The 227043-nt window shown below is 43.2% G+C and overlaps 1 protein-coding gene across 1 annotated transcript; it reads left to right on the top strand.

The window, feature by feature from the left end:
* Nucleotides 1-13828: 13828 nt before the first annotated feature.
* ap1m1 (adaptor related protein complex 1 subunit mu 1) lies at nt 13829-117108 on the top strand. The gene is made up of 12 exons (XM_060846409.1): nt 13829-14043; nt 20114-20270; nt 28941-29008; nt 31160-31290; nt 35974-36121; nt 37314-37440; nt 44981-45123; nt 47574-47645; nt 49549-49707; nt 53398-53523; nt 85149-85224; nt 111993-117108. The coding sequence occupies exons 1-12, from the start codon at nt 14002-14004 to the stop codon at nt 112013-112015; spliced, it is 1272 nt and encodes a 423-aa protein (XP_060702392.1). The 5' UTR covers nt 13829-14001; the 3' UTR covers nt 112016-117108.
* The last annotated feature ends 109935 nt before the right edge of the window (nt 117109-227043 follow it).

Below are 227043 nucleotides of genomic sequence, written 5' to 3'. Positions count from 1 at the left end.
ACCATGTTAAATTGTCCAAGCATGTGCATACTAGGTGAATTAGCCATGGCAAATGTGGAGTTGTGTGATGGAATATGAGTCTATCTTCAGAGAGTCAGTGCAGACTAGTAGGCCAAATGGCCTCTTTCTGTACTGTAGGGATTGTATGGTTATACAATTCTTGCTCTGAAGTGACTTCACTCTTTTACTTCAGTAAATAATGGATCCTTGTTTTACTAAACTCAAAACACAAAACAGAACTGTTTCATTGCATCACATGATACCTTTTTAAAATACTGCAGTCGAGTCAGCAACTCTGCCATCCCATTAATCTGTTTGACCTGTGCACAAGCCCCTTATAGGGAAGTGATTCAAATGAAAATAGGAATTTTTGCAAGTAAAATATAAGTTAATTTGCAACTGGGCTTTAGCAAGGGATCTGAATTTAATGGGAGATGCTAGGTCAGGTTTGGAAATACTTTGCTCATTGAAATTTGAGTGAGGCTGAAAGGGTTTGGCTCTTAATAATTGAATTAATTTCTCAAATAAGGGGTCTGGCATGAAAGTCGCTAAAATCAACTTAAATTTCTGGCAACAATGTTCTGGAACCTGAAGTGCCTTTGCCTGCCACCATCCAGCCAATCATCTTGTGCCAGATCATCCACACAATCTGTATAACTGTTTATTGCTGTATGTTCTTTCCTTGATAGATGTTTGTACAATGAATGGATGCATAGAATCCTTTTCCCAGGGTTGAAATGTCTAATATTAGAGGACATGCATTTAAAGTAAGAGGCGGAAAAGTTAAAAGGAAATGTGAGGGGCAGGTTTTCTATGCTGAGAGTGGTAGATGCCCGGGATGTGCTGCCAGGGCTGGTGGTGGAGGCAGGTATGATAAAGCCCCTTAAAAATGGCCCTTAGATAAGCACATGAATATGCAAGGAATGGAGGGGTATGGACCATTGGCAGGCAGAAGCGATTAGTTTAATTTGGCATCGTATTTGGGACAACATCGTGGGAAAAGGGTTGGTTCCTGTGCTGTACTGTTCTGTGTTGTCCGTAACCAGGGTAAAACGATTCACTGGCCTCACATCTTGGCCCAGGAGTAATTGGGCTTTCATTCCTCAGTCTAGAGAAACAGGTAATCTCTCTTTAGGTTGGCTGAGGTAGGCATGCAGGCTCCAATGGCCAGAGTTTCAAAGAATTAGAGATAAAAAAAACTGTAGCTGCTGGAATCCTAAGTAGAGGAGCAGGAGGCTGGAACAACACAGCAAGCCAGGCAGCATCAGGACATGAAGAAATCAACCCTTCTTTAGGAATGGAGGTGGGTGTAGGGAGAGCTGCAGATCAAGAGGGGGAGGGTTTGGGTGGAAAGGGGGCAGAATGGTGAGATTGTGATAGGTATGATCTGATTGGTCAATGGGAGGAATAAATCTGGTTGGTAGCTGGAAGCAAGGGGGGAGGCAAGGACTGGAAGGGCTGTTCCCTTTACCACTCCATAGTACATGCTACACTCCCCACCAATCTCCCCGGTACCTTCCCCTGCAACTGTAAAAGATGCAAAACCTGCCGGCATATCACCCACGTCACTTACATCCATGACTCCAAACAGTCAGGGGAAACAGAGGTTCACCTGCCTCTCCTTCAACCTACTTTACTATATCTGCTGCACCCGATGTGGTCTTCCCGACATTGCTGACATCAAACATGAACTAAGGGAATATTTCACCAATCATCTCAACCAAGCCTGAACTTCTGATCACAACCCATTTCAATTCCCCTTCCTATTCCTTTTCTCACATGTCTATCCTCAGCCTCTTCCAGTGCTACAGTGAATCAGACCACAAGTTGGAGGAACAACACCTCATCTTCCACTTGAGTAGCCTACAGCCCAGAGGGCTCAACATAGAGTTCTCCAATTTCAAATAACCTTCCCACTCATCTCTGGACTCCGTTTCCAGTCCCGCCTCCTTCCTTCCATCCCTCCATCTGACCCTTGCTTCCAGCTACCAACTGGATTCATTCCTCCCATCGACCAACCAGGTCACTCCCACCACCTGTCTTTGCCTCTCCCTACCTCACCACTCCACCCCTCTCCCCACCCAAAATCCTCCCTCTTTCATCTGCAGCTCCCCTGACCCCCACCTCCATTCCAGAAGAAGGGTTATATCCGAAATGTTGACTTCTTCAATTCCTGATGTTGCCTGGCTAGCTGTGTTCTTCCAGCCTCCTGCTTGTCTACTATAGTTTCAAAGAGTAGCAGGGAAGTTGTCCCAGTGCCACTGAATGATTACAGCACTGAAGGAGGCCGTTCAACCTGTCTTTGCTAAGATTGTCCTCTGCAAGAACAACTCCCCCAGTCCGAGACCCCAATTTTTTCCACATGACCTTGCAGGTTTTTCCTACTCAGATAATGATCCAAAGCCCTTTTTAGTTATTCTACAATCAACCTGTTGAGGGATTTTATTACACACCTGGCAGGTGGGACTTGAATCCAGGTCTCCTGGCTGAGAGGGAGGGTCACTACCACTGTACCACAAGAGCTGCAATTCCCTTTTAAACACTACAATTGAATATTGTGGACCATATACAATCTTGAACCAGTAATCAAAATCGGGTTGTTTGGTCAATCATTCATTTGCAATTTGGGAGCCTGTACAAATGGGCTGTCTTGTTGGCTTTCATTTACAATAGTGACATTATGTCACAAGTAATTTATTGCTGTAAATTGATTTGGGACATCCCAAGTCTATGAAATTTTATGTAAATGCTTTGCTTTGCTGGTGCTCACCTTCCCAAAAGTTTCTTGAATGTAGACAAATCTGCTGAGGTCTCTTCAACAGCATCCTTTAGGAGGCACACTGGCATATATCCTTACTAACACAGGACAATTGCAGGGAGGCTGATGCTATTGAAAATAATCAAAAAGCTAATGGAATACTGGCTTTTTTATCTAGAGAATGGAGTCCAAGAATGGACAAGTTATGCTCCAGTTATACAAAACCCTGGTCAGATCCTACTCAGCACTGAGAGCAGATCTGGGCACCACACCTTAGGAAGGATTTATTGACCATTGAGGGAGTATAGCATGGGTTTACATGAATGATACTTGGCCTTCAGGGGTTAAGTTATGAGGAGAGATTATACGAATTAGGTTTGTTTTCTCTTGAAGTTAGAAGCATGTTAACAGGAAAAGACAAGGTTGATAAAGATAAATCATAAATAGTTGTGAGTTAGAACTTGGGAGCGTACCTGAGAATTAGGGCTGGATCATTCAGGAGAGATGTTAAGAAGCACTTCTTCACATAATCACTGGTAGATGTTTGGAACTCCTTCCACAAAGTGCAGTGGATGGAAGGTCAGTGGTTAATTTTAAATCTAAGGTGGGTAAATTTTTGTTAAGAGAGGGTATTAAGGGATATGGGCCAAAGGTAGGTATGCAAAGTTAGGCGACAGATCAGACATTATCTTATGGAATGGCGGAACAAACTTGAGGGACTGAATGGCCTACTCCTGTTCCTCTGTCAGCTCCTGTCCAGTTCATGCTCAGCTCAAAGAAATTTCAAACTTTTCCCATGATGTGGCTCAGCAAATTTACATATCAAGCTGAAGGATAATTCTGCCTTTAAATGCAGGCTGATCTGCTTGAAATGTTAAATGGCAATTAACATAACACATGCTCAGTTTCAAAGGTCAGAAAGCTGGCTTGTAATTAATTTCAATTTTCCTTACAAGCATTCACGAATCACCCGTGGAAATTGATGGGCAGATTTGGATTGAGTGCAATGTAATGTTAAAAAGTGCTCTAAGGTCAAAGTGACCGCAGTCTACAATGTGGTAGCTGTGTATGCTTTGTCCAGGAGTTGCTGTAAACTGACAGCTCCTGCACAGTCTGGGGTAGGTACAAGTACTGAAAACAAAGAACTGTGGCTACTGAAGGTCTGAAACAAAAACTGTGCAGGTCTGGCACCATCTGTGGAGGGAAAAACAGAATTAATGTTCTCCAGAACTTTCTATGGAGAGAAAGCAGAGTCAATATTTTCAATATAGCGACCCTTCTTCAGAACTTTCTCCAGCAATTTCTGTTACAGCTTTCTATTCCTTTCTCTGTTAATGTACTTACCTGTTCTGTTAAAGACCTCTGCTCTATTCAATTCAATTACACACATTATAGGGAGTTCCACATGTTCACCAATGGATAATACATTTCTTTTGAATTCCCTACTGGATTTACTAATTATGATCTTGGTATAGCCTCTTGTTATTAGCCATGTATGATTGCAGTTTTCAGATTGATTTTGGGGTGCAGCTAACACTATACGGGTTCCATCTCAAAATGCTGCACAGCTCTCTAGCAACTAATTGGACGACAAATATTTATCAGAATATTTCTGTCAAAATAACAGGTCCACAATATTTTAAAAAGGGAGAAAGGTTGGGATGGGAAATCACAGACCGATTAGCTTGACCTCAGTCATGGGTAAGAGTTTGGAGCCCATTGTGAAGGATGAGATTTCTGAAAACTTGGAAATGCATTGTAAAATAGGGCTGAGTCAGCATGGTTTCATCAAGGGGAAGTCATGCCTGACAAATCTGTTAGAATTCTTTGAGGAGGTAATGAACAGGTTACTAAGAAGAGCCAATGGATGTTATCGATCTGGACTTCCAGAAGGCCTTTGACAAGGTGCCGCACAGAAGGCTGCTGAGAAGATAAGAAGGGTTACATCCGGAAACGTCAACTTCTCCACCTCCTTATGCTGCCTGGCTTGCTGTGTTCTTCCAGCCTCCTGTTTGTCTCTGTTGAGGAAGATATGGGCCTGTGATGTTAGCGGCAAGGTGCTAGCATGGCTGTCTGGCAGAGAGTGGGGATAAAAGAGTCCTTCTCAGGATGCAGCCAGTGACTAGTGGTGTTCCACAAGGGTCACTGTTGGAATGACAACTTTTCACTTCATACGTTTAATGATTTAGATGAAGGAACTGAGGGCATTCTAGCTACATTTGCAAATAATACAAAGATAGGTGGAGAGACAGGTAGTATTGAGGAGGCAGGGAGTCTGCAGAATTTAGACAGGTTAGGAGAGTGGGCAAAGTGGCATATGGAGTACAACATAGGAAAAGTGGGGTCATACACTTTGGTAAGTAGAATAGAGGCATGGCTGTTTTCTAAATGGGGAGAAAATTCAGAAATCTGAAGTACAAAGAGACTTGAGTGTTCTGGTCCAGGATTCTCTTAAGCTAAACTTGTAGGATTAGTCAGTAGTTAGAAAGGTAAATACAGTGTAGGTATTTACTTCGAGAGGACTATAATATAAAAGTAGGGATGTACTTCTGAGGCTTTATAATGCTCTGGTCAGACCAGATGTAGAGTATTGTGAGTAATTTTGGGCCCCACACCTCAGGAAGGATGTACTGGCCTTGGAGTGGGTTCAGAGGAGGTTCACGAGAATGAACTCAGGAATGAAAGGCTTAATCCATGATGAACATTTGAGGACTCTGGGTCTGTACTTGATGGAATTTAGAAGGATGAGGGGGATCTAATTGAGACTTACAGAATATTGTACAGCCTGGACAGTGTGGACATTGGGAAGACATTTCCATTGGCAGGAGAGACTAGGACTCAAGGACACAGCCTTAAAGGGAAGATTCTTTAGAACAGAGATAAGGAGAAACTTCTTCAGCCAGAGAGTGGTGTATCTATAGAATTTACTGCCACAGAAGGCTGTGGGGGCCAGCCCATTGAGTATATTCAAGATAGGGATAGATAGATTTTTGATTGTCAAGGAGATCAAGGGCTATGGGGAGAAAGCAGGAGAATGGGGTTGAGAAACTTATCAGGCATGACTGATGGTGGAGCAGACCTGGTGGGCTGAATGGCCGAATTTCTGCTCCTATGTCTTATGGTATTATATTTTTTATTTTTCTCCAAAAAAAAGCAGAAACCAATAGGTCTGGCAGGAACACGCTAACTGTGGTCCAGCCAGCATAGAGTCAGTCTAATCTGAGGGGATTCTAAATCTCCTGGTTAATTTTTATTACTTTTTACCTCCACACTGCCACCTAACTGCGGTAGTGCTTATATTTTCCCCAGCACCCATGTTGTGTGTGTGAGACACAGTGAAACACAACAGGTGGACAAATTTTTACTCAATTTCCACTAGCAGGAAGAAAGCAAACACAAGGGCGGCCAGTGACAAGCAATGCTCTTCTCATCAGAAAACAATGCTGTGTGATCAAAAACAGTGAAGGGAAAGGCAGGGATTAAATCAAAATAAAGTTGGAGGGAGAAATAAAGCACTCCACTCCCGCAGTGCCCACCTCTCCCTGAACAGCTCGAGGGAATTGGTAGACACCACGGGTCTGAGCAAAGCCTGGCTCATGATTATTTATCATTGTGAATAAGTTGACCTCCTGTGGCATTGATGATTGGGAGTCAGAGGATGTGTTAAACCAGTGATTTTAAACTACTTTCCAAAACAACACCATTAAGCAGCACAGTGGTTAGCATTGCTGCCTCACAGCGCCAGAGGTGTGGGTTCAATTCCAGTCTTGGGTGACTGTCCGTGTGGAGTTTGCAAATTCTCCGTGTCTGTGTGGGTTTCCTCCCACAATCACAAAGATGTGCAGGTTAGTTGAATTGGCCATGCTAAATTTCCCATAATAGGTTCAGGGATGTGTAGGTTAGGTGTATTAGTCAGGGGAAATGTAAAGTCAGGGGAATGGGTCTGGGTGGGATACTCAGAGAGTTGGTGTGGACTTGTTGGGTCAAATGGCCAGTTTAGGGATTCTATGAGCATGTTAACACTTGGAAACGAATACAACCCCAGAACCAAAACAATAAAACAGCTTAGTAACTTCCAGTTCGTTATGATTAAAGTTTGACAACATTGGTCAGCATATTTGAAAATAGGCAAAGAAAATCCAGGGCCCTGTCAGTCACTAAATTTACACCCGTCTCCGTCACTACTGCTACAAGACACTGATCTGGAAACTTTTGATGTGGTTATCTTGATGCATTGTTAGGTCACAGCAACAGCATCCAAATTCAGTGAGTAATAAAGAAAGCAAATTGACAGTTGACCTTTATTTCAAAGAGAATGGAATAGGTAGAACAGCATCTCATTTTCCACTTGGGATTCTGCAGTCTATGGGCCTCAATATTCAGTTCAATAGTTTTGAGGCCTGAGCACCTTCTCCTGTGTCCATACCCCAAGCCCCACACACCAGACCTTGTCATCATATGGACTGCTACCACAACCATCCCATTGTCAACTACTAAAGGACCCCATTAGCACCAATTGATCCTCCCAGGCTGATCGTTACCCCCTCCTTTGTCCAACTGTTGTTTTCTCTCTCTCTCTTTGGGCTCGATCTGCATCTATTTTTTAACTCCTCCTCTCTCCCTATCTTCAGCATATATATCCACCCTTTCCTCGCTCCAATCAGTTTTGAAGAAGTGTCACCAGACCTGAAGTATTAACTCTGCTTTCCCTTCACACAAGCTGCCAGACCTGCTGAGCTTTCCCAGCAATTACTGTTTTCGTTTCTGATTTTCAGCATCTACAGGTCTTTGTTTTTTCTTAATTAGGGAGGTTTTGCTAGAATACTGTGAATAGTTTTCGGCCCCTTATCTAAGAAAAGATACACTGGCATTGAAGACAGTCCAGAGAAGGTTCACTCGACTAATATCAGAGACTGTTTAATGAGGAGAGGTTGAGTGGGTTCTGCCTGTACTCACTGGAATTTAGAAGAATGAGAGGTAACCTTCTTGAAACATACAAGATTCTTAGGAACCTTTACAGGGTAGATGCAGAGAAGTTACTTCTGGGAGAATCTAGGACAAGAGTGCGCTATCTCAGAATAAGTAGTCACATACTTAAATCAGAACTGAGAAGGTATTTATTCCCTCCAAAGATGATGAGTTTGTGGAATTTCTTTTAATATTTTAACACCTGGGAGTTCCATGAAAGGAACTGGTTTTAATAAGACAACAAAACGCTGATGTAAATGGCTGCAATAATCAGCTGACCACTTAGATTCTAATCTTCATGAAATGGGGAATAAACAAGATCATCTGATCTAGAATTTACATTTGATCAAATGATATTTGGAAAGGCAAGGACTGACCAGGGACAATTAACATGACCCCGAGGGTGGGAAATCACATCTCATGAACTTGACTGAGATTTTTGAAGAAATAACAAAAAGGATTGATGAGGGTAGATCAGTGGATGTGATCTATATGGACTTCAGTAAGACGTTCGACAAGGTTCCTTATTGTAGACTGGTTAGCAAGTTGGATCACATGGAGAAGAACTCACCATTTGAATACAGGACTGGCTTGGAGGTAGAAGACAAAGGGTGGTGGTGGAGGGTTGCTTTTCAGACTGGAGGCCTGTGACCAGTGGTGTGCCACAAGGATCAGTTCTGGGTCCACTATCTTTTGTCATTTATATAAATGATTTGAATGTGAGCATAGTTAGGAAGTTTGAAGATGACATCAAAATTGGAGATATAATGGACAGCAAAGAATGTTACCTCAGAGTACAACAGGATCTTGGTCAAATGGGCGAATGGGCTGAGAACTGGCAGATGGAATTTAATGTAGAAAAATGTGACACTCTGCATCGTGGAAAGGTAAATCAGGACAGGAGTTATACACTTAATGTTAAGGTCCTGGGGAATGTTGCTAAACAAAGAGACCTTGGAGTGCAGGTTCATAGTTCCTTGAAAGTGGAGCCGCAGGTGCGATAGTGAAGAAGGTGTTTGGTATGCTTTTCCTTATTGGTCAAAGCATTGAGTATAGGAGTTGAGAGGTCATGTTTCAGCTGTACAGGATGTTGGTTAGGCCACTTTTGGAATATTGTATGCAGTTCTGCTCTTCATCCTATCGGAATGATGTTGTGAAACTTGAAAGGGTTCAGAAAAGGTTTACAAGGATTTTACTGGCGTTGGAAGATTTGTGCTATAGTGAGAGGCTGAATAGGCTGGGGCTGTTTTCCCTGGAGCGTCGAAGGCTGAGGGGTAACTTCAAAGAGGTTTATAAAATCAAGAGAGGCGTGGATGGGATAAATAGACAAGGTATTTTCCCTGTGGTGGTGGAGTCCAGAACTAGAGGGCAAAGATTTAGGGTGAACGAGGAAAGATTTAAAAGGGACCTAAGGGGCAATCTTTTCACGCAAGGGTGATGTGTATTTGGAAGAGCTGCCAGAGGAAGTGGTGGAGGCTGGAACAATTACAATACTTAAAAGACATCTGGATGAGTATATAAATAGGAAGAGTTTAGAGGGACATGGGCCAAGTGCTGGCAAATGGGACTAGATTAGGTTGGGATATTCTGGTCGGCACGGACAAGTTGGACCAAAGGGTCTGATTCCGTGCTGTACATCTCTACGAGTCTAGATAGGGGAAGCGCTAAATGAATATTTTTCTGTATTCACACTGGAAAAAGACAATGTTGTCAAGGAGAATACTGAGATACAGGCTACTAGACTAGACGAGATTGAGGTTCACAAGGAGATGTTAGCAATTCTGGAGAGTGTTAAAATAGATAAGTCCCCTGGGCCAGATGGGATTTATCCGATGATTCTCTAGGAAGCTAGGGAGGAGATTGCAGAGCCCTTGGCTTTGATCTTTATGTTGTCATTGTCTACAGGAATAATGCCAGAAGATTAGAGGATAGCAAACGCTTGTTCAAGAAGGGGAGTAGAGACAAGCCTGTTAATTATAGACTAGTGAGTCTAACTTCAGTTGTGGATAAAGTGTTGGCAAAGGTTATAAGAGATAGGATTTATCATCATCTAGAGAGGAATAAGTTGATTAGGAATAGTCAACATAGTTTTGTGAAGAGCAAGTCGTGCCTCATAAATCTTATTGAGTTCTTTAAGATTTGCCAAGTGCTGGCAAATGGTGTAGATTAATTTAGGATTGTGTCTTTTCTAAGTTTTCTCAAGGCAGGCAGACAATAAAATTGCTCTTTCTTTTACAAATGTAAACCTCTTAACTGTCTTCTTACTGATACAGAGTTGAGAGTGTGGTGCAGGAAAAGCACAGCAGGTCAGGCGGCATCCAAGGAGCAGGGGAATCTACGTTTTGGGCAGAAGGCCTTCATCAGTTCCCTGCTCCTCGAATACTGCCCGACCTGCAAGTGCTTTTCCAGCACCACACTCTTGACTCTGATTTCCAGCATCTGTAGTCCTCACTTTCTCCTTCTTACTAATACAGCAGACATTAAGTAACTACATGGTCGGCCTGGACAGATTGGATCAAAGGGTCTGTATCTGTGCTGTACAGCTCTCTGACATGAAAACTAGCCCACCAAGCCAGCCATGAAGAAACCCTTGTCTCCTATTTTGATTATACTTGGATAATAAATTTCATGTATTGGCAAAGAAAAACTTCAGCTGAAATGATCCAGTTTGGAAATAATGAAGTGAGACATTGAAATACAAAAGCCAGCATTTAATCTTCATTTTGTGATAGAAGCATTCCTTTTTTAACTTTGGACTTGTGTGTATGTGTGCTTGACACTGCATCGTTATTACTTTTCTCAAGGTAGGTAGATAATAAAATTGCTCTTTCTTTTACACAAGGAAACCTCATAATTGTCTTCTTACTGATACAGCAGACAGTGATAAGTACATTTTTGTTTCAGAGAGGGTTATCCTTGAGTCTAAAAAAGATTATTAAATGTGTATTGTGGCCAACTGAGGAGTTTGAAAGGGAGCTGATTCTACCTCTTCTCACCTTACCGTAACAGTAGGCACTATTTAAATATAAATATAGAGAGTCATAGAGATGTACAGTACTTTTGGTTGAACTAATCTGTGCCGACCAGACATTCTAACCTAATCTAGTCCCACTTGGTCCATATCCCTCTAAACCCTTCTGATTTGTATACCCATCCAGCTGTCGAATACACCTTCAATTTTGGTGTCATCTGCAAACTTACTAACTATACCTCCAATGTTCATATCCAAATTATTTATATAAATAATGAAAAGTAGTGGACCCAGCACAGATCCTTGTGGCACTTCACTGGTCACAAGCATCCAGTCTGAAAAACAACCCTCCACCACCATCCTGTCTTCTACCTTTGAGCCAGTTCTGTATCCAACTGGCTAGTTCTCCCGGAATTCCATGAGATCTAACCATGCTACCCAGTCTACCACAGGGAACTTTGTTGAACACCTTACCAAATGTCCATATAGATGATGTCCACCACTCTGCCCTCATCAATCCTCTTCAAAAACCTCATTCAAGTTCATTAGACATGATTTCCCAGGGATAAAGCCATGTTGACTATCCCTAGTCAGTCCTTGCCTTTCAAATGCATGGAAATTTTGTTCCTCAGGATTCCCTCCAACAACCTCCTGACACCAATGTCAGGCTCACTGGTCTATAGCTCCCTGGCTTTTCCTTACCACCTTTCTTAAACAGGGACACCATGTTCATTTCCCACCTCAGGCGACTGACTGTGTGGAGTTTGCACGTTCTCCCCGTGTCTGCGTGGATTTCCTCCGGATGCTCCAGTTTCCTCCCACAGTCCAAAGATGTGCGGGATAGGTGAATTGGCCATGCTAAATTGCCCATAGTGTTAGATAAGGGGTAAATGTAGGGGTATGGGTGGGTTGCGCTTCGGCGGGTCAGTGTGGACTTGTTGGGCCGAAGGGCCTGTAAGTAATCTAATCTAATCTATTCTATTCTATATGTTAGCCAACTCCAGTCTTCCGGCACCTCACCTGTGACTATCGACGATACAAATATCTCAGCAAGGGGCACAGAAATCACTTCCCTCGCTTCCTAGAGAGTTCTAGGATACACCTGATCAGGTCTTGTGGAACTATCCACCTTTATGCATAAAGACATCTAGCACCTCCTCCTCTGTAACATGAACATTTTCAAGATGTCACCATCTATTTTCCCACATTCTATATTGTCCATGTTCTTCTTCACAGTGAACACTGATGCCAAACACTCATTTAGTATATCCATCATTTAGATTAGATTACTTACAGTGTGGAAACAGGCCCTTCGGCCCAACAAGTCCACACCGACCCGCCGAAGCGCAACCCACCCATACCCCTACCTAACAATACGGGCAATTTAGCATGACCAATTCACCTGACCTGCACATCTTTGGACTGTGGGAGGAAACCGGAGCACCCGGAGGAAACCCACGCAGACACGGGGAGAATCATCTCCTGTGGTTCCACACATCGGCTGGCTTGCTGATCTTTCAGGGGCCTCATTCTCTCCCTAGTTACCCTTTTGGCCTTAATATATTTATAAAATCCCTTTGGATTCTCCTAAACCATATTTGCCAAAGCTTTCTCATATACTCTTTTTGCCCTACTGATTTCCCTCTTAAGTAAACTCCTACTGCCTTTATCCTTTTCTAAGGATTTGTCTCCTGTCTATACCTGACATATGCTTCCTTCTTTTTCCTTACCAAAATCTCAATTTCTCTAGTCATCCAGCATTTCCTACAACTACCAGCCTTGCCTTTCAAGCAACAGGAATATATTGTCTCTGGACTGTCATTATCTAATTTTGTAAGGCTTCCCATTTTCCAGCTGTACCGTTACCTGTGAACATCTGCCCCCAATCAACTTTTAAAAGTTCAAAGGCTATGGTGAGTCGGGGGGTAGAATTAAAGTAGGTAGGTTGAAAAGAGTGAAGGGTGTGACATTAGACTCATTAGAATATTAAAGGATTTGCAAGTCAGTGGGAAAGTGCGATTTAACTAGAATTATCTGACCAGTACCATATTGTTGTTATAGTAATGCAAATTGAGTAAATTATCTGCTGTGTGTCCAGTGGGGTGACTCCACTGAAGGATCTGTTTCTCTGCTGTATGACTGTACAAAATGGCAGGTACTGAATCCACCCCAGGTAGAACAGTATAATTTTGGGCACTCTATTGATGTTCCCATCATGAATGTGAAGGTTTAATTGACTTTCCAACTTGCTGACTTCTCTCACCATCACCTCATTCCTTCCTGCTTCTTCCATTCCCTTTACAGACTATTCTTCATTTCCAGAGTGGGTCGACCACTGACTATACACTCCAAGTCCACTAACTTCCACAGTTACCTCAACAACACTTCCTTACAACCCACTTCCTGCAAACTATACATAATCATATTTCTGATATGTCTCCCTTTATCCTAAACCAGGACCTTCCACCTCAGTGCAGTGGGCAGAGCCTTCTGATGTGTTCAATTCATTAGCCACACTTTTGCCCTCTGTCTTGGGTCTTGTCCTGTTTCATCAACCTCTGCATTCATAGAATCCCTACAGTATGGAAACAGGCTATTTGGCCCAACAGGTCCACGTCAACTCTCTCCAGGACATCCCATGCATGGCTGAACCACTTAGCCAATACATCCCTGGACACTATGGGCAATATTAACATCGCCAATCCACCCAAGTAGTACATCTTTGGACTGTGGGAGTAAACCAAAGGAAACCATGCAGACATGTATAAAACCGGCACACACAGACAGTTGCCTGAGTTGGATTCGAACCCAGGTCCCTGGCAGCAATACTAACCACCAGGTCGCAGAGAGCCATCATTTATACCACCTCTCTCAGAACACTAGCACCAGGCACCTGTTCTCATGCCCAACCCTGGCCTGGCAGTGCAGTGCAATTCCATCCAGAGCATCCATGTCCGTTCCTGAGGAGCTTCCTTACTCAGGCTCAGATAGCGTCTCGCTGATGGATGACCCCTTGAAGACGGTTAAGCGGCCGAGGCACGTGACCGGGGCTCGCGCGCGGGCGGGCGGGCTCCCGAGCGGCTTCACCGGGACAGCAGGCCAATTGGAGCGTGCGATGTTGGCGGGTGCACGGAAGTGACGCTACTGTTATGGTGACGCTGCGGCTAGGATAGCGGGTTGTAACGGGGTGTGAGTTCCCTTTTAGTTTGGTTTTGCCGGCACAGAGAGAGAGCGCCAGCTCGCCCGCCCGGTATAGCCGCGACAGACCGAAGGGAGTGAGGAGGAGGTGGTGGCAAGCGGGAAGATGTCGGCCTCGGCCGTTTATGTGCTGGACCTGAAGGGGAAGGTGAGCATGCGCGGGCGGGGCATTACCCAACATTCCACTCTTCAGGGTGGGCACCTGACCCCTCCCCTCAGGGTCATGGTGGGCACATGCCCCCCCCCCCCCCCCCGGGTCGGTGTGGACAGATCACCCTACTTCCTCCTCTGCGTTGGGTTGGGCTGGGCTGGGCGTATGCCCCTCTCCTGGCACATGTTGCTCCCTCTGGGTCAGGGTGGGCATATGACCCCCACCCTCCCTTGCTGGGTTGGGGTGGGTATATGACCCCCCTCCCATTCTGGGTCAGGGTGGCCATATGACCCCCACCCTCCCCCGCTGGGTCAGGGTGGCCATATGACCCCCACCCTCCCCCGCTGGGTCAGGGTGGCCATATGACCCCCACCCTCCCCCTCTGGGTCAGGCTGGCCGTATGATTCCCCCCTCCCACTCTGGGTCGGGGTAGGCATATGACACCCCCTTGGGTTGGGGTGGGCACATTGACCCCCCCCCCCCCCCCCCCCGCCGGCTGAGAAACCTCCAGTTGATGAATTACGTGATCTGGTATCCATGAAGTGCAGGAATCAACCTTGCTGAATTCAATCTTTTTCGCTTCAGTCCTCCTCAAGTGGATGTGATATTCCTGTTTAAGCACTCTGACTCATATGTCAGTTTTAATTGACGGTGATCTTGCATTAATGTTGTAACTATATTATAAATCTTAAGTCCCATACCTCCTGTCACACATGAATGAATCTTTTGGGACTTTGTGAGCAGTACCCAAGAGCATCTACTTTGGCTTCAACAAATGTTCATATTTTTAATAATTTTAGCCCTGGGATATCACTGCATGAGTACCTCAGGATAGTGTCCCAGGCCCAACTGTCTTCAGCTCCTCCTTTACATCATTAGGTTAGAAGTGCAGATGTGCAACAATGTTCATTGCCACTTAGAGCTTGTCTATATGCAGTAAGACCTGTCAATATTCTGTCTTAGGCTGAAAAGTAGCAGGTTACGTATGTGCTACAAAAATGCAAGGAAATGGCCATCTCCAATAAGAGAGAGTTCCACTGTCACCTCTTGACCTTTAGTGACATTACCACTACTGAACCTCTTACTGTTGATGCGCTGGCAATTCCAGTGCAAGTAACTCAACTCCCCTGTCTTCCTGATGAAGGGCTTTTGCCCGAAATGTCGATTTTACTGCTCCTTGGATGCTGCCTGAACTGCTGTGCTTTTCCAGCACCACTCTAATCTAGACTCCTGTCGCCACAATCTGTTTAGTATTTACAAGGCAGATGGCAGATGTATGATATGATGTTCTCTGCTTGGAGTGCAACTCCAACATCACTCATGACGTTTGACACCATTCAGGACCAAGCAGACAGCTTAATTAGTAACTCATCCACCGCCCTCAATTCCCTTACCATTGAAACACAGTGACAACAGTGTGCACCATCACTACAACAACCCACCAAGGCTCTGACAACAGAATCTTCTGAATCCATGACTTTAACCACTTAAGATAAGGACACAACCCACAAGTTCTCCTCCAAGGTGTCCACCATCTCGATTTAGAATTGATTTTGATGTTTCTTTGTTGTCATTTACTCAAAATGCTGATAATTGCTTCCTAATACCGTGGCTGCAGTTACACCCAGGGACTTCAGTGATTTAATAAGGCAGCTGTCCACTTCTTACCGAGGGAAATTAGGGATCAGTACTAAATATGATGCCACATCCCTTCCAAGGTAACAAAACTTATCTAATTTTGAAGCTTTTTCAGGTGACTGCAATCCATTTCTAAGCAGACAGTAGGATTGGTTTGTTTGAGAGAGATTTACATTTATAAAGCTATTTTCACACACTTTGATGTCTCAAAGTGCTTTATGGCCATTGAAGTTCTTTAGAGGTGTACAGGTTTGCTACACTGGGACCATTGCAACCCATATGTCCACAGCAAGCTCCCACAAACAGCATTTTGGTAATGATCGGTAATCTTTTTTGAGAGGTTATTTAAGGGATGGATATTGGGCAGAATTCCATGCTCCGATAGGTTTATCATATTGAATTAAGCAGTCAAGTAGGATTTCGGGTTAATATTTTAATTGAAAGGTAGCACCTCCGATAGCATAGTAACACTCCCTTTCGTGCTCGTGTATTTGCATTGAGGTTTCCCCACTAAATACTTACACAATTCAAGCTTGCTCTTATTTGAAATCTGGCTTTATGCATAGCGTTCCTGCAAGCTGCTGAATTAAACAAGGGAAATATTATGAGGCTGTTTGATCTTATGACTAACAACTTTAATTATTGTTGATTTGGAAAGGTTGACTGTAATTATAATAACCTCTGACTCCAAGACATGGGAACAAAACACAGTAACTGAATAATATCTTGAACATTTCAATATATTTTGCAGATTACACATAATAAAAAATCTTGAAGGTGCATCTTTCTGTCCACTGTAGATTGAGGCCAACTCATTCTGTAACATTGTGTGTCTCGCTAGTATCAGCATGTCTTGCATTTAAATTTGGATTGTGATTCCAATTAGTGGTTTGGTTAAGTCGTGTTAAATGCATACTCTTCTGATGTTGAATGCAAAAGTGATCCAGCTCGAAGATTCCTTTATGTTGTGCATTTAACCTTTTATTCAAAACCTTTGTAAGACAAACCTACAGATGATTTGGTTATTTCTGCATTGTTTATAGGATTTTGCTGCCCATAAGTTGGGTGCCTCTGTTCCCAAATTACAGAAGTGTCAAAAGTACTTTTTTGGTTATAGTGACTTGGAGGTGTTGGTATTGGATTTAAGATATCTGAAGATGCTTGTGAAATACTATTTCCACTTCAGATTTCTTTTAGTTTAGACAATGGAACCTGGAAATTCATGTTTGGGATTCACAAAACGTGATCTTTCGCCACTGCAGATATGGTTGCACATTAGAAGTGGGGTTCGACAGCTCAGTAAGTTCAGTTACAATGAAGACATGACTAGATGCATTCTGCTTACCCTGAGGGATTTGTGATGAGTGAGTTTGGGCCCTCTGCATAGCTTCCCCTTGGCGTGCTTTTGCAGTACAACAATACACAGTATTATTCAGACTACATAGATATTGTTGTGGGAAACAATGTATAGTGAGATTGTCATACTCTCCAGCTTCCTTGCTAAGGGAAAAGTCAGTGTCATTTCCCCAATCTTCAACCATGGCCAGGTGTTATGTTCCATGGATTATCATAGAATCCATTTGGCCAACAAGTCCACACCGACCCTCAGAAGAGTATTCCACCCATACTCATTCCCCTACCCTATTACTTTACATTTCCCCTGACTAATGGACCTAACCTACACGACATCCCTGCAACGGTGGGAAATTTAACATGACCAATTCACATAACCTGCACATCTTTGAACTGTGGGAGGAAACCGGACGAAACCCACGCTGACATGAGGAGAATGTGCAAACTCCACATGCAGTCGCCCAAGGTTGGAATCGAACCCGGGTTCCTAGTGCTGTGAGGCAGCAGTGCTAACCATTGAGCCACCGTTATGATCTATTTGGAAGCATTATTACCCTTGTGGGAAATGATCTTGGCAAACTTGGTTCACGTAGCCTGCTTACAGTTGCATGTATGTGTAAAGGTTCTTGACCCTTCAATCGTTTAGGGTTTTCAAATATAGGGTAGTGTTAAGTGTTTCTTATAAAACAGTGGGTAAGATTGTCTGTAGTCATTGAAACCATGAACTTAATTTGTTTGTTTAAAAATAAAGCAATTGTCAGTTGCATGTTCTAAGAGCCTTGGGGCTATCCAGATTTTCACAGAAACAGGATAGTTCAGGAGAGGCCAACTTCATTTGATCCATCAAGTTAGTACTATTTCCAGAAGCAATCTGGTTGGTCCCATTTCCCTCCTCTGCTTTCCCAAAGAGCTGTAATTTTTCCTCCTGCAAACATTTATCTAGTTTCTTTTTGAAGGCTACCATTGAATCTGTATTCATCTTCCTATTCTGTAGCACATTCCAAATCCTAGCCATGAATTGTGAATACATTCTCCCTGTCATTTCTGCTTTCTCCATTCACCTAAATATGTGTGCTGTCCAACTAAATCATGAATGATTTTAAACCTCTCCATCAGATCTCACCTTGCCCTTAATGACAAGAGAAAATGCTGAAATGTTCGCTGAATAAATGTTGTCATTTATTCAGAGAAATGAAGTATTTCTCTCTGTGCAGATGCTGCCCGTTATGCTTATTATTCCTAGCATTTTCTGCACTTTATTAATTTAAGTTTCCAGCGTTCTCAATACTTTACTGGTGGCTCTGCTGTAATGCAAACTTCAGTTGATGCATACAAATGTATAGAACCATATAATGTAACTTGTTTCTACCAGTGTGGTATTTAATTGCGTATCCCTTATCTCTTTAATATGTATAAATATTGAACATTGTAAAGCTGCAAAATAATACTGAGACTTGCAGACTGTGGAAAATCTTGGATTGATCCCAGGTTTGCACTGAATTACAACATTTTTTTATGGCTAAAGGGGAAACTATAAGGAGCCTGAGAGTTTCCTGGGCAGAATGGGGATGAGATGTCAGATGAGAAATCAAATCGAGATCCTCTTCTTGATTGCAGCCCTATACCCACTGTTTCATTAAGCTGTGGAAGGAGATGGTGGCATTGTGGTAATGTCACTGAACCAGCAATCCAGAAGCCCAGGTTAATGCCTTGGATTCAAATCCTATGGGGAATTGGAAGCTAGTCATAGTAATTGTCATCATTATCATCTCCTGTCGTGAAACTCCATCTGATTTATAACTGTCTTTTAGAGAAGGAAATCTGCCATTGTTACCCAGTCTGATATCTACAACCTGAAACCCAAAGCAATGGTTGACTCTTGACTGCTGTCTGAAATCACCTAACAAGCCACTCAGTTCAAGGGAAATTAGGGTTGGGCAAACAGTGTTCAGTAACATTCAACAGCACTACAATCCTCTCAGATTTCTGAGCAATGCTAATTCTAGCCATACGTTTTTTTTTCTCCTATTCGACATTATAATTTTTAAATGCCTTCATCTACCTTAGAATTGAACTCTAAAACTGTCTCTAGGCATCCCTTTTCTTGAAAAACCATTTTACAAAACCCACCTTTTGTGATTTAGTTAAAAATCACAACACCAGATTCAACAGGTTCAACAGGTTTATTTGGAAGCATTAACTTTCGGAGTGCTTACATCTTATACTCCATAACCACCTGCTGAAGGAGCAGTGCTCTGAAAGCTAGTGCTTCCAAATAAACCTGTTGGACTATAACCTGGTGTTGTGATTTTTAACTTTAACCCCACTCCAACACCAGCATCTCCAAATAAAGTTTTTATTTAGCTTTTGATGAACTGCTTTAATATCATCATCTTTATTAATTTTTGTCCGATAACACTCAAGTGCCTTGTAAGATTTTATTGTGTTGGCGACATTGTAAAAGCAAATTGTCATAGTTCTATTCTAGTCGAGAGTTTGGTGCTGGAAAAGCATAGTAAGTCAGGCAGTATCTGAGGAGCAGGAGAACCGGCGCTGATCTTCAGCGTCTGCAGTCCTCAGTTTCTCATAGTTGTATTCTGCCGTGTGTATTCCTGTACAACCTGCAAAAGGTCCTGGTAATCAAATGCAGATTATTTTCTCACTACATTTAATAAATTTGTTGCTTTGCTTAATCGTTTGTTTTGGCAATGGATGTGTTTTTTTTTAGCAAGCAAGGACTCCCTGACACTCATTGACACAAGGAAAGTGAGTCTGGCATTTTTCAAGTATTGAGTGTGCATGAAACATATTTTCTTCCACCCCACTGCTCCCCCAGATTTTAAAAAGAAGACAAATTACATTTGAGCTTCTTTTGAAATAAGCAAAAAATGAGTCTACAATTTATTTTAAGACTGTGTGCTCCTTGAGTTGTGTATAATGTACATAGATGAAATTACAGTCAGGGTGTCAAGGTATTGAAACTGCTGTGTTGCAAGTAATTATTCTCATAATTCAGTGACTCAGTTTCCTTAAAGAATTGTACATATACAAAATACCCATTTCTTCTGTTTATCAGGTCCTGATTTGTCGGAATTATCGGGGAGACGTGGAGATGTCGGAAATTGAACACTTCATGTCTATTCTGATGGAGAAAGAGGAAGAGTGCTCCCTCACGCCAATCCTATCGCATGGAGTGGTTCGATTCATGTGGATCAAACATAACAATTTATATCGTATCCTTCAAAAAGCTGGTTCTGGGCAGTTGCTCTTAAAGATCACAGGTATTGGAGTCCTGTATTGGCAAGCAGTCACGCTGTGGGAAGAGAGCTTTCACATTTAGCAAATGGCACTGGACCCTTCCCAAGGGTGTTGTTAATTCTTACAAACAGATCTATTCAGAATCGACAATGCCCACCTAATATATCAGAAAGCTTGGGGCAAAATGGGTCTCTTGTACCCCTGAGGTGTGCATTTGTAATTAGTATGTTTGTTTTGCAATTTGACTGCATTCAACTACAATTAGCATCAATGCTCAACCTTTGTACACTTGCCTTGAAATGCCAAACCTCTCAAAGTTACATAGAACAAATTGATTAGCAAGTAACCTATTTGGTTTACCTTATCTGCAATATTTAATCTCCTTTGTGCCTTTTTCTTGATGGATTTATGAGTCAGTCTGAGTAATTGAGAATGTAGTTTTAGTTACACTTGCCTAGCTTTTGCTTCTGGTAAATGTTTCAATTCTCAGTTGGCCTGTCTATCAAGTGGTGACTAGCTAAAGTGAACTGTATTGAAGTTTCTTGTTTAGTGAAGGCTTGTTGTCAAATGAGAAGTTTTTGATACTGCACATGGATAATAAAATTATTAAACTTTGTCAGCAGCCAGCTTTCCATACTTAGGTTATGAGGTTTGAAATGACTCGTTTTAAGATTAAAGTTAATTGAGATATCAGGATTTTTAGAAGGTTTGTGCAGTCACCGAGCTCATTACAACAAAGACTTCATGTGCTGCATTATAACTATGCTATGCCAAATTGAAAATTCTCAGATCTCACTTTCTGTAAGTCTGTCTGGGATACACTGGATCATTTTATAAAGTCCAGGAATATAGTAGGCCATCCACCCATGAATATAATTTGCCATTCAGTTAGATCACAGAGCTGATCTATATGTTTACTGTGGCTCTTCACTGTCTCCTGTAACTCTTAATATCATTTTACAAAAATCTATAATTTTCCTTTTGGAAAAGTTCAGTTGTCTCCAAAACCAGAATTTTTAATGGAGTGTGTTCCAAATTTTTACCTACTTTTGAATTTAAAACATTAAGTTGGAACTTTGGAGAAAAAAAGTCAAAACAGCGGCACTTTCAAAAAGAAGGACAGACAATAGGCAGCACGTGGTCTGTGCAGGAAAGAGAGAGAAAGAAACCCACACTCCTAACCGACACAGCAGTGAACCTGCGCAGTTAGTGTCTTTGCTGTCTGAATTCATATATCACTGGACGTCATCCAGGAACACTTAACAAACAGCGAAATTCACAACTGATCTTGGAGGAACCTGTTTGGGAGAGTTCACAGCACAGGAACAGATAAGTGAATATTTTTAAGAGTAGCCTTTCTGTAAATTAACAATAGTGAGAAGAATGGATTCTTTCTTGATTATATGTTTCTGACTGTTTAAGTCAGAAATATAAAGTTAGCCTGGAGCAGTGTTTTGTAGAGTCTGTAGATTGGAAGAAGCAAAGATGGCCTTGAGTAGAGTGATATGCTCTTCTTGTCTGATGTGAGAGTTTGTGTTACTCAGAATAATATCTACAATAAATGCCATTGGTTGTAAATCCTATCAGAATGGATCAGTTGAAGCAATAGTTAGAGCCAATGAGGAATTTACAAGAGCTAGGGGGTGTGATGGATGGCAGTTATAGGAAGGGAGAAAAGCTGCATATACAGTCCTGTAGATGGGATAACTCCAGGAAAGGTAAGAGAGGTAGGCAGGTAGTGCAGGAGTCTTCTGTAGCTATCTTCATTTCAACCACTATGCTGTTTTTGGAAAATAGAGGGGATGATGGTTATTCAGGGGAATGTAGCATGAACAGCCAAATGTCTGGTATCCAGACAGGCTGTAATGTAGTGAGGGGTGTGTTGGGTTCTTAGCAGTCGATTCTGTCAGGGGTCTCTCTAGTCAGATGACCTGCTGGAATTTTCCAGCACCACTCTAATCTTGAGTCAGCCTGCAGCACAAAATCAGAATGGTGCATTGCCTCCCTGGTGCTGAGATCAAGGATGTCTCGGAGAGGGTGCAGAATGTTTTCAAGGGGGAGAGGGACCAACAGGAGGGCATTGTACACATTGGAACCAATGACATAGGAAGGAAAAGGATGAAATTCTGAAGGGAGAATATAGAAAGTTAGGCAGGAGTTTTAAAAAGGAGGTCCTTGAGGGATTACTCCCGGGATTACAAGCTAGTGAGGGTAGGAATAGGAGGATAGAGCAGATGAATGTGTGGTTAAGGAGCTGGTGTATGGGAAAAGGATTCACATTTTTTTGGATTGCTGGAATTTCTTTTGGGGTAGAATGACCTGTACAAGAAGGATGGATTGCAAGAAGGATGGATTGCACCTGGATTGGAAGAGGATTAATATACTGGCAGGGAGATTTGGTAGAGCTGCTTTCGGGTGTATTTAAATTAATAAAAGGTGAATGGGTGGGATCCAGGGTTACGGTGAGGAAAGAGATCAATCTGAGACCAATAGAGTTGAGAAAAGAAACGAGTCAAACAGGCAGGGACAAAGCAGAGAACAAGGTAGGATTGATAAATTAAACTTCATTTATTTTGATGCAAGGGGCTTAATATGAAAGGCAGATGAACTCAGGACATGGTTAGGAACATGGGACTGGGATATCATAGCAGTTACAGAAATGTGGCTCAGGGATGGACAGGACTGACAGCTTAATGTTCCAGGATGTAAATACTTCAGGAAGGACAGAAAAGGAGGCAAGAGAGGAGGGGGAGTGGTGTTTTTGATAAGAGGGATGATGTTAGAGCTGTACTTAGGGAGGATATTCTTGGGAATACATTGTGGGAAGTTATTTGGGTGGAATTAAGAAATAAGAAAGGGATGATCACCTTATTGTGATTGTGTTATAGACCTCCTAATAGTCAGCGGGAAATTGAGAAACAAATTTGTAAGGAGACCTGAGTTATCTTTGAGTGGTTATGGTAGGGGATTTTAAATTTACAAATATAGACTAGAACTTCCATAGTCTTAAGGGTTTAGATGGAGAGGAATTTTGTTCAGTGTGTACAAGAAAATTTTCTGATTCAGTATGTGATGTACCTACTGGAGAAGGCTCAATACTTGACCTACTCTCGGGAAGTAAGGCAGGGCGACTGAGGTATCAGTGGGGGAGCACTTTGGGGCCAGTGACCGTAATTCTATTAGTTTTAAAATAGTGATGGAAAAGGATAGACTGGATGTCAAAGTTGAAGTTCTAAATTGGAGGAAGGCTAATTTTGCTGGTATTAGGCAAGAACTTTCGAAAGCAGATTGGGGCCGGATGTTTGCAAGTAAAGGAACGGCTGGAAAATGGGAAGCCTTCAGAAATGAAATAACGAGAGTCCAAAGACAGTATATTCCTGTTTGGGTGAAAGGAAAGGTGGATAGCTGTAGGGAATGCTGGATGGCTAGAGAAATTGAAGTTTTGGTTAAGAAAAAGAAGGAAGCATATGTCAGGTACAGACAGGAGAGATCGAGTAAATCCTTAGCGTTTAAAGTCAATCTCAACTCCCTGATCTGTTAGGCCTCTTGCATAGAAGTAAGTATAAAGGCAGTAGGAGTATACCTAAAGAGGGAAATCAGGAGGGAAGAATGCGGACATGAGATGGCTTTGGCAAATAGGGTTAAGGAGAATCTAAAGTGTCTTTACAAATACATTGAGGACAAAAGGGTAACGAGGGTGAGAATGGGGCCCCTCAAAGATCAGCAAGGAGGCCTCTGTGTGAAGCCACAGGAGATGGGGAAGATACTAAACTAGTATTTTGCATCAGTGTTTACTGTGGAGAAGGACATGGAGGATTTAGAATGTGGGGAAATAGATGGTGACATCTTGAAAACTGACCATAATAGAGAGGAGGAAGTACTGGATGTCTGGAACTCTGTGGGAAGCCAGGGAAGTGATTGCTGGGCCTCTTGCTGAGATATTTGCATAGTCGATAGTCACAGGTGAGGTGCTGAAGACTGGAGGTTGGCCAACGTGGTGCCACTGTTTAAGAAAAGTGGTAAGGACAAGCCAGGGAACTATATAATGATGAGCCTGACATCAGTGATGGGTGCATTGATGAGAATCCTGAGGGACAGGATTTACACATTTGGAAAGACGCAAGGACTGATTAGGGATAGTCAACATGGCTTTGTTTGTGGGAAATCATGTTTCACAAACTTGATTGACTTATTTGAAGAAGTAACAAAGCAGATTGGTGAGGACAGGGCAGTGGACATGATCCATATGGACTTCAGAAATGCATTTGACAATGTTCCCCATGGGAGACTGTGAGCAAGGTTAGATCTCATGGAATACAGGGAGAACTGTACATTTGGATATACATTTGGATATAGAACTGGCTTGAAGGTAGAAGACAGAGGGTGGTGGTGGAGGGTTGTTTTTCAGACTGGAGAACTGTGACCAGTGGAGTGCTTCAAGGATCGGTGTGGGGTCCAGTACTTGCTATTTATATAAATGATTTGGATGTGAACATAGGAGGTGTAGTTTTATAAGTTTGTAGATAACACCAAAATTGGAGGTGTAGTGGACAGTGAAGAAGGTTACCTCAGATTAAAACGGAATCTTGATCAGATGGACCAAGGGGCTGAGGAGTGGCAGATGGAGTTTAATTTAGATAAACGTGAGGTGTTTCATTTTGGGACAGCAAATCCTCGCAAGACTTGTACACTTAATCGTAAGGTTCTAGGGAGTGTTGCTGAACCAAGAGACCTTGGCATGCAGACTCACAGCTCCTTGAAAGTAGAGTCATAGTTAGACAGGATAGTGAAGAAGGCAGGGGTATGTTTTCCCTTAGTGGTTAGAGTATTGAGTACAGGAGTTGGGAGGTCATTTTGCAGCTGTACAGGATATTGGTTAGGCAAGCTTTGGAATATTGTGTTCAATTCTGGTCTCCTTCCTATCGGGAGGATATTGTGAAACTTGAAAGAGTTCAGCAAAGATTTACAAGGATGTTGCCAGGGTTGGAGGATTTGAACTATAGGGAGAAGTTGAATAGGCTGGGGCTGTTTTCCCTGGAGCATTAGAGGCTGAGGGGTGACCTTTATAGAAGTTTATAAACTCATGAGGGACATGGATTGGGTAAATACACACAAAGTCTTTTTAGTGGGCTGGGGGATTCCAGAACTAGAAGGCATATGTTCAGGTTGAGAGGGGAAAGATATAAAAGAGACCTAAGGGGCAGCGTTTTCATGCAGAGGGTGATGCATGTATGGAATGAGTTGCCAGAGGAAGTGGTGGAGGCTGGTACAATTGCAATTTTTGAAAGACATCTGTCTGGGTATATGAATAGAAAGATTTAGAGGGATATGTGCCAAGTGCTAGCAAATGGGACTACATTAGGTTGGAATATTAGATTACTTACAGTGTGGAAACAGGCCCTTCGGCCCAACAAGTCCACATCGACCCGCCGAAGCGCAACCCACCCATACCCCTATATTTACCCCTTTACCTAACACTACGGGCAATTTAGCATGGCCAATTCACCTGACCTGCACATCTTTGGACTGTGGGAGGAAACTGGAGCACCCGGAGGAAACCCACGCAGACACGGGGAGAACACACACAGTCAGTCGCCTGAGTCGGGAATTGAACCCAGGTCTCCGGCGCTGTGAGGCAGCAGTGCTAACCACTGTGCCACCGTGCCGCCCTGGTTGGTATGGATGAGTTGGACTGAAGGGTCTGTTTCCTGTGCTGTACATCTCTCTGACTCCAAGCTCTCCATCTAACTCAATGACTGACAACACTAACTTTTTTTTTAAAACCCACAACTCCCACAGCTACCTGGATTATGCCTCTTCCCACCTTACCTCCTGCAAAAATGCTATCCCGTATTCCCAATTCCTCAGCCCCCACCATATCTGCTCCCAAAGGACCAGTTCCACCACAGAACACATCAGATGGCCTCCTTCTTTAAAGACCGTAATTTCCCTTCCAATGTGTATGAAGATGCCCTCCAACGTATCTCATCCATGTCCCGCTCCTCCACTCTCAAACCCCACCGTTCCGGTCCTCACCTTCCACACTACTGACCTCTACATAAACCGCATCATCCAACGACATTTCTGCCACCTCCAAATGGACCCCACCACCAGGGATATATTTCCCTCCCCACCTCTTTCCGCTTTCTGCAAACACCGTTCCCTCTGTGACTACCTGGTCAGGTCCACGCGCCCCAACAAACCACCCTCTCTTCTTGGCACCTTCCCTGCCACCGTAGGTATTGCAAAACCTGTGCCCACACCACCTCCCTCGCCTTTGGAGCCTTCCACATCCATCAAAGTTTCACCTGCACATCCGCCAATATCATTTATTGTATCTGTTGTTCCTGATGTGGTCTCCTTTACATTGGGGAGACTGGACGCCTTCTCTCAGTGTTTGAGGGAACATCTCTGGGACACCTACACCAATCAACCCCACCACCCCGTGGCCGAACATTTCAACTCCCCTTCCCACTCTGCCAAAGACATGCAGGTCTGGGCATCCTCCACCGCCATTCCCTCACCATCTAACACCTGGAGGAAGAATGCCTCATCTTCCGCCTCAGAACACTTCAAACTTAGGCATCAATGTGGACTTCACCAGTTTCCTCATTTCCTCCCCACCTTACCCGAGTTCCAACCATCCTCATGACCCGTCCTACTTGCCAATCTTCCTTCCCACATATCTGCTCCACCCTCCTCTCTGACCTGTCACCTTCATCCCCATCTCCATCCACCTATTATACTCTTGGCTACCTTCTCCCCAGCCCCATCCCCCTTCCATTTATCTCTCCATCCCAGAGGCTTCTGCCTTATTCCTGATGAAGGGCTTTTGCCCGAAATATCGATTTTCCTGCTCCTGGGATGCTGCCTGACCTAGTGTGCTTTTCCTGCACCACTCTAATCTAGACTATTGTACTTGGGAACTGGGAAAGCAAATGGCAAACCACCTGTGGGTTGGCATCCACCACTTTAATGATCCGTGGCTTAATTAGCTGATGCCAATTTACTGACAAATCCACAGAGATAATTGGCTTCATGTGTAGTACTATTACATCTTAAGGATTGATCTTCAGCAAAGGTATACCTTGTATAGGCACCCCATAACAAACAGTCTAATTGTGGATGGATGAATGGATGTCAGTAAAAATTGGAAATAGTGTTCCTGATAGCATCCATGAACAACTTGGGTCTAATTTTAAAATGATGCTCCCTTATTATAGATTGTCTCAACAGACAAGATTCTTTCTCTTTTTGCCCTATCATTCCATCCCTTTGAATTCAGCCCTCTTTCGATGAAAGACAATATCCAATCGCCTTTTTAAAATTTACTTTTGTACTTGTCCACTAACTTTGCTTTGTTTGAATTCCTAAACCTGCTCCAGCACAGTTCCTGACTTGTGACCCTTTGGATAATGTTCTGATCTAACTTTTCTTTGAACCACAGTGAATGATGTCATAGTCTCCTACATTGGATTTGTTTTTCGTTTCCGTTTTGCTGACTCACCTTATCTATCCATGTTCCTTGCAGCTTTTTGTTGCTATCCACGTTAGTTGCTTCACTTTTTCAATGAGAGTTGTCAGCATATTTAGATATGCAGCTCTATTCCTTACATATTGCTTTATTTGTATTTGTAAGTAGTGTTTCTGGTATGGATCCCTGGAATATGCCCCCAGTTTGGTGCTTACAGATCGATGAACTTTCTGACTTCTGCCTTGTAACTAATTCCCTATCCAAGTAGACAGGTTACCTTCAATTCAAAATGCTCTTATTTTGTTGGTAATCTCTTAGATGAAACTTTGGAGAATTTATGTGAAAGTCCATCAAAAACAACATCAATATGTGCAATCTCAACAGCTTCACCAAGTTAATAACAGATTTGTATAATGCACTGGACTATCTTGACCCACTTTTCAATTTTTCGTTTACTTGCTTATATTTCTAAAAGATCGGAAAGCTGTCTGAACTGGATGTCATCTTATCCTCTAATGTCAGTCACTTTCAGGACCTAAGAGGAGCTCCTTCATACTGGTCAGCCTCACAACTTGGCAGAATCATTCAAGTTTGTTGTTCATGTACCGTATGTTATCATCAGACTAGATAATGCAGAGTGCCAATTATGAGATTAAATCTGACTCATTTATCTGTCATTGACTAATTTGTCAATTAATTGTGTTACCATTGAATGTTTAATAAGCTAGATAAAAGGCTGTTCTGTCCAATCCACACAACTCTATTCTTTCCAGCTATTATGCTGCCTATTCTCATGCCAGCTGGTCCACCAACCTTACCGCATGCCATTATTGCTACAGCATAATGATTAAGCATTTCCTTATCTCTTACCAGCTGCACTGTTTATCAAAAAGACACTCTAGACTTTGCCTGAAATCACAGAACTTTCTGGTTGTTTTTGCTCACGTATTAAAGTGTGCAGATGCTATGCAGATTGCAATGTGTTCTTTTGTGCTCTGTTATTAAGTGATATCTTTTGTTCTTGTTTGACTGCACTCAATATTTGAAAATTCTGTAGATGGTTCTTAATTTTCTCCCAGGAGATTACATATTCCAGTTGTTTGGAGAGGATGTGGGGTGGCGTACGCAATTATGACCATTAGGTTAAATGCCTTGACTCTGATCTCTGCAGTTGTTGCAACCTCCAAGAAGAATGCGTGTGTCTCTCTGGTTTTTGCTTTTCTATATAAGGTGGTTCAGGTGAGAATATTAGTTTTATTTCTTCCTCCCATCCCCCAAATTTTTTGCTGGTCTGGTGAATCAGTAGCTTTCCCATTTCCTTTTTAAATGTTTTGAGGGTTTTCAAATTGGCTTACATTGAGGGTGGAATTAAACAAGTTGAAAGACTCCCTATGTATCCTGTTATTCACCCATCTACAGAATGCAAATGTTCACTTCTGAAATATGTAATTTCAACCAATAGTTTGTTGCTTAGTTACAGAGACGGTGATTCTCCAATTATTTTTGAGAACTTTGGAGTTCTGTTGAATGTGTTAAATGCTTAATCATGCTGTCTAACATCACAAGACTCTTCTAAGTTGCGAATGAATTCCATGCCAGATGGTGAAGAATGAAATCAGACGCATATTCTCTTGCACGTCCTTTTACAGCTTTACATACGTTTGTTTATGACTCATGACTTTGTTGTTCAAAACTATCTAACTCATGGTCAAGCATTTTCAATGACCTAGCTTCGTGTTGTCTGGGAAAGAGAATTCCACAGACTAATGACTCGGTTTGGGAGAAGATTTGTAGCTCGGGTGCTCGTTGTTGTGGTTCTGTTCACCGAGTCGGGAATTTGTGTTGCAAACGTTTCGTCCCCTGTCTAGGTGACATCCTCCGTGCTTGGGAGCCTCCTGTGAAGCGCTTTTGTGATGTTTCCTCCGGCATTTATAGTGTTTTGTCTCTGTCGCTTCCGGTTGTCAGTTCCAGCTGTCCGCTGCAGTGGTCGGTGTATTGGGTCCAGGTCGATGTGTTTGTTGATAGAATCTGTGGATGAATGCCTTGCCTCTATGAATTCCCTGGCTGTTCTCTGTTTTGCTTGTCCTATAATAGTAGTGTTGTCCCAGTCGAATTCATGTTGCTTGTCATCCATGTGTGTGGCTACTAAGGATAGCTGGTCGTGTCATTTCGTGGCTAATTGGTGTTCATGGATGCGGATCGTTAGCTGTCTTCCTGTTTGTCCTATGTCCGAATTTTCCATTCGGTGTTCTCTGTGGACATGCCGCAACCCAAAGGACTAGCCACATTACCATACATCAGGAGCATTTCCGAACTGACAGCCAGACTGCTGCGACCACTAGGACTCATAACAGCACACAGACCAACAGCCACTCTCAGACAACAACTCACCAGGACAAAGGACCCGATACCCAGCATGAGCAAAACCAACGTAGTATTCAAAATCCCATGCAAGGACTGCACAAAACACTACATAGAACAAACAGGAAGGCAGCTAACAACCCGCATCCATGAACACCAATTAGCCATGAAATGACACGACCAGCTATCCTTAGTAGCCACACACGCAGATGACAAGCAACATGAATTCGACTGGGACAACGCTAGTATTATAGGGCAAGTCAAACAGAGAACAGCCAGGGAATTCCTAGAGGCAAGGCATTCATCCACAGATTCTGTCAACAAACACATCGACCTGGACCCAATATACTGGCCACTGCAGCAGACAGCTGGAACTGACAACCGGAAGCGGCAGAGACAAACCACTATAAATGCCGGAGGAAACATCACAGAAGTTCTTCACAGGAGGCTCCCAAGCACTGAGGATGTCACCTAGACAGGGGACGAAACGTCTGCAATGCAAATTCCCAGCCCGGCGAACAGAACCACAACAGACTAATGACTCTCAGAGATGAGAGAAAAATCTCTTGTCTCAGTCTCAAATGTGAATCCTCTAATTTATTAACTCTCCCCTGATTCTAGACTCTTCTGCAGGCTGTTTCTGAGATTAACTAGCTTAGCTAAAGCCAACGATGTTCCTGTTATCTATCAGATTTGCCTTTAAGGTACTGGCTGAGATGGCTGACTATTAGATTTGCCTACAGTGACTAAGATTACCTAGCCCTGAATAGAATGACATGCTCAGCTACCTCTGTGTAATCAAGGCTTGTGGGACTTTTGTTGACCTTGTCTTCTTTTGTTCCTTTCCTAACAATAGAAGCCTGTTTCTGCTTGGTGGAGGTTGGAAACTGTTATGTTACAAGCTTGAGTTTGCATTCTCCAATCTGCAGTGAAAGGTGTTGTTTCTGTAGCTTCATCGTTGCATGAAAATTTGAACTGTAGGGGTTATGGTGTACCAACATAGACATTTCTATCCCCTTTTCTTTCCAGGTATTTTCTGAGTATTTTAAAGAGCTGGAAGAAGAAAGTATTCGTGATAACTTTGTTATAATCTATGAGCTACTTGATGAGTTAATGGACTTTGGTTATCCACAGACTACAGACAGCAAGATTCTGCAGGAGTAAGTGACTTAATGTTTATTGGTGTATTGCTCTTAAGATAAATGGTAATCAGCCACGAGGTAAATACACCTCCAAAAGTCTTAGCCTTTTTTTAAAAAGGAAGAATCTGTGATCTTTTTGTTAGTGATTGGGTAATTGCTACATTTGTATTATTCCACTGGATCCTCTTACTGTTTTTCTGAAACATCCCAGAGGTTTCCGTTTCCCATTGGTAACTACCATTTTGCTGAAATTCAACATGAGCAAAAATGGATCTATTGAATAACTGCTCAATAAATGGCAGTGAATGAAGGCTTAGCCCATGCCCTCATCTCACTATGAATTATTTTTTAAAAACTCATCTCCGATTTACAGGGTTAACTTATACCCTTAATACCTTTTATCTCAGCCGGCTTGGCTCTCTCTCTCTTATTCCTGATGAAGGGCTTATGCTCGAAACGTCGAATTCTCTATTCCTGAGATGCTGCCTAACCTGCTGTGCTTTGACCAGCAACACATTTGCAGCTGTGATCTCCAGCATCTGCAGACCTCATTTTTTACTCGAAGATTTTAACCTACTGCGAATCCTCTTACAAGGATGCCTTCCTTGAAGAAGCTCTCTTCCTCCCTCTACAAGGATTTCAGTGAGTCCCTCTCTCACTGCACCCCCCAGGTCATCTCCTCTGCACAGAAGCTCTTCAGCCACATTCTCAAACAGACCTGTTACCACAGCCACATCTCCTTCCTCAGCACCTGCCTAAGGAACCGACTGATCCCACACGGACTCCGAACTACATTCCAACCAACAAAATTTGGACCCAACCAGGCTCCAGCTTCCTCATTTCCCCTCCCCCCACCTTGTCTCAGTCGGTTCCCTCAACTCAGCACCGCCCTCCTAACCTGCAATCCTCTTCCTGACCTCTCCGCCCCCACCCCACTCCGGCCTATCACCCTCACCTTGACCTCCTTCCACCTATCCCACCTCCATCGCCCCTCCCCCTAGTCCCTCCTCCCTACCTTTTATCTCAGCCGGCTTGGCTCTCTCTCTCTTATTCCTGATGAAGGGCTTATGCTCGAAACGTCGAATTCTCTATTCCTGAGATGCTGCCTAACCTGCTGTGCTTTGACCAGCAACACATTTGCAGCTGTGATCTCCAGCATCTGCAGACCTCATTTTTTACCCTTAATCTGTATGCTACCTTTGTTTTTTAAAAAAAGTTTAATTCCTTACTGCGGTTAGTTTTTTTCCTGCTTATGATTATTTATGCATCATAAATAGCACAGAAACAGGGAATGCAGCCCAAATGATCTTTGATAATGTTTATGTTCTGGAGGATCCTCCTTTCACCTGTGTAGATATCCTTATGTTGACTTTTTCTGACAAGTAATAAAGTACCTCATTACCTAATTGTTTAAAAATTCAGCATTAATGAATGCATTTGCACATTTGGTTCCCAACATGCTCTTTACTTGAAAGATACATCAAATTTAATAGTTGGAGAAGATACATTATTAAGTTTGACTATCAGATTTAATACTGAAATTAATGATGTGGCATTTATCTTACAAGTACTTGATGCCATAACACAATTTTTGAGAATGGAAAGGTTTTAAAAGCTGAAGTGAAAATGGATAAGGTTTCTAATAAATGGTGGTACAAGGGTATGGATTACTTTCTTCACTGTCCGATCAGTGTAGCTTTAAGCTTAAAACATGACCAGGTCATTGATAGGGTGTACGTTCCGAGGCATTTGCTGTATTGGGATGTCAAACAGTTTTGTTTGCTTTGGAGATGGTGCTGTTATAAATGTAAATGCTTTGGGACAAGAAGGTATGCAGTGAATTAAAGCAGATAAGTAAATGAGTGCAGGGAAATGTGCTGATCAGTTTTAGCTTGTTTTTTTTCTAATATATGCACCAATTTCTTGAAACTCTTGGTGGTTCTATGACCATAAATGCTGAGTGTTTTTTGCCACCACCCCTGAGAAATGACTCTTGTTGGCTAATAAAAGCTCATTCTATCCTTTTCCCAACCACTGGCATTAAGGTCATTTGTAGTGCCTCAGCATTACCCTGGCTGTTTGGTTATCTCAAAGCAGACCTTTCTAATTTGGTAATGTGAGAAAGAAAGCTTATCTTTTTCTGGGCATGTCCACGCTGGCAATCTGTTGGTCTCTCTGCTAGCTTGTCCCCATGTCCCACTGTCATTTCATCCAGAGCCAATCTACCTTGCATAACCTTGAGTTTATCTAGAACTCTGCTGCCTGCTTCCAAGAAGGCATTCACCCCTCTGTTGACTGATCTACAATGAATGCATGTTAAGGATGTAACATCATAGAGGCAATGTTACTGGACCACTAGTTTAGAGGTGTAGAATGATGACCCCAGTGTATGAGCTTCAATGCCATCACAGCAACTCTGAGAGTTTGATCATACTCTCTGCCTTTCCTATCTGAGACGGTCCTTCAGCAGCAACTGAATCAGTCAGGCACAACCTTTTGGCATGAGGCTGCAACCACGCAGATGGACTCTGGACATAGTAAGCAGTAAACAACCTGGCTGGCTCGGATTCTGAAAGCTTTATCGCTTTTGCTGGTATGAGCGGTAATAATACTTCCTTTAACCCTCTTGTCCTTGCTGCCTTTTGATCTGAAGAATGCTGGTACAGCGGAGGCTGTCAACCCTTTGAGTGTGGCCCAAAAACTTTAGGAATTGAATACCAGGGATGGGGCATTGGAGACTGGGTCTCCTGTGACGACACCCAGGGAAATGTGTCCAACCAGAGTTAGCAATGTGACAAAAGGAAGTACCAGATTTTTTTGTGCACTCCTGAGAATAGAACAGACAAAGTTAACAGGAGGTCTGATGTGTCCAAAATTGCAGAGCTTTGATAATATAAATTTTAAAAAAGACAATTTCCATTCTTTCTGGTATTTATAACTAAAGGACAACTGATTTAAATGAATCACAGGGCAGACAGAGGCTGATTACGATTCTTGGTCCTTAAGCAATTTCTTTTGGATGTGAAAAGTGGAATCAATCCTGTAACTTTTCAGGAGAGAAGAGGAATATCTGTTGAAACATTATAAAAGTATTGGGCGAAGACAGAGAAATTAGATGATGGGAGGTCATTCTCTGAGAGCTGGTGCAATTGGGTGGATCAAAATACATTCTAGTTTTCCTCTAACCATTATCGGAAGATTGCAAATTGAAAATCTTTTGATATCTTGTGATTTATACACATTCTACATGTATCAATGTAAACCTGGAATTGCTTTTCTATAGTGTTGAAGTGTACATTTGAACTTGGGTAGAGAAGGCAAAAACACCATAATTTTCGTTTGTATCTTTAGTTGAATTTTGCTTGGTCGTAAAGAATATAAATTTTGCGGATTTTATGTTTATTTTACTCTACCCGTTTCTCCATTTTGCTTTGCTCTATAACTATCTGGTCATAGGATATAATAGTGGCATGTTATTTGCTGAGTGAATGGTTTTTAAAATGAAGTTGCCAGTTGCCAATGAAAATAATTGCTAATGAAATGCAGGTACTCCTTCTGCTTTACATAATGCTATTACTCAGTAACAGTTTGTTTTCCCACAGGATGGTTGGCTGCAGTTACTGTCTGTCCATTTCAGTGTACTTTTAATCAGACCACCCACCCAGTATGGGAGCTCTTCCTGGACATCTGTGACCCTTTAGTGAATGGCACTTCTTATCTTGTGCCACTCTAGCAAACCCCCTCTGCTGCTTTGAAGTTAAAATGAAGGTTATTCAAAACCTCTCTTAACCAGAATGTAGTGTTTGTAATAAGTTCGGAAGCGCCTAATCTCTGATACAGGTGTTCTCTATTTGAAAATGGTAAAACAGTTCTTGAGTTGTAAGTACTGCTGGAAAGGTTTCCCTTGAGAATGTGATGGTGATCTTTCCTCTTTGATTGGCACAGGTAGCTTGGTGTCGCAATGGAATTGCTAGTATTGGTAAAGCTCTGATGAGCCATCTTAGACTTAACGGCAGTTTGTTCTCTCCACGGATGATGCCTGACCCGCTGTGATTTCCAGTATTTTCTGTCTTGAGCAAAATATAGGTCTGGAGTTTGAGGTCTCAATAGCGGTGAACAGGGGAGAGCAAAGCTGTGATGGGTAGGGTTGGTGAACGATGGGAGTTGAGTGAGGATGTCCACATAGTTGGGGGACAGTAAAATGGGCGAGCAAAGCTAGGTGTAGAGGTTGGACAGTGGGAAGGTGCTGGGGTAGTGATAGCTCAAATTAGAAATTCACTGAAGAAAACGCTTTGGTAATTGTCTGTAATTATTTTATCATTAGGTTGAAGGTGAATCTCGAGGAGCTTGTCATCATTTCTTCATATCAAATAGGAAATGGCATTCCAGGGTTGTGCTATACCACAGGATCCCTCTATTCAGCCTGCCACTGAATCCCCACAGCAGCCAGTAGAGCAATCTGCTGCTGCAGGCAACAGAAGTTAAGAGCATAGTTTTAAATGCGGTCGGTGGGGTATGTCTCTGTATTGCTACTGACTTGGGAAATCCAAGCAATATTTACCCATCCAGCACCAAAGTGTTAGGACTGGAATCAAAGCTGTAGATAGATTAAAGAAACATGACTGCTGTACAACTGGGTGTCACTTGTTAAGTTGGCCTTGTATAGGATGAATCTCCAGCTTGTGTTCATTCCAATCTTAGGTACATCACGCAGGAAGGTCATAAGCTGGACACTGGGGCTCCCCGCCCACCAGCAACAGTTACTAATGCTGTATCTTGGAGATCAGAGGGCATAAAGTATCGGAAAAATGAAGTTTTTCTCGATGTTATTGAATCTGTCAACCTACTGGTAAGTTCATGCTCCGTAGACTGTTTGTGCTTAGCAAAGTTCAAGACTTCCAATTCATTTGAGAGAGGGAGGAGAGAAAAGTCAAATCTGTCAAAACAAACAACACTCTTGAATGAAGCACCAGGCGTTGGTAAATGCTCAGATCCTTCATGTGAGTGGCTTTCCAATTAATGAAGCAGTTTTATGACCTATGGATCATCCCTTAAATGAGTGCTGAGACCTGCATCCAAACTATTTCACTGCTGCATAACTTAAATAGGCCACTTGTATGCATTTCAGGTGATCTGGTGGCTTTTCCTCTACTTTGGTTTATCTACTTGACCTGTGTATGACATATAGATGCAAATGTTTCCCAGTAAGTTGTGACTACTACCTTGTGACAAGTTGAGGCATATGCAGCTGGGCTGTGGAATTTAACGAAGTTGTATGCTAATGATATGGGCTGCTCACAAAGGGAGCATTGATACTTGAAAGGTGTGTTGGATACAAAAATATATTTTGAGTAGTATCACGGCAGCTTTCTGCAGTGGATAAGTGCATTCACCTCTGAATCCTGGTTTTGATTCTGCCGCTTGCTATTTGGATAAATATACAAGCTGCAATAATCCTGCTTCAGCCTGTAGTGACCATAATGCTGATATCAGTGGAACTGATGTTTATAAATTGGTAATGCCATCTGAAAGGGACAGACGCAGGCAATGGATGTCATCCTGAGGCAGTGGACTTCTATGGAAGTTTGGGTTTTGTTGAGGCAGCTGTCCAAAGCTCTGTATAGGAATGACTGTCCTTAAAGTCACAGCAAAAGAATTAAAAAGTTACCATTCCCCATTCTGATGCTCACCTCACCGAGCATTAAAAAAGTTAAACTTCATTTCTTGAATGTTTATTGAAGTGTTGTGCTGAAAATGTGTTGCTGGAAAAGCGCAGCAGGTCAGGCAGCATCCAAGGAGCAGGAGAATCAACGTTTCGGGCATGAGCCCTTCTTCGCTTTTCCAGCGACACATTTTCAGCTCTGATCTCCAGCATCTGCAGTCCTCACTTTCTTCTATTGAAGTGTTGTCCCATGTTCAATGCCTGAATGTTTCTTCATTTGATTTTCTAGTTTGCATCAGTAAAAACTTTTGTATACTTTGTTTGAAAGGAAAATCAATGTGAATCAGTTCTACAGTTGTCATTTTTTCTGTCACTCTAGGTTAGTGCTAATGGAAATGTGTTACGTAGTGAAATAGTTGGCTCAATCAAAATGAGAGTATTCCTATCGGGCATGCCAGAGTTAAGACTTGGACTTAATGACAAAGTATTGTTTGAAAACACAGGCCGTAAGTATTCTTTTAGTTACCGTGACAAGCAAATTGTTAATTGTTAACCCTTCTGTTTCTTGTGCATAAAGAAAATATGGCTAAAACTCTGTACTATACTTGTGGGATTTAGCATAGGGAATCTTGGGCAGTTTCTTGAGATGTTTAACTCCTTTTAATATCCAAAGGATATAGTTTGTAAAATTGAAGCTACCAGTTTGATGAAATTTGGAGGAAGTGGAGTTAAATATTCCAGATCTGTCCTCTTGGAAAGATCAGAAATCATATCATATCATATCATATCATATCACATCACACTAAGTTATAGTCCCAATAGGTTTATTTGAAATCACAAGCTTGGTCAGGTGAAGTAAAGAGAAGCACACAGGCACAGAAATAATGGACAGAGAGATCAAAAGATCATACAAATGGTGTGAGTTGAGTGTCTACAGGCTGATGAGGTGAGTAAAATGTCAATAGCTGAATAAGCAAGTGAAGGGATGTCCTGTATGATTGATTACAAAAAAATTAATAAGGTGGTGGAGACCAACCAAATGGTTGGCATAACATGATAGGTATTTTTCAGTCTTCAACAAGTCATCAATGGCGACGAACTGTGATCTCGGAAAAGTAATTAGGGCGTAGTCATGTAATGTGTGTTGCAGTGCAGGAAATTGAGAGTGCAAAGTTATTCCAGGGTCAAAAGACAAGATACGAGTAACTGTGAAAGGATAGAAAAAAGCTAGAAAAAGTATTGAATGTACCAAACTGGGCAGAGGGCAAAAATAAAAGGATATGCAATAAAAGCTGTTAATAGGGCAGTGACCGCATTGTATTTGGTGGTGTTGCATGCCCATTTGTGGAAGAGTTGTGCAGTGCTATGTGAGAAGCATGTGATGAATTGTGTGATTAGCATTGAATCGGGGGAGCTGGCTGTGAAACCTGCAAATGAAAGGAAATCTCCTTACAATTAGATTGCATCCAATCACTTTGCAGGTAAGAATTACTTTTGAAATGTGATCCCACGGTGTAATGTAGGAAATGCATCAGCTAATTCACACACCAGATCCCATAATGAGTGTAATTCCTGTAACTTGACAGACTGTTAAGACACAGAAGCTGGCTATCTAGCCTAGCTTTCAGAAAGTTGGCAGATTTAGTTCCACATGTCTTTCTTTTTGTGATCACTGGCAAATTAGTTTTTTCAGTACATGGTCAATCTTATTCCACCATCTCTTCAGGCAATGTATTCAGATCTTAACAATCCTCTGTATTATATCCTCCCAAGTTCATTTATCAGTTACTTTCAATTTGAGATCTATGGTTGTCATACCTTTGTCAGAGGATATAGCTTTTTCCTACTTGCTGTATGAAAGCCTCTCATAATTTTGAATGTCGTAAGAGAGCAATTCCAGCTTCTCTAATTGCTCCATGTCACTGAACTTTTAGATTAGATTAGGTTACTTACAGTATGGAAACAGGCCCTTTGGCCCAACAAGTCCACACCGACTTGCCGAAGCGCAACAACCCCAGACTCCTTTCCCTACATTTACCCCTTCACCAAACACTACGGGCAATTTAGCATGGCCAATTCACCTAACCTGCACATTTTTTTTGGACTATGGGAGGAAACCGGAGCACCCACAGGAAACCCACGCAGGCACGGGGAGAATGTGCAAACTCCACACAGTCAGTCGCCTGAGGTGGGAATTGAACCCGGGTCTCTGACGCTGTGCCACCGTGCCACCCACAAACCACCTCATTCCTACTTGTTGTCAGTTTGCTGGATGACTTGGGTGTAGATGATATGGGTGATTGAACTATCAATATCTGTACTGGCTGTAAGAGGCTTATATGGTGCTATGTGGACTATGGCTTAAGTGATGCTGAGGCTCCTTTGAAGGCATTTCAGGACCTTGATGTTCTTCCTAAAGTATGGTGCCCAGATTTGTGCAATAGCTAATGCTAAATTGAGATTTGTAAAGGTTTAATACTCTTTTTTGTTTCTGTATTCTCTTTTCTTATTTGTAAAACCAAATATTCCACAAGCTTTCTTGACTGACTTCTCAAGTTGCCATTTTGTCTTCAAATGTTTGAATACCCAGCCCACGTGCCTCTGTTCTTGTAACATTTAAATAACATTGCTCGCCACATTATTTGTTCAAATTGCATCACTTTTTACAATTGCTAAGAGTCATTTCATCTTTGATCTGCCCATTTTACCACTGTCTTCAAGTCTTCTACTTTAATTTCCCACTCTCTTCACATATCCCTTAGCTTCCTAAGACCAAGCATCAGTCCATCTCAGCCTTAAATATTTTCAGTAATGGCACATCCACATCTGAGATGGAGAATTCCAAAGACACTCAAGTCCTCATCTCAGTCTTACATAATTGACCCCTTTTCCAGAGGCCATGCCCCTGTATTCGAGATTAAATAAAAACAAGGACTGCAGATGCTGGAAACCAGAGTCTAGATTAGAGTGGTGCTGGAAAAGCACAGCAGGCCAGGCAGCATCCGAGGAGTAGGAAAATTGACGTTTTGGGCAAAAGTCCTTCATCAGGAATAGAGGCACCCTGCCTCTATTCCTGATGAAGGGCTTTTTTCCGAAACGTCAATTTTCCTGCTCCTCGGATGCTGCCTGAGTTGCTGTGCTTTTCCAGCACCACTCTAATCTAGACTCTGTAATCGAGATTGCCCAGCCCACTTGTGTGTAACTTGTCAAGCCCCTTAAAAATATGCTTCTGTTAAGGCTTGCAAAGTATGAGCATGTTGTAAATAATGTTATCTGCAGACTTCTGGAATTACCTACTCCCTACTATCTACTCCCAATTCCTGGTCACCTATGTAAAATGAGAACTGATTGGTTCCAGTGTAGACATTTTCTCCCCCGTCAGACAAACATCCACTTACTCTTCCATCTATTCCTTGGCCAATTTTATACCAATGTTGAATCCAGCTCGTGTTTGTTGAGAGACCAACACTGGGCAAGATTCTGATGAGAACTCCCCAACTCTTTTAGTGTATTATAGCCAGATAAACACAGAGTCATCGCTATGTACAGATTCTCCTGCTCCTCGGATGCTGCCTGACCAAAACCACACACTCGACTCTGATCTCCAGCATCTGCGGTCCTTATTTTCTCCTATGTACTGATCTGCCAACTTTGCAGTTATCATGCTCTTCATTGCTGCTGCTGCTGCTGTAAGAAGAACATAAATAACCTTCACAAATAAATCAGATTGCTCACTTCTCTAAAAGGCCAAATGTTATTTTTTACAAAACCAATTAATTTCCAGATGATGTGTTGGCCAGGAGTGATCTCTTGCCCACAAACCACCAGTTGTCTTGTTTGTGCCAGCAGTCCTCATGCTTCCTGCAATTAGGAGCCAATTTGACTTATGCCAAACCATTTGGAAGGTTGCTGCCCCGTTTTGTGCCTTGTAATTTCACTGGATTAAAGCAGCTGTTTGTTTAACCAAAGCAGAGCTCTAATGAAAACACTGCAGTCAGTCAATAATAGTGTTTTCCGCAAAATGCTTATTTATACCAGAGAGAGAAGTGGTGGATCTTGTTGCTATGCTATGTTACATTCAGTCTATAATGAAGAGAACCTGCACAGATAAATTGAACGACTGATGTTGTGACCTGGCTCACAGTTACCAGAATGGTTGTGAGCCTTCGCAGACACATTTCCCAAAGTGCCTCCACTTCTGGGTGGGAAGGGGAGAGGAGGGGGAGGGAAGAGTGATTTTTACAGCAGCAAGTGAAACTGATTTTGCCTTGTCCGTATTATGTTCCTGTTCCTCAGGTCAGGAAAGAAATACATTCCACTTGTGGGTCACCCATACACATCCCCAAGATGACCAAACAATGTCCAATACACTAACATCATTTAAAGACTGCTTTGACACTTGCCAGAAATAGAAAGGCATAAACCATTTAAAAGGAGTTGGTGTGGAATATTTCTGTCTTGCCTGTATAGTATAAAGAGTGGTTCCACTCCTTCTGTTTGAGGAAGCACTGTTTGCCAAGTGCTACAACTTAATGTAAGCTGCTCACCTGAAGGATGCTTCACACCTGGCAGCAAGTATCCCACTTACTTTGCACCTGCCCCAAGAAAAAAAACAGGAATCTGGGAGCAGCAAAAAAGAGTGACCTAAATATTGATGCACATCTGCTAAGGAAGAAAGGGAAAAGCTTACTGAGTAAAGACATCTGTTTTCCTGGAATGACGGGAGGATTTGGGTAAATTACTGGATAGCTGGTAATGAATGAATTGCACACTTTTAAGTAAGTCTGTTAAAATATTTTCATGTGAAAGTCAAAACTCAGATGAGGACTGAAATTAATGAAACTATAATTGATGGTTTGATCAGTTTATCAGAGATAAAGGCAGAATAGCATTTCTTTAAGAAAATATAATTACATTTATCTGTTGGGATAGCATTTGAAATGATATGTAGGGAGTGAAAATTTGAAGAGGACTAATCTTTATACATGAGACTATGAAGGTACGAGTTCACATGATCTCTACTTGTTGGTGCATTGTAAGTCTGTATTGAAGAGGATGTTGGGGTGGCATTTACCTCTGGTCCAGAATGAAGCATTAAATTTTCTGCTGTGATCTCTCTTCACATTGAGAAATTTCTGATGATAAAGTTGTGTTCTTTTATAGAGTCACAGAGTCATAGATGTATAGCATGAAAAGAGACCCTTTGGTCCAACATGTCCATGCCGACCAGATATCCCAACCAAATCTAGTCCCACCTGCCTGAACTTGGCCCATATCCCTCCAAACCCTTTGTATTCATATACCCATTTTAATGTTGCAATTGTACTAGCCTCCACCACTTCCTCTGACAGCTCATTCCATACACGATGGCACCCTGTGCGTGAAAAGGTGAGGTCTCTTTCAACGCCCCCCCCCACCCCCGCCCCATCCCCAGAAAAGACTTTGTCTATTTATCCTATCTATGTCCCTCATGATTTTAAAAACTTCTATATAAGGCCACCTCTCAGCCTGTGACAGCCCTAGTCTATTCAGCCTCTCCCTATAGCTCAAATCCTCCAACCGTGGCAACATCCTTGTAAATCTTTTCTGAACCCTTTCAAGTTTCACAACATCTTTCCGATAGGAAGGAGACCGGAATTGCACACAATATTCCAACAGTGGCCTAACCAATGTCCTGTACAGCCGCAGCATGACCTCCTAACTCCTGTACTCAATACTCTGACCAATAAAGGAAAGCATACCAAACACCACCTTCACTATCCTATCTACCTGCGCCTCCACTTTCAAGGAGCTATGAACCTGCACTCCAAGGTCTCTTTGCTCAGCAACACTCCCTAGGACCTTACCATTAAGTGTATAAGTCCTTTCCCAAAATGCAGCATCTCGCATTTATCTAAATTAAACTCCATCTGCTACTTCTGAACCCATTGGCCCATCTGATAAAGATCCCGTTGTAATCTGAGGTAACCTTCTTCGCTGCTCGCTATACCTCCAACTTTGGTGTCATCTGCAAACTTGATAACTATACCTGTTATGCTCACATCCAAATCATTTATATAAATGACAAAAATTAGAGGACCCAGCACTGATCCTTGTGGCACTCCACTGGTCACAGGCCTCCAGTCTGAAAAACAGCCCTCCACGTCCACCCTTTGTCTTCTACCCGCAAGCCAGTTCTGTATCCAAATGGCTAGTTCTCCCTGTATTCCGTGAGATCTAACTTTGCTGACCAGTCTCCCATGCGGAACCTTGTCAAAAGCCTTACTAAAGTCCGTATAGATCATTCCTACCATTCTGCCCTCATCAATCTTCTTTGTTACTTCTTCAAAAAATTCAATCAAATTTGTGAGATATGATTTCCCACGCACAAAGCCATGTTGACTATCCTGAATCAGTCCTTGCCTTTCCAAATACATGTACATCCTGTCCCTCAGGAATCCCTCCAACAACTTGCCCACCACTGACGTCACACTTACTGGTTTTTCCTTACCACCTTTCTTAAACATGGCACCACGATAGCCAACCTCACCTGTGACTATCAGTGATACAAATATCTCAGCAAGGGGCCCAGCAATCAATTCCCAAGCTTCCCACAGAATTCTAGGGTACACCTGATTAGGCCCTGGGGATTTATCCACCTTTATGCATTTCAAGACATCCAGCGCCACCGCCTCTGTAATATGGACATTTTTCAAGATGTCACTGTCTATTTTCCTACATTCTATATCTTCCATGTGTTTTTCCACAGTAAATACTGATGCAAAATATTCATTTAGTATCTCCCCCATCTCCTGCAGTTCCACAGAAAAGCTGCCTTGCTGATTTTTGAGGGGCACTATTTTCTCCCTAGTTACCCTTTGGTCCTTAATATATTTGTAAAAACCCTTTGGATTCTCCTTAACCCCATTTCCCAAAGCTATCTCATGTCCCCTTTTTGCCCTCCTGATTTCCCTCTTAAGTATACTCCTATTGCCTTTATACTCTTCAGGATTCACTCGATCTACCCTGTCCATACTTGACATATGCTTCCTTCTTCTTCTTAACCAAACCCTCAATTTCTTCAGTCATCCAGCATTCCTGACACATACCAGCCTTCCCTTTCACCCTATCAGGAATATACTGTCTCTGGACTCTTCTTATCTCATTTCTGATGGCTTCCCATTTTCTAGCCGCCCCTTTACCTGTGCTCATCTGCCCCCAAGCAGCTTTTGAAAGTTCTTGCCTAATACCGTCAAAATTAGCCTTTCTCCCATTTAGAACTTCAACTTTCCCTCTGACTGTTAGGGGGTGCATAATACAATCCCAATAAGGCGATTATCCCTTTCTTATTTCTCAGTTCCATCCAAAAAAACTCCCTGGATATATTTCCGTGAATATCCTCCCTCAGTACAGCTGTAATGTTATCTCGTATTAAAAATGCCACTCCCTCTCTTGCCCCCCTTTCTATCTTTTCTGTGGCATTTGTATCCTGGAACATTAAGCTGCCAGTTGAGTCTATTCATACGCCATGTTTCTGTAATTGCTGTGATATCCCAGTCCCATGTTCCTAACCATGTCCCGAATTCATCTGCCTTCCCTGTTAGGCCTCTTGCATTGAAATAAATGCAGTTTAATTTATCAGTCCTACCTTGTTCTCTGCTTTGTCCCTGCCTGCCCTGACCGTTTGACTCGCATGTGTTCTCAACTGTACCAGTCTCAGATTGATCTCTTTCCTCACTATCTCCCTGGGTTTCCCCCACGCCCACCCATCTTACTAGTTTAAATCCTCCCGAGCAGCTCTAACAAATCTCCCTACCAGTTATTAGTCCCTTTCCAATTTAGGTGCAATCTGTCCTTCTTGTACAGGTCACTTCTGCCCCAAAAGAGCTTCCAGTGATCCAAAAATGTGAATCCTTTCCCACTTAACACATTGGGTCTGTGTTGTTGCCAAAGAACAGTGAAGGAACAATCAACAAAATCTTTAAATTTTGTTTAGTTTGAAGAGAAGTGTTCTACGTGTCAACACCCAGACTATGTTAAAATGTTTTCCTTTCTTTCCTGAGGCAGGAGGGAAAAGCAAATCTGTGGAATTGGAAGACGTGAAATTTCACCAATGTGTGCGCCTCTCTAGATTTGAGAATGACAGAACCATTTCCTTCATTCCTCCTGATGGAGAGTTTGAGTTGATGTCCTACCGTTTGAACACACATGTAGGTACTGAGCTGGGCACAATGAACCATGGATGAGTCGGTAACAACTGTGCAGTCAACATTATATGTGTGTATTGTGGTTAGCACTGCTGCCTCACAGCACCAGGGACGCGGGTTCAATTCCCACCTCGGGTTTTGTGGAGTTTGCACATTCTTCCAGTGTCTGCATGAGTTTCCTCCGGGTGCTTTGGTTTCCTCCCACAGTCCAAAGATGTGCAGGTCAGGTGAATTGGCCATGCTAAATTGCCCGTAGTGATAGACACAGGGGCAATTGTAGGGGAAATGGGTCTGGGTGGTGTGGACTTGTTGGGCTGAAGGGCCTTTTTCCACACTGTAGAGAATCTAATCTAATATTAACTTAGGGAAATCATTAAGATTCCTAACGAATTTATCAGTATTGTGATCCAGTGCATTGCCAGTTACTTCAATAAGTTACTCACTTGCAGGGGATTAAATGCATGGAACTCTTTTGTTCTGCAAAGCTTTTAATGTTGCAAAATTACTGAGGATTAAAAAAAATTTCCATTAGATTGGAAAATAATAAATGGAAAAGTAATATTTCAGTTGTACAGGACACTGCTGAGACTACATCTGGAGTACTGTGTATCACATTGGTCACCTTAATTAAAGAAGGATATAAATGCATTGGAAGAAATTTGAAGATTTATTAGACTAATATCTGAAATGGGCAAATTGTCTTATGAGAAGGGTTGGGCAGGTCTGGCCTTTATGTGCTCGAGTTTAGAAGAGTAAGAGGTGACTTGATTAAAATATATAAAGTTCCTATGGGTCTTGACAGGATGGATGTGGAAGGGTCATTTCCTCTTGTGAGAATCCAGAATGAATGGTTTTGGTTTTTAAAAAAAAGCACTTATTTTAAGATTTTTTGTTGTGGGTCTTTGCAATCTCTTCTTTAAAAGGTAGTGGTACCAAGCTCTTGGAATATTTTTAAGGCAGAGATCAATCCTTGATAAGCAAGGAAATAGGAAGTTATTAGGGGATCATTGGCAGGAATGTGGAGTGACAGATAGCTGTGATCTTACTAAATGGTGGAGCAAACTCAAAGGGCTGATGGGGGAGTGATAACTGCTTGGATTAGTTAAGTGGATGTTATACTCGTTGAAACCGCTGAAATCTGAAACATCAGTACTTGAAAGCCAATAAATATAACCACACCAGTTGAACTGTACTGGATGTTTCTGGTCAGCAGAATCTGACTCCTTCAACGAAACATCCTAAATTGAAATCAAGGCAAATGCTGACCTTTTTTTTGGAGTGGTCATTTAGAGAATCTGGATTAGATGGTGGCAGAATAAGAGGAATCTGTTATCTTAATTGGGTGAATTTGGATCCTCAGATTGAATGGAAACTGCTCTGAATAAATTGGGGTTGTGGATGGGAATGGGGCTGTTGTCTGGATTATGAGAATGACTGACTGAGTGGAATCGTGGTCATATGTGACGTTGTGTGGGTTAAGACGTTGTTGAAGCTTCAGTTGGTCAGTTTGGGCAGGTTACAGTTGCAATAAAAGAGAGGGCCAGGGTCTGTGACTTGAGTTGTGCTGCCATGCTTCTTTAGTCCTATGTTCAGCTGTAAAAGTTCCAGAGGTTTGTATAAAACATAACTTCCAACTTTGGGAAAACGCTTAGTTTGCCTTGTTTTGTTGATCTCCAGCATCTGCAGACCTCACTTTTTACTTGTTGTATTAACATGCCAAGCTATAATTATAGAACAAGCACTTGTGGAAGTCTTCAAACCTCAATGTGTGACTAGGCAACCTAGAGTTGTCCTAGCATGAAAATTAACAATTAATCCTGATTAAAGGGCTGTGCGTGATAATTAGGCCATCTTACAAGTAAGCCACCAATTTTGAAATTCATATTCACAGCCCAGAAAGGTTTACAGTTTTTCTCTCAAATCTAATAATGCTTCTCCAAAGAAAATCGTTTGTTAGTTATTTTCTCTTGAATTTTATAACTTTTTCTGGTATTCTGTGCATGCCGAATTTTTGGTAAGCTATTTCTGTCTCCAAATCTGTAATCAAGTAAACAAAAGCAGAAAGATGTAGAATGCATGATTTCCAATAATGCAGTGCTAACAGCCTGCAGTGTACAGGTCTTGGCTCATGATTGAAATTCTTTGGGTGTACCACTCTCACCACTGTCTTAATGAGTTAGTTAATGCCTAATGTATGTGCTCTTGATTAAATGTATACATTGAACTAACTGATCTTCTTTAAAGAACTGCATCTGTAATTGTGAAGCACATACTGTCGAGGTTTCCTTGTATGTGTATAGTAGAACGTAGCCACATCCTTGCATTAATGTGGACTGTTTCATTTAGTACAGATGAGTACTGAGCCTGCCTAGGGAATGTTGACTTTTAATATGCAGCTTGTCCATTCAAAACCACAGCTGTTGGTAACACTTCTGCATCTTTTTGATCACCAGGTCAAGCCTCTGATCTGGATCGAGTCAGTGATTGAGAAGCACTCCCACAGTCGAATAGAGTACATGATTAAGGTCAGCTATTTTTTTTTTCCTCACATGCGAATTTGCAAATGGATATTGGAGTGAGTGACCATTTTCTGAAATATTCTGCTTCCATAGGGCTTTCAGAAACTCAGATCTAACTCTGACAAATCAACTGTAATAAACTTAATCAGTATCATCTTTGTTGAAGAAGTGTAGAAAATACAATTAACCATCATCCTGGAAAACTTTGGAGAGACATGGGCTGGGAACAGATAGGTGGGACCTTGTTTAGTTTGGGATTATGGTTGGCATGGACTGGTTGGACCGAAAGGTCTGTTTCCGTGCCATGTAACTGACTCTGTGCTGCCTACTTCAGAATTCCCTTTGCAGTCCAGGCATCACGTTAGTTCATATTTAAAACCAAACTGTCAATTTCTTACCTAATCTCTGGCATTAATAATACTGGTCTAAAAGAGCATAAAAATAGTGGCAGCTAGGAAATCTGCAGCTCCATCCACCCTATCCCACATGGTTGTGATGCCTTTGAGAAGCATACTCCACCCTATCAAAAACTCATGTGCAATCTGTATTCAATTTGTGACTGCCAAGACCAGCCACCTAGTATATAACTCTGTACTGTGCCTACCCTGATGTGTAGTTTATTAAAGATGTTTGGTCTTTGGATCATTGGACACCAGGTACAAGACTGATATTGGGACTCTATAGGTTTCTGTCTCTGGCTCAGACCAACCTGACTGATACCCATTGACCACCCTGAACTTCCCCTACCTTGAACACATTACCTATCCCCTGCATCTCACAGGCCTGGCATAACTACACCCCTTTCCCTGCTTCTGGTCCTGCTGACCAGACCCCTGACTGCCTTTCCCGACCAAACTACCCAATTACTCACCAATCTATCTACCTACACTGACAACTCCCCACACTCTCTCTGCCTCCATTTCCCCATCTTTGGTAATCTTCTCACACTAAACATTTAAACTTACAACTCTGTCCTTTCCCTGACTCTATTCTGATTCAGAGCTCCTACATACCCAATGTGCTTCACAGTTTCTAACTTTGAAGGCCATGTTTTGACATCCCAGAGATAGTACTGGCCAGTAAGATCAAATTACTGAAGATGCTAGAATCTTTACTGAAAACAAAAAATTGCTGGAGATCACAGCGGGCTGGGCAGCTGTCTGATTTCCAGTATTTTTGTTTTGGTTTATAGTACCGGTCAGTGTTGTGTTTAGGTGTTTTCATGTGAAGCTGCAATCCGGTGATAATTGCTTCTTGGTGATTCTGGGCCATGTTTCTATGTAACGTGCAGTGATATAACATTCACCCACGCGGTGTTGTGAGAAACACGCTGCAAGGACACCATAAAATTGTAGAACAGTATAAGCACAGAGGAATGCTGATGTCTGTGTTGGTTACTTGAAGCAGCAGTTCACCTGGTGAGAGTAGTGGAATCTAGCTGCCAATCTGATTGGAACTCCGAATTGGAGGTACCGGCCATAGTGACTCTCTGTCAAAGTATAGGCTGATGTGGACAGTGTCTACATCAGCCTCCACCACCTCAGTTCAGTCAGGGGTAACAGCCTGTCTGCATCTATTCTGCAAAATTCTCTTAAAAATTTATTAGTTTTAAATGAGATCATCTCGCATTCTTCTAAATCTTAGAGCATATCAACCCATCCTCTCCTCTTAGGAGCCCCTCATTCCAGAAATTGCACTTCCCTATATTAACCAGTTGGCACTGGGTTTTGTGTAAATTACACTGATCGTGTTTGTATAATTCTGGTGTCAATCATTTGTATGTTGAATTGTACCTCCGATTTGAGTGCGTAACAGAAGGTGTAACTTTAATTGAATATGTCATGTGCTGTGTTTTTGCGTTATCAATGAATAGACATCAAAAACTACAAAAATGTGTCTCCTTCTCCAGGCAAAGAGTCAGTTCAAACGTAGATCGACGGCCAACAATGTCGAGATCCACATTCCAGTCCCAAACGATGCAGACTCGCCCAAGTTTAAGACCACAGTGGGTAATGTGAAATGGGTGCCAGAAAGCAGTGAAATAGTATGGTCAATCAAATCATTCCCGGTAAGGATCCTTTTTATTGGTTATCGGAGTGATGATTTAAAAATTTTTCAAGTGGATTGATCAGATTTTTGTTCAGCGAGGGTATTAGGGCTCTTGGAGTTTATTTTCTGTGTATAGTAAAGACTATTTTAAAAAGCAAGCCTGTGAACTATGTATTGAAATCTAGAAACCGACTTGGAAGGCTAAGTGCTTATTTCACCATTCAAATATATCACGGCCAATTAGTGTTTTAACTTGTTTGTTTTAATTTCTTTGGTTTCATAAGTCTTAATACCATTGTTTTAAGAAAAAATCTGATCAGAATACTTCGATAATTTTAATTGCCCCAATGTCAAAGGCTTTTATGTAAGGAAGTGCTTCTGGATATTGCTCTGACTGGTTGAATTCTAAGATTTTCGATCCCCTTTTCCAATGGACTCCCTCGGTCGATAGAACTGGTTTCCCTCTATTAAACGTTCTTTTCATCATCGTAAACAATCCAGTTCAGTCTCTCTTCATCTCCAATCAAGAGAAAACAAGCCCAGTCAATGCACTGGTTGTTTTCACTAACTGCTGCTAGACAGGAAACAGAGTGAGGATAAAGCTTTATTCAGCCTGACAGAGATGGAAACTTTGGTGTCTTAGAAGGAACAATATTGGGACCACTGTTTTTGACATTTTGATAACACTTTTGACTTGGAATTCAAAGCACAACTTCTAAATTGCAGTGACATCAAATTAGGGGAGGGCACTATCAATAATGACAGATGAGGACACATGCTAGTTACTTTAATCAGCCTGTGTGGATGTGTTATGACATACCTCCCATGCAGGTGGGACTTGAACCCAGGCCTTCTAGTCTAGAGGTAGGAACCTACAATTGCACCACTAAAACCTCATCGAGCAAATTTAAGATTACATTAATCAAGCTGTGGAATGGCAATAAGTTGGCAAATTATATTACTTGCAAAGTAAGAATCTGGATTGATGATCAAAGAGATTTGAGAAAAGGAATATGTAAATCACTAAATGTGGCAACACAAGTGAACAAGGCTATAAAAAAAACCCAGCTTACTTTGTAGAAGACATAATTTGAAATGTGGAGAGGTTATCCTGAGCTTGTACTGAACTTTAATTAGACTATTCTTGTAAGTTTTGAACAGTTAGCATAAATAACCCATGTTATAAAATTAATAAATTGCTGGAGAGAGATCTATTGCTGAAGTTTTTTCTATCTTGCACTGATCAGGAAAATGAAAAAATGCCAAATTGCAAACAATTACAGTTTATACCATGGTGAGCAGGATGTTGATTTGCTGACATGGATTGGCCAAAGCTTTGCCAAGATACAGGATATTATAGGCTCCAAAGTTTCCTGGCTAATTCAAAAAGGCCATAAGGCCTGAGCAAATTCCTTATATTTGCAAATTATCAAAATCTGATATTTCTAGCAGGTTTAATTAACCATGTATGAGGCTTGATTGATTATTTTAAATTAGTTGTTACTACAGCAGACAGGTTGGGCAGAGAGTCTGTGTAAGACTAGTGGATGGATAAATTGATGGGGACTTTGTAAGACTGTGAGGGATGGATGAATGGGCAGATAGGCAGGTGGATTTTGAGAGACTGAAGGCCAGACTGAGGGACAGACCAAAGTTAGACATCAGCAATATAAGCCCTTCATTCCTGATGAAGGGCTTATGCCCGAAATGTCGAATTTCCTGTTCCTTGGATGCTGCCTGACCTGCTGCGCTTTAACCAGCAACACATTTTCAGCAATATAAAATATTCAAGTATTCACAAAAGGAATTCAGTGTGATGAGAATGTGGAACTAGCTCCACAGAGTGGTTGAGGCAAATTAAAATGATGTATTTCATGGAAGTTAGATGAAAAGATGAGGGAGAATTAGAGGATTATACTAATAGCTGTGTTAATAACTAAATAAAAACAAAGTACTGCAGATGCTGGCAGCATCTGTAGAGAGCTGAAAATGTGTTGCTGGAAAAGCGCAGCAGGTCAGGCAGCATCCAAGGAACAGGAGATTCGACTTTTCGGGCATAAGCCCTTCTTCAGGAATCTGTAGAGAGAAAAACAAAGTCAGCGCTTCAAGTCCGATATGACACCTCCTCAGAACAGATATAAGCGAGAGATTGGGAACATGCCCGAGTGGAGAGTAAATTTCTACATGAACTGGTTGGGCTGATGGCCTATTTCTGTGAAATTCTTTATGTAATTTGATCACTTGTCCACTCTTCACCTCGCATTCTAATTCAAATTGCAATACAGATCAATAATGCTTAGTGTGTGAGGTGTGTCATTTCAACAGGATTCCTTAGACTCACCATATTTAGCAGTAAATCATCAGATAATGAGCTGATCTCACCTCCACCCCGAGTTTTGTTCAGGAATGTGTGCTCCACAGTTGTGAACATCATATTCTGTGTATCCTTATCACATGTGCTATTCCTCTTCCCATATCCCTTTTATCCCCTTTCCTTGCCATTATTCTACCTATTCATCAGTGTTGACATGCTCCTTTGGTTTCTTGCTTCATAGTTCTATTTCTTTAGTTCCTAAAAATATTTATTTTGTCATCTTTGCTGTATGTCACACCACTGCCCACTTCTAACCACTGTGAAACTACTCTGATTTCTTATGCATTAGTTATTCACTTTTCACCAGGCTTTTGAATTTAATTTGTTACTCCCTTAACTGAATTTTCTTTCTTCGGTAGTCTCAATTCTATTACCTAATAGGTACATTTAAGTATTTTGTGTTGTTCAGTGTAATTGTAAAGATTCTCTCTAGAAACATTACATGATTAATGGCACCCATTTGTTTCTTAAATGATCCCAGGTTTTTGGCTTCACTGTGCTGTCTGGGTCGATTCCATGTGTTGATCTTTCTTTGCAGAGAACTTGCTGACCTCCATCCTAAATGTGCCTTTTACTAATTTTAACTGGTGTCCTCTTGTTTTATTCTCAGAGCCTAGTTTGGAATAATTTTTTGGGTTTGCCTGTTATCTAGTATCTCTCTATTATCCTCCCCTAAAATGTTCCATTCCAGGAATGTTTTTCTGCATGACTCAGACCTTTGACACTGACAAGCCGACCCCACCTTGTGACTCTCTTCTTCAATGCCTTTCGTGCTGGTATGTCCAGTGACCTGAACTTAAGATGCACACTGACCAGTGCCCAATACATGTACATCACATTTCCTAACTTGGATCTGCTTTTCTCTATAGTTCCTAATTCTACTAGTTTTATTGGATGCTGCTCTGCGTTGGTTGCACTTGTGGAGGATTGAATATGCTAATATCCTGCGGTCTCTTTCAATTTTCTTGTTGTTTGGGTACCACATTGTGCTCATTTTCCCTTCCTATGTGAGTACTCCTCACTTGTCTGTATTAAGTTGCATTCACTGTAGCTTTGCAGACTTGCATGTTTTGTCCAACTTGTTTATTTGTGGTTCTTAGCTACCTAGTTCTACTGTTCCTCCTTAGTTGGCAGTCTCTGTAACTTAGACAAGTTTTCACAGATGCAAGCTTTATGCCCAAATTATAACAACATTGAAGTTTGAGTTTGGCTATGAGTGGGAGAGTCATGCTCAGATGCAGGAATAGTAATGGGCTGCTTGGAGATGTGCAGTAAATGTGATCACGTTCAGTGTCCTCTTGCCTGTCTGACTTGATTTTTCATCTCTGTCTGCAGGGTGGAAAGGAATATCTGATGAGAGCACATTTTGGACTCCCTAGTGTGGAAGCCGAAGACAAAGAGGGAAAGCCACCCATCAGTGTGAAGTTTGAAATTCCCTATTTTACCACTTCAGGAATACAGGTAGGTGCATGGTGCACTCATGAACAATAGATGGCGGTATTGCTTTTTTAACTCAAAATTTGGAAACAGTCTGTTGAGACAATCTTTGGAGGGACATTGTAAGCACATTTTGTTTATGATTTCCATAATTCCAATTACATTCCTCTCTCTGATGTCCCTCCAGATAGCTCTGGCTGAATTTTTGATTCACGCGACAAGCAATTTACATAAGTTGTTGACTGTTTTAGATCTGTGATTGCTTTCCCAAACCTCCACATCACCCACTGCAACCACAACAGTTGTTAATAATGAAGTAAATGAGGATCCATCCCAGTTAAGTCCCTACTCTGTCCTCTAATCCAATGGCTGTGGTTTAACATTAGAGGATTAAATAAAAATTGGCAATAAGCTTTGCTGACAGCTGTTTGGGACAAGCACAGAACTTCGTCCCAGTGCGTGATAACTTTGATTATACCAAGGTGAATCTGTAGTTTTCATTAATGTTTCACACGGCTGATTAACAAAGGCAGTTGCTACCTGTGTTATGTATCAATTGCTCTGAGACTGCTTTCAGTAGTGTGCAAGAGCAAGACGGAGATCATTCAGCCCCTCCCCTTTTCAATTAGTTAGAACCCATCTTGATTTAATATCCTTTGCCTAACAAAAATCCTCCAATTTCAGTTGATCCTTACACTCAACAGCTTTTTGATGGAGAGCATTCCAGGTTTCCATCCTCAGCCCTGACATCCGTAGCTATTGATAGCTCATTCATCTTTGAATCCCTAGCTTCTGGTTCCATGGGTTGAGCAGAAAAAATTTGACTGTGTACTCATTGGCTGTTGTGTTTCTTACACGAGAACAGTGATTGCATTTCAAAGAAAATGAAAAGTGCTTTGAGATACCTGGTGATCGTGAAAAACACTATACAAATCTGTTTTTCTTTACGTAAAGAAACTTGAAGAAACATTTAATTGTGTGTAATATACAATATATTTATACACCTGCTCAAAGAAGAAATTGAATGCATTCCACAGTGATTGTGGTTTGTCCAGACTAGTTAAAGCTGTTCACTTCAGATCAAAAGCTTGGGTCTTTTGTACATTAATCTACCTCCATGCAGATTGCAGCCAGGGTTTTATGGCAGTAACAAAGTTTGAATTTAAATGGGAAGATTATATTCCCAATTAAAATTATGGACTCTCTATAACTTAATGTCAGAAACAAGTCTTCTCAAAACTCGCTCACAAGTCTTCCAAGTTCCTTGAATTAACAAAGAACTCATTTATTGCAAAAAAGCTTACTTGAGTAAAGGTGCAAAGTTTATTAACAAAAGTTAAAGCATGAAGCAGCTATCCTCTTGAAAAATAACAGACGTGCTCAGCTTTCTCCAAACACATGAATATCGAAAACTGTGCAGTTCCAACTGGTCAAGTGACAGTAATATTTGGAAAATATTCATTAATTCAATTCATTAATTGTCGCAATCACTGATCTACAGCTAAAGTCACTTTTCATCAAAGCTCTTGACACTGAATTTCCTCCTGGATTAGTCATGGTTTGAATTTTTTAATCTTTTTCTGGAGGTAGTGATGCAGATTCCAAGTACTTTTAAAAGCAGAAACAAGGCCTTCCATTGGGTTTTCAACTCAGAAAATTAGATGCGAGGTATCTCACGGAGTGAAGGGATTAAGGCTGCGCTCCCCTGCGGCAAGTTCTGTGTCTTTGTTCATTTTAGACCCATGGCCTGGATAATGTGCCGTCTTTTTGAAAGCATTGCACACTTGGTGACTACAGTCAAGTCATTTGCGTTTTTCACGAATGTACCATTTTTGCTCTATTGTGTTTTTATCAACAACTTCATGATTAATATTTATGTCCACTATAGATTCTAAATAAATACTTCAGGTCACACATCATAGCAGAAGATAGAAAACAGGTTACTATGTCTATACAGGGACTCTTTGAACAGAAAATGGACAGCATTGCAGATGCTGGGAGTATTGTTTTGGGTGTTAAGTTGTCTCTGAGCATTAAACAAATGACCTTGCTGCCTTGCAGTACACACTGAACCTGCAAGATTTGACTGCAACGATCATTCCAATGCTAGCAAGTTTTGAGCACATTTCCTTGCAGAGGTATCATTGCAAAGCCCTAAATTTGGTCATATTTGGCTCCAGTTGACTGGATGAGAAATGTTGTAATAATGAAAATTACCAAAACCCTACTTTGTTTATTGTTTGTTTTTTCCTTCTATTTTCTTTAAAACAAATAAACCTTGGTTTTGGTCTTGGTGTAACTGTGTCTGCACCCATAATCGGATCAGCGATGATCTTATTGAATAGCAGAGCAGGTTCCATCAGCGTAATGGGCTCCTTCTGTTATTTCATAACATCCAGCACAGCTGTGGTAAATGTAGAATCTCAGAACAGTTACTGCACAGAAAATGCAATCCATCTACATCACAATGTCAATTCTGGAGCTTGTGGGGCTTGAACTGGTAACTTCTGGCCTAGCATTGTGAGAGCTTTCGAACAATTGGCTAACTTGCAATTTTTTCATCTTCAAATGATTACCCTCTTAAAAGGTGCAATCAAATTTGCCTTCAGCATCCATTCAGATTGTTGATTCCAGATCCTAACAATTCTGCATTGAGGAATAGTTTTCTTATGTTGCTTTTTGTTCTCAGTTTTTCAACTTTGTCTTGACCTGTCATAATTTTGAATACCTCTATCAAATCTCGTCTGCTTTGCCTTCTCTAAGGAAACACGCCTAACTTCAGTCCATCCATGTAATTGAATTCCTGCATCTTTGAAGCCATTGTCAAATGTTTACAGCACCCACTGTAAAGCCTGGTCATCCTTGTCGACTTAAGGTCAAGTTAGCGTTTTATGGAGGCTCAATGTATCTTCCTTGCTTTTGTGTTCATGTCTCAATTTGTAAAGTCCAGGATACCATATTCCTTTTTAACTAGTTTCCCAAATTGCACAGTCTTTCAACCATTTCTAAATACATATCTCCAAGTCTCTGTTAGATTCATAGAATCCCCTACAGTATGGAAGCAGGCCATTTAGCCCATTGAGTTCACCACCAACCCTCCAAAGCGCATCCCAACCAGACCCAACTTCCTTCCCTACCTAACTCTCTAACTCTGTATTTCCCATGGCAAATTCACCTTTTCTCCACAAATGGCGATTTAGCATGGCTAATTCACCTAACCTATCTATGGACTGTGGGAGGAAATTGGTGCACCTAGAAGAAATCCGCACAGACACTGGGGAGAGTGTGCAAACTCCATACAAGAGTTTGCCTGAGGGTAGTATCGGACTCTGGTCTCTGGCGCTGTGAGGCAGCAGTGCTAACCACTGTGCCTTGCACTTGTATTAAAATTATGTCCTTATTTTATATTATAATCATCAGTCAAACTCCCATGTGTTATTAGCCCGATATATCATAAACACTGTTTATCTGCTTCATCTCTTTTTTGTTTGGTCACTGAGGGATTTCTGGCTTTAGATGCTTTTCCTTTCCCATCTTGGAAGTGTACTTCAATACCTGAGCCATCTCCCCTTTAAGGCAGCATAGGAGAAAGCAACCTCCCATTCCCTCTGCCCTTTCTATGAAACACTTCTACATTTCATGAGGGAGTTGATGTTTCTTAAGTGACTTGAAAACCCAGTGGTTCAATGGAAGATCTCGCCTCCACAAGTGCAGAGTTCTTGAAGTAGTCTGAATTTGCACCACTTCTTCCAGAAAAACTCAGTTTTATGTGTCAGTCTTTATTTCCAGCTTATGTTGCACAGGTCTATTCTTAACCCACTGAAATTGCACTCCTGCAGTTAACTATATTTTACCCTGGTTTGCACCTTGTCTTTTCCTATTGCTGATCTAAACCTTATAGTACAGTGATCGCTTCTCTAAATGTTCCCTTTGTGACACTTGATGCATTTGTTCCATCTGATTTTTGGAAGAAAATCTGGCAAACCTCCTCCTGCAATAGGCTGAAGAAGTTTTCCTGAACGTGCTTCAGAAATTCCCAATTGTCACTCCTCTGCTGTTTCATGGATCTATATAATTTCTCTCTAAATTTGCTCCTCTATCTTTCCAAAGAGTAGTCTGTGAGAATACATCCCAGGAGTGTAATTGTACCTTTTAATTGTTTCTTAATCTCACATTGAACAAGTTAAATAGAGGGGGAAAGATATTGTATAAATAACATGAATGTGAAGATTAAATAAGAGATGACAGTAAAGTCATACTCCGATAAAGAATAAGAGGAACAAATGCTGTTGATACATAACTATAAAAAGCCATTTTTTAAACAAAAGGAAAAGGAACCACTAATATAGATAACTTAAGCTACTTGACATTCAAAATAAAACAAAGGAACTGAAGCAGCAGACTGGCAAGAAATCATAAGTAGCATCAATAACTAAATCATACCTGTGTAAAGAAAACTGACAAGTACAAATTACATGTATCGCAATCAGAACTGATTGGCAAAGCAGGAGGTGGTGAGTGGTTATTTAATTAAAGGTTACATAATTTCATCAGAGAATAGACAGAGACAGCTAACAAAAGATTAGAAACTTGATGTATCTATATCTAAGTAAAACGTTGGTAGGGATCAGTTGCCGTAAAATAAATCAAGCAGTGGAAGTGGAGGAAAAAATATATAAACAAACATGAAATAAGTAAACAGCATAGAGTAATAATTGAGAGATTTTAATTACACCAAAAGAAACAGCTAAGAATTGTAGACTTTTACAGTAAAGAAGGAGGTTGTTCAGCCCATCATGTCGTGCTGCTTTCTGAAAGAGCTACCCAGCTAGTCCGATTTCCTAACCCTATCCCCATAGTGCTCTAGATTCAACACTTTTCATATAAGTGGCATGAAAAGGGACCCAAAGATGGACTTTGTTTTTACATTGGGTGCAATACTCCATTCTTGCACAGTATGTTAAAAGTGCCACAGAGACCATCCTGATAGGATTAACCACAAAGTCAGGGAGGAGATTGCAGAGCCCTTGGCTTTGATCTTTATGTCATCATTGTCTACAGGAATAGTGCTGGAAAACTGATGGATAGTAAATGATGTCCCCTTGTTCAAGAAGGGGAGTAGAGGCAACCCTGGCAATTATAGACCAGTTGTGGGCAAGTTTTTGGAAAGGATTATAAGAGACTGTTTATAATCATCTAGAAAGAATTATGTTGATTAGGCATAGTCAACACGGTTTAAGAAGGGTAGATCGTGCTTCACAAACCTTATGAGTTCTTTAAGATGGTGACCAAACTGGTGAATGAGGTTAAAGCGGTTGATGTGGTGTATATGGATTTCAGTAAAATGTTTGATAAGGTTCCCCATGATAAGCTATTGCACAAAATACGGAGGCATGGGATTGAGTGGTTTGGATCAGGAATTGGCTATCTGTAAGAAGACAAAAGGTGGTGGTTGATGGGAAGTGTTCATTCTGGGGTTCAGTTACTAGTGGTGTACCGCAAGGATCTGTTTTGGGACCACTGCACTTGGTCATTTTTATAAATGGCCTAGATGAGGGCGTAGAAGTACGAGTTAGTGAATTTATGGATGATGTTAGGGTCGGTGGAGTAGTAAACAGTGCCAAAGATGTTGCAGGTTACAGAGGGACATAGATGAGTTGCAGAGCTGGGCTGCGGTGTGGCAAATGGAGTTTAATGCAGAAAAGTGTGAGGCGATTCACTCCGGAAAGAGTAACAAGAATACATAGTACTGGGGTAATGGTAAGATTCTTGGTAGTGTGGATGAGCAGAGAGATCTGTGTCCATGTGCATAGATCCCTGAACGTTGCCACCCAGATCGGTATGGTTATTAAGTAGGCATTTCATTGGTAGAGAGATTGAGTTTCAGAACCATAAGGTCATATCGCAGCTGTACAAAACTCTGGTGTGGCCACAATTGGAGTATTGCATACAGTTCTGATTGCTGCATAGATAGGAATGATGTAGAAGCATTGGAAAGGATGCAGAGGAGATTTACCAGGATGTTGCCTGGTATGGAGGGAAGGTCTTATGAGGAAAGGACTTGAGGCTGTTTTTGTTAGAGAGAAGAAGGTTGAGAGATGACTTAATAAAGGCATAGAAGAAAATCAGAGGATTAGATAGGGTGGACAGTGAGGGCCTTTTTCCTCGGATGATGATAGCTAGCATGAGGGGACATAGTTTTAAGTTGAGGGGTGATAGATTTCAGACAGATATTAGAGGTAGAGCCTTTACTCAGAGTAGTAAGGACATGGAATGCCCTACCTGTAACTGTAGTGGACTCATCAACATTAAGGGCATATAAATGGTCATTGGATAGATACATGGATGATAATGGAATAGTGTAGATTAGAAGGGCTTTAGATTGGTTTGACAAGTTGGTGGAACATCAAGAGCTGAAGGGTCTGTACTGCACTGTAATGTTCTACGTTCTATAACTTAAAGTTGACATAACAAATGAGAGGAGTATGCGGAGGGAAACACCTGGACAACAGGAGTCATAACATGATGAGGTTTATAGTTGTTGAGAAGATCATGATTAGAACTAAGACCAAACTAGTAAATTAAGGAAAGAAACTAACTTTGTGGATAAGAATGGAAGGATACAAAGTATACCAGAAATGCACTGACAAAATGGGAATAGAGCAGAACTGGTTTGAGATCTTGGAGAAGATTTGTGGATCATTTTGTTGGTTTGCTTGCTGAGCTGGTGGGTTTGTTCTCGGATGTTTCCTCACCATGCTAGGTGAAGCGTTGGTGTTCTATCCCATTTGCTATTTGTGTGTCTTGGGTTGTTATGGTGGGTTATATCATTTCCGGTTCTGTTTCTCAGAGGTTGGTAAATGAGGTCCAAATCTATATGTTTATTAATGGAGTTCAGGTTTGAATTCCAGGCCTCTAGGATTTCCAGCAAATGTCTTTGTTTTGTCTGTCTCAGCATGAATGCGATGTCCCAGTCGAACCGGTGTCCCTGTTTGTCTTTGTGTATGGATACCAGTGATAGTTGGTGCTCATGTAACCTGGTGATTATTTTCCTGCTGGTTTACTCAATGTAAAGTTTGTTGCAGTCCTTGCAGGCTATTTTATATATTGTGTTTGTTCTGCTGCTTGTGGGTATGGGGTCCTTTAAATTCATCAGTAGTTGTTTCAGTGTGGTGGTAAGCACTTATCGGGCGGCTGTTCATGAATATGTTGTTATAGGTGTTTCTCCTCCACTTATCGTATTTCCAGGGTGCTGAAGTATGCTGTGGCTCATTTGAATTGTGTCCTGGTACAACTCTGTGGGATGGTTGCTTTTATAGCTGAGTATCTGGTCGGTGTGTATGGCTTTCCAGTAAATGCTGGTCTGCAGTTCTTCATTGGCTTTTCATTCTACGATGATGTCCAAGAAGGGGAGTCAGTTATTGTTCTCTTCCTCTTTGGTGAATTTTATGTTGTCTGTGTTTGTAGGTTTCTTCTAATTTGTCATGTTTCATAATGATAAAGGTTTAGATCAGAATGGTGCTAGAAAAGCACAACAGGTCATGATGATAAAGGTGTCATCCACATAGTGGACCCAAAGCCAGATCGTGGGAAGGGCTGTTCATTCTAACCTCTGTGTAACTGCTACTGCTATAAGTACTGATATCGGTGATCCCATAGATGTCCTGTTGATTTGTTTGTAAATCTTATTATTGAAGGTAAAGTGGGTTGTGAAGCACCGATCTAGTTTGAGGATGCTTTCCTTGCTGATGGAGTTGGTGCTGTACTCCTGGTTTGTCTAGCAGTGAGGTCAGTATTTCTTTGGCTAGGGTTTTGTTTATTGATGTGAATAGGGCCATTTTGTTGTCCTCTATCTTGGTGTCTTTGATGTTAAGGTATTGTTGTGGTTCTGTTCGCCGAGCTGGAAGTTTTTGCTGCAAACGTTTCGTTCCCTGGCTAGTGCTATTGGAGCCTCCTGTGAAGCGCTGCTTTGATGTTTCTTCCGGTATTTATAGTGGTTTGTTCTTGCCGCTTCCGGGTGTCAGTTTCAGCTGTAGTGGTTTGTATATGGGGTCCAGGTCCATGTGTCTGTTAATGGAGTGTTTGGATGAATGTCATCCACAAACTCCATTAACAGACACATGGACCTGGACCCCATATACAAACCACTACAGCTGAAACTGACACCCGGAAGCGGCAAGAACATCCATCAACAGACACATCGACCTGGACCCCACATACAAATTACTACAGCTGAAACTGACACCCGGAAGCGGCAAGAACAAACCACTATAAATACCGGAAGAAACATCAAAGCAGCGCTTCACAGGAGGCTCCAATAGCACTGATGATGTTCCCTAGCCAGGGAACGAAACGTTTGCAGCAAAAACTTCCAGCTCGGCGAACAGAACCACAACAACGGACACCCGAGCTACAAATCTTCAACCAGACTTTAAATGTTAAGGTATTCTTGAGTGGAGTGGATTGAGTCTTCTATTGAGGTGTTGTAGTTTTTGTTGCAGTTCCTTTACTAGCCTGTTTGAGAGTGTGCTGGGACTGTGGGTCTGAGGAGGGGCCCCTTGTTTGTGTACCTTTGGTAATCCATAGAAATGGGGTGTGTTAGACCCTTCTGGTTTAATTCTTTGGAGGTCTGTCTTGGTAATTTCATGTGTCTTGTGTAGTTCCCTCAGGGTTCACTGTAATACAGTTTTCTAGCTGTGGAGTCTGGTCCATCACCACCTGTTGGTAGGTGTAGGTGTCAGTTAGTGTGTTTGCTTTTTCAATGTACTGTGTCCTATTCAGGATAACTGTCATATATCCTTTGTCTATAGTCAGGATTACACGATTACTGTCTTTTGAGTCCTTCCAGGGCTTTCCTTTCAAGTGTGTTGACGGTATTCCCTTCTTTCTTTCTACTTTATGTTGGTGCTCCTGTCTGTCTGCTGGCCTGCTGGGTTTCTCCTGTAAGTCCATTATCTTTTAGGGTTCATTTGTGTGCTGCTAGGAATCCCTTTTTGTCAATGACTCTTGTAGTTCATCCCTCGTACTAGGACGCCTCTCCCAGTGTGTGTGTGTGTGTGTGTGTGTGTGTGTGTGTGTGTGTGTGTGTGTGTGTGTGTGGTCGGTTGGATATGTTCTTTATCCAGGTTTCTGATCTGCTGTGAGAGAGCTTGGTTAGTTTTTCTTGTATGACCAGACCTTTCTTTGTCCTGGTCTGCTGCTGTTTAATGTTGATGACTAGGTCTAGCGTAGTTGTCCATTCATGGGTCAGTCACGTTAGTGTACAGAGTTTGTTGGTGTGAAATTTCTCATTTGTATGTGTGGAGTTGGTTGGTCATTTCTTATAATATTCTGCAGCCATTCTATACTGCTGTTCACCTGTCTTGTGAGGTGTTGAGAGGTGGTTTGTATTTGACACATTGTAGAATCTGTTTCCTGAGGCATTCATGTCGGAAGTACAGTTGCTGGCAATTGGATGGCTTCGGTTAATTTGCGCTTATAGCACCTGCAAGTGTTTGAAATCTTGGAGATGATTTGTAGCTCAGATTGTGGATCGGGTTGCCAGTTTGCTTGCTGAGCTAATGGGTTTATTTTCAGATGTTTCCTCACCATGCCAGGTAACATCAGTGAGCCTCAGGTGAAGCGTTGGTGTTTTGTCCCACTTGCTATTTATGTGTCTTGGTCTGTTTGGGTGTTTTCATTTCCAGTTCTGTTTCTGGTATTGATTTCAAACAATGACCAGTAGTTCCAGGAGAAATACATCGAATAGAAAATGAAAGGAAATAAAATCTTGTCAGTAATGACACATTTGCTAAACCCCTAGCCAATAGGGAAAAGGGTGATAAATGGCAATACTGCAAAATTAGGAAAGAGCCCTAGAAATAGGGGGGACAGAAAGTTATCCAAGGTTGTTGAGAGAGGTATTAAGGTATATTACTGATGTATTAATAAGTTAAAACCGTCAAGGGCTATATATTATAAATTTCCAGGTAATGAGAGCAAAATAGATATAAAGATATTAATCATAGAAAGATATTTGATAAATTTTTCAAACATGAGTGGATAAAATGCATGGTCAGGCTAGGTGGTATCTGTGCATCTTTAAAACAATGAAGGGAGAGGCACTACAAGTTTTGTAGTTATAGATTAACTATTTTTATTTTAGGAAGGAAACAGTGCCAGAGAATTGATTCGGATAGAACAATGCCAAGATATTAATCTGTTCTAAGATGTTATTGCATACCTCTAGCCCAGGTGGGACTTTAGCCCAGGCCTCCTGGCTCAGAGATAGGGATACTACCACTGCCCCAAAAGCCCTAGAACAAGTCCAAAGAGCTACGGATCAATTAACTGAACAGTGTATTCTTATTCAAGAGTGTTAAAGACCAACCTTTGAAAACTGGAAACAAATTAAAGAAGAGCTCCAATTTTGAAATTGGAGATCACTATTGACTCTACTTATGACATTCTTTGAAGAATTAACTAAGAGGGAAAATATGGGTAAGGGAGTAAACATAATGCATTTGGATTTACAAAAACGCTTTTGAAATGTTTCTGCATAGCACATTCTTGACTAAGGTCAGAATTCGTGGTATTGGACGTCAAGCAGCGGAATGGGCAGAAAAATGGCTACAACAGTGCAAGGATTCCAGATGATAGTCCAAACTGACATGATAGAAGGATTGGTTTCTGGGATTGCCAGAGTTCACCATTTATATCAACCATATGCCCTTAGGAATTGTGGTACTAAATTGGGAAGTGTAGTTATTACTAAAGACTGAGAAACTGCAGGAGGACAGTAATATACTTGCAGCTATATAATGAATGAAGGGATTTCAGTGTGACCATATACTGTTAGAGGTGAAGAATAAGGAGTCCACGTTCACATGAGAAAACAATTCTCAGAATGAGGTAGCAAAGCAGAAGGAACTATTGGACTGCGACACAAACATTTCTAAATGTAGTGTTGGAGATTGAAAAGATCATGAAAAAGTAAACACAGCAGTGGATGCTTTAGAGGAGTCATTGAACTCGAAGCATTAATTCTTTCTCTCAAAATACGACCAAACTTCCTGAGTTTCAGTAGCATTCTCTGTTTTTATTACAGCACTGGGTTAATTTCTGGGCAAGTGTGAAAATCAGGAAGCTTTATTCAATTTGTTTTTAAAAATCTTGATTCAACCACGGGAGAGCATTGAACAGTATTGACATCCATATTAGAAACATAACTTACTAAATGTTTTATCGGAACTGGGAGATTATGTCTTGTTAGGAAGGGTTGAAAAGCTTTGGGCTCTTGGCCCCCCCCCCCCCCCCCCCCCCCCTTATAGCTCAAACCTTCCAACCCTGGCAACATGCTTGTAAATATTTTCTGAATTCTTTCAAGTTTCACAACATCCTTCCTAGAGCTGGGAGACCAGAATTGGCCTAACCAATATCCTATACAGCTGCAACATGACCTCCCAACTCCTATACGCAATGCTCTGATCAATAAAGGAAAGCATACCAAATCCCGCCTTCACTATCCTATCTATCTACGAATCCACTTTCAAGCAACTATGAACCTGCACTCAAAGGTCTCTGTTCAGCAATACTCCCCAGGGCCTTCCCAATAAATGCACAAGTCCTGCCCTGATTTGCCTTTCCAAAATGCATCAGCTCACATTTATCTAAATTAAACTCCATCTGCCATTTGGCCCATCTGATCAGGATCTGGTTGTACTGAGATAACCTTCTTCGCTGTCCACTACACCTCCAATTTTGGTGTCACCTGCAAACTTACTACCTATACCTCCTATGTTCACATCCAAATCATTTATAAAAATGACAAAAAGTGGGGACCCAGCACCGATTCTTGTGGCACACCACTAGTCACAGGCTTCCAGTCTGAAAAACAACCCTCCCCCATCACCCTCTACTTTTGAGCCAGTTCTGTACCCAAATGACTAGTTCTCCCTGTATTCCATGCAATCTAACCTTGCTAACCAGTCTACCATGAGGAACCTCCTCAAACTCCTTACTGAAGTCCATATCGATCACATCCACTGCTCTTCCTTCATCAATCCTCTTTGTAACTATTTCAAAATACCCAATCCAGATGTGACTTCCCACACACAAAGCCATGTTGACTATCTTTAATCAGTCTTTGCCTTTCCAAATACATAGGAATCCTGTTTTTCAGATTCCCTTTAACGGCTTACCTACCAGCGATGTCAGGCTCACTGGTCCATAGTTCCTGGCTTTTCCTTACCAAGTTTCTTAAATAATGGCACCACATTAGTCAACTTCCAGTCTTTCAGCACTTCATCTGTAATTATTGATGACCCAAGTATCTCAGCAAGGGCTCGAGCAATCACTTTCTTAGCTTCCTATAGAGTTCTAGAGTGCACATGGATCATTAGTAAATCCTATAAAAGGCTTCTGTGACGACAACATGATGAGTATGTAGAATATCCTCCTGTGGGGACCAATTAAAATAAATTCTAGAAATATATTTAAGGAAAATCTAGGCAAGGGCAAGAAGGAGAGGGGCAAAAAGAATATCTTGATAAAGTTAGCTGCAGGGTTGGGAGGAGACTCAAGTGGAGCAGAAATGATGCCATGGAACTATTGGCGGATATGTCCTGATTCTGTGGTGTAAATATTTTCTACTCTAACTGAAATACCATTCCAGGCTGTGCTAATGCAGTTTTTATCCAAAACTAACCAGGTAGGTATAATTGTGTCCAAATCCTATGCCAAACTAAGCAATATGAACAGATGACCCATCATTTAAGGAAGGAATGTTGTTCAGAAATATAATCTGTTTTGTCTGCTCTTGTTCTTTGTGAAAGTTGGCAGTGCATTTTAAACTGCTAATGCTTGTGAGGCTCAGTAGTACATTTGCTGCGGGCTGTGTATGTTAATTACTGCCAAATTCTTGATGAGTATATGGACTGAAAACATTCCAGAGACTGACTGTACAACTCTTGTCCTCTGAAACTTGAGTACATCCACAACAAGCCTGCTAAGTACTTCCAGCCTATTTTAATTCCATTATGATGTTGAGTTTTGTGTTTGTCTTGTACTAAAGGGTGGTGTAGAACTTAAAACTAGGGGGATAAGTCTGTCTGGTGAAGAGAAAGCAATGGGTATGCTCAATGGGGAAGCAGGACAGGGAATGATGAGAATGTTCACTGAGGAGGGAATCGTACAAAACAGAAGCAGGAGTGGGCTTAGAGCCTGCTCTGCCATTGAACATGATTACAACTGGTCATCCAAATCCATACCTAACATACTTTTTTTATATCCCTTTAGCCCTAAGAGAGATATCTAACTCCTTGAAAACATTTGTGCATCACCCCAAGTGATGATATGTTTTCTCATCTCACTGCTAAATGGCCTACCTCATATTCTTAGACTCTGACCCCTGGTTTTGGACTCCATGGTAATTGGATGATTCCTTCCTGTGTTTACCTTGTCTAATCCTGTTAGAATTTTATTGGTTATTTGAGATCCACCTCATCTTTCTAAACTCCAGGGAATATAGTCCTCATCAATCTAGTCTTTCCTCATACATCAATCCTGCTATCCAACGAATCAGTCTGGTAAACTCCTGCACTTAGTCTAACAGCATCCAAAGCTGGTTATTCATCTCATCTAAACTTGTTGCATGCAGATTGACTGGCATGTCTGTCCCCACACATTTCAAAATGAATCATGGGCAATGGCGTATCCTTAGCTTGTTGAAAGGTGCTATGGAAGAATTATTTCTGATTCTTCTTTATTTGAGGGCTCACTAACCAGGGGCACAGTTTTTTAGATAAGGCATTGGAGAATTAGAGAGGATCTGAGTAAAATTATTTGCACATGGAGGTTTGTGGGCATCAGGAACTTAGTGCCTGAAAAGTTGGTAGAGATAGGAACCCTCAACATTTAAGAACTATTTATATGAGCACTTGAAATGCTATAGCATACAATACATTGGTCAAATTGCTGGAAAATGGGCCTACAATAGATGGATGGTGTGATGACCATTAAAGGACCTCTTTCTATACTGTGAAATCCTCTGACTCTGGTGTTTCCCTGTATAAATTCATCACATTTAAAGGTAATCAACAAGTTGTGATTTACTTTGAGATGGTCTGGTTTGTAAGTCAGCGGTGATATAAGTACAAGTTCATTTTTTTAAGCTTACTGTGACGTTGTCTGAGTTAACCCTCTTGTGGTTACCTTCACCTGATCCTAAAAAATAGACTAAATGTTCAATATTGTTTGGAAACTCTGACAAGTATAGCACCCAATAAATCAATGATTCTTCTGTGACTTCCATGTGTGAAGATCTGGATTTCTGAGCAAATGCAAGGAACTTATCCACACAGTTACAGGAACAGTCAGTACTGAAAACTTCCAGAAATCCATTGCAGATGACTGTACCATCCTGTACATTAGTGAGTAAATACAATGCAAGGCATTGCCTCATAGGATCCAGGCAAAGAAGCACTCTGTTCTCGCACTTCACCGGGTTAGGCAGGGACCACCCAGCAGAGGGTTCCCAACCTAGAATGGACTTTAGAGTCTGAACCAGACTTTAGAATGGATTTTAGTAACAAAGTTAGGATCAGGTTTAACCAAACCATTTTCTTTTGCCTTTACCATATAACCATAAGCTGTAGGAGCAGAATTAGGCCATTCAGCCCATCGACTCTACACTGCTGCTGAATCATGGCTAATATATTCTCCACCCATTCTCCCTGTAACCTTAACAATCAAGAACTTATTAGATTACTTACTTTATTAGATTAGATTACTTAGTGTGGAAACAGACCCTTCGGCCCAACAAGTCCACACTGACCCGCCAAAGCGCAACCCACCCAGACCCATTCCCCTACATTTACCCCTTCACCTAACACTACGGGCAATTTAGCATGGCCAATTCACCTGACCTGCACATTTTTGGATTGTGGGAGGAAACCGGAGCACCTGGAGGAAACCCACGCAGACACGGGGAGAATGTGCAAACTCCACACAGTCAATCGCCTGAGGTGGGAATTGAACCCAGGTCTCTGGCGCTGTGAGGCAGCAGTGCAAACCACCGTGCCGCCATTATTTATCTGTCTTAAATAAACTCAATGACTTGGCTCCACAGCCCTCTAAGGCAACGAGTTCCACAGATTGAGCACCCTCTGACTGAAGAACTTCCTCCTCACCTCAGTTCAAAAGGGTCATCCTTTCACTTTGAGGCTGTGCCCTTGGGTCCTAGTCTCTACTACTAGTGGAAATATCATTTCTGCATTCACTCTATCCAGGCCTCTCAGTATTCTGTAAATTTCAATCATAATCCCTCTTCATCCTTCTAAACTCTATTGAGTACCGATTCAGAGTCCTCAACTCATTGAATCTGTACAGTATGCAAGTCCACACTAACCCTCTGAAAAGCATCTCATCTAGACCCATCCCCCTCCATATCCTTGTAACCCTGCATTTTCCATGGCTAGCCTGCACATTCCTGGACACTCTGGGTAATTCAGCATGGCCAATACACCTAATCTGCATATCCTTGGACTGTGGGAGGAAACCAGAGCACCTCGGATGGAACCTACACAGACAAGGGCAGACTGCGAACTCCAAAGACACCTGAAGCTGGAATCGAACCTGTGTCACTGACGCTGAGAGGCAGGAGTGCTAATCACTGAGCCACTATGCCGCTCATTTGTCAAGCGCCTCATCCCTGGGATCATTCTTGTAAGCATCTCTAGACGCTCTCCAATGCTAGCACATCTTTCCTTGTATACGAGGTCCAAATGCAGTCTGCTCTTGTGTCCTAGCCTTCTTGAAGTGAATGGTACCATTGTTAACTGCCAACTGAACCTGCATGTTAACGCTACTACAGAGGGATTGCTACGTCAGTAAGTCTAAGTTCCTGCATTTTTGTTGGTGTTGGATTTGTGAATATTTGAAGTAAATTCTGCTGTCTGTTAGGGAGCTAATTAAGGTATGCAAGTAGATGGAGAAAACTGAGATGAGGCAGAAAATTAACCATGATATTTGAGCACTGAGCAGGCTCGATTGGCTTGCTTCTGATCCTAATAACTATATTCTCATTAACATATCTCCTGGATTAGACTAGCGAGCGGATGCAGAGTGATCTTGAGGTTGGAAAATGGCATTTCCGTAGATTTTTTAAAAAGTTTCTATTTGACGAAAACCTGTAGTTCTTTTTTGATACATTCATAGGATATGGATGTCACTGGCTTGGCCAGTATTTATTACCCATTCCTAATTATACAGAAGGCAGTCAAAAATGAACCACATTGCTAGGAATCTGGGGTCATGTAGGCCAGACAAGGTACAACCATTTCCTTCCCTCAAGGACATGACTGAACTAATTGGGTTTTTCTGATAATGCTTTTATGGTCATCATTAGATTCTTGATTCCAGATTTTTTTAAATTCAAATTCTACCATCTGCCATGTCAAAATTTGAACCTGGAATATGACTAGGGTCTCTGGAATAATAGTCTAGTTGACAATATCACTAACCATCACCCCTCCAATCACAGGAATTAAATTTAATCTTTTTAGCTTTGTTAATTTGGTTTAAGTATTGTGTTGAGTCCACTACAAGCTGGTGGATGGGCTGACAATGATAGTGGCATCTCCATCTTGCACATCCCATTGTTTGTGTTTTGCTTCAAAATGTGTGTAATGTAACCCTTTTTTTAAAAAAAACATCTAAATCATGCAGTTTGAAACTGAATAAAGATCATTTACTTATCACAGTGGAGGGCTGCCACCTTTACTGGGCAATGGTTTGAAGGAGAATGTTCTTGGGTTACTGCAGTATCTAATCATCTCAGTCCTGAGGTGCTGCTTCAGGAGTTCCTCAGGGTAGTGTTTCAAGCCCAAGCTTCAGTTACTTCATCAGTGACTTTCCTACATCACAAAGTCAGAAATGGGATAATTTGCTGATGATTACAATGTTCACCACCATTTTTTAATTTCTGAAGTACTGGAGCTGTCCATGTCTAGTTGTAGTAAGACCTGGTCCGTAACCAGGCTTTGATTGATAAGCAGTGATTAACATTCACACCACACAAATGTCAGGCAATGGCCATGTCCCAAGGGAGAATCTAATGATCATTTCTTGCTATTCAATTGCATTATTCTCCCTGACTCCCCCACTCGCAATATCCTGGAAATTACCAATGACCAGAAATGAACTGGACCAGCCATAATAATTACTGTGTTCCAAGAAGAGCAGGTCAGAGGCTGGGAATGTTGCTTGGCTCCTGATTCACCAAAGCCTGTTCGCTATCTTCAAAGCACAAGCCTGGTGTGTGATGGAATATATTCCACTTGAGACAGATTTAACAACACAAGAGAAGCAAGAATAGCCCTAGTCAGGCCCACAGTGAGTGTTAAATTGGGGGAAAAAAGTTACCTTTGTGGAACAGGATCTGTTACTCCAATCATCGGCTGTGTTCTCACATTTGCCCTCAAGTTCCAAACCAACATATCAGCAGTAAACATAGAAGTGAAGCAAACTGTAATTGGAAGAGCAGGGTAAGGCGGAAACTGCTGGAGCAGCCTTCTGGTACTGTAATGTGGGGTCCTCGAGTGCAGGGTATTCGAGGCTGGGGTGTACTGAAGCTGAGAAGCCTTTTGCCAGTGTACCGAGGCTGGAGAGTTGTTTGCCAGTTCTGTCTTCCTCTCTGTTCTTTTACCATCTTCCCCTTTGTAGCCTTGTGCTACCTTGCAGCATCTCCCTGCCCCTCTTCTCGCTTTGCAGCCTTTCTTCTTCAACCTGGCAGTCTCCTCCTCCTCCTTACCTGGCAGACAGCACGAAGGTCTGAGGCAAGAGGGAAGACTGAGGGAAGTTTGAAGGCAGACTCCAAGGATTCTGCATGGGGCTGCATGGAGCATACGGGGAGACTGCAAGGCATTTGGGTGGGGGTTGGAGGGTGTAGAAAGGGGAAATAGGAAAGAGGGTGTGGATGCGAAGGATTGTGAAGGGGGGGTGGGGGGAGAACAGTTTTAAACCTGTCAACAAAGGAATACTGAACTAGGAGCCAGGAAATCCTTAAATCGCTGAGTTGATAGAGATTTCACACCTGTCAGTAATTTCTACACAGTTTATTACAATAGAAACAGATGTGTGCAGTGGATGCTCCTATTGTTAAAAAAAACTTCAGTTGAAATCGGGGATGCAGCAAAAAGGGTAGTAATTAAGGGAAAGTGATGGCCTTGTGAGACCAGGTAATGTTTTGGTGACCCAGGTTTGAATCCCATTGTGCAATTCAAGGCATTTGGGCCCATTGAGTCTAATGATAACCATTAAACCGTTATTGATTGTTGGAAAAACCCATCTGGTTTACTAATGTCCTTGAGGGAAGAAAACTACTGCCTTCACCTCATCTGGCCTACGTGTGCCTCCAGACTCTCAGCAATGTGATTAACCAGCCTCTGGGCAATTAGGGAAGAGCAATAAATGCTGAACAAGCCAGTGATGCCCTCCTCCTGCGAATGAATTTTTAAACCTTTTGCCTGGTTGAAATCTTTAAGCTTTGGGCAAATCTGGTGGAAACACATTAGCTGTGACCTCACCAGTTTGTGTATAATTTGATGGCAACATCAGTTAGTTTCCAAAACAAAATGGCTGTTGTCTTGTAGCAATTTAGATACTGTTATGAATGCTTTGCTTTGCTTTGTGTTCTGGCTTTAAGTTTAATGGAAGTTTTGTATTGGTTATTGATTAATTCATCTAATTGTGCTTATTTGAAAGTCCAATTACTGCATATTCAACACAAATTCCAAATGATTTTTGCTGTGACTGCATCACTGAATAACTGAGTTAGTAAGAATGAAAAAGAAATGCCTGAAGGTCAAAAAGTAATTTGCAAGAAGAGTCTCAGGAGTTTGCGGAAGAATACCTTGACTGTGACAAAACTGCTGCCTGGATTGGCGTCCCCATTCACTGTCCCAGCTTCCAGTCTCTCCACTACCAATGCACAGTGACGCCAATGTGTATTGCATACCAGATGCATTGCAGCAATTCACTAAGGCTGCTATGACAGCAACTTTCAAACCTGTGACCTCTACCAAATAAAGGTCAAAACCAGCAGGCGTGTGGTAACGGCATCTGCAAATTCCTCTCCAAGCCACTCACCATTCTGATTTTGGGCCCTCTTGCTGTTCCTTCACTGCCTCAGCGTCAAAAGTTTGTAACTCCATTCCGAACAGTACTGCTGTGGTTTAAAAAGGCAGCTTCTTGAGTGCAGTTAAGGATGTACAATACAAGCTGGCTTGGCTAGCAATGTACATTCTGCAAACCCATTTTTAATGGAGGATTTGTCCAGAAGTAAACTAAGAGCGCTTTTAAACAGGAGTGACTTTTTTTGCATTGTGGATACAACTGCATTACCATAAATTTGCCATTTTTGTTAGTCTTGCGGTTCATACACTTCCTGTGATTATTTTCCGTTTTGAACTTCATGTGTAAACATGTCACTCTGTAATTGCCTTCTGCCTGTGAAGGTGCTGCATTGCAACTGCAACTGTAATTGTGGGCATGATCAGTTTTCACCGGCAAATTCCACCATAAATATTGACATGAGAGTTTATAATGAAAAATTCCATCTTTTTAATGTTTGTAATATTGCAAATGTGGATCAAAAGAAAGGCATTGAGGCAACAAACGAGTGAAATGGGTCTAATTCAGTACCTCTTTCCACCTGCTAGTGCAGGCTCAATGAGTCAAGTTTTTTTTGCCTGTTCTGAGATTTTATATAGAATGTAAGTAAGGATTGATTATAGGTAGTTAAAACAACATTTCAAATATGTCCACATATTATTGCACAATTATTCCCTACCTGCCCCATAAATCAACGTTATGAGAACTGCTTAATCTTGACTACCTCCGCGATATCATAGAAGATCAGTTTTACTAGATGAAAATAATTTGCTTTCTGTGTGCAGTATATAATATTGAAGTGGTTAAAGTTCACTGAGCAAGTTTCTAATGCCAGTGTCAGTGTCTGCAAGAGGAAGTAGCGGGGAGAAAAACACTTTCATTTGTAGGCACTGGTGCAAAAAAACCATAAAATTTGCATGTTGATTTAATCAAACGTGCAAAAATTGAGATTACATTTGGGGAGATCCTTTAGTTCCTGTTTGAAATGAACCAATTATACCTTCTCTCTCTCTCTCTCTCTCTCAAGCTAGAACTGCTCTTAGCACAAAACTTTTTTTTCACACTCCAGTATTATTAATTCTGCCATCAACGTGCTGCATTCAGCATGCCCACCACACAACAGAGATAAATATTAAAAAAAACAGATTATGTAACTCAGGCTGTCCTACTACAATAGGACATTCAACACAGTCTTGGTGAACTAGTAATGGCATTTCATCATATAATCCACTCATGACCTGTTGCCCTAAATATTTGAGGAGCAATAATTATGTCCCATATGCATTGACATTAAAAATGTACAATTTGGTATTTTCGAATAGCCTTTCCATGCTTCCCAAGATTACTTTAATGTTGCTGTGGGAGTAGTGATGCTTTGGCTGCTTCCCTACTACCTATGTGATAGCATGCCCTATTTAGAGCTCCCCTAATGGTTTGTTTGTTAGGTTCATTGCTTAATCTGACACTGAAGTTCATTAATGATTCATATGATCCCTGGGTTTTGTTTAGATGTCATTGCAGAGAGGAAGTGAATTTAGTGTGTACCTGCCTTCCCCCCCCCCCCCCCCCCCCTCAATTCAGCATAACAGATTCATTTTTTTTTACAAAGGCATGTTTTAATGCGGAGATTCTAGTGCTGAAATGGCTGAAGTTTATTAAGGATACCTGTGTTGTCTTTTATCCCCTTGATGTGGAAGTGCCAGTGTTGCACTGGCGTGGATAAAGTCAGAAGTCACACAATACCGGGTTATAGACCAACAGGTGTACAGTCTTTGAAATCACGAGCTTTCAGAGCACTGCTCCTTCAGAGGGTGACTACACCTGACAAAAGAACAGTGCTCTGAAAGCTTATGATTTCAAATATACCTGTTGGACTATAACTTGGTGGTGTGTGATTTCTGACTTTGTCCCTTTAACTGAGGATTTTTTTGATTAGTAGTGGTTGAAGGGTTATGGAGAGCAGGCAGGAAAGTGGAGTTGAGGCTGAGATGAAATCAAATGGTAGAGCAGTCTCAAGTAACTTAATTGCCAACTCCTGCTCCCAGTTCTTATGTTCAATCTAGTCTCCTCCATTCACCGCTAATTATGCGTTCTCTTTTACATTGACACGATCTAAATCAGATGAGGTGTCCAATTTGTGGAGCACTACCTCTCTGTCCACAGGACTGACCCTGACCTTTTAGCTACTCATTCCTGATGAAGCGCTTATGCCTGAAACGTTGATTCTCCTGCTCCTCGGATGCTGCCTGACCTGCTGTGCTTTTCCAGCACCGCACTCTTGATTCTGATCTCCAACATCTGCAGTCCTCACTTTCTACTACTTTGAATAAGACAGGCAGGAGGCTAGAAGAACACAGCAAGTCAGGCAGCATCAGGAGGTGGAGAAGTTGATGCTTTGAGTGTAACCCTTCTTCAGGACTGAGAGTGGGAATGGGGGAGCTGCAGATAAAGTGGGTGACAGGGGCAGGATGGTGAAGGTGAAGCCACGTAGAGGGTACGTAGGAGAACTGAATCTGGTTGGTGGTAGGGAGCAGTGGAAGGGATAGGGAGGGAGGTTATTTGAAATTGGAGAACTCCAATGTTGAGTCCTCCGGGCTTTCGGCTGCCAAGGCGGAAGATGAGGTGTTGTTCCTCCAATTTGCGCTGTGGTTCGTTTTGGCAATGGAGGAGGCCGAGGATGGTCATGTCGGGAAGGGAGTGGTTGGGGGAATTGAAATGGGCAGTGAGTGGGAGGTCAGGTCGGCCCCTCCAGACCCGATGCTCGTGAACCGTTCCCTGAGTTTACATTTGGTCTCCCTGATGTAGAGAAGACCACATCAGGAACACCTGATGCAGTAAGCTGGGTTGGAAGAGAGGCAGGGGAACCTCTGTCTCACCTAGAAGAACTGTTTGGGATCATGGGTGGAGGTGAGGGTGATGGTGTACCGGCAAGTTTTGCATCTTTTCTGATTGCAGGGGAAGGACCTGGGGGATCGGGGGAGAGTGGCGCCAATAAGGACTGTCGAAAGGAATGTTTCTTGTGGAGGGTAGAGAGGGGAAGATATTCTTGGTGGTGGGGTCTAGTTGGAGTTGGCGGAAAGGTTTAAGGATGATGTTTTGGATGCGGAGACTGGTGGGTAGTAAGTGACCTTTCAATAAACTACCTTGCTGTCATGTTAACATTACTGACCAGGCTTTTTGCAATGCTCCAACAAAGCCCAGTCCAAGTTCACTTTCTACTTAAGCATTTTACAGCCTCAAGGTCTCAATTTTGAATTTAATAACTTAAGCTGACCACATTATGTCTATTGTTCATTTTTCTTGTATTGCAACTCCCCACAAACAGCCTTTTCTGTGCCTGTTTACTTTCTACTTAGTAGACAGGACCTTTTCTCCTTGTTACACTTATTTCTATCAATTTCACATTGTCTTTGCTCCTTTTTGCCATGATCACCAATCCTTTTTCCTTTTGCATTGGGCCACTACTTCTAATAAAAGTATATATTAAAAAAATTCTAATCCCTTTCTATTCTGAAGAAAGTCACTGGACTCGACATTAACCAGAGACGCAGCTAGGCTTGCTGTGTTTCTCCAACATTTTCAATTGTCAGAGTTCCAGCATCTGCAGCAATTAAGGTATTTCCTTGAGCTTGCCCCCATTATGGGTAGCCCTCAGAAACTAGTGCATAGGCTGAGCCATGAACAATGGCTATGTTGCTAAACTAGGATCTCCACCTGTGTGTTTTGACACATCCATGGCATCAAGAGAAGTATAAAGTGAAACGTGGAGGTGAAAACTTATAACATGATATTTCCAAAATGTTTTAAACTCCAGGATTGCCATTTTAATGTATTTTTAATCAACCTGTTTGGACATGTTGTGACCCACCACTGGGGCAGGTAGGGAATAAACTAGGACATCTGGCATAGAGAAAAGAGCACGACCACAAAATCTTTGGAATACCAGTTTAAACATTGGGTTTGCTAATCAATTAAAATTTTGAGTTACAAACTGCAGCAAATGTAGGAATTTTTTGTCTGCTTCCCAGTCACATCCTTTTCTCTGGTATTATCTTACAAGACATCCTTCAAATGTTAGAGCTTTGTAGTTTGAGCCAAAGTTAAACATGATTTTCACAGCTGAGTGCTTGTTAATTTTTCCTAAATGTGTGGGATTTGTTGCTAATGTGCCAAAGAGAGAAGTTAATTGCAAGCTGCAATATAAGGTTTGCCTGCACTGACTGCTGTCTCAGTATTGACAACGGTTGACCGGGTTGGCAGCACTTGGAGGTTCTGTGTATTTATATTACAGACCACAAATACTATACCAGCAGTGCTAATCAGTAAGCGGCATTTAGTTAGATTATACAGTGGGGGAATAAAAGATCTTCAAACCACATCAGATATATGCAGGAAAAAAAAATGAACTCAGGGCCCCAAGTCATGTGCCATATTGTGGTCATGCAACTGATGGTTGGAGGATAATTCAGCCATTACCATCTTCTCACATTGTTATGTCAGTAACTGAATTCCAGGAAACTCGGGTTCATGGTAATCATGTAAACTTTCAGAATTTCCAAAGGATGACCAATTAATCTGGTTAGCAGTGCTTACGATGTTCTTGCTTTGGCTTGTCATACAGAAACCTGCTGAATGGCTTCCTTCTTTGCTTATTATGTTTCTAACTTTGTACCTCTTAGATGAGGTCTAAGGTATGAAGGGTTATTGAGCCAAGGCAGATTGACAGAGTTAAATGCAAATTACCCATCACTTCTTTCGGGGGAGGAACAGATTCAAGGGCTCAGTGGCCTTTCTCCACGTTCTCGTATTCCTGCTAATGTCAATGATCAAATCCTGACTTTAGTCTCACAAGCTATGAGAACAAGCAGTTTCACAGAGCGACATTTGATGTTCATGTGCAATATAGCACAGTTTTATGCTGGGAGACTCGCATAAAGTACTTAAAGACATTTCACAATGCTAAAGGAGGCTAGCATTGTACCTTGAATGACACCTAGATCAATGTCTACACTATGTGAGGGTGGGAGAGAAAGTGGAATGATGCATGAACAAAGGAGGGAAGAAACATAATCTTGGAAATTCTGCAGCGCCTTCCCTAAATTCAGGCTATTCCAAAACATTTTGCAGCCAACGAACTGCTTTTGAAATGTGGTTGTTGTTACAATGCTGATTAAATACAAAAGCAAATTTGTGCATAGCAAAGAAGCACAAAGACCAGAAATTTAAGTCTCCAGATAACTTTTCTTAGTGATGTCCTTTTGTGGAATAAGTATTGATCAGAATAACGGGAGAACTTTTTTGTTGCTCTTCACTGGTCACTGGTGGAAGAAGCTCCACAAATGATGAGGAAGTCCAATGCATCACTGCCATCATCACTCAAACGTGTGGGGTAGATAGAGTCAGAGACTGCAACAGCATGGAGACATGTCCTTTGGTCCAAACTGGTCCATGCCAACCAAAATGTCCATTAATGCTAACCCCATTTCCCTGCACTTGGCCCATATCCTTCTAAACCTTTCTTATCCATGTATTTGTCGAAATGCTTTCTAAATTGTTAGATATACTCGCTTCGACCACTTCTGCTGGCAGCTCATTCTATATGCGTACTACCCTCTGTGTAAAAAAAAAAGTTGCCCATCAAGTTCCCTTTTATTCTTTCCCCTCTAACATTAAACTGATGCTCTTTAGTCCTTGATTCCCCAACCTTGGGAAAAAGACTGAGTGCATTCACCTTATCCATGCCTCTCACAATCTTATACATTTGGAAGGAGAGTGGGGCTTCCTACAGCTGTAAAGAGAAAGTCCTAGCTTGTCCAATTTCTCCCTATAAGTCAGACTGTTGAGTCCTGGCAACATGCTTGTAAATTTCTTCTGCGCTGTTGTCGGTTCAATAACATCCTTCCTATAGCAACGTGACCAAAACTGGACACTACTCCAAGTGTGGCCTCACCAACATCCTATACAGCTGCAACATAACTTCCCAACTTTATACTCAGTACCCTGACTGAAGGCCAGTGTGTCAAAAGCTACCTTCACAGCCCTGTCTACCTGTGACTCCACTTTCTGAGAACTGTGAACCTGAACTCCAAGGTCCCTCTGTTCCACTACACTCCTTAAGGCCCTACCATTTACCATGAAAGTCCTACCTTGATTTTACTTTCCAAAATGCAAGACCTCACATTTCTGTATATTAAACTCCATTTGCCATTTCTTGGCCACCTTCCCCAGCTGATAACAGTCCTATTCCAATTTCTGATAACCTTCTTTCATGTCTCCGATACCTCCTAGTCAAAAAGTGTGGCACTGGAAAAGCACAGCAGGTCATTCGGCATTGGGGAGCAGGAGAGTCAATGTTTTGGGCATAAACCATTCATCAGGTATGTTCCCCTGTTTTAGTTGTCATCTGCAAACTTGATTAATCATGCCTTGTACATTTTTATCCAAAGCATATAGATAACAAACGGCAATAAGCCCAACACTGACCCACTGGTCACAGGCCTCCATCCAACCCAACATCCTTCCATTAATAGCCTCTACTTCCTACCATCATCCAATTTGCCAGCTCCCCCTGGATTCCATTCCAACCTTCCCGAGCACCCTGCCATGTGGAATCTTATGAAAGGCCTTACTGAAATCCATAAAAGACTACATCTGCTGCCCTCGTCAACCTTCCTGGTCACTTAATCAAAGAACTCGTAACAAATTTGTGAGGCATGATCTCTGACACGCAAAGCCATGCTGACTATTCCTAATCAAACCCTGTCTTTCCAAATGCACGTATATCTTATCTCAGAATTTTCTCAAGTATCTTACCTACCACAGATGTTATGCTTATTGGTCTTAGATTATCTCTTTCTCTGCTTTCTCCTGAGGCCCTTAACGTCTCCGATGTCAGTCTTCAGCCTATTTAGTCCGTATAATAATAAGAAATGACTGAAGGCAGTTGATACTGCAAAGGCAATGGGCCCTGACCACATTCCAGCAATAGTACTAGAGACTTTTGCTGCAGAACTGACTGCAGCCTGAGCTAAGCTCTTCCAGTGCAACTGCAACAATACAGAAAATTGCCCGGTATATCCTGGACACGAAAACCAGAGCAAATCACTTGACGCTATTTGACAAGGTGCTGTACAAAAGGCTGCTGTGTAAAATAAAAGTGCATGTAATGTATTAGTATGGATAAAAGATTGGTTAACTGACAAAAAAGCAAAGGGGGGATAAATGGATGTTTTCCTGGTTGACGATCAGTGGCTTATGCTGTGCTTCAGGGATCAGTGTTGGGACTGCAGTTGTTTATAATTTACATGATTTAGAATTGAGGACGAAGTATAGTTTGTCAGAATTTGCAGATGACACTAAAATAAGTGGTAGAGTAATGTGTACAGAGGATACTGAAAGTCTGCAAAGAGATATAGGAAGGATAAGTGATTGGGCAAGGATCAGGCAGGTGGAGTACAATGTTGGTAAATGTGAGGTCATCCATTTTGGTAGGACTAACAGCAAAATGAACTATTATTTAAATGATGAAAAATTGCAACATGCTGCTGTGTAGAGACACCTGAATGTCCTTGTGAATGAAATCAAAAGTTGGCTTGCAGATGTAGTAGGTAGTTATGAAGGCAAATGGAATATTGTCCTTCGTTGCTAGGAGAATGGAGTTCAAAGTAGGGAGGTTATACTGCAGCCGTATAGGGTGCTGGTGAGGCTACACCTCGAGTACTGTGTACAGTTTTGCTCTCCTTATTTGAAGAAGGCCGAAGAGGAGGTTCACTAGGTTGAGAGGGTTGGCTAATGAGGAGAGACTGAGTAGATTGTGATTTTGAAGAATAAGTGGGGATCTTAATGAAACATACAAAATTATGTTGGGAATAGACCAGGTAGAAGCAGGGAAGATGTTTCCACTGGAAAGTGAAATGAGAACTAGGAGGCATAGCCTTAAACTAAGGAGGAGCAGATTTTGGATGGAGTTGAGGAGGACCTTCTTTCAAAGAGTTGTGAATCTGTGGAATTTCCTGCTCAGTGAAGTGGTGGAGGCTTCCTTGTTGAGTGTTTTTAAGGCAAAAGTACATTTTTGAATAGTAAGGGAGTTAAGAGTTATGGTGAGTGGGGGGAGGGTACATGGAGCTAAGTCCATGAAAAGATCAGCCATGACCTTATTGAATGGCTGAGCAGCCTTGGCAGGCAGATGGCCTATTCCTGTTCTTATTTGTTACGTTCTTATGAATCCAACCAAACCAAATAATGGCCTATCAGTTTATTCTCATCATCACTACAGTGCTGGAAAGTGTCAATAACAATTCTATCAAGCGGTGCTCACTTAATGAGCTAGGTCCTGATCTCATTACAATCTTTCTCCTAACATGTTCAAATGAAGTTGAATTCTAGAGGGGTAGTAAGGGCAGCTGCCCTTGACAGAAAGACAGCATCTGACCAAGTCATAGAGATGTACAGCATGGAAACAGACCTTTTGGTCCAACCTGTCCATGCCAACCAGATATCCCAACCCAATCTAGTCCCACTTGCCAGCATCCGGCCCATATCCCTCCAAACCCTTCCTATTCATATACCCATCCAAATGCCTCTTAAATGTTGCAGTTGTACCAGCCTCCACCACATCCTCTGGCAGCTCATTCCATACACATACCACCCTCTGTGTGAAAAAGTTGCCCCTTAGGTCTCTTTTATATCTTTCCCCTCTCACCCTAAACCTATGCCCTCTAGTTCTGGACTCCCCGACCCCAGGGAAAAGACTTTGCCTATTTACCCTATCCATGCCCCTCATAATTTTGTAAACCTCTATAAGGTTGCCCCCTCAGCCTCCGACGCTCCAGGGAAAACAGCTCTAGCCTATTCAACCTCTCCCTATAGCTCAGATCCTCCAACCCTGGCAACATCCTTGTAAATCTTTTCTGAACCCTTTCAAGTTTCACAACATCTTCCCGATAGGAAGGAGACCGGAATTGCACGCAATATTCTAACAGTGGCCTAACCAATGTCCTGTACAGCCGCAACATGACCTCCCAACTCCTGTACTCAGTACTCTGACCAATAAAGGAAAGCATACCAAACATCGTCTTCACTGTCCTATCTACCTGCAACTCCACTTTCAAGGAGCTATGAACCTGCCCTCCAAGGTCTCTTTGGCAGCACACTCCCTAGGACCTTACCATTAAGTATATACGTCCTGCTAGGATTTGCTTTCCCAAAATGCAGCACCTCGCATTTATCTGAATTGAACTCCATCTGCCGCTTCTCAGCCCATTGGCCCATCTGGTCCAGATCCTGTTGTAATATGAGATAATCCCCTTCACTGTCCACTACACCTCCAATTTTGGTGTCATCTGCAAACTTACTAATTGTACCTCTTAAGCTCGCATCCAAATCATTTATATAAATGACAAAAAGTAGAGGATCCAGCACCAATCCTTGTGGCACTCCACTGGTCACAGGCCTCCAAATGTGTGGCATCATGCAGTCCCAGCTAAACTGGAGTCCGTGGGAATTGGATAAACTTCTTCACTTATTTGGAGTCATACTAGGCACAAGATATCGTTGTGGTTATTGGAGGTCAATCGCTGAAGCTGTCTGATATCTCTGCAGGAATTCCTCTGGATTGTATTTTAGTCAAAACTATCTTCGTGTCATCAATGACCTCATCGTTATCAGGGCACAACTGGAGATGCAACAAGACCTGGAAACATTTAAGCTTGTGCTAATAGGTGGCAACTAACATGCATGTCACATAACTACCAGCCATTGATAATCTTCAAGAAAGCTATTGCCCCTTGATGTTGTTCATCATTATCTGTTAAGCCTGTAAAACAGCAAACTGCAAACACCAAAGAGTTATTTATAACTGGGGATAGAGCAATTGCTCGCCAGTTGTACTGAGCCCAAGTCTGAACCCTGCACGGGTCAAGTCTTTTATTTGGCAATATGTTCTTTCAAAGCCAATTACAGAATAATTTACTTCTTTAAAAAGTTCATTTTGTTGCACCTATAGTAAACTGTAAATCAAGTCTCTGTTCAGACTAGAAGTTTAAAATGCTGAAGCTTCAGTTTAGTGGCATTACCATTTCTGAATGCCTGTATCACCCTGTTGAATTCAGTTTAGCTGAATTGGAACAGCTGTTGCTACAAGATCTGGAATAGAAGGCTGAAATTTCTAGTATAACTAATTCCCCATCTGTCTGCTCAAAGCCAATCTATAAGGCTCAACTCAGCAGTGTGATGGAATGCTCCCAACTTGCTAAGATGAGCACACTAAAGCACAACATCCAGGAAATCGCAACCTGCTTGATTGCCACCATCACCTTCAACATTCACTCTCTCCACCACCAATGCACAGTGACAGCAGTGTTCACCATCTACATGATGCACTGTAACAAGTCAGCAAGACTCTTTAGAAGCACGTTCCAAATCTATTACATCTACACCTAGAAAGATGCGAACAACAGATATGCTACCACCCGCAAGTAATCCTGCAGGCCACACACCGTTCCTTCATGGTCAAAATCCTGGGAACTCCCTAACAGCACTGAGAGTGTTTCTGTCCTTAAATTACACCAGTTCAAGAAAGCAGCTTATCACCACCATCTCAAGGCCAATGAGGGATGAGCAATAATTATTGACTTGGCTAGCTTTCCCCAATATCCTATGAATGAATAACAAAAAAGCATTAATGTCATGATATCTTTGTCCATGTGGATGGATAGAGGGGACTTGGTTAAATATCATCTCCAAAAGGCACAACCTTCAGTACTAAATCAGCTTGGATTATGTGTTGAAACCTCAGGAATCTGGGTTTGAATAACCCAGAGAAAGTATTCAAGTAGCTAAAACTTAATAGAACCAAGTGATTGTTTGAGGGAGGGGGTGGTCCCTGAAGAAAGTAAAATAAGGTACAAGTTTTGTATAATTTTAAACTGCATCACTTTCAGCCAGGTGTTTGTTTTCCATTTCCTACTTTCACAAATACCAGACCACATATCTAAATCAGAGTTGGGACTTTCATAGCTTATCATTTAAGGACAGACTTCTAAACTTATCAAACTAATTTAATTTGATGTTTCAGAGCCTTCATTTATTTTCACTCTTGAGACATAGAGTGCTAAATGTAAAGTCTGTTAAACAGCAAACTGAAAACACAGTATAGAGTTACTTATAATTGAGAATAGAGTAATCGCTCACTGGTTGGACTTAGTTCAAGTCTGAACTCTGAATATGTGAAGTCTTTTATCTGGAAACATACATTCTTTCATAGCCAATTACAGTGTAATTTACTTTTTAAAAAGTCTCATTTTGTAACATCTTTAGTCAACTAAAACAAAACTCTCTTTTCAGACCAGAAATTTAAAATGCTGAGGCTTCAGTTCAGTTGGAGTGGGTATCAAAGGCCTCTCTGATCTCTGCTAAAATTAAACATATATATTTGCTCTTGCTGTGTTTACAAAAATAAATGTGGTTAGTCTTTTTAAAAAAAAGCCTGTGGAGACTGAAGTGACCTCTGCCCTGAAATCATGTGGTTCAGTTGGTTGAATGAGTTACCAGAACCACCTCCTTAGAGCTTTCAAGAAACCACCTTTCTGGTTCATCAACTCGATCTGGAGCTGAGATTTATATTGCAGATCAAATTATCACCAGCCCCAGCTGCACACCCCAACCTACTCAAAATAAACCCCAGAGAAATCTATTCTTAGTCTATCTTTTGCAATCAATTCTTTTAGCACATTTTCATTTTCAGTTTTCACAGTGCATACCTTGCCTCTACCTGATACATATCTGTTTATTGAAGGAACGGTGCTTGAATAGGCACTTGTGCAACTGACTGAACTGGACGAGGTGTGTCAAATGCAAAGTCATCTAGGTCAAAGTGTGTAAATGACATAGAGAAGAGAACAGAGAATGGAGCAATCTCCTAAAATTTATAATCCCTGTGGAGACCAATATTGGAAACAACCAAATTTAATAAATGACTCCAACAAAAAGCCAATGATTCAAACCAAAATCAATATTGAATATTAGCCACAAATCATGATCAATTTATTCATAGTAGGTGTGCAACAAAGTTATATCTGATGGATTTACAGGGTAGTCTGTTCAACATAGATGGCCACAAAGCTCTGGACCAAGCTAAAATTCCAATTTTTCTTCAAAGATTTAGTGAGTGAACCTCCTGGAACAGCAGTTCCTAATTGACCCATTTTAGAACATCATTGTGGAAAGAGGGGATGGGTGGAGAGGAGAGGTTGTGGCTTCTTGCACACCACATCTGATTTTTTTTCTTTTCCCGCTCTGCTATCATCGCTGTAATGTGCTCCATTCATGTTCTTGAGATAGCCCTTGCCCAGTTTAGGTAATGACAGCTGGAAAAAGTCATTCTATTTTATCAAAACATCTACACATGGCCTTCACTCTAAAGCTTGCAAAGCAAATCTAATGGTAGTTAAAAGGGGAGTGTGTTTGACCATTTTACCATGAATCTATTTTCATTTGGTTAGGTTCGTTACTTGAAGATTATTGAGAAAAGTGGCTACCAGGCTTTGCCATGGGTTCGTTATATTACTCAGAATGGAGGTAAGGAACATGCATATTTGTACCTCTGATGCTGACTCTGAGATTTACAATTTAATTTCAAATGTTAGTTTAATCCAGTACGGAGTGGACTCCATTGAAGTAATAAAATAAAATACAAATTTAAAAGACAAATTTCTAGCAACACAACCCTTCTGTCAGTATCTGCCCAAATACTCTGCCTGACCAGCTATGTGTTTCCAACAGTTTCTGTTTTCATTTCTATTAGAGTTTTTCTATGATATAAAATATTTATGAGCAGAACCTGCAATTTCGTAATGAAACATTCCTGAATATCTCCTCTATATCCCTGATGTATTATAATTTTGCTGGACTGTTCGCTTGCAAGTGGTGAAAAGATTTGTTGACTGAGTGCAACATAAAATCTGAAATAGAGTATGTTTTCTATTTTAATCACTCAAATTAAAACGTTGTTTTAAAAATGCACCAGTTTTATATTGAGAGGTAATTTAGCTTCATTCCCATATTGAAAGGCAAATTGTTTTTACCTTTAGTTTCAACATTTGGTGTATTGCAGTCACCATGGTTAGTTCACTGCAAAGCCCTGTCCAGATTTCAACCATACATTTCACCGAGTCATATACTGCTCACTACTGAAATTGTAATAATTAGTACATTTCTAAATCAGGATGATCAAAGTAGAGGATTATGTCAGACAGCTGCAATTCATCCTTGCTCAATGAATACAGAAGCTATTTCTGTATGTGCATTGGAGAATGGTGTACTGCTGCTGGATTGTAACTACTATCTCAACAGCTGGTACAGTATATCCATTATATCCAATAAATGAGCCTCAAAACAGCCAATCCAGAATATGTGTTTAATTTAACTTTATCGCAAAAATCTGTAGTTACTTTCTACAAATTTAATCTAACTTGTGTCACAGAATAATAGGCTTAAATGCATACATTGATCTGCTTTTAGAAGAATTGATACTGTTACAATGCAAATTTAATCTTCCCAGTTTCATGGGACTCTGTTATTTTATAGCATAACACATGCATTTACTTAAGTAGAAATTGCAGCATAGTTTCTGGTCATTTGGCCCAAGCAATCTGTGCTGCCTGATCATCCTGCATAATCTTGTGGTCCTGTCTTGTATAGCTACTGTTACAACTGTGACGGGGAATACACTGGTCCAGCTCTACCGCATCAGGAGTTGAGAGCCATTAGTATAAATGTTTTGATTTGATCACTAAATTGGCCAACCAATCCCTTTTGATACTGCAATCCAGAATGAAAAACAATTCACCAGATTTCCTTAAATAACTCGAGCATAATCATTTTATTATAAAACAAAACTAATTTCTTTTTAAAAAAAAATGACTGGCAAAACCATTGAACATCCAAGCTATATTCCAGAATTAGAACGTCATCAGCTTTTCATCCCAAACAGACACACTTTGACAACACAAAGGGCAGCACAATAATTATGCAGTGATATGTTTTAATAGCGCAAACAGGAAGCGCTCTGAAAGTCAAAAGCAAGAATTTCATGGACTCTCAATCTTTGTGACAAAATAAAAATGCTGATAGCCACAAACAACCTTCAGCCTGAATAGGAAGCCACTGGGTTCTCGGTCTTGGGAAAGTCGCTACAGTTCAGCTTCTCAAACTTTATGTAAGGTGGTCAAAAGACTGAGATATGGAAACTTTGAGGTTCCCAATTAATTCAACTAAGAGAGGAAGAGAGAAACTTGCTTTTCTTGCAAGTTTTGATGTCTTGGACTATCTGGATCCATAAAAGCTTTTTAAAACAGAAACAAAGGCTGGAGCAGTAACCATCAACAAGATGCCCATAGTTTCTTCCAGAGCCGGGTTTTTTGAGCAGTTCGTCAACTAACCCTGTACTTAATCTCCCTAAAAATGTTTGCTTGGCTGCTTTTTCCAAAGTCACGTCATTCTGACACTTGGCAGGGGGAATCCAGCAGGGGGAATCACGGCTCATGTCAAACTGTTGATCTCGTTCTTTGATTTCAAGTGTCCAAGCCATTCAATATCTGTTTCTTTTTCACGTAGTCCACAAATATGGATATGTCATCCCAACACTACTCATAGCCTTCCTTTCTGAAGCATTCTCTCTTTTCTGCCCGTTCTGTCATTCCCTCTCTTTGTTTTCTCTGCGTTCCTTTTCCCGTGCTTGAGTTCTATCCTGCTCTCCCTTAAGTTACATGAGAATTAGGAGCAGAAATATGTCATTCGACCCTTAACCTGTTCTCTCTTTCTTCTTTCTCATGATTTCTCTCTACCTTTTTCTCACTCTTGCTAGCTGTTTCTCTTGCTGTCAATATCTAAATCTTCAAAATTCAACTTGGTTTCTATTAAAGTTCGATATTCACAGCACCAGAGTGAGGTTTCTCTGACCCTAAACAGAAGAGGTATCAAAAAGTTTTAACAACAGATCTTGACAGTGAAAACTTGAGGACTGTTTAGGTCATTGGGGTAAGCAGGTGGTTGTTGCATGAGATTTCTGTCTCTGTTGGTGACAGGCTTAAATACTATATTTATTACTGAACACAGTGATTTCAGTTTAACAACATAAAACATAGAATGACAAAGTGTAATTTAAAAGCCACCAATCCTATCTCTCCCACAGACCTGTTGAGAAGGTGCAGAGTATTACTGGGTACCTTGTTCTGCATAATGTACTATGGTTTAAATTTTTTTTCACCCTAAACTGCTGAGGTTAAGTTGTTTATTAATGTAATACTCAACCTGAAGTTTCCACGTTCTTTTATGACACCTGTTCATTTCCACTTCAGTTTTGATTTGGGGGGGGAATTAACCCTTAACAAGAAACTAAGAAGTGAGGGGAGGGCACTAATCGTTGAGTTTTTGAACCCATTGTACGAGTGTGGTATTTCATGGTGACTGATGGTTTGCTCGTTCTATGGACATTGTTAAATAGAATTTCGTAGAGGTACATGAATTGTATTACCGTCAAGCAGACCATAGAGCCTATTAGATTAGACTTACAGTGTGGAAACAGGCCCTTCGGCCCAACAAGTCCACACCGACCCGCCGAACCGCAACCCACCCATACCCCTACATTTACCCCTTACCTAACACTACGGGCAATTTAGCTTGGCCAATTCACCTGACCCGCACATCTTTGTGACTGTGGGAGGAAACCGGAGCACCCGGAGGAAACCCACGCAGACACGGGGAGAACGTGCAAACTCCACACAGTCAGTCGCCTGAGTTGGGAATTGAACCCGGGTCTACAGGTGCTGTGAGGCAGCAGTGCTAACCACTGTGCCACCGTGCCGCCCACAACACTATCTTACACATATGTAAGTTTACGCTCCCCATATTCCAACCTTCTTGATTTAATCATATCAGCATAGTGCTTTGTACCTTCTCCACCCCCTTTTGCATTTTTAAATATGTTCCACTTGAATCCATCCATTTTATTTGCCTCATTACTACTTGCGCTGGTGGAAATCCATATTATTAACACTCAGGCTTTAGAAGTTTTCCTAAATTCCCCATTAAGTTTAATAGTGACTATTGTACTTAAGACCTCTTAGTTTTGGAACTCTTGTGAGGAGAAGTATAGTCTTTATTTCCAGACTGTCAAATCTTTTCATAATCTTAAAGATCTGTATTCGGTCAAGTGGACTTGTAGAATTGTATAGTATAGAAGAGGCCCTTCAGTTCATTATGTTTGTACTGCCAAAGCTACGCTAAATCCATACAAGTCCAACTTTCTTGGACTAAGCCAATAGTCTTGAATGTTATGACGTAACAAATGCTCATTGTTGAATCTTGTGAAGTTTCCTGCCAAAGCTACCCTCAAGGGCAGAATTTCAGACTTCCACCATCCACTGGGAGAAAATGCTTTTCCTCAGCCCCCCACTAAATCTCTTGCCTTTTGCTTTAGAATTATGACACCTTGTTATTGACCCTTCGACAGTGGGACAAGTACTTTCTATTCACCCTCTCCATGCTCTTTATAATCTTAATCCGGTCACCCCTTAAGCTGCACTGCTCCAAAGAAAACAGCCCAAGCTTATCCGAACTCTCTATAGCTGAAGTGCTCCATCCTAGGGAATATCCTGGTGAAGCTCCTCTGCACCCTCTCCAGTGCAATCACGTACTTATATAGTGAGGAGACCAGAACTGCAGACAGTACTGCAGCTCTGGCCTGTACAGATTTAACATAACCTTCCTGTTCTAATAATCTGTGCCTCAACTGATAAAGATAAGTATCCCATATGGCACCTAAACTACACCATCAACCTGGCCTCCACCTTCAGAGGTTTGTGGGCAAACAGCCCAAGATTCCTCTGAGCATCCTTGTGTTCTGCTGTTCTTCGAGTACTCCCTTGTCATGTTACTTCTTCCAAAGTGCATCACCTCGTTTGAACTGTTGAAGATTAATATTACTCTTTGCATACTGCTACCCCCAGTTTGCATTGGATGTCAAATCTCATCAGATGAGATTGGAAAGAAATGAAACATGTTTTTAAAAAATCTCCCTTTTAATAATCTGTAATAATGTTATATTACCTGTAAAATACCACTAACATTTCTGTCATGGTAAAACAGAGGGCATCTGTGCTTGTTCTTTAACAGAACCGCTAATGGTTCCTCCTCCCCTTCTTTCCACCATCCTTGCAGGAATAAATGTCAAATTGTAACAAAACACTAAGTTTTGAGAAAGAAAAATCTCCTCATTTCCCCACTTTTGTTTTAAACTTGGTCTGTTATTGCAGTTAGGCCGATGATAAATGTACTATAATTGGCCCATACTACTCAGAAGAGGGACTAGAGTGTTCCCATTGCTCTGTCCGGAATGTGTATGTGTTCACCAAGTAAGGCAAAACCAGCATAGGTCTTTTAATTGTATCCTTTGGAGACACTAAACATTCAATCCTGTAAGACCATAAGACATTGGATTGAATGGTCGAATTTCTGCTCCATCGAATTTGCTTCACCATTCGATCATGGCTGATAGGTTTTTCAATCCCATTTTCCCACTTTCTCCCCAAAACACTTGATCCCCTTGCCAATCAAGAACCTATTTACCTCTGTTTTAAATATTCTCAATGACTTATCCTCCATAGCCTTCGGTGGCAACGAATCCCATAGATTCATACACTCTGGCTAAAAAGATTTCCCCTTATCTCTGTTCTAAAGGGTCTTCCCTTTACTCTTGGGCTGTACCATTGGGTCCTCGTCTCTCCTGCCAATGGAAATATCTTCCCAACTTCCACTCTGAAACTTACAGAATGCTGAACTGCTTAGACAATCAGATCCCCCTCTCATCCTTCTAAACTCCATCGAGTATAGTCCCAGACTGCTCAAAATTTCTCATACGTTAAGCCTTTCGTTCCTGGGATTATTTTTGTGAACCTCCTCTGGACGTGCTCCAGGGCAAACACATCTTTCCTGAGATGTGGGTCCAAAGTTAGATTAGATTCCTACAGTGTGGAAACAGGCCCTTCGCCCAACAAGTCCACACCGACCCTCCGAAGAGGCACCCACTCAGACCCATTTCCCCTCTGACTAATGCACCTACCATGATGGGCAATTGAGCGTGGCCAATTCACCTGATCAGCAACGCATCTTTTGACTGTGGGATGAAATCGGAGGACCTGGAGAAAACCCACGCAGACACTGGGAGAATGTGCAAACTCCACACAGACAGTCGCCCGAGGCTGGTATTGAACCTGGGACACTGGTGCTGTGAGGCAACAGTACGAACCGCTGAGCCACTGTGCTGCCCAGAGTTGCTCATGCTACTCTAAATATGGTCTGACCAGAGCTTTTTAAAGCCTCAGAAGTACATCCCTGCTTTTATATTATAGTCTTCTTGAGATAAATGACAACATTGTATTTTCCTTCCTAACAACCGGCTCAACCTGCAGGTTTAACTTAAGAGAAACCTGGACTAGGACTCCCAAGTCCCTTTTGTACTTCAGATTTCTGAATTTTCTTCTCATTTAGAAAATAGTCCGTGCCTCTCTTCTTCCTACCATGACCTCACACTTTTTCTCACATTGTATTTCTTCCGCCATTTTTTTGCCCACTGTCCTAACCTGTATAAATCTTTCTGCAGCATCCCTGCCTTTTTAATATTATATGGCCCTCCACCTATCTTTGTATCATCTGCAATTTAACCAGAATGCCCTCAGTCCCTTCATCCAGATCATTAATGTATAAAGTGAAAAGTTGCGGTCCCAACACTAACCCTTGTGGAACGCCACTAGTCACTGGCTTCTATCCTTAGAAGGACCCTTTTATCCCCACTCTCTGCCTTCTGCCAAACAGCCAATCTTCTGTTTGTGCTAATACCTTGCCACTAACACCATGGGCCCTTATTTTACTCAGCAGCCTTCTGTGTAGCACCTTATTGAATGCCTTCTGGAAGTCCTGATAGATAACATCTATTGGCTGTCCTTGGTATAACCTGCTTGTTACCTTCTCAACAAATTCTAACAGATTTGTCAGACATGACCTCTCCTTGATGAAGCCATATTGACTTTGGCCTATTTTACCATGAACCTCCAAGTATTCAGAAATCTCATCCTTCATAATGGGCTCCAAATTTTACCATTGACTGAGGTCAAGCTAATTGACCTATAATTTCCATCTTTTGGTTTACTCCTTCCTTAAACATTAGCAATTTTCCAGTCCTCTGGGGCCTTCCCTGACTCCAGTCATTCCTGAAAGATCACCACTAACATCTCCACTATCTCTTCAGCTTTCTCCCTTAGAACTCGGGTGTGTAGCCCAACTGGTCCAGGTGATTTATCCATTTTCAGACCTTTCAGTTTTTCTAGCACCTTATTCTTGGTGGTGGCCACCATACTCATCTCCGCCCCTCAACTCTCTTCAATTTTTGTGTCTTCTACCGTGCAGACCAACGCAAAGTACTTAAACAGTTCCTCAGCCATTTCTTTCTTCTTCATTGCTACTTCTTCAGTATCGTTTTCCAATGGCCTCTACCTGTATGATGGTGATTTGAGTGTTGATTGGAGTCTGTCAGAGTGTACTCCACATTCAAGAATTAGCAAGAAAGTTGCGACTCTTTCTTTCATACAATCTTCTGTCCCCTTTACTACTTTCCTTCAGTGTCTCGGGATCTTTTCTCAATCATCCAGCAGGAAACATCCATCGGTATGGTGGGGATTCTTTCCCCAGGGTTTGTCTTCCCTACTCCCTGAATCCTCTCAATTAGAAATTTCAAATAAAGTTATACAAAAGCAAGTGAGTTTTGATTTAGTCCTGAAACTAGAAATTAAACTAGACCCCTCCCCTCCCATCCAAATAGCACCACCTTTTGATTTCAGGTACTTCCTGCTAGAGTGCAATTCTGCTTTCTTGTACAGACAAGGAACTGATCGGATTTCTGAAATTGGCTGCTATCTGTAAATGGGACTTTGCTTTGGGTTTCCTGGGTTTTGAATTCTGGGCATTAAAGAAGAATAATTAAATATTTTTAAGAATAGGGCAAGGTTATTGACTCAGCCTTGTCTGTTCCATTTTGTAAGATAAGTCTTTTTTGTTTCCTCCATATCCTAAATCTGTTCACTTCAGAAATGTTTTCGGCACCCTTCCTGCTAACTGATTCCACAAGGCTTCCTTTTTTCCACTTATTTTAACTAAATGTCTGACATTTGAATGTTAAATCATTGTGAATAATTATTTGGTCTTACTTTGCCAATCTCCCTTTGTCAACCATATACGTGTTACCTAGTTTACAATTCAAGCCTGTTTTTGAACAAAAGCCAGCTTAACATTCTTTTGAGTCTCCTCCGCTTAAATTTCTGATGCCTGAAATTATTCTGGTTGCTTATTGCTGCAACCTCTCAGGACCTTCTGGTCATTTCACAACATCCGGATAGATTCATCCAGCACCTTATCTACTATCAGTACAGTTGCCTTAGATCCGTAACTTGTGGCTGTTTTACACTTAATTGAAAGCGCTATATAGTAAATGTACTCAGAGTTAAGTAGTCCATTGGGATGCTGCACTCCAATCTGGTTGCAATCTGGATGCAGTCTACTGCTTTTCCATTGCGTTTTCTTTTCTGTTGGGTTAATAAACTAAAAGTCCTGATGAAAATTTTGCAGAATGCAGCTGTTATCTGCCTTGTTGAGTAGATGTGCTGGCCCAGGTGGTATAGATCCAGGAAGGTCTGAGATTCAGTCCCTGGCTTGTATTGAGTTAGCTAATTCCTGCCAAGTGTCAGGGGGCACACTGCAATTCACGTCAACACCCTTGGAAGCAGGAGCATGTATTTTCAGCCAGGGCTCTCATTCCTGAGAGCTATATTGTATGGCCAGTTGGCTGAGATATAAGAAGATTGCTAGCACCTGTGGGGCAGTACCACAGATCGAGTTAAGCTGTGAAGATGGAAGAGAAAAATTTAGCAAGAGGAAGGAAAAGAATTCTGCCAAGTAATGGATGTGAAACAGCTACAGAATAATTTACTTGAGGCTATTGACCGCAGGTGTAATCGAGCTGTATGGTTTGGGTATGCTGCTGCCTGGAATTAGGAATTATTTCACACTCCATTGTCCATTTTTCAGACGTCCTTCATGTGATTTGGGTGAAACCAAATAGAGATGATGTTATGGTAGCAGAAGCTTTACTCCAATGGCTGTTTTCTTTAGAAACACATCTGATCTGATGTAGCATTTTTCTATTATGGCAGAGCCCACATGCTAACACAGAGCAGGTGGACATTCGGTACACACCCAACAGCTGTTGTTAATGGGACATAACAATATCGAGTGCTGAGTAAAAGCCATTAGCAGTTGGTGGATATATTGGAAAAGTCCTCTGCTATATCAGCAATAATCTTAAGGTTTGTTAACTTGCTATCGTTTGTATGCTTTATCAGGAATCTGCAGTGATGCTCAACATTCATCATCCTCTGAAACTCTGCTAGCACTGCAAAAGGGTTTTAGATTTGTGGACCAGTCCAGCAATAGCACAGATTTAAAATTCTCGATGCTGATTTCATATTCCTCCACATTTTTACCCCTTCCTCTCTATGAATGTTCTGAAATCTCTGCATTCCTCCAATTTTATCTTTTGTCTACTTTGATTTTTATTGCTCTAGTATTGGAAGCCATGCCTTTAGCTGTACATCTTTCTCCCCTTTTGGAGAGAGTTGGGCCAAGCTTTTGACCACTTGTCTTGATATTTTATCATTGAAAATAGAAGCAACTTGTGCTACTTTGCTGTGTTGTCGGCATTATGTAATGGGACATTACTGAATGCAATATTCATGTGATCTAAACTGACAAGTATACACCCATGATTGACCACACCAAGACTTTGTGTTTCTGGAGACTGCAAGCAAACTCTCTCTTTAGATGAGTTTGTCCCTCATCCTATTGTTTCACTTATTATCCCAGTTTTCTACATTGTGATGAAAACAGCTAAATGCTGTCTCTGCAGGGGTACATAATTTATGGCAACATATTTATGGCATAATAGTCTCATTTAAAAGTAAAACTTTTGGAAAACATTTTTCATGTTTCCTGTTGTGTTTTTGGGTGGTGAGTAAAAATATGACCTCGGTACATCCAATGCAAGAAAGCCAGTGAGTGATGCCTCTGAACTCCTGCATATGTGTTTTGTCTGTATTTTCTTTTATATAGTTGGATCTATTCTAGTTCACTAGTTGCATTGCACAATAATGATCTCTTCCCTTTCGATTTTCCATCCATTTCATTGTTGCCAACTGCACATCATCATACATTCAGTGCTGTGGCTCTTCTTATTCAATCTTAGTGAGGAAATCTTTGTGTAATAGGGTGATTTTAAGCGGTTGTATGAATTCTGAAACAAGCAGATTCAATTGGCAGGTTAACATTTGCTTCCCCTCAATATTTGTTTGATCCTTGTTTGAGGGCGGCACGGTGGCTTCGTGGTTAACAATGCTGCCTCACAGCACCAGGGACCCAGGTTCAATCTCAACCTCTGGCAAATGTCTGCGTAGAGTTGTCTGCGTGGGTTTCCTCCGGGTGCTCCGGTTTCCTCTTGCAATCCAAAGATGAGCAGGTTAGGTAAATTGGCCAATCTAAATTTCCCATAGTGTTCATGGATGTGGCAGTTAGGTGCATTAGTCAGGGGTAAATATAGAGTCGGGGAATGAGTCTGGGTGGGTTACTCTTCGGAGGGTCGGTGTGAGCTTATTGGGTTGAAGGGCCTGTTTACGCACTAGGGATTATAAGTTCTTGTACGTTTTGAAAAGGCTAGGTCTCTGTAAAACTTTGGCTGTGGTATTTGAGCCTCTGCTTTGCTACTGCTTGAACTATTCAACCTGGTGTCATCATTTCCTAAAGAACCCTACACCCAGTCATCCTAAAACTCTTCCAACTTCCCAGGCACATGCACAAAGGAACCACCATGCAGTTGCATTGAATGTGTTGGCCACCATTTAATCAAATGTAGGTGTGTGAACAAATATAAACTTTTAATTCAGGAGTAGAAAATCAACCAAGACATGGAGCCTTGCCACTTTGTTTAGAGTTTTCTATTATTTTAAAGCCTCAAAAGATACAGTGAAGGTTTCTCTTTGACATTTTCAGTCTGACCACAGTAGGCTCTTCAATGAGCTCATTTAAGAGTGTGTGTGTGTGTGTGTGTGTGTCTGTCTGTCTGTCCCAGAGATGCTGCCCTCCATCTGTGCCAACTGACCAACACATGGCGGTGTCCAGCTTTTCATGAAGGCTTTTAAATTGTAAATTGCCACCAAAATTTTGAAGGTATTGCTTTTGCATTCTATAATTTTAAAAAAGCTGCTGAGAAACTTTTTTTTAAAAAGTACATCTGTGCATCAGTCTTTAACTTATCAAAGCCACTAAAAATGTGCTTAATCAAAGGGCAGAGAAGCAATGTAGGAAAGGCAGCCAATGATGTTTCTCTTTATACTTGTGGCACTGTAAGCTATATGTTGAACATTTAGGGTTGCTGTGTGTGGCTATTTGGATGGTACTGGACTCTGTTGAAAGAGATGTCATATAAAAAAATGATTTTTTTTATGGTTTTGAAATGTAGCCTAGGTAAACCACCAGACAAGTGCTGATTCTTTGAAGTCCAAGATAGAATTATGGATTTTTTTTGTCCCCAAGGCAATTATCTAGTACTTTGTTAAGAGTGCGAGAGGTTCTTGTGGTTCAATGGATCTTCTATGTGGCAGCCACCAATGACCTGCCCCGTCCGAGTACATGCTGCTGTCAGTCATGCAGTTTCTCCTTTTTCTTTGAAGGGTGAAGAGAAGGCTGTTTCTAGGCATGTGCAGTTTTGCTAACAGCATCTTACCATCTCTTTCAATTCCTCAGGGTCTGCCTTGTGACCTTATATCATGTTGTCTGGTCCAGGGTTTGCCCTGGTGTCACTAGGAATTAAGTGTTAAATTCTGGCCCAATGCTATAACCAACCAAGGACAAAAATATTTAACACTTTAATTTTCCTTTAATACTTAACTAACATTGAAGATGGATAACAACAATTGTATTAACACTGTCAAGAATCAACCAAATGTTTTGGGAAGTCAGCACAGAGTAAAATTGGACATATTGAGTGAATGACAATAGAAGGATAGAAGTGAGTGATCATATGTGGAAATTCCAGAATTCATGCAGCCTAAGTTCTAACCTTACATTTGGTCAAAGCCATGATTCAGTACTTTGACCTTTCCATAAAGTTGGCTGTCAGACCTGTTTGCCGTCTATATTTAACTTTAAACTCTCATAATTTTGTTTTATTCATTCATGTGATGTGGATATCACTGTCTAGCCAGCCTTTATTGCCCACCCTAGCTGCCCTTGAGAAAATAATGGTGAGCTATCTGCGTGACCCGCTGCAGTCTATTTAGAAATATGGAAAACAGGAATTGGAACAGGCCATTTGGTCCTTCAAGCCTGTTGCACTATTCATTATGATCACAGCTAATCACCCAACTCAGTACTCTGTTCCTGGTTTTTCCCATACCCTTTGATCCATTTAAACCTATCGGCTATATCTATCATCATCAAAACATTCAATATTTTGGCCTCAACCACTTTCTGTGGCAGGGAATTCTACAGGCTGACCACTCTGCAGGTAAAAATGTTCCCTCCTGTTTTTGCCATATCTACTTCTGTTTCTGAGGGTCTCCCCCCACCCCCAATTCTTCTGACCTCCAATGGATATCATCCCATCTGACCCAGTGTCTCTTCATAGGTCAGTCCTGCCATCCCAGGAATCCGTATGATGAAGCTTTCTTGCACTGCTCCAGAGCCAGAACATTTTCGGATAAGGAAAACAAAGCAGCACACAATACTGCAGTTGTGGTCTCACCAAGATCCTGTACAATTGCAGCAAAACATCTTTCCTCCTGTACTTGAACCCTCTCGCTATGAAATCCAATATATTATACCTGCTATATCTGCATCTTTACTTTCAGTGGCTGTTGTACAAGGACACCCAGATCTCATTGCACTTTCTCTTTTTCCCAGTTGATCACCATTGAGATAATTGGCTGCTTTGTTTGGCAGGAGAAAGTGAGGATTGAAGATGCTGGAATACCAGATTTGAAAAATGTGGTGCTGGAAAACACACAAGACCAGGCAGCATCCGAGGAGCAGGAGAATCAATGTTTCGGGCATAAGCTCTTCTTCATAACCTCACATTTATCCACATTGAACTTCATCTCCAATTCATTTGTCCACTCACTCGGCTTGTCCAAATCACACTGAAACATGCTGCATCTTTTTCATGTTTACCAAGCCACCACCGCTGCCCCCCTCCCCCCAACTTTGTGTTGTCTGTAAACTTGGAGCTATTTAGTTCCCTCATCTAAATCATGAATATATTAGAATTTAGTGCAGGTGCGCTGTCAATACTCGAGGGGAGGAAGTTCCAGAATTTTGATCAAGCAACACTTTTTTAAAAAACCCAGCAATTTATAACCAAGTGATGATGGAGAGGGTTCTGGAGAGGACTTGTAGGTCATGATTTTCTTGTTGTCTACTGCCTTTCAGCTTCTATCTAGATGGTAGTATTTGAGACTTTAGAAGGTGCTGTCTATCTAGTTTTGGTTGGAGTTGTTGCAGTGCATCTTGTAGATAATGCGCCATGCTGCTACTTTATGTTGGGTGTGAAAAGAGTGGATGTTTGTGATCATGCTAAGTAAGCAGCAGCTATGTCCTGGATAGTGTCAAGTTTCTTGAATGTTGTAGGAGCTGCACTCATCCAGGCAAGTAGAGAGTATACCATCGCACTCCTGATTTGTTAATTATGGGTGGTGTTCAGGTTTTAGAGTCAGGAAGTGAGTAACTTGTGGCAGTATTCTTAACCTCTGATCTGTTCTTGTAGTCATGGTATTTGTATATCTCGTCTAGTGCAGTTTCTGCACAATGGTAATTCATTGTGGGAAATTCAGTATTGGAAATACAATTGAATGTCTGGGAGGTTGTTTTTTTTTGGAGATGGTCATTTACCTGGTACTTGTGTGGCATCACTGTTACTTACCATTTGTCAGCACAAGCCTAAATGTTACCCAAACCTTGGTACTTTTAGACTTAATACCTGAGTCTTCTCAAATAGTTATGATCTTTGTAGAAACATCCGTAAACATCTCTACTCCTGACCTTATGATGGAGGGAAGGTCATTGATGAAGCAACTGAGAATGGTTGGGCTTAGAACACTGACACAAAACACTCCTACAGTGCTGTCCTGGAACTGAGGTTAATGATGTCCAACAGCCGCAACTATTTTCCTTTCGGCAAGATATGTAGCCAACTAACTCCCCAATTAGCATTTATGTAAGTTATGATCTAAAGGCTTTTTGTGTCCACAATGAAGCCCCAGCTAAGCAATATATCTGTCTACCCTAATCTGTGTACCTCAGATCAGAGCAGGACCTTGAATCTCCATTCTGTCATAGGAAGAGATTTGACTTCACAATTGGGCAGTATTTTTGTTTGGAATAGAAAAGTGTAAGATGCTAATTGTTCCACCCACCAGTTAGTGACAGTTGTTGGGATTGGTGGTGGTTGGTGGGAAAATTCTGTAACTCTGTTCAAGTCCGGTTCAAATCCTATTGTGTGCTAATTTGGTTAAAAGTAGTCTCTTGCAATATCTCTCTTTGTGGATAAAAATGTATTTTCAACATTTTGTTGTTTCAAATTTGTCATTTTTTTGTTTTCACTGGAGACTCCAATATTTGATTAGTGTAGTCTGTACAGGAAATGAGAACAGCAGACATAATTGAGTTAGGAAGAGAACCTGGAGAGAAGTACGCATTTTTATAAAGAGCACCAAACAACGTGGTGGGATTGGAGAACTTCCACCAGTCCTCCCCAAGTAAAAATGTTAACAAAGAATTCAGTTGTTTTGGGGCATTTTCCTTCCTATCTCCCCAGTGGTCTTTATCACTGAAGTGCTAAAAAGCTTTCATTGCATTCCAACCACTTTCAGTGAATGCTGCAGGAAAGCTTGGAGATTCCTCACGTCTTTATTCTGAGCACGAGCAAGCCATCTGACCAGAAGTATTTAAAAAATCTAAGTGTTCTAAAATTAAAAGCTGCAAATGGCCTGAGTTTGGGCCTGTTTGCTTGATGTTTATTTCCCTTTCCTATTTTGAAAGTTTCCAATCTGGTTTTAGCCACTTGTGGGTTTGTGTTGGAAGCTATTCATCTAATTGTTGGCAGGGGATCTTTGCTGACTCCAGTGCAGAAGCACACCCTATTTATTGCTGTACCCATTTCTTCCAGAGAATGGGCCATTGAGTTTCACTCCTGTGGTTCTTTTTCTTCCGGAAGACCCTACGTGTGCAACCAGCTGCCTTCAGTTAAATATAAAAGAGAGAGCTTGCAAATCTATAGTGATTTTCGCATATTCAAGAACTCAATGCTCTTGAAAAGAAACAGAGGACTCTTGAAATATATTTATCTTACAGTTGAAATTTGCACATTGGTCAGTTCATGCACAGGAAGATGCCAAAATACCAGTGTATTTAATGTGAAAAACCTGAGTAGCAATTCTCTTTATTTTATTTTGATGTTGCTATCTATTTTGGGATAATCAAATAAATGGCATTGGTGCTTTGAAATAAGTCATTTTGACTTCTCTAAGAATGACTATGCAGGCAGCAGCATAAATTACTCTTAAAGAGTCATAGAGATGTATAGCACAGAAATAGACCATTCAGTCCAACTTGTCCATGCCGACCAGATATCTGAATCTAATCTAGTCCCATTTGCCAGCACTTGATCCATATCCCTGTGTACCTTTCCTAGTCATATACCCATCCAGGTGCCTTTGAAATCCTGTAATTGTACCAGCCTCCTCCTCTTGTCTGATAGCTCATGCCATCCTCTGCATGAAAAAGTTGCCCTTTAGGTCTCTTTTATTTCTTACCCCTCTCACTCTAAACCTATGCCCTCTAGTTCTGGACTCCGCCACCCAGAGAAAAGACCTTGTCTATTTATCTTATCCATGCCCCTCATGATTTTATAAACCTCTATAAGGTCTCCCCTCAGCCTCTGACGCTGCAGGGAAAATAGCCCAGCTATTCAGCCTCTCCCAATAGCTCAAGTCCTCCAACCTTGGCAACATCCTTGTAAATCTTGTCTGAACTCTTTCAATTTTCAAAACGTTCTTCCAATAGGAAGGAGACAGGAATTACACACAATATTCCAAAAGTAGCCGAATCAATGTCCTGTACGACTGCAACATGACCTCCCGACTCTTGTACTCTATACTATGACCAATAAATGAAAGCATACCAAATGCTACATTTACTATCCTTTCTACCTGCAACTCTACTTTCAAGGAACTATGAACCTGCACTCCAAGGTCTCTTCGTTCAGCAACACTCCCTAGGACCTTACCACTAAATGTATAAGTCTGATTTACTTTTCTACAATGCAGCACCTCACGTTTATCTAAATTAAACTCTATCTGCCACTCCTCAGCCTTTTGGCCCACCTGATCAAGATCGGGTTGTACTCTCTGAGGTAACTTTCTTCACTCTCCACTACACCTCCAATTTTGGTGTCATCTGCAAACTTACATACTATACCTACTATGTTCACATCTAAATCAATTATATAAGTGACAAAAAGCAGTGGACCCAGCACCGATCCTTGTGGCACACCACTGATCACAGGCTTCCAGTCTGAAAAGCAACCCTTCACCATCACCCTGTGGCTTCTACCTTCGTGACAGTTCTGTATCCAAATGGCTAGTTCTCCCTGTATTCCATGAGATCTAACCTTGCTAACCAGTCTCCCATGAGGAACCTTATTCTTGCAGAAAACAAAAAACTTGGACCACTCCCAACCCTATCAAATGCAGAGTGGAGTAGCACTTTCCAGTTCAGGTAGTCTTACAGTGAAACTATCTTATACAAGCTTCATTTCTTTTAACCACAAGTTCTGTAAGCAATGCTGCACTGTGTCACTTGTTAATCCTATACTTGTTCTCCATCCACCAACTTCTCATCCTTTGCAAAAAGTATCGTTAGCAGTGCAACCTTGCTTATCACGTCAGCCTGAGCTCACCTTGGTACAAATCACTTGAACGTGACTGATCATGTAATAGTTGGTTTCCGTTTCACAAGTTTTTAAAGAAACCTTTTTGAAGATATTGAATATGCATAGATCTGTGCCTGTGATTCAAATTCTCTTCTCCAGTTGATCGATAGAACTTAAGAAATAGTAGATTATTGAACTCATTGAATATGATATAACATTTGTAAATCATAGAATTCCTACACTGTGGAAGCAGGCCATTCGGCCCATCGAGTCCGCACTGATCCTCCAAAGAACACTCCTCCTCCCTACCGTAGTGCCTGCAATCCTGCATTTCCCACGACTAACCCACTGAGCCCACACATTCCTGGACACTATGGGCAATTTAGCATTGCCAGTCCACCTAATCTGCACGTCTTTGGACTCTGGGAGGAAACCCACACAGACACGGGGAGAGCATGCCAACTGTACAAAGGCAATCACCTGATCGAGGAATCAAACCTAGGTCCCTGGTGTTGTTCGGCAGCTGTGCTAACCATTGAGTCACTGTGCCTACCCTCTGGGTGATATTCTGCCTCAACTTCATTTCCTGCTTTCTTCCTGTAAATCTTGATTGGAGTTATTTGGGATCTGCAGTCCTCTGGGAAAAGAATTCTAAAGATTCAAACTCCTCTTAAGCAATGTTCCTTGCAAGTTGCATGGCTGCACAGTTACTGCAAAACCAATTGCAAAGGCCGTGGGCCAAAGGTTATGTGACTTCCACAATGCTTTAAATATCTCTGGCACAGAACTGGGATGTCTGCGCAGGAAGAAAAAAAAATCTTGCCCTTGAGTGAAAAAAGTTTGCATAATTTATGCTCAATGATTGATCCCCTCATCCTTGAAATGTTCATCCTGTTCTCGATTTTCCAGTGTGGAGAAACAACCCCTGTGTTAAGTTTGTCAAGCTGCTTCAGAATCTGGTCTGTTTCAGTAAGCTTGTCGCCATTTCACACAAGGTCTGGAGAATGACCCTTTTTCCTCAAGCCCTTCATCAACTGTTTTCATTTGAGTGACCGACTTGTTGACCCTTTGCTTTACTGCTTTGATAGCAAGAATATCTTCACTTCAATGGAGACCATGACTGCACGCAGTATTGAAATATGGTCTCACCAAAGTCCTGCACTGTTTCAGTAAGGCTTTCCTATTTTGGTAGAGACTGGTGTAATCTCTTGGCAATCAAGGTAGAAGTGCCATTTGTCCAGCTTTAAATTTGATTTAATTTCTACATTGGGGTTCAGAAGGAAAGTTGTAGTTTTGATTTGCTTATTGAATTATGAGAATGCTGGCAGATTGTTGACAAATATGTTCACAGGCATTTGTATAAGGCTTTAAAGCTCTTAATTGAATAGTACAATGTTTTAGAAACAAAGGTAGAGAGAAGAAAATGTTCTGTGACATGTAGAGAAGAGACAAAAACAAATTTGTTCCAAAAACACAGTGCCATCATGAAGATCAATGTGTTGCAAGTTTCTTAAGAGTAAGGAAAGGGTCATTCAGAGAGAAAAGATCAGGAAAAATAGAAGTGCTGTTTAACCATCTCTGAAGCAACAGAGGCAGAAGAAAAGAAAAGCTAAATGGTTTAATGTCTAAGAATATGGCTTCAGAAACAGAAGACTGTGAATGAGGAATTTAAGTAGTTCATGTTAATTAAGAAATAACTGAGCTGTGCTGGCAGTTTCTTTCAGGGTCTCAGGAAAGGTTATTAATGGAAAAAAAAAGCATTGAGTGAATGCAGAGATTTGCTGGGAAGAAACCAATTGCAGTCATGACCACTGAACAACAGCTTTTAAATTGGATCTTCCTAAGCTGACTCTTTACTAAGATTTGAGTATCTGGGTAAGATACTTTTGAATAAGATCGTTGTTGAGGGTGAAAGAGTTAAATTCTTTACATCTGTTAATTGTAATAAGACTAATTCACCTAGTTCATGTATAGTGTAAAGTTGTTTCTTTTTCTCCTTTTTCATGTATTAAACATTTGTTCTTTTATTAAAGAACATTGGCAGTCTCTTGTGAACCTGTTCAGTGACTGACCATCATAGAACACATATTGCAAAAATAAGTCAGGGTCTATCATGACATTTCACTCTGGAATTGAATTTGAACAATATTACCAATGGCTAGGATCATAATGTGCTCATTTCTCCTTGAACATGATCATTTACAAATATCACACCTTCTAAAATGTATTTTATTTTCTATTCTCACTACCGTTAGTGAATGACTTCACACTTCAGAAAGTGTTGTTTTGCCAACTCACTTACCCTTTCTTTGTCTCTTTAGACCTGCTTTATCTTCTTCTAAAACCTTAGTATTTTATATATATATGTCTAGAGGTTTTGTTATAGCTTTGTTTGGTTTATTACTGTTGGTTTTTTCATTCATGTAATCAAGATAGATTGTAACTAGCTGAGACCCTAGTACTGTGAAATATAATGTATAAATTATTGGTGATCTCTCATTATAAGATGGGGTTAAGGTGTTCTTATGGTAAGGTGGAGAGGAGGAATGCTGTAGAACCATGAAGCCGGCTTCCCATTGATTCATGCCAACAAATGCTTTTCATACAATCAACATTTCAAACACAGAACTGGATTTTCATCAGTATTGGGTGTCAGTAATTTTTCCAACTCCGTCCTGTGTTAATGTTCCCTACAGGGCTGAGTCCATTATTGAATCTTGGAACAGTCAAGCATCCATACTGAGACTAGCTCCAAACTTGTTCTGTTGATACAAACTGGTACAGCAGGCAAGGAAGAAGGCAAATGCTAAGTTGTCCTCCAGAGCAAGAGAATTTAAGTCTAGGAACAGTTGTATATGGTCTTGATGAGATCGCACCTGGAGTACTATGCGCATTTTTGGCCGCCTTATTTGAGGAAGAATGTTTTGGCTCGGGAGAGTGAAGTGAAGGTTTACCAGACTCATTCATGGGATGGCTGGACTGATATATGGAGAGAGACTGGATTGATTAGAACTAAATTCACTGGAGTTTAGAAGAATGAGGGAGGTACATCATAGAAACCTATAAAATAGGACTGGATAGGCCTGTTCCTAATGACTCGGGAATTCAGTACCAGAGGTCACAATCTAAGGATACTGGGTAGAATTGCAGGCATTTAAGACTAAGGTGAAGAGACATTTCTTCACCCAGAGAGTAGTGAATTTATGGAATTCTCTGACACAGAGGCCAAAAAATTTAATATTTTCAAAACACCAAGAATAAAGTTCTTGGGACGAAAGGATCAAATGCTATGTGGGGTGAAAGATATTTGAATGGAGGATCAGGCTTGAAGGACCTGAAAGTTCCTTTTTCTGTTTCTACATAGTTGGGCAGTGTTTTCATTGCCTGTAGGTTGGTTTAGAAAAGATTAAAAGGTATTAAACTAAAAACTTTTAATAATTAATTCTGTGAATGGCTGGGATTAAATGACAGCTTTGAGAAGGCTTTTTTTATTATTCAATCATAAGATATGGGCATTGTTGGCTAACCAGAGTTTATTGTCCATCTTTAATTGCCCTGAGGGTAGTTAAGAGCCAACCACATTGCTGACAGTTTGGAGTCATATGTAGTCCAGACCAGTTAAGGATGGCAGTCTACTTCCCTAAAGGACATTGACAGAAAAACCCATCAGATTCACCAATGAACTGAACTCCAGCTTTTTATTAAATTCAATTCCGACATTTGCTACAGCAGGATTTGAACCCATGCCCCCAGAACATTGATGGAGTCTCTGGATTAATAGTCTCTTGATAATACCACTAGACTTTCATCTCTCCTTGAAGGTAAGAGGGGATGTCGAATGGCTTTATTTTCCTTTGGTCCCTGAATTGGAACAAAGGTTCAACCATGTTTCACGCATCCTGTAAGGTGTCATGAGTCACAGTAACGAAACAGGGCTCGCTCTATCAAAGTTGCTGGGTGTTTGATATATCCAATCCAGCAATGGTGCAAACTTGAGGGTGGAGCTGCTGCATGTTGACTTCCTTATCCCACACCAGTGAAAATTACCAAGGCAGCAAATGGGGTAGTAATCCTGAAATTTGATCCTGTTTGCTGTTTTAAAAGGCTTCCTGACTTGCATAATGATCCCTTTTTGCTTAAATTACTTTTGCAACCTGCTCTCCTAATCTCCTGTTCTCTTTTATCTGCTCTCTCTGCACTCTTCCAGTTCGTTTCTCTCTCCACATCACCACCTCTTGCTCTCTCCATTCCTCCTCCTCAGCTCTCTTTCCACCTCTTCTCTGCATTCTCCACCATTCTCTACTTTCTTTTGTAGCCCTCAATCTGTCTTTCTCAGTACTCCTATCATTTCTGCTTCCTTGCTGCTTCTCCTCCTCTTCTGACTCCTTGTCGGTCACTCACTCAGTTTCCTGCTTTCTTTCACTGCCCTCTTCCCTAAAAACTGTTGCAGAAAATGTGGAACTCTTCACCCACTGTTATCTTTGGGGATATAAAACAATATGTTTGTGATATAGTAAAATCACTGAATAGGAATTTGTAGCATTCCTTAGTTAAGTTTTCTGGAATGCTTTAAGTGGAATGAGAGGCGTCTGTCATGTTGCAGCCAAACTACATATGCTGCTGTACAATTGGTAAACTATATCAGGAGGACTCCTGCATTAAAATAAGATTTGTTCTATAATTTGGTTTCAAAATGTGGGGAATGTGGAATCTGAGCTACTGAATTTGGCTTTAATGGAATTGACAGTCACAGCAGTGATAAGTGTGCTTCAGGAGTGGTAAATAAAAGTTGGTTCATTGGCTGAGATTCACTGATCACTCTTAGTCCATATGTCGTTAACGTTCTGAACTTGTTATGGAAGTGGATGATGATGAGAAATATTTGTCAAGTACAGTATTTGTATGTATTTGTGTACCTGTATTATTGGAAAGCACTGTCCTTCATCAGCATCTTCCAAACCCATGACCTCTACTACTTAGAAGAACAAAGACAGTAGATGTGTGTGAGAACCACCATCTGCAAATTCCCTTCAAGCTACATTCCACCCTGACTTGGAACTATAATCAACATTTCCTTAATGTCGCTGGGTCATAATCCTGCAAACCTCTTACTTTCAATCCTGTGGGTATATCTACACCACATGGCCTGCACCAGTTCAAGACCACCACTTTCTCGAGCTGTTGTGGATAACGGCACATGGTATATGAATTAGGAGCAGGAGTTAGTTACTTGGCCCCTCAAGCCTGCTGTGCTGGTCAGTAGATTATTAGATTACCAACATTGTGGAAACAGGCCATATGGCCCAACAAGTCCACACTGACCCTCCGAAGAGTAACCCACCCAGACCTATTCCCCTAAATATACCCTTGACTAATGCAGCTAACTATGGGCAGTTTAACATGGCCATTTCACCTAATCTTTGGACTTTGGGAGGAAACCAGAGGAAACACACGCGGACATGGGGAGAATGTGCAAACTTCACACAGGCAGTCGCCTGAGGCGGGAATTGAACCTAGGTCCCTGGCGTTGTGAGGCAGCAGTGCTAACTACTGAGCCTTCGTACCGCCCAGGTTATTGCTGATCTGATTTGCTCCACATGCTTCCCTCTCCCCATGCTAATCAAAAATCTATCGACCTCATGACAAAAAGAAGTTCAAGGACTCTGCTTCAATAGCCTTTTGAAGAAGAAATTTCAAAAGCCGGTGACCCTCAATGAGAAGAAAACATTCTCTTTATCTCTGTTTTAAGTGGGCATGCCCTTGTTTTTAAATATAGCCATGATGTGGAGGTGCGCCTGTTGGCTTGGGGTACACAAAGTCAGAAATAACATGACACCAGGTTATAATCCAACAGGTTTATTTGAAATCACAAGCTTTCGGAGCGCTGCTCCTTCATCAGGGGAAGTCTTCACTTCACATCACCTGACGAAGGGCCTACGGTCTGAAAGCTTGTGATTTCAAATAAATCTGTTGGACTTTAACCTGGTGTCGTGTGATTTCTGACTTCAAATATAGCCCTGTTGTTCTAGATTCTCCCATGAGGAAGATCCTTTTCATGTGCACAGATCAGGGACCTGCACATTTCAATCAAGTCAAGTCTTATTCTTCTAAATTCCAATGACTATAGGCCCAATCTGTTGTATCTTTTAAGACAATTCACTAATTCCCAGTACTAATCTATTCACCCTTTTCTGAACGGTACACCTTTTTTTAAATACAGCTAATACTGTACACCGTATCCTAGACGTGGTCTCACCAATGGTAGGAAGAATATTTGCTAAACAGGAACAGACTTCAGAGCTCTGAGAATTCACAGGGATCAGGTCTCACCAATACCAGTGTAAATGAAACAAGGTCTCCCTACTTTTGTATTCAGTTCTCTTGGCAATAATTGGCATTCTGTTAGCTTTCCTGATTTCTTGCTGTACCTGCAGACTAACCTTTTCCAATTCAAACACTAGGACACCCAGATCCCTGTGCAATCTCCTGCCAAAAATGAATAATTTCACATTTTCCCACATTAATTTTCTAGCTCTTTTTCCACTTACTTAACCCACTGCATTCCTTTGAAACTTTCTATGTTCACTTCTCAGCTTATTTTCCTACTTTCCTAATTACAGGCTTTGCCAGTGACACCCACATCCACTGAAAGAATTTTTAAGAATTCATTGGATTATTCCAGATATGACAGTCTTGTTTTCTAATAACTAGCATGTCTCTATGCCTCCTTTAAGTGTTTGTTTTATTTTAAAACACACACATTACATATTGCAAAGCCAGTGGGACAATTGACGTGCTTCAGGAGAGTCTGTACTGCCAGCAGCTGAAATGATCTGTTGGGAAAATCCCTTTGAAATGCAGCCATGAGAAGAAGCGATTTCAGATGCAATTTTTGAGAATGCGTGCAAACTGGACACAGATGTGAGGTTGTGGGAGGGAATTTTAATAAAAGCCTTCAAACATTTCAAACTCACCTCATTTAAGAAAGGACCATTGAAACTGGGTGTGGTCTATTTTACCTCTTGCACCCTCCCTCCCTCTCTTCCCCGTGAAGCAATTGCAAAAAGCCGTTATGTCTCTTCTGTGTTTTGCTGTCAAGAGGCCGGTGGTCTTGTTTCTTTCTGCTGATCCCTCACCATCTCAGAAATGCTGTTCACTGGTTTGCATTGAGATGCTGTTTGTCCAGGGCCCAGTGTTTCAGTTCACAGTTTTCCATGGGCTTATCTCTGTGACCTCCTCCAGCCCCACAACCCTATAAGATATCTGCACTCACGTAATTCTGGCCTCTTGAGCATTCTAGAATTTAATTGCTCTACCGCTAGTGCCTGTGTTTTGAGCTGCCAAAGGTCTAAGTATCTGAAGTTTCTTCCCCAAACCAGTTCAACTCTCTACTTCTCTTTCTTCCTTGAAGAAACTACTCAATTTTGTCAAATTGAAAGATGTTAGGCTGGCGATCTCATTCTCATTTTCTCCATAGTGCTCCTTTGAAGCGCCTTTGAATGCTGTATAAATGTAAGCTGTCGTCAGCTATCCAGGTTCGCTGCTGATGTAAAGCTAGCTGTGACCATGGCAAGTGGAATATAATATGGCAAGTTGCTCACTTTGCTAGGAAAATGAGAAACTGGAATAATATTGTAAATAGTGAGAGACTTTAAAATATCAGTATTCAGAGACAACTGTGTGCCCTTGCACAAGAATTACAGGAAATTAGTATGCAGGTACTGCAGGCAATTAGGGAAGCAAATGTTATGTTAACTCTTTATTATACAGTCATACAAGTATTAGGGTGAAAAACCCTTACTACTTTCATGATAAAGTCTTGGTGAGTGCCTGCCTTGGAGAGTATTTGCATGCAATAGGAGTACAACAAAGATTAACTAAACTGATTGGCTTTTAGAGGAACAATTGCATGGAGTTGGCCTACGTTATCCGAAATTTAGAAGGTAATCTGATTGAAGCTTATATTAACATCTGAAAGAAATTGTTATATAACAGACTGAGAATGATTAATTCCTGTTCGACTGAGACCGAAAGCTCTGAAGTAAAAGTTGGATGTTGAAGTTGAGGCACAGAACAGTCATGATCAATTCAGGCAGACTCAAGGAGCTGAATAGTTGATACATGTTCATATATCTATGGAATCTGGAAACCATCTCTTTCAGTGAAAATAGTCTGCCCTACAATCTACTGCTGTAGTTAGGATGTCAAATAACAACGAGATGTTAGTAGCATGGTGTAAAGATAGCAAACTCTCTACCAGCATCAGCAAAGCGAAGGAGTTGGTCATCAACTTCAGGAATTGGAGTAAAAGGCATGCCCCTATCTACATCAATGATGCTGAGGTGGTGATGGTCGAGCGCATCAAGTTTCTGGGAGCGGTGATCATCAATAATCTGTCCAGGCCCACTCATGTTGATGTGACGATTAAGAAAGCAGAATAACGCTTCTACTTCCTCAGGAGTCTGGGGAAGTTCAGCGTACCCAAAAAGGCACTTACCTATTTTTATAAATATACCATAGAAAGCATCTAATCTGATGCATCACAGCATGGTATGGCAACTGCTCTTTCCAAAGCAACAAGAAACTATAGACAGTTGTGAACACAGCTGGGTCCATCATGCAAACCAGCCGTTCACCTGTTGACTCTATTTATATTTCCTACTGCATCGGGAAAGCAGCCAATGTAATCAAAAACCCCTCCTACCCTAGTTATACAGTCTTCCACCTTCTTCCATCGGACAGAGGATATAAATGTTTGAATACACCTATAAACAGATTTAAGAACAGCTTCTTCCCTGCTGTTGTTAGACTTTTGAACAGACCTCTCAAGTGTTAATATTGAACTCTGTCTTTGCATTTCTCTGTGGCTGTAACAGTGTATTCTGCACTCTCTTCTGCTATCCTGATGTACTATGACCTGCCTGCTTAGCATGCAAGCTCGGACCAGAGTGAATCATGCTGCTGTTGTGGCCACCTTTAGGTGATGATGCTAATGTGGAGTAGAAATTTCAAGTTGCTGTGCTTCTGAATGTCAGTGAATTTGAATTAGTGAATCAGATTTCTGGTATAGCTGTCAAACTTGTGATTTGCTTTTGGTGCACCTGTGTTTGGTCAGTGCTGCTTTGTGCATACCCAGTTTAAAAGAAAACAGAGTTATCTAAGGTGAGGAATTGCAAAATCATTTTGGAGCTGCCGAGTCATCAAGCAAATTTCTAATGATCAAGAATAGGAGACAATGTCCATAAGTCCCCAATTTTGAATTTGTTTTCTGTTTTAAATTTGAGTTGTGATTACAAAAATGTTACTCAGAAATCTGGCTGGGCGGAAAGGGTTTCAGGTTCCCATTGTCTGCATCGGGTATTTCTGGTCAGGTGACAAGCAGCCTTTTTCTGAACTAAGCATTTCTCAACCATAGATGTTGTACTATAGTGACCATTGTCCTGTTCCATCTGTCCGCAGTGTGTGAGATTGTTTGTACAGGCAGATTGCTGGCCGAAGGGAGCTGGACCATTTATTTTACATGCATCCATTGAACCTAGAAAAGGGAGAAGAGCTTTAGCTAGTTGGCCTGGACTGAATCAAAGCTTTTAAATGAAAAGACACTGTTTAAAAGTGATGGCAACATCCAAGCCTCCATCATCAGAGGAATAAAATAGTTTGAGAACTTGATGGCAGTGATCAACTGTTGCATAGAGACCAAGGAGGGTTTTGCCTTTCTTTGTGCTGAGTTGCTGTTCTGGCAAAGGTAGCAGAGCATTGGACTTGGCTTAGAGGGCAAAATCAACCAAAGACTTTTGGCTGCTATTGAGCTTCTCTTGCAGGGCATGTGGGAATATAAACATCACAGGGAGTTATGACTGATACCTCCATGAGGCGAAGGTGGAGATGTTTTGAGAACTGCAAGTAAATTTTATATAAATTGTAGGTGGAAGCAGCAGAGCTTGTATGCAAGGGAGTGTGACGCTGTTGGCTTCTTGTATAAACTGCCGTTGGTAAACCCTATTCGCTTTTCACTGGGTTAGAATGTCGAATGATGTGATGTTGCAGAAGAATGAAGAACCATGTAGCTTTAGGAATGCGAAAGAAGCACTTTTTGTCTTTCTGTTCTAGTAGCAACTATGTGAAGTGCTAAAATGATGTGCTACTTCCCATAAGTACACAGGCTGCAATCTACCTTGTGCTATGAAGTTTGTATATTACACAAAGCATTTTGTATCCTGTCCAGTCTGATCTTTGTCATTTCCATTGTTTTGTTTTGCAGACTACCAACTTCGAACACAGTGAAGGAAGATTGCACTTGAAGAGTCATTGGGAGGGAAGGATCTAAATTCAGTGGATTGTGTACCAGTGTTAAGTGTATTCATCATGTTTCAGGTCTCTGTCATAGAACCATCTTTCATGAGGAAAATTCAACATTTCAACTGTGCTCATCCATGGAGCTGAAAGAAAAACAGGGCAGTTTTTTTTGTTTTCTCCCCCATATGTCCCTGTCATCGCCAAATCTTCCTCTTACTATTTGTTCCTTTGGATAGTTATTCTTTCTTTGTTATCTTGTTTCTTTCAACACTCAGGCAAGATCAACTGCTGGACTGAACTTGGAATGCTCCCAAAGGGTTTGAGTATTGTTGCTGCTTGGCAGTTGTTTTTTGATGCGAGTGGGAATTCTTTTGATTAATAGTTGTACTTTGTCTTGTCTCATTCTCCGAACAGTATCAAATTAATGTGAAACTAACCAATAATCATAACACACTCCTTGCAGATTTCCAACACCATCTCCCACCCCCACTTAATTAAAGAAATGCATATGGAAAACCACAAAGAATACTTTGCTATCCTCAGAAGTACAATATGCATTCCGAGATTTGTCTAATTATTTGTTTGCCTTTTTGATGCAAATGTAACAAAATATTCAGCATGAAATCGGGTGGTAGGTGCCAATGCAACATGTTGTTTGTTCCAGCCCAGGTGGTTTATCAGAGGTTCTGCCATTTCACAGTTCCCCACATGTCACAGCCCATTCAGACCAGCGGGTACAAGTTGGACCTCCTCTGCAATCTGATATGTTTTCCTCCTGCATTCTGCTCAAGCCAGATTGCATGGCACAGATCAGATCCAGTTTTGTGTTTTGATGCTTTGCTCTTGTTGCCAGTTTGAACTATAAATGGGCTAAGTCTTTCCAGACTGGCAGTGCATTCCTTTTCTTGATGTATGCTTCTTGCTGTCTTTCTGACCTTTGTCCTTGCCTCACCCCTTGGTGATTTCTCATCCACACTGCCCATTGAATCCACCAGTCGGCATGAGTTTTTAGTCTGCTATATGAGCATTGTGTCTGTTACTATTCATGTTGATTTTATTTTTAAAAGAGGAAAATATTGGATTTTAAAGAAAAAATGTCCAGCTGTTTAAAAATACTGGTAAGTGCTGCTGCATGGCAGTTCTGGTAATCACGCTGATACAGACTAGAGCGCTGAGCTCTGATTGTGACCTGTTTTCTATTACAAACCAGTCATCGGGCTAAACCCAGAGTTGATCTGACCCTCAAGCTGCAGGGAATGTAGGGCTGGTTCAGAGCAGGTTGCTTCAAGAAAATATGCTCTTAAATGTTAACTTTATGCAGCTGTTATTTTTGAATGTTTGTACGTAATGCTGTGTGAAATTTCTGAAGAACAGTGTTAGAATGAGTGCTGACGAACTGCAGATCTAATATGGTTCTTGGTTGGCACAAAATTATTTATTTCTGGGCCAGACTGATTTATTCATTGCCATTTTGACAGTGGAAATTGTTCTGTTGCTGGGACCTGCTGCAACATGCTGCAAGAATCTATAGTAAAAGTGTTCTGAAAACGTATGTGATGGAGTTAAACCAAGAGGGGACAACCACATGTATTGCCTACGCGAAATGATTCTATGCCACAGGAACAGTCAGCTATTATGGGTCTAATACCACTCTGCTAGGGTGTATTGATTTTAAGGCATCATGTAAATGAAACAAAATGGATGATCCTAGATTTGTGCTGAGTTATCTGAATTTGACCAAGACAGCAATAGTGATGTTATAACTGCTTAAAAAAAACTGTTAAAATGCAGTCTGCTTAGGTTTGGGCTCACCTATGATTCCATCTGTGAGTGAATATTCAATCTCTTTCACACACTCACTCTCATAGGCACATACAAGCACTCTGCTACCATTCTTGTGAGGTACGTACACCTTCTTTCATATGTTGGTGCAGTGGCAATGTCCCTACCTCTGTGCCAGAAGACCGATATTCATGTCCCATCTGCTCCAGTGTTTCAGAACGCATCTGAATCGGTTGATTTTAAAAAAAGTTGATGCTATCTGCCTGGATACTCATCACATACAATAGCCAGTGATTAGTGAAAGCAAGTGAGGCATTTCATTAAGGTCCTTGTCCTGTTCTGTGTACATTATGGCCCTGAAAGTAGTCCGTCACTGAGCTACATACACTGGTATTGATTTGTGCTAGATCCCTCACTGCAGCCACAAACAATAGAGCATGTTCTGAACTGGATCTTACAGCTCATATGGGAAAGTAAACCAGCAGCATTTTATCATGTACAGTCAAGTAAGTAGCGAGTGTCTGCCATATCAGTTTTATCTACATGAGCTTCACATGATGTTCTCCAAACCACATTTTCTTCATCCTGCAATAGTTCACTGTAAAAACATTCGCCTGTGAATTTACTGCACAGGTTCTTTTATAGGACATAGCCCATAAATGCCATTATGCCAGGGTTGCTGCCAATTTCCAACATCCGCAAAACCTTGGAGGCTCCAGGCCAATGTCCCTGACCCCCTACTGAGAAACATGATCTGGGCATAGACCCCCTTATGTACTGAGTTAACTCATCTCAGCCAAGACTGGAATATGGTTAGTAGAATTGACCACAGTACATCTGCCTTGAGAAAGAGAAAAATCAGATAGACTGATCATTCGAAAATGGTCCTGCTGGAAGTGTGGGTGCTATGATATTATCACGTTCTCCAGAAGTCATGTATTGTTGGTTGCTGCTTTCAGAGCTGACCATTCGGCTGCTGGTATGATTTACTGGAACACCCTCCAACTAGAGTCTTTATTTAGCAACAGCATCAGTGTTTTCAGGAGAATTGGAGAAGGCATGACTTCGTCTTTTAACTGAACGTGACATTTTGCAGTTATGTAAAGTACGGTATTTGAAATTATTAGGGAGTGGAGCAGCAGCACATTCATCACCGTGGTGGGTATGGCTTCAGGCCTCCCTTCCACCATTGCCAAGTTACTATTTGTAGTCTCTCTGATCACTGGGCAAGCTCACCCTGAAGGGCAGCTTGGCTGTTTAAGTTACCACCCGGCAACTATCATTGGGAGTATGTAGCATGTCAAGGATGATGCATCGTGTGGAAAGGACCAATGAAAAGAAATTAGTTGAAAAAAGAAAGCTGTAGTTATCCTTTAGCGAAATCTTCTGGTGTGAAGTGTGCCTTCATACAATCAAAGAAAATAGTGGGGTTAGTTTTTTTTAAATACATTACTCTGATGATTTGAACTTAACCATTGGCAAGGTACAGTGGGGCTTATTAGTACTGCTGAATGATTTAACACAGCACAGATTGTCCTCGGAAAATGCCAGTTATTTATAAACATAACTCTTTCTGGAAGACAGAGGAATATACTTTACAATTTCCCAGTATGTGAGCTCATCAATCTTCCCTCTTGGACCTTCATATTGCTTTGAGCAGCAAAGCAGTTTCTGAGGCAGCGGGATCTGCTTCAGAGTTGGTTTGTGTTGAGGAAGATTGCCTTTCCTCACTTCTGTTTTTTTTGTGTTTGAGTGTTTGTAGTGACCATCTCACACTGTTGCTCACTGATTGAGAATTATGCTTGTGCTGTAGCAAGTCTTTACTGAGTGAACTGAACAGCAGAGGACCTTGCTGTAAAGGGTGATTTACGTGAGCAAGGGTAGCACTCTCCTTACAGAAGGCTTCCTAAAGTGGAAATATCTAAAAGTAGGTACGCACAGTGAATTGTTCGTTATGAGTAGTCTGCTTGAAGCATTCGAATATTTCAAATTAGCTTTTACACGATCATCCTGATGTTTTTGATTTTTTTTAAAGGAAATGCAATGACAAAACTCCTTTTGGAGTCCTATAATTTTAGTTCTCTGAAATATTTATTATTTAAAGAATTCTTCAGAGGGCTGTGAATTCCAAGGAAAGATAAGTCCCAAACTGTGCTAACTTAAAACATGCCATGGCCTCAAACACAGGACTGTGCAGGCAGGGGAACGATTAGCCAGCATAACTGCTCATGTTTTCTGTCTGCAAAGGTTCCTAGTGCAATCTGTATCAGTTGTAATCTGCTGTCCCTCTGAGTAAACTGTGACAATAGCCCTCCTATGTGGTCGAATAAACAATCAGCAATGAATGCCAAGCCTTGTATGCAAGCGTTAACTGCTTTAGTGTGGTCTGAGAGAGAATCCAACACTCAGTTGCTTTTTTCTGACAAGGGGGGCATAAAAGTCAGGGAGAAATTGAGGTTATTGTCCATAGCATCAAGTCAGGACCAGTACCTAACATATTGCATAAGCTGAATTTTGATTTGTTTAGCTCAGTTTCAGGTTGCCATCTCTGAATTCTAACACGGTGAGAAGCAGGTGGAGGGGCAGGTGAATTTTGCAGGTCTGATCTCCAAAATTAGACATTGCAGTGTTAAGATGCTCCAACTTTGGATTCTGTTTTCTCTGGGGTAGCCATGTGGTGTAGTGTTCAATATTGTCTCAAAGAACTGTGACAAATAATTTTGTGGATTGAAGTGTCAGAATGTGAAAATGGTTGAAGAGACAATGTCTCGTGAATATTTCCAAAACATTACCTTGTGTGCCGGTTTCATACAGCAAGACCAGAAGCTATTTCTTGTGAGGCATGCCTGACTTTTTGAACACACAACCTTAAGTAGAAAGCTATTCAGGTCATAAACACATTTAATTGAAGCAGTCTCAATCCTTGACATCCCAAGTTGGGTTGTGTGGGGAAAATGAAACACACCGATGCTGCAAAGAATCATTCCGGAAATTGAGTTGATTGTGCTCTCTGAGAAACAGCAGTGCATCATCCTGTTAAGTGTGTTCGGCTCTGCTCTGGGTGTGGTCTTACTTCATAGTTCGCGAAGAATTTGGCTGGCTCCAGAGGAGATCTAATCCTCATTGTGTTCATAAAGAAGTTCAGATGCCCATGTACACCAATGGATGTAGCTCGTTAGATTTCTTAAAACTTCCTTTCTTTGCCTGTTTGTCAACTGATGTTGAGTTCATTTACCTTCCTTCTGTGATATCAATTTATTTCATTCTTTGCATCGTCAATTAAAAAAGTCACAAACTCATGTGTTTGTGTGTTTTATGTACAAATTATAGATAAGGTGCACCACCCCATCGCACTGTGCCACATCCTGAGTATATTGAAATAATAGACTTGTAATAAATTCATAACGTGATAAAGAGCATGCATTATTACAGTGAGCACCAATAATACTGAAAGTGTATGATGTGATCAGCAATAACTTTGTGTACAGATACATGTAAGCCATATACATTTTTCTCTTCTATTTAAAAATATTCATTAGTTTAAGAATTTGCAGAATTGTTCATATCCATTGTCCTTCATTTGGGCTCTTCTCAGTGATTCGGGACTCTTTTGAAAGATTATTCCTATCAAATTGACTTCCATGTTTCCTATCTTAAACATGACATTTGGTATGAAGCAGTCTGAGATGGCCTTTCCAGAGTTAGCCAATTTGGTTTTGTGCCAAATGCAAGCCAATTTTTAATGATGAACTTATTGCCCTTCACTTCAGATGTCAGGCATAATACAAACTGCTTTCTGCTAATGATGGAGGTTTGAGAGAAGGTGCTTCCAACCTTATCTGATTCACCTAACTCCCAGCATAGCAGATGCCTACAATGCACCTAATCCTGAGCTGGGAGTGTTTTCCATTTGAAAAATGACATGGATGCAGTTCTCTGACATTATGTTGGAATAAACCCATCACTGACAACAGTAACATGTGAAATCATGCAATAAATACTATCCATTTATTCAGTCAGTCTTAAAACATTTAAGGAAGGGAGCTGAATACAAATGAGATGTTTTACAGTATTGGCATTGGCAGTAGCAGATTCTATCAGGCTTCTGAGGCAAAATCTTTTAGATTAGATTAGATTACCTACAGTGTGGAAACAGGCCCTTTGGTCCAACCGACCCTCCGAATAGTAACCTATTCAGACCCACTTCCCTCTGACTAATGCACCTAACACTATGGGCAATTTAGCATAGCCAATTCATCTGATCATTTCATCTTTGGACTGTGGGAGGAAACTGGAGCACCCGGAGGAAACCCATGCACACTGGGAGAATGTGCAAACTCCACACAGACAGTGAGGCAGCAGTGCTAACCACTGAGCCACCATACTGCCCCAAAATCTTGTTTTTGTCCCCCCAAAGTTCGACCCTGTGGAATTAGCATTTAATGTAGGCTGATGTTCCAGGGAGTACTGCCTTGTCAGAATGCAATGTTAAAAGCCAAGTATAGAAAATCTTCTGGCATAATGTTAGAATGGGAGCATTCACATTGGCCTTAGTCTGATGTTCTGGATCATAATTATCTTTCAACCAACAAATAGAAGCTGGTCACTATTGATTGTTGTTTGTGCCACCTTTGTGAGCGCGACTTAGTTGCTATTTAAAGCTGTACTTAAAACTGTTGCATTGACTGATGAGTTAGCCCCAGGCCAACATTTCTCGAGTGTCAATGAAGTGTGGAACTAGAAAAAGCACAGGTCAAGCAGCATTACAGGAGCAGGGAAGTCAACATTTCAGACTCTTTCATCAGGTTTCAATTTGAAATGTTAACGCTCCTGCTTCTTTAATACTGCTTGACTTGCTGTCCTTTTTCCAGCTCCACACTTTATCGACTCTGACTTTCCAGCATCTACCATTCTCACATTTATCCAATATCTGGGACCCTTGCCCTTTCTGAATCCTGTGGCCTGTGCTCCCTCTCCATTAACTAGGGACCATTCCTCTCTTCAAATGTTCTTTTCCCTCATACATAGATACTGTAGTTCAGCCAGCCAGGCTGGTACCATCTAGAAGTATGGTGAGAGGAGAGGGAATAGTGTTGGGAGGAAGGATCACCAGACCCGAAACATTAACTCTAATTTCTCTTCACAGATGCTGCCAGACCTGCTGAGCGTTTTCAGCAACTCTCATGTTTTTTTGTTTCTAATTTACAGCATCTGCAGTTATTTTGTCATTTTTATTGAGAATTGATGTGTATTATTTAATAAATAAATCAAAAATCTCAGTCATGACCTAACACTATTGGATCTGAACAATTTTTAAAAGTTCTTAAATATATTGTCAACCATTTACATCTAATGTTAAGTGTGTAAATACTGATTGTGAGAAAAGGGAGGCTGAGGTCAGGCTGCACATTTGACCAGCAAGGTGCTGATGGTGATGCTGCTGCTTGAAATGGGTAAGAGCTGAACTATCCTGCAACTAAGTGATGGTTTTGTGAAGACTAATAGGGCAGATTTTGCACACTCCAGATTCAATATCCCACCTCTCAATGCAAGTAAGAGCCTGATTAATCCCTTTACTTTCATATTGCATTGTTAATGTTAAAATATTTTAATAGGATTAATTAAAAAGATGCTTCACAAAGACCGTTGAGGCCTTCTCAAGAACAGGGCCATTGCTAACCATTATGACAACTGCAGTCTGGTGTAGTGTGTACAGATTGCAGATCTCTTTAATGCCTTGCCACCCTCCTTTCCAATACACATGGCTTGCAAATGATGTCTGCAGATGTGGCTTGTAATATTGCATAATTAAAATATGAGCAAACTTCTGTGGATGCTGGAAAATAAAATTTAAAAAAACAAGGAATACTGAGAACACTGGCAGTCTCCAGCGAAAGAAAGCCAGTGTTAGTTTCAAACCTTTTGTTGGATCTGTGGGAAGCCTGGGGATGAGGTGTGTGACTGCCTTTGACCAAGTGTGACATTAATGAGTCCATATAAATTTGAAGTCAGCAGGAAAAGTGGGGGGGGGAGCAACTCTCAACTGACTAGGCACATACTCTATACCAAGGAAGATGCTTGTGCCTGTTTGAGGTCAATCATCTCATCTCCAGGACATCCCCACATGATTTCCTCAGGGTAGTGTCCTAGGCCCAATCATTACTTGCTTTGCATCGTCATAAGCTTCACAGTAGGAAAATTCTGTGGTGGCTGCAAGTAACATTTGTATGAGGCAGTCCTAATTTTCAAAAGAATCTAATGCACCTTGACTTTAAATAGCATAACTATCACCAAGGTTCCTCCTATCAATATCCTGGGAGTTACCATTTACCAGGAAATGAACTGGATCAGTAATATAAATATTGTGGTTACAAGAGAGGGTCAGAAGGCGAGAATTTTATGAGCAGCTCACCACCTGACTCTCAAAAGACCATCTACAAGCACACAAGTCAGGGATGTAATGGAATACTCCCCACTTGCCTGGATGAGTGCAGCTCCAGCAATGCTCAAGAAGATTGATACCAGCCGGACAGAGCAGCCTGTTTGAGTGGATATTTTCTAATCCATCTGTTCAGAGAAGTTATACACCTCTGGAGCTGTTCTAGATGTAGGGACACTACTACAGTGCCACAAAAGCATGAAAACAGCATGAAAAGCATCAGCTGCTGTCCAAAAAAAAACGTGGATAGAATCCCTACAGTGTGGAAACAGGTCATTCAACCCCCCCGACCTTCCAAAGAGTATCCCACCCAAATCCACCCTCCCTACCCTGTCACTGTAACCTTGCATTTGCCATGGCCAATCCACCTTGCCTGCACATCTTTGGACTGTGGGAGGAAACCTACATAGTCACGGAGAATGTGCAAACTCCAAACAGTCCTCCAAGGCTGGAATCAAACCTAGGCCCCTGGCTGCAAGGCCCCAGTGCTAACCACTGAGCCACCAAACCACCCCAGAATTTGAAGGAATGGAAGAATTCTTTTGGAAATCAGTACAAAGAAGTAGAAACGTGGTAGGTGTGGGAGTCAGTGGGTTCAGTATTGCAGAGCATTCTATAGCACAGTATGATTCGGGGTCAGTCTAATGTGTTGAAACTTGAGAATATCTCTCAATTCTCAGAATGGTGTTTGCTGTTCTTCATTAACTTGTTTTTCATGTTTTAATCCAACTTGTTCGGGAGTGGGTGCAATTACGGAGCGGTGTGTTGAGTATTTCCATGGTGATCAATCAAGGGCTGAAGTGATGTGGTATCACCTCAGCCAGCTTCAGGATGGAGAGAAAAAGAACACTAAGCTTCCCACACAGGTCACACACAATCTTGCATGAATTCAAATCTTCACTGGAGATCTCAAAGTAGATTTTCCTTGTTGAAGTCAAGTGAATTCCAGTGTCAGCCACAAACAGTAACTGGATTAGGACCAGTGCTAAACGTGCCATGAACAATTCAGAGACTCACACAGATGGAAGTTTCACAGAGACAAGCATTTGCCAGAGTTGATTTCCTTTATTTGCTGTCCTCCCCAATTTCATTCCAGATGTTTCTCACTGCTGATCCCACAAATATGCAACTACCTCAATATCTAATTGATCAGCCACTGCAGGAAGTGACAAATGGGTTGTCAGAGCTGAGCTGATTATCTTTGCCTCACTGTCTGTGTGTAGACACTTCACAACAAGGGTCATTAGGTAGTTTGAGAGCTATGTGTGATCTTGCTGAATCTGGTGGTGTAACCTTCTAGCCACCAGCCTGAGGTGCAGCTGCTTAACTCACTGGAAACCAAGGATGAGAGCAGTAACTGCTGTGTGGAGTTTAGCAGTGTGTAATCACCCACAAATGCTTTGCTATGAGTCTGATTATCAACCAAGGTAAGTCTTGCAGCTCAAATCAATAACAACTTCACTTCATTATAACAATGGCACTCTAATTCAGTCATGATGGCATTTAACTGGGAAAGAGGCACTGAAATGAAAACAGGAGAGGTCCCAGTGATTAATATTAGTGAATGATTGCACTCTTTTTTGCTGAAACACAGTTTGTGCTTTGATCAATGCTTCTTAATCCCATCATCAGCCAACCAAAATATATGACAAGACAATCTTTGTAATATCCATTCAGGTATTAGCCAGGACACCTGGGAGAGCTCCCCATAGAATCTTTTATATTAACCTGATCAGACACTGGTGAAGGGAGTGGTTTAACATCCCTCTTAAAGATGGCACCTCTGACAATGCAGTTCTCCCTCATTGGAGTATCAACATCAGGTTCTTATGCCCTGTTGTGAGATTTGAACTGTGGACTTTATGATTCAGAGGTGAGATTGCTACCTGCTGTGCCACATAGTTGATCCCAATCTGGAGACTCAAGCAAGCAAACGAGGCTGGCATCTTGGTGCAGTATGGAGGGAATGCTGCATGGTCAGGTGCAATGTTAAACCAAAACTCACATTGCCCTCTCAAGTTCACCATTCAAAGAAGATATAGTAGACTTTGACCAAGATCAATCCTTCTACCAACACCTAAGTCAGATGGTCTGATCATTATCACTGATGGCTGTTTGTGTCAGTTTATTATGTGCAGATTCTGCCAAATTTCCAACAACAGCATCTACACTTTCAGAACTGCTTCATTGGCTGTAAAATGTCCCAGAATGTTTTGAGATTGTGAAAGGGGCTATAAAGATGCAATCTTATTTATTTCACTTCCACATTTCAATTCAATCGTTCCACTGTCAGACATAAATACGACTTCAGTTTCCCTAATCAGCATCTTGAAGCCACAATGTTGCAAAGAGCTGCACAATGTAAAAGTTAATTATAACTCTTCAAAACTGATTTTTTATTTAAGAGAGAGCTATTTATTTTTCAGAGACCTGACAGTGAAATTTCAGTCTTTAATTGAAAGTAGGAAAGACTCGGATACAGTTTGTCATTGTACTGTGAGGTGGTACCAGTCATTGCGCTCACACATGGGCATTCTGAGGAACAGCTAGATGGCACTGTGAGCTAAGCCTCTCACAACTCCTGGTAAAAGCTACACAATCTCATTCCTAAAAGAAACAGCTTTTCAAAAATCACCAATGCTATGAAGCACCGCAGAGTTCTGCCCAGTGGACCAGTGATTTCTGGATATTCATTGGTGATGTGACTCTAGAGTAAATGAAAGTGGTATACACTTCCACGATACCCAAATAAGACTACACAAAATACAAAAACACATAGCCAAATACAAAAAATTCCTGATGAAGGGCTTTTGCCCGAAACGTCAATTTCACTGCTCCTTGGATGCTGCCTGAACTTCTGTGCTCTTCCAGCACCACTAATCCAGAATCTGGTTTCCAGCATCTGCAGTCATTGTTTTTACCAAATACAAAAATGCCTGTCAAGAACTCAGTGTCAAAAGAAAGGTAAGAACACACAAAATAGATATGCCTACAATTTATGAACATGCGATGAGATTTTAACTTTTTTGTAGTGCAGAATTAATAGAATAATGACATCACTGAAACCCCTACATTCAAGAACAAGGAACAACCACGATAAGGAGGCTATTCAACCCTTCAAATCAGCTCTCCATGTAGCTGAAATTCTACGTTCTACATTGCCACACCACCACCAAAGAGGATTGGGCCCTCCATGATAAGGCAGCTTGTTTGAATGTTACCAGGTGCCATGAAACTACACCTCAGCCCCTTCCTACACCAACACAAGGTTCTGCACCTAATCCTGAAGAATTCCTGAAGAAGGGCTCATGCCCGAAAAGTCGACTCTCCTGCTCCTTGGATGCTGCCTGACCTGCTGTGCTTTTCCAGCAACACATTTTCAGCACATAGACTTTGAGCTTAACTGGATGTCTTATCAAATTCTAAATAATTGGTACAGCGAAGGCTGGAGGAAGCAATGTTAACATGAAGGTTAGAGAAACCAATTATGAAAGTGATGTTGGGTTTGGGTTTTCCCAGCGATTATAGAGAGATAGAGCTAAAATGAGCAAAGCATTCAACTCCAAATGATTCTATTTGATCGAAGCACTGACTTTAGATACCTGATTCAGGTATTTTTGGAAAAAGCTTCAGAACAATTATGGCTGCTGTATGTTGAGTTTTAATGAGTGCCAATGTGAGAATGTGGGCACACAGACATGCTATAGAACCTCTTCAAAATCACTAGCTGTGTAAGATCCATATCACCAAAAGCATTTTGGAGACCAAATAAAACTCACACATAAACACACACACACACACACGCACACGTATGCACGCACATAGACATTACAGCTCTTCACATACACCCAGCCCTGGTTTTCCAAGTGAAAGATATTGAGAAAACATCATCTCTGGAAACTGCTTTTGTGAAATTGAGATTCTGTCCAAATGCTGCCTGAATCAGCCATTTCAGCATACCACCTGAGGCCAGTGAGAAACCTCAGATCCAGTCATGTGTTCAAACAACCACCCAGTGCCAAAATACTTCGGCATCACTCTTGACTGTTTATTGATCTAGTTTCAATACTCCCTGAATACAGGACCCAGAGTGAATTTCAGGGCAAGTTTGTCGATGCCATTAGGGGCAGCAGAGACACCACCTGATGCTCTGGTTCACTCGCCCTGTCAACTTGTCTGCTCTGTTTCTCAACCTGAGAAATGTGAAATGTATTTGTTCCAGGGACACTGTGAGGATTATCTCTGCAATGTTGAGGACAACACACTTGAGCAACTGATGTGTGCTCGCACACAATAAATCTCCTGATGTCAGCAGGAAAAAAACACCATTGGCTGATGAAGAATTGCTGTTAAGACAGATCTTCAGTAAAACTACTCTGATATGCTATAGCCCCTGCTGGAACACAATCATGTTCCTACAAAAACTGGTGACAGCCTCACAAAAGGTGCATCTTCTAATTGGCAGCATCAATCACAACTGTATCCTGGCAATGACCTGGATGGGTGAAGTCCCAGGTTCTCACCTTTCACAGCAAATCTGGGAAAGTCCTCAACAGCTCAAAGATGGTCTGGGGCAAGATGTGCTCACTTGTGGAACATGAGGTGTTAAATTGTGACTCTGGCTGTCAGACCTTTGGCAAACACTGAACTCTCGGTCTGAGGTACATTCCTGGTAACATCACAACCTTCCACATTGCATTAGCTGAAGCCGTTGTTAACCGTGATATCCCAGCCATGTGAATAAGAACTATTTCATTATCTTTGTTGAATGGCCTCGAGGACCTGGAACCAGAACTCAGTAAGCCCTGGCAGGAACCATGAAGCATTATACTTTGTGAAATAATGTAACATGAAGCATTTAGAACAAAGAACAAAGAAAATATACAGCCCAGGAACACGGCCTTCGGTCTTCCAAGCCTGAGCTGATCCAAATGTACTGTCTCAACCTGTCGGTCAATTCCTAAGCATCTGTATCCCTCTGCTACCCACCTACTCATGCATCTGTCCAGACGCATCTTAAATGAATCTACCATGCCTGCCTCTACCACCTCTGCTGGCAATGCTTCCAGACCCCCACCACACTCTCTGTGAAGTACTTGCTGTGTGTATCCCCCTTAAACCTTCCACCTCTCACCTTGAAAGTGTGACCTCTCATTATTTAAAGGACTTAACGTCATTCACTGAAGTTTATAAGATCCTAGAACAGGGATCACACAAGGGTGAGCCAAGGCAATGAGCTAAAACAAGATGGAGGATGGCAAAAGCACTTGTCATGCACTCCACTAACCAGAAAATATGCAAATCATCCTCTCAGCCACCTACTCAAACAGTATTTGCTTCTACTGTGTGATAGTTAAATGGTTACAAACAAGAATATGGTTCAGAAACTAGACACAGTGTAGCTTTTGTTTAGGCACCAAATGGCCAGCAAAATGGCTAGCACTGCATCACCTTCATCAGGACCATCAGCAGGTGGCTTGAACATTACCCAAAGCCAGCAGTTGGCTCTGAGCCTATCAAATCTGGGCTTCCCCTGATTTCCGAAGTCAAAGTGAGTATCATGATTATCCAAATAAAATCAATACAACAGAAAATGAAACAAATTAATTGTTGATGGTGAGTCAAATTATTAAGAATCGTTGCAAAAGTGCCACGATTCACTGGAAAGAAGCTAATAAATTCAGGTTCAGAGTTCCCCAAAGACAAAGAAACAGAATCATTCGACAGTCTTCATTAAAAACTGCCAATAGCTTAGTCATATTGTGGCTACTGTGAGTTAGTTGATAACAAGGCTGACCCTGCATTGTAGAACTGAGAAAGCGAGAGATTGGTTTTTGGAAGAGATGTTAAACAAGGGCACTGCCCAAGTTACTTGATTCCCTGAGGATAATGATCCTAATCCAGTTTAAGTGTAGGCTGCCCCAATAGTATACCGCCTTCTGTTCCTTGTATTGGTGCCAGTGTCAGTGAAACAAACCTCCTTCAGCCATGCATTTCATTTTGTGCTAATCGGTGTGAGACTCAGCTGACAATCAGGGGTGATTCCCTTTGAAGTTCTGGTTTTCAATTTGAACCTTAATTCCTCAGACTCTCCCAGTAGAACATCATTCCTGTATTGCTGGCTCTTAAATACAAGCACAGTAATGGATTCCTCCATGCTCTATATTCATGGGAGTGCTATCTTTAACCCTGGCACTGAGCGGATAACCCAGCTTTCGGGACTCCCGTCTGCTGCTGTAGAGAATGAAATCTATTACCTTGATTCTTCTGATCCCTATCACCAACATGTTGCTTTTCTCTGCTCCCACTTGATTGATGTCATACACCTTGAAGTGAGAGTCGGTTTTCCGCAAGCTAAGGTCCGTGTTCTTATCAAGTACCTTGTGCCTGTTATAGAGTTACAGAGTCATACAACACAGAAATAGACCCTTTGGCCCAACCCGTCCATGCCGACCAGGTTTCCTCAACTGAACTCGTCACATTTGCCTGTATTCTCCCATAAACCTTTCCTATCCATGTATCTGTCCAAATGTCTTTTAAGTGTTGTCGTTGTACCCATCTTTACTACTTCCTCTGGCAGCTAATTCCATACACACACCGCCCTCTTTGTGAAAATGTTGCCCTGTAGGTCCCTTTTAAATTGTTCCCCATTTACCTTAAACCTATGTCCTCTAGTTTTGGACTTGCCTACTCTAAAGAAAAGACCTTGGCTCTTCATCTTATCCATGCCCCTCATGGTTTTATAACCTCTATAAGGTCACCCTTCAGCCTCCTATGCTCCAAAATTGTATGTGATGCTCCAAATGTGGCCTTAGCAATGTCTTGTACAGACATAATGTAACATCCCAACAACTATGCTCAGTGCTCTAACCAATGAAGACAAGTGTTAGTCAATGCCAAGGGTCCTTCATATTTACATATTCCTGATGCACAGGCACATCCTCCTGCTGCCAATCATGGACAAACTCTTAAACCCAACCTTAACTAAGGGCTGCAATCTCCTCCTGGAATGAAATGGATAGGCAATTCTCTCCTTCATTGGTGCCCTGCAATGTTCTACAAATCAGAAGCTTTGAGCTGCAGAGTCTTATTGGAGATATGGTCCTTCGGGACTGCAGTGTTGTCTGTAAACTCGCAAGTGTTTCAGTTATGGCACATCACTTTTCTTTACAGTAATGTATGCCAAATGTTATCTCCTTACTTATTTGATTGTTTTTCATTGGAGATACTATTTTACTTTTATTAATAATCGTTTTACCTAGTTTCATTAATTTACTTAGTTAAGTAAAGGCAATACTCCCTGTAGCACTCTATTAACAATCACTGTACTGCAGACTGAGTGACTGGGGTACATTGTTGGGTGAATCAGGATGTTTTGTATTTTGGGATTACAGGGGATGCTGTTCCAGTGCCACTTGTTCTGTGACATGAGAACATTTAGAGGAGGGCGTAGAGCCTGTAAAGTGCCAGGAGTAGGCCATTTACCCTGTTGATTCTGCAATGCTGTTCAATGAAACCATGGCTGATCTGGTCATTCTCAGTCTGCCAAAAGGACAGAACTCTAACAGGCGAGATGGAAAGGAGGGGTCCTCATCCAATGTCAGATGCATAGAGGGTCTTCTGGACCCTCCCTGCTCCTACTGAACCAGAAGTCAGGAGCAACATCTGAGGAGACTCCAATTAGTAAAGCAGTTTGTGTAACTACTTCGCAGCAGGTATGTGACTGGGTAGATCAGCTTCACAATAATATCCTCCGCAAAGGGCTCTTCCACACAGGAGACGCAACGTCAGTGATATATAGCAGATTGCTTTCATAGAAGTTTGCAGGAAGTACTGAGGCACTATACACAAGGAGCGTACAAGGTGGCTCAGTGGTCAGCACTGCTGCCTTATAGCACCAGGAACCCGGCTTTGATTCCATCCTTGGGGGATTGCGTGGAGTTTGCACATTCTCCCAATGACCATATGGATTTTTTTCAGGTGCTCTGGTGTCCTCCTAGGATGTGCTGGTTAGGTGGATTGGTCATAGAAAATTGTCCATATTGTTCTAGGTGCTCTGGTTTCCTCTGAGGATGTGCAGGTTAGGTAGATTGGCCATGAGCAATGGAGAATTACAGGGAGAGGATCTGAATGGGATGGTCTTCAGAGGGTCGGTTTGGAGTCAATGAGCCAAATGCCCTACCTCCACACTGTAGGGATCCTATGACAGGATGACTGGAGGGAACTGCAGGTTAGAAGGGCATCTGGATCCAGTAGGTTACCCGTTGGTGCAGGCACTTTCCACTAATGGGAAGGGGTCACCAGTGTGGGGGCACTATCACTAATAAAATGGGGAAGTGGAGTCTAACTATACCTGTTCTCTCAGGGTTAATCTTCCACCAGTCCCAGCAATGCTGACCATCATCAGACCTGAACACCTCACTACAAGGTGGCCTGGAGACAGTGGCCACTCCCTCACATGTGGCTCATGACCCCTGTCCTCTGCCGAGGACCTTCAAAGAGAATCATGGACCAGTCTGAACCATCACCGAGCAGTCCACCATCTCCAAAAGCATAGATTCTACTGGTTTGATTGCTCAGGGGGTGTGTGTGAATGACATGCCGATAACATCCACGTTTGGAGCCGTATGCTGATTTCTCCGTGTCTGGGACAATCTGAGGGCCCAGCCTCTTCCTCCTGCTATCCAGAGTGCAGCTGCTGATGGAACAAGCGATGACCACATTCACCACTGAGCTGAGTGAGGAGCGGCCTACATGATGAGGCTTCACTTTGTGCAGTTCCACTTGGCCAACATCATTCCATTTAGGTCAATGGATAGAACCTTCCCCCTAACACCTTCAGCCAGCCTCATGTCAGTGATGGACAGAAAGAGGCTTTGTGATCAACCTTGTCCTGTTTCCTTCCAGCCTGTTGTGTGTGTTCTGTGTCATCAACCTTGTTTCTCCTTAGCATTGTGGTCAGCCATGGTGAAAGGGGAGTGAACGATGGACGACAAGCTCGAGGGTGGGGGATCTAAATGGTCAGCCCATGTTTCCGTGACCATCCAACTGAACCTTTCTAAATTTTGCCAATCTATTGGCATGTTCTTGAGACATACACACTGGACATTAACCAAATTGGTGTAGGAGCAGACTCAATGGGTTGAATGGCCTGATTCTGCTCTTATATCTCAGTGAAGGCTATAAAGTGTTGTTAGATGTCCTAAGATTTTTAAAGGTGCTACATAAATGGAAACTTCTTGTTTCATGATTTCTGTTTCCCTCACACGGACCAGTGGCTGAAACTTTGCTTCCCATTGAATTCCACTGAGATTGGGGGTTCCCTTTCTAACTAATGGGCCCAGAGAGTGCAAACCAATCTTTTAGATCCATTCAAGGGATTCAGGCATCGCTGGCTGGGACCAGCATTTCTTGCCCATCTCTAGTTGCCCTTGGGAAGGTGGTGGTGAGCTACCTTCTTGAACCACTGCAACCCACCTGCTGTGGGTTGACTCTGAATGCCATAAGGGAGGGAATTCCAAGATTTTGACCCAGTGATGCTGAAGGAAAGTCGATATATTTCCAAGTCCGGATGGTGAGTGGTTTGGAGGCGAGTTTGCAGGGGGTAGTATTCCCATGTGTCTGTTGCCCTTGTGCTTCTACATGGAAGTGGGTATGGAAGGTGCTGTCTGAGGATCTTTGGTGAATTTCTGCAGTGCATCTTGTAGATAGTACACACTGCTACTACTGAACATTGTTCGTGGAGAGAGTGGATGTTTGTGAATGTTTGTGGGCGGCACGGTGGCACAGTGGTTAGCACTGCTGCCTCAATTCCCGACTCAGGTGACTGTCTGTGTGGAGTTTGCACGTCCTCCCCGTGTCTGCGTGGGTTTCCTCCGGGTGCTCCGGTTTCCTCCCACAGTCCAAAGATGTGCGGGTCAGGTGAATTGGCCATGCTAAATTGCTCGTAGTGTTAGGTAAGGGGTAAATGTAGGGGTATGGGTGGGTTGCGCTTCGGCGGGTCGGTGTGGACTCATTGGGCCGAAGGGCCTGTTTCCACACTGTGAGTAATCTAATCTAATCTAATCTAATCAATCAAGCGAGCTGCTTTGTCCTGGATGGTCCCACCTTCCTAGCTGTTGTTGGAGCTGCACCCATCCAGGCAAGTGGGGAATATTCCATCACACCCCTGACCTGTGCCTTGGTGATGGTAGACGAGCTTTGGGGAGTCAGGGAGTGCTGCAGGATTACTGGCATCTGATCACTGTAGCCACCATGTTTGTGTAGTGCGTCCAATTAAGATTCTGGTTACTTATTGCCCCAGGATGTTAATAGTGGGGTGATGTTGATGTCAACACTGGAGAGACACTGAAATTGAAAAATTAACATAGAATGAAGTGGCCTGAACAGTAAATGCCAGTTGTGTAGGGGAGGGGGACCTATTTGAACACCATGTGGAAAAGTATGTGCATTTATGTGGCACCTTTTACATCCTCAGGAAATCATAAACAACTTAATCACCAATGAAGTGCTTATGGAGTGTAGTCGCTGTTGCAATGTTGAAAGCCAGCACCTTATTTGTGCACAGAAAGATCCCACAAACAGTGAAGCAACCATGCCAAAATATTGACAGTGTTGGCTGAAGTGTCAATGTTGTCCAGGACATTGGGGCTGTCTCTCCTTGTTTTTGTAAATGTAGCATCATGGGATCTTTAACATCCACTCGAGAGGGCAGTCCCAGCCTTGATTTAACAATTCCAGCTCCCCATCAATACATCACTCAAGTATCAGACTAGAACTTGCATCCAAGCCTTGGGAGTTAGATTTGAATCCATAGCCTTCAAACTCAGTGAAAGTGTAGCCAACATGAACCTTTTTGAAACCATGAGCTGCCATTCTTAAATCAGCCTCTCCAGCCACAAGTGATGACATTTAGCATGAAATAACACATGCCCCAGGCACAATCCTTCACAAACAGTGCCATGGGTGTCTCAGTTGGTTAGTTACATAATCGGGAGTCCCTCAATAAAGATAAACCTTAAGAATGAGAAGAATTATTGTGAGATAATGCAAGTCTTTCTTTGACTTTGTTTGCGATGCACTGCTTGATATGGCAGTAGTGGGAGGTTCAATAACAACTTTCAAATGGAAAACCTTGAAGGGGAAAGAGGGGAGGGCTATTTGGAGAGCTCTTTCAAAGAGCTAGCACAGCAATGAGAGGCTGAATAGCCTCCTCCTGTACTATATTATACTGTAATCCTGATCAGGATTCTGAGCAATGAGGACATAGTAAACCAAGGACTTGTTGCTGTGAGGTGGAGGAGACAGTAATGGGGATAACAGAGGTCTCTGAGCGGCAATAATTTAGGAGACAGAGCACTCACACAGGAGCTGGCTCGAGATTAACTCAGAGACTGATTGAGACTGGCAGAATCAGGCCACCTAGAATGAAAAATATCATCTTTAATTATAAGGCTCAAATTATTACTGTATAATTCATGTTTATTTTATTAAATTTCTTGTCTTTAAACTATTTGCAGTTCTCGAATGATGATTATTATTCCTCCAACAGACAGTTTTAAGGCAAGAATGCTAAAAATGGAGAGCTGACTGTCTCAGAACACAGACACTACCCCAGTGGATAATGGCTGTTTATTACTGTAGATACTCATTTGGATTTCGAGTATACATCTTCCCAAGGCTAGGAGACGGAAGCAGGTCAGAAATTGTGATGTATGATCGAAGGTTCCTGTTTGTGACTCCAGAGACATGGCATTTCTAAGGGGCAAAGAATTAAAGAGATTTTAGTGACTACTGGAATGATCGACAAGAGTAGTAAACCTTTTTTTTCTGTGTTTGTTACAGCAAGCAGTTCCTCCAGATCCTACCTTGAGTAGTTCTTTTCCAGCTAGGGTCTGATTTACCCCAATACATTGCGACTGCCATATGTCTGATCTGAAGAAGGCTCTGCTGGAGTATCAGAATTGGAATAAACTCGACAATATAGAGCTGAAATTTCACAACCTGTCAATAAAACACAACCGGAAATGGGAATAAAATCTCAAAATAGTTGAAAACCTGACAAGAGCAGAAGGAAGAATGCTGACTAGAAAAGAGATTTGGGAATGAGCTCTAACAAATAGGGGAATGAGGTGTGGCCAGAAAATGGGACAACATGGGGTTCCTGGTGAATGGGACAATAAAGGGTGTCCAGTAAATGGGATAATATGGGATTCCAATGAATGGGACAATGTGGAGTTCTCAGTGAATGGGACAATGTGGGATTCCTGGTGAATGGGACAATATAGGATTCTTGGTGAATGGGACAATACGGAGGCATGAGATTGAGGGTGATTTAGCGGTTTGGATCAGAAATTGGCTAGCTGAAAGAAAGCAGAGGATGTTGGTTGATGGGAAATATTTGTCCTGAAGTTTAGTTACTAGTGGTGTATCACAAGGATCTGTTTTGGGTCCACTGCTGTTTGTCATTTTTATAAATGATCTGGGTGAGGGCATAGAAGGATGGGTTAGTAAATTTGCGGGTGACACTAAAGTCGGTGGAGTTGTGGATAGTGATGAAGGATGTTGCAGGTTACAGAGGGACATAGATAAGCTGCAGAGCTTGGCTAAGAGGTGGCAAATGAAGTTTAATGCAGACAAGTGTGAGGTTATTCACTTTGGCAGGAGTAACAGGAATACAGAGCAGTGGGCTAATGGTAAGATTCTTGGTAGTGTAGATGTGCAGAGAGATCTCAGTGTCCATGTAAATAGATCCTTGAAAGTTGCCAGCCAAGTTGATCGGCTTGTTAAGAAGGCATATGGTGTGTTCGCTTTTTATTGGTAGAGGGATTGAGTTTCGGATGCATGAGGTCATGCTGCAGTTGTATAAAGTTCAGGTGCAGCCGCACTTGGAGTATTGCGTACAGTTCTGGTCACTGCATTATCGGAAAGATGTAGAAGCTTTGGAAGGGGTTCAGAGGTGATTTACGAGGATATTGCCTGGTATGGAGGGAAGGTCTTAAAGGAAAGGCTGAGGGACTGAAGCTGTTTTCATTAGAGAGAAGAAGGTTGAGAGTTGACTTAATTGAGACATATAAGATGATCAGAGGGTTAGATAGGGTGGGCAGTGAGTGACTTTTTCCTCGGATAGCAATGGTTAGCACGAGGGGATATAGCTTCAAATTGAGGTGTGATAGATATTGGACAGATGTCAGAGGTAAGCACTTTACTCAGAGAGTAGTAGGGTTGTGGAGCGCACTGCCTGCACAGTAGGAGACTCACCAACTTTAAGGGCATTCAAATGGTCATTGGATAAGCTTATGGATGAGAATGGAATAGAATAGGTTAGATGGGCTTCAGATTGGTTCCACAGGTCGATGCAACATTGAGGGCCAAAGGGCTGTAACATTCTATGTTCTATGTGGGATTCCAAGTGAGTGGGATTTTGTGGAGATCCCAGTAAATGTGATAATGTTGGGTTCCACATTAGTGAAATGGTAAGTGATCACAAGGGAATAATACCCTACTCCCAACTTTGACAGTTTACAGCATTGAATTCAGCAACACCTGAGTACTTCCTCTGTCCTCCATTATGATTTTTAAAAATGATAATCGTTAACATTGGTGGTCCCTTGCAGGGTGAGTCTGTACAGACTGATGTGGCTACTGCAGCCTCTGTTACACTTGGGTAAGATGATGATCATGGGAAGGGGTGTTTGGGCGTTGGTGTGGCAGTGTGCTCCATTAGCTGTTTGAACCTGGTTTCCGTTTTTTTCCTGACATCAAGTCTTGTGGTGCTGAACACCTTCCCGGATGCTCCTCCTCCACTTAGGACGGTCTTGGGCCAGTGATTCCCAGGTCACTGGGAATGCTGCACTTCCCCATGAGGCCTTAAAGGGTATCCCAAAAGCACTTCCCCTGTCCACCTGGGGCTTGCATGCCGTTTCAGAGCTGGGAGTGGAGCACCAGCTCAGGGAGTCTCATGTCAGTCATTGGGATGATGTGCCCAGGCCCATCGCAGCCAATCAAGGGTCAGTGCCTCGAAGCTGGGGTTATTGGCCTGGTCGTGGGCAATGGTGTTGCCGTGTCTTTCTTCCCAGTGGATTTGCAGGATCTTGCACAGGCAGTGTTGGTGGTACTGCTCCAGTGCCTTGAGGTATAGGCAATTCTAGCACCATATAGGAGGGCGGGAACCACCACAGCTCTGTAAACCATGATCTTGGTGTTGGATCTGATGTTGTTGTCCTCGAACACCCTTTTCCTCGGTAATCTCCCATTACTAAATAATATAAAAGAAGAAGTTATCAGGAAACACAATGAGAATCCAGAGGGACTGTCAGAGAAAGCTTGTCTGATAAATCTGAAGCTGAAAAAGAAAGTGAAACAACTGAAACATCTGAAGTTGAATCCTTAGGTTATGTACGAACAGCAAAAAGCACTTTGCTCAGATTCAGACAAGTGGGAGCTGTAGCAGAGAGGCAGTGACTACAAGATGTGAAAGCAGTGCAACAATTAGTTGGATTTGTGAACTATTGCTCAAAGTTCTTGCCTAATTTGTCATTGGAGTGAACCTCTACACAAGCTCCCTGCTAAGAATGTGCAGTGGTATTGGAGCACAGAGCAGGAAGCAGCTTTCACTAGAATCAAACAAGCAATGATAACAGATTCTGGATTAGTGGTGCTGGAAGAGCACAGCAGTTCAGGCAGCATCCAAGGAGCAGCGAAATCGACATTTCGGGCAAAAGCCCATCATCAGGAATAAAGGCAGTGAGCCTGAAGTGTGGAGAGATAAGCTAGAGGAGGGTGGGGTGGGGAGAAAGTAGCATAGAGTACAATGGGTGAGTGGGGGAGGGGATGAAGGTAATAGGTCAGGGAGGAGAGGGTGAAGTGGATAGGTGGAAAAGGAGATAGGCAGGTAGGACAAGTCATGGGGACAGTGCTGAGCTGGAATTTTGGAACTAGGGTGAGGTGGGGGAAGGGGAAATGAGGAAACTGTTAAAGTCCACATTGATGCCCTGGGGTTGAAGTGTTCCGAGGCGGAAGATGAGGCGTTCTTCCTCCAGGCGTCTGGTGGTGAGGGTGCGGCGGTGAAGAAGGCCCAGAACCTCCATGTCCTCGGCAGAGTGGGAGGGGGAGTCGAAATGTTGGGCCATGGGGCGGTGTGGTTGCTTGGTGCGGGTGTCCTGGAGATGTTCCCTAAAGCGCTCAGCTAGGAGGTGCCCAGTCTCCCCTATGTAGAGGAGACCTCATCGGGAGCAACGGATACAATAAATGATATTAGTGGATGTGCAGGTAAGACTTTGATGGATGTGGAAGGCTCCTTTAGGGCCTTGGATAGAGGTGAGGGGGGAGGTGTGGGTGCAGGTTTTACAGTTCCTGCAGTGGCAGGGGAAAGTACCAGGATAGGAGGGTGGGTTGTACGGGGGCGTGGACCTGACCAGGTAGTCACGGAGGGAACGGTCTTTGCGGAAGGCGGAAAGGGATGGGGAGGGAAATAGATCCCTGGTGGTGGGGTCTTTTTGGAGGTGGTGGAAATGTCGGCGGATGATTTGGTTTATGCGAAGGTTTGTAGGGTGGAAGGTGTGCACCAGGGGCGTTCTGTCCTTGTTACAGTTGGAGGGGTGGGGTCTGAGGGCAGAGGTGCGGGATGTGGATGAGATGCATTGGAGGGCATCTTTAACCACGTGGGAAGGGAAATTGCAGTCTCTAAAGAAGGAGGCCATCTGGTGTTTTCTATGGTGGAACTGGTCCTCCTGGGAGCAGATGTGGCGGAGGCGGAGGAATTGGGAATACGGGATGGCATTTTTGCAAGAGGTAGGGTGGGAAGAGGTAACAGAGCCAGAGCTGAACTCTTGTCAGGTCAATGATGACGTGACGATGCAGTGTGATGTTAGAGAGACAAGATTTGGAGCAACATGAATGCACCGAGGATTGTGTGTTGTATTTACATTCAGGATGTTAACACAAACTGAACAACGCAATGCTCAGACTGAGAAGGTGTGTCTGGTTGTTATCTTTGATCATGAGCATTTTCATCAATACCTGTTTGGATGAGACAACGTGACAGTGGAGACCAACCACAAGCCACTTCAAACCATCTTCCTCAAACTGCTCCTGCCTGCTCCTTCATTTGCATATCACCTGGATGTGACAGACAAGCAAAAGAAATGGATCTACCATTGCCAACATTCTGTCAAGAGCAACATTCCCAATGAAGAGAGTTGAGAGATGATACAGTGGGAAATCTTCAATGAGAGAAAACAGCTCGAAATGCTGAGGAGGTGACCAACCAGCAGAGACATTGAATCAAACTTCTTCACAAATGCAAAACTTCGAGAGCTGTATCCCAAAATAGCAAAGTAGTAATGAGAGGATGGTCTGAGAGCATTAGGACCCACTGTTGGTCTGAGGAAGAGTCTTAACTGGACTGGTAACAGTAACTCGATTTCTCTCTCCAGAGATGCTGCGTGCCCTGCTGAGTTTCTTCACCATTCTCAGTTTTATTAAGGACGCACTGTTGTTAGAAGACACAATGATAAAGTGATGGCCCAAGATGCCTTTGTGTATAAAGGACATAAACTCATGCTCCATAAGGAGATGAGAAAAGAGATGCTGACGCCTATCTGTGTGAACCATCGAGGAATCGAATCTAGTCTGAGGAAAGCAGGAGTGCAGCCCTGGACAGACATGAGAAATGAGTCTAAATCCCACCTCCAGCAGTGCAGTGCTGGCAGTGAGTACCAGACCAAACAAGCACACAATGGCAACCCAGACTGACCCTGAACTGACATTTGGAGTAGACTTTGTCACTCTCCCAGGAACTGATAGTCTTGTCGTCGCTGTCTCCTCTGAGTGAGACCAGCTGAACAGCAACGGTTACTAGGGAGATTGTAGAATACCCGACGACGCTCCACAGTCACTACAGTCCAGACCTTTCTGACATTTGATGAGTGATAATGGCCTTCAATCCATGAGTGACAAATTCAACCACTTCATAACGAGCTGGGAATTCAACTCCACCCTCTCATCCCTACACTATCCCCAGTCAAGTGAAAAGGCTAAGGCAGTAATGCAATCATCAAAAGGGTCATAAGGAAATTGTACAAATCTATCACAGACTTGTAAAAGGTAACCCTCGAGTGGGAAAAGACACCCACTGAAGCCATGGGAAGGTAGTCCAGTCTAAAGACTAATGTCACGCTGTACCCACACTGTTGGTGTGAGCAACAAAATCCAGGTAAAATTGCAGAATATCAAATTTCATTTTGGTAAAGCCACTAAATCAGTGCTGGAGCTGAGCACAGAGCCAGTGTGAGTGTTTAATGCTCTGAGTAACAGTCAGCTCACGTGGCAACATAAGAGCTACATTGAGCAATTGTCACCTCAGTCATATGCAGTGAACATGGACCTTGTTATAACTTGGACAGCTATGTTAACTGGAGGAAGAGTTTCTTCAGGGCACGACGTAGGTCAGGAAGATGTGATCTGAGCCCTACACAGCGTACAGAATGATCATCAGTCCAGAGGCCCACATGACAGAGACAGATCAACAACAACAGTTACTACAGCAACCTGCCATGGAACAACACTAGTCAAAGAAGGAGCAACAGCTTCGGACCAAGTAGATATCAGAAAAACAGACATCACCAAAATATATCATTAGGAGACCTAGAGGATTTATAGCTTATGCACACAATCAACGTGCAGAAACTGATGAAAGTGCAACTGACTAGGATTAACAAACTATTTTGGTGATGCATGAGAATTTTCTTTGTGACCATGTATATTGCAGAAATTGTGTAGCGTGTAACTGCAAATGATAGAGCATGTAGTTTTTTGTTTATTTTTGTGATGAGAAAGAAGATGTTAGGGAAATGCCATTGTACCCTTTGGGTACTAGTGGGCTTCCCATTGTGATGTTCCCTCAAGCTTTGTTCCGGGTGTCTTTCTGTGCAGATATGGGAGCCATGAAACAGGCTTCTGCCTGAATGTTTATGGAGCAAGTTTTCATGGAGAATGTAGAAAGCAAGTGGTTTCCACTCCTCCTGTTCAGATGCACCAGGTTTCACAATGGCTACCATTTACAATCAGTACTGACCTCCCACTTGCTCCCACCATCCTTATACCGGGAAAGGTCTGAACTGCTCGGGTAAAGTTGAAGTGCATTGTCTGTTAAAGGTTTCATCACTTCCCTGCCACTTCTCACTGTGAGTTATTGCCCTCTGTCCTTTGCAGATTTCATTCCCAGTATGTAAGTACTAGATCTTCTATCCCGATGCTGTGACATCCCCACCCCCACAATTTACAGACTTGCCTTCAGTGGTCTGGGATCTGACAGGAATATAATGTGTCACTGTTAAGGTGACATTGTCAAGCACGTGTGTCAGAATGAAATCAAATGAGAAATGAAATGCCCAAAGCCAGTAGCTCCTATGACATTAACGGGAACAGACAGACTGTTCCGTCTCCAACTCCTTCATACATAGAAAGAAAATAATCATCATTTTTAATGGTTTAAAGAATGAAAATGCATAAACCCAAATCATTCTATCTTGGGTCCTATAATTAAAAAACATGTGTTTACCTAAAGGTATTCTTAAATATGCTGTGATCATACATTTGTGCAGGCCCATTCTCGGTCACCAGAATGTTGCATTTAGTTTGAGTCTGACTGCAACTTCTGCCTCTCGTTAAACCCACCAGCCAGTCTCAAATATTGAGCAAGACAGACTACATCTCTGCACAGAGATCTAGCTTAGTCTTTTCCTCACGCCGTTGAGTCAGAATAATGATTGTAACCATATCTCTGAAGAGTCCACAGTGGCTCAGCTTATGACACCAGCAATATATTGCATTTATATAGCTCCCTTAACACAGGAAGATGTTCCACACTGAAGATGGCAACAGAGTAGCATGCAGCGTTCACCTGTTCTGTCGACTTTTGCTTTTTTTTCACTTCTCTCTCTCTCTCTTCTCTCAATTTTTAAATTCTTACTTTAATCTATTTAACTTCAGCGGACAGTTTATTTGTGCAATGTGGTGGAGATCAGCACAGAGGGGAGCAAAACCAGGATGGTGGAATTGAGCCATCATGGGATGAGCAAGCCCAACATGGTGGAGAGTGACGTCCACTGACATCTGTGGTGGCAATGAGAACAGAAAGCCCCAGGTTAAATTTGGCACAGACTAGAGGAAAGGCTCCTGTGCAGTCCGGAGTTGAGGCCTGGCACAGACAGAGGTGAGGCCTGGTGTGGTCTAGAGGCAATGCCTAGTGTGGTCTAGAGGTGAGGCCTGGTGCGGACTGGAGCCGAGGCCTAGCACAAACTAGAGGCAAGGCGTGGCACAGACCAAGGCAAGGCTCCTGTGCAGTCTGGAAGCCGAGGCCTGGCACTGACTGGAGGCGAGGCCTGGCACAGACTGGAGGCGAGGCTTGGTGCAGTCTGGAGGCAAGGCCTTGTGTGGTCTGGAGGCGAGGCTTGGTGTGGTCTGGAGGCGAGGACTGGTGTGATCTGGAGGCGAGGCCTGGTGTGGTCTGGAGTTGAGGCCCGGTGTGGTCTGGAGTTGAGGCCCGGTGTGGTCTGGAGGTGAGGCCCGATGCGGTCTGGAGGTGAGGCCCGATGCGGTCTGGAGCTGAGGCCTGATGTGGTCTGGAGTTGAGGCCCGATGCGGTCTGGAGCTGAGGCCTGATGTGGTCCGGTGGTGAGGCCTGATGTGGTCTGGAGTTGAGGCCCGATGCGGTCTGGAGCTGAGGCCTGATGTGGTCTGGTGGTGAGGCCTGATGTGGTCTGGTGGTGAGGCCCGATGCAGTCTGGTGGTGAGGCCCGATGCAGTCTGGTGGTGAGGCCCGATGCGGTCTGGAGGTGAGGCCCGATGCGGTCTGCTTGAAGGGCTGTAATGCTGAACTTTTTCTGATTTCTTTATTATTCTAATTTATTCCTTACATTTGTACTTAGGTATCTTGTACCTAAGATGACCCCCTAAGTGGCAACTTATCAACTTTTCATTGTACTCATGTGAGTACATGTGACAATAAAGCTCATTCAGTTCAATTCATTGCTCTCAGTGATGAATCCAGACCCAGAGGAGATATTAACATTGACCAAAAGACTGGTCAAAGAGGTACTTTTTAGAATAAGGTGGAAAGCAAGGCAGAGAGGTGAAAGGATTGAGGGATTCTAGAGTTTAGGACTCAGGCAACTGAGGGCAAGTAAAACAATGGTGGAATGATTCATATAGACAATGGCCCTGTAACAGTTAGGGGAGCACAGATATCAAAGGGTTGTGGGGCTGGAAGCATTTACAGAGACTGCAAGGCTATGGAAAGGTTTGGAAACGAGGTTGGGAATATTAAAATCAAGATGTTGCTTAACCAGATGCCAAGATAACAAGCCCAGTAGTGCTGGGGGAGCAGGATTTGGTGCAAATGAGGATACGGCTGGCAGAATTTTATGTGGGTTCAAGTCTATGTAGATGTGAAGATGAGATGTCAACCGGCAGGCTATTGCAATGTTTCTGTCTAAAGGGAACAAAGGCCTGGGTGAGGAGTTCAGCAGCAAGTGAGTTCTGTGATACAAAGTAGGACTAGACTGCTTCAGTTATGATGTTCATATTCAGCTGTGAGTTCATCTCAAGATGAGATATGATTCTGAGGTCATGAACAGCCTCAGATACCAGAGGGAGGAATCAGCAGAAGGTCTAGAGAGTGGAAATTGGGCTTCCCAATAATCAGATGTTGCAAATCTCTGCCTCTTCAAGTGTAGAAATGCCAATTTTTGTAACTAACCTTTTCAGAGATATTATTTCACATCACTGGAGCAGGTGGGACTTGAATCGGGGCCTCCCAGTGCAAGGAAAGGAACATTGCTACAAGAAGACCCCTTTCTTTCGAAGAACATCCCAAATACTGAGTTTAGACTGACTGCTCTGTCATTTCCTAGTATATCCTGTTACTGATGGGACAGCATTAGCAGTGCTCCAGTCCTCTGGTACCTCATCTGTGGCCAGGAAGGATTTGAAAACTACAGCTAGGGTTTCCCATGGCCGACAAAAACAGCTTGGGACACATTCTATCCGGACCTGTCAATTTATCCCCTTTTAAGGCTACTCATCATACAAGTAACTCCCCCCACACCCTCTCAATGTTAATTTTTTCTAATAGTTTACAGTCCTCCATTCTTAAAGACCATCGTAAGGTAATCATTGAGGTCTGTGCCCAAATCTTCTATGTCAATATGCATTACCTCTTTCCCTAGTTATTTCTTTGCTCTTTATATATTCATAAAAAAAACTTTTGGGTTTTCCTTTATTTCATTGACCAGTGTTTTCACATGCACTCTCTTTGTTTTCTTAATTTCCTTTTTATGTTCCTCTCTGTTCTCTTTATACTTCTCTAGGTACACTGCCATATTGGTCTCTCAGCATCTGCTACAGGCTTCACCTTTCTCTTTAATCCTAACCTCTGTCATTTCACATCCAAGTTTCTCCAGTCTAGGCCCCACCCTATGTCTTCACAGGAACTCATTGCATTTACCCTAACTATTTACACCTTGAATGCCTCCAACTGTTCCGATGTGGTTTGTCTATAAGTAACAAAAACAGAGAGTGTTGGAGAAGCTCAGCAGGTCTGGCAGTATCTGTGGGAAGAGAATCAGAGTTCTGAAGAAGCATCAATAAACTTAAAACACTAATTGGGTTTCTCCAGCATTTCATCTTTTGTTTCAGATTTCCACAGTGCTTTGTTTTATTTGTCTGTCAGGAGCTGGTTCCAGTCCACTTGGGCCAAATTGTATTTTAGTCAGTTTACAACAGTAATGTGATTGTGTCATTACCTGAAAGTAGAGTTAGGCTACACAGGAGTATAAAGCCGTGGTGCACTGGGTAATGGAGCGTTTGACCTGGTGATCTCCATGTACCAGAATAAGGAAAGCCTGCAGGTAATGGGCAAGCACATGAACATGCTTAAAGCATTCCTGTTGGAGAAAAGGTTTTATTAATACAGCAAGCGGAAAACTATGGAGTGAAATGGAAAGTAGATATTTGATTTCATTTCATTTGATTTATTGTTGTCATACCAAGTTACAGTGAAAAGTGTTGTTTTGTGTGATCTATAGGCAGATTGTACCATACAAAGTGCATCAGGGTTGCAGAACAATTTAACAGCCACAGAGAAGGGGCACAGAGAGAGAGAGAGAGATCAACATTAACATTTGAGCAGTCTGTTCAAAAGTCTGATAACAGCAGGGAAGAAGCTGTTCTTGAATTGGTATTCAAACTTCTTTACCTTCTGCCCAATGAAAGACAGTGCAAGGCAGTATAACTGGGTTGGGAGGGGTTATGTTGGTTACCTTCCTGAGGCAGTGGTACTTATAGATGGTGTCACTAGATGGAAGGCTAGTTTACATGATGGACTAGTCTATGTTCATGACTGGAGTTTTTTGCAGTTTCGGGAAGAGCAATTGCCATACCAAGCTGTGATACATCCCTGATAGGATGCAGCCTATGGTGCATCTATAAAAATTGGTAAGCATCTTTACGGACATGCCAAATTTCCTTAGCCTCCTGAGGAAGTAGAGTCATTGTTGTGCTTTCTTGACAATCATGTGGATGTAGATGGATCAGGACAGATTATTGATGATCATCACTCACAGGAGCTTGACCCTCTTGACCATCTCTACCTCAGTACCATTGATGCAGACAGGATTTATTCCGCTTCCTGAAGTCAATGACCAGCTCCCTCATTTTGTTGACATTAATGGAGAGACTGTTGTCTTTACACCATGATGCTAAGCACTCAATCTCTTTCCTGTATTCTGTCTCGTCATTGTTTGAGACCTGACCTGATCAGCAAACCTTTAAATTGAGCTCTGATGGAATTGGCCACTCAGTCATGAGTGTGTAAGGAGTAAAGTAAGAGGCCTTGCGGGTAATGGTGTTGAGGATTATGATGGAGGAGGTGCTGTTGCCTATTCTTACTGATTGCGGTCTATGGGTCAGGAAGCTGAGGATCCAGTTATAGAGAGAGGAGCCAAGATCTAGGTCTCATAGTTTGGAGATGAGTTTGTTATTGAGAAGGAGTGGAGATTCCACTGTCGAGGCTGATCTGAAACTCAGCCTCAAAATTGTGGAATGGTTTAAGAATTAGGCAGTCTCTCCAGCAAGGTAGAAAATGAAACCAACTTCCTATCCTGATGTTGAAGAAATTCTGTTCATGTGCTTCAAAGCAATCCAAACAATAGGCATATCAGCAACACAAAGAGGTGACAAATTTACATGCTTTACTCTCTTATGACAAATTCTATGTCTGTAAGTATGTCGGGTTGCATAGGAAGTTTTTAAATTCACTCACAGGATGTTGATGTTACTGGCTAAACTATCATTTATTTTTGTCCCTAGTTGCCCCTGAGAAGGTGATGATGAGCTGCTTTCTTGAACTGCTGCTGTCCATGTGCTGTAGACAATGTCCTTAAGAAAGGAATTCCAGGGGTTTGATCCAATGACGTGGAAGAATGATGAAATATTTCCAAGTCAGGAGGGTGATGGCTTGGATGGGAACTTGCAGGAAGTGGTATTCCTATTTATCTCCTGCCTTTATCCTTCTCGATGGAAGTGGTCATGGATTTGGAAGGAGCTGCCTGAGGAACCTTGGTGAGTTGCTGCATTCATGTGAGAAAGCTCTGATTAACAGAAATTTGTGGGTAAGCTCCTGGGATTCAACAAATCCAAATTTGACTGTAACCTAATGTTAATTTCCAATAATCTAATTTTGCTGTACAATAGATGGCCATTGTACTGTCTGCAAAGCAAGCACAAAATTTAGAACGGGTTTTGTCTATTTGAGACCAAATCAGATCCAACAGTACCAATTGGAAATGTCACTTTGTATTGAATCTACATAGGTGTGGGGACCACACCAAAATTGTGAGGACCAGTCCCTACATTGGATTTATAAACCTTAACAGGAATTCCAGGTCTAAGCCCAGTGTTGCTGCATATCCTAATTTTGATGCCTAATTTACACAAACCAGAGTAAATTCTTGTTTTGACTATAGAATTGTCAAGATAAGCGATAATAAGCAACAAAATAAATGTTTTCAGTAAATGTCTCGCTCTGTGCCCACAGAGGAAGATAATGAATGTTGCAACATTAACTTCCAAACACCAGGTGAAGGAACAGTTTTACTCTTGTCGGTTGAGAGCCACATGAGTAGTAGGCCTGATATGGGCAAAGTTTTCAGACTGTAGATCACACACAACTCTTTCATTCAAGGGAAAGAATGCCCACTCTAATCTCTGGACAATAAAACGCAGAAAGACAGGAAACCAGAAGGGGTGGTGAAAATATCGTGACGTTGATGAAAGTGATGGTTATGATTAACCTACCATCTGTGTCAACAAATGAAAATGAAAGGCGGCTAAATACACAGCATTTTTGCATTTGAGAACATTTAGCAATTTCCGACAATTCCGTCGCAGTAACATTATAGTTCATCAACTCCAAACAATGTAATGATAGGAAGTTACCAGCTCAAAAAAACCAGAATGGATAGAGAAGCAGAAGGCCATTTAACCCATCAAGCCTGCTCCTTCCCTGACCATGTTCGTTGAACCTATCACAATGATATTTCAGTTCCCTATGAAGGCAATAAGCCCATCATCTATTCATCATTGAGGATTTGTTATTGGCCAGACCAGACCCCCTCAAAATATTTTAAGAAGGTAGTCCAGACCTTTCTTAAGGGTCTCTTTTGTTTTTTAAAAGGCAAATAGAGAGTGGATAATCCAGGAGTGATGCAGCTGATCACAAACCACTCAGCTTCAAGCTAAACAGAATTTATTTATACGGTATGGTTGAAACACAAACAAAAAAGAAATTAGAATAACTTATCTATTTGAAAACCCAACCGACTCAAAATCACAACTTAGCAAAGCTGTTTCAATTCTCGCAAGATCCCATAAATACATCCCTTGGCAAATGGTAAATTTAAATATAGATTCTTATAGGCAGAAGAGATGTCAGAGTGAAACTTCAGGCAAGATCTCTGTTGAAGCATGGAACTGTTTTTCATTGTAGCTGCTTCTCTAGGGTCCCAGCAGTTACTGACTGCTTGCTAAAACAAACCAAACTAGAAAAAAAAACTGAACTGGGAGGCTGGCCACTCCCCTGCCATTGTACAACTGCTTCTGTTAGTTATTTCAACACCAGCTAAATCCAGACTGGCAGTGCCATGCACTACTGAGGAAATTCAGCTCTGTCAGAGGTGCCATCTTTTGCGTAAGCATCACATATTTTAAAAAAAGAGCAGCAAAATCTTCTCGAAGTCAAACCAACATCATTTCAACAGACCTTGTATCTCTCATTTCAATCCTGCTTGTGGGATCTTACTGTTCAGAAAATGACTGCTGTGTCACCCCACATTGCAATTGAGTCCATTCTTCAAAAAGTAATTGGCTGTGAAGTGCTTTGGAATATCCTAGGTATGTAAAAGGTGCTATATAAATGCAAGCTTCAGAGCTTTAAGATGAAATTATTTAGCAGGAGGTGGAGGATGAGATCCGAGTCTGAAGACCAGCACTATGACTCAATGGTTAGCACTGCTGCCTCACATTGCCAGGGATCTGGGTTCAATTCCACCCTTGGGGGACTGTGTGGAGTTTGTACATTCTCCCCATGTCTGTGTTGGTTTCCTCCAGGTGCTGTGGTTTCCTGCCAGAGTCTAAAGATGTGCTAGATTGCCTGTAGTGTCTGGGATTTGCAGTTAGGTGGATTAGCCATGGGAAATGTGGGGTTATGGGGATAGGGTAGGGAGGTGTGTCTGGGTGAGATGCTCTCTGGAGGGTTGGTGTGGACCCGATGGACCGAATTGTCCGCTTCCACACTATAGAGATTCTATCATTCTTTAATAGATGGTGAAGTATGAATTTCATTAATAAACAAAATTGGAATCAAAAGCTAGACTAATAATAGCGGGTTCAAGTCCCACCTGCCCCGCATGTGGGTCATAACATGCCAGAACGGGTTGACTTTTTATAAAATGGTGACGATTATTGATATTGGTTAAAAACAACCATCTGGTTCACTAATGCCCTTTATAGAAGGAAGCCTGCCCTTGATGCCTGTTCTGATCTAAATGTGACTCCAGACCCTGAGCATCGTGGTGGACTGCCCTCTGAAATGATTGAGCAAGTCATTCAGTTTCTTCACTGCTGCTGTGCCAAACTCCTGGAATTCCCTTACTAATTTCATCGTGGGTGTACCAATAGCACTTGGACTGAAACAGCTCTTCTGCAAAGGTGGGTCTCCCACGGTCAGGGCGGATCTTCTTCTGGGTCTCTTCTGTTGCTACATAGTCTTCTGCCACGAGTCTTTGCTGCGAATCTTCCATGAGTCTTTGATGAGCCGTCACTGAGGGGATGGCGTCCAGGTTTGTGTTCATAACCCCCTTTGTCCATGACTTTCTGGAATGTTCTGTGACCTTTGACCAAAGGGTCATGAGCTGGGTTCAAATCATCCAATAGGGTTGCACCAACACCCTTCACTGTGGCCATGCTAAGAGGTATACTCAGGCAGTCGAGGTGCCAGAACATCTGATTGATACTTCTCCAATAATCCTTTGGATGGTTGTAACAGGTTCCTCTTGGACCTTTGGGGCCTCTTTGACCTTGGTTTCTACTGGAGCTGATAGGTGCTAGCTGCTGTCAGGCCCAATTTCTCTAAATTTGGTCAATTTAGAAAGGGCCAGTTTCAGCCTCAGGTCACTTGACAGCAGTGTGTGTGTATATATATGTATATATATATATATATATATATATATGGCAAGCATGAAGCCTGTGCCTTGGGAGTTGGAATAAAACTCTTGCCTAAATAAGTATTTACTCTGTCCAGCCTACCTTTCATCTATAATGTTTAACAACTGGCATTATCAATTGGCTTCACATTGATTCCAATTTCCATGTCAAATGCTAAAAAAAAGTTGCACACTATCTTCAGTTGAACTATATCACTGGTCCTGCTTTATCACTGCATCAAAATCCTGGAACCCCCTATGTTACACTATTAAACACCATTACAATATGGGCTACAATGATTCCACTGTTAAATTAACAAGGCAACTTAATAATCAATCTTAAATGCAATTCTGCCAGTGATACCTAGATCCCAAAACTAACTGAATTAAAAAAGGAATGTTCTACTGATCTACATATTTTGAATCTCCTTCCAGTGTAGAGATGTGCTCTGACTCCCTGCTACTCCCCCTTTCCCTTACTCCTGTGTTAACCTACCCCACACTGCCTTCTGTCACCCAGACCTCTCTCTCTCTCTCTAGAAATCCCTCCTTAAAATTGTCTCCTTCCTCCTTGAAGAAACTTCTTAAAACTCAGCCTTACTGAACATTCTTTTCCATCACCAACGCATTTTAGAGTCATAGAGATGTACAGTATGGAAACAGACCCTTCGGTCTAACTCGTCCATGTCGACCAGATATCCCAACCCAATCTAGTCCCACCTGCCAGTATCCGGCTTATATCGCTCCAAACCCTTCCTATTCATATGCCCATCCAAATGCTTCTTAAATGTTGCAATTATACCAGCCTCCACCACATCCTCTGGCAGTTCATTCCATACATGTACCACCCTCTGCGTGAAATAGTTGCCCCTTAGGTCTCTTTTATATCTTTCCCCTCTCACCCTAAACCTTTGCCCTCTAGTTCTGGACTCCCCGGCCCCAGGGAAAGCACTTTGCCTATGTACCCTATCCATGCCCCTCATAATTTTGTAAACCTCTATAAGGTCACCCCTCAGCCTCTGACGCTCCAGGGAAAACAGCCCCAGCCTGTTCAGCCCCTCCCTATAGCTCAAGTCCTCCAACCCTGGCAACACCCTTGTAAATCTGAACCCTTTCAAGTTTCACAACATCTTTCTGATAGGAAGGAGACCAGAATTGCACGCAATATTCCAACAGTGGCCTGACCAATGTCCTGTACAGCCACAACATGACCTCCCAACTCCTGTACTCAATACTCTGACGAATAAAGGAAAGCATACCAAACGCCTTCTTCTCTATCCTATCTACCTGCGACTCCACTTTCAAGGAGCTATGAACCTGCACTCCAAGGTCTCTTTGTTCAGCAACACTCCCTCGGACCTTACTATTAAGTGTATAAGTCCTGCTAAGATTTGCTTTCCCAAAATGCAGCACCTCGCATTTATCTGAATTGAACTCCATCTGCCACTTCTCAGCCCATTGGCCCATCTGGTCCAGATCCTGTTGAAATCTGAGGTAACCCTCTTCATTGTCCACTACACCTCCAATTTTGGTGTCATCTGCAAACTTATCAACTGTACCTCTTATGCTCGCATCCAAATCATTTATGTAAATTACAAAAAGTAGAGGACCCAGCACCAATCCTTGTGGCACTCCACTGGTCTCAGGCCTCCAGTCTGAAAAACAACCCTCCACCACCACCCTTTGTCTTCTACCTTTGAGTCAGTTCTGTATCCAAATGGCTAGTTCTCCCTATATTCCATGAGATCTAACCTTGCTAATCAATCTCCTATGGGGAACCTTGTCGAACGCCTTACTGAAGTCCATATAGATCACATCTACTGCTCTGCCCTCATCAATTTTCTTTGTTACTTTTTCAAAAACCTCAATCAAGTTTGTGAGACATGATTTCCCACACACAAAGCCATGTTGACTATCCCGAATCATTCCTTGCCTTTCCAAATACATGTACATCCTGTCCCTCAGGATTCCCTCCAACAACTTCGTGGGCGGCACGGTGGCACAGTGGTTAGCACTGCTGCCTCACAGCGCCAGAGACCTGGGTTCAATTCCCGCCTCAGGAGACTGACGGTGTGGAGTTTGCACGTTCTCCCCGTGTCTGCGTGGGTTTCCTCCGGGTGCTCCGGTTTCCTCCCACAGTCCAAAGATGTGCGGGTCAGGTGAATTGGCCATGCTAAATTGCCCGTAGTGTTAGGTAAGGGGTAAATGTAGGGGTAGGGGTATGGGTGGGTTGCGCTTCGGCGGGTCGGTGTGGACTTGTTGGGCCAAAGGGCCTGTTTCCACACTGTAAGTAATCTAATCTAATCTAATCTAATCTAAACTTGCCCACCACTGAGGTCAGGCTCACCGGTCTATAGTTCCCTGGCTTGTCTTTACCGCCCTTCTTAAATAGTGGCACCACGTTTGCCAACCTCCAGTCTTCCGGCACCTCACCTGTGACTATCGATGATACAAATATCTCAGCAAGAGGCCCAGCAATCAATTGTTGAAAATGTGTTGCTGGTTAAAGCACAGCAGGTTAGGCAGCATCCAAGGAATAGGAAATTTGACGTTTCGAGCCCTCCTGATGAAGGGCTTATGCCCGAAACGTTGAATTTCCTATTCCTTGGATGCTGCCTAACCTGCTGTGCTTTAACCAGCAACACATTTTCAACTGTGATCTCCAGCATCTGCAGACCTCATTTTTTACCCAGCAATCAATTCTCTAGCTTCCCACAGAGTTCTCGGGTACACCTGATCAGGTCCTGGGGATTTATCCACCTTTAACCGTTTCAAGACATCCAGCACTTCCTCCTCTGTAATCTGTACATTTTGCAAGATGTCACCATCTATATACCGTCTATATCTTCCATATCCTTTTCTACAGTAAATACTGATGCAAAATATTCATTTAGTATCTCCTCCATTCTCTGTGGCTCCACACAAAGGCCACCTTGCTGATCTTTGAGGGTCCCTATTCTCTCCCTAGTTACCCTTTTGTCCTATACCCTTTTATCCTTTTGTCCTGTTTGTAAAAACCCTTTGAATTCTCCTTAATTCTATTTGCCAAAGCTATCTCATGTCCCCATTTTGCCCTCCTGATTTCCCTCTTAAGTATACTCCTACTTCCTTTATACTCTTCTATGGATTCACTCAGTCTATCTTATCTATACCTGACATATGCTTCTTTCTTTTTCTTAACCAAACTCTCAGTTTCTTTAGTCATCCAGCATTTCCTATACCTACCAGCCTTCCCTTTCACCCTGACAGGAATATACTTTCTCTGGATTCTTGTTATTCTGAAGGCTTCCCATTTTCCAGCTATCCCTTTACCTTCGAACATCTGCCTCAATCAGCTTTCGAAAGTACTTGCCTAATACCGTCAAAATTGGCCTCTCTCCAATTTAGAATTTCAACTTTTAGATCTGGTCTATCCTTTTCCATCACTGTTTTAAAACGAATAGAAGTATGGTCACTAGCCCCAAAGTGCTCCCCCACTGACACCTCAGTCACCTGCCATGCCTTATTTCCCAAGAGTAGGTCAAGTTTTGCACCTTCTCTAGTAGGTACATCCACATACTGAATCAGAAAATTGTCTTGTACGCACTTAGATGGAGAGGAACACATTTTGTTTTGACTCAATGTCCATTTTGCTTATGCTTCTATGAAGGATCATGTGAAAGTTGGCTGTGACAAAGGGGCAGTATAAATATTGGTCCCTATTGTTTAGAATCGAGAGTGTGGTGCTGGAAAAGCACAGCAGGTCAGGCAGCATTTGAGGAGCAGGAGAATATAATTTTCGGGTATAAGCCCTTCATCAGGAATGAGGCTTTTGGGCTGGGAGGGCTGAGAGATAAATGAGAGGGGTGTGGGGTTGGGGGAAGATAGCTGAGAATGCAATAGGTAGATGAAGGTGGTGAGAAGGTGATAGGTCGGAAAGGAGGGCGGAGCGGATAAGTGGGAAAAGTCAAGAGGGTGGTCCTGAGTTAGAGGCTTGTGGGAGAATGTGCAGGGAGGGGAATTGAGAAACTGGTGAAATCCACATTGATCCTGTGTGGTTGCAGGGTCTCAAGGCAGAACATGAGGCGTTCTTCCTCCAGGCATCACGGGTGGTAAGGGTTTGGCGGTGGAGGAGGCTTAGGACCTGCATGTCCTTAGCAGAGTGGGAGGGGGAGTTGTCGTGTTCAGCCACAGGGCGGTGGGGTTGGTTGGTGCGGGTGTCCCAGAGATGTTTTCTGAAATGTTCTGCAAGTAGGCGTCCTGCCATCTTCTCTCCACCTTCATCTCCCTATCACATTCCCAGCTACCTTCCCCCCAACACCACCCCCCCCCTCTCATTTATCTCTCAGCACACCAGCCCACAAGCCTCATTCCTGATGAAGGGCTTATACCCGAAACATCAATTCTCCTGCTCCTCAGATGCTCCCTGACCTGCTTTGCTTTTCCAACACCATACTCTTGACTCTGGTCTCCAGCATCTGCAGTCTTCACTTTCCCTATTGTTTAGATCTTGTCTCAGAGGGAACTGGAACTGTTCATTTGTCATTTGGAATTCAATGAAACCCTCCTTTGTCAAGCATTGCACAAGACTACATTTCTGACGTGCTTAGTATTTGTTTTTGGTTTGGTTTGTCATACCTACATAGCTTCATACCTCGACACTTCAAAAGGATTCCCACATTGTTTGTGATTGCATGTTCTGAGCCACAATCCTTTGTTTTGTTAGAGACAGATGCCCCTCCTTTGGGTTTGAACTGGATGGTCTGGTTTCTGGGGATCATCAAGAGATGAAAACAGTGTGAGAAAGCCCTTCTTCTCAAGGTTAGATTCTTCACATGTTTATTGTTTTGATGAACTATTACACAGATTACATATACGCAGACATTGAGTCATACAATCCTCACCGCAAAACTTCCACGTGAGATTTTCACGGAAACGTGTTCATAAGTCTTTCTATGTAGATTTTGTCACTTTATTCGTCTCTACCATAGATTGTGGTGAATCATGCAACATTTGAAATTTTGAAAAATGTGAGTTGCGTTATACAATTTCCACAATGGCATTGTGGGTCAACCCACAGCAGGTAGACTGCAAGTTTCAAGAAGGCAGCTCACCACCATCTTCTCAAGGAAAAAGTGAGTACTGCAAATGCTCTTCCTGATGAAGAGCTTATATTCGAAACATCGACTCTCCTGCTTCTCCAATGCTGCCTGACCGGCTGTGCTTTTCCAGTACCACACCTTCTGACAACCACCTTCTCAAGGGCAACTGGAGACAGGCAATAAATGCTGGCCAGCCATGGATGCCCACATCCCACAAAATGACTAAATAAAAATAACATTGAATATAAAATCTGAACTGCTGTGGTGTATGTGGTCACCATTTTGAAATGTGAAGGAACATTATTGGCAATTAATATTAAATAAATGTGCCACATAATATTAAATTGAATAATTCTACAAAGATAGCTTGAGTCAAAATCTTATCAGTTTAAAAATGACAGATTTATAATCTTCAGCATCCATTGTATCGAATTCACTCCGAGTCACTTTGAGATAAGTAAGGCCATTCGGCCCATCGAGTCCACTCTGCAATTCAATCATGGCTGATGGGCATTTCAACTCCACTTACCTGCATTCTCCCCATAGCCCTTAATTCCTTGAGGCATCAAGAATCTATCAATCTCTGCCTTGAAGACATTTAGCGTCCCGGCCTCCACTGCACTCTGCGGTAATGAATTCCACAGGCCCACCACTCTCTGGCTGAAGAAATGTCTCCGCATTTCTGTTCTGAATTGACCGCCTCTAATTTTAAGGCTGTGTCCACGGGTCCTAATCTCCTCGCCTAACGGAAAAAATTTACTAGCGTCCACCATTTCCAAGCCATGTATTATCTTGTAAGTTTCTATTAAGTCTCCCCTTAAACTTCTAAACTCCAGTGAATACAATCCCAGGATCCTCAGCCGTTCCTCATATGTTAGACCAACCATTCCAGGGATCATCCGTGTGAATCTCCGATGGACACGTTCCAGTGCCAGTATGTCCTTCCTGAGCTGTAGGGACCAAAACTGGACACGGTACTCCAAATAGGGCCTAACCAGAGCTTTATAAAGTCTCAGTAGCACAACGTTGTTTTTATATTCCAACCCTCTTGAGATAAGTGACAACATTGCATTCGCTTTCTTAATCACGGACTCAACCTGCATGTTTACCTTTAGAGAATCCTCGACTAGCACTCCCAGATCCCTTTGTACTTTGGCTTTACGAATTTTCTCACCGTTTAGAAAGTAGTCTATGCTTTTATTCTTTTTTCCAAAGTGCAAGACCTCGCATTTGCTCACGTTGAATTCCATCAGCTATTTCCTGCATCACTCTCCCAAACTGTCTAGATCCTTCTGCAGCCTCCTCACTTCCTCAGTACTATCTGCCTGTCCACCTAACTTCGTATCATCGGCAAACTTCGCTAGAATGCCCCCAGTCCCTTCATCCAGATCATTAATATATAATGTGAACAGCTGCGGCCACAACTCTGAACTCTGCGGACACCGCTTGTCACCGGCTGCCATTCCGAAAAAGAACCTTTTATCCCAACTCTCTGCCTTCTGTCAGACAGCCAATCCTCAATCCATACCAGTAGCTCACCTTGAACACCATGGGACCTCACCTTGCTCAGCAGCCTTCCGTGTGGCACCTTATCAAAGGCCTTTTGGAAGTCTAGATACACCACATCCACTGGGTTTCCCTGGTCTAACCTACTTGTCACCTCTTCAGTGATACCATTCTGAATCGCTGCCTATTTCTAAGTCATGACTCCATAGCAAAGCATCTTCCATCCAACAACTGAACTGTACATTATGCAATTTTTGAACAATCTGCTGATGGTTTATGGGCTAATTATCCCCAATGATTTAGGATTCTTGGGTAATCCAAGATGGAGGACAGGAAAAAATTTTGTCTGTAAGAGCTTCTCATTTTTTGAGGTATTTTAGGTGTTGGAGGTGATTTCCTCAAATTCCCGGAGCAGCAATTACTGTTTTATGTACTGTTGCATTGTTTTAGAACTTTGGGGGAAAAAAATCTAAACAACAGCACTTTAAGAAGGAGGAAGACAGGCAAAGGCAGAGAACACATGGTCAGAGAAAGAAACCTATACTGCTGTCTGACACAACAGTGAATTCCCGCAGTTACTGCCTTTGCTGTTTGAGTTCAAATGTCTCTGAACATCGGAGTGCGTCTAGGAGAAGTTAACAGCAGCTGACCTTGGAGGACCCTGTGTGGGAGAGCTCAAGGCACAGGGTCAGATAAGTGGATAGATTTTGATCTATCCACTTGCTGTAAATCTACAATAGTGAGTTTTGTAGGTTCTTTCTTGATGAGGTCTGAATGTTGATTAAATTTTAAAAATACAAACCGTAAGTACAAAGTTGTCCTGGAGCAATTTATTTTTAGAACAATAAAACGGTGCTATTTTCTTGGTCAGTAGATTGTGAAGGAGAAAAGGTGGCCTTTAGTAGAGTGATGTGCTCTTCCTGTTGGACATGGGAGTTTAAGAAGAGTTTCCATGTTACTGATGATTATGTCTGCAGGAAGTGACTTTGGTTGTGAATCTGATCAGATCGCATGGATTGGTTGGAGCAGCAGTTAAAGGCAATAAAGAATTTACAGCAGCTGGGTGGTGTGATGGATGGCAGTTATAGGAAGACAGAAAAGCCACAGATAGTCAGGTAGATGGGTTAACTCCAGAAAAGTGCAGGAGTCTCCTGTGACTATCCCCATCTCAGCAAGTATACTGTTTTGAAAAATGTAGGGAATGATGAACTCTCAGGGGAATGTAGCACAAATAGTCAAGTTTCTGATACCAAGAATGGCTCTAACATAATGAGGGTTATATTAAGTTCCAAGCAATTGATTGTGATGGGACTCTCTAGTTAGAGGCAGAGAGAAAAGTTTCTGTGGCCAAGAGCAAAAAATCAGAATGATGTGTTGCCTCCCTGGTCCCATGATCAAGGATAACTCAGAGAGGGTGCAGAATGTTCTCAAAAGGGAGAGGGACCAGCAGGAGGTCTTTGTACACATTGGAACTAACGACATATGAAGGGAAAAGGATGAGATTCTGAAGAGAGAATATCGAAAGTTAGGCAGGAATTTAAAAAGGAGATCCTCAAGAGGCATAATATCTGAATTACTCCCAGTGCTACAAGCTAGTGAAAGTAGGAATAGGAGGATAGAGCAGATGAATGCGTGGCTAAGAGGCTGGTGCAGAGGCGAAGGGTTAACATTCTCGGATTATTGGAATCTCTTCTGGGGTAGAAGTGACCTGTACAAGAATTGAAAGGGAATTAATACACTGGCAGGGAGATTTGCTAGAGCTGCTTGGGAGGATTAAAATTAGTCAAGTGGCGATGTGGGGGGAGTGTAATAGTGAGGAATGAGATCAATCTGTGGATGGTACATTGGGAAAAAGAGCAAGTCAAACAGTCAGAGCAGGCAGGGACAGTGCAGAGAACAAGGGAGGACCAATAAATTAAACTGTATTTAGTTCAATGCAAGAAGCCGAACAGGGAAGGCAGATGAACTCAGGACATGGTTAGGAACATGAAACTGGGATATCATAGCAACCACAGTGCCTCAGGGATGGACAGGACTGGCAGTTAATGTTCCAAGATACAAATGCTATTGGAAGGATAGAAAGGGGGGCAAGAGAGAATGGGGAGTAAAGTTTTTGATAAGGGATAGCATTACGCTGTACTTAGGGAGGATATTTCTGCGAATACATCCAAAGAAGGTATTTGCGTGGAACTGAGAAATAAAAAAGGCATGATCACCTTATTGGGATTGTATTATAGACCCCCCCCCCCCCCCAATAGTCAATGACAAATTGAGAAACAAATTTGTAAGGAGATCTCAATTTTCCGTAAGAATAATAGTGCGATTATGGTCGGGGATTTTAACTTTATAAGCATAAATTGGGAATGCCATAGTGTTAAGGGTTTAGATGGAGAGGAATTTGTTACATGTGTACAAGAACATTTTCTGATTCAGGATGTGGATGTACTACTAGAGAAGGTGCAAAACGTGACTTATTCTTGGGAAATAAGGCAAGGCAGGTGACTGAGGTGTCAGTGAGGGAGCACTCTGGGGCCAGTAACCATTCTATTAGTTTTAAAATAGTGATGGGAAAGGATGGACCAGATCTAAATGTTGAAGTTGTAAATTGGAGGAAGGCCAATTTTGACAGTATGAGACAAGAACTTTCAAAAGTTGATTGGGGGCAGATGTTCACAGGTAAATGGATGGTTGGAAAATGGGAAGCCTTCAGAAAGAGATAACGAGTGTCCAGAGAAAGTATATTCCTGTTAGGAATAAAGGGAAGACTGGAAGGTGAAGGGAATGCTGGATGACTAGAGACATTGAGATTTTGGTTAAGAAAGAGAAAGAAGTATATGTCAGGTATAGACAGGAGAGATCAAATGAATTCTTAGAAGAGTGTAAAGGCAGTAGGAGTATACTTAAGATGGAAATCAGGAGGGCAACAATGGGATATGAGATAGCTTTGGCAAATAGGAGAATCCAAAGAGATTTTATAAATACATTAAGGACAAAAGGGTAACTAGGGAGAGAATGGGACCCCTCAAAGATCAGCAAGGCAGCCTATGTGTGGAGCCGCAGGAGGTGGGGGAGATACTAAATGAGTATCTTGTATCAGTATTTACTGTGGAAAATGACATAGCAGATATAGAGTGTGGGGAAATATATGGTGACATGTTGAAAGAATTCCATAATACTGAGGAGGAAGTGCATAAACATGGATAAATCCCCAGGAACCAGTGAAGTGCCACAAGGATCGATGCTGTGTCCACTACTTTTCATCATTTATATAAATGATTTTGATGTGAGCATAAGGGGTATGTTAGTAAGTTTGCAGATGACACCAAAATTGGAGGTGTACTGGACAGCGAAAGAGGTTACCTTAGATTACAATGGGATCTTGATCAGATCGGCCAAGGGGCTTAATTCAGATAAATGCAAGGTGCTGCATTTTGGGAAAGCAAATCTTAGCAGGACTTATACACTTACTGGTAAGGTTCTAGGGAGTGTTGTTGAACAGAGACCTTGGAATGCAGGTTCATAGCTCCTTGGAAGTAGAGTCCCAGGTAGAGAGGATAGTGAAGAAGGCGTTTGGTATGCTTTCCTTTATTGGTCAGAGTATTGAGTACAGGAGTTGGGAGGTCAAGTTGCGGCTGTACAGGTCATTAGTTAGGCCACTTTTGGAATATTGCATGCAAGTCTGGTCTCCTTCCTATCGAAGGATGTTGTGAAACGTGAAAGGGTTCAGAAAAGATTTACAAGGATGTTGCCAGGGTTGGAGGATTTGAGCTGTAGGGAGAGGCTGAACAGGCTGGGGCTATTTTCCCTGGAGTGTCGGAGGCTGAGGGGTGAACTTATAGAGGTTTATAAAATCATGTGGGGCATGGATAGGATAAATAGACAAGTATTTTCCCTGGGGTGGGGAAGTCCAGAACTAGAGGGCATAGGTTTAGGGTGAGAGGGGAAAGATATGAAAGGGACCTACAGGGCAACATTTTCATGCAGTGGTGGTACGTGTATGGAATGAGCTACCAGAGGAAGTGGTGGAGACTAGTACAATTGCAACATTTAAAAGGCATCTGGATGGGTACATGAATAGGAAGGGTTTGGAACGATATGGGCAGGGTGCTGACAGGTGGGACTAGATTGGTTTGGGATGTCTGGTTGGCATGGACGAGTTGGACCGAAGGGGCAGTTTCTGTGCTGCACATCACTATGACTCTACGACCTGATCAGGTGGACCGTAGAACGCTGTGGGAAGCTAGGGAAGTGATTGCTGTGCCCATTGCTGATATATTTGTGTCATTGATTATCACAGTTGAGGTGCTGGGTGACTGGAGATTGCCTAACATTGTGCCACTATTTAAGAAAGGTGTTTAGGATAAGCCAGGGAACTAGAGACTGATGAGCCTGACATTGTTGGTGGGCAAGTTGTTGGTGGGAATCCTGAGGAACAGGATTTACATGCATTTGGAAAGGTAAGAATTGATTGGGGATAGGCTTTGTGCATAGGTAATCATGTCTTACAAACTTTATTGAGTTTTTTGAAGAAGTAACAAAGAGGATTGATGAAGGCTGCGCAGTGGACATGATCTACGTGGACTTTAGTAAGGCGTTTGATAGATTCCTCATGGTAGACTGGTTAGCAAAGTTAGATCTCACAGATTACAGGGAGCATGAGCCATTTGGAAACAGAACTGGCTCAAAGGTAGAAGACAGAGGGTGGTGGAGGGTTGTCTTTCAGACTGTAGGTCTATGAACAGTGGAGTGCCACAATATTGGTGCTGGGTCCACTACTTTTCATCATTTATATAAATGATTTGGATGTGAATATAGGAAGTATAGTTAGTAAGTTTGCCGATGACACCAAAATTGGAGGTCTGGTGGACAGTGAAGAAGGTTACCTCACAGTACAATAGGATCTTGATCAGATAGGACAATGAGCTAAGGCGTGGCAAATGGGGGTTAATTCAGATCAATGTGAGATGCTGCATTTTAGAGAGGCAAATCAGGGCAGGACTTATACACTTAATGTAGAATAAGACTTTGGAGTGCAGGTTTATAGTTCCTTGAAGGTGGAGTCCCATGTAGACAGGATAGTGAAGAAGGTGTTTGGCATACTTTGCTTTATTACACAGAACATTGAATATAGGAGCTGGGAGGTCATGTTGAGCAGTACAGAACATTGGTTCGGTCACTTTTGGAATATTGTCTCCCTTATATCAGAAGGACGTTGTGGAACTTGAAAGGGTTCAGACAAGATTTACAAGGATGTTGCCAGTTTTGGAGGGTTTGAGCTACAATGAGAGACTGAATAGGCTGGGGCTGTTTTCCCTGGAGTGTCGGAGGCTGAGGGGTGACCTTATAGATGTTTAGAAAACCATGAGGGGCATGGATAAGGTAAATAAACAAAGTATTTTCCCTGGGGTGAGGGAGTCTAGATCTAAAGGGCATAGGTTTAGGGTGAGAGGGGAAAGATATAAAAGGGGCATAATGGGCAGCATTTTCACGCAGAGGGTGGTGCATGTATGGAATGAGCTGCCACAGGAAGTAGTAGAGGCTGGTACAATTACAACATTCAAAAGGCATCAGGATGGGTATTTGAATGGGAAGGGTTTAGAGGGATATGGACCAAGTGCTGGGAAATGGGACCAGATTAATTTAGGATATCTGGTCAACATGGACAAGTTGGACAGACAGGTTTGTTTCCATGCTGTACATCTCTGTAACTCTATGACAAAATTATACAAGGCATCAAACAGGGCAGGGACACAGATTTCCACATTTTCTACACTTCCATCTACTACCCAACATTTTATTTGATGTGTAATATGCAATTTAAACATGTGGATAGCCCAAAGATCATGGAGAAATGATCCTTCATTCCACATCTGGTCTTTACAAATATGAAGAGAAGTCAGAGATAAACTAGGAAAACAGTATTTATATGCAATCAAGGTTTTGTTTATAATGTTTGACAAAATGAATTGTCTGTTTTTCCCAGTGTCTATGAGACTCACTTTTTGATTAAGGAATAATTTGCTTCAGAATGGATCCACTTAACAGCTCAAATTCTACTGCTCAGTATTGTCCCTCATTGTCACCACTGCTACTCGAGGTAGAGTTACAGGAACAAACATGACTTGTTCATGTGTATATCTGAAGGTTGTAGTATAGATATTCAACCTACTTATGTAACTGCAATATGGGCATTATTTAGAGTCATAGATGTATATATCATGGAAACAGACCCTTCAGTCCAATTTGTCCATGCTGACCAGATGTCCTAACCTAATCTAGTCCCATTTGTTAGCATTTGGTCCATATCCCTCTGAACCCTTCCTATTCATATACCCATCCAGACGCCTTTTAAATATTGTAATTGTATCAACCTTGACCAGTTCTTCTGATAGTTCATTCCATACATGTACCACCCTTTGTGTTGAAAAAAAATGGCTCTTAGGTTCCTCTTAAATCTTTATCCTCTCACTTTAAACCTATGCCTTCAAGTTTTGGGCTCCCTCACCCCAGGGAAAATACTTTGTTTATTTACCCTATCCATACCACTTATGATTTTATAAACCTCTATAAGGTCACCCCTCAGTCTCCAACAATCCAGGGAAAACAGCCCCAGCCTATTCAGCCTCTCCCTGTAGCTCAAGACAGCTCACCACCATCTTCCCAGAGCAAATGGGGATGGGTAATAAAGACTGGCAGAGCTAGCAATGCCAGATCCTCCCAGAGACCTTACTCTCTTCACACAAGGCAATCTTCCTATCAAAGGGAGCATGGACAGAAGACCACCGCTAAGGAACACAAAGAGACACATTCATAGTGAACACAAAAGCTCAATCTTGGCAGTGGATGTTAGAATCGGACTATTCCATGGGAATTGTGGTGCAGGTCTGCAGTGGAAGAATCAGACTCGGTCATCATGGGGAGATTTCACCAGCACTGAATAGTTAATGACACATTGTCAGAAACAAATCATTCTGATAACTTTCACTTTTGCTCAGAAGAATAAGGGGAACTGAACATTCTTTGGCACTGCTTCCCATGGTTATCACAGAGGCATTCTGTTTCTGTCTGTGTGATAAAGAATGAACTTTGCATTTTGAAGTATGAATTAGACTTCATTTGGTATCTTGTTTTGGTTTGCTATCTTGTTGATCATAATAACATTGCAAAGGTCAGCCAGCATGGCAGTGTGAGTGTGTGCGCGCATGCGCAGGGGGTGTTAGCAATCTCTGGGACAGTTCCTTGTTAGTTGGCAAAAGTGCAAAACAACTTCACATATCAGGCAACCAGAACCAGATGTCCTATCAGCTCTGTGATCAGAGGCTATCTCTCACCCTAAACTGGGGCTTGGAGGAGGTCAGAGCCTTCTGACCAACTCGTCCATGCCGACCAGATATCCTAAACTTATCCAGTCCCATTTCCCAGCACTTGGCCGGTATCCTTCTAAACTCTTCCTCTTCATATACCCATCCAGATGCCTCTTAAATGCTGTAATTGTACTAGCCTCCACCACTTCCTGCGGCAGCTCATTCCATACACATACCATCCTTTGCATGAAAACGTTACCCCTTAGGTTCCTTCTAAATCTTTCCCATCTCACCCTGAACATACACCCTCTAGTGCTGGACTCACCCACGCCAGGGAAAAATCCTTATCTATTTACCTTGTCTGTATTCCTCATGATTTTATAAGCCTCTATAAGGTCACCTCTCAGCTTCTGATACTCCAGAGAAAACAGCCCCAGCCTATTCAGGCTCTCCCTATAACTCAAACCCTCCAACCTTGGAAATATCGTTGTAAATCTTTTCTGAACCCATTCAAGTTTCACAACATCCTTCTGATAGGAGGGAGACCAGAATTACACACAATATTCCAAAAAATGGCCTAACCAATGTCTTGAACAGCCGTAACATGACCTCTCAACTCCTGTACTCAATACTCTGACCAATAAAGGAAAGCATACTAAATACTTTCTTCACTATCCTATCTACCTGCGACTCCACTATCAAAGAACTATAAACCTGCACTCCAAGGTCTTTTTGTTCAGCAACGCTTCCCAGGACGTTTCCATTAAGTGTGTAATTCCTCCCCTGAATTGCTTTTCCAAAATATAGCACTTCACATTTATTTAAATTAAACTCCATCTGCCACTCCTCAGCCCATTGGCCCATCTAACCAAGATCCCGTTGTACCTCATCACTTTCCACTACACCTCCAATTTTGGTGTCATCGGCAAACCTACTAACTATACCTCCTGTGTTCACATCCAAATCAGGTCCCTGACCCTTAAACTGGGAGAGATGCTGACTCACCTGCTCCTTAGAATTAGCAACATAAAGGGAAAACAACATTTATACAAAATCAGGTAAGAATGCTTATTAGTGGAGAAGCAGACTGGGATTGGTAGAAACATTGCCAGGGCAGAGGCACCGGTTAATGATGTTAACTGCCAAATGTTTGTTTAAATTTTAAACCAGGCAAGGTTGTCATTGATTAGTCAAGACATTGCCCTGAGAAATGAGCCAATAAGCCAAGAAATATGCAGTAGCAGCATGAGTAGTCTTTGTTGGGAACAGAATGTTGTCGTTAAGCTATGCAAAATATTAGGCCTATCACGTAAGTTAATAATGTGATCTGTGTATTCCAATGCTGATGCCAGGTACACAGGGGCATACATTCCAAAGACTGGTAGATTGTATCCAACAGCACCCTCACCCTCCTTTACTTGCAATGAGCAAGGTACTGCCCAAATCCAACTAGCTTGTAATTGCTCAGTACGCAACAAAACATTGAATATTAGAAATGATTCCATGAATTGGGCAGCATTTGCTGAATGATACTGAATGTGCAAATAATTATTTTACCTACAATGTAGGGTCATTGGTCGGGCTTGCAGTGAGCACTTGCATTTACTAGAAGCTACATACATGAATACATAGAGTTGAGAGTATGGTGCTGGAAAAGCACAGCAGGTCAGGCAACATCCGAGGAGCAAGAGAATCGACGTTTCGGGCAAAAGGCCTTCAATCAGAAATTCCTGATGAAGGGCTTTTGCCCGAAACATTGATTCTCCTGCTCCTCGGATGCTGCCTGACCTGCTGTGCTTTTCCAGCACCACACTCTCGACTCTAATCTCCAGCTTCTGCAGTCCTCACTTTTGCCCCACGAATACACAAAGCCCTGTTCTTCACAGACAGGACGAACATGTAACTGCACTGCACCTGTTTCAAATCAGCACAATAATTGACAGCCATTCACTGGTTCAAAGTGTATAAATATATGATGAGCACAGGATGAAAAGCTTTTAACAAAATGTGTCTTTTATCCAGCAATACTTATGCTGTGTATCACCAAATGACAACTTCCATCTGTGTCACACTTTGTCAGAACTAAACTGCTGAATCAGTCTGAAATGGTTAAGTACAACGTGGAATTTGAACTTATGAGTTTCTGTCTCAGAAGCAGGAGAACTATTACTAAGTTTAATGTATTCCAGTCATGTACTTCTATTTTCAATCATTCAGTTTGATTTAAATCACAATGTGTTAATTCACTCTGGATGCTGTACTGGTTGTATTTATATTAAAGCTTAGCCAGTTAATCAGCAGTATAAATAGTGGGCAGAACACCAGCTCCTCTTTGAGTCCATGCCATGAGATCTTTGGTGCTCCCTGATGCAAGAACATCAGTTTAACATCTCATCCAAAGTCTGGGTCCATTGTGAATGCAGGACTCCCTCCACACAGCACTGCAGCATCGGCGTACATATTGTCCTGTCTCCAGGGTGGAACTTGAGCTCAAAGGCAAGCATGCGATAATTGCTATCACAAACGCTGATACTGAAAGCTGATTGCTGCCTGAAAGTTGCAAACTCAAAGCGAGGAATGACTTCTAACTGAGTAAAATGTAACACTTCATCGCAAGGTGTTGCGTTTATTGCAAAACACTTGCCTTCCATGGTTTACAGAGCGTTGTGAACCCACGAGGACTCTCTCTTGTTCCTCTCCATTTACCCTGTGACAGTAAACACAAGATGGGGGAGGGGATGGTATCTGTCCCCTAGAGATAACGAGGACTGCAGATGATGGAGATCAGAGTTGAGAGTGTGTTGCTGGAAAAGCACAGCAGGTCAGGCAGCATCCTAGGAGCAGGAGATGTGAAGCTTCAAGCATAAGCCCTTCATCAGGAATGTGTGTGTGTGTGTGTGTGTGTGTGTGTGTGTGTGTGTGTGTGTGTGTGTGTGTGTGTATTAGAGGTAAATAGGAGGGCGGGGGTAGGGCTTGGGGGAGGATAGCTAGGAGGGTGATAGATAGATGCAGTTAGATGGTAATTGTGATTGGTCAGTGAGGAGAGTGTAGTAGATAGGTGGGAAGGAAAATGGACATGTGGGACAGGTCAAGAGGTGAGGGTTGGAGGGTTGATCTGGGATGAGATGGGGGAGGGGAGGTTCGGAAACCAGTGAAGTCAGTGTTGATGCCATGTGGTTGAAGGGTCCCAAGGCTGAAGATTAGGTGTTCTTCCTCCAGTCCCCGTGTGGCTTGGATTTGGCCGTGGAGAATGTCCTTGGGGGAGTGGAAGGGAAAGTTGAAGTGGTCGGCCACAGGATAGTGAGATTGTTGGGTGCATGTGTCTCAGAGATGTTCCCTGAAATGCTTCACGAGTTTCCCTGATATAGAGGAGACCACGTTAAGAGCAACACACACAATAGATGAGTTGGGTGGGTGTGCAGGAAAATCTCTGCCGGATGTGGAAAGATCCTTTGGGGCCTTGAACAGAGGTGAGGAGGGAGGTATGGGCACAGGTTTTACACCTCAAGCGGCAGCAAGGGAAGGTGGAGGGTGCATTGGTTGGGTGTGGACCTAACAAGGGAGTCACGGAGGGAATGGTCTCTGCAGAGCGCAGAGAGGGATGGGGAAGGAAATATGTCTTTAGTGGCCTCCTATTTATCTCCCAGCACTCTTCTTCCTGCACTGCCCCGCCCCCACCACATTCTGATGCCCAAATTGTTTACTGTCCTGCTCCTCAGAATGTCCTGCCTAACCTGCTGTGTTTTTCCAGCGGCAGACATTTCGACTAGAGAAGGTGATCATAGTGAGTAGAAAAGGAACATCATTACCAGGAACAGTTTGTTGACATTACGCTGATTATTAGAAATTTCAAAGCTCCAACCTTGGTTTCATGATGTAGATTCTTCCTCCATTAATTATGATAGAATATTATTGCATCGGGAGGGACCATTTGGCCCACTGTGTCTCTATCAGTTCTTTAAAAGAACCACAATTAGCCATGCCTTGACTCTTCCCCATAACCCTGTCTGACTATTATTCCTTTCTGAAGTATGTATTCAGCTCCTTTGAAAGATATTATTGAATCGCAGAATTGTTATTGTACAGAACACCATTCAGCCCAATGTGCCAACACTGGTTCTATTCTCCAATGCAATCTTCCATCTTTTCCCCAGATCCCTGCACCATTACTATCCAAGTAACCATCAATGCCACTTTTGAATGCTTCAATTGAACCTGCGCCCACCACATTTCCAGGTAATCTGTTTCATACCCTGAATTGGCACTGTGTGAAAATGGTTTTCTCAATGTCACTCTTGCTTCATTTGCGCATTACTTTAAATCTCTGCCCCCTCATTCTTACGCCTTTGCAAGTAGTAACAGCTTCTCCCTATCTGCTTGATCCAGCCCGCTCATGATTTTGAGAACCCCTATTGAACCTTCGCTCAGCCAAGATGAACAGACCCAATGTAGAAAAACTATATAGAATCCCTGTAGTGTGGAAACAGGCTATTTGGCCCAACAAGTCCACACCAACCATCCAAAGAGTAACCCATCCAGACCCATTCCCCTATCCCACTACTCTACACTTAGCCCTGACTAATGCACCTAACCTACACATCCTTGAACACTATCGGGAAATTTAGCATGGCCAATTCACCTAACACGCACATCTTTGGATTCTGGGAGTAAACCGGAGAAAACCCATGCAAACACAGGGAGAATGTGCAAACTCTACAGAGACAGTCACCCAAAGCTGGAATTAAACCCAGGGCCCTGTCGCTGTGAGGCAGCAGTGCAAGCCACCATGCCAACTTCTTAAATCTATTCTCTTTGTTTGAAGTTTCTCATCTCTGGAACCATTCATGTGAACTGAATCTATTTCCCCCACCAGGCACTGGACTACATGACCTGCTTTGCTCAGTACTTTCAATGTGACATGGTCTGCAATGGCAACTCCCAGGGATCAGCCAATCAGGTCTGGGAAATTGATCTAACTCTTTGGAACCTGTTAGTTGAGAATGATCCCCTATCATGCCTGCAAGCATGCTGGATGGTCAATTAGTATGTAGCAGCCTAGACTGTCTCTAACACTGTCAGAATGTCACTGTCAAACTGTGACACTCTCCTAGCTTATTCAAAGCACATTAAAGATAACAGCTCAGTTCCTTAGTGCTACGTTAAGCTATCACATCAACTGATACTTTAGAATATTTCATATTATTTATCTTCTTGATAAGAGATATTACTGAAAAATACAAAGATGAAAACAAAGCACGTAATAATGCAATGCTATTTTAAATCTGCGCAAGAATGTATGTTCAACAAAAGGGCCATTTAGATGGTTGTTACGCTCCATCTTTGATTTACAATGAGTAAGTTTGAAGGGATCACTTTCTAATTAGTAACAGTGTGAAGGGTTATGAAGAGTGGGCAGGAAAGTGGAGTTGAGGCTGAGATGAGACTTTTTTATTCACTCACAAGATGTGGGTGTCGCTGCCTGAGCCACCATTTATTGCCCATCCCTTATTGTCAGGGGGCAGTTAAGAGTCAACCACACTGCTATGGGTCTGGAGTCACATGAAGGCCAGACCAGGTAAGGATGGCAGACGCTTTCCCTAAAGAACATTAGTGAACCAGGTGGGTTTTTTTCTGACATTTGTTTCATGGCCATCTTTAGACTCTTCATTCCAGACTTTTATTGAATTCAAATTCCTCCATCTGTCTTGGTGGGATTCAATCCCAGGTCCTCAGAACATTACTTGGGTCTCTGGATTATCAGCTCATTCCTAATGAAAGACTTTTGCCCAAAACATCGATTTTCTTTCTCCTCAGATGCTCCTAACCTGCTGTGCTTTTCCAGCACCACTCCAATCTTGTCTCTGGATGAAACATCCAGTGCTAATGCCGCTAAGTCATCACCTCCCAATCAGCCATGAATGTTAAATGGTGGATCAGGCCCGAGGGGCTGAATGGCCTACTGATGCTCCTTATCTTCCTATGTTCCCACCTCTCATCATCTCACCCTATGACCTTATTGTTCAACTTCTTTCTCTCTCATGTATTTATTTAGTCTTCTTTGAATGCACCCACACCATTCTCCACAATTGCTCTTTGCAGGAGGGAGCTCCACGTTCTCACAACTCCCGGGATAAAGGAGATTCTCACGAATTTCTGATTGGATTTATTGTTGATCATTGTTTATTTATGGCCCTGAGTTTTAATATACGCTGTCCACAGTATACTCATATGCTTGAACACAGATTCCATACCATTCGATTCAATCCTCCGTCAGTTCTTCCCCTCCTGCAATGAATCAGCTGCTTGGTCTTTTTTGCTGTGGGAGATATTGAGGACTTTGCAGATGCTGGAAAGTTAGAGTCGATAAAGTGTGGAGCGGGGAGTCACCATCTCAGGTCAGAACCACTATTGCTGTGACCCTCACCAGTGGCATTGTGACTTGTGAACCTTATCCCAAGGATTTTTTTCCTTCCAACACCCATGTATATGCTTTAATTTCCTTTTATTTAAACAATACGTCAAATATAAAATATGTAAAATTTTGTACCTAGGTATCTTTGTACAGGTGATGAAGAAGAAAATGGCAACTTTGTACACTTTTCGATGTACTTCTGTATCCTCAGAAATGACTTAGAATCTCTGTGCTTGAGTACATGTGACAATAAACCTAATTCTAGTTCTAATTGTTGAAAAGCATGTCAAATAGGAAATAAATCTTATTAGTTTTACAGTTCTAAAAACAAATCAGGTTGAACAGTGAACCTGAATTCAAAGTCTGCATATCCTCATATGCTCAGTGAGTTACAGATATCCAGATGCTTGAGGGGATTTAAACCAGTCTTGTGTAATGTAACCTTCCTGGATGTCCTGTGTTGCAACAGGGCAATAAAACTGTGTGGGAAGCTACCTTCACACACGCTATCACCTTATCACCTGTTACTCACTGCTGGTTGTCATGGGCACCTACATAGTTGTAGGGAAGCCCTTGCGTGAGTCAATTCATCACAAAGAGGAAGAATGCACTGTGAACGTCAGCTACTTTAACAGCTCCCCTCAGGCGAGAGGAAAGGACACCTAGACAGCCAGAGAATTTGGTTCCAGTGCAGGAGGAAGCTGCTGCCCATCCCCAGCAACAGCAGCTCAGTCAGTCCCTTCGCCTTACCCATTCCCCTATCATCCGGCAATCATTTTCTCCCTCAGGTGAAAGCCCCGACTGAGTTAGCCCACCAACCCTCTTCCCCTCCCACGCAGTATCTTGCAAATTCCAGCTATCCCCTGCTGAATACTGTGATTTCTCAAAGGTAACATTGGCATGTTTGCCAAATTAAGTTCTTAAATCGATGCCCACTAGTTCTCAAACCTCCTAACAACAGAGAAACAGTGTCTAATTTCTTCCTCTTTCTCTCCCTGTCTTGACTCTTCCTGATGTCTATTTCAACAGCAAGTCTCACCAGCTTGATAGAGAGAAAAACAATCTATCCTCCTTTCAATACCATCTCAATCTGTTACTATCTCTCATGAACATTGCCAGTAGAAAGATTTTTCACTGACCAGATTTACTAATGATAAGCTGCAACCTTCATGTTATCTAGAATTTGTGGAGAGCTGTGTTCTAAATTTACAGCAAAACAGGCCATTTTCTCCAACCGATCCATGCCAGTGCCTCTGCTTCATATGCACTTCTTCTTTATTTAACTACAATAGCATTTCCTCTACTCCCACCTGCTCTTGTCTACCTCGCCTTTTAAATACGTTTGTGCCTCAAGTCATTGTGAGCTCCACATTCCAACCACACTCTGAATGAAGAGGTTTCTCCTGAATTCCATGTTGGATTTATTCGTGAATATCTTGTGTTGGTGCATTTTGGTCACCCCCAGAAATTGGCAATGTCTTCAAATCTCAAATCCTTTCACAATCTTCAAACCCATATCAGCTTTTACTTTCCCTTTTCCAAAACCTCTTCATTGTGACTGTAAGGAAACCCATCTGCATATGCTAGTACCTTGCTAACTTGCAGATATTAAATTTCTAGGTCTGTACCTGGCCACCTTTCCTGGATTTGCTGCTGAGACTGTGTAAGATAGGTCATTAAGTAGTGTTTATCTCAACTTGCAGTGTAAGGTCTCCAAGTAAAGTCAGAGGGTTAACATACAGGAGCTAACCCATAGGTTGGTTAAAACCTATATGACTCAGGGATAAAGTCAGCAGGGCACTATCTGTCCATAGGGATTGAAGGATGGTCTCTGTTGCAGTTTTTGGTGTGAAAGATTGGCAAAAGGAGTGAAGATTGGCAAAAGGAGTGCAGGAAGCCCATGTATCTGGTGGGAATGGTTGTTGGGTAGTATTTTCACAGTCAATGGATAAAATTGGATCTGCTGGTTGGGTGTGGTATCGTTCATTTCAAGAGAGTTAGAATGCAAGAGCAGAGATGTACTGCTGAGGCTGTATAAGGCTCTGGTCAGACTGCATTTGGAATATTGTGAGCCATTTTGTGCCTCATAGCTATGGAAGGATATGCTGGCCATGGAAGGGATTCAGAGGAAGTTTATATGAATGATCCCAGAGATGAAGAAGCTGTCCTGTAAGGAGTGGTTGAGGACACTGGGTCTGTACATGATGGAGTTTAGAAGGATATGGGGGGATCGTTGAAACTTACAGACCTGGAGAGTTGACTTGGAGAAGGTATTTCCACAAATAGGAGAGTCTAGGAGCTGAGGATATAGCCTCAGAGTGAAGGAGCGACTCTTTAGACCTGGGATGCGGAGGAATTTCTTCAGAGTCAAGATTAGAGCAGTGCTGGAAAAGCACAGCAAGTCAGGCAGCATTCAAGGAGCAGGAAAATCAATGTTTCGGGCAAAAGCCCTTCATCAGGAATCCTAATGAAAGGCTTTAGCCCGAAACGTCGATTTTCCTGCTCCTCAGATGCTACCTGACCTGCTGTGCTTTTCCAGCACCACTCCAATGTTGATTCTAATCTCCAGCATCTGCAGTCCTCACTTTCACCTAGGAATTTCTTCAACCAGAGTGCAATTAATCTGTGCAACTCATTGTTCCACAGAAGCCTATGGAGGCCAAGTCACTGAGTGTGTTTAAGGCAGAGATAGATATGTCCTTTATTAGAAAAGAGATCAAGGGTTATGGGGAGAAGGCAGGAGAATGAAGTTGAGAAATAAATCAGCCATTATCAAATGGTGGAGCAGACTCACTGGGTTGAATGGCCTAATTCTGTTGCTGTGTCTTGTAGTCTTACAGATGGATCTGATGGTTGGATCTGGTAGGTTGGAAAGGATTCAGTTTTGTGGAATGGGTGAAGCAATATATTGGTGCAAGTGACCTCGATCCGTGAGGAATTGGAGGTTTGAAAGGGGCAACGAGATCTGGATTGTTATGGGCTTGGGGGAGAAGTGGAAAAATTGATAGACACAAAGGTAGGATTAGCAGAAACAGAGGAGGTTCTAGAGTGACAAGGATTCTAAAATATTCAGTGAAGAGGGGGTCTGGAGTCACACATAGGCCAGGCCAGGTAATTTCCTTCCCTAAAGGACATTAGTGAACCAGACAGGGTTTTCTGACAATTGGCAATGGATCAAGGTCATCACGGGGTCATTGAGCGCAGAAACAGACCCTTCGGTCCAGTTAGTCCATGCCAACCACATTCCCAAATTAAACTAGTTTCACCTGCCTGCTTTTGGCCCATATCCCTCCAAACCTATCTTATTCATGTACTCATCCAAATGTCTTTTAAAAATTGTAACTGTACCTAGTTGCCCCTGCTGTCCTATTTAAACTTTCTCCTCTCACTTAAAAAAAAGGCCCCTTGTCTTGAAATCCACCTCCCACACACCCCTCCCCGCACCCCTCCACCCCCCCTCCACTGCAGGGAAAAGACCCCGACCAATGACCAAATCCATGCCCCTCAAGATTTTATAAACCTCTATTAGTTGCTCTTCAACCTCCTGCGCTCCAGGGAAAAAATTCCCAGCCTGCCCAGCCTTTCCCTATAACTCAAATTCCCCATTCCCAGCAACATCCTGGGAATCTCTTCTGAACCCTATCCAGCTGTTTACTTAAAATTCCAGATCAATCCAGAGAAGTCCCAAATGATGAACATAGGGCTAAGGATCACCTGTGTGCTCCTCCCCTCGATATATTCACTGTTCAACATGCCCTGCATTTGGAATGCATACGTAATGAGCTGAAAATCATGTGATCAAACTGGATCTGTGTACAAGTAGAAAGAATGGCTTCTAACTGCCCAGTAACATCTTTGAACCACAAAATGTAGGATTCTGACCTTGAGTCAGATACAGGCTAGAACCCACTGGAGTGCATTTGGAAAGGGTTTACAAATTAACACATAGACTGAAGAAAGACTGAGAGCCTGAACAGGTTGCAGACTGGTGGTTTAGAAGAATCACAGAATCCCTACAGTGTGGAAACAGGCCATTCAGCCCAACAAGTCCACACTGACCATAGAGCATCCCACCCAGATCCAAGTCTCTACCATTTGTCTGTAACCTGACATTTAAGCACAAGTAAATGGCAATGAGGAACAAGCTGGAATCTAATTGCAGCACTCAGCTGGCTAAAGAGGGGATTCAGGATACCTGGGGGGTGAGTCACATGAACTAGAATCTAATGGTGGAATTATAATTCATATGCAGGTATAACTGATAGCTGACAATGAATTACTGGTCATAATGTAATAAACTGATTTAGAAGGTTTAAAACACAATGACACGTAATTAGAACGAAGTTACATGCTGGCATGCAATCAGCTGATAGTCTGATGCATGACTGTGAAATTTGATTGATTTATAACTTTTATCTAAAGCCTTTTATTAGAATATGACTTGAAATTATTCCTGGATATATTTGATTGTGTGCACTTTAAAATATGAATATCATGTTTATCTCCCAATTCTATTTCTAGCAGTGGTTTCCCTGGATGACTGCTTACTCCTCAGGCTCTCTGGGTCCCTGACAAACTGTAATGCTCCTTACAGCAGCATGATCCTAACTTTAAATCCCAGTTGGGTCATTATTCATTCTGAGCTCCTCGAAGGTGCTATATTGTTGTAAGGCAAACAGTACTGATGAAGGGTTTGTGCCCAAAACATCGATTCTTCTGCACCTCGGATGCTGCCTGACCTGCTGTGCTTTTCCAGCACCACACATTTTGACTCTGAGTCTCCAACATCTGCAATGCTCACTTTCTCCTAGTTGCTAAAAACAATACTCCAGTATTGGTTTCTGAGTGATATATAAGATACCTGGTGCACCAGATTATATACCTGGTTACAAATTGTATACAATAAAGATAAAGTTGTCATAGTCCACCAGATTGTAGGCCTGCTCCCTCAATATAGAGAGAGAGAGAGACAAATGGTGTTGATTTAACCAGGTGAGGGAAGAGATCGAGGCCGAGTCCTTCGTGATAACCTCAGCCAGTGCAGAAATTGAACCCCTGCTGTTGCTATCATTCTGTGTCACAAACCAACCACCTAACCAACAGAATTTACTGGCCCCCAGATACATGACATGACAACCCCCCCCCCCTCCCCCCAGTGTATGAAGACTATATAATATTGCTGACCAATGGCTGTCTCCACATACTGTGAGGACATGTCAGTGCTTGACATCTGCAGAGCTCAGAATCATGTCTCTGCCTCTTCTTTCATTTCGTCAATGCCATCTTGTCTGGGCCCTCCGTTCTTGTTGAAAGCAGCATTGGCTCACTTGCTGCTGTGAATCTTTGGGTTATGCTCATCTTCTAGCCCTTGCCTATAAAGGGCTCTCATTAACAGACAACAGGGACACAGCCTTTCGTAAGGCATTCTTCATCGAACCTGACTTCATTCTCTACCCAGTGTTCATCCAGCATCAACAATACTTAAAATATTCACCTCAAATACTCAGTTTGTAGATGATTCCATATTCGAAACACTCTCTCAGCAAAGAAGTTTCTCCTGATTTCTCTATTCCATCAAATCATTTCATTATCTTCAAGAACTATCTCATTCATGTAAGTAAATGAGTGTGAGTGAGGGTGTGTGCGCACAACTGTGTGTTTGAGTGTATATGAGTGTGTGTGTGTGTGAGTGCGTGAGTGTGTGTGTGACTGTGTGTGTATGTGTGAGTGCATGAGTGAGTTTGAGTGTGTGAGTGATTCTGAGTGAGTGTGCATTGAGGTAAAAAAAAAGTCACGCTGGTGCAGTCCTGTGCTCACACAACACAGTATAGCTGAGCAAACTGAAAATTCTCACCCTTGTTTTTCAGTTCTTCTATCTTCTCTGAATTCCTCAAATTCTGACCTTTTACACATCCCAAATTTTCATTATTTTAGTTTGTTTTATTCATTTGTGAGATTTAGAACATGAACATCTGTGGCTGGGCCTTTCACCCAGTATATATTGCCTGTCCCCAGTAGCCTTTAGTGAGCTGCCTTTAGATTAGATTACTTACAGTGTGGAAACAGGCCCTTCGGCCCAACAAGTCCACACCGACCCGCCAAAGCGAAACCCACCCATACCCCTACATTTGGCCCTTACCTAACACTATGGGCAATTTAGCATGGCCAATTCACCTGACCTGCACATCTTTGGATTGTGGGAGGAAACCGGAGCACCCGGAGGAAACCCACGCAGACACGGGGAGAATGTGCAAACTCCTCACAGTCAGTCACCTGAGGTGGGAATTGAACCCGGGTTTCTGGCGCTGTGAGGCAGCAGTGCTAACCACTGTGCCACCGTGCCGCCTTCTTGAATGGCTGCAATCTGTGTGCTGCACGTAGACCCACAATGCCCCTTACAGAGGGAATGTTCAGATTTTGACCCACTGACACTAAAGGAACAATGATATATTTCCAAGTCTGAATGGTAAACAGCTCTGAGGGGAATTTTAGTTGGTGGTGTTCCCATGTATCTGCTGCCCCTGTCCTTCTAGTTGTAAGTGGACATGATTTGGAAGGTGCTGTCTGAGGATCTTTGGTAAGTTGCTGTAGTCCATCTTGTAGAGAGTACGCACTGCTGCTACTGAGCGTTGGTGGTGGAGGGTCTGGATGCTTGTGGTGCCAATTAAGTGGACTTCTTTGTCCTGCATGGTGTGAAGCTTTTCCAATGTTGTTGGAGCAGAGAGATTACTCTCTGATACCCATTGATTCCAGTTTGCAAGGGGTTCTTGATGCCACACCTGGTCAAATGCAGTCTTGATATCAAGGGCTGTCACTCTCCCCTCCCCTCTAGAGTTCAGCTCTTTTGTACATGTTTGAACCAAGGCTGTAATGAGGTTAGGAGCTGAGTGGCCCTGGTGGAACCCAAACTGGGCATCACTGAGCAGGTTATTGCTGACCAGGTGCTGCATGGTAGCCCTGTTGATGATAATCTCCATCACTTTACTGATAATCAAGAGTAGATTGATGGGGCAGTTATTAGCCGGATTGAATTTGTTTTTATGTACAGGACATACCTGGGCAATTTTCCACATTGGCGGGTAGATGCCAGTGTTGTAACTGAACTGGAAGAGCTTGGCTGGGGGAGCAGCAAGTTCTGGAGCACAAGTCTTCAGTACTATTACTGGAATGTTTTCAGGACCCATAGTCTTTGCAGTATCCAGTGTCTCCAACAATTTCATGTTATCGCATGGAGTGAATCAAGTTGGCTGAAGACACATATCTGTGATGCTAGGGACCACTGGAGAAGACCAAGATGGATCATCCACACGGCACTTCTGGCTGAAGATTGCTGTGAATGTATCAGCCTTACCTTTTGCACTGATGTGCTGGGCTCCTCCATCATTAAGGTTGGGGATATTTGTGGAACCTCCTCCTCCATTGAGTTGTTTAATTATCCATCACTATTCATGACTGGATGCGGCAGGACTGCAATCTCATTATGTCATTTAGCTGCCTAGGTCTTACCATCCAGAATTTCCTTCCCAAATATCACAGTATCTTTATGTTTCTTTACAGTTTTATAGTGCTCTTTAAGATGCTGCTTTATTGACGCTATTGCTCACCCGACCTGTTACCTCGTTATATGACTCATGTTAAATATTTTGTTTGACAAAATCTGTGAGGCACGTTAGCCTCCCATGCTTTGCTCCATTAAAGGCACTATGTAAATGCAAGTTGCTGTTCTTGTATCTTTACCACAAAGGGGCCACGAGAAGCTTCATGTTTTGATCCATGTGAGTAATTGTGGTTTTCTGTCTGCCTGTCTTCACCAAGGGACTGACTGTTGCTATGGTTTAGCTGTCTGTTATCACTTTGTGCCCCATCAGATTTCATCTTCCTCCCCTAATCCCTCTCTCCTTCCTAGGAGACAGTGATTAATACTGAGCTATTGGACTCAGCAAATTAGACTGCTCGTAGCAGTGCCCTTTCCACTGTGGAGTCCAACTCCCCTCCTGCTAGAGACTGGGTCACTGGCGTTTGGAGAGTGACATGTGGATGACCTCCGATAGATCATGGCTTTAGAGAGTCTCCTGTGGTCCACAAGATACCCCACTTCTTTCCTGACTGCCAATTCTGAGCACCATAATTGACTCCAGTCAGGCTGCTGTCTACCTGGCATCCAATAGATCAGAGTTCTCCAGAACTAAGACTTCCTGCAAATCTGTAATGGATTTGTATGTTCTCTGGGACTTTTCTATGATTTTTCTTTCCATGGATAGTTCAGTAATTGGAATTACAACCACCTGTTAGCAGGCAGTGCACGGTGTTTAGTCTAACTCCTGTCCAGTCTGCCTTGAGTGGTCCTACTTGCAATTACAGACCCTGCAAACATACCTTACCAAGTCATAAAAAAAACCTCTGGCTTCTGGGGGAGTGCAGAACGAAGGAGGGCAAGCGCAGGGATCACAAACATTTCACTTTAAGCACAAGTCATTGAGTTACAGAATTATGATGTTGCAGAACGTGGCCATTAAGCCCATCATGTCTGCACTGCCTCACTGAGCATTTTGATTTCATGTCAATCTCCTGCCTTTACCCCGTAACCCTACACTTTGTTTTGATTTCAGTAATTATCTGATGCTCACTTGAATGCAGAGGTAAGATCAGGAAGGATAGCTTCACACACTGCAGTTGGAATTTGAAACTCTTTCGCACGAAAGCTATGGATCTGAGGCCATTAAGATAAATTTTTGTTTTCGATGACAGATCATTGACCTAAATGTTAACCCTGTTTCTTTCGTGAGCCTCCGAATTTGCTGAGTTTCCCCAGCACTGTTTCTATTTTCACATCTCTAGCTTCCGCAGGATTTTGAGCCTGAAAATCTGTTTCTGAAAAATTTCTATTCCAAACTGACCATTATTAGTTGAAAGCAAATACCTTCGCATTTTTATAATGTGGATTGATCAATAATGCAAAGAAATCTTACTGAAAATTTGTTAAATGTGGCAATACAACCTTTAATCGATTCCAAAATGTACGAACAATATGCAAAGGACAACATGTTGTTTATTCAAGACTAATGCTCAACAAGCAAATAAATGGTCCAAAGAATACACCATTTTGTGAAATGTTATGGAAAGTTCTTTATCAGAAATGTTATTACAGATTAAGATATGCTCTGTAATGTTTACAAGATAGGTCTTTACTCTTAGGATAGGGGAAGGCGGAGAGATATGGCAACTTTCCACTTACAGTATCAAACTATAACTCTGTCACCCACACAATGTTGTTCCCTTTTGGTATCATATTTTGTAACAAGGTACTGACTCATTCAATGATGCTGTTTAGCAAGTTATCTCTTGTAATTGTTCAACATGCCTTAACTTCTGACGCTGTTCAGACTTTAGCAGATCATCAAATTTTCAACAGTGGTTTCAGACTCTGCAATAGAACTGAGCACACAGCCACGATTGTGTGTCTGAGCTTGTGGAAGACACGGGCTACAGTTACTCTCACACTGCACCTTGGGCACCACTTCCTCCTTGTAGCCCACTCACTCAAATAGCACAAACTGGGTATGACCACTTTAAGCTCAAATCACATCAGTACTTATTAGTCTTAAACTACAGGTACACGATTAAGGTACAAACAACAAATGTGCATTTGTAAAGCACTTGATCCCAGAGGATAAAGTGCACTGTTATTGTATAAGCAAGGTAACAAGCAAAACAACAGCTACTCTTGAATAAACATCACTGGCGGTGTTGAGGGGGTGATATAAATTTTCTGACAGTATAAGGATGAGTTTTGTTTGTAAAGTTATTGAATATTAAAGTGCAGAGTGTTGATTGGAATCATGACGCCATTTCACTCACTGTGCCTGTGCCTTGGTTGAAGAATCCGATCAGATTCACTCCCCGGCTCTTTTCTCAAGACTGTCTCTTCCTCCTCAAAGAGATCTGGGTAAATATTTGACAGCTCTGTTGAACGTGTTTCCATTGCCCTTTCAGGCAGCATATTCTAGATCACAACGACGTACTGGTGTAAAGGAACATGTCCTCATGCTGCCTTTTGTTTGTGAATCAGACCAACTATGGTCTCCTTGTTGGTGACCTTGCTGTTACTGAAACATTCCTGATGAAGAGTTTTGGCCCAAAATGTAGATTTTCCTGCTCCTCGGATGCTGCTTGACCTGCTGTGCTTTTCCAGCACCACTCTGATCTAAACTCTGGTTTCCAGCATCTGCAGTCCTTGTTTTTACCTGGAAACAATGTTCCCCATTGCCTGTATCAAAATGCTTCACAATGTTGAATATGTACAACTTATGACTTCGGAGCAGCAGGAAGCTATTTACCCCTCAAGCCTTTAGGTAATTTTATGGATGTTGCTGACTGAGCCAGTATCCCTAAGTGTCCTGCTAGGGCCATTTCAGAAGTCAATTAAGAGTCAGCCAGGTTAATGTGGGCCTGGAGTCACATGTAGTACAGGCCTGATAAAGGCAGTAGATTTCGTTCCTGAATTGACATTAGTGGATTAGATTAGTTTTCACGACAATTGGCAGTGGACCAGATTCTCATATAAAGTGGAGACCAAAGATGGCGGCAGACTAGGACACTCCAGCCAGATCTCCCCTGTCCGATCTTTTTTTACCCTTTTATGGAGTGTTTATTTTTCAAACTTTAAACTTACTCAGAGGGAATAGAAGAGGCGACTCCTGGAGTTGAGGCCCAGACCAGGCTGGTGCGGGTATGCTGGCAGCAAGACATCCCTACTTCTTAGCTCCCGTCTTCCTCCAGTGAAGTCTAAATATACAGATTTGCCTTCCTAATTGCTCATTGCCCCTACTTGCATTGACTGGTGTACAAGAACTCCCAGATCCCTCTGTACACTCACACTGCCTAAGAGATTACCACAGTGGCTCAGTGGATAGCACTGCTGCCTCACTGCGCCATAGACGCGGGTTCAATTCCAACCTCATGCGCCTGTCTGTGTGGGGTTTGCACGCCAGGATTTAGGATATCTGCTCATCTCAGAGGATCATCCGATCATCATGTGATAACCAATGGTGTAAGCAGGACAAAGGTGGAGTATCTATATACTCAGAATAAGGATAATGTCAAATAATCTCAAATCATTACCTGAGCCATCTGCAAATTGGCATTCGGCAAATCAGATTAGAGAGATGAATGCACGGCACGGCATGTGGGAGAGGGAGTTTTCGGTGTGTGGGGCACAGGCACTAATACTGGGAAAAGTGAGATTTCTACTGCTGAGTCATTCTCGACTTGAGCAGAGCTGGGGCCAGTGTTCTTATAAGAAACCAGTAAAGAGAGATTAACCTAAATAGTGCGAGTAAGAAATCAAATTTGGGATGATCAAAGTGTTGAGTCAAGCCAATGAGAAAGGTATTCATGTTGGAATGATAGGCAGACCATGACAGGAAGGGTAAGAAAATGTGAATCTACAAAGAATAAATCAGTAGAAAAGGCTAAGAGATACATTTAACAAAAGATCAAAATCAAGAATCTGTATCATCATTACAGAGGCGTGAGGAGAATCTTATAGAAGACTGAACAACCTGATCCATAGGGTCTAGAGTCTCCAGTACAGTCAGACCTAGGGATTTACAGTCTGAATCCAGTATAGTTAGATCCTGAAGCCTACAGTCTGAATCCACTACAGTTAGATGCTTTGGGCTATGAACTGAGTCGGTACAGTCATAACATGGAGTCTACAGTCTGAATCTAGTACAATTAGACCCTTTGGGCAGTGATCTGTATCCAGTGCAGTCAGACTTTGAGTTCTGTATATGCTTTGTACCCACTGAGATCCATTGAAGGAGTGGTGCTTTCAACAAATCCCTTGAGGCTTATTTGGCAAACTAAAATTGACAAATAATATGTTGTCCTTCTCCCCAAGATTATGGTTGGGCCAACTCACAACTGATTGCTGCTGGAAATCTGAGGGCTGAGTCACCAGAAGTCACCAAAAGTGATTATTGATACCTTACACAGAGAACAAAGACTCAGCAGTCTTTCAGAGAGACAATGCTTTGGGTAGCCTGGGTCTTGCAGCCTAACCCAATTGAGTGGGTGAGGTGAATCGGAGGGAATAAAAGTATGCAGATGCAACTTAGAGATATGATTAATGTTCTCTTCCTCTGAATAACTCCCGAGACACCGTGACGTCAATCAGCAGCTGCCTCATGCATTCTGGTTGTAGCTGTGGACTTGCCCGAATTCTCAGGGATATATAAAATAAAATACAATTAAATAAAATCAAAGTTTGCACCTATCATGACCCACAGGAGGTCGCAAAGTCCTTGACAGCCAGTGAATTCTGTTTGAAGTGTTGTCACACTTACAACCTTGGCCATCTTTGAGGATAAATGTCAGCCAGGGCACATGGATACTGTTACCTGCCCATCATCGATACAGTCAGCACTCTGGGATCATTTTTCTTGACCTCTTGGTTGCAGAGATGATTATTTTAATGTCTGTTTGTGAGTGCAGAGACGGAACATTTCCCCGCCCTGTAAACCTGACCTGAGAAAGCTGGTTCAGAATGGTCAGATTTTCATTCTGCGATTTTGGGTTACCTGGGAAACAGAGAGACCGACTCCAGGATGAAGGAGTTGCAGAAGTGAACTGGTCACAAACTCTTCCCCAGTAGATACATGCAACAATCTCTGGGCTCTTGGCAGATACAACCTGCACAAGAACACTGTATTGAGAAGACTTGGAAAGGAAGTAGGAGGTACACTGGAAGAGTGGGCAAGAAAAGGGGAGAGGCAACAGCAGAATATCCCAGGTAAGGTTTAAGATTTTCAAATATATTTTTATTGAAAAAATAGATTTTTAAAATACTACAACAAATACAAAACAATAAAATTCAAAACAATACAAAAAAACACAAAAAAAGTTTTTAAAAACCCAACCTGCCCTCATGTACAAATGTATAAATGTATATTAACAAAAACCCCAACTAACTAGTTAACTAAATAAATTATAAACAACAACAACTAATAGATAGTAATAACTGAACTCAGCCAAATAAGACACGTATACATTCACAGTTCCTCCTCCCTGGATATTGGACTCGTAAAATATAATCGTTCTGGCTATATTAAAACCCTTAGTAGTGTGGCAGATAAATCTGGATCAAGGTATTCCAAAAAGGGCTGCCATGTCTTAGAAAAATTCTCAGTTTTGTGGTGTACCATACTTGTGAGAAAATCCCACGGGAATATGCTCCATAACAATCTTCCACCAACCTGACAGGCCTTGGGGGGTTTTCAGATATCCAACTGAGCAAGATATTCTTTCTTGCACAGAAATTGAGGATGTTGAGAAGTTTCTTTCTTAAGCGCATCTGCAGAGAACACACTGAGTAGGCCAAGAAGAAAACAGATCGGATCTTTCTCCACCCTTACACCCAAAGTCCCCTCCGTTGCACCCACTACAGTGCTCCAGTATGTTTAAAGCTTACCACAGGACCAGAGACAATGGGTGAGAGTGCCTGTACAGACCTTGCACTTGGGACATGTTGAAGATACCCCTGGTTTAAATTTTGATGAACAGTCTGGAGCCAAGTGGACCCTGTGGAGAATCTTCAACTATAAAGCATGGGTCCTATTGCAAATTGATATCTTTCTTGCGTTTTCCCAAATATCTGAGGAGACCTCAACACCTGACTCTCTCTCCCACACCCTGCAGAGTCAATCAAATTCATCTGAGGGTGCAACCCCTAATTGATAATATAAAGTGCTGACAGAAAGTGTACTCTTAGCATTGAACACCCCCTCCCCCCTCTCTATGTTGGATTTTGTAGGGATCAGTCAAAAGTGTAGTTTTTTTTTAATAAAGTCCCTACCTTGAAAAAACCAAAGAGGTCCCTGTTAGATAGCTCATATTTCTGTGCTAACTGATCAAAGGACATCATTGTGTCTCCCTCAAATAAATCGCCCATGCAAGACACACACCTAGCTGCCTAATGTTTGAATCCTGAATCTATCATATCCGGTTGAAAACCCGGTATACCCACTATAGGTGTAAGAGAAGACGTTTTGCCAATATTTCCTTCCCCCTGCCGAATTGCCCTCCATGCTTTAACAGTATTGATAACTGCAAGGTTTGTGAAGGTTTGTAGCTCAGGTTGAGGTTTAGGGTGTAGGTTTGCTCGCTGAGCTGTAGGTTTGATATCAAGACGATTCATTACATATCTAGGTAACATCATCAGTGGTGACCTCCAAGTGAAGCGAAGCTGTTGTCTCCTGCTTTCTATTTATATGTTTATATGGTTCCTGGGGTTTGTGGTGATGTCATTTCTGTTCGTTTTCTGAGGGGTTGATAGATGATATCTAGATCTATGTGTTTGTTTATGGCGTTGTGGTTGGAATGCCAGGCCTCTAGGTATTCTCTGGCATGTCTTTGCTACACCAGCAACCATCCCAACACAAACGAAGCTGTATCAGAACACTATTCCAATGAGCCACCACACACTGCATGACAGACGAACTTCAGAAAACAGAGGAGAACCACCTATACAATGTATTCAAGAAGAATGGATACTCAAAACACAGTGCGCAGATTCCTCAGGAACAAACCACGGCAAGCAGGCCAGAAACCCTAACCACCTTACCATACATCAAAGAAGTCTCAGAAATGACAGCAAGACTACTAAGACACCTCGGAATCCTAGTAGCACACAAACCCACGAACTCTCTCAAACAAAAACTAACAAACTTAAAAGACCTAGTACAACCCATGGACAAAACCAACGTCATTTACAAAATTCCATGCAAGGACTGCCACAAACACTATGTAGGACAAACAGAAAGAAAACTAGCCACCAAGATACATGAACACCAGCTAGCCACAAAAAGACACGACCCTCTCTCCCTTGTAGCCCTATACACGGATGAAAAAAAAACGCCACTTCGACTGGGACAACACATCTATCCTGGGACAGGCTAAGCAAAGACATGCCAGAGAATTCCTAGAGGCCTGGCACTCCAACCACAACGCCATAAACAAACACATAGATCTCGATACCATATATCAACCCCTCAGAAAACCAACAGGGAATGACATCACCACAAACCCCAGGAACCCCATCCAGGACAAACATATAAATAGAAAGCAGGAGACAACAGCTTCACTTCACTTGGAGGTCGCCACTGATGATGTTACCTAGCCAGGTAATGAAAAGTCTGGGTATCAAACCTACAGCTCAGCGAGCAAACCTACACCTTAAGTATTGATAACTATTGGGTTATGGCAATATTCCCTAACTGTCCTCATTTTGTCCAAAAACAGCAAACTAGTAAGGGGTCACCTTGCCTGGGAGGTTTCGACACCTAACCATATTGAAAGAGGATGCCCAAAGGCCCAATCACGCATGTAGGATAAAAGCGAGCTTACTTGGTAGCTTTTAATGTCTGAAAGGTCAACTCCCCCAATCTGTGAGGCAATTGCAGTTTAGCTAATTTAATGAGGGGCCGCTTATGATGCCAAATAGAAGAGCTGAACCAGCTGTTCAATCTCCTGAATGTTTGCTTATTGAAAATCAGGGGGAGCATCCATATAGGGTATAGCAAACAGGGGAGAATATTCATCTTAATAAGCGCTATCCAACCCAGCCATGAAATTGGAAGTGCCTCCCATCTTTGAAGGTCTTGTTTGATTTTGTCAAATAATTGAACAAAATAAGTTTGAACAGCTGATCCAGAAGTGGAGTAATGAATATGCCCAAATACACAAAAACCCCCGTGACCACCTAAATGGGAATTGATAATTGCCCTCAAGACCTAGCACCTTCATAAGACCACCCATAGGCATAGTTTCTGATTTTACAAGATTAATCTTGTATCCCAAAAAGTGTCAAATGAGCTGATGCATTGTATCAGGTGAGGCACCGAAACTGTTGGATTTAACAAAAAAATTAGGACATCGTCCGCGTGCAACAAAACCATACGTAATTTTGATCCCACCTCTGGAGCTGGTATATTGGGATCCCTAGGATGGTCTCCGCCAATGGTTCAATCACCAAGGTAAAAAGCAACAGTGAAAGGAGACAACCCTTCCAGCTGCCCCTAAAATGTTAAAATTGTTTGAACGCAGCACATTGGTGATGACCACAGCGAGAGGGCCACCGTAGAGAACCTTTCCCCATCTTATAAGGACTTCACCCAAGCCAAATCGCTCCAGAGTATAGAAAAGGTATGGCCATTCAACTCAGTCAAATGCCTTCTCTGCATCTAGAGAAATCATCAATCCCTGTATTGACTGTTGTTGACATGCTTGAATTATATTAAGCAGCCTCCTAACATTATTGGAGGATCTGTGTCTGGTCCTCTTTAACAATAGAAAGTAACACAGTCTCCAACCTTAACGCAAGTGTCTTAGAGAGGATTTTAAAGTCAGCATTTAAGAGCGAAATGGGCCTGTACAAGGCAAAGCCCTCCAGGACCTTCCCTTTTTTAAGAATAAGTGAAATATTGATCTGTCTCAGAGATGGCAGGAGACAGTCATGGCTATATGAGTCATTAAACATGTTGAGCATTGGGACTGCCAATATGTTTATAAATTCTTTATAGAATTCGCTAGGAAGTCTATCAGGACTGGGCACCTTTCCACTCTGAAGCTGCGTCACAGCCTTCTGCACTTGCTATGATAACGGGGCACTGAGAAAGAACTTTTGTTCAGGTGTCACACCCAGGAGCTCCAGATCCTTAAAAACCTCAACTTCAGCCCTCCCTTCCTCCCAACCTTCAGATTGGTATAATTTAGAGTAAAACCTCTGGAATGCCACATTCATCTTTTTGGAGTCACGTGTTAGATTAGATTAGATTAGACTTACAGTGTGGAAACAGGCCCTTCGGCCCAACAAGTCCACACCGACCCGCCGAAGCGAAACCCACCCATACCCTTACATTACCCCTTACCTAACACTACGGGCAATTTAGCATGGCCAATTCACCTGACCCGCACATCTTTTTGGACTGTGGGAGGAAACCGGAGCACCCGGAGGAAACCCACGCAGACACGGGGAGAACGTGCAAACTCCACACAGTCAGTCGCCTGAGTCGGGAATTGAACCCGGGTCTTCAGGCGCTGTGAGGCAGCAGTGCTAACCACTGTGCCACCGTGCCGCCCACTAAGGTTCATCTAGGTTCCCAGACTCTTCCCTAATCGCTGTGATGGCTTGTGGGGCACTCCTTTTCCTGGCAAGATATGCTAAATATTTGCCTGTCCTGTCACCATGCTCATATAACCCTTGCTTTGCAAAACCAAGCTCCTTCTTTGCTGTCTGTGTGAGCATGGAATTCAATGCAGACCACATTGCCGTAATCCTCTGTAGCTTGACCAACGAGGGCTTGTTAAAGTAGGCCTTCTCGGCTGCCTTCAACCGTGCTTCAAGGACATGTTGCTGCTTGCCCTTCTGCCGCTGATTACTGGCAGAGTAGGAAATAACTAACCACCTGGCATAGGCTTATGTAGTTTCCCAAAGGACAGATGGGCTACTAACTGAGTTAATGTCTAGGAATGCCTGAAATTCCCTGGAGAGGTACTCCACAAGCTTATTATCCTTGTGGATAAAGGGATCCATTCACCAGCACCTTGAACCCACTGTAACATCCTTAATCTTAGCCAGCGGGTACACTGGAGCGCCACCAAGTCCAAGCTTGCAACAGGAAACATAATAGAATCAATCCTGAAGTACAGTGTAGTGGGGATCGGGGATCTGGTGAAGTGTCCTGAGGATCATAATAATGAGTCGGCATGGTGGCTCAGTGGTTAGCACTGCCACCTCACAGCACCAGGGTCCCAGGTTCGATCCCAGCCTCGGGTGACTGTCTATGTGGAGTTTGCACATTCTCTGCATGGGTTTCCTCCAGGTGTTCTGGTTTCCTCCCACAGTCCAGAGACCTGCAGGTCAGGTGAATTGGCCATGCTAAATTGCCCATAGTGTTAGATGCATTCGTCAAGTTTGCTGCTAACACCACCTTAGTGGGTTGATCCTCAAACAATGTCAAATCAGCGTACAGGAAAGAGACAGACAGCTTGGTGTAAAGACAACATCTCCCTCAATGTCAGAAAAATGAAGGAGCTGGTCATCGTCTTCAGGAAACAGAGGGGACGATATGCTCCTGCCTGTATCAATGGTGGAGATGGTCAAGAGCTTCAAATTCCTTAGAGTAAATAGCAGCAACAATCTGTCCTGGTCAGCCACATCGATGCTACAGTCAAGAAAGCACACCTACACCTCTACTTCCTCAGGAGGGTAAAGAAATTCAGCATTTCCACAATGATTCCTACCAAATCTTATAGATGCACCACAGAAACCACCCAATTCAGTTGCAAGACAGAGTATGGCAACACTCTGCCCAAGACTGCAAGGAACTACAGACAATCATGAACACAGCCCAGCCCAACACACAAACCAGTCTTCCATCTGGTGACTCCGTCTACATTTCCCAGTGCTTTGGGAAAGCAGCCAATGTCATCAAAGACTCCTCCCACCTCAGTTATACTCTCTTTCACTCTCTTCCATCAGGCAGAAGATATAAAAGTTTGAAAACACCTACCAACAGATTTAAAACAGCTTCTTTTCCGCTGTTATCAGACTTTTGAATAGACTTCTCATACATTAGAGTTGATCTTTCTCTGCATCTTCTCTGTAACTATAACACATATTCTGCATTCTGTTCCATTACCCTGGTGTACTTGTGTATGGTATGATTTGTCTGGTTAGCATGCAAAACAATACTTTTCACTGTATCTCGGTCTGTGTGACAATAATAAATCAAAAACATTGGAATTAGATCGGCGGCACGGTGGCACAGTGGTTAGCACTGCTGCCTCACAGCGCCAGAGACCCGGGTTCAATTCCCGCCTCAGACTGTGTGGAGTTTGCACATTCTCCCCGTGTCTGTGTGGGTTTCCTCCAGGTGCTCCGGTTTCCTCCCACAGTCCAAGGATGTGCGGGTCAGGTGCATTGGCCATGCTAAATTGCCCGTAGTGTTAGGTAAGGGGTAAATGCAGGGGTATGGGCGGGTTGCGTTTCAGCGGGTCGGTGCGGACTTTCCGCACTGTAAGTAATCTAATCTAATCTAGATCTGTCACCTATCAAGCCTGCCTCAGCATCAGGCCTACAGGGCCCCTGTTTGAAATCCTTTGGTTATTTAAAAAGTTATCTTGATGATCAGTGCAGTACTGAGGAGGTGCTGCACGTTTGAATGTGTTGTGCTTCTGATGAGCCTGGTCCAACCTCTCATGGAGTCATAGAGTCATACAGCACGGAAACAGACCCTTCGATCAAACCAGTCCCTGCTGAACATAATCCCAAACTGAGCTAGTCCCACCTGACCCATATGGCTGCAAACCTTTCCCGTTCCTGTGAATGTTAAAGATCTCATTGCTTTGTTCAAAGAACAACAGGGAAGCAAACCCCAGCTGCCTGATATTTATTCACATCGAGTGTAGTTTACTTCTCGGAAGAGATTATTTGTTCTGATGATATTGCTGCTTGAGGGAGCTTGCTATGCAGAAACTGGCTGCCCCAATCTGTACATTATAACAACAATTACACTTCAAAAAAAATAACTTTTATCAGCTGTAAAACACTTTGGGATGTTAAGGGATTGTGAACTGTGCTATATAAATCCAAGACTATCTTTAAATCTCTCGAACTAAAGTTGCCCCCTTGCTGTGATGATGAGGACCTGTTTCTGCTGTTGTAGCATGTGTGAGGCTTTTCACTGATCCAGCCAAAACGCTGTTCTGAATTATGTTAAACACACAGGTTAAAGTTCCTGCTGAATATGAAGAGATGCTACAAAAATAATCAAAAAAGTGTAAACACAAACTCTGTAACTAAACTGTCAAAAGAATAAGTGAACAGGAAACAACCTTTTTTTTATTGTTTGGTTCTCAAATATCAGCTCCTTCTATCAGATTCCCATTCTTTCTCTCGCATTTTATATGAATAAAGAGATCTTCCCACCAGCGTCCTGCTTGAGGTGTTGGTATTTGCTGGCTCATACCATACATTAGACAGCATTGAACACATGTGCTGTGTGAGCTGACAGCCACTGGGACTCAAATCAGACTATTTGCTGAGGCCACTTTCCAGCTCACTTCATCAGAGCCAATCTAAACTGGCATCCAGATTTCACTCCAGAGCAAAGGCTAGAATAAACACACTTAATATTTACAATGGGTTTCTTCATCAAAACCAGCTGTTCGTGAAAAGAGAGGACAAGAGGGAAGAGCGCTGAGATGGACAGCGACAAGGGGGGAATGGGAAAACGAGACAGGTGTAGAAGAAATGAAACTTAAACATTGCCCAAAGGAGACAAGAAGTTGGAGATTTTTTTTAACCGTACACTCAGCAGAACGAAGAAGCAAGAAAAAGAATCACCATTTTCTATGTGCAGTTGTAGTGTCCCTATCTCGGAGCCAGGAGGCCTGGGTTCCAGTCCCAGCTCCTCCCAAAGTGCATGCCTAAACAGATTGATTTAGGCAAATATCTATAAATTGGCTGGGCCATTGGTGCCATGGAGATGTGGCAAGAATCTCCAAGGCAAACTGACAATCCCCATTCTCTTTTTATTTTCTTTTTCAAGCTGTGCCTTTCATAAGAGCTCTTTTATTTTGTTTTTCTTTTTTTCTTCTTCTTATTTTTTTAATTAATTAACCCCCACACTACCGCCTAACTGCGGTAGTGCTTATTTTTTCCCCAGCACCCATGGTGTGTGTGTGCAGGTGTGAGACACAGTGAGAGACACAAAGTGCACAAATCTTTATTCAATTTCCACCACCAGGAAGATAGGAAAACACTCGGGTGGCCAGTGACAAGCAGTGTCCTTCACATCAAAGGGCAATGCTGTGTGATCAAAACAGTGAAGGGGGGGCAGGGACTAAATCAAAATAGAGTTGGAGGGGGAAATGATGTACTCCACTCCCTGCGACGCCCACCTTGCCCTGAACAACTCCAGGATGTTGGTGGACACCGTGTGCTCCTTCTTCAAGGACACCCGGGCCCTAATGTAACCGTGGAAGAGGGGCAGGCAGTCGGCCCTAATGACCCCTTCCACGGCCCGCTGCCTGGACCTGTTTATGGCCAGTTTGGACAGGCCCAGGAGCAGACCTATGAAGAGGTCTTCAGACTTGCCTCCCTCCTCCGTACCAGGTGCCCGAAGATCAGGAGCGTGGGACTGAAGTGCAACCAAAAGCAGAGGAGAAGGTTTTTGAGAAAATCAAAAAGGGAGTGCAAACGCCCACACCCAATATACACATGGTCCACGGACTCCACAGCGCCACAGAACAAGCAGTTGGGCTGGGAGTCCGTGAACCACCGCAATCTGCGGTTGCAGGGGACTGCTGCATGCAGCACCCTTCACCCAGATCCCTGGGGATCCCCACCGCAACAATCTTCATTCTCAGAACAAGGAGGTAGATCCTGATTGGTCAGGATTTTACCATGGGAATGCAGTAGAGTCTGGGGATTTATGTATGTAACTACAGTCTGTTCTGTAATAATGTGGTAGTTGTGTTCTTGTCTGACCTCATGTTATAGAAAATCACACAGTAGAAATAATGGGACTAATGGGAAAGACAGTGTTAGGGGTGAACCACCAAAATATCAGCAAATGCTGGTTACAACCTAACAGCAATTACCTTAGAGGTCTTTTACTAGCCATACTAAACTTGGGAATAGAATGAGCCTAATAAATTCGGAAAGTGCTGCAGAAAATCAGCATGGCTGGCTGTACCTGTAGAGAGACAAACAGTGTTAACGTTTTGAGTCTGGTCCAAGTTCCGTCCAGTTGTTGCTCATTTTCGCCACCTACACTTCTCTCTCTTTCAGTAAAGAAGGCTTTTGCATCTCGCAGGAGGTTGGCTGTGTCACTTTCGATTAATTAGCAAATTTACAACAAACACAGAGAGACTCGTAGCTAAAATGTGCGGCTTGTTGTAACAACCCGAATCTGCAAGTGTCTGGTCACTTGCCATTCAGATCTTCGAACTTTGGATTTTTTGAATGACTGATAAATTGTTGTTGTGGTTCTGTTCGCCGAGCTGGGAATTTGTGTTGCAGACATTTCATCCCCTGTCTAGGTGACATCCTCAGTGCTTGGGAGCCTCCTGTGAAGAGCTTCTGTGATGTTTCCTCCGGCATTTATATTGGCTTGTCTCTGCCGCTTCCGGTTGTCAGTTCCAGTTGTCTGCTGCAGTGGCCGGTATATTGGGTCCGGATCGATGTGCTTATTGATTGAATCTGTGGATGAGTACCATGCCTCTAGGAATTCCCTGGCTGTTCCCTGTTTGGCTTGTCCTATAATAGTAGTGTTGTCCCAGTCGAACTCATGTTGCTTGTCATCTGAGTGTGTGGCTACTAAGGATAGCTGGTCATGTCGTTTCATGGCTAATTGGTGTTCATGGATGTGGATCATTAGCTGTTTTGTGCAGTCCTTGCATGGGATTTTGTATACTACATTGGTTTTGCTCATGCTGGGTATCGGGTCCTTCATTCTGGTGAGTTGTTGTCTGAGAGTGGCTGTTGGTTTGTGTGCTGTTATGAGTCCTAGTGGTCACTGTAGTCTGACACTGACGACGTCACCTAGACAGGGGACGAAACGTCTGCAACACAAATTCCCAGCTCGGCGAACAGAACCACAACAACAATGAGCACCCGAGCTACAAATCTTCTCCCAAACTTTGAACTGATAAATTGTGTTTGGAGGCTAATTGTTAAGAATATATTCTTCAATAGGAACAGACCAAGCCTCAAAGGACACTAGATTCTCTCACACACTTGGGCAGCTGGGAGCTGTTATTTAGTCCCTCATTGTGTGTCTGAGAAAGAAAGCCTTTCGATTTCAAATTATGTCTTTCTTCATATGCTGAAATAAACACCTAGAGTAGACATAAGGTAACTGGGAGTGGAATTACATAATAGCCAACAGGAGTTCGCATTGTAAAAAATTTTTCCCCAATTTGCCAGTCGCGTTACAGCCAAATCGTGTTGACAAAATGCACATCATAGGAGAATGACCTGTATCACAGTGTGAGCCTGACTATTAATCTGAAGTTGGTTAACTTCAGACTGTCCAAATGGTTCAGTAACTCATTTCCAATGGTAAAATCTAATGGTGAATACACTTCTCAGACCCTCACAAGCATGGGCTGGTAGAGCATGATTGGCCTTCTACTTGCTGCCAATGATCAACTGGTTGTGTTATTGGATATAGTCCGTAAGGGATGTACAGCCTATGTCCCTGCCATCATACAGGCATTGAAACTCATAGAACACATTCATTGTTTCTGTGTAAAAGCTGAACCCATACCTCCCCCTCCCACCTCATCTCCATTCAAGACCTCAAAGGATTTTTTCAAATCTGGCAGAGATTTTCCTGCACATCCACCCACCTCATCTGTTGCGTCTGTTGCCTCAATGTGGTCACTTCACAGGGCACCAACTCACGGGCTGTTTCAGAGAACATCTCTGGGACACACTCACCAAATAACTGCACACCACTGTGGCCAACCACCTCAACTCCCCCTCCCACTTTCCCAAGGACATGCAAATGCTACATCTCCTCCACCACCAAATCAAAGCCACACGCCAACTGGAGGAAGAACATCTCATCTCCCACTTTGGGACCCTTCAACCACATGGCATCAATATTAAATTCACTAGCTTCCAAATCTCCCCCACCCCCATCTCATCCCAGATCCAACCCTCCAACCCAGGACCTTGACCTACCTGTCCATATTCCTTCCCACCTGTCCACTCCACCATCCCTCCTGGCCTATCACCTTCACTCCCCCCCCACCTATATCCACCTATTGCCTTTCCAACTATCTTCCCTCAGCCCCACCCTCACCCTCCTATTTATCTCTCAGCTCCCTTCCCCCTCCAAGTTCCTGATGAAGGGCTAATGCCCTAAATGTCAGCCCTCCTGCTCCTTGGATGCTGCCTGACCTGTTGTGCTTTTCCAGTGCCACCCTTTTCGACTCTGACTTGTGTGCTAAACAAATCATCCTTTTGGCTTGGAAACAGTGTCCTGTTAGTGGAGAAACCCACCCATGGATTTGCTGCCTGGTGACAGCTAGCTTCACCTGTTGTTCAAATATTTGAGACACCTCTCACTTCTGGTGGTAGACTCATTGCCACTTAGGGCTTAAAATGGCGAACACAGGCCCTTTATGAGTTTGTGCAAGTGACAGCAAATGATAGTTCCATCAGGTTATCCATAGCAGACATTGTTGTCAAAGCTGCCGAGATTGATCTCGTAATGCAAGGGACTGTGGGAAACCCGACTGAGTGGTGAACATAGGCTTTCAGCAGATAGGAACTGAGAATGATTTGCACTCTTCACAACTAATACAAGGAACTATGCCATTTACCAGGAGAGGATCAAATGTACGCTGTAATAAGATTTCGCAATGAACAGTTGTTAATGGGGACTATTAGTAATTGACAATGGGTTATGTGTGGGAGCAGTCTAACTTTAGGGCTTGAAGCCATTCCTTACCTCAACTCCCACCAGGCCTTGTCATCCCATGAACTGCTCCCACACACAACCCATTGTCAGCTACTAATAAACCTCATTAGCAGCTATTCATTCCCCCAGACTGTCTTTTAACCACTCCTCTGTCTGTTCAACTGTTTTTCTGTTTCTTTAGGCTCTATCTCCACCGATCATTTACTCTTGCCTCTTCACCACCCCATCTTCTGTATAAATATCAGCCTTAACCCAGCTACCTTCAGTTCTGAGGTTAACACTGATTTCTCTCCAAGATGCTGCCAGATCTGCTGCATTTTTCCAGCAATTTCTGTTCAAATCTTGACCATCACTAGCACAGAGGTTTTCTCAGTTATAAAGGGTTTGTAGGTCAGATCTACATTCCTCTTTTGACTTATATTCATCCATGAAACATGGACATAATTTGTTGGTTGAGCATTTATTGCCTGTTCCTAATTGCCCTTGAGAAAGTGGGGGTGAGCTCCCTACCTGAACCGCTGCACTTTACATGCTTAGCTAGACCCACAATGCTGATGGGGCAGGAGTTCCAGGATTTTGACCCAGCGACAGTGAAGGAACAGAGATTACAAGTCTGGATGGTGTGTGTGGCTTGAAAGGGAACTTACAGGCAGTGCCATTCCCGTGGATCATCTGACCCCGTCCTTCTAGATGGTAGTGGTTGTGGGTTTGGAAGGTGATGTCTAGAGGGGCTTAGTGAATTTCTGCAGTGTTTCCTATGTGTACACTGTCCTATAAGTCTACTCTCGATCATCAGTAAAGCGATGGAAGGTGTCATCCACAGTGCTATCAAGCAGCACCTGCTCGGCAATAACCTGCTCAGTGATGCTGAGTGTACAGTGTGGAGCTGAGTGTAAAGTGTACAGCTGAATGTAAAGTGTAGAGCTGAGTGTACTGTGTAGAGCTGAGTATACAGTGTATAGCTGAGTGTACAGTGTAGAGCTGAGTGTACAGTGTAGACCTGAATGTACAGTGTAGAGCTGGGTATACAGTGTACAGCTGAGTGTACAATGTACAGCTGAATGTACAGTGTAGAGCTGAGTGTACAGTGTAGAGCTGAATGTACAGTGTACAGCTGAGTGTACAGTGTAGAGCTAAGTGTACAGTGTACAGCTGAATGTACAGTGCACACTCTTTCTACTGAGTGTTGGAGGTGACTGTGAAGTCAGTCAAGAGAGCTGCTCTTACTGCATGGTGGCCAACCCTCTTGATCACTGTTGGAGCTGCACCTATCCAAGCAAGTGTGGGATAGTCCTTCACTCTCTGGACTTGTGCCTCGAGATTGTGGACAGACTGTAGGGAGTCAGGAGATGAATTACTCTTTGCAGGGTCCCTAGCCTCTTAAATGCTCTTGTAGCCACTGTGTTTGTATGGCAAGCCAACTTCAGTTTCTAGTCATTGGTAGCTCTCAGCTCATTTGATAGCGGAGGATTCAGTGATGGTAATGCCATCAAATGTCAAAGGGTGATGTTAGATTGTCTCTTATTGGAGATGGCTGTGGCCTGGCACATGTACGACACGGATGTGGATGACTCCTTCTCAGCCCCAGCCTGGATATTGTCCTGAATGGTGCTGAACTTCAAGCAATCATCGGTGAACGTACACACCTCTGACATTATGACGAGGCAAGGTCATTGATGAATCAGCTGAAGATGGTTTCATGCACTCCAGTTTTTTTTAGATTACTTACAGTGTGGAAACAGGCCCTTCGGCCCAACAAGTCCTCACCGACCCGCCGAAGCATAACCCACCCGTACCCCTACATTTACCCCTTACCTAACACTACAGGCAATTTAGCATGGCCAATTCACCTGACCCGCACATCTTTGGACTGTGGGAGGAAACCGGAGCACCCGGAGGAAACCCACGCAGACACGGGGAGAACGTGCAAACTCCACACAGTCACCTGAGTCGGGAATTGAACCCAGGTCTCAGGCGCTGTGAGGCAACAGTGTTAACCACTGTGCCGCCGTGCCGCCCTAAGGCTCCTTTATACTACGCTCAGTCAAATGCAGCCTTGAAGTCAAGGGCCGTCCCTCTCCCCTCCCCTCCCCTCTGGAATTCAGCTCTTTTGTCCATGTTTGAACCAAGGTTGTACTGAGGTCAGGAGCTGGGTGGCCCTGGTGGAACCCAAACTGGGTGTCACTGAGCAGGCTATTGGTGAGCAGGTGCTGCTTGATAGCACTGACACCTTTTATCATTTTACTGGTGATTGAGAGTAGACTGGGGTGGTAATTGGTCAGGTTGGATTTGTTCTGCTTTTTTGTATACAGGATATACCTGGGCAATTTTCCACATTGTCAGGCAGAATGTTGTCAGGGCCCATTGCCTTTGCAGCATCCAGTGTCTCCAACTGTTTCTTGATGACACATGGAGTGAATCAAAGTAGCTGGATGCTGGCATCTGTGATGATTGGGACCATGGATTAATCGGCCACTTCTGTTGAAGTTTGTTGCAAATGCTTCAGTCTCATCCTTTGCACAAATACATCATGCTGTCCCATAACTGAGGCTGGGGATGTTTATGAAAGCACCGTCTCCAGTGAGTTGTTTGATTATCCACCACTGACACGACTAGATATGACAGAAGAGCAGAGCTTAGGTCTGATCCATTGGTTGTGGGATGACTTGGGCCTGTCTATCACTGGCTGCTTGAACTGAGTTGAATTGAATTGAATTGAATTAGCTTTATTGTCACATGTACTCAAATATGAACTCAATAAAAATATTATATGTCGCCGCTTACAATGACACCGTAGGTACAGAGGTACCTAGGTACAGCTTCTTTAGTTACAAGATATTCGAAAATAGAGAAATAAAAAGTGCAGCATTTCAGAAATAAAAATTCAGAACAATGATCTTCCAAGCCAGACCACATTGGCAATGAGCCTCCAGTCTGCACTGACCCTTGGCTCCGGACTGTACCAGGCCTTGTCTCCAGTACGCACCGGGCCATGGCTCCAGTCACCGGGCCTTGGCTCCAGTACACACCAGGCCATGGCTGCAGTCGCCGGGCCTTTGCTCCAGTCACCGGGCCATGGCTTCAGTCACCGGGCCTTGGCTCCAGTCACCGGGCCTTGGCTCCAGTCACCGGGCCTTTGCTCCAGTCACCGGCTATGGCTTCAGTCACCGGGCCTTGGCTCCAGTCACCGGGCCTTGTCTCCAGTCACCGGCCATAGCTGCAGTCACTGGGCCATGGCTCCAGTCACCGGGCCTTGGCTCCAGTCACCAGGCCTTGGCTCTAGTCACTGGAATTTGGCTCCAGTACGCACTAGGCCCTGGCTCCAGTCACCGGGCCATGGCTCCAGTCACCAGGCCCTGACTCCAGTCACTGGGCCATGGCTCCAGTCACCAGGCCTTGGCTCCAGTCACTAGGCCTTGGCTCTAGTCACTGGAATTTGGCTCCAGTACGCATCAGGCCTTGGCTCCAGTCACTGGGCCTTAGCTCCAGTCATCGGGCCTTGACTCCAGTCACCGGGCCATAGCTGCAGTCACTGGGCCATGGCTCCAGTCACCGGGCCTTGGCTCCAGTCACCAGGCCTTGGCTCTAGTCACTGGAATTTGGCTCCAGTACATACCGGGCCTTGGCTCCAGTTACTGGGCCTTAGCTCCAGTCATCAGGCCTTGGCTCCAGTCAGCGGACCTTGGCTCCAGTCACTGGCCCTTGGCTCCAGTCACAGGGCCATGGCTCCAGTCACCGGGCCTCGGGTCCAGTCACCAGGCCTCGGCTCCAGTCACTGGGCCTTGGCTCCAGTCACTAGGCCTTGGCTCTAGTCACTGGAATTGGGCTCCAGTACACACCGGGCCTTGGCTCCAGTCACTGGGCCTTAGCTCCAGTCATCGGGCCTTGGCTCCAGTCAGCCGACCTTGGCTCCAGTCACTGGGCCTTGGCTCCAGTACGCACCAGGCCATGGCTTCAGTCACTGGCCCTTGGCTCCAATCACTGGGCCTTGGTTTCAGACCGCACTGGGCCTTGGCTCCAGACTACACCAGGTCTTCGCTCCAGTCACCAGGCCTTGGCTCTAGACTGCACAGGGCCTTGGCTCCAGTCACTGGGCCGTGGCTCCAGTCACTGGGCCTTGGCTCCAGTACGCACCAGGCCATGGCTTCAGTCACTGGCCCTTGGCTCCAATCACTGGGCCTTGGTTTCAGACCGCACTGGGCCTTGGCTCCAGACTACACCAGGTCTTCGCTCCAGTCACCAGGCCTTGGCTCTAGACTGCACAGGGCCTTGGCTCCAGTTACTGGGCCTTGGCTCCAGTACGCACGGGCCATGGCTAGAGTCACCGGGCTTTGGCTCCAGACCACACTGGGCCTTGGCTCCAGTATGCACCAGGCCATGGCTCCAGTCAGTGGGCCTTGGCTCCGGACTGCATTGGGCCTTGTCTCCAGTCACTGGACTTGGTTTCAGACCGCACTGGGCCTTGGCTCCAGACTACACCAGGCCTTGGCTCCAGTCACCAGGCCTTGGCTCTACACTGCACAGGGCCTTGGCTCCAGTCACTGGGCCTTGGCTTCAGTCACCAAGCCTTTGCTCTAGTCACTAGAATTTGGCTCCAGTACGCACCAGGCCCTGGCTCCAGTCACTGGGCCTTGGCTTCAGTCACCAAGCCTTTGCTCTAGTCACTAGAATTTGGCTCCAGTACGCACCAGGCCCTGGCTCCAGTCACTGGGCCATGGCTCCAGTCACTGGGCCTTGGCTCCAGTCACCGGGCCTTGACTCCAGTCACCGGGCCTTGGCTCCAGTCATTGGGCCTTGGCTCCAGTCACCGGGCCATGGTTCCAGTCACCGGGCCTTGGCTACAGTCACCGGGCCTTGACTCCAGTCACCGGGCCTTCGCTCAAGTCACCAGGCCTTGGCTCTAGTCACTGCAAGTTGGCTCCAGTACGCACCAGGCCCTGGCTCCAGTCACCGGGCCATGGCTCCAGTCACCAGGCCTTGGCTCCAGTCATCGGGCCTTGGCTCCAGCCACTGGGCCTTGGCTCCAGTCACTAGACCTTGGCTCTAGTCACTGGAATTTGGCTCCAGTACGCACCGGGCCTTGGCTCCAGTCACCGGGCCTCGGCTCCAGTCACCGGGCCTTGGCTCCAGTCACTGGGCCTTGGCTCCAGTCACTAGGCCTTGGCTCTAGTCATTGGAATTGGGCTCCAGTACGCACCGGGCCTTGGCTCCAGTCACTGGGCCTTGGCTCCAGTCACTGGGTCTTGACTCCAGTCACTGGGCCTTGGCTCCAGTACACACGGTCCATGGCTAGAGTCACCGGGCCTTGGCTCCAGACCACACCGGGCCTTGGCTCCAGTACGCACCAGGCCATGGCTCCAGTCAGTGGGCCTTGGCTCCAGACTGCATTGGGCCTTGTCTCCATTCACTGGGCCTTGGTTTCAGACCGCACTGGGCCTTGGCTCCAGACTACACCGGGTCTTCGCTCCAGTCACCAGGCCTTGGCTCTAGACTGCACAGGGCCTTGGCTCCAGTCACTGGGCCTTGGCTCCAGTCACTGGGCCATGGCTCCAGTCACCGGGTCTTGGCTCCAGTCACCGGGCCTTGGCTCCAGTCACCAAGCCTTGGCTCTAGTCACTGGAATTTGGCTCCAGTACGCACCAGGCCCTGGCTCCAGTCACTGGGCCATGGCTCCAGTCACCGGGCCTTGGCTCCAGACCACACCGGGCCTTGGCTCCAGTACGCACCAGGCCATGGCTCCAGTCACCGGGCCTTGGCTCCAGACCACACCGGGCCTTGGCTCCAGTACGCACCAGGCCATGGCTCCAGTCAGTGGGCCTTGGCTCCAGACTGCATTGGGCCTTGTCTCCAGTCACTGGGACTTGGTTTCAGACCGCACTGGGCCTTGGCTCCAGTCACCAGGCCTTGGCTCCAGTCATCAGGCCTTGGCTCTAGACTGCACAGGGTCTTGGTTCCAGGCTGCACTGGGTCTTAACTCCAGACCACACGGGGCCTTGACTCTAAGTTGCACCACGCCTCGGCTCTAGACCTCACTGGGCCTTGGCTCCTCTATGCACCTGGCCTTGATTCCAGGCTGCACCAGGCATTGACTCCAGATCACACTGCGCCTTGGCTCCAGACCGCACCGGGCTTCACCTTGAGGTTCATGAGGCCGCAAGATCATTCGGGAATCACCCCGCGAGCGGGAGATCATGCCAGGCTGAGACTGTACACTGGGTCAAGAGAACACCTCACCAGAAGGTCGCTATGCCAAGTCAGGAGGATTCCTCATCGTGTCTGCACTGAAACTGGGAGTCATTGGAGGCTGGAAGAAAAGAAGAAAGAAAGAGCATGGAGAGGGAAAAGAAGAGAAGGAAAAGAACGGATGGAGCCAACAAACTCCATCTGAAGCGTCCTACTCTGCCACCACCTTGGACCGGTATGCTGTTTAGCATGAAAATAGTTCTGTTTGTCTGCTTAAACAGGTTGACAGTCATTTTTAGGGATTTCTGTTGCTGCTCCTAACTTGCCCTCCTGCTCTCTCCGTTGATCCCTGGCTTAATGGTAATGATGGAGTGGCAGCTATACTGGATCCATGAGGCTGCAGATTGTGTTGGAGTATGATTCTGCTGCTGCGTTTGGTGCTGTCAGTGCCTCATGGAATACTGTGTGCAGGTGTCATCTCCCTCCGGGATGCAGAGGGATCTGGGTGGATCAGTGGATGAATTGCAAAAGGTTTCGATGCAGGTACAGAAAGTATGTCGAAAAGCAAATGGAATGTCATCATTTATCGCAAGGGGAATTGATGACAGAAGTAGGGTGGTATGTTTCAGTAATACAGGGCACACTTATTTTACAGTAAAAAGTGAGGTCTGCAGATGCTGGAGATCAGAGCTGAAAATGTGTTGCTGGTTAAAGCACAGCAGGTCAGGCAGCATCCAAGGAACAGGAAATTCGACGTTTCGGGCCCGAAACGTCGAATTTCCTGTTCCTTGGATGCTGCCTAACCTGCTGTGCTTTAACCAGCAACACATTTTCAGCACACTTATTTTACACTTTATTTAAAGAAGGCGTAAATGTGTCGGAAACAGTTCAGAAAATTAATCCACTAATACCTGAAATACAGATTGTCCCATCAGTGAATGTTGGACAGGCTAGGCCTGTATCCTTTGGAGTTTAAAAAGGTCAGAGGTGACTGAATTGAAATATAAAAGATCTTGACTGGCAGGATGTGGAGAGGGTGCTTCCTCTTGTGGGCGAACTGAGAACGAAGGGTCATAGTTTAAAAATAAGGGATTGTCCTTTAAAGGTAGAGATGGGGAGATGGTTTTGTTCAAAGAGGATTGAGAACCTTTGCGTTCTGTAAAGGCAGTGAAAGCAGAGTCCTTGGATATTTTTAAGGCAGGTGTAGATAGATTACTGATGGACGAGGAGGTGAAAGATTTTTGGGGGTAGACCGGAACATGAAGTAATTCAATGAGCCAGGATCTTATTGACAAGCAGAATGAGCTTGAGGGGTCCTGCTCCTAATTTGTACATTGGGAAATGGTGACTTTGTACACTTTCCACAGTACTCCTGCATCTGTGTGCTTGAGTACATGACAATAAAATCCAATTCTAATTCTGATACATTGAATTCCGACAAGACCATCCCAACAACTAACCATCATGTCACACATGAAAAGAACTGAGTCCACTGTACTGTGAAATACTGTGTTTATGAATCCACTTTGGCCAGCTTTGTGCTCTCAAGCCTTACATTAATGGCAATGTGGTTGAGCAAGAAAGTTGTTGCAGTGATGCAGAGCCTCCCTGTTTAACCAGGACACTCTCCTATTGGCCGTCTATAAGGACCGCATTGTCAACTGACAGGGAATTTCTCCAATGAAAAGCATCCTCTGCGCACTGCAGCAACTTTGAAATATAATGGCAGGAAATGTGCAAAAACGAAAGAGAGTATGAGGGGCACTCGGTACCACCTACAGTGCCAGGGAATGCCAGCTCAGACCTATTTATCCCAGGAATATATTTATCTCAGATATTCATTTCCAGACCTAGATTAATTTCCATGAATTATTTATTATGATGCTTGAAGTCCTGATAATTATCAGTTCTAATGTATGCAGTCTGTTATTTATTAACCTCCAAATACTCAATCCTGGATATTTATTCAACTCCATGCATCCAAACAAGCTATTTCTTATTCTCTCCATATTCAATCCTGAATGTTTATTATTCCCTCTACACCCAATCTCAGGTATTTATTACTCGTTATATAGTCAATTCAATTTTTATACAATCTGGAGAATCTCACATGTGCCATTGATGCCGGATCTGAAGAGTGGAGTGTTTGCTCCTTCTGATACTTAAGGATTTGTTGCTGACAAGTGCAAAGTCTCAGGCATCCACGAAGTGAGTGATGAGTTCATATTGTTCAACTGTTTGAACATGCATCGCCTGAGGCTTCTCAGTTTCACATCAGTTTCACTCTGACACTGGCTCATCAAACCTTGGCGTTGTTTATTGCTGACACTGCATGGAGTGGCTCAGCACAGATTCATAAATCCTGGAACTGGTCTTGCTTCCTCCAGACCTCAGGGCAAAATCATATGAGTTCCTGTTCCTTCACCTCTGTTGCAATATCGCCCACAGACTGAGATAAGCCTTTGATGGTGCTATGTGTTTTGTGAGGTATTTAGGCCATCTAAGAATGAGTAAGTGTCCTCTGCCAGGGAGCTGTTTGCAGATGGGACTAGCAAGGTGCCTCCCTACAGAGAAAAACAATGGTTTCTGAGGGATCTGAGGCTTGAGTTTCTGCCACTGTTACTGAACGATTGACAATGCACCTTGCTGAGCTGTTTTATCTCCTCACTGTGAGCAACCGATTGGTGCTCCTTCAGCTGGTCCAGTTTAACTGGCTGGAAACTGGGCAAGAGCAAGATAGAACAGTGGAAGCTTCGTTTTTGTAGAGTGATAATGTTCCTGTGCAGACCCTGGCATGCACAGAAGGTGAGAGAGATTTCAAGCTCCTTTAAACAATGGACAGATTGAGTCGGGATGGCCTGCTGTTAGAGATTGAAGGTGGATTTGACTGTATAGTCTGGCCCCAGTCACTCATTGAGTGTGTTTTGCACTCCTGTCAGAGTGCAAGAGCTTGCTCAAGTCTCACACGTGAGAGTCTAGAGTCACTTCCAGGGAAAGGGTAGCATGACATCCCACTGTATACAGAGGAACCTCAATTATCTGGCACTCGATTAACCCAACTTCAGATCATCCAAATAAGATTGCACGGTCCTGGTGCGTGGCTAACGATTATCCGGCATTCCATTAACTGAGCGAAATACTTCACACCTGTGTCCTTTGGATCATCGAGATTTCTCTGTGCTGGATCAGCAAGAGGTTAGAGTGAGGTGCAAGCACAGATGATTATGACCATTCCCGCACATGTACCAGATCCGTGGTGCCAATGATGACACAGCTGGGCATTGACCTCCTCTGTTGATCCAGACTCTAAGAAAACAGGGGCATTCCCAGGTGGGTATATGTACCTGTCTTTCATGCAAAACCAGTGGGACCTTGACAAACTGGAATTCATCTGATGTATGTCAAATTGCAAAATTAGACATCTATTGTAAAATAAGCAGGATCTGTTGTCACCAGGAAGAGGAACATCGACCATCATCATATGCTCAACATTAACATTTACTGTCTTTCACACTCTCTGCAGATATTAATGTGTGGGGCCAGGGGATCTAGAATTTAGTTGTCCATTATCTCGGCACACCATTACCTAGCATCCATCTTATAAACTGATATTCAAATTGGTCGTTGAAGGACCAGGGTATATATATGCACAGGAGAAAGTGAGGACTGCAGATGCTGTAGATCAGAGCTGAAAATGTGTGGCTGGAAAAGCGCAGCAGATCAGGCAACATCCAAGGAGCAGGAGACTCGACGTTTCGGGCAAGAGCCCTTCTTCAGGAATGAGGAAAGTGTGTCCAACAGGCTAAGATAAAAAGTAGGGAGGAGGGACTTGGGGGAGGGGCGTTGGAAATGCGATAGGTGGAAGGAGGTCAAGGTGAGGGTAATAGGCTAGAGTGGGGGTGGGGTTGGGGGCGGAGAGGTCAGGAAGAAGATTTCAGGTTAGGATGGCGGTGCTGAGTTCGAGGGATTTGACTGAGAGAAGGTGGGGGGAGGGGAAATGAGGAATCTGGAGAAATCTGAGTTCATCCCTTGTGGTTGGAGGGTTCCCAGGTGGAAGATGAGGCGCTCTTCCTCCTGCCATCGTGTTGCTATGGTCTGGCGATGGAGGAGTCCAAGGATCTGCATGTCCTTGGTGGAGTGGGAGGGGGAGTTGAAGTGTTGAGCCACGGGGTGGTTGGGTTGGTTGGTCCGGGTTTCCCAGAGGTGGACTGTCTCCCCAATATAGAGGAGGCCACATTGGGTGCAGCGGGTGCAGTAAATGATGTGTGTGGTGGTGCAGGTGAATTTGTGGCGGATATGGAAGGATATATATGCACAGACCACTGAAAGAACAGGGCAACTAGAAAGAACAGTTGGTAAAGCACACTGTATCCTTGGTTTAACAGGGGTCCAGATGACAACAGCAAGAAGGTGATGTTGAACTTGTACAACACACTTGTTAGACCCCAGCTGGAGTATGTGTACAAAAGATGTGAATGCATTGGAGAGAGTGTAGAAGCAGCTTACAAGATTGGTTCCAGGGGTGAAGAACTTCAATGGCGAGGATAGTTTGAAGAGACTGGGACTGCTCTTCTTGGAGAGATGAATGCAGAGAGGAGATCGGATAATTTCTTCAAAATTATGACCGGACGTGGGCAGAGTGAATAGGGAGGTGTTGTTCCTGCTCATAAATGGAACAAGAAAGAGAGGTTGTAGATTTAGAGTGAAATGCAAAAGAAGCAAGAGTGATATGAAGAAAACCTTTATCACCCAGTGAGTAGTAAGGGTAGAGAACACACTGTCTAGTGAGTAGTTAGGGTAGTGAACGCACACCCTAGTGAGTAGTTAGTATCCGGAATGCACTGCCTCGAGAGTAGTTGGGGAGGAAAAGCACTGCCGAGTGAGTAGTTAGGGTAGGGAACGCACTGTCTAATGAGTAGTTAGGGTAGGGAACGCACTGCCTAGTGAGTAGTTAGAGTAGCGAATGTGCTGTCTAGTGAGTAATTAGAGTATGGAACACACTGTCAAATGAGTAGTTAGGGTAGGGAATGTGCTGCTTAGTGAGGAGTTACAGTCGAGAACACGCTGCCTAGTGAGTAGTTAGGTTAGGGAATGTGCTGCCTAGTGAGTAGTTAGGGTAGGGAACGTGCTGTCTAGTGTGTAGTTAGGGTAGGGAACGCATGGCCTTGTGAGTAGTTAGGGTAGGGAACACACTGCCTAGTGTGTAATTAGGGTAGGGAACGCACTTCCTAGTGAGTAGTTATGCTAGGGAATGAGCTGCCTAGTGAGTAGTTAGGGTAGGGAACAGACTGCCTAGTGTGTAGTTAGAGGAGGAAATGCACTGCCTAGGGAGTAGTTAGGGTAGGGAACACGCTGTCTAATGAATAGTTAGGGTACGGAACGCACTGTCTAGTGAGTAGTTAGGGTAGTGAACGCACACCCTAGTGAGTAGTTAGTATCCGGAATGCACTGCCTCGAGAGTAGTTGGGGAGGAAAAGCACTGCCGAGTGAGTAGTTAGGGTAGGGAACGCACTGTCTAATGAGTAGTTAGGGTAGGGAACGCACTGCCTAGTGAGTAGTTAGAGTAGCGAATGTGCTGTCTAGTGAGTAATTAGAGTATGGAACACACTGTCAAATGAGTAGTTAGGGTAGGGAATGTGCTGCTTAGTGAGGAGTTACAGTCGAGAACACGCTGCCTAGTGAGTAGTTAGGTTAGGGAATGCGCTGCCTAGTGAGTAGTTAGGGTAGGGAACGTGCTGTCTAGTGTGTAGTTAGGGTAGGGAACGCATGGCCTTGTGAGTAGTTAGGGTAGGGAACACAATGCCTAGTGTGTAATTAGGGTAGGGAACGCACTTCCTAGTGAGTAGTTATGCTAGGGAATGAGCTGCCTAGTGAGTAGTTAGGGTAGGGAACAGACTGCCTAGTGTGTAGTTAGAGTAGGAAATGCACTGCCTAGGGAGTAGTTAGGGTAGGGAACATGCTGTCTAATGAATAGTTAGGGTACGGAACGCACTGTCTAGTGAGTAGTTAGGGTAGGGAATGAGCTGCCTAGTGAATAGTTAGGGTAGGAAATACACTGTCTAGTGAGTAGTTAGGTTACAGAACGCACTGTCTAGTGAGTAGTTAGGGTAGTGAATGCATTGCCTGGTGAGTAGTTAGGGTAGAGCACGGAACGCACTATCTAGTGAGTAGTTAGGGTAGGGAACATGCTGCCTAGTGAGTCGTTAGGGTAGGGAACGCACTTCCCAGTGAGTAGTTATGCTAGGGAATGAGCTGCCTAGTGAGTAGTTAGGGTAGGGAACAGACTGCTTAGTGTGTAGTTAGGGTAGGAAATGCACTGCCTAGGGAGTAGTTAGGGTAGGGAACACGCTGTCTAATGAATAGTTAGGGTATGGAACGCACTGTCTAGTGAGTAGTTAGGGTAGGGAAAGAGCTGCCTAGTGAGTAGTTAGGGTAGGAAATACACTGTCTGGTGAGTAGTTAGGTTACAGAACGCACTGCCTGGTGAGTAGTTACGGTAGGGAATGCACTGTCTAGTGAGTACTTAGGGCACGGAACGCACTGTCTAGTGAGTAGTTAGGGTAGGGAACATGCTGCCTAGTGAGTAGTTAGGGTAAGAACGCGCTGCCTAGTGAGTAGTTAGGGTAGGGAACGCACTACCTAGTGAGTAGTTCGGGTAGGGAATGTACTGCGTCAGGAATAGTTAGAGTAGGGAACACACTGCCTAGTGAGTAGGTAGGATATGAATGTGCTGTCTAGTGAGTAGTTAGGGTAAGAACGCGCTGTCTAGTGAGTAGTTAGAGTAGGGAACGCACTGCCTAGTGTGTAGTTAGGGTAGGGATCGTGCTTCCGAGTGAGTAGTTATGGTAGGGAATGCACTGTCTCATGAGTAGTTAGGGTAGGGAATGAGCTGCCTAGTGAGAAGTTAGGGTAGGGAACCCACTGTCTAGTGAGTAGTTAGGGTAGGGAGCCTGCTGTTCAGTGAGTAGTTAGGGTAGGGAATGCACACCCTTGTGAGTAGTTAGGGTAGCGAATGCACTGCCGAGTGAGTAGTTAGGGTAGGGAAAGCACTGTCTAGTGAGTAGTTAGGGTAGGGAATGAGCTGCCTAGTGAGTAGTTAGGGTGGGAAATGCACTGTCTAGTGAGTAGTTAGGTTATAGAACGCATTGTCTAGTGAGTAGTTAGGGTAGGGAACACACTGCCTGGGGAGTAGTTAGGGAAGAGAACGCACTGTCTGGTGAGTATTTAGGGTAGAAACACCACTGCCTAGTGAGTAGTTAGGGTCGGGAACACACTGCCGAGTGAGTAGTTAGGGTAGGGAATGTGCTGTCTAGTGAGTAGTTAGGATAAGAACGCACTGCCTAGTGTGTAGTTAGGGTAGGAGTCGTGCTTCCGAATGAGTAGTCATGGTAGGGAATGCACGGTCTTGTGAGAAGTTAGGGTAGGGAACCCTCTGCCTAGTGAGTAGTTAGGGTAGGGAATGTGCTGCGTAGCGAGTAGTTAGGGTCGGGAACACACTGCCGAGGGAGTACTTAGGGTAGGGAATGTGCTGTCTAGTGAGTAGTTAGGGTAAGAACGCTCTGCCTAGTGAGTAGTTAGGGTAGCATAGGCACTGTGTAATGAGTAGTTAGGGTAGGCAACGCACTGCCGAACGAGTAGTTATGGTCAGGAATGCACAGCCTAATGAGTAGTTAAAGTAGGGAATGCACTGCCTAGTGAGTACTTAGGGTAGGGAAAGTGCTGTCTAGTGAGTAGTTTGGGTAGGGAACGCACTGCCTCAGGAATAGTTAGATAGGAAATGCACTACCTAGTGAGTAGGTATGGTATGAATGTGCTATCTAGTGAGTAGTTAGGGTAGGGAACGCACTGCCAAGTGTGTAGTTAGGGTAGGGATCACGCTTCCGAATGAGTAGTTATGGTAGGGAATGCACTGTCTCGTGAGAAGTTAGGGTAGGGAACCCTCTGTCTAGTGAGTAGTTAGGGTAGGGAATGCACACCCTTGTGAGTAGTTAGGGTAGCGAATGCACTGCCGAGTGAGTAGTTAGGGTCGGGAAAGCACTGTCTAGTGAGTAGTTAGGTTATGGAACGCACTGTCTAGTGAGTAGTTAGGGTAGTGAATGCATTGCCTAGTGGGTACTTAGGGTAGGGAACGCACTGCCTGGTGATTAGTTACGGTAGGAAACGTGCTGCCTAGTGAGTAGTTAGGGTCAGGTACCCACTGCCTAGTGAGTAGTTATGGCAGCATAGGCACTGCATAATGAGAAGTTAGGGTAGGCAACGCACTGCCGAGAGAGTAGTTATGGTCAGGAATGCACAGCCTAGTGAGTAGTTAGGGTACGGAACGCACTGCCTAGTGAGTAGTTATGGTAGGGAACGCGCTGCCTAGTGAGTAGTAAGGGTAGTGTAGGCACTGTGTAGTGATTAGTTAGGGTAGGGAATGAGCTGCCTAGTGAGTAGTTAGGGTTGGGAATGTGCGGCCTAGTGAGTAGTTAGGGTAGGGAACGCGCTGCCAAGTCTGTAGTTAGGGTAGGGAACGCGCTTCCCAGTGAGTAGTTATGTTAGGGAATGCACTGTCTAGTGAGTAGTTAGGGTATGGAATGCATGGCCTAGTGAGTAGTTAGGGTAGGGATTGCACTGCCTAGGGAGTAGTTAGGGTCGGGAACATGCTACCTAGTGAGTAGTTAGGGTAGGGAATGCACTGTCTAGTGAGTAGTTAGAGTAGGGAAAGCACTGTCTAGTGAGTAGTTAGAGTAGGGAACGCATTGTATAATGAGTAGTTAGGGTAGGGAACGTTACGTCTAGTGAGTAGTTAGTCTAGGGAATGCACAGCCTAGTGAGTAGTTAGGATCTGGAACGCACTGCCAAATGAGTAGTTAGAGTCAGGAATGCACTGTCTAGTGAGTAGTTAGGGTAGGGAACGTGCTGCCTAGTGAGTAGTTAAGGTAGGGAATGCACTGCCTAGTGTGTAGTTAGAGGAGGGAATGTGCTGTCTAGTGAATAGTTAGGGTAGGGAACGCACTGCCTCGTGAGTAGTAAGGGTAGTATAGGCACTGCGTAGTGAGTAGTTAGGTTAGGGAATGCACTGTCTCGTGAGAAGTTAGGGTAGGGAACCCTCTGTCTAGTGAGTAGTTAGGGTAGGGAATGCACACGCTTGTGAGCAGTTAGGGTAGCGAATGCACTGCCGAGTGAGTAGTTAGGGTCGGGAAAGCTCTGTCTAGTGAGTAGTTAGGGTAGGGAATGGGCAGCCTAGTGAGTAGTTAGGGTAGGAAATACACTGTCTAGTGAATAGTTAGGTTATGGAACGCACAGTCTAGTGAGTAGTTAGGGTAGTGAACGCATTGCTTAGTGGGTACTTAGGGTAGGGAACACACTGCCTGGGGAGTAGTTAGGGTAGAGAATGCATTGTCTAGTGAGTATTTAGGGTAGGGAACGCACTGCCTAAGGAGTAGTTAGAGTAGGGAACACGCTGTTTCGTGAGTAGTTAGGGTAGGGAACGTTCTGTCTAGTGAGTAGTGTAGAGAACGTGCTGCCTAGGGAGTAGTTTGGGTAGGGAATGCATTGCCTAGTTAGTAATTTGGGTAAGAAATGCACTGTCGAGTTGGTAGTTAGGGTAGGGAATGCACGGCTGAGTGAGTAGTTAGGGTAGGGATTGCACTGCCTAGGGAGTAGTTAGGGTCGGGAACATGCTACCTAGTGAGTAGTTAGGGTAGGGAATGCACTGTCTAGTGAGTAGTTAGAGTAGGGAAAGCACTGTCTAGTGAGTAGTTAGAGTAGGGAACGCACTGTATAATGAGTAGTTAGGGTAGGGAACGTTACGTCTAGTGAGTAGTTAGTCTAGGGAATGCACAGCCTAGTGAGTAGTTAGGATCTGGAACGCACTGCCAAATGAGTAGTTAGAGTCAGGAATGCACTGTCTAGTGAGTAGTTAGGGTAGGGAACGTGCTGCCTAGTGAGTAGTTAGGGTAGGGAATGCACTGCCTAGTGTGTAGTTAGAGGAGGGAATGTGCTGTCTAGTGAATAGTTAGGTTATGGAACGCACAGTCTAGTGAGTAGTTAGGGTAGTGAACGCATTGCCTAGTGGGTACTTAGGGTAGGGAACACACTGCCTGGGGAGTAGTTAGGGTAGAGAATGCATTGTCTAGTGAGTATTTAGGGTAGGGAACGCACTGCCTAGTGAGTAGTTACGGTAGGAAACGTGCTGCCAAGTGAGTAGTTATGATAGGGAATGCACTGCCTAGTGAGTAGTTAGGGTAGCATAGGCACTGTGTAGTGAGTAGTTAGGATAGGCAACGCACTGCCGAGAGAGTAGTTATGGTAGGGAACGTGCTGCCTAGTGAGTAGTTAAAGTTGGGAATGCACTGCCTGGTGAGTAGTTAGGGTGGTGTACGCACTGCATAGAGAGTAGTTAGGGTAGGGAATGAGGTGCCTACTGAGTAGTTATGGTAGGGAGTGCACTGTCTGGTGAGTAGTTAGGGTACGGAACGCGCTGCCTAGTTAGTAGTAAGGGTAGTGTAGGCACTGCGTAGTGATTAGTTAGGGTAGGGAATGAGCTGCCTAGTGAGTAGTTAGCGTAGGCAATGCACTGCCTGGGGAATATTTAGGGTAGAGAACGCACTGTCTAGTGAGTAGTCAGGGTAGGTAACACATTGTCTGATGAATAGTTACGGTAGGGACCGCACTGCCTAGTGTGTAGTTAGAGTAGGGAACATGTTGTCTATTGGGTAGTTAGGGTAGGGAACGCGCTGTCTAGTGACTAATTAGGGTAGAGAAAGCACTGCCTAGTCAGTAGTTAGGGTAGGCAACGTGCTGTCTAGTGAGTAGTGTAGAGAACGTGCTGCCTAGGGAGTAGTTTGGGTAGGGAATGCATTGCCTAGTTAGTAGTTTGGGTAAGAAACGCACTGTCGAGTTGGTAGTTAGGGTAGGGAATGCATGGCTGAGTGAGTAGTTAGGGTAGGGATTGCACTGCCTAGAGAGTAGTTTGGGTAGGGAACATGCTTCCTAGTGAGTAGTTAGGGTAGGGAATGCACTGTCTAGTGAGTAGTTAGAGTAGGGAACGCACTGTATAATGAGTAGTTAGGGTAGGGAACGTGCTGTCTAGTGAGTAGTTAGTCTAGGGAATGCACAGCCTAGTGAGTAGTTAGGATCGGGAACGCACTGCCGAATGAGTAGTTAGAGTCAGGAATGCACTGTCTAGTGAGTAGTTAGGGTAGGGAACGTGCTGCCTAGTGAGTAGTAAGGGTAGTATAGGCACTGCGTAGTGAGTAGTTAGGGTAGGGAATGAGCTGCGTAGTGAGTAGGTAGGGTATGAATGTGCTGTCTAGTGAGTAGTTAGGGTAGGGAACGCACTGCCTAGTGCGTAGTTAGGGTAGGAGTCGCGCTTCCGAGTGAGTAGTTATGGTAGGGAATGCACAGCCTAGTGAGTAGTTAAAGTAAGGAATGCGCTGCCTGGTGAGTAGTTAGGGTAGGGAACGTGCTGCCTAGTCAGTAGTTAGGTAGGGAATGCACTGCGTAGTGAGTAGTTAGGGTCGGGAACACACTGTCTAATGAGTAGTTAGGGTAGGGAATGTGCGGCTCCTAGTGAGTAGTTAGGGTAGGGAACGCACTGCCTAGCGAGTAGTTATGGTAGGGAATACACCGTCTAGTGAGTTGTTAGAGTACGGAACACACTGTCTAATGAGTAGTTAGGGTAGGGATTATGCTGTCTAGTGCGTAGTTATGGTCGGGAACACGCTGCATAGGGAGTATTTCGGATAGGGAATGTACTGTCTAGTGAGTAGTTAGGGTAGGGAACGCACTGCCAAGTGTGTAGTTAGGATAGGGAACGTGCTTCCTAGTGAGTAGTTATGGTAGGGAATGCACTGTCTCGTGAGTAGTTAGGGTACGGAATGCACTGTCTAGCGAATAGTTAGGGTAGGGAACATGCTGCCAAGTGAATAGTTGTGGTAGGGAACGCATTGCCTAGTGAGTAGTTTGGGCAGGGAATTCACTGTCTAGTGAGTAGTTCAGGGAGGGATCGCACGGTCTAGTGAGTAGTTAGGGTATGGAATGCATAGCCTAGTGAGTAGTTAGGGTAGGGAACGTGTTGCCTAGTGATCAGTTAGAGTAGTGAACGCAATGCCTGGGGAGGAATTAGGGTAGAAAATGCACTGCCTAGTGAGTAGTTAGGGTAGGGAATGCACTGCCTAGCGAGTAGTTCTGGTAGGGAATACACTGTCTAGTGAGTAATTAGGGTAGGGAACACATTGTCTAATGAGTAGTTAGGGTAGGGATTATGCTGTCTAGTGCGTAGTTAGGGTCGGGAACACGCTGCATAGGGAGTATTTCGGATAGGGAATGTGCTGTCTAGTGAGTAGTTAGGGTAGGGAACGCACTGCCAAGTGTGTAGTTAGGGTAGGGAATGCGCTTCCTAGTGAGTAGTTATGGTAGGGGATGCACTGCCTCGTGAGTAGTTAGGGTACGGAATGCACTGTGTAGTGAATAGTTAGGGTAGGGAACATGCTGCCAAGTGAATAGTTGTGGAAGGGAACGCATTGCCTAGTGAGTAGTTTAGGTAGGGAATTCACTGTCTAGTGAGTAGTTCGGGTAGGGATCGCACGGTCTAGTGAGTAGTTAAGGTATGGAATGCATAGCCTAGTGAGTAGTTAGGGTAGGGAACGTGTTGCCTAGTGAGTAGTTAGAGTAGGCAACGCACTGCCTGGGAAGTATTTAGGGTAGAGAACGCACTGTCTAATGAGTAGTTAGGGTAGGTAACACATTGTCTGATGAGTAGTTAGGGTGGGGACCGCACAGCCTAGTGTGTAGTTAGAGTAGGGAATGCGTTGTCTAGTGAGTAGTTAGGATAGGGAACGCACTGCCTAAGGAGTAGTTAGAGTAGAGAACACGCTGTTTCGTGAGTAGTTAGGGTAGGGAACGTTCTGTCTGAGTGAGTAGTGTAGAGAACGTGCTGCCTAGGGAGTAGTTTGGGTAGGGAATGTATTGCCTAGTTAGTAGTTTGGGTAAGAAATGCACTGTCGAGTTGGTAGTTAGGGTAGGGAATGCACGGCTGAGTGAGTAGTTGGGGTAGGAATTGCACTGCCTAGGGATTAGTTAGGGTAGGGAACGTGCTGCCTAGTGAGTAGTTAGGGTAGGGAATGCACTCTCTAGTGAGTAGTTAGAGTAGGGAAAGCACCGTCTAGTGAGTAGTTAGGGTAGGGAATGCACTGTCTAGTGAGTAGTTACGGGAGGGAACATGCAGTCTTGTGATTAGTTAGGGTAGGGAACGTGCTGCCCTGTGAGTAGTTAGGGTAGGGAACACACTGCCTATTGAATAGTTAGGATAGGGAACGCACTGCCTAGTGAGTAGTTAGACTAGGGAACGCACTGTATAATGAGTAGTTAGGGTAGGAAACATGCTGTCTAGTGAGTAGTTAGGGTAGGGAACGCTCTGTCTAGTGAGTATTTAGTTTCGGAAACGTGCTGTCTAGTGAGTAGATAGGTTAGGGAACATGCTGTCTAGTGAGTAGTGAGTGTAGGGAATGCACGCCCTAGTGAGTAGTTAGCGTAGTGAATGCACTGCCTAGTGAGTAGTTAATGTAGGGAACGCGCTGTCTAGTGAGTAGTTAGGATAGGGAATGCAATGCCTAGTGAGTAGTTAGGGTAGGGAACGTGATGTCTAGTGAGTAGTTAGAGTAGGGAACGCACACCCTAATGAGTAGTTAGTGTAGTGAATGCACTGCCTAGTGAGTAGTTAGGGTAGGGAATGCTCTGCCTAGTAAGTAGTTAGGGTAGGGAACATGCTGCCTGGTGAGTAGTTATGATAGGAAATGCACTGCCTAGTGAGTAGTTAGGGTATGGAATGCACTGTTTTGTGACTGGTTAGGGTAGGAAGCATGATTTTTAGTGAGTAGTCAGTGTTGGGAACACACTGCCTAGTGAATAGTTAGGGTAGGGAATGCACTGTCTAGTGAGTAGTTACGGTAGGGAACATGCAGTCTTGTGATTAGTTAGGGTAGGGAACGTGCTGCCCAGTGAGTAGTTAGGGTAGGGAACACGCAGTCTAGTGAGTAGTTAGGATCGGGAACGCACTGCCGAGTAAGTAGTTAGAGTCAGGAATGCACTGTCTAGTGAGTAGTTAGGGTAGGGAATGCACTGCCTAGTGTGTAGTTAGAGGAGGAATGTGCTGTCTAGTGAGTAGTTAGGGTAGGGAATGCACTGCCTAGTGAGTAGTTTGGGTAGGGATCGTGCTGTCTAGTGAGTAGTTAAGGTAGGCAACGTTCTGTCCAGTGAGTAGTTAGGGTACTGACTATACTGCCTAGTGAGTAGTTAGATTAGGGAACGCACTGCCTAGTGAGTAGTTAGTGTAGTGAATGCACTGCCTAGTGAGTAGTTCGGGTAGGGGATGTGATTTCTAGTGAGTAGTTAGTGTAGGGAACATGCTGCCTAGTGAGTAGTTCGGGTAGGGATTTCACTGCCTAGTGAGCAGTTAGGGTAGGGAACGTGCTGTCTAGTGAGTAGTTAGGGTAAGGAACACGCTGCCTAGTGAGTAGTTTGGGTAGGGAATGCACTGCCTAGTGAGTAGTTAGGGTAGGAAACGTGATTTTTAGTGAGTAGTCAATGTTGGGAACACACTGCCGAGTGAGTAGTTAGGTTAGGAAATGCACTGCCTAAGGAATAGTTATGGTAGGGAATGCCCTGCCTAGTAAGTAGTTAGTGTAGGAACACGCTATCTAGTAAGTAGTTAGGATAGGGAACGCACTGCTTATGGAGTAGTTAGGGTAGGGAACGTGATATCTCGTGAGTAGTTAGTGTAGAGAACGCACGCCCCAATGAGTAGTTAGTGTAGAGAATGCACTGCCTTGTGAGTAGTTAGTGTAGGGAACGTGCTGTTTAGTGAGTAGTTAGTGTAGTGAATGCACTGCCTAGTGAGTAGTTAGTGTAGGAACACGTTGTCTAGTAAGTAGTTAGGATAGGGAACGCACTGCTTATGGAGTAGTTAGGGTAGGAAATGTGATATCTCGTGAGTAGTTAGTGTAGGGAACACACACCCTAATGAGTAGTTAGTGTAGTGAATGCACTGCCTAGTGAGTAGTTAGTGTAGGGAACATGCAGTCTAGTGAGTAGTTAGTGTAGTGAATGCACTGCAGGTTAGGCAGCATCCAAGGAACAGGAAATTCGACGTTTCGGGCCAGAGCCCTTCATCAGGAAACTCATTAGGATTCCTGATGAAGGGCTCTGGCCCGAAACGTCGAATTTCCTGTTCCTTGGATGCTGCCTAACCTGCTGTGCTTTAACCAGCAACACATTTTCAGCTCTGATCTCCAGCATCTGCAGACCTCACTTTTTACTAGTGAATGCACTGCCTAGTGAGTAGTTAGTGTAGGAACACGCTGCCTAGTAAGTAGTTAGGATAGGGAATGCACTGCTTATGGAGTAGTTAGGGTAGGGAACATGATGTCTAGTGAGTAGAGTAGGGAACGCACACCCTAATGAGTAGTTAGTGTAGTGAATGCACTGCCTAGTGAGTAGTTAGTGTAGGAACACGCTGTCTAGTAAGTAGTTAGGCTAGGGAACGCACTGCTTATGGAGTAGTTAGGGTAGGGAACGTGATATCTCTTGAGTAGTTAGTGTAGGGAACGCACACCCTAATGAGTAGTTAGTGTAGTGAATGCACTGCCTAGTGAGTAGTTAGTGTAGGAACACGCTGTCTAGTAAGTAGTTAGGATAGGGAACGCACTGCTTATGGAGTAGTTAGGGTAGGGAACATGATGTCTAGTGAGTAGTTAGAGTAGGGAACGCACACCCTAATGAATAGTTAGTGTAGTGAATGCACTGCCTAGTGAGTAGTTAGGGTAGGGAATGCACTGCCTAGTGACTAGTTAGGGTAGGGAACGTGCTGTCTAAGGGGTTGTTTGGGTAGGGAATGCATTGCTTAGTAAGTAGTTTGGGTAAGGAATGCACTGTCTCGTTGGTAGTTAAGATAGGGAATGCACGGCTGAGTGAGTAGTTAGGGTAGGGATTGCACTGCCTAGGGAGTAGTTAGTGTAGGGAACGTGCTGTCTAGTGAGTTGTTAGGGTGGGGAATGCACTGCCTAGTGAGTTGTTAGAGTAGGGAATGTACTGTATAATGAGTATTTAGGGTAGGGAACGTGCTGTCTAGTGGGTAGCTAGTGTAGTGAATGCACTGCCTAGTGAATAGTTAGTGTAGTGAATGCCCTGCCGAGTGAGTAGTTAGAGTCGGGAATGCACTGTCTAGTGAGTAGTTAGGGTAGGGAACATGCAGTCTTGTGATTAGTTAGGGTAGGGAAAGTGCTGCCCAGTGAGTAGTTAGGGTAGGGAACGTGCTGTCCAGTGATGAGTTAGGGTATGGAACGTGCTGCCTGGTAAATAGTTAGGGGAGGGAACGTGCTGTCTAGTGAGTAGTTAGGATAGGGAACGCACTGCCTAGTGAGTAGTTAGAGTAGGGAATATAGAACATAGAAAAATACAGCGCTGTACAGGCCCTTCAGCCCTCGATGTTGCGCCGACCGAAGCCTACCTAACCTACACTAGCCCAATAACCTCCATATGCTTATCCAATGCCCGCTTAAATGACCATAAAGAGGGAGAGTCCACCACTGCTACTGGCAGGGCATTCCATGAACTCACAACCCGCTGAGTAAAGAATCTACCCCTAACATCTGTCCTATACTAACCTCCCCTTAATTTAAAGCTGTGTCCCCTAGTAACAGCTGGCTCCATTAGCGGAAAAAGGTTCTCACTGTCAACCCTATCTAAACCCCTAATCATCTTGTACACCTCTATCAAATCTCCCCTGAACCTTTTTTTCTCCAATGAGAACAGCCCCAAGTGCCTCAGCCTTTCCTCATACGATCTTCCTACCATGCCAGGCAACATCCTGGTAAAGCTCCTCTGCATCCGTTCCAATGCCTCCACATCCTTCCTATAGTATGGCGACCAAAACTGCACACAATACTCCAGATGAGGCTGCACCAGAACACGTTGTCTAGTGAGTAGTTAGGGTAGGGAACGTGATGCCTAGTGAGTAGTTAGGGTAGGCATCGCACTGTCTAATGAGTAGTTACGATAGATAATGCGCTGTCTAGTGAGTAGTTAGTGTAGAGAACGCATGCCCTAGCGAGTAGTTAGAGTAGTGAATGCACTGCTTAGTGAGTAGTTAGGTAGCGAACGTGATTTCTAGTGAGTAGTTAGTGTAGTGAACGCACTGCCTAGTGAGTAGTTAGGGTAGGGAACGCGCTGTCTAGTGAGTAGTTAGTGTAGGGAACGCACGCCCTAGTGAGTAGCTAGTGTAGTGAATGCACTGCCTAGTGAGAAGTTAGGGTAGGGAACGCGCTGTCTAGTGAGTAGTTAGTGTAGGGAACGCACGCCCTAGTGAGTAGCTAGTGTAGTGAATGCACTGCCTAGTGAGAAGTTAGGGTAGGGAATGCACAGTCTGGTGAGTAGTTAGGGTAGAGAATGCACTGCCTTGTGTGTAGTTAGAGGAGGGAACGCGCTGTCTAGTGAGTAGTTAGGGTTAGGGAATGCACTGCCTGGTGAGTAGTTAGGGTTAGGGAACCCACTGCCTAGTGAGTAGATAGGGTAGGGAACGTGCTGTATAGTGAGTAATTAGGGTAGGGAAAGTGCTGTCTATTGAGTAATTACTGTAGGGAACGCATTGCCGAGTGAGTAGTTAGAGTCGGGAATGCACTGCCTAGTGAGTAGTTAGTGTAGTGAATTCACTGCCTAATGAGTAGTTAGTGTAGGGAACACACTGTCTAGTGAGTAGTTAGGGTAGGGAATGGACTGCCCAGTGAGTAGTTAGGGTACAGAACGCGCTGTCTCGTGAGTAGTTAATGTAGGGAACATGCTGCAAGCGAATAGTTCGGGTAGGGAATTCATTGCCTGGTGAGCAGTTAGTGTAAGGAACGTGCTATCTAGTGAGTAGTTAGGGTAGGAAACTTCCTGCGTGATGAGGAGTTAGGGTAGGGAACGTACTGCCTAGTGAGTAGTTACGGTAGAGAATGCACTGCCTAGTGAGTAGTTAGTGTAGGGAACGAGATTTCTAGTGAGTAGTTAGTGTAGGGAAGACGCTGTCTAATGAGTAGTTAGGACAGGGAACACACTGCCTAGTGAGTAGTTACAGTAGGGAAAGCACTGTCTAGTGAGCAGTTAGGGTAGGGAACGTGCTGCCTCGTGAGTAGTTAGGGTATGGAATGCACTGTCTAATGAGTAGTTAGGGTAGGGAACGTGGTGCCTAGTGAGTACTTATGATAGAGAATGCACTGTCTAGTGAGTAATTAGGGTCAGGTCACACTGCCTTGGGAGTTTTAGGGTAGGGAACGCGCTGCCTAGTGAGTAGTTAGGGCAGGGAATGTTCTGTCCAATGAGTAGTTAGAGTAGGGAACGCATTGTATAGTGAGTAGTTAGCGTAGGGAACACACACTCAAGTGAGTAGTTAGTGTAGTGAATGCACTGCCTAGTGAGTAATTAGTGTAGGGAGCACGCTGTCTAGTGAGTAGTTAGGATAGGAACGTACTGTATAGTGAGTAATTAGGGTAGGGAACGTGCTGTCTATTGAGTAGTTAGCGTAGGGAACCCACGCCCTAGTGAGTAGTTAGTGTTGTGAATGCACTGCCTAGTGAGTAGTTAGTGTAGGGAATGCGCTGTCTTGTGAGTAGTTAGGATAGGGAACACACTGCCTAGTGATTAGTTACAGTAGGGAAAGCACTGTCTAGTGAGCAGTTAGGGTAGGGAACGTGCTGCCTAGTGAGTAGTTAGCGTAGGGAACGCACGCCCAAGTGAGTAGCTAGTGTTGTGAATGCACTGCCTGGTGAGTAGTTAGGGTAGGGAATGCACAGTCTAGTGAGTAGTTAGGATAGGGATTGCAATGCCGAGTGAGTAGTTAGAGTCAGGAAAGCACTGTCTAGTGAGTAGTTAGTGTAGGGAGCGCACGCCCTAGTGAGTAGTTAGTGTAGTAAATGCACTGCCTAGTGAGTAGTTCGGTTATGGAACATCATTTCTAGTGAGTAGTTAGTGTAGGGAACACACTGTCTAGTGAGTAGTTAGGGTATGGAATGCACTGTCTAGTGAGTAGTTCGGGTAGGGAATGTGCTGCCTAGTGAGTAGTTCGGGTAGGGAACACGATTTCTGGTGAGTAGTTTGGGTAGGGAACGCATGGCCTAGTGAGTAGTTAGGGTAAGGGAACACGCTGCCTGGTAAGTAGTTTGTGCAGGGAACGCGCTGCCTCGTGAATAGTCAGTGTAGGGAACGTGCTGCCTGGTGAGTAGTTCGGGTAGGGAACGTGCTGCCTAGTGAGTAGTTCGGGTAGGGAACGTGCTGCCTAGTGAGTAGTTCGGGTAGGGAACACGATTTCTGGTGAGTAGTTTGGGTAGGGAACGCATGGCCTAGTGAGTAGTTAGGGTAAGGGAACACGCTGCCTGGTAAGTAGTTTGTGCAGGGAACACGCTGCCTCGTGAATAGTCAGTGTAGGGAACGTGCTGCCTGGTGAGTAGTTTGTGTAGGGAACGCGCTGCTTCGTGCATAGTTAGTGTAGGGTACGCACTGCCTGGTGTGTAGTTTTTGCAGGGAATGTGCTGCCTGATGAGTAGTTAAGGTAGGAACGTGATGCATTGTGAGTAGTTAGGATCGGGAACGCACTGCCTGGTGAGTAGTTAGTGTTGTGAATGCACTGCCTAGTGAGTAGTTAGTGTAGGGAACTTGCTGCCTGGTGAGTAGTTAGGGTAGGGAATGGACTGCCTAGTGAGTAGTTATGGTAGGGAATGCACTGTCTAGTGAGTAGTTAGGATAGGGTACGCACTGCCTAGTGAGTAGTTTTTGTAGGGAACACGCTGCCTGGTAAGTAGTTAGGGTAGGGAGAGTGCTGCATTGCGAGTAGTTTGTATAGGGAACGCACGGCCTTGTGAGTAGTTCGGTTAAGGAATGCGCTGCCTGGTGAGTTGTTAGGGTAGGGAACGCCCTGCCTGGTGAGTAGTTCAGATAGGGAACGTGCTCCCTAGTGAGTAGTTTGGGTCAGGAATGCATGGCCTAGTGAGTTGTTAGAGTAGGGAATGCACTGCCTTGTGACTAGTTAGTGTCGGTAGTGCACTGTTTAGTGAGATGATAGGGTTAGGGTTAGTAAGTAGTTAGGTTAGGGAACGTGTTGCCTGGAATGTGGTGGAGGCAGGTTCAATTGTGGCATTTGGAGGGACATTCGATGATTATTTGGATGGAGAGAGCGTGCAAGTGTGTGGGGATAAGGGTGTGGGGACAATGGCGTGGGGATAAGGATGTGGGGACAGTGGTGTGGGGATAAGGGTGTGGGGACAATGGTATGGGGATAAGGGTGTGTGGACAATGGCGTGGGGATAAGGATGTGGGGACAGTGGTGTGGGGATAAGGATGTGGGGACAATGGTGTGGGGATATGGGTGTGGGGATAAGGGTTTGGGGATCAGGGTGTGGGGATAAGGGTGTGGGGATAAGGGTGTGGAGATAAGGGTTTGGGGATAAGGGTGTGGGGATAAGGGCTTGGGGACAATGGTATGGGAATAAGGATATGGGGATAAGGGTTCGGGGATAAGGGTGTGGGGAAAGGGTTTGGCGATAAAGCAGGTGATGATGTTTAATTCACAAACTGTTGGAGGTACAACCTGCTAAAAGGTTTCCTGTTGCAACGTAATTTTTCTGGGATTCGGACATGTGGGTCCGGGGTCTTCATATAATCATTTCTAATTGGCAGAAAGAAGTTTCCAAAACAAGTGAGTGAGCAGGTAGTGTACTTGCTAAGTTATATCAGTGATAAGCTTGGGAGGAGAAATCTCCTCAATCTAATAAGGATGAAGTTTGACGGGTCTGAAGAATGGAAAACAGACAGTCTGGCGTGACAAGTTGTGTGATTAGTTTAGTATAACTCGCTGCTGACTACTCTTGTTCACAAATCATCCAGTAAAGGTGTTATTCTTTGTGCTGATCCATTCAAGCCCTGAGGACTCCTACGTTCTCTCTCTCTCTCGTGTCCTGCCAAGTATATCTGCAGTTCTGTTTACACAGCATCTCACAACTTTGAGCACAGATTTTATTTTTGCCCCAGGAGGGTTTTCACATCTTTTGGATTCCACCCAGGGCAAGAAGCCAGGGTTTCTGTTCTTAATAGTATGCAAGTCACCAAGTTATGCAAGCTTAAATTAACTATGTTGTTTGTTTTGATGACTTAGAGTCATCAGGTCACACAGCATGGAAACAGACCCTTCGGTCCAATCAGTCCATGCTGACCATAATCTCAAACTAAACTAGTCCCACCTGGCGGCACTTAGCCCATATCCCTCCAAACCTTTATTTTCATGTGTTGATCTAAATGTCTTTTAAATGTTGTAACTGTACCCACATCCATCACTTCCTCTACACACAGACCACTCTTTGTGTAAAAACATTGTCCTTCATGTCTTTTTAAAATCTCTCTCCTCTCATCATAAAAATGGGCCCAATAGCCTTGAAATCTCCCATCCTAGGGAAAAGACAGCATATGTAGACAGGATTGTCAAGAAGGCATTTAGCACACTTGCTATGCTTCATCAAACCATTCATCTTATCTGTATCCCTCATGGTTTGATGAACCTCTATAAGGTCACCCTTCAGCCTCCTACACTCCAGGGAATAAAGTCCCAGCCTATTCAACCTTTCCATTTCATTCAAACCCTTCATTCCCAGTGACCTCCTGATAAATCTCTTCTGAACCCTCTCCAGTTTAATAATATGCTTCGTATAACAGAACGACCAGAACTGGACACAGTACTCCAGAAGAGGTCTCACCAATGTTCTGTACAATGTCAACATGATGTCCCAACACCTATAATCAAAGGTCTGAGCAATGAAGGCAAGTGTGCTAAATGCCTTCTTGACAATCCTGTCTACATATGCTGCAAACTTCGAGGAATTCTGTATCTGAACCCCTTGGTCTCTGTGTTCTACAACATTATCCAGAACTCTATTTTTAATTGTATAAATCTTGCCTTACCTTGCTATACCTCACATTTATCTAAATTAGACTCCACTGGCCGCTCTTCAACCCATTGACCGAATTGATCGAGATCTCTTTGCAATCTTAGAAAACCTTTTTCACTGTCCACTATAGCACCAATCTTGGTATCATTACTTCTGTTACAAACTGGAAAAAATGTGGCTGAGATTCCCAGCAGAGTACATCATGTTAATTTGTGTGCTGCTTGGGTAAATAATAATCCATTGATCTCTGGTTTTATGAGCATTTATTTCTCCCACATCTCCAACAAAGTGATACCCCTACACATCCCATCACAGCTAGTAGCCATAGAGCTCAACAGAAGACAATATTAGCATCTGATCATTGTAGAACCCTGAACTGGGGAGGTATCGTGAATAATGTTGAACAAGGTTAAAATCTCACTGTAGTCCCACTGGATCATAGGGCAGCTCTCCCCTTCAATCGAGACCGCTTAACCTGAGAATCACCACAGCTTAGGCAAGGGGAGAGATTGAGAAGGAGAATCCTTCACAGTAAACTCAGCTGGTGCAGGGAATTGAACCCATTGCTGTTCGTATCACTCTAAATTGCAAACCAGCCATCCAGCCAACTAAACTTCCAACAGTGACCAAGGAGAGTATCGGGGAGTGTCAGGGATAACCCAGAAAATTTCCCTGTTGACAGTGTCCTTCAGTTGCAGACCAGTCAACCACTTTAAACCAACTTTTCTCTTTATCAGGTAATCTTTCTGAATTTCGAACACTTCAATTAAATCGCCTCTTCAGCTTCTCAAAGGAGATAAATTTCAGCCTCTCCACAGTCAATGATGGAGGAGCCCAGCACCTCAGTGCAAATGATGAGACTGAAACATTTGCTGCAATCTTCAGCCAGAAGTGCTGATTGGATGATCCATGTGAATTAAGATGGACGTTTGAAGACCCATAACATTGTAACAGTAACCGACAGGGGTAAACACAGGAAAGGTGTTCCCGATGACCAGGGAGTCTAGATTGAGGGAGTCTAAGGATACAGATTAGGCCATTTAGCACTGAGATAAGGAGAAATTTCTTCACCCAGAGAGTGGTAAGCCTGTGGAATGCTCTGCCACAGAAAGTGGTTGATGCCCAATCGTTGAATGTTTTTGGGATGGGGATGGATATAATTCTTAGGACTAAAGTCATCAAGGAACCTGGGGAGAATGCAGGAACAAGATGAGTTGGATGGTCATTCATATTGAATGGTGGAGCAGGAACAAAAGGCCAGATAGCCTACTCCTGATCTTAGAACGTAGAAAAGTACAGCAGAGGACCAGGCCCTTCAGCCCACAATGTTGTGACAAACATAATGCCAAGTTAAACTAATCCCTTCTGCTTTCCAGGGTTATTTCCTATATTTCTATGAAGGAGTTGGAAATTCAACCATGTCTCTGGAAAGTTGTCCATCCTCCTCATGCTGCTGAAACTGTGATTTATAAAGGCTCATAAATGGTCTTGATTTCATATACTAATCATAAAATTCCGAATTCTGTACCGTTTGACAGCTTTATCTTCTTTAATAACATTGCCGTTCTTGGGCCTGGATTCGACACGGCCTACTTTCAATCCTGATCCTCTCTGAGATCTCTGCTCTAGTTTTTTTATGTGGTGAAGGCCTGAGTGTGCCTCTGTACCTGAGCAAATCTGGGTGCAGATGCTAAACACCCACCAACAGTCACAGGATTCCCCATCTCAGCGTAATCAACCTGTTGCCAGGGAAACATATCAGAACACAACAGCTCAGTGAGGTATCTGGAGAGTGTCCGACTTCCCCTTATCACTGGAAAATACAGCTGGAATTTGACAAGAGCTCATTTGTCAGGAACTTGTTCTCTTGGGTTAGGATTGCAAACAGCTGCTCTGAAGGGTTTTAATGATGTTGCTGTCTTTTTATGGATGTCACTGTGTATTAGCAGACAGGGCCTGTTACACCCTCTTTAGTAGCTGGCTCACTCACAGTGTGTGACATATTGCGATAGGCTAAGGCAATGTCCTGATTAGGTTACTGCTCAGTAATGCAGCAAGGGAGTTCAAATGAAAAAGTACTGCTCTTTGAAGATTTACAGGCAAAATTTAGGAAAATTTACAAATGCTGTTTTCGATTAAAGTGTTGATGAAATTATTTGACCTTTTCCCCACAAGTTCCCATCGTGTGAGATGACTGCTGATCTCACCATTCTTCACATAGTGACAGGGCATTGGGTGGATATTGGGTCTAGGTCAGTGCCAGCTCAGTGGGCAGAATGGCTCTTCCTGCACAGCATGGATTGTTTGATGCTATGATTCCAAGATGGAGGGTTCAATTTTATAGCCATGGATGGACTCGCTGCGCGAAATAGGGATTGATGTGAGAGAAAAATGACATTGTGTGCCGGACCATGGACAGACCGCCCAGTGCCTACCTGGACGCACCCTGTCATAATTTTACCAACAGCAGAGAGATGTGCCCACTTGTAGACCAGTATAGCCCCTAAGTTGCCAATTAATGTCCATCTTAGCTGTAGCAGGGAAGCCTGCGTTGTCAGGCCTCACTGGCTGCACTGGCAACTGGTCAAAGGCGGGTGCCAGTAGATACCCCTCAAGGTTTTCACACCCCTCCCAGAACTCCTACCCTCCTCACCTGGGATATATGTGACTGGGAGCACATTTATTTTTTATTCATTCTTGGGATGGGTGCATTTCTGGCTGGGCCAACATTTATTGGCCACTCCTTGTTGCCCCTTGAGATTATGGTGGTGAGCTGTAGTCCACCTGCTGTGGGTTAACCCACAATGCCCTTTAGGAAGGGAATTCCAAGTTTTTGACCCAGCGACAGTGAAGGAATGGCGATATCTTTCCAATTTAGGATGGTGAGTGGCTTGGAGGAAAACTTGAAGGTCCTATTGTTCCCATGTATCTGCTGGCCTTGTTCTTCTAGATGGAAGTTGTCGTGGGTGTGGAAGGTGCTGTCTGAGAATCTTTGATGAAATTCTGCAGTGTATCTTAGTAAACATTATTATGGTGTGTGTGATAAGCCTTGGTAGATAGACGGCCACCAATCATTCTTATTAGTATTCATCTAGGTTACTGATCCCATGTGGGTAATGATGTCCACATGGAGGTTCAATATAAATGAACAGTAAACACTATTACATAGAGCTTACTGGCTGTTTCTGTCACATCTAAGGGGCTGAATAGTCTTTTATCAGACAGCAGCCTCAAGCTAAGAGTAAATACATCCCCTTATAAATCCTGACACTTGTAGCAAGTCTACACACCCATTAGTTCCTTCCCTTTATCTTACCAAGTCTGGATCTTTCCTCATGATGTCAGTTAGCCCTCATATAAATGATTTAGATTAGATGATGAGATTACTTACAGTGTGGAAACAAGCCCTTCGGCCCAACAAGTCCGCACCAACCCACCGAATTGCAACCCACCCCCTATATTTACCCGTTCACCTAATGCTACTGACAATTTAGCATGGCCAATTCACCTAACCTGCACATTTTTGGACTGTGGGAGGAAACCGGAGCACCCGGAGGAATGTGCAAACTTTTGCATACAGAGAGGGGTGTGTGTACAGAATGAGCTGCCAGAGGAAATAGTGAAGGCTTCTTCAATTACCCCATTTGAAAGGTACCTGGATGGGTATATGAATGGGAAGGGTTTGGAGGGTTGTGGACCAATTGTTGGCAAATGTGACTAGATTCATTTAGGATATCTGGTCGGCATGGATGAGTTGGACCAAAGGGTCTGTTTCCATCTTGTACAACTCAATTACCCTATGATTCTAACCCCTTCGCATAATATCTGGCTTGTACAACTTCATCCAGCTCACACCTTCTCCCCAGACCTAGTCAGCCTTAGTCCCAGCAAGACTCTGGACTAACATTAACTCAGAGTTCCATCACTGACTGCCTTTTTAGGGACTGGCTGCAGTTCCTGCAGTGGCCACTGGTCTGGGTGGCAGTGCTGGAGCACAAAGTTGCTGAAGGCTTGGTTGGTCAGCAACTCCAGGCGGTGGAACATTTCACCCAATAGAGGCAGAAGTCCTGTCTCAAGGCAATCAACAGCCTGATGGTCAATAAAGGGCTATGGGGCAAACTAGAGAAGCAAGGTAGGGATCCCTCCCATTCTTACACCAGGGGGTGGCAGAGGGGAATTCAACCCAATAAGTGTGAGCAGGCTGATCAACTTTGGAGGTCATCAAAATTGTGTCAGTGGCCGGGTGCACCACATTTTGTATAAAATTAGAATAATGCCTGTGGAGCATTACTATTAAATGAATTTCCTCATCCCAAAACCCATCATTGACGTATAAATTACTCCAGTACCTTCCACTGTTCAAGGGAAACCAGGCAATAAGAATAACTGTTCATTCCTGATAAGATCCCAATAGTAAAAGTTCTTATATAGCTCAGGCCTGTTCTTGGCTGACAGGAGAGCTAACAGAGTGCTGTCATACAGCCTTACATAAATGCCATTGCAACTCCAAATACTCGTGCATCATTTGCCAAGATGTGAATTTCTGCTCTGTATCAATCAAGGCAACTATTTCCTAATAAAAAGCCTTCCACCAAGTGTGGTGATAATGCTAGGAAAAGCATTGACAAGGAAATCAGAGTTGCAAGCGATAAAAGTACAGTGTAATTATAGGTGCATTTTATTTGCAAGTAGAATTTAATTTGCAAATAGACTCGATTGATTATTGTAACATGTATGTAGGTACTGTGAAAAGTTTTGTTTTGCGCGCACTACAGGCAGATTATACCATACAGAGTGTATTAGTGCAATAGAACAGAGTGAGGAATACAAGGTTACCGCTGCAGAGAATATGCACAAAGTGTGAGATCAACATTAAAGTTTCACCTGGTGGAAACACATGCAGACCCAGGGAGAATGTGCAAATTCTATACAGATAATCGCCCGAGGTGGGGATCAAACCTGGGACCCTGGTGCTGTGAGGCAGCAGTGCTAACTGCTGAGCCACCGTGCTGCCTCTTACACCAAGGTAACTGGTGCCTGATTGTTACCATGCAATAAACCACACCTTGCATTAGGGCGGCACGGTGGCACAGTGGTTAGCACTGCTGCCTCACAGCGCCTGTAGACCCAGGTTCAATTCCCGACTCAGGCGACTGACTGTGTGGAGTTTGCACGTTCTCCCCGTGTCTGCGTGGGTTTCCTCCGGGTGCTCCGGTTTCCTCCCACAGTCACAAAGATGTGCGGGTCAGGTGAATTGCCCGTAGTGTTAGGCTAAATTGCCCGTAGTGTTAGGTAAGGGATAAATGTAGGGGTATGGGTGGGTTGCGCTTCGGCGGGTCGGTGTGGACTTGTTGGGCCGAAGGGCCTGTTTCCACACTGTAAGTCTAATCTAAACACTGTTGAATGAAATCACACATTCTCCAGGCTTTAAGAGCGTCAGTGGCTTCAGCTAAAGGGTAATAATTGCAACAGTGACAAGATTTTGAAAGGATCTTGTTGGGTGTAATGTGTTTTGGCCATTTTAAGGGTGTGAAGTGGTGCTGTATAAATGTAAATTGTGTTTTATATTGTAGCAAACCAGTTTAAATTAAACTGGCAGCTTTCTGGTCCTTACTACGGACAGCTGCTTCCCATTTGAATTTCTCTTTCAAACCAAAAGCTACTATGGTGGGAACAAAGTCATATTCTCAGCATTGGCAGACCAGTCGCAAACCCAATGTGTGATTGTAAACACACAGACACAAATACACAGACACACACACACACAGACACACATGCAGACAGACAGACACACATACACACACACAAACACATACTCAGACACACATATTTATTCAGATAAACGCGCACACCTCAGCTCATTTCTGAGCTGTCTCTTGTGATTTCTGGTAATGATGGCGGAGGTGTAAATGTCAGGTGTAACATAGGTGGCACGGTGGCTCAGTGGTTAGTGCTGTTGCCTCACAGTGCTAAGGACCTGAGTTTGATTCCATCCTTTGGTCACTGTCTGTGTGGTATTTGTACATTTTCTCAGTGTCTGTGTGGGTTTCCTCGCACAATCCAAAGATGTGCAGGTTAGGTGGATTGACCATGCTAGGGATCAGGGATGTACAAGCTAGATGGATTAGCCATGGGCAATGCAGGGTTGCAAGGACTGGGTGCGATGCTCTTTCAGGGGTTCAGTGTGAAGTCAATAAGCCAAATGAGTTCAATGAGCTACCTACATTCCCTGCAATTAGCCCTACCCCAGCTCAGGTCAACACTCTCACATTTTCCGCCTAGGAACCCTCCAACCACAACTCAGATTTCTCCAGTTTCCTCATTTCTCCTCCCCCCACCTTGTCTCAGTCCTAACCCTCGAACCCAGCACCACCTTCCTAACCTGCAATCTTCTTCCTGACCTCTCTGCCCCCATCCCCACTCCGGCCTATCACCCTCACCTTAACTTCCTTCCACCTATCGCATTTCCAACACCCCTCCCCCAAGTCCCTCTTCCTTACCTTTTACCTTAGCCTGCTTGGCACACTTTCCTCAATCCTGAAGAAGGGCTCATGCCCAAAACATCGATTCTCCTGCTCCTTGGATGCTGCCTGACCTGCTGCGCTTTTCCAGCAACACATTTTCAGCTCTGATCTCCAGCATCTGCAGTCCTCACTTTCTCCTCAATGAGCCAAATGGCCTGCTTCCACACTGTGGTGTATTCCGTAGGAAGGTTTCAGGTCAAAGCCTGTCCCTGTGCTCTTGAATTTAATTTTGAAAAGCTGTTTAAGGATATCACAGTTGTGGGCAAATGAGAAAAGCGAATTGGCTCTCCTTCCTTTCAGCCACATTAAATAATTTAAGGCCAAGGCAAACTATAGATGTATTAGTGTATTGTCTCAACATGCCCATGGACAACCACACATGTGTCTGTATTCTGGGCACGCATGTGCGTGTGTAGCTGTGAGGACCCAACCAAACATGTCACACATTGTGTAAATGCCTGGCATTCTAACCTCCAACCTCCTTTTCTGTGTAATTCCAGCATCTCCTACAAGAATCCAGACTCTGCTCCTTCAGACTGTCGGCAGATTAACTCATTTATCAGAATACTTTGA

Source organism: Hemiscyllium ocellatum, chromosome 28 (assembly GCF_020745735.1).
Source record: "Hemiscyllium ocellatum isolate sHemOce1 chromosome 28, sHemOce1.pat.X.cur, whole genome shotgun sequence".
Lineage (NCBI taxonomy): Eukaryota > Metazoa > Chordata > Chondrichthyes > Orectolobiformes > Hemiscylliidae > Hemiscyllium > Hemiscyllium ocellatum.
The sequence above is the reverse complement of the archived record's forward strand: the minus strand, read 5'-3'. Positions and strand labels throughout refer to the sequence as shown.

Coding starts and splice junctions, on each gene's coding strand:
- ap1m1 (XM_060846409.1), top strand. CDS start 14,002: ATGTCGGCCTCGGCCGTTTATGTGCTGGACCTGAAGGGGAAG. Junction 20,271..28,940: donor CAAACATAACAATTTATATC/GTATCCTTCAAA, acceptor TGATCTCTGCAG/TTGTTGCAACCTCCAAGAAG. Junction 37,441..44,980: donor ATTGTTTGAAAACACAGGCC/GTAAGTATTCTT, acceptor TTCCTGAGGCAG/GAGGGAAAAGCAAATCTGTG.